Source organism: Oryctolagus cuniculus, chromosome 2 (genome assembly GCF_964237555.1).
Source record: "Oryctolagus cuniculus chromosome 2, mOryCun1.1, whole genome shotgun sequence".
NCBI lineage: Eukaryota > Metazoa > Chordata > Mammalia > Lagomorpha > Leporidae > Oryctolagus > Oryctolagus cuniculus.
The window spans coordinates 45,539,499-45,747,360 of record NC_091433.1 but is presented as its reverse complement, the minus strand read 5'-3'; the positions used below and the strand labels follow the sequence as shown (position 1 = coordinate 45,747,360).

The following is a 207,862-nucleotide window of genomic DNA, read 5'->3' as shown; positions in this document are numbered from 1 at the left end:
TCTCACCAGAGGATCCAATACTCATGACCCTAACATGTAGACAACAGGTTTGAAGAGTGACGTCCAACTAACAGCATGCGATCGTGTACAGCAGTGCTGCCAACAAGGCCAGGTACCTGAAGCTCTCAGTGGGTCCTCCAGTGCACACGTGATAAGACCTCAGTGTGTCCATGCAGGCATCTGAGAAATGAATGAGCAGAGGGAGTTCTCCGTGTCTGTCCCTCTGCCACTCAAAGAAACTTTAACACACATCCCACATCACCCATGCCTCCCTCCCAAAGCATACTGGGTAGTGGAGTTTGGCCTTGTTCAGAGTGGGTGGGAACGTTCCCTTTTAGAAAGCCCCTCTGCACAGAACTCAGCAGGAGCTCAACTCCCTAACCTATTACTGCCCGAGTGGAACGAACTGTTATACTCTGATCCCATGAACACTTCTCAGATTGCTTCCTCCACTAAGGGCACTGGCAGTCAAGCACGCATTGGGCTAGCAAGCCCTCTGTGCCTCTCAGCAGAACCCCGCAAGGAACACTGGGGCTCCTGTCCTCTCTTTAGGAAAAAGCTCTGTAACTCACAATGCTATACATCAGAGGAATCCCCACCTGCCGCTCCTGGGGAAATGGTCTGGCTCCTGAAGGGCGGCTCAGCCCACGTTGCCCCCTGAGAACTCAAGGAGCATCCTGGCTTTGCATCAGGCCACTGTGTGGGACACCAGGTGCTGAGATCCATCTGCCCACACAGCAGGACATGTCCTAGGTGTCTGATATGGATCCTGAACAGACTCTTCCCCTCGAGGCCCTGAGAGGTGTAGGTGTTGGGAGGGGACTGTATTAGATATCACACATTGGGTCACAGAGGCAACAGGGCAGGCTCATGGGGATGGAGCCAGGGAGCACAAGTGAGGGGAGAGGAAGCAGTGACGAAAGGAGGGGCCTGCAGAGACCCCTCGGGCTAAGTCAGCGGAGCAGCAGGGACAGCAGGGGCCAGCACTGCGGACAACATTGGGGGTCCCTAAACAAGGTCAACACACGCCCCCCCCCCCCCATGCAACGGACCCCTATGCATCCTCCATGAGACAGGAGGCAAGTGTGCAAGATGACATGTGCCCGGGAATATTCACAGCAGCCTCATCCGTAAGTGTCCCGAATGAGAAGAGCCAAGTGCCCATCCACAGGGGACCGGATAAGCACCTGTAGTTATCCGCGCCGTGCAGGATGGCTGAGCAATACAAAGGAATGAACTGTCAACGACAAGCGGGAAAGAAATGAGACCATCTCTACCATGAGCTGGAGGCTGGAGGGGTGAGGCCTGCCCCACTGCACCGGTGCTCCCGGTAAGTTGGGAAGACTGGAGTGGGGAGTGCGTGGTGGCAGCTGTTTCCTCTCATTTTAAGTCTCCTTGCAAACTTAATTTTCCTGCCGTGGACTTCTTTTCTTTCTCGGCAAAGTAAAATAAGAAATATTCTAGGATGTCGTGGAAAGAACTCCTGTTCCAGTTCACTGGTTCTGAGTCTAACCAGACGGCGCAGATTCTAGCAGGAAATCCTGGCCCGTCCCCAGGGTGACTCCCGGCCCCCACACCCACCACAGACCCTATAATCATGGCCTATCCGAAGCGCACCCATCTGCAGGGCTGCGATCGCCTAGGGTGGCAATGGACAGCAGCATCTGCAGGGCGCATCGCGAAATCCTGCCTATGACCATGGCCCAGCTCTCCAGTCTGGAAAGACGCTTTCTCAGAGGTGCCCAGGGCAAGGGGCATCAGCCAGGATTCAGGGGGAACCAGAGAGGACTCTGGCATGTGGCAGCTGGCAGTCAGAGGGCAGAGGTCAGGGCCAGGGCAGGTGGGAGAGGCTGGCAGAATCATGAGCAAGCCCCTCCTCGTACATCTCACCACGCTCAAAAGCCACGGTGGGCTGAAGCTACCCCTGGCCAGGGAAGAGGAGTCTGAAAGAACGTGTAGTGCCGTCTGGATTCAGCCACCGAGCGGACTCCATCTCCCAGAAGGCGCCGCGGGGCGTCCTGCCTTAGAGGACTCCATCTCCCAGAGGGCCAGGCGGGCGGCCTGAGCCCGGGGACTCCGTCTCCCAGAAGGCCCCGCGGGCAGCCTGAGCGGCGGCCACAACCAACCAGCGGTGACTAAGCCCCGCCCCCAGAGGGCCCCTCAATCCACCCCCAGCGGACACCATCGCCGAGGGCGCCCAGGCTGTGTGGTCTGATCACGCGCAGCAGGCGCGCGGCTTCTCCTTGAGTGGGTAGTGACCTAGAGGCCCCTGCGCCATCCCGGTGACTGGGGTCGCAGCACCGCGCGTGGGGTGGGGGTTGCCTGGAGAAGGACTCTTGCTGAGTGACAGAAGCGGTGGGAGGGGCTGCGTGGGCCTTGCAAGGTGGGTGTAGGGAGCGGCCGAGGAGCGCGGCTGCGGGCGGTGCACGAGCCGAGGCCGAGGGGCCACGCTGGCCCGTGTCCCGGGACCTTGCGGCAGGCCTGGGAGGACGACAGGTGGCTGGTGGGCTACAGAGAGGCTGGCGTCGCCCAGGGCTCAGGCGCCTGAGAGCCAGTTTTGCTCTCACGTCCTGCTTTGTGCCAAGGAAGGCACGCGATGAAGCAGGAAACGGTGAGGCTCGCAAGGCCCGTGTAGCCTCGGCGCCGTGGTACGTGTGTCAGCAACAGGGAGGAAATACGACGTGGCAGTGGGAAGGGAGTGGGGTAACCTGTGAAACTTAGAACAGGCACAGCTCCGTTTCTGGTTCTTCCCACAAGTCTTTCCTCTTCTATTGTGCCTAAAAGGATGCTTTATACCAGTGTTCGTGGATTCAAGCGGCACTTGTTGCGTTTATCCACTCACTCCGATTTGAAGCTGCACTAAAAAGCCGTTCGGGACGCCTGCATTCCACATCAGTGTGCCTAGGATTGAGTCCCGGCTCCACGTCTGCTTCCAGCTTTCTAGTACACACCTGGGAGGCAACAGGTGGACGGCCCACAGGGGATACGTGGATGGAGTTCCTGGCTCCTGGCTTTGGTCTAAGCAAACATCAGCTATTGTGGGCATTTAGGGAGTGAACCAGTGGGTAGAAGACCTCCCCGCCCCCAATCAGTCTGCCTTTTAAATAAATTGTTTAAAACACTTTTTTTTTTTTTTTTTTTGACAGGCAGAGTGGACAGTGAGAGAGAGAGACAGAGAGAAAGGTCTTCCTTTGCCGTTGGTTCACCCTCCAATGGCCGCCGCGGGTGGCGCACGGCGCTGATCCGATGGAGCCGCGGCGCCGGCCTTAAAACACTTTTAAAAGGCTATGTATTTAAAAAATAATAGGCCGGCACCGCGGCTCACTAGGCTAATCCTCCGCCTAGTGGCGCCGGCACACCGGGTTCTAGTCCTGGTCGGGGTGCCGGATTCTGTCCCGGTTGCCCCTCTTCCAGGCCAGCTCTCTGCTGTGGCCCGGGAGTGCAGTGGAGGATGGCCCAAGTGCTTGGGCCCTGCACCCCATGGGAGACCAGGAGAAGTACCTGGCTCCTGCCATCGGATCAGCGCGGTGCGCCGGCTGTGGCGGCCATTGGAGGGTGAACCAACGGCAAAGGAAGACCTTTCTCTCTCTCTCTCTCTCTCTCTCTCTCTCTCTCTCTGTCCACTCTGCCTGTCAAAAAAAAAAAAGTTAAAAATAATAACATCATGCCTTTTATATGTGTGGCTCTCAAATGTTTCTTGGATGACTGAATAAACACTACTTGGAATAAAATTGGTGCTGAGTTTTACAGTACACGCCATATGAGGGTACCTCCGAAAGTTCCCAGGCTGGGAGCATGGAGTTGAGACTAGTCGTTAAGATGCTGGTCCCGCATCTTAAGATGCTTAAGGTGCTGGTCACACACCTGGGTGTGACCTCGGACCCTGGCTCCTGAGTCTAGCTTCCGGCCAGTGCAGGTACTGGGAAGGCACGGAGCACTTGAGAGCCTGCCTTGTGTGGTGCATGCGTTCTTAGCAGGCTCCACTCATTTCACTCATTCCACTCATTTCACTTTTCAAAATGAAAACAGAAGTTCTAGTGTCTGATGTGAAAGGCTGGCGCGATGACAGTTGTGTAAATGCTGGGTGTCAGGTTATGGTACAGGCTGCTCCGGTCCTTAGAACAGGTGCCTGGGCCGGCGCTGTGGCACAGCGGGTTAATGCCCTGGTCTGAAGCACCAGCATCCCATATGGGCGCTGGTTCGAGACCTGGCTGCTCCACTTCCAATCCAGCAGTGGAAGATGGCCCAAATCCTTGGGCCCCTGCACCCTCGTGGGGAGACCCGGAAAAGGCTCCTGGCTCCTGGCTCCTGGCTTCAGATCAGCACAGCTCCTGCCATTGTGGCCAGTAAGGGAGTAAACCAGCAGGTGGAAGACCTCTCTCTGTGTAACTGACTTTCAAACAAATAAATAAATCTTAAAAAAAAAAAAAAAAAGACAGGTGCCAAACACCACTGGAGAGGCCACTCCAGGTAGAGAGCTCCTTCTCTCCGCCTTGTGCAGGGAGCAGGTGCCGTCAGCTCTGCTCACAAAAGCCACTGACTCGGCCTCACATCACACTGAAGCCCCAGGGACAGCCAAACTCACTTTTTCCCGAGGGGGCAGGGATAAGGCTGAGAGGGGGAAATACACAGCAGGGGGACTGAGCTGCAGGGCGGATGATGACCAGCAAGAATATGAGAGGGTGCAGGTACTAGGGAGAGGGTGATTGAAAGCCAAGGCTGTCCTGGCTGCCAGGACTCGGCTATACCTGTCTCCACTCCCAGAGGCCGTCCAGGGACCACTGAGGGCGTGTATGCCGGGGTCTGTCCCAGGCCAGCAGGTGCATCCCTGTGGGCCCTTGCCAAGCTTCCCAACTGCCCCTGCGCTCTGACCACACTGTGCCCACGCTGGGTCTGCTCTCCACCCCTGCCCCCGGGTTCCTCCTCAGGAAGAGCCTACCCTGAACAGGAGTTGCTGGCAGGGAGCTCGGCCTTCTAACTTCGTCTCCCACTCCCTAATGCCATGCGGGTGGGAATGAGGAGCCCAGTCAGTGGCATGGAGAGTCTGGGACAAGAAGAGAATTTCAATGGCAGAAATTGGGCCATGTGTCACCGATGGTGTCTTCCAGTCAGTGGCAGGGCACAGACAAGGGCAGTGGCAGCAGCTCGGGGTGACAATGTTGCAGGAATAAAAATGGATGCATTTGTGTGTGTGTGTGTGTGTGTGTGTTGTGAGGGAAGAGGGGGTAAGTGGGAACTGCACGTTCTACAACTCACATAACTGTTTGGCCACACATTGAGAGGTTTTGTAAAAGTGGTGGCTCCTTTGTGGCCCCAGACTGGGGGCTGCTCATCTGCCTCTCATCTGCCATGGGCACGGGGTGGGGGGCACTGGGAATATGGGTGGCAGGTGCCCCCAAGGAGACCACAGGCTAGGACGGAGGACTCTCTAGGAGCATGCAATTATACTGCACGGGCATCACATTCGTGCGAGGGGCCACTGTACCAACATTATGTTGCACTACAGAGTACCGTGTGTATGCATATTAGTAGAAACCGGATATTTTGCATTACATTTTTCTACCCGAAGCCATTCCTCTGCCGAGTACTCAGAAGACACCCGTCCCCCAGGACCCCCGCCCCAGCACTGAGGCCATCACACGAAGCCTTTTACTCACCATCGCACAGCAGCGGTCTGGCGCCCAGCTCGCGGACAAACTACCCCAGGACGCGGGTCTGGCGCTTCTCCCACTGGCAGGTAGAAGATGGTCGGAAAAGTCAGGTTCGCGCGCCCTCTCGTGGTCGTCAGGACCCAGCGTAGGAAGCTCCGCGCTCCGGGTTCAGTTGTGCACCCACTCCTGGCGTTTCCACGAAATGAAAGAAATTCGGTACTGCGCTCAGATTACTCCAGACCACAATGCCAGAAAATCATACTGAAATGAAGCGCACTGTCCCTTGTATTTTCTTTTTCTTTTTTTATTTTTTTGACAGGCAGAGTGGACAGTGAGAGAGAGAGAGAAAGGTCTTCCTTTTGCCGTTGGTTCACCCTCCAATGGCCGCCACAGCCGGCGCACCGCGCTGATCCGATGGCAGGAGCCAGGTGATTCTCCCGGTCTCCCATGGGGTGCAGGGCCCAAGCACTTGGGCCATCCTCCACTGCACTCCCTGGCCACAGCAGAGAGCTGGACTGGAAGAGGGGCAACCGGGACAGAATCCGGTGCCCAGACTGGGACTAGAACCCGGTGTGCCAGCGCCGCAAGGCGGAGGATTAGCCTAGTGAGCCGCGACGCTGGCCTGTCCCTTGTATTTTCTTAAAATGGTGATGGGACAATTTTTTTTTTTTGTCATGAATGTAGACACTAACTTTATTAGTGCTAGAGGCTGCAATGTGGGCATTAGTGGTATGAGAGTGTAACACTCACACAAAAATTTATTCAAAATGGTCCATATACTGATTTTTGAGATGCAGAAATATGGAAATTCTAGAAAAATACAAAGCAATATATGCAATTTTGGATTTGGTAATGCGTTTTAACACAACACCAAAATTCAATTCACAAAAGAAAAAAGATGTTAACATCGACTTCATAAAATTAAGTTTTCTACTCTGCATGAAATATCGTGTTCAGAGGACAAGGAGACAGAGCACAGAATGGCAGCAAACACTGAGGACACAGATATCTGGTTAAGATGCTCATGTCCCACATCTGAGTACCAGCGTCTGATTCCAGGTCCTGGCTCCTGACTCCAGCTTCCTGCTAATACTGGAGGCACTACGTCATGGGGCATGGCACTGGGTTGATCCCTGCTCCCTGGATTCAGCACCGCCTGGGGTCTGTTGCAGACATTTGTGGAGTGAACTAGCAGATGGGAGCTTGTTCTCTCTGTCATCTCTCGAAAAACAAAACAAAACAAAGACCTGCTTATATTTAGGTGCAGCTGTTTGGTGCAGCAGTTAAGATGCTTCTTGGGACGGCCGCATCCCACACCAGAGCGCCTGGCTCTGAGTCCAGCTCAGAAGCTCCCCTTCTGACCCAGCAATCCAGTTTCCTGCTAGTGTGCACCCTGGTCCCTCCTGGCTGTCTCGGAGGCCTGGGAAGAGTTCTAGGCTCCTGGCTTTAGCCGGGGCAGGCACTGATGTTGCACGCATTTTGGGAGTAAATCAGCAGATGGAATCTCTCTTTCTCTGCCTTTTATACAAGTAAATAAATAAATACATTTAAAATATAAATATATATTTAAAAGAATTTGTGTTCAAAATACACAACTCTTTTTTAGAAAGCTTTTATTTAATAAATACAAATTTCATAGATACAGCTTTAGGATTAAAGTGGTTCTTCCCCCCATACCTGCCCTCCCACCCTATTCCCGTCCCTCCTCCTACTCCCTCTCCCATCGCATTCTTCACTAAGATTCATTTTTAATTATCTTTATATACGGAAGACCAATTCTAATCTAAGACTTCAACAGTTTGCACTCACACAGATATGCAAAGTATAAAGTACTGTTTGAAGACAAGTTTTACCATTAATTCTCATGGTACAACTCATTAAGGACAGAAATCCTACATGGGGAGTAAGTGTACAGTGACTCCTGTTGTTGATTCAACAATTGACACTCTTATTTATGATGGCAGTGATCACCCCAGGCTCTTGTCATGAGCTGCCAAGGCTATGGAAGCTTTTTGAGTTCACCAACTCTGTCAGTATTTAGACAAGGCCATAAGCAAAGTGGAAGTTCTCTCCTCCCTTCAGAGAAAGGTACCCCCTTCTTTGATGGCCCCTTCTTTCCAGTGGGATCTCACTCACAGAGATCTTTCCTGTAGGTCATTTTTTTGCTACAGTGTCTTGGCTTTCCATGCCTGAACTTCTCTCAGGGGCTTTTTAGCCAGATCTAAATGCCTTAAGGGCTGATTCTGAGGTTACAGTGCTGTTTGGGGCGTTTGTCATTCTATGAGTCTGCTGGGTGGCCTGTTTCCCATGTTGGATCATTCTCTCCTTCACAAACAACTCTTAAAAAAAAAAAAAAAAACTAACTAACAACTCAACTACAAATACTTGGATGAATCCACGACCAAAGAAAATATAAAGAAGTCAAATAATCATACAAAAAGATGCCCAAGATAATATATCATTAGAGAATCACAAATTAAGCCGCTAATGAAGCAGCACTGTACACCAGTTGGTGGAGGATGGATGAAGAGTCAGGAACTCTCACTCACCGCTGGCAGAATGAACAATGGAAGACAGTTTGGCAGGTTTTTCCAATGTTAAGCAAGGCTCCCTTTATGACCCATCAAGTACATCCATTGATTGTGTATATTTAAACAGCTGCTTTGAAAAAATATGTCCAAACAAAAACCAGCAAGTAATTAAGTATAATAGCTTTATTCACCGTGGTCACAACTTACGATAACCATAATGCCTTTTAATAGCTGAATGCATAACCAAATCAGAATACATGCATACAATGGGACCTATTCAGCAGCAGAGATACCGGCAAAGCTTACCTGCCCGTTGCTGAGACAGAGAAGCCAGTCTGAATACCTGATTGTAAGACCACAGTTATATCACTTTCTAGAAGAGGCAGCACTACGGAGATGATGGAAGAGGGCATTAAAGAAAAGGCACAACTTAGTAAGCCAGTTGTGATATAGCGTGGGGATTGTGGTATCTTTTGGATATTACTTAATTGGAAGGCAGTGACAAAGAGAGAGAGAGAGACAGAGACAGAGAGAGACTGAGAGAGAGAGAGAGAGACTGAGAGAGAGCTTCTATCTGCTTGTTTACTCACCAAATGCCCACAAAAGCTGTGTCTAGGAGCCTGGAACTCCATCCAGGTCTTCCACGTGGGTGGCAGACACCCAAGTACTTGGGTCATCATCTGCTGCCTTCCCAGGCACATTAGCAAAAAAAGAGAACCCCATTGCATCCAACTGGAAACCTAGAGAAAATCTAGTAAAAACACACATGAACAAAATGGACGCTGAAATGACGGACATACAATTAGCATATGAAAGCTTGGAATATGCTTAGAGGTCACTCATTGGGAAAGGCCCCAGGACCACAGGGGTTCACAGCAAGTATGAACTGACGTTTAACAAATTCTGGTTTTACTTAAAATGCCCAAGGACTAGAAAATAGAGAGGTGACTCTCTTTAATTAATTTTATTGCATAACAACAAAGCTTGATATAGTTAATATATTTCCTCTTGTAGGATGTCAGTGTTTGTAAAACAGAGCTTATTTTCTATACCATTCCAGATTTACTGCCAAATAAAGTGTGACTTTCTCTAAAAAAAATGCTGTGAATTTACTGTGATAAATACTGTGATAAATTTGCTGTGCTAAATTCTGGTTTTGATATAAACAATGTATTTACACTGACATAAATAAGCAGGCTTTGAGATGTCTACTTCTCCATTTCGCGATACTGTTTCCACACCGGGTCCACCTGCCCGAGCGCGGCCAGCGCATCGCGGACCCCGGGGCGGTGGACAGCACCGGGGTTTGTGTGCGGGGCGCAGAGCTGGGCCCGGCAGCTGTGCACCCGTCCCGGATTCTCTGCGTTAATTTCAGGATCTCGCGGGTGGAAGGCGGGATGCCCGGCTCGGCGCGCGCTCCCCCTGCTGCGTCACCCACAGCGCGGCCACCGCGCGCTCTGAGAGCAAAGCTGCTCGGTTCCCAGCTCGTCTGAGGCTACCTGCAGTGGCTGTTCCTGTGCCCGGGGTTCTTGGGGGGGGGGGGGGGGGACAACCCTCCAGAGGCTGTCGTGGAGGAGACAAATGACCCCAAGAATCTCGCGATAGGGGACCAGCGCCGCTCCCTCCCAGCGAGTGCGGGGAACCGAGTTGATGCGGGGTGCTCGAAGCCGGGCACGGACTTGAAGCTGAGGGAGGGGGCCTGGGCTGCTTCTTAAGACCATGAGAAAGTGAACCGTGAGAGCCAGAGGGACGCGGCTAATGGGGTGGCCCCTCCGAGACCCGATTCAGTGTGAGATGCCCCAGCCTCCTTCTGACCCTACCGAGGTAGGTCGAGAGCAGGCCCCGAGGCCCCGATGGCGCCTGGCTTCCCTCCGCTTTGCTCCCCAGAACGGCGGGGCTGACGCCTCAGGTGTCCCCGCACACTGGGTCCCAAGTGGGAGGAGGCTCTCAGCGGTCCTGCGGAGATGGAGGCTCCTGGTGCAGCGAGGGGAAGGGGGCTCCAGCCGGTATGGCAGTCCTGGGCCGAGCAGGATCGTGCACCCTCTGCCGGCCTCCGGGGGGCCCCCGCAGGCCGCGACCGACGCTCAGGGTCCCCGCCCCACGGGGCCCCGTGAATCCGAAATTCAGTGTTACTCTTCAAGCCATAATTTCGGAAATTCAACCTGAAATAGAGCCCAGCGTGCTGTGCCTTGCTCAGAATGGGTACAGATAAGAAAGAAAGCAGACGACCAAAAGGCCAAGTGGCTTCCTGTATATTAGAAACCTAGGAAAAATTGGAATTAGAAAAAAAATTGTAATTATCAATAGCACTCAGAAATTTAAGTCCTAAGGTAAAAGTCTTTAATTCACTGGTTCAGTCCCCAGATGGCCGAAATGGACGGAGCTGCGCCAATCCGAAGCCAGGAGCCAAGAGCTTTCTCTGGGTCTCGCATTCAGGTACAGGGGCCCAAGGACTTGGGCCATCTTCCATTGCTTCCCCAGGCCATAGTAGAGAGCTGAATTGGAAGTGGAGCAGCTGGGATTCGAATTGGGGCCCATATGGGATGCTGACACTGCAGGCAGAGGCTTTATCCACTATGCCACAGTGCCATCCTGACAAATCTTTCCAACTTGATCTGCAGATCCCGTGGAACCCCAATCAAATTCCTAGCAAAAATGCCAGTAGACTGCTTTTAATCCTAGGATAGATGGTAATAAGACTGAAGAAGAAAAGTTTAAGATTGAACACATGGCCGGTGCCACGGCTCAATAGGCTAATCCTCCACCTAGCGGCGCTGGCACACCGGGTTCTAGTCCTGGTCGGGGTGCCGGATTCTGTCCCGGTTGCCCCTCTTCCAGGCCAGCTCTCTGCTGTGGCCAGGGAGTGCAGTGGAGGATGGCCCAAGTGCTTGGGCCCTGCACCCCATGGGAGACCAGGATAAGCACCTGGCTCCTGCCATCGGATCAGCGCAGTGCGCCGGCCGCAGCACGCCGGCCGCAGCAGCCATTGGAGGGTGAACCAACGGCAAAGGGAGACCTTTCTCTCTGTCTCTCTCTCTCACTGTCCACTCTGCCTGTTAAAAAAAAAAAAAAGAAGAAGAAGAAGAAGAAGATTGAACACATGAGGATCCAAACATTTATCACAGAGCGACATGAATGAAGAGACCATTATATGGGTGGAAAAATATTTGAATAGATAAACAAAACAGAAGAGAACCCAAAATAGACCCATGCACATTTAATCAGTTGCATTTTCAAGGGAACAAGGACACCTGCCTGGAGAAAGAAGTCTGCACCACAAATTGTAAGAGACCAGTAAGAAACAATACAGAAAAAAAGTAGATGCAAAATTTATAGCTCACCCAAAACTCACTGGCAATAATCCAGAGACTTAAATTTTCAAATGGAAAATTGTAACAATTACAGAAGAAAATCAACATGGCCTTGGTTTAGGGATGCGTGCTTAGATAAGATACCAAAAGCCACTTCAGGAAGAAACAATGGATAAAGTGGTCTTTATTAAAATTTAAATGTTTACTCGGTAAAAGATTTGTTAAAGGAACAAAGAAATTACAGAATGTGAAAAAGTATTTGAAAATCACATCTTCAAAAGAACTCAGATGCAAAATATACAGAAACTAATCATTCAACAGGAAGCCAAACAATCCAACAGTGAGTAAAGATCTGGACACCTCAGTTATAGATGGCAAATGAACACAGAAATTATGACAACAGTTGTGATGAGGGAAAAGCTAATTACGAAACAGGAAGATAGCAAGGCACATCTATTAAAATGTCTAAAATCTTTTAAAAGAATCATCAGCAATTGCAATAGGAACTTTTAATCATGACTGGTAGATTTGTATCAGGGTTAGCCCCTTTGTAAGACATGGTAGTTTTTTTCTAAAATCAAGCAAGTCTCATATACCATCCAACAAATCATCCCCTTAGGTGGTTAGACAACTGCCTTGAAAACTTTTGTCCAAATAAAAACTAGCACACAATTATCTATAGAACCTCTATTCAGAGCTGTCCTTCAAGGCTGAAGGTACAACTAAACTGAGTTATGTTGTGCGATAGAATGCTATTCAGAAATGGAAAGGAATGGACTATCAGTCCATGCAAAGACATGGATGATTCTTAGATGATTATTGCTAAATGAAACAGCCAGTCTGAAAAGCCTGCTCACATGTGTCCCTACCTTTGTGACTTTCTAAGGCAGAACCACAGTCATTAGATAAGAAATTACAAGGGGTTCCTGGGGATAGGGAGTGGAATTTGTCATGTGATACTTTAATGGTGGCTTTCTGCCACTGTACACTTGTCAAAAGCCACAGAAATCTACAGCACCAAAGCTAAATCATAATGTATCAAACAGAACTAAATAATGTAGGGTGAGGAACTATCACTGGATGGAATGAAGAATGTGACAAAGAATCTCACTGGATCACAAAGGTGAAACCAGGCATCACTGCCAGCGGTGGGCAACAGGTGCTAACCCGAGGTCACTTTGGAAATGAGTTGAATCTGCACTAAAGGCAACAGGAAGTGTGCACAGAGACATCTTTATACAGTTCTATCCCACAAGGGTTAGAGGCAATGATTCTGAAACCACTGACCTGCCATCTGCAATTGAATGATGAATTAAACAAATGTAAGCGGGTGGGAGTCCAGTTTCTCACTGATGGAGCAGGAAGCCACAGGTGAGCGACGGTGAGACAGCTAGTGTGACCCACGTGGTAATGGGTCTGAGCTGGAGACCTGTGTTACCTGTGACTTCATTTCTGGTGGTTTCAGTTACCCATGGCCGTCCTGAGTCTGAAAATACCACGAATGCTCACTTTGGCAGCACGTATACTAACATGAAAATACCACATGGAAGTTGTGAGAAATAATTCATCAGTTTGAAACTGCTCACCCTTCTGAATAGCATGCTGAAATGTCATGCGGATGTGCCCCATCCTGCCAGGGAGATGAATCACCCCGGGCCAGCGCACCCGTGCCCGACAACACTTTCCTGCCTCTCAGTTATCACGTGGACTGCTGCAATGTTGCCATGTGTGTGTGTGTGTGTGTGTGTGTGTGTGTGTGTTCAATTAACCAGCATTTCACTTCATAATGGCCCCAAAGAGCAAGAGTATTGGTGCTGGCAATTTAGATATCCCAGAGAAAAGCCAAAACGAGCTCCCCTCCGTGACAAAGAAAAGGCAAAAGTTCAATAAAACATTTCGAGAAGGAGGGAGAGAAACCACACTCACTTTACTTTTCTTCATGTGCTGTTCAACTTTATTCTCAGTTGATGTTGTTAATCTCTTCCTGTAGTATGATTTATAAATTAAATCTCATCACAGGTATGTGTAACTACACATAGGAAAAGGGTTTGGTGTGATCCTGATAAAATACCAAATATAAAATTCTGGAAAAAATTCATAAAAATGCCTTAAAAGATACTTATTTACATTTTAAAATGTGATTTATTTGTGAAACATTAAAACACATCAGAACACCTCATAGGCCACTTCACACAATAAAATAGATAATGACATAACATTTTTGCAAGCACAAACACTCTAGTGATGACAAGTCACACTGATATAAAAGTTATGAGCAGATGAACTATATTCGCAAAGAGTTAGGTCAGAAAGCAAACGACACAAGCTCATATGACTACAGTGGGTAATTGTGTGCACCCAGCTTCCTCACTACACTCACCTGAAATACCTGAGGGACAGCCCACATCATTGATGACATCTGTCCAAGACACGCTGGTAACCCTAGCCCTACTGCTAAACCCAAACCATCACCTTAACCCGTAGCCCCAACCCCTTCCTTGATCCTACACCTAAACCCTAACTCCCAACCCCAACCCTAAACTTAGTCCCTAACTACCTTAATCCTAACAACCCTGACTCTTTATTTTTTTAATTTTTATTGTTTTTGACAGGCAGAGTGGACAGTGTGAGAGAGAGATAGAGAGAAAGGTCTTCCTTTTGCCATTGGTTCACCTCCAATGGCCGCCATGGCCGGCGCGCTGTGGCCGGCGCATCGCGCTGATCCGAAGCCAGGAGCCAGGTGCCTCCTCCTGGTCTCCCATGGGGTTCAGGGCCCAAGCACTTGGGCCATCCTCCACTGCCTTCCCAGGCCATAGCAGAGAGCTGGCCTGGAAGAGGGGCAACCGGGACAGAATCCGGCGCCTCGACCGGGACTAGAACCCGGTGTGCCGGCGCCGCAAGGTGGAGGATTAGCCTATTGAGCCGCGGCGCCAGCCCTGACTCTTTCTTTTTTTTTTTTTAAGTTTTATTTATTTATTTGAAAGTTAAGGGTTACAGAGAGAGATGGAGAGACACAGAAAGAGAGAGATTGCCCATCCAGTGGCTCATTCCTCAGATGGCAGCAACAGCCACAAGTCTCCCACATGAGCACTTGGGCCATCCTCCACTGCTTTTCCCAGGCCATTAGCAGGGAGCTGGATTAAAAGTGGAGCAGCAGCAACACGAATTGGTGTCCATGTGGAATGCCAGTGTCGCAGGCAGCAGCTTTACCTGCTGCATAACACTGGTCTCACAACCTCTACTCTTTACCCCTAACCCTAATACCTTAATGCTCACCCAACCACAGTCCCTAAACCTAATTCTAAACCTTAACCCTGAACTCAAGGCTTAAGCCCTGACCCTAACCCCTAACCACATTAGCTCTAACTCCTAACCCTAACCCTAGGTCATAGACCTCACCCTAACCCAAACACCCCTAACCCTAACAACCCTAATCCTAACTCCTCAACCTTCAATCCTAATCCTAACTGTGGCCACGCTATCTCTAACCACTCTAAAAACCCTGAACCTTGACCATCAATCCCAATGCCCTAACCCAACCCTAATACTAAATCATAACCCAACTTTGAGCCCTAGCCCTAACCATCCTAATCAATAACCCTAATCCTAACCAAAGCCCTAATCTTAACCCTAACACTAATTCAAACCCTAACCCCTAACCCCACCCTAACCTTAGACTGTATCTTGCTCCTCAAAACACACTGTGCCGGCTGGCACCGCGGCTCACTAGGCTAATCCTCTGCCTGCGGTGCCAGCACATCGGGTTCTAGTCCTGGTCAGGGTGCTGGATTCTGTCCCGGTCGCTCCTCTTCCAGTCCAGCTCTCTGCTGTGGCCCGGGAGTGCAGTGGAGGATGGCCCAAGTGCTTGGGCCCTGCACCCGCATGGGAGACCAGAAGAAGCACCTGGCTTCTGGCTTCAGATCAGCGTAGCACGCCGGCCGCAGCGGCCATTGGGGGGTGAACCAATGGCAAAGGAAGACCTTTCTCTCTGTCTCTCTCTCTCACTGTCCACTCTGCTTGTCAAAAACAACAACACCACCACACACTGTGCCTGTTGCTCTCTCTTACATGGCCCAGGATGTTTGGGTCAATATGCAGCACTGTTCTTCAGAAGCAGCAAGCTCACCTCCAGTCTTTTCCTGTAGACTCAGGAGTCAGAGGTCAGGTCCAGAAGGAAGAGGCCCAAATGGTGTGGGTGGTGAACAAGGAACCTGGTACTCCAGCCTGATCCTGTGATCCGCACACTTCACACGAGCAGCCAACCAGTGAGTCCCTAACCACCTTCATTTGTTGTCCTTGCACTCGCTCTGTCCTCTTGACATGAGTCCTGACATCATTTGTAGCATTTGCAGACTCATTAGGGTCCAGGTAGGTGGCTGCACCCATATGCCTTGGCTCCCATGCACCAAAATGCATACTTCCCACCTCCCACTGCTGTGTCCCCTTGAGGCTCAGGTCTCCTCCTGAGTGCCACAGGAGATTCTGGGGGCTGTGAAGGGGTTACCAAGATTATCAGAAGATCCTTGCTGGAGGAAGCTCAGGGGTGGGGCAACCACTAGATTGTGAGGCTGGATGGCACTTGCAGCTCTTCTTCCAGGATCTGTGATATTCCTGGCTTGGTGGAAAATATCAGTGAAAGTCAGTATTTGAGACATTTTTTTTCAATACTACTAAACTGCTAACTGTTCACATCTATTTTTTACCTCTATTTTCTATACCTCACTGCTTACTAAACCCAGTGAAGATGACTAAGTCTCCCATCTGATCATAGATTTGACTAGTCTGATCAATTTTCACTTTATTTAAGCTAAAGCCAAGATGTACAGTGTATATTGAAAATTGCATTATCACCCTGGCAGATTTTTTATCAGAATAAATCCACCCTATTTCTATAAATGTTTTTTCCCTTAAAAGCAATTGTTAGGGGGGTGAGGATGAGTATTTCTCCAGGTTGTTCAGCAAAAAATAAATAAATAAATAAATAAATAAATAAACATACTGGATTTTTAATCTATTTGCCCTTGTATTGAAGGACTGCATTTCATGATTAGCATCTGGGAGATCTAGAGGGCATGGCCAGGGGCAGGTGGGCTGTCCTGTGGGTAACAGTGGGTGTGGCAGAGGTAAGCTGCAGGCTCATCCCTGGGATGGGGGTGGAATCTAGGGATGTAAATATTGGGCTGTAAAGTGACACAACTTTGGGAAAATCTGCCAAAATGTCTTTCCACGGTGGCTGTGCCATTTTGCATGCTGACAGCAATGAGTGGGCTTCCTGCTGTTCCTCACCCTCCAGCCACGGCTGCTTCGTGCTTGTTGTTGTGTAGGTTAGTAGTCCTGAGAGGTGCACAGCACCATCTCCTCAGTGTTGAGTAGGTTAGCAGTCCTAGGAGGTGCGCAGTGCCATCTCCTCATTGTTTTGTTTTGCAGTTCCCTAATGGTATAGCATGTAGACCATCTTTTTCTCTGATTATTTAACAGTTTAGTATTTTCTTTGGTCAGGTGTCCATATATTTGCCCATTTTTAGTGGAGTTGTTCATTGTTGTTGTTTAGGAATTCTTTTTTTGTTTTGAATACACATTCCTTGTCAGATGTGTTTTGTAAAGTTTTTTTCCCAGTCTGTGGTTTGTCTGTGGCTTGTCTTTTTGTTCTTTACACATAATCTGTCACAGAGTAAAAAATTTCATTTTATGAAGCCCATGGTATCAATTTATTTTCTTTCGGGAACTGGCTGCTAGTGTTGTATGTTAGATAAAACTCATTACCAAATGCAAGGTCATATAGATTTTTCTTCTGCTCTTATTTCTAGGATGTTTACAGTTTGGATTTCAAATTTTAGTTTATGGAGTAATTTGTGTGAATTTTTGTACATTTTAAAGTTTTTTTCCTACATTCATTTCAACTCATATGGTTTGTAAATAATTGTTCCATCATCATTTTAAGAAAAGGCATAGCATGTATTCTGGATATATATTCTTATCAGATATATACTGTGCAAACTTTTTTTTCCATTTTGTGACACATTTTGCTGTGACACAGCAAGAGGTACCTACCTGGCCTCCTCTGCCTTGGTTTTCTGGCACTTTGCTCATACTAAGGCTTGGGATGTATGAAGTAATTATCTTTTGGACACAATGACTAATGGCTGGAGACTCCTGTATAGCCCCAGTCTGGCTGATTGCCAGGGAAACCAACCCTGTGTTTCCAAGGAAGTTCCAGCCGTGCCCCCAACCCCCTACCCCTACTTTTGTGGAGAGTATTGAGTCAATCAATAGCCAATCAAATGAAGCCTCCATAAAAATCCAAAAGGACAGGGTTTATATAGCTTCTGTGTTACTGAACATGAGGTGAGGGAGGAAGGCTATGCGTGGATGACAGGAGAGCTCCATGCCTTCCCCACCTACCTTAACCTGTGTATTTCTGGGCCTGGCATTGTGCTGCAGCAGGTTAAGCTGCCCACACCCCGTATGGGTGTGCTGGTTTGAGTTCCAACTTCTCAATACTTCTGATCTGGTTTCCTGCAAGTGGGAGACCCAGATGGAATTCCATATTCCTGGCTTCAGCCTGGCTGAGTCCTGGCTGTTGGGAGTATTTGGGGGAGTGAATCAGGTTACAGATGATCTCTCTCTCCTCTCTCTCTCTCCTCTCTCTCTCTCTCCCTCCCTCTCTCCCTCTCCCTCTCTGTCACACTCTTTGTCAAATAAAATATATAACCCTTTAGAAAAAGACACACAGAGAATTTTGTCAACAGGACACAGTGTTTGGGCAAATTCCACAGCAGACATCACACCCAGGGACCCTCCTGAAAGCTCTAGACCTGAGTTGAGCAGCAAGGCAGGGACGCTCACCTCACCCCTGTATCAGCACTGCACTGCGTGTTCTCTCCAGAACAATGAGGCGAGAGAAGGAAAGACAACACTAAGGAGTACATAAAATAGTGTTGGAGCTAGTAAACATGCTCAGTGAACTTAAACCACACGATTTTTAAATATTGCACCACTACAGAGCAAAGCAGCCTGCAGATTCAGTTAGACTCTTACCACAGTCTCAACGACCATGGACCATAGATTGTGAAAACTGTCCCAAGATTCATATGGAATTTCAAGGGACACAACCTAAATGGTCAAAGCAATCCTGAAAGAAGAAACATAAATTAGGAAGACTCACACTCCCAGTTGCAAACCTGAACACAGAACAATGGAAATCAAAGAAAGCATGAGACTGCATAAGCAGAAATGTTCATGAAATTGGGTTGAGAGTGAGTACAGAAATAAAATCATACCATCTATGTTGAATTGACTTTTGACAAGGCTAATGCTGTTAAAGTGGGGGAAAGAATGACATCTTCACAGTGGACAACTGGCCTGGTGGTTAAAGCATCAGTTGGGACATCTGGGTCCCAAGTTGGAGGGCCTGGGTTCGATACCCACCTTCAGCTCCCTGACAATGCAGACCCTGGGAGGCAGAGGTAGTGGGAAAGGGCTTGGGTCCCTGCTGTCCACGTGGGAGACTCGGGTTCATTTTCTGGCTCCCACCTTCAGCACTCCCCTAACTCTAGCAGGCATTTGGAGAGTGAGCCAGAAGACAGCATCTAGCACTCTCTCAGTCTTGCTATCGTTCTCTCCCACTGTCTCATATGACTAGGTAATTTAAAGATTTTCTTAAATAATGATGTCTTCTATGAATGGTAGTGGGCATCTAGCTGGTCACATGCCCTGACCTCACGCTACCCAAAATGGATCAAAAGCTTAAATGTAAGAGGTTACACTATACTCTAGAAGAAAACATTCAGGTAAATCTTCGTGACCTTGGATTTAGCTTTGCTTTCTCAGATCTGACACCAGGAAGCACAAGCAACAGTAGAAAAACCAGATAAGTTGGATTTACCTCAAAACTAATATCTGAAGACACTATTAAGAAAGCTGAAGCCGGCGCCGCGGCTCACTAGGCTAATCCTCCGCCTTGCGGCACCAGCACACCGGGTTCTAGTCCCGGTTGGGGTGCCGGATTCTGTCCCGGTTGCCCCTCTTCCAGGCCAGCTCTCTGCTGTGGCCCGGGAAGGCAGTGGAGGATGGCCCAAGTGCTTGGGCCCTACACCCGCATGGGAGGCCAGGAGAAGCACCTGGCTCCTGCCTTCGGATAGGCGCGGTGCGCCAGCCGCAGCGCGCGGTTCACGGCAGCCATTGGAGGGTGAACCAATGGCAAAAGGAAGACCTTTCTCTCTGTCTCTCTCTCTCACTGTCCACTCTGCCTGTCAAAAAAAAAAAAAAAAAAAAAAAAAGACCCACTGTTAGACTAGGAAACAAAACAACTGTTTTCTCTTTCTATTGCCCCAACACTCAACACAGAACTTCTGCGACCAGACATGTGGGATTTTTCCCACAACAAGCAATTCTCACATAGAAGCCACAGTACCACAGTTCAATCCAATTATAGTACTATCTACCTGAGGACAGCACAGGACAAGGGTTCAGTCCCACAAGACTGCTCTGCTTCTGATACCAGTCACAAGTCCCCAGTCTATAAACGACTTCCGTCCAACCTCGTCACAAATCAGAGAGCCCTACAGCCCCCTTCTCAGTTTTCATCATCTGCTGGAGTAGTTCACAGAGCCCAGGCAAACAGTGTACATACCACTGCCAATTTATTTACTTATTTACTTTAAATATATATTTATTTATTTGAAAAGCAGAGTTACAGAGAGGGAGGGGGGAGAGAGAGAGAGAGAGAGAGAAAGAGAGAGAGAGAGACCATCCGCTGGTTCACTCCCCGGATGGCTGCAATGCTGGAGCTGTACCGATCCAAAAAACCCAGAAGCCAGGAGCTTCCTCTGAGTCTCTAATGCAGGTGTAATGGCCCAAGAACTTGGGGCATCTTCCACTGCTTTCCCAGGCAACAGCAGAGAGCTGGATCGGAAGTGGAGCAGCTGGGACTCGAACTGGTGTCCATATGGGATGCTGGCACTGCAGGCGGCAGCTTTACCCATTATGCCACAGTGCTGGCCCCACCATTGCCAATTTATTAGAGGCTGTCTAACAGGCTATGAATGAACAACCCCTGTCCCCTGTCTCTCTCTTTGGCTCTCTCACCTGTCTCTTCCCTGTCCCTCTCACTGTGGCCTCTCTCTCCTCCACTGTGGGCTGTCTTCCCATCACCTCTCTCTCTCTCTCTCCTCTCTCTCTCTCTCTGTTTCTTGTATCTTTCTGCCCCATCACCCATCTCTTCCCCATCACTCTCTCCACCTTTCACCTGTCTCTTGCCCCATCACCTCTCTCTCCCCCTGTTGACTCTTTGTGCCTTTCAACTGGCTATCTCTCCCCCGTCTCTCATCTCTCTCTCTCCCCATCTCTCGTCTCTGTCTCTATCCCTGTCTCTCATCTCTCTCTTCCCCTGTCACCTCTCTCTCCCCCAGTCATCTGTCTCTTAGCCTCTAGCCTGTCTCTCCTCCTGCAGCCTGTCTCTCTCTCCACTTGTCACCTTCCCTCTCTCTAGGCCTCTGACCTGTCTCCTCTTTCTCCCAGCTGTCTGTCCCTCTCTCCCACTGCTGCCTGTATATCTCTCCCCCATCACAGGTCTCTCCCACTGTCACCTGTCTCTCTGCCCCTGTTTCCTGTCTGTCTCTCATGCTCTTGCCTGTCTCTTTCTGCCTCTGTCACCTGGCTCTCTCTCCCTGTCACTAGGGTCTAGAGGCCCCTAGTCCTGGCTGAGCTTCCAGTGAGTGGCTGACACCAGCCATGTACTTATACCATCTTGGAAGTGGACACTCCAGCCCTGGGTCAACAGACCTAGAAGATGTTGCCTGGACTGAAGACAAGCTCCCCCACAGAGCCCTCTCAAGACTGCAGATTTAACAGGAAAATAACTGACTTGTTGCAACCAAGAAAGTTTGGGGTGGTTTGCTACACAGGAATAGATAGATAGATAGATAGACAGACAGACTAGCTAGGACAAGATGCAGCTGCTGATACCAGATGAGCCCTTCCATCTCTTGATATGTCTTTGCCCCCAGAATTTTCTGGTTTGTTCTAGAAAGGGCTGAGGACAGATACCAAGCTGGCCCATTCAACTACCAGCCCACACTGTGACTGGTATAACAAAGGGTGCACTGGGACACAGAGACATGGAGCTGCAGCCACCCCAGCTTACTCATTTGACCCTGGCTTTGGGGGCCACTCAGGAGGGTGCAGGTGTCAGGAGGAGGACAGCTTCCTGAGTGCTGTCCACTCTGCCCCTGAGAACACGAGGTCTCAGTGCAGCGTGAGCTTAGTCTCGCCCTGGTGGTACAAACACATCAATGGTGAATTGGCCATGCTTTGTCCCCACCCATCATTTGAGTATCTAAACCGCTGGGTCCTGGGCCATACTCCCAGGTCACCATTTAAAAAAAAAAAAAAAGTGTCAGTTTGCTAGGTGTCAATAGCATTTATACATATTTGGGACAGAGTATGATAATGTGATACATGTATACAATGTATAATGATCAAGTCAGGGTAATTGGCATTTCCATCTCCTCAAACATTTATTATGTATCTGTGTTGGGAACATTCAAACCCTTCTCTCTAGTCTTCATGAAGTATGTAATGACCTGGGGTGGACAGTAGTTACTCTACTACAGAACTACTTTTTTCTGATTGCCTTTTGGTACCCACTACTCAGCCTCTCTCCATCCCCCCTACCCTTCTTAGCCTCTAGCGACCACCATGCACTCTAGGCCACGATTTCAAACATTCAAAAATACTTATGTAACAGTATGGAGCATAAGAACATAGGTGTTCCACAATACATGGTTAGCAAACATATTTATTTTCCTATTATTCTGCTTTTGATAGACCCGGTGTTCCTCTACCACGTGGCACATCCTGTTGGGTGGCCCCTCACCCAGGGCTACAGCTCTCATTCTACTCTCTTTTTCCTCTTTGGTCCAGCAGGTGGTAAAGGTTTGCCCCATTGTTAGGCGAACGTGATTACCACTACACTACGGAAACCACCGTCTGCCCCATTGTTAGTTCCTGCTTGCTTCATCTTCTCTCTTGGTTCTCTTATCTCAGCCACAGCATGTGTTATGGCCTGAATTATGCCTCTACCACAAACTCATGTTGAAGTTCTAATCCCCACTATCTAAGCTTGTGACTGTATTAGGAGATAGGGTCTTCAGAGATGGGACTAGATAAATGAGGACATTAGGATGGGCCCTGTCCCAGTGTGGCTGGAGTCCATATAAGAGGAGAGTATATATCGGCATAGAGGGACAATGAGGTGAAAACATGGGGAGAAGACAAGGAGAGAGGCCTCAGGAGGAACCAGCCCTGCTCTTGGCCTTGACATCTAGCCACAAGACTATGAGCAAATGATTCTGATTCTGAAGCCCCCAGTCTGTGCTGCTGCCCGAGCAAACTAAGATGCCATGGCAACTAGCTCCTTCTCTAAACTGCTTGAGCAGCAGTGAGTACGTGCTGCATCAGACGTCCGATAACATCAGTGGTACCATGGTGTGTCCCGGTAACCCCATGCATGGTAGCTGTCACCACAGTTTTTTAAGTTTGTGAAACTGTCAACATTTATGCCATGAATTCCTTTTAACTGTTCTACTGTGGGGCTCACTCTCACAATAAGGTACTGAAACTGACAGCATTTCTAAAAAGAGGAGCCTGAGAAAATTTAGCTCTCCAGCCTCTGAAACATCTTGTCATTTCTATAAAAGTCCTGTCCCATTTTTAAATCTGCTTCAGTTCTGGAGCTCGGGTGGGTAGTGCCTGAAACCCCGGGTGTCTCTGAAGATGCTGCAGGAGAAATGCGGTTGCTGCTTTGGTGGCTGAGGGTTCCGCAGACTGATGAGAAGTCCAGGCAAGATGAGCCGGAATTCTTAGAGGAGAGTTGGAACTTAGGGACATCTAGGGAGGAAAAAGGTATCATTAAAGTGAGAGCTATTAAGACATCAAAGGAAGCTGTATAATTTAGCTTATTTTAATGATGTAAAACAGCTTTATAAAATCATAGGGTCGGCCGGGATGTATTGAGGGTTTCCAATTTCACTCCCTGCTACCCCCATGCAACCTTCACCTTGAACTAACTCCTAAGTTCTTTCATCTCCGAAGTGCTTTCACAAACACTGCATTTGGACCTCAAGAAAATCACATGAGGCAGGTAGGGAGGTATTAACCATCTCCACTTGAGAAATAAATGAACCTGTGCAACAGGCCGGTTAGCAACTGTGCACATTCTTACAGCTCAAAGATGTCATCCCTGGCTCTGGGAACAGTGATGCTAAGGCCAGAGGGGGATTGGTAAAGTTCCCACATCTGATATCCTCTACCAATCCATGCATGCACACATTCTCTCTGAAAAGGTAAACATCGCATTCCAGCCAAAACTCACAGTGAGAAAGGATTTCTCCTTGACATCTGGTCGTGAGCAGGAAAAGAAAGAGGAAGAAATGGAGAGAAAAAGTGGTGATGTGAGCTGAGCTTGCAGGGAGAAAGAGTGATGTATGTCTTAAAGTTTGTCCCCATTTTGGCTCCAACTGCAGAGACAGGAGAAAACTGGGCGGGACATGGATACTGTAGCCACCCTGAACGAGGCTTCAGGTACTTCAGAGCTGGCTACCAGAGTCAAGTCGGATCATCTGTGACATCTCTCTAGTGCTCTGACCAGTATGTTTGCAATGCCCAGGGTGTCTACAAATCTGGGAAAATCCTACTCTAGACTTTCATTGACTCAGGAGTGGCATCAGCCAGTAACTGTTGTCTCTGGTCCCCTCCTGCAGATAGCTGGTCTCTTGTTCCACAAGGATGCCCCATGTGGACAGGGCTTGCCTCATACCCTACACCTGCCTGTCCTGTCTTTGGTCCTCCCTTAACTCTGACCCACCCCTCAAGGCCCACCTTCTCCCTGAAGCTCCACGTATTGATCTTCAGGGATTTCTCCATCCGTGGGAATCCTGAAGGCTTCTTCCTGAGTCCTCTGACTTATTGCTCTCGGGAATGAATATTCATTTCTGACTGTCATCCTTTGTCTCCCAGGGAGACTATGAGCTCCCTGTGAGCAAAGCCAGAGTCTCATACTTCATTGAGCCACAGGTGCCTGCCTGTGGGAGCTCCAGACAGGTTTGCTGAAGAGATTTTTCTGGGAAGGAGTGGGCAAAACTGGGGTTAAAAGTACCAAGTTGTTAGAATGCAAGAGGAGGGACTGGCATTGTGTCAAGGTGGGTTAAGGCAACAATAACATCCTACACGAGTGCTCATGGCAAAGATGGCAAGTACTTGGCTCCTGCCACCCATGTGGGAGACCTGGATGGAGTTCCAGGCTCCTGGCTTCTGCCTGTCCCAGCTCTGGCAGATGTGGTCTCTCAGGGAGTGAAGCAATGGATGGAAGATCTCTTACTCTGTCCACCTCTTCCTCTCCGTAATTCTGCCTTTCAAATAAACAATTCTTAAAAAAGAGAGGGAGAAAGGAAAGAAAAGGGAGGTAAGGGAGAGTAGGGAGGGAGGGAGGGGAAAGGGGGAAGAAATGGGAATACATAATCTCTCATTTGATGTTTTCGCGTTAAGAGTAGAGGAAGGTAAGATAATACAAAGGAATGTTGCTTTGTGTTCTTTTAGTAACAATGCAGATAAAAATAATACCTGTTGAATGAAGAAAAGCCTACTCGCTGGTCTACAAGAATGGGCTGGTCATGCCTCACCTGTAACAGTTTCAAAGCTAATCCTCTTACCGTGCAATACTTCTCTGTCACTGCACTGGAGCCCCCCACTCCCCTTCTCCTGTGCCCCAGGCAGTTCGCAGGCCCAGGCAGGCTGCTGGCTGCTCTCCTTTCTCATGGTGTGGCAGGTTCAGGGGCCCCCTCCCCTCCTCTTGGTGCTTGCTGCCACCTCTCCAGATTGTTGGGCTCTAGAAAGATGAGTTTTCTTCCCCAGTCTTGATTGCTGTCCTCTGGAAACAGGCTCATAAACCCTCTTCATTTTAAGGCTTTAACATTCACTATTACAAAGCAAAAGACAAGATTTAAGAGGAAAGCACAGGGATGCTATATAAAACGGGTGCAAACGCCTCAGTCTGGGTCTTGGCCTATCGTGAAATGATAACTAGAGGCCTGTTTTATAGCAATGTTGGGGCTCACCACACCTTTCCCTTCCTGCTGACCTTTGCCCTCTCCCGACATCGCCTGCAAAGCCCTGTCTTCTTAGCACACGGACTTAACAGCAGGAGCATCCAGCCAGGATGACTGAAGCCTAATTTCTTTTAAAAAAGTTATTTATTCATTTATTTTCGCTTTATTTGTCAGAGAGACAGAGACAGACAAATAGAGACATTCCATTAGTTGGTTTACTCACAAATGCCTGCAACAGCTCGGGTACGGCCAGGCAGAAGTCAGAAGCAAGGAACTCAATTTGGGTCTCTCATGTGAGTGTCAGAGACCCAAGCACTTGGGCCATCAGCTGCTGCCTCAAGGGTGTGTATTGGCAGGAAGCTGGAATTAGGAGCAGAGCCAGGACTCAAATCCAGACACTCTGATATAAAATACAAGCATCCCAAGCAGAATTTTAACTGCTGCAGCAAATGTCTGCCCTTTAAACCCTAAATTCAAGTGGTTAATGTGACTCCTGAGCACCTTGAGGTCAGGTGAGCCATATTTCACTATGGGACCTGTCTCTTACATGGGATTCTTCCCTCGGTAATGTCTTTCTTTTTTCTCTCTTAAAAATAACTAAGCCGGTTTATTTTCAAATAGGTTACTTCCCTACACTATTCAAAGGTACAAAGTGTTTCAGTAAAAAAATCTCCCTCTAGGGGCCAGTGCTGTGGCACAGTGGGTTAATGCCCTGGCCTGAAGCACCAGCATCCCATATGGGTGCCAGTTCCAGTCCCAGCTGCTCCTCTTCTGATCCAGCTCTCTGCTATGGCCTGGGATAGCAGTGGAGGATGGTCCAAGTCCTTGGGCCCCTGCATTGGTGTGGGAGAAGCCCACACCTGGCTCCTGGCTTTGGATTGGCACAGCACCAGCCCTTGTGGCCATCTGGGGAGTGAACCAGTGATGGAAGACTTCTCTCTATGTCTCTACCTCTCTCTGCAACTCTTTCAAATAAATAAAATAAATCTTAAAAAAAAAAATCTCCCTCTACCTCATCCCCTAGCCTCCCAGTTCCCTTCCTCAGGGGCAATTAAGGTTACTAAATTGTTTTATGTACCCTTCCAAGGAGTACTGTATACATATGCAATCACACATAAAAAGTACACGTATTCTGCTCCTCTGTCTTTTTACGGGCTTGGTAGCATCTTGCCCATATCAGTGTTCTTTGCTCTTTATGAGTAGGTGAGAGCATACGCATGGGCATGTGTATGGGGATGCCTGTTCCCAGTCAGCACATGAAGAACTTCCCCAGTTTTTCAATGGTTGTATAATATTCCATTTATAGAGGAACCATACTGATAGATATTTGGGCTTTCTTTTTTATTTGAGGGGCAGAGAGTGAGAAAGAGAGAGAGATCTCCTATTCAAAGGTTCACACCCCAAAATGCGTGCAATAGCTGGGGCTGAGCCGAGCTGGGGCTGATGCCAGGAGCTTTCAGGAATTGGGAATTCAATCCAGGTCTCCCTACCACATAGGTGGTAGGAACCCACTACTTGAGCCATCACTGCTGCCTCTCAGAGTCTGTGTTAGCATGAAGCTGAAGTCAAGAGCTGAAGCTCGGCATCAAACCCAGCACTCCAACGTGGGACACAGGCCTCCTAACCAGTGTCGCAACTGCTAGACCAACGCCTGGCCTTGGGCTGTTTCCCTTAGTTTGTTCTTACAAACAATGCTGTTATTAATGATCTTCACAAATGTGCAAGTCTCTTTGCCTTAGCCATCAGTTTTCTGGAGGGCTAATGGTAGCAATACTCACACAATTTACAAGTATTCCTATTACTGGAGTGTCGACACAGAGCAATCCTTCCTCCAGTTGGTCCTATGAAGATGGATGGACTCATATATAAATATAATATAAAAATATGCTTCAATATATTTTTCTATTCAATTAAACTTGACATTTGTTTTTCTAGAGCTATTAACCTGAGAATGTCGCTACATGTTGTTTCCATGTCCTCAAGTAGAAGGTCACAGGAGAAAAGATATGTAAGGCCATGCTTTTGACATTGAGATTTTCTAACACTGTTCTTGGCCCCCATTCTAGGCAATCAGTAACTAGATCCTCCATTGCCAGATCTGTCTCTGTACGCTGCTTTCCCTCCTGACCATCTGGCTCATATATTCAGCCCTCTTCAGAGTATGTACACCCGCAGTCCCACAGATACCCCCAATCTAACGTCTTCCACAGTGGTAAGGCACGAACATTAATACAATTAATACATTAATATAACTGCCCACCCAAGAGAGTTTTTCCCTGCAGGCTGTAAGCTCCTCGGGGTAGGGACTACACCTTATCACAATTGTATCCATATGCCTAGCTCAGTATGTACAAAATGCTTGTTGAATGCATGATTAAAAACAAAAAACAAACACTGGTTCTTCCTCTTCTTTCATTTCAGGGCAATGGCTGAAACCACCTTGCAAGTGGACCTGGAAGTGGGGACACAAAATTCCTGTCTTCAGGTTGAATGTTATTTTACTGGGCACAGAGGAGGAGGAAGCCAAGAGGGTACAACACTGAGGAGCTCAAGGAAGAGGAGGTCCTCAGGGGAGGTCAAGATCCAAGAAGAGACAGAAGAAACAGGAAACAACTTGTACATATAGACCTGTGCTTTCCACCCCCTAATTGATATTTTTGCTGTCTTCTTATTTGTCAATGATGAACAACATCATTGAATAAACATGTTGATCAGTTAAGAGAACTGAAATACAGGGTGAGCATTCTTAATCCAAAAGTCCAAAGTTGGAGATGCTCCAAGATCCAAAACTTTTTGAGTGCTGACAGAATGCCACGTTCAAGGCATAGAATGGTAGGAGGAGACTGGAAGCTGCCATTGCTTATTGTTGTCATTGTTTAACAGCTGATAAAGGTAAGTGGGAATCTTTTGAAGATTCCCCATAGGCATGGATTTCAAAATGCTTTTGCACTGCAACAAAGTTATATTTTAGTTCCATTTCCTGAAGTTTCCTTATACTCTGGCATTGCCATTGTGCTTTGCTGTTACCTTGAGCATTAATACATTTTCACTATATTAATGAAATGTCATATTTTCTACTGGTAAGTACTTATGTGTGAATAAAGGTAAGAAGATGATTGCTTGTGGCAGCCTGGATTCAATGAGGAATGACGGTGATGTCCAAATGGGTGCCTGGGGTGGCAGCACCTTTGCTTCCTGATGATTCAATGCATGCAAATTTTATTTAATGAACAAAATTACTTAAAATGTTATAGATCACCTTTAGGCTTTGTGTATAAGGTGTATATGAAACATAAGTGAATGTTGTGCATACAGTTGGGTCCTAAGCCCCAAATATGTCATTATGTATATGCAAATGACCCATAACCCAAAAAAATCTGAAATCTGAAATGCATTTCAAGTATTTGGATAATGACCACTCAATCAGTCTGCAGGTATGGAAGACAAATAACAACAATGACAGCACCGGCAGTGTGCCAATTACTCTTCTAGGACTACTGCCACCAACGATAATAAGCACAAGTACTTTACTGCCTGGTATGGTGCTTCGAGTCACACATTTATCATTTCATTTAATCTTCTCAACAATCCTGTGATATGGTAAGGAAAGGTAAAGGAAGTGACCATCTTCCTTTTGTAGACTTCACCCACCTCCCCCACCTCCCTTTTTAAATCAATCCTTCAAGATTTTATCATGACTCTCAGTTGAGAGGTGATAAGTTTTTCCTGTGAAAAATTGTTTAAGTTCATATATATAGAGAGCGTGTTTTGAAAAATTCATGGAAAACACATATTAGGAAAACACAACGCATGGAATTTGAAATTTTCTGTACCAAAATAAGCTTATCTTTTAAATCTATTTTTCCACAAACTCTTGGAAGCACCCTCATATCTAAATATGGATTGCTGTGTTTGAAAATAAAATCTAATTTAATTCTAGTCATATAAACATAGCTTACACGTAGATTAGGGCTGAACAGTGTGTAAGAGGCCCCTGGTGGAGATACAGGCTCAGAATATGGTCCCACCTAGGGGATCTAAGAGGGAGTGACTGTTGTCCTGGCCTTATCTAGGTGAGGGGCCTTGATCCCTAGGATGGAGCTGTTCCATGGACTTTGCCATCTGGGAATTTCACGAGGAGGCCCTCAGCTGTCTCCCATCTGCCCATGGGCCCAGAAAGCTGCTCAGACTTGTCTGGTCACTTCCAGGGGCCCTCGCTTTGGTCAACACCTACAAAGAAGGTGCTTCCTTTTCCTCCTAGCTTGTTCTGCTTCCAAGAGAAATAGAGGCAAGGTGTTAGGGATCAACACAGTTTTAAAGAAGCCACTAGCCTGATTTCATTTTGGATTTATTTTTTAAATAACCTTGGAATAAAAGTGTCAACCACAGAGGAAGACTAAACAATTTAATTAGGGTTTGGAAATTTAAATCCAAGACTATATGACTACACTAGCCATCCAAGTAGGTGCAATAAGATAGAAATGTGTTGTAAAACATTCATAGGGCATAAGGTTTGGGCAGTTTGCTAGTAATAATTTTGACCTCCAATTTCAAAACATCCATGTTTTAGAAAATTGGCTTCCAGTGTTGTCTGCAGTGAAACACTGTTATTAAATGTTATGCAAACACACACCCCATATACACATTTATATTTTAAGCCCTAGTAGTAACAGTGGTTAAAACATGTTATAATTAATATGTATATAAATATCTTACATAATTCACATACATGATTTTTTTTCTGGTAGATCCTGAATAGAAGCCAATTTGTGTCAAATATTTTGTTTAAATTAAAACAAATCACCATTTGGCACCTGTCTAAAATTTCAGGGAGAGATGCAGGTCGAATCATTCCAGCTGGAAATGCTGGAGTAATGTGTTGTTACGTACAGCAAGATAAAACAAGAGGCAACAAGACAGAACAAGTAAGCTAAGCTCTCGCTTAAAGAGCAGTGCAGACTGGAAGTAATTGTCTCTCCTAAGAGTTCATTTTGTCCCAAGATTCTTAGCATGTAGGGCCCTTCATTCTCCTTAGCAGCGAAACTTAAGAGCCACCAAGACTGTCACCATTAAGCAGCAGAGTGCACCTAGCACAGAATGCCTGGCCCTGAGTTCAGCACACACACTCTTCAGTTTAGGAGCGCTGAGTAAAAGCACAGTACTGATGGAGGCATGCATCTGCCATGAAAGCACGCGGAACCTACACAGAAGCAACTACTTGCCTACACTTCATCCAGCTGTGGAGGTACCCACCTTACACCATGGAAACTGCAGGCAAGTGGTTTTCACTACGGCCACTACGACTACTGCCATGACCGGTCACTGTTGACAGAATGCACCCTGTGCCAAGAGCTTTGCATCCTGGTCCCAATCCCATTTTCCAGATAAGGAAACACCTCCCAGAGAGGTTAAGGGGCTTGTCCAAAATCACCAGGCTACTAAAATAGCAGCACTGAATACCGAACTCTGGCTCTAGACCAGAGAGGAAAAAATAAGATGGTATTTAATGGCAGAAAATGTAAACACACCTAAGTACTTAATATATGCCTGGCATTAGTCCTGACAACAATGCTACAAGGTAGGCATCAGTATTCCCATGATATAGATGAAGAAACTTAGAGATGTGCCGGCGCCGTGGCTCACTAGGCTAATCCTCCACCTTGCGGCGCCGGCACACCGGGTTCTAGTCCTGGTTGGGGCGCCAGATTCTGTCCCGGTTGCCCCTCTTCCAGGCCAGCTCTCTGCTGTGGCCTGGGAAGGCAGTGGAGGATGGCCCAAGTGCTTGGGCCCTGCACCCCATGGGAGACCAGGAGAAGCACCTGGCTCCTGCCATCGGATCAGCACAGTGCACCGGCCACAGCACGCCGGCCACGGCGGCCATTGGAGGGTGAACCAACAGCAAAAAGGAAGACCTTTCTCTCTGTCTCTCTCTCTCACTGCCCACTCTGCCTGCAAAAAAAAAAAAAAAAAAGAAAAAAAAAAAGAAAAAGAAAAGAAACTTAGAGATGTTAGGTGGTTCATCCAAAGTCGTACCGTTTCATAAAAAGAAGTCAGGCCTGGGGTGGGCATTTGGCCTAGCAGTTGGGATGCCAATTGGAATGCCTGCATTCCTTGTCAGAGGGCCTGGGCTCGAATCCTGGCTCTGACCCAGTTCCAGCCTCCTACTGATGTTCACCCTGGGAGACACCAGCTGATGACCCAAGTATTTGTGTCCTTGCCACCCACATGGAGACCCAGATTGAGCTCTGGGCTCCTGGCTTCAGCCTGGCCCAGCCCCGGCTGTTGTGGGCATTTGGGGAGTGAACCAGCAAATGGGAGATCTCTGTCTCTTTCTCTTTGACTTTCAAATAAAATAAATAAATGATTGGAAAAAGAACCCAGGTCTGTCTCATGGCAAAACTCACATTCTTTCTTATTCTTCCTTCCAAATAGAATTCCCAAGAGTTTCACTGGCTGAACAAAACAGTTTAAAATCTCTCCAATGGATATTTTTATTTCTGCATACCCCAAGCAAGCATGTATTATCAGACAAACACCTTGAGAGTTTATCAGAATCTGAAAGAAGTCTATTAAAGACTGCCTGCAAGTTAACTACTGCATACACTCTGTTTGGTAAATTCTTCTGTTTTAGCTAATTATATTTTCTAAAGTTCAAAGAAAAAGACAGGAGACAGAAACCACTTGTTAATGGCTTAAAAGTAGGATTTAGGCCGGCGCTGCGGCTCACTAGGCTAATCCTCCGCCTTGCGGCACCGGCACACCGGGTTCTAGTCCCGCTCGGGGCACCGGATTCTGTCCCGGTTGCCCCTCTTCCAGGCCAGCTCTCTGCTGTGGCCATGGAGTGCAGTGGAGGATGGCCCAAATGCTTGGGCCCTGCACCCCATGGGAGACCAGAAGTACCTGGCTCCTGCCATCGGATCAGCGTGGTACGCAGGCCGCAGCGCGCCAGCCGTGGCGGCCATTGGAGGGTGAACCAACGGCAAAAGGAAGACCTTTCTCTCTGTCTCTCTCACTGTCCACTCTGCCTGTCAAAAAAAAAAAAAAAAAAGTAGGATTTGCAAGCATGATTTTTTTTTTGTACTCTTTGTAAAATCACTTCAATCACAGCTTGTCCTTCAGGTATGAGGAGAGCAGTGAGCTTAGGCGGCTCCATACGTCCGGCCTTCAGCCTGGAGTACACTGGAAGGTGTATATAGGGGTGGGCATTTGTGGCTGGTGCTGCTTAGGATGCCTGCATCCCCTATCAGAGGGCCTGGGTTTGCATCCTGGCTCTGCTCCCAATGCCAGCTTCCTGCTAACGTACACTCTGGGTGGCAGCAGTTACGGTTCAAGTAGTTGGGTCTCTGCCACCCAGATGGCAGATCCAGATTGAGTTCTGAGCTTCTGGCCTCAGCCTGGCCCAGCCCTGGACTTTGTGGTTGTAGTGAACCAACAGAGGGAAGAGCTTTCTCCCTCTCTGCCTGTCAATTAATGAAAAGAAAATAAATAACAACTAAAAATTTAAAAGCACCAACTTACACACTCTTAAAAAATGTAACTTGCGGCTGGCAGTGTGGCATAGCACGTAAAGCCTTCCCTGTGACACTGGCATTTCATATGGTTGCCAGTTCAAGTCCCAACTGCTCTCCACGTTTTTTTTTTTTTTTTTTTTTTTTTTTAAGATTTATTTATTTATTTGAAAGTCAGAGTTACACAAAGAGAGAAAGAAAGGCAGAGAGAGAGGTCTTCTATCTGCTGGTTCAGACCCAATTGGCCGCAACAGCTGGAACAGTGCCGATCAGAAGCCAGGAGTCAGGAGCTTCCTCTGGGTCTCCCACATGGGCCCAAGGACTTGAGACATATTCCACTGCTTTCCCAGGCCATAGCAGAGAGCTGGATTGGAAGTGGAGTAGCCGGGACTTGAACCATCGCCCATATGGGATGCTGGCACTGCAGGTGGTGGCTTTAACCATTACACCACAGCGCCAGCCCCCTCCACTTTTTTTTTAAGATTTATTTATTTGCTTGAAAAGCAGAGTTACAGAAAAGCAGAGGCAGAGAGAGAGGCCTTCCATCTGCTGGTTCACGCCCCACATGGCAGCAACAGCCAGAACTGCGCCAGGAGCCAAGAGCTTCTTCCAGGTCTCCCACGCGGTTGCAGGGACCGAAGGACTTAGGCCATCTTCCACTGCTTTCCCAGCCCATAGCAGAGAGTTGGATCAGAAGTGGAGCAGCGGTCAGCACTGTGGCATAGCGGATAAAGCCACTGCCTGCGGAGCCAGCATCCCATATGGGCACTGGTTTGAGTCCTGGCTGCTTCACTTCTGGTCCAGCTCTCTTGCTATGGCCTGGAAAAGCAGTAGAAGATGGTTCAAGTCCTTGGGCCCCTGCACCCACATGGGGGACCCAGAGGAAGCTCCTGCCTCCTGGCTTTGGATCAGCACAGCTCCAGCCGTTGTAACCAACTGGGAAGTGAACCAGCGGATGGAAGACGTCTCTCTCTCTCTCTCTCTCTGCCTCTCCTTCTCTCTCTGTATAACTCTGACTTTCAAATAAAAAAAAAAATCTTAAAAAAAAAAAAAAGGTGGAGCAGCCAGGACTCAAACCAGCACTCATATAGGATTCCGGCACTTCAGGCAGTGGCTTTACCCACTATGCCATGGCACCAGCCCCATTGCTCTCCACTTCTGATCCAGCTTCCTGCTAATGGCCTGGGAAAAGCAGTGGACAACCACCCAAGTGTTTGGGCCCTTGCAACCATGTGGGAAACCTGGATGAAGCTCCTGACTCCTGGCTTCGGTCTGTCCCAGCCTTGGCCATTGCAGCCATCAGGGGAGTGAACCAGAGGATGGAAGATCTCTCTCTCTCTCTCTGTCTCTCCCTCTCTGTCAAATATATAAGTAAATAAATAAATCATTTTTTACAAATGTAAGGAAAACTCCAAGAGAGTTGAAGCTAAAACCTGAAGTTTCTGCTTTTTTCCACACCATATGCAAGAATCATGTTAGAGTCTATTCCTTTCTTCTCCTCTTTTGAACTAATGAGGGGGGGAAATGTGATAAAGCTTAAAGGAGTATTTTTTAAACAAACAACCCAGGACAGTAGGAGTAAAGTTATTCTGGAAAGAAGTGGAAGAGCCAGCGCTGTGGCACAGCAGGTTAAAGCCCCAGCCCACAGCGCCGGCATCCCATGTGGGCAACGATGGGCGACAATTCAAGTCCCGGCTGTTTGCTTCAGGTCCAGCTCCCTGCTAATGTGCCTGGGAAAGCAATAAAGGATGGCCCAAGTGTTTGGGCCCCTGAAACTCATGTGGGAGACTCAGAAGAAGCTCCTGGCTCTTGGCTTTGGCCTGGCCCAGTGGATGGAAGACTTCTCTCTCTCTCTTGATCTCTACCTCTCTCTGTAACTCTGCCTTTCAAATAAATAAAATAAATCTTAAAAAAAAAAAAGAAAGAAAGAAATGGAAAAGGTAATTTCAGAGGCTGGAATCAGCAGAGCACAGGAAAAGATAAGAGCTTATCTAGGGCCATCAGTGTAAGCAGGCAATTAAGGGCTTTTGTTACTCCGTACTTAGGCGAACATTGTAGTTAGGCAAACACACTGAAATTAATGGCCAAAAACCAGGACCTAGAAAGTGAGAGAATTTCTAACTCCCAAGTAGAAGTTCCATGTGAAACAAAAAGAATTTGTTTTAATACCTAAACTCGGTAGGAAAAGAAATAAGAATAGCAAGAGGATCAGCTGGGATTCTCTTAGGCCTTGGAAATCCAAAGACCACCTCCTTGTTTTGTGAGCATTATCCTAAGGGTTCTTGGCCGTAGTCTAGATTTCTGCTTCCATATATAAATTGGGTACATTTACCACCGAGATGGAAGGAGAGGTTTACATTCCCTGTAACAGCAAACTAATTCCACTGGAACAGGTGGTATAATCCTAACACTGCTCTGGCCACCTCCCAGACCTAATCTCAGCTTCTCTTTTTCCCTCCTCTCACCTCTTCCTCTCCTCTCCCGCTCCCTCACCTCCTCCCCCGCTTCCCTGCCAGGAGCAGGAACAACAAACTCTTTTCTAATCTCAGGCAGAGCAGGCATTCCCCTCCTCTGAAGTGCTGGTGCCTGCTAACCCCAAGCCCTCGAGGTCTCCCCCTCCCTACGAGTTTATCAAAGTCTCCCCCTCTTCTGCAGGAGGCAGCTCCCTCCTTCCCTAAAATGAACTGTGGGGCCAGCTGCTAAGATTTTTTTTTCAAATATGCGTGCATCTTTACACAAGACTGAAAATCTTTGAAGTTTAAAGAATATGATGCCTGACTGTACTGTGTTTATATTTTCAATTGCTTTGTTCTGTAGGTAATTTGATTCTCATAACGGATAGTAATTGGGATTTCTCCATCTTATATCGCTTTCATAAGAAGTCTTGGAAATTGTAATGCATTAGCATCAAATGTAAACTTTATTCTCATCCTCTATCAATCATTCATACCAAAGAATCGTTAGATCAAGCGGTTATAACTGAGTACCCCGGGGATTGGCGGGTAGGAGGTCCTAGCAGAAGGGATGGGCACTTGGCCCAGTGGATAAGTTGGTGCAGATTTGAGTTCCAGCTCTGCTTCCAAGTCAGGCTTCCTGCTAATGTGCCCCCTGGGAGGCAGCAGGTGATGGCTTGAGGACTTGGGTCCCTAACCAACCTCTTGCGAGACCTGTCCAGCTCCAGCTGATGCAGCATTCGGGGGCATGAACCAGTGAATGGGAGAACTCTCTCCCTCTGTCTCTGCTTTGCAAAATTAAAATTAAAAAAAGAACTGGAAGCAGAAGAGGAAATCAGGTACCCTTTCAAACAGTGAAGCTTTGGCTACTCAAACCTCTACCATAACAGAAGACACGGCAAGCTTACAGAAGTATGTGTAGATTTGAAACTTTCCCTGAGGATGAGAAAGAGAAGGCTCATAAGTGAAATTTCTAGCACTGGAAGACAAAAGGGGAAGACAGGATCCATGGCCTATATAGGCATAGCACTGGAGAGATGGCCCAAGGGACATTCTTTCTACTCTTTTATACTCCTGTGATTTTTCCTCTTCCCTTTGAGAAAGCTTTCAATTCTCCAAGCATCCCCCACCCTCTTTTCCAAAGACAGGGGCAAGAAGGCTTCTGATGTTCAGGTCTCAGATCACCTCCTGCTCAAGGCTTAGAGCGCTGGCTCTTTCACCCCCGCTCTTCACCTTGGCTCGCCTCCGTTTCACCTGCTTGCCTGCTACTCTGGTTCCTCCTGAAATCTTCCTTCATAAACCTGTTCATTTCTCTCAAATGAACTCAAGATATTTTCTGGGGTTGGGCTGAGTCTGCCATAACCAATTATCTCTAGAGTTGAAGTTAGGAAAATTTTACTCCCACTCTGTTTAGGTCTCCTGAATGGAGCTCTCAGTCCCCTTTCCTCTCCTCCTGGCTTCGCTTTCAGCGCTGTCTTCATTTTCACAGCTCTCCTGCATCACTTGGGCGGCTTATTTCCTCTGAGGAGCGTGGCCCACAGGGAGGACAAACTGCCACTCTGCGGAGAGGGGACCTGAGCCTCCCACAGCCAGGCACGAGTCAAATGTCACAGCATGCTCTTTGGGCGAATTTAAGGATATCTTCTGTTTATCAAAACTACTAACTAGAAACAGTGACTATAATGGGCATATTTACAAAAACAATACAAGTAGATTCAATCATGTTCATTGTTTGCTAATAGCTAATTGTTCTTTATCACTGTTTAATTTACCCTGGCTTCCCATTCAGGCCTAATTAGCACAATGTTTTTCACTTTTTAATTTATAATGCCTATTTTAAACTTTAGCAATTCCTTCTAAGTATTGGACAGATGGCTAATGTCAAAAGCCCACAGGATGGCTTCTGGTTAGCCTTTGGTGGTTGTGTTTTTTTAAGCAGGAGAACTGTTTGGACTGACAATTTTTTTCCCAAAGAAACCTTGTATTTATGAAACATAAACTTTATGCATTTCATTGGCACAATTTTCGGAATATAGTGATTCTTCCCACCATACCTGCCCTCCAGCCCACACTCTCACCCCTTCGCCTCCTCCCTCTTCCATTCCCAGTCCCACTCTCCATTAAGATTCATTTTCAATTAACTTTATACACAGAAGACCAACTCTATACTAAGTAAAGAGTTCAAAATTTTGTACAAAAAGGAAAAAAACTGTTCCTCAACAATTGAGATAAGGGCTGTTCAAAGTCATTGCATCTCAGAGTTAATTTCACTTTTTTTTTTAGAAACGTAATTAACTTTAAAGAAGCACCCAAGAATGATACATCTTTTGTGAGCACTTAGTAATAACTATAACTTGTGAGACATAAGAATATCGTCCACTTAACATATTAAAAGAAAGTAAGTCCTTGAGAATGTGTTTTATCATTAATTAAGTACCCAAGAAAACAAACAATGGAGTTGGGTATTAGGCATAACTAAAGCTTATGAGACATAAGAATATTCTCCACTTAATATACTAAAACAAAATAAATCTTTGAGAACAAGTATTGTTGTTAACTCTCATAATATAACTCTTTGAGGACAGAGTTCCTGTATGGGAAGTTAGTGCACAGTGACTCCTGTTGTTAATTTAACAATTAAAACTCTTATGTATGACATCAGTGATCACCCAAGGCTCTTGACATGAGCTGCCTAGGCTATGGAAGACTTTTGAATCCACAAACTCCTTCAGTATTTAGACAAAGCCATAAGCAAAGTGGAAGTTCTCTCCTCCCTTCAGAGAAAAGTACCTCCTTCTTTGATGGCCCCTTCTTTCCACTGTGATTTCACTCACAGAGATCCTTCAAGTAGGACACTTTTTGCAACAATGTCTTGGCTTTCCATGCCTGAAATGCTCTCAAGGGCTTTTCTGAGCTGAAGATTTTTACATCACCATCAACTTTTATTGTCCTTCAAATTCTTTATTGTCCCTGTACTTCTATTCCTTGCCTAGCAAGGGCTGGAAACCAGGCAGAAGCATGCTATAGGGGCCTGGTAAGAAACCATACAGTTATTTTTCTCAATTAATGATTTCACTGACAATTTTACTGTTTTGCTCTAGGCTGCCCTGTTCCCTTGGGTAGCTGTACATTTTTGCGATAATCCTCACCCAGTTCAACAAAATTGGCCCTTCAGCATACGGACCAGTGTATTTTAAGAAGCCTCTCTCTCTCTCTTTTGGAACATAACACTTGAAAATACATTTAAGCAAAACAGCAATATGGCTTTAAAGCAGAGCTATAGAAGTGATTTATTCATGAGTACACACTTATTCCTCTCCCAATTGGCATTCGTTTTATATTAATTTTCCTTGAGTGCATGTCCTTAATTTTTCTTTAAATCTTTGCTACTATATGTAAACTTTTTATTCCATCCATATTCCCCTGTATATTGCTCTAAAAACTCATCATGTGTTGCTGAAAGGGATCCATTGGGGTTCGGTTTGGGAAACTGTGAGAAAATGATAATGGTCCCTCATCACAATTACTGACTTTATTAGGGAGTCAATTAGCTGTTTTTTAATTAGGGAGAGAAAAGTTCTTAATTCATTTTTCCGGTATTACTTTAAGTGCACTTTTATAACCACTTTTTGCTGGCAGCAGGAGAGCTACGGAGAGATGCCTTTCTCTTAGGTCAGTGGCACCTGCACTCTAGAGAGACGCAGTTTCTGGTAGCACCTGCCCTAAACAAAGAAAGAACCAATGAAAATAATACTCCCTTTATATTGCATAGTTTTCAGGACCATCTCATGCTTATCAGTTCCCAGTCTTTAAAAAAAAAAAAAAACATGAAAAATCAGGCTCAAAAAGATTAAAGAATGGGCATCTTCAAGGCCATACAGCTCATCCACGGGTCAGCATCAGAGATCAGGATTTAAATGAGCACCTGAAGACTCTAATGAAAAACAAATTCGGTTTCACAAATAGCATTAGAGGGCTAGTGATTTTCATAAACATTATGGTGAGACTTTTATTAGCAATGCTTACCAGTGACTGTGCTTTTCGTAGTCTGGCTCTGTCCTGCAACTTATTTTTCTTATCATGTGACCGTTGGCTGAATTCTGGGATCATTTCATTTCTTTTCCTTCTTCTGTAACTTGCAAGAAAGTGGGAAAATTATAAATTATCACTTTAGCACCTGGGTGGTTGGCATACCTCTTTGTGTGTTTCATTTTGTTGTTTCTGTGACTTTAAAGATGGTCTCACTAGAAATAAGTCAAATGTCTACCAGTAGAGAACCGGTTGAAAGCCCTCTGGGATATCCGCACAATTGAGTACTATGAGCAGTAAAAAGGAAGGCAGGTACTTCTAGATACACTGTGGGGTGATCTCTAGCATATACTGATACATGAAGAAAGAAAGGGGGGAAAAGTGGTGTGTATTGTGTGCTACCATTCACTTCAGAAAGGCAGTATAAAAAACGTGTGTATAAGGAATTATCTTATCAGAATGTATGAACATCTCTCTCTTTTTTCCTAAGATTTATTTTTTTAAAAAATTTTATTTATTTATTTGAGAGGTAGAGTTATAGACAGTAAGAGGGAGAGACAGAGAAAGGTCTTCCTTCCATTGGTTCGCTCCCCAGATGGCTGCAACAGCTGGAACTGCGCCGATCCAGAGCCAGGAGACAGGTGCTTCTTCCCAGTCTCCCATACAAGGGCTTGGGCCATCTTCTACTGTTGTCCCAGGCCACAGCAGAGAGCTGGATTGGAAGAGGAGCAGCCGCCGGCACCCATATGGGATGCCAGCGCCGCAGGTGGAGGATTAACCTACTGCACCACGGTTAAAAAGCAGAGTGACAGAGAGAGAGGGAGACGCAGAGAGAAAAACAGGTCTTCCATTTGCTGGTTCACTCCCCAAATAACCACAACAGCCAGGGCTAGGCCAATTTGAAGCCAGGAGCCTGGAACATCATCTGGGATTCCCCTGTTACCAGCAGGGGCACAAGTACTTGGGCTGTCCTCTGCTGCCTTGCTGGGTGCATTAGCAAGAAACTGGGTGGGAAGGAAGTAGAGCAGGCAAGACTCAAAGTGGCACTCCGATATGGGATGTCATAGCAGCAACATAACTCACTGTGCTCCAACACTGACCCCTGTATGAACATCTTGATATGATACAATTCAAATTTTACAACTAAATCAGACTTTATATATATAAATTTACTGAATGTCCTTTTCTTTTCTTTTTTAATCCAGGCTCCTCATTCTGGATGATTCTGAACCTTGATTATTGTTTAAACAAGCAGTCCTTTCTACACTGGAAATGTTGAACAGATTTAGGCCAAGAATGGAACAAACACTATGGCTCTCATTCTCAACCCCTCTTCCAGGCTGACTCAGGGCCAGTAATTAACAGCTTTTGAATATGATTGTCAAATTAAATTAATAACACCATCAGTCCACATTTTACTGTTTATGATTCAATCATATCTTGAGCTCCTGTTAAAGGCTTCACCAAAATCAACGTGAACCATAGGCACCTCCTCCATAAGGTATCTGGCAATGTGTAGCCCCAACAGCAGCGCATGAAGGTGCCTGTTGCCCACGTGCTCACCAATGGAATATACTGTCACGCTTTACGGTTTTGCCAATCGGATTGTTGGAAAATGCTACATTAATGCAGCTCTGTGCAAAAGGCAGCACAAGAATGACGGGCCACAGACTACTGAGGTTTGTTAGTAGGAATGGAAAAGGTGTTGGGGGTTGAGTCGGGTGGAAGAGTTGGGAAGAATGACATTGATATTTCCCCGAGCATACTTTTCTGTATGCTTTTAATTTAACAGCCATGTAACATAACCACACTGAGGGCGACATTTTGAAAAGAACCTAGGGGCCAGCATCGAGGCACAGCAGGTTAAGCTGCTATATGAGCACCAGAACAAGTCCCAGCTGCTCTACTTCCTATCCAGCTCCCTGCTAATGCACCTGGAAAAGCAGCAGAGGATGGCCCAAGTGCTTGGGTCCCTGCCACCCACGTGGGAGACTTGGGAAGAAGCTCCTGGCTCCTTGCTTTGGTCTGGCCCAGTCAGAGTCATTGCAACCATTTGGGGAGTGAGCTTGTAGATGCAAGATCTCTCTCTTTCTCTCTCTCTCTCTCTCTCTCTCTCTCTCTGCCTTTCAAATAAATAAATATTTTTTAAAAAGAAAAAAGAACCCATATAACTTTGAACACAGTGTTATGAGTATACACTCTCAGATCAAAGGCAAAGGAATTATAATTAAGTATTGGATTCTAGTTAAAAGGCTTTTTTTCATACTGCTAGAGACTGCTAATCCTGAAATTAATTCCAGGATTTATAAGTAAATATTAATATATTATACATATTATAGGTACATATACTATGGTCTATATAATATAACAAGTAAATAAAACAAAAGCCAGTTGTCTCACCTTCAAAGAAGGGAGGTACAAATATGGAAAGGAGAAAGCCCAGAAAGAAGCCTGTGGTGTGGGATTGGAATATTAAAATATTAAAAAGAAGCTATACTGCTAACTCATCACAGCTAAAAACACAAACAAATCATAACGAACAGGACGAATCTGCTAGCAATAGTCAGCAAGTACTTTTGCTTCAGTGTATTGACAGTTTTGTATTTCACAATAAGTTTTATTTCGTGCACTGAAGTACCAATAAATTATTTCAAAAAACAAAGCAGTTGAGAGGAACATGGAGCTTCTTACCCTTGCCAGGTGTGCTCAATGGGTTCACAGTTGTCAAGGTAATTGAAACGAATGATATCAGTAGGATGCTTATCAGAGGATCGCCAAGGTGGGAGTTCTTTCTCCCCTGTATTCTTCTTCTTCCTTGAAGAGGAGGACCGAAAAGCTGATGAGGGAGACTGCTTTTCCTCCAGATAATTACTTGTTATTGGTTGAACATCAGCAATTACAAATCCATCTTTTGGCGGTGTCTAAAAGAAAGAAATGAATTATGCCTTCTTAAAACACTCCAGGGGTCGGCTGCACCATAATGGGCTGAGCCTCCATTTGCTGTGCTGGCATCCCATATGGGTGCTGGCTCATGTCCCAGCTGCTCCACTTCTGATTCAGGTCTCTGCTATGACCTGGGAAAGCAGTGGAAGATGGCCCAACTCCTTGGGCCCCTGCACCCATGTGGGAGATCCAGAAGAAGCTCCTGGCTCCTGGCTTCAGATCAGCCCAGCTCTGGCCATTGTGGCCATTTGGGCAGTGAATCAGCAGATGGAAGACCTCTCTGTCTCTCCCTCTCTCTGTCTGTAATTCTGCCTCTCAAATAAATAAATAAATCTTAAAAATACTTCAACAATAACAATAAAACAATGTCACCATCACACATCATCATCATCCCCATGGTAATAACAGGGATGAGAGCCACCGCAGCCACCACCCAAGAGTGTCTGTCATGTGTCAGGCATTATCTCAAGCACTTTCCATGCATTATTTTATTTAGCCTTCACAATGACTCTATAAGATAATAATTAGGGGCCTACGCCACAGCGCACTAGGTTAATCCTCCGCCTGTGGCGCCGGCATCCCATATGGGCGCTGGTTCTAGTCCCGGTTGCTACTCTTCCAATCCAGCTCTCTGCTGTGGCCTGGGAAGGCAGTGGAGGATGGCTCAAGTGCTTGGACCCTGCACCCGCATGGGAGACCAGGAGAAGCACCTGGCTCCTGGCTTCGGATCAGCGCAGCTCCAGCCACCATGGCCATTTGGGGAGTGAACCAACAGAAGGACAACCTTTCTTTCTGTCTCTCTCTCTGGCTTTAAAAAAAAAGATAATAATTAAAATGCAATCCTATTTTACAGAAGAGGAAACTGAAAATGGAGAAACCAGATAATTTGCCCACTTATACAGAAATAGAATTTGAATTTGGATCTAGAAGTTGAACCCAGGACTATCTTGCTTCAAGTCCACCCACCCAATCTCCTTAAACTCCATTGCCAGGGCTTCCACCACATCATTGTGTAGTTTGTCAAAACTGCACTGAATGTCTTCATAAAAAGGACACATTCCATGGGCTGGCATTGTGACATAGCAGGTTATGTCTCCATCTGCGATGATGGCACCACATAAGGGTGCCAGTTCAAGACCTGGCTGCTCCACTTCTGATCCAGCTCCCTGCTAATGTGCCTGGGACAGCAGCAGCAGATGGCCCAAGTGCTTGGGCCCCTGCACCCATGTGGGAGACCTAGAAAAAGCACTGGGCTCATGGCTTCAGCTTTGCCCAGCCCTGGCTGTTGCAGCCATTTGGGGAGTGAACCAGAAGATGGAAGATCCATCTCTCTCTCTGTCACTCTCTCTCTGTCTCCCTCCTCTCTCTGCAACTCTGCCTTTCAAATAAATAAAAAATAAATCTTTAAAAAATAAAAAGGACACATTTTAAAAGACATTAAAATAAAAAGGACACATTTAAGCCCTAGCAACCTATAACACATAATGACAATTTTGAGTTGTGTAGAGGTTGATTACAGATATTATCAAGTATTCAAATCTCAACCACTGCCAAACAATATTTCTGCTTAATTTCCAAATTAAGAGTCTGTCTTTTGTGTGTGAAATTCATAAAGTTTTACGTGGTTGTAGCCTAAGGGAAGTGGTCCTGGTATGTTGAGAAACAATTGAGGGCATAATTTTTGTTCATTAAGAGATTAGGGAAGCTTTTCTTGGTAAATTGGTTTGCTTCAAATATTTGGGAAAAATTAAGAATTCTGCTAATCCCTCCAAGTACAATCGGTTAGTTTCCCAGCCTTGTCTCAACCACTTTTTGTATATATATAACATTTAGTACTCCGTCTTATAATTCTTTGTTTATTTGTCTATGTCCTGGGTTACTGGCTAGGCTCTGTGAAAGCAGGGTTAGGATTTTTGTACTCTTAGCACCTAGCACACAAAAGTAACATATATTTACTCATGTTTTTAATGTTTGCTTTTTTTTATTTGAAAGGCAGAGTGACAGAGAGAAAGAGAGAGACAGAGATATTTTTCATCTACCAGTTCACTCTGTAAATGCCTGTAACAGCCAGGGCTGAGCCAGGCTGAAGCCAAGAGCCAGAGTCCATCTGACTCTCCCACTTGGGTGGCAGGGGCCCAAGTACTTGAGCCATCAGCTGCTGGCTCCTAGGATGCACATTATAAGGGAGCTGCATCAGAAGTAGAACTGGGGCCAGCGCTGTGGCATAGTGGGTTAAAGCCCCGGTCTGCAGTGCCGGCATCCCATATGGGCCATTGATTGGGTTAACCATTTTTTTTTTTCAATTTATTTGAGAGGAAGGAGATGGGGCAGAGGGAAAGAGCTCATGCTAGTGAGCTCCCATCTGTTGGTCCACTCCCCAAATGCCCACAACAGCCCTGTGAGCAGAAGCTGGGACCTGGGAACTCAATCCATGCCCCCAGTGTGGGTGGAAGAAATCATTCATTTGCACTGCTGCCTCCCAGAGTATACATTAGCAGGAAGCTGGAGTCAGAAGCTGGAGTGGGACTCAGACCCAGGTATGGGGCTCTGATGTGTCCTAACCATCAGGACAAATGCCCACCCCTCAGTTGGTTTTTGACCATTATGCCAACCTGATTTCCCTTGGATCCCATTATTCCATCATCTACTATTCTTTTTATATATTTTTGGATTGGATTTGTTAATACTTTTAAAGGATTTTTACATCTATGTTAAAGAGGGGCTTTGGTCTGTGGTTTTGTTTTCTTTGTCTTTGTCTTGTCTCGTATAAGGGTAATAAGTTGGGAATTATTCCCTCTTCCTCTACTTGTGTGTAAAAAGTTATGTAAAACTGGAATTATTTCTTTTTTCTTTTTTCTCTTTTTTTGACAGGCAGAGTGGATAGTGAGAGAGAGAGAGACAGAGAGAAAGGTCTTCCTTTTGCCGTTGGTTCACCCTCCAATGGCCGCCACGGCTGGCACGCTGCGGCCAGCGCACCACGCTGATCTGAAGGCAGGAGCCAGGTGCTTCTCCTGGTCTCCCATGGGGTGCAGGGTCCAAGCACTTGGGCCATCCTCCACTGCCTTCCCGGGCCACAGCAGAGAGCTGGCCTGGAAGAGGGGCAACCAGGAAAGAATCTGGTGCCCCGACTGGGACTAGAACCCGGTGTGCTGGTGCCGCAGGTGGAGGATTAGCCTAGTGAGCCGCGGCGCCGGCCAATTATTTCTTTCCTAAGTATGTGAGAGGATTCACCAATAAAGCTATCTGGATCTGGAGTTTTTTGATAAGTTTTAAAATTATGAATTCAATTTTAAATCAATATAGATTTCTTCATATTTTCTTTTTAAAGATGAAATTATTTATTTGAAAGGCAGAGTTACAGAGAGAGAAAGGGATCCTCCACCTGTCAGTTCACTCCCCAAATGACCCCAACAGCTGGGTTGGGATCAGGCTGAATCCAAGAGCCAGAAACTCTATCTTGGTCTCTCACATGAGTGTCAGTTTTAATAAATTGTATTTTTCAATGATTTTTCCCATTTCACTTATATTGTTTACAAGATTTTATCAAGTATTCAAATCTCAACCACTGCCAAAGAATATTTCTGCTTAATTTCCAAATTAAGAGTCTGTCTTTTGTGTGTGAAATTCATAAAGTTTTATGTGGTTGTAGCCTAAGGGAAGTGGTCCTGCTATGTTGAGAAACAACTGAGGGCATAATTTAGTGACATGAAGTTGTCTACAATATTCTTTCATTATCCTTTTATGTCTGTAGGATCTGCAATGATGCTCCTTTCATTCCTGATATTAGAATTTTGTATTTTTTTGTAAAATATTTATGTATTTAGTTATTTGAAAGGCAGAGAAACAGTGAGACAGGGTGGGGGGTGGATCTTCCATCTGTTAATTTATCCCCAAAATGGTCATAATAGTCAGGTCTGGACTAAGTTGAAGTCAGGAGCCAGGAACTTCATCCAGGTCTCCCAAATGGGTGGTAGGGCCCAAGCACTTGGGTCATCTTCTGCTGCCTTCCTGGGTGCATTATTTAGCAGGAAGCTGGACTAGAAGCAGAGTAGCAGAACCTAACTCACTGTGAAACAGTTCTGGCCCCTCTTTTTTCCCTATTAGTCTAGCTGGAAACTTATCAATTCTATTTGTATCTACCAGCTTTGGCTTCATTGATTTTCTTTATTGTTTGTCTGTTTTCAATTTCACTGATGCTTGTTCTTTATTATTTCTTCTTTCTAGCTACTTTGGGTTTAATTTACTCCTGTGTTTCTAGTCTAAAGTCATTTTTATAAAATTTTCAAGTCAGGATTACAGAGAGAGTGACAGACACAGAGAGAGAGCTTCCATCTTCTGATTCACTCCCTAGATGGCTGCAACTGCCAGGACTAGGCCAGGCCAGAGCCGGGAGCCAGGAGCCAGGAGCCAGGAGCTTCATCTGGCTTTCCTGCATGAGTGGCAGGGGCCCAAACATTTGGGTCATCTTTCACGGCTTTTCTCAGTCCATTAGCAGGGAACTGGATCAGAAGAGGAGCAGGAACTGGTGCACATATGGGAATCCAGTGTCAGAGGAGGCAGCTTTATTCACTACGCCACAACGCTGGTCCCTGAAATATCTTTTTTTATTATTAATTTATTTGAAAGGCAGAGTGACACACACACACACACACACACAGATATATTCATCAGCTGGTACACTCCCCACATGCCCACAACTGCCAGGCCACAACTGCCAGGGCTGAGCCAAGACAAAGCCAGACCAGGAGCTTGGAGCTCCATCTGGGTCTCTCACTTGGGTGGCTGTGACCCAGGTACTTGATTCATCACCTGCTACCTCCCAGGGTACGCATTAGCAGGAAGCTGAGTCAGAAGCAGAGGCAGGGCTTGAACTCTGGCATTCTGACAGGCAGCATTTCCCACTGCCTTTCTTTTTATTTTTTTTATTTTTTTATTTTTGACAGGCAGAGTGGACAGTGAGAGAGAGAGACAGAGAGAGAAAGGTCTTCCTTTGCCGTTGGTTCACCCTCCAATGGTCGCCGCTGCAGCCGGCGCACCGCGCTGATCCGATGGCAGGAGCCAGGAGCCAGGTGCTTTTCCTGGTCTCCCATGGGGTGCAGGGCCCAAGCACTGGGGCCATCCTCCACTGCACTCCCTGGCCACAGCAGAGAGCTGGCCTGGAAGAGGGGCAACCGGGACAGAATCCGGCGCCCCGACCGGGACTAGAACCCAGTGTGCCGGCGCCGCAAGGTGGAGGATTAGCCTATTGAGCCACGGCGCCGGCTCCACTGCCTTTCTGAGAGCATGGTTTGTGGTATGGGTAGTGCAGACTCACATACAGATCCTCCTAGTCCAATTCTCTAATTTTAAGGCTGGGAAACTTGGATTAACTATTCCCATCGGCTCATAACATCTTTTAAGCTATGCTGAAGCACAGGGAGAGGGGGTTTGTGATGTTGCTTGAAGGGGGGTAAATTCTGCTGTACTTGCGTGGTCGCCTGTGTTCACATCACTGGAGTCATCTCAGGGAATTGCACATCTTACACAAGTATGTATAGTGCTGACAATTGACTTTATCAGCCTTAGTCAAATAGGCAAAGTGGACAGTGAGAGAGAGAGACAGAGAGAAAGGTCTTCCTTTGCCGTTGGTTCACCCTCCAATGGCTGCTGCGGCCGGCATGCTGCGGCCGGTGCACCACGCTGATCTGATGGCAGGAGCCAGGTACTTATCCTGGTCTCCCATGGGGTGCAGGGCCCAAGCACTTGGGCCATCCTCCACTGCACTCCCGGGCCACAGCAGAGAGCTGGCCTGGAAGAGGGGCAACCGGGACAGAATCTGGCGCCCCGACCGGGACTAGAACCTGGTGTGCCGGCGCTGCAAGGCGGAGGATTAGCCTGTTGAGCCGCGGCGCCAGCCCAGTCAAATGCCTATTAAATCTAGTCTTTCTGACTTAGGTCTGCTTCTTTAACAGAAAAAAATTTAAGTTTATATGGTGAAGTATTCCTACAGAAATTTAATATCAAACAAAGAGGTGGCATTTTTCTGTAATGAAACGATTGATCATTGCAACACAGAGTTAGGCATAAATATTTTGTGGAAAAGAGTCGCTGTGAAAGAGAAAGCATTAATGTCACAATTTTCTACGTAACACTCAAGACCTCCTTTTACTCTACTACTGGGTTTATCAACTTTCTCTCTGCCCCCACAATAACCTGAGCTTCGGCTACTGAATGTCACTGCTTACTCCTCAACTTAGGTTAAGATTCAAAAAATCTTGTGAGGTAAGGAGTCATTACTATGATAATTATTAAAATAATGTTTCCATCAAAAGTTTAAAACTTTGTTTTTAAATAAATCCTCATGGAATGTGCCAACTACTGAAATCAGAAAGACTGGTTTTAGAATTGCAAGTGTATCAGTATTAATTATGCACATTTTATTACTATATTAAATGTAGGTGGAGTCTATTTTGATAAGAAAAAAATTCCAACATGTCATAAATTTAATGACAAGACCCAGAATGGGAGGGGAGGAAATGAAAGAGGTTAATCAGTTAGCAGTTACTGTCAGGAAAATACCAAAAGACCATTTCACATTCCTGAAAGTAACTTATTATCATTTTATCTTTATGTCTAAAGAGTCCACTTCTGAAGTGCAGCCTCCTGTTTGGCCTAGCTGCTTGGCCCTCCTGCGCCAGGCAGTCTCACAAGAGCATGTTTTTTGGAGGGAGTGATTCTCTTTAAAAGAAAAGTATTTATTTTTATTTTTATTTTTATTTGAATGGCAGAGACAGAGAGAGAAGAGAAAGAAGAGAGACAGAGAAGTAGAGATAGACAAAGATCATCTACCTACTGGCCACAACAGCTGAGCTGGGTCAGGCAGAGGCAGGAGCCCAAACTCAATCCAGGTCTCCCACATGGGTGGCAGGGACCCAGTTACTTGAGCCATTATTGCTGCCTCCCAAGATGCACATTAACAGGAAGCTGGGATAAAACATGGAATCAGGACTCAAACCCAGGCACCCAATAAGGGGCGCAGGCATCTTCTTTCTTTCTTTCTTTCTTTCTTTCTTTCTTTCTTTCTTTCTTTCTTTCTTTCTTTCTTTCTTTCTCTCTCTCTCTCTCTCTCTCTCTCTTTCTTTCTTTCTTTCTTTCTTGGATGCAGGCCTCTTACCCACTGTGCCAAAACACCCTTTCCAGAAGGGGGTGATTGTATTCAAATGAAAAAAACGATGCTCTAAGCTCTGAGTTAAGTGGATATTTTTCCAACTGCTCTCCAGCCTTGCTGCTGGAAGCTGCAGAAACTTGTCCCAGGGTCCAGTCTTCTTTCTGGCTAGCGTCTGGAAGGGCTCAATAGACCCTTTTATTTCAGAGATCCCTAGGTCTCAGGAATCTTGGTTTTACAACTTTAAGAAAACACAATAAAATCTAAACCTGAATGAGCAAGACAGGGTTCACTATTAATGTTTCAAAAAGATTCTTCACTTTCAGCAGGATTCACTGCAGTTTTTTTCAGAAAGTAATTACCCTGCGTTTTTTTTTTGTTTTGTTTTGTTTCTTGTTTTTGTTTTTGTTTTTTTGACAGGCAGAGTTAGGCAGTGCGAGAGAGACAGAGAGAAAGGTCTTCCTTCTGTTGATTCACCCCCCAAATGGCCGTTACAGCCGGTGTGCAGCGTCAGTCCGAAGCCAGGAGCCAGGTGCTTCCTCCTGGTCTCCCATGTGGGTGCAGGGCCCAAGCACTTGGGCCATCCTCCACTGCCTTCCTGGGCCACAGTAGAGAGCTGGACTGGAAGAGGAGCAACCGGGACAGAACTGGCGCCCCAACAGGGACTAGAACCCGGAGTACTGGCGCCGCAGGTGGAGGATTAGCCTAGTGAGCCAAGGTGCCAGCCTACCCTGTGGTGTTAAAAATCATTTTAAAAATTTAATTTGCACAAAAATGACCTAAATGAAAGATCTCTGTGAGTGAGATCCCAGCGAAAAGAACAGGCCATCAAAGAAGGAGGTACCTTTCTCTGAAGGGAGGAGAGAACTTCCACTTTGACTATGGCCTTGTCTAAATAAGGTCGGAGTTTGTGAACTCAAGAGGCTTCCATAGCCTTAGCAGCTCATGACAAGAGCCTTGGGTGATTACTGATGTCATAAATAAGAGTGTCATTTGTTAAATCAACAACAGGAGTCACTGTGCACTTACTCCCCATGTAGGATCTCTGTCCTAATGTGTTGTACTATGAGAATTAACAGTAAAACTAGTTTTCAAACAGTACTTTATACTCTGTGTGTTTGTGTGGTCCAAACTGTTAAAATCTTCACTTAGTATATACAAGTTGATCTTCTGTATGTAAAGATAATTAAAACTGAATTTTAATGAAGAATGGGATGGGAGAGGGAGTGGGAGATGGGATGGTTTGCTGGTGGGGGGTGGTTATGGGAGGGAAACCTCTATAATCCAAAAGTTGTACTTTGGAAATTTATATTTATTAAATAGAAGTTTTCAAAAAAATTTAATTTGAACATAATTTTTCAGGAACTCATCTATTATACAAAATGTTGTACAACTCTTCATATGTATAGAAGATCATGCCATGAACAAAGGGCTCATAAAAATTTCTCATAAATTATCTAGTTAACTGTGACTACAAGAATGAATATAGTTGAAAGGCCTGGTATTGTAGCATTGCAGGTAAAGCTACCGCCTATCACACCGGCATCCGGTATGGGAGCTGGTTCCCATTCCGGCTGTGCCATTTCTGATCCAGCTACCTGTTGATGGCCTGGGAAAGATAGCAGAAGATGGCCCAAGTGCTTGGGCTCCTCCCACCCATGTGGGAGACCTGGATGAAGTTCATGGCTCCTGGCTTCAGCCTGGTTCAGCCCTGGTGATTGTGACCATTTGGGGAGTGAACAAGTGGATGAAAGATCTCTCTTTCTGTCTTTGTCTATGTAAATCTGCCTTTCAAATAAACAAATCTTAAAAAAAAAATAAAAGAATGAATATAGTGAGGCTGGCATTGTGGTGCAGGGAGTTAAGTTGCTGCTTATGATATTGGCATATCATATCAGAGCACTAGTTCAAGTCTCTGCTACTCTGCTTCTGATCCAGTTTCTTGCTAATACTCCTGAAAGCCAGAAGGAGATGGCCCAAGTGCTTGGACGCAGCTACCCATATTGGAGGCCAGGATGGAGTTCCTGGTTTCAGCCTGGCCAGACCTGCCTGCTATGGCCATCTGGAGAGTGAACTAATGGATGAAAGATCTCTCTCTCTCTCTCTCTCTCTCCCCTCTCTGTCTCTGTTGCTACACTTTTCTTTTTCTTTTCAGATTTATTTATCTGAAATACTGAGTTACAGAGAGGGAGAGGGAGAGGGAGAGGGAGAGGGAGAGGGAGAGGGAGAGGGAGAGGGAGAGGGAGGGAGGAAGAGGGAGCTCTTTCATCCGCTGATTCACTTCCCAAATGGCAGCAATGACCTAGGCTAAGTCAGGCCGAAGCCAGGAGCCAGGAACTTCTTCTGGGTCTCTCACATGGTGCAGGGGCCCAAGTGAACCATCTTCTACTGCCTTCCTAGGCACATTAGCAGGGAGCGGATTTGAAATGGAGCAGTCATAACGTGAATCATTGCCCACATGGAAACATGGAATGCTGGTGCTGCCGGCAGTAGCTTTACCTACTATGTCACAGTGCTGGCCCCTTACACTGATTAGTTTCTAGCTTAAAAAGAATATTACAATTCCCATCAGCCTCTTTCCTAATGAGTGATTTGTTGGAAAACTTTTCCTTAATGTGTGATATAAAAATAAACTTCAGTTTATCTGGTAGAATCACAGAACATTTAAATTAGTAAAGTAAAATTTGAAGACTCACAAGTAATGAATACCGTGTGTTACCCACAGGGTTCCCCCATCATAACTCTCTGGTGTGAGTCTGAGATGCAGAAATCAGAGAGGGACACTCTGGGTTGGGAGTGTTGGATGAGGGCTCTTAACTCACACTGATACATGAAAAGGGCTATCATCTCTCAGGAGAATTTTGAAATCATCGTGAATTGCCTTTGAACTACCTCACTTCCCTCACTTCAAATTGGATCACTTATTCTTAGTTCTAGAATTCATAAATAGCCGATGTTCATATGTTTGCTGATTTTTGTCTCAAACGTACCTTAGGCTTGGTAATATGAAGTTCTTTCACCATTTGAATGTAGTGTTTCTTCCATATGCCCTGCTCAAAGGGGGTCGGAGAGAAATTGATGTACCAGTTAAACCGCAAACATTTGAGCATCCAGAGCTGGTCCAGCTCAGCCAAGTTCTTCCAGTGCCAGCTCACCTGGAAAAACAAGGACAGTTCACAAAAACAAACCTACTCAGCTCACATGCCCCTTTCTCTAGGTTTTTGAGCTGTCACCCTAGATCTAATTCATCTTTTGTCATTTTCCTCCAAATCACAGCTTAAACAGTTACCTCTTACCTGAAGTGCTTTGTATCTAGGCAGAAGAATTTATTTTACTGCTAATTCAGAATTAGAAATAGAGAACCTATTCACCATCCTCATAGCAACCTTGAGAGGTACATATAAGTATCACAAATGAGAATCATTTGCAAATGAGAAGACGGAGGCTCAGATAGACTTTGGAATTTTCTCAACATTTCTGAATGTCCTTTGAAAGTTATATGAAGGTGATGTAAACTCAGACCTATACTTTTAAAAATTATTTTTGTGGTATGCTTCTCTCTTCCTCCATTCCTACAATTTCATTAAATAAAATTTTTTAATTAAATAGGACCTAATTACTGATACTATATAGTGTGTCTTATATAGCTTTCAGGATTCCTCAGAGCATAAAGAATTTGTTCTGTGCCTTCCATTTCCATTGCATTATGGCCAACCCCAAACATCCAACAAACAGTGGAGGTAGCCCTAGTAGCAGTAGTTCCAACAAGTTACCCTAGATTTTGAGTAAGTCTCACTGGAAACTAAAGTCAAGTCTGTATATAAAGTTGAGAATAGGAATTCTCTGTCTTAGTCATAAGAGTGGCAAAGGTGATATCTAACCTTCAAATCCAATTTCAAGGTTAATTAAGTAAATTAACAAAAGAAAGCAGCAAAATCAGGCCACCTTATAATGGCTCTTGCTATGCACACAAATATCCTTTTATCCATCCCTCTCTGTCTCCCTCCCACTCGCTGTCTGAGCTTCTCCTAAGTTTGGAATTGTTTTATGTGCCAAGGATGAGACATCAAGGAAGGAATAGGGCACAATTAGAAGAAATAAAAGGTTCAGGAGCTGGAAGGAGAAAAAAGGTTAGAGGATCTGACAGAGCCCTACAGGCAGGAACAGAAATCACATCTACTTCTTGTTCAACCCAGAAATGAAACACTCGCCTTTATCTCCAAGTGGCAAATTAACTCAGTTCAACAGAGGGATGGAGTTTGGGAGAAATGTCTCACAGTTCTCACTCCTGTCCTCCTTTTCCTTAGATCTTGTTTTGACCTAGGTACTTAAGTTGGTTTTTTCTCAAAGGCAGATAAGGTTTTGGTTAGGGTTTTTGTCTGTGTGTGTGCAGGCACGCACTAGAGAGAAAAGACTAGACAGGTAAGCAGGAGCTTTCAAAACTATGACACATCTCCCTAATATCCCCTACCCCCATATTTTACAAACAGCTCAGAGCTGTTGTGGTGTAATGACTTTATTGTTTATTTTAAATCTAGCTGAAGACCAATGGCCTGTGTCTTTCCCCATAGAGAATGGTGGGAATAAAACAAGCTGAGTTCTTGCAAGATTGACATCTAGTTGCATCCAGCTGATACAATTAGCTACTTCAAATTTCTCTCTAATGCTAACATTCTCATTGCAAAAAACTTGGGGAATCCTGAGCAGTTTAACGAAAAACAATATGTAAAACCACATCCATCAAAGAGGACATTACTAGGGACACAATGGTTCCTTTTCTTTCAGTTTTTTTCAAGGCATGTTAAGAAGCAAAACTGGTAAACTTTCTCTGTTCTTTCTAACTGCTGCTTAATAATTTATCATATGGCTATAGGATACTATAACTTAACATTTAGATTGCTGTTTGAAAAATTATTTCATTTTTGAAATAGGTCATACATGTACACTAACACTAAATTCAAGGCTACAAAGGGACACACACAGTAAAAAAGTGAGTTTCTCTCCCATTCCTATCCCACAGCCTGGAAGTAACCCCTGCCACCAATTTCTTCTATGTTATTCCAGAAATATTTGAGACATATATTAACAAATATGAATGTATTATTTTTCTTTCCAAAATGGTAGGCCAGTTCTGCATATTTGCTTTTTGTTGTTTATTTGAAAGGTAGACAGAGCAGAGACAGACACAGATCTTCCTTCTGCTGGTTCATTCCCTAAATGTGCCCAATAGCCAGGGCTGCGCTAGACTGAAGTCAGAAGCCTGGAACCAACTTCAGGGTCTCCCATGTGGGTGGCAGGGCCCCAAGTGCTTCATCCACTACTGCTGCTCCCAAGAGTATACATTAGCAGGAAGCTGGACAAGAAGTGACGTTGGAACTCAAATCCTGGCACTCCAGTATCAGATATGGGAATCCCAAATAGTTGGTTTTTTTTTTTTTTTTTTTTTTTTTGTATACACTGGTGTTTATTTTCCATTCAACCTCATTCCCACATTTGCTTCAGAGACCATGAAAAGTAGCTTAAGACCACTCAGTGGTTGTTCCTACCCACTCGGTGGCCTAAGCAGTGGGCACTTCAGCCCAGTCTTCAGTGGTGGGCTGAACAATCCTGTCTTCAGTGGGGAACTGCTGAACAGGCCGGGAGGGCACCTGCACGCCTTCAGACCAGTCTGCAACCTCAGGCTGAGCAGCAGTGAACTCAGGTGCTGGGCGTCTCCATTCACCCTGAAACTCTTCCTTGGTCACAGCTTTTTCAGCGGCAGCCTGCTCTTCTTTTTCAATCTTTTCAGGATCTCTATAGAAGTAGAGATCAGGCATGACCTCCTAAGGGTGTTCACGGGACGTGGTACCACACATGCACAGAACCTCCTGGGTCCTGCAGCGCCCACTGCTGGTGCTGCAGCATCCACCACATCAGACCCACTGAATAGGTTCCCTTGTTGTTGCGTGGGATGGCAATGTCCACATAGTGCAGAGGAGAGTCTGTGTCACACAGAGCAATGGTAGGCAAGTTCACATAAGATGCCTCTGTGGGGCCAGCACTGTGGCACAACAGGTTAATCCTCTGCCTGTGGTGCCGGCATCCCATATGGGCGCTGGTTCGAGTCCCAGCTGCTCCTCTTCTGACCCAGCTCTTGGCTATGACCTGGGAAAGCAGTAGAAGATGGCCCAAGTCCTTGGGCCCCTGCACTGGCATGGGAAACCTGGAGTCTCTCCCTCTCAATGTCTGTAACTCTACCTCTCAAATAAATAAAATCTTTAAAAAAAAAGGGGGGGGGGCCTCTGTGAGAGGCTGATGGTCAGCCCTAGGATCAGTAACCACAGAAGCCATGGTTGCCAGAAGGCTCCCTGGATCTGGTTAGTGTGAAGGTTCTGGGTGTGAAAGGGCCAGCAATAGGAGTAGCTCCGGGGGTAGCAGCAAACTTCAGCACAGCTCTCCGGCCAGTGTTTCTGGGGGATTTCACACTGACATCAGCAGCGTTTTCAATGGCTACAAAGGCATGAGCTGCCACCAGAAGTTCCTCCCAGGTCCTCTTCAGATTTATGATGTAGACGTGCTCTTCCATCTGGAAGTCAAGGTTGGTGCCACCTAGGTGGGTTCCTGCTGCAAGGAATTTGAGGACATCCTCCTCCTTCACTTGCAGGACATCAAGGGCTCCAGAATTGTGATGACTTCCCCTTAAGTTACGCTGTATGGACCCCTCGCCGGGTGGTGCAGAAAAGCCCAAGTCATGTCTTAATCGCTGTGCCAAATGCCCAGCACCATTTGCTTTTTTCTCTGATAACACAACTTACAGATTTTTAAAATTTCTTTACTCAATCCCCTCCTGGTGGACATTCTTGTTACTTCAACCTTTTGCTATTACAAACAATGCTGCAGTATTCTTACTTGGACATCAAACAAACCAAAAAGTGAAGCTACTGTGTCAAAGGGAATTTTTATCTAAAATTTGAATGCTACTAAATCACTCTCCATGGCTGTTGTACCAATTGATCCAGCAATAGTGGATAAATTCTTGTTTCCCCATGCTTTCTCTGATATAGAAGATTCTCGTTAAAAAATAACTCCAAAAACCTGGTTTTAAAAAAGAGGAAAGGAAATGAACAGCAGTTCACAGAAGGAGAAATGCAGATGTCTCTAAAACATGTAGGATACTTAGTCTCATTGTGAAATGCCATCTTTCATGACTCAGATTGAGATGTTATTTGCAAGGGAGGGAGGGAGGAAGGGAGGGAGAGAGGCAGAGAGAGAGAGACAGAGAGACAGAGAGAGAGGCAGAGAATTTTCCATCTGCTGGTTCAGTCTCCAAATGTCTGCAACAGTAGCTGCTTAGTCAGACCAAAGCCAGGAGCCAGGAACTCTATCTGGGTTTCACACCTAGGCGGCAGCGAACCAAGTACTTGAGCCATCATCTGCTTCTTCCTATTTTAAGTGGTGACTTAACCCATTGTGCCAGAACACCTGCTCCTAAACCTATCTTTTAATGGCACCCTCCATGAATAGTTTGAAGCCCCCTCACATGTGTGGCTTTTCTGTCCTCCCCCCCCCTCCACCTTAATTCACATTTCAGAGTTTCTTAAAGCTGCTCCTAGAACATGTCGCAGGCCACTCGTTTGACTTTACCTGTGCACAACGACAAAGGCTGCGGGGATCCAGGAAAGAAAAGATGTATAAAGACAACACCCTTGGAAGCTCGGTGGTAAAATCCAGAGCTTCTGCTGGAATTTTTTCCTGAAGCTTTCGACAGCAGAACTTTTGCTGTGACAGGGAGCAACGCTCCAACAGGCCTGTGAGGACTCTTCTCCTTTGAGAGTCTGTCCATTTGTCAAACTGGAGAAACGAAACAAAACACAAAAAGCTCCAAGTGCAGTCGCACAGCAGAGACTTGTTATGAGGAAATGATAGGAAGGGCATCAAAAGCAAGTTTGTCATTTGTTTCTAACGCGTATTATGTATTTCTTTCCTTGACTAATAAATTCTGGGTTTTGCCACCTACCTGACCTCTCTCATACTTACATGTTGGAGCATCTGCAGAACCTGGGTGTGTACTTGGAGATGCACTTGACATAAGAACTTGCAGTTACATAAGACTGGTAAGTTGGGAGCTGGCCATATGCACAAACCGAGAAAATATGTACTTGTAAAATAGCTTTAAGAGAAGGCACTTGGGCAGCTCCTCTCAGAATAGTTTCTACATTAGCTCATTAGTGCTTAAAACTCAACACTAGAAATGAATTCTTGCATTGATAATTAGAGATAAGGCACAATGTGCAACTATCCCTAAGAAGGGGAAAGAAAATGGGTTAAATATTTGCAGAAATGGGTAATGACTGATATGACAGGCAAGGAAGTGTGGATTGAGGAGGGCTTGGAACAGAGAGTGCCAGAGGGGGAGTAAATGCCAAAAGAATCCAGGGCACATCCAACAACAGCTTTGCTACTGCACAGTTTTCCCCCAGAGGTTACTCGACATCAAGGAATGACTGACCAGCCCAATTGAAAGAAAGGCTTTTAAGGAAACAGTTCCCATCAGCTGAGTGAGCCACTTCACCAGAAATCTGCATCTCTCATTCCTTCCCTAACCCATTAGGGAAGAGAAAACAGGAAAATCTAGGCTAGTTGTATTTTTATTTGTGAGTATCACATGTCACATATAGATATTTAGGATAGCTATTATAAATTAATCAGGATTTTAGAATGACTTCTAGTTGTAATCATCAAATACACTATGTGAAAAGGCATATAAAGTAAAAAATTAAACTTTTCAAATCTGATGACAGATAAACTTTGTTATGGTCACAAAATGCATTTAAAATTTTTTCTTTAGCTGGCGCCGCGGCTCAATAGGCTAATCCTCTGCCTGCAGCGCCGGCACACCGGCTTCTAGTCACGGCTGGGGCGCCGGATTCTGTCCCAGTTGCCCCTCTTCCAGGCCAGCTCTCTGCTGTGGCCCAGGAAGGCAGTGGAGGATGGCCCAAGTGCTTGGGCCCTGCACCTGCAGGGGAGACCAGGAGGAAGCACCTGGCTCCTGGCTTCGGATCAGCGCAGTGTGCCAGCCACAGCATGCCGGCCACAGCAGCCATTGGGGGGTGAACCAACAGAAAAAGGAAGACCTTTCTCTCTGTCTCTCTCTCTCACTGTCTACTCTGCCTGTCAAAAAAATTTTTTTTTCTTTAAAATTTATTTGAAAGAGAGACAGACATGGAGAGATCATCCACTTGCTGGTTCATACCCCAATGCCCAAGATAGCCATGCCTAGACTAGGCCAAGCCAGGAGCCAGGAACTTCACCCTGGTCTCCCATGCATATGACAGGGATGTAAGTACTTGGACCATCATCTGCTGCCTCACAGAGTGCACATGAGCAGGAAGCTGGAGAGGCAGGACTGGATCCAGGCTGTCTGATATGGGACATGAGCATCTTAAACACTGTGCTAAACACCCTTCTCTTCTTAATTTTTTTAATGCTTTTTATTTTTATTTTTTTGACAGGCAGAGTTAGACAGTGAGAGAGAGACAGAGAAAGGTCTTTCTTCTGTCGGTTCACCCCCCAGATGGCCGCTACAGCCGGCGCGCTGCGCCGATTCGAAGCCAGGAACCAGGTGCTTCCTCCTGGTCTCCCATGAGGGTGTAGGGCCCAAGGACCTGGGCCATCCTCCACTGCCTTCCTGAGCCACAGCAGAGAGCTGGACTGGAAGAGGAGCAACTGGGACAGAATCCAGAGCCCACTAGAACCCAGAGTGCCAGTGCCGCAGGCGGAGGATTAGCCTAGTAAGCCACGGCACCGGCCCACCCTTCTGTTCTTAATTAAAGCTATCCACTATTAGAGATCTCCTCAATGACCCACAAACTTCTCCTTGGAGATTTTTATTCAAAGGTAGGGAGCCACTAAAATGAAAAAGGAATTAACACTTGTACTACAAATACCAAAGGAATAAAATCAATTCACATAAGAGTGCTCTCTGATTTCTTCTGTCAGTTTTCGCACAACCCATAGCTCTAACTCCCACAAAAGGAGATTTTTTTCCCAGCTCTTTTGAGAAGGATTCTTAGGAGAACAAATGGAGAGAAACCAGATCAGAATGGCTAGGGATAAGGGAAGGATCAACGCCAGGAAGCCAAATCTATAAGGGAACTAAGGGGGAGGTGTGAGGTTTTGGCTTCTGGCACTTATGAGGTTCACAGCTGCTATGATTGCAGCTTACAGCGAGAGAACTGTGGAATGAAAGGGGATTTGGGGAGTACTGTTATGAGTTTGAACTGGGCCTCCTGTGATTTTTCTTTAAGAGACAAAATGAAGATAGGAATTAGTTTTTTAAATTACTTTGGGCAGTACAATGTGACTGTAGAGACTAAACTACAAGGGGACACAAGACGATAACAGTTACAAAAGTTTTTTTCATGAAATGATTATTTTCACTGTAAGAAGTCAGGGATAACTCAAAACACCTAACAGTAGGAGATCGGCTAAAGAAACTAATGGTGAGTTTAGGAGTGGGTAACGGAAGCTTTGGAAGAATATTAGGTGTCTCATTCCCAATTTTCTATTATTTTTAATACTCATTAGAACTATCTCAGCCTCATTTTCTATTTATACATTAAGAATAATTAAGTGGGCCAGGGTTAGGGCACAGTGGGTTAAAGCCATAGCTACTTGAAATCCTGGCTGCTCTGCTTTGGACCCAAGTCCCTGCTAATATGCCTGACAAAGCAGAACAGGATAGTCTGAGTACTTAGGCTCCTCCTGCCACTCACGTGGGAGACCAGGATGGAGTTCCTGGCTCCTGGCTTCATCCTGGACTAGCTCCAGCCATTGCTGATATTTAGGGAGTAAACCATGAGATGGAAGATACATTCTCTCTCTCTCTCTCTCTTTCCCTTTCAAATAAATAAAAAAATTCTTAAAAAGAATTCTATAAACATTGTAAGGTTGTCAGGATCACATACCATAGCAGATGTACTACTATGGATTGGAGATTAGCTTGGATGTTGAATGTCCACTAAAGGCCCATGCGTTAAAGATCTGGTCCCCAGAATTTTTTTTTTTTTTGCCAGGCAGAGTTAGACAGTGAGAGAGAGAGAGAGACAGAGAGAGTTATAGACAGTGAGAGAGAGACAGAGAGAAAGGTCTTCCTTCCGTTGGTTCACTCCCCTAATGGCTGCTACGGCTGACGCTGCGCCAATCTGAAGCCAGGAGCCGGGTACTTCCTCCCGGTCCCATGCCCAAGTGCAGGGACCCAAGCACTTGGGCCATCCTCCTTTGCCCTCTCGGGCCACAGCAGAGAGCTGGACTGGAAGAGGAGCAACTGGGACTAATACCCAGTGCCCCAACCGGAACTAGAACCTGGGTTGCTGGCACCTCAGGCAGAGGATTAGCCAAGTGAGCCACGGCACCGGCCGGTCCCCAAAGTTTTATGTTAATGGTACCAAGAGGGTGGGATTGAATCTAGTCCTGGTTGTCTGAAGGTGGGGCTTTTGGGAAGTGACTTGATTGGCTTGGATTGTAAGGATGGAGCCCCCATGATGTCTAAGAGACCACATTGATATCGACACACATGCAGTCCCCCTTGTCACATGATGCACTGCCACCTAAGGACTCACCAGATGTCTCACCAATAGGACCGTCCCATCTTGGTGAACCTCCAGAAAGGTAAGCCAAAATAAACCTGTTCTCTTTATAAAGTACAAAAGAAAACTCAAATAAATTCTTAATTGACTGCATGACTTATTGTAGAAATGGCAGCTGTTATTATGAAATGCCATGGTGATGTTAAAAATCCTATGTAGGGGCCAGCACTGTGGCATAGTGGGTTAAGCCTCCACCAGTGGCACCAGCATCCTAGGTGGACACTGGTTCAAGTCCCAGCTTTTCTTCTTCCGAGCCAGCTCTCTGTTATGGCCTGGAAAGGCAGTGGAAGATGGCCCAAGTGGTTGGGTCCCTGCACCCACATGGGAGACCTGGAAGAATCTCCTGGTTCCTGGCTTTGGATCAACCCAGCTCCAGCCGTTGGGGAGTGAACCAGTGGATGGAAGATATTTCTCTCTGTCACTCCTTCTCTCTGTGTGTAACTCTACCTCTCAAATGAGTGAATAAAATCTTAAAAAATATATAATTATAAGAAAATCATATGTATGTGGGTTAAATCAATGTTAAAAAAAGATATGTGCAAAAACTAAAATAGAAAGCACCAGATTGCCATGCTTGCGTATTGAGAAGGAGGAAAGTACACTGACTGAGGTTAACCCACCTTTCCTTGACACCCAAGAGAACGGGCTCAGATTACAGAATGATTTAAAATGATATAAAAGAATATTAGGATTATAAAATACTGAGGAAGTCTATAAAAGAAAACATTAAAACACTTTCCTCTAGAGATTAAAAAGATAATTACATTGGTTTCTCATTTCTTTCTCTGATTGCAATGGTCAAAGGTAATTTATATTTAGCTTTGATAGGTGTTCCTTGCCTCGGGGGATTTTCCTTTCTAATTGTGTTTGTTTAAGCTAATGGAAAATGAATTTGCATTCCTTGAACTCCTACCAATTCAAGGTGTGTAGATGATTCAGAAGGATGCTTAACAGCAGGGGGAATCCCTTTGGAATTCAGAAGGTGCTGGGAATAATGCAAAGAGAAGACAACCAGGGAAGAGTTCACTGTGCAGGAATTTGATAATCTCCGACACCTCTTGCACCATCTTTCAAGTAAAAACACGCATCACACAGTAGCCAGGGATCCCGTAAGTGAGACTGGGGAACCATTTAGGATCATTATTCTCCAATTCTAGTAGCAGATACAGCACCTCACTTCACGATTTGATCTTGGGGGATACCATTTTATAGGGCTCGCTTGGCTCAATATAACTGTGAACGTCCTATTTTTAGAGTGGTTGTTACAAGGATTCTTGCTGTGGCTTCAGGAAGTGAGGAGGATGGCTGGAGTTGCCAGGTCCCACCCACCCGACACTGAATGACAGGAAAAGGGTCATGGTCAGGGGGGATTAGTAAGGGGAGAGATGAAAAGAAAAGCTACCACTGCTACTTCCCTTTTTTGTTTTCCTTACTGATTGTATCATCTTACTCTGGTTGAATTTCCAAATCCTATTATCAAAAATTTAATTTCAGGCCGGCGCCGCGGCTCACTAGGCTATCCTCCACCTTGCGGCGCCGGCACACCTGGTTCTAGTCCCGGTCGGGGCACCGGATTCTGTCCCAGTTGCCCCTCTTCCAGGCCAGCTCTATGCTGTGGCCTGGGAGTGCAGTGGAGGATGGCTCAAGTGCTTGGGCCCTGCACCCCATGGGAGACCAGGAGAAGCACCTGGCTCCTGGCTCCTGCCATCGGATCAGCGCGGTGCGCCGGCCGCAGCGGCCATCAGTGGGGTGAACCAACGGAAAAGGAAGACCTTTCTCCCTCTCTCTCTCTCTCACTGCCCACTCTGCCTGTGAAAAAAAATTTTAATTTCACAATTGAAATATGAATATGTTTTTGTTTTGAAAGTCTCAGATAGATACATACAGAACCAAACACAAACTTCCTCTTCAAAGGGGCAGGCATTTGACACAGCTGTTACTGGTTTCCACTCGAACTCCTGCGAATGCAGATGCTGGGCGGCAGCAGGTGGTGGTTCATGTGGTTGGATCCTGCTTCCTAAGAGGGAGACCTGTACTGAGTCCCAGGTTCCTGACTTCAGTCTTTCTCTTCTCCCTCTCAAATAAAAAAGGACTCGGGTTTTTTTAGATGCCATCTACTTTATTAAAATTCTACAATAGAACTATTATTTCTATTAACAACACAGTAGAAGCTGAACGAAAGGCTGAGCTGCTTTCTTTTATTTATAGTCATTAAAGTTATTTACTTACTTGAATGAGTGATGGGGTAGTGGGGATGGAGAAAGAGAAATAGTAGATGGGGATGGAGAAAGAGAAAGAGAGAGAACAATCACATATCTGCTGGTTCACTCCCCAAATGCCCACAACCCAGGGCTCAGCCAGGCTGAAGCCAGGAGCCAGGAACTCCATCTAGGTCTCCCACGTGGGTGGTAGGAACCCAAGTACTTGGGTCATCATCGCTGCCTGCCAGACACATTGGCAGGAAGTTGGATCAAAAGCAGAGATGAGACTCAATCCCAGGCACAATCCCAGTGGCAGCTTAACCTGCTGTGCCAAAATGCTCATCCTGAGATGCTTTCCTTTAAACAAAAAAGCTTCTGCTGATATTTTCTACTGATTTGGAAGGGACTAACAGGCAGAAAAGATTGGAGAGAAAAGGGATTAAGTAGAAGCACGAAACAGTAAAGAAGAAGAGTTTTCCAGTTTGTTTTAATTAGTTTGTTTGTTACTATCTGGAATATCAGACAGAATCATGGGTAACTGTATGAATAAAAACTACTTTCTGTGCCCAAATATAAAGTGCTTCTGGATTCTCCATTGTTGAATAGGATTCATATCATGGATTATGTCTCACCTCTCCCTTTCCAGTCCTTTTCTTATGACTGCTTCTAAATACAGTTCCATTATCTGCAGTTTTACTTACTCACAGAAAGAAGATGAGTATAGTACAACAACATATTTTGAGAAAGTGATCACATGCACATACATTGTACAAAATATTGTTATAATTATTCTATTTTTTGTTGCAAATTAAACTTTATCACAGATAGTTCTGTATAGAAGGAAACATCATACATAGGGTTCAGAACTACCCATGGCTTCAGGCATCCATGGGGATCTTGGAACAGATTTCCCATGGATAAGGGGGCATTATTGTCCTACATTAAGCTTTAAAACCAATACTTGATCCCCATGATGAAAATCCCAACTAATGCCAAGTAAAAACATGGGAATCCTTAGTTCTCATTTCTTTTTTTGGAAATGCATTTCCGATGCTATCAATGTCTTACTCACGAAGTACACAAACAAAAGAAAAATCTAAAGCTAAAATGGTGTGAGGAACATAAGTAAAGGTAACTTGGAAATCTCCCCCTCAAACCTAATTCATTCATTTTTTGAGGGAGTATCAAGATATCATATGATTTAGTGAATTTAAAGAATAAGTTTGTTTTTGGGCAAAAGAGAAAAACAAAAGAGTATCATGTACTCACCTATCTATATCTATGTATCTATCTACCTCTGTCTATCTATCAATCTATCTATCTATCTATGAGACAAAAAGACCTCTCATCTGTTGGTTTATTCTCTAATCACCCAGGAGCCAGGAACTCAATCCAGGTCTCTGTTAGTGGCAGAATGGGAGGAATCAACTACTTGAACCATCAGCTTCCTCCCAGGGTTTGCATTAGTAGGAAGCTGGAGTCAGGAGCCAGAGTCTGGAACCAATTTCAAGCACTCTGATTCAGGATGCTGGTATACCAAGAGGCGTCTTAACCACTGTGCCAAATGCTCACTTCCATTTATTCATTTACAAAATGTTTATTAAATGTCTGGCAAGTATCAAGGATTGTAAAATAAGACATAGGTAGAGGGGCCAGTGCTGTTGTGTAGTGAGTAAAGCCGTGCCAGCAGTGCAGGCATCCCAAACGGGTACCGGTTCGAGTCCCGCCTGCTCCACTTCCAATCCTGCTCTCTGATATGGCCTGGAAAAGCAGTGGAAATTGGCCCAAGTCCTTGGGTCCCTGTACTTACATAGAAAACCAGGAAGACTCTCCTGGTTCCTGGCTTCAGATCAGCTCGGCTCTGGCTGTTGCAGCCATTTGGGAATGAACCAGAGGATAGAAGATCTCTCTCTCTCTCTCTCTCTCTGCCTCTGCCTCTGCCTCTCTGTAGCTCTGCCTTTCAAATAAGTAAATAAATCTTAAAAAAAAGAAATAGGTAAAAACCATCTCTTTCCTCTGTGGGTTATTCTCTTGAAGAAGACAGATAATAGTGACCTTTCCAAATATGTTTCTATAGCTAATGGTCAAGAGGCTAAACAAGATCTTTTTAAAAGTTTTAATATCCTGCATTTTATTTAGAATAATACTAAAAAATATTTAACAACCAACAAAGCAACCAACTAATCAAAACAGGCAGAAGCTGCTAAGCCATGTTAACCAGTACTGGCTAAACAGCAACCCTGATTATAGTTGTTTCTCAACTGACAATGGGGTTATACTCTGATAAATCCATTGTAAATCAAAAACACTGTAAGGTGAAGATGCACACAGCACACCTAACCTAGGGAACATGCTAGCTTAGCAAGAGCACGTGGAAGAGCATGGGTTGTTTCCCGTCTTGATCAAAAGTGCTGATTGGGAGCTAGGGCTGCTACTGCTGTCCAGTATTGCAGGACAGTATGGTACCACACATGGCTAGCCTGGAAAAGGACCCCAACTCACAATTAAAAAAGTATGATTTCTTCTGAATGCATATCACTTTCACACCATCACAACATCAGAAAACTGTAAGTCAAATCATCGTAAGTTGGGGACATTTGTATTAATGTAGGAATTTCCACAATATTAAGTAGAATGATAGTGCAAAAATAGATTATTCTAAATGAAGCTCTTTAAAAGTTGTTAGGAACAGATGCAAAGTCAGTTTAAAAATATAAACAGAATGGGAAAAACAACTATATTTTTAGATTTTGGTATTTTTTTCATTAAATTTCAGGGTTGAAAAATACTGTTCTGACAAATAAGGCATTGACATGATTAAAAAGATCAAAAGGTTTAAAGGACTATTCAGTGAAAAGAGTTATTTCCATCATGTCCCAGGCTCAGAATTTTCTTCCCTGAAGGAAACCAATGATTACCCCTTTTCTTGTGCATCCTTCCAGATATATATATATATATATATATATATATATATATATATATATAAACTTGGGTTAGTAAATATCCTTAGCCTGGGGCTTAAAGAACAACAGAGAAGAGTTCTGGTGAAAAACTAACATAAATAAAAATAACTAGACCTGTTATTTTTGTGTTAGTCTTTAGCAAGATGAGTTTCAATAACAGGTAAAAAAAGAAGGCATCCGTCTCCGGTCATATTCCAGGCAAAGATGCTCTCTCAAGGAAGCTGGCTTTGACCTGACACTTTAAAGAAAAGATACTTGAGATAACACATAATCATGTTAGAGAAACCCAATTATAGGGTTTTGGGGATCTATTTTAAAAGTTGATAAATCATACACCATAAAATTCATCATTTTAAAATATATAATTGGTTGATTTTAGCATATTCATAAGATCATGCAATCGTCACAACTATCCAATCCCTGGACATTTTTATTACCCACAAAAGAACCCTTTATCCACTACAGTCATTCTCTATTCTTCTCTTCCTCATTCCCTGGATTCCACTAATATATTTTTCTATCTCTGTAGATTTGATTATCCTAGACATTTCATATAAATGGAATCATATAGTATGTAGCTTCTGTGTCTGGCTTCTTTCACTTTGTGCAATATTTTCAAGCTTCATCCATGTTTTAGCATGTACATATCACTCCATTCCTTTTTTTAACCCTTACTTTTAAAAATTGTGGTAAAACAAACATAAAATTTACAATTTTAACTATTGTCAGTGCACTCATCTTTGACATTAAGTGCATTCAAACTGCTGAAATTATGATACATTAAATAATAAGTCCCTATCCGTCCCCTGGTGACCTGTTTCTCTTTGGGTATGAATTTGCTTATTCTGCCTACTGCATATAAGTGCAATCTTACAATAGTGTCCTTTTGTGTCTGGCTAACTTCACTGAGCACAACATCATTGGAGTTCAACCATGTTGTAGTACATGTCAGAATTTCTTTCCTTTTTCTCAATGGATAATATTCTGTCATATGGATAGACCATACGTTGTTTATTCACTCATCAGTTGACGGACATTGGGATTGTTTACACTTGACAATGAACAAAGCTGCTATGAACATTTGTATGCAAGTTTTCTATGACTATGTTTTCAATTTTCTTGGATAGTAGAAAATACTGAACGGTTGGGACTGTAAAGGAATTTGATAAGTAATATTACTTATAGATAAACTTTGATTGTCACCCAGGGATGGGCAATGACCAGTGGGACTCTGTGTCTCCCCATTTGAGTAACAAATTAGAAAGTCCTCATTTGTGACAAAGGATAGCTGTATCTTGTTAGGTAAAAGCATTAAGTTGTACGGTTCTCATATGGAAGTTTTAGTGTGTGTACAAGGGTGTAGACGGAGGCTTATTAGCAAAATGGATCAACAGTGCTGCTTACTGAGCTTTTGTCTTTAAGATCCAAATCCAGCTTTCTCTACTCTGTTTTGTGAGTATAGAAGGCTGGGGCTCTAGACACGTACAACCATATTTCTCCCTTTACAGCTGGCTCCCTGTCAGATGCTGCCAGTGAAGGGAGGCACTGGAGGAATACCAAAGGAGAAGCAATGCACTTGGCTGTCGGCACCAGGATCAGAAAACCCAGGTGGCACCAGTGAATTCTCAGTCCCACTTTTCCTCATACACCATGCTTCCTCAGCTATGCCAGAATTGGCTGGCTGTGACGTCAGATGCCTGACTCTGCCAGGGGGCTGGAGGTCCTCCTCTGAGCTCCTGAGGTCCCAAGAAAGCTCATGACAGCTGCTTCCTGCAGTTCCATCTCCGCAGAACCTCAGTGTGCCCTTATTGTCTTTACTGCTTTCCGTTACTCATTTTACCAAGCCCTTTCATTAAATTACACCTGCTGAAATGACATATGACTTCTGTTTCCCTGACTGAACCTTAACAGATTCATTCAGAAAGCACCAGTCATGCTTCTCCGGAAATGAGCAAGTCCCCAGGCCCTGTGACTGTGCTACAGACTGAATGCTTGTGTCTGTTTTGACTGTGGCAAAATCCTAACCTGGGGTGTGAGCAACAGGAGGCGAGGCCTGTGGGAAGTGATCAAGTCAGGAGCAAGTAGTGCGCTTACAGAGACCCCTTTCCTCTCTGGCTATGTGACAGCACAGCAAGAAGCTGACTGCCCTCGCCACACCCTGACTCTGCGGCACTTTGATTGTGGATTTCCCAGCAGCCAGAATGGTGCAAAATAAAAGTCTGTGGTTTCTAAGCCACTAAGTCTATGGTTTCTGTTATAGCAGCAGGAACAGACTAAAACATATAATTCAGAAATAGGCATATTTTAAATGCTTACCCATTTTCCAAGCAGAGCTCTTCTTTCTTCAAATACCTATAGAAAGAAAAAAAGAATAGGGTGATTTCATATATCATGGTCCTAAATACCCATTACAAGAAAGATATCAGTAAAGGGTTAGTGAACGACTACTCATTCTATCAACTGAATATGAAAAAACCATTCCTGAGATGATAGCTTATTCATTTTAAAATTGGGAAGATTGTTTTTAAATTTATTTATTTTGGGACTGGCATCGGGACATTACAGGTAAATCTGATGTCTGTAGTACACCATCCCATATGGGCGCCAGTTCAGGGCCGGGCCGCTCTATTTCCAATCCAGCATCCCATATGGGTGCCGGTTTGAATCCCAGCTGCTCCACTTCCCATCCAACTCTCTATGGTCTGGGAAAGTGGTAGAAGATGACCCAAGTGCTTGGGCCCCTGCACCCACATGGGAGACCCAAAAGAAGCTCCTGGCTCCTGGCTTCAGATCCTCTCAGCTCTGGCTGTTGTCACCAATTGGGGAGTGAACCAGCAGATGGAAGACTTTCTCTCTCTCTCTCTCTCTCTCTCTGCCTCTGCCTCTCTGTAACTCTACCTTTCAAATAAAATAAATAAATATTTTTAAAGAATAGTTCTTTTAAAGAAGACTAATCAGAAAGATGGGGCAGTCATTTGGCACAATGGTTAAGATGCCACCTGGGGGTGGGCGGCACTGTGGCATAGCTGGTAAAGATGCAGTGCCAGCAACCCATATGGGAGCTGATTCAAGTTCCAGATGCCCCACTTCCGATCCAGCTCTTGCTATGGCCTGGGACAGCAGTGGAAGATGGCCCAGGTCCCTGGGCCCCTGCACCTGTGTAGGAGACTCAGAAGAAGCTCCTGGCTCCTGGCTTCAGATCGGCCCAGCTCTGGCTGTTGCAGCCATTTGCGTAGTGAACAGTGGATGGAAGGCCTCTCTGCTTATGCCTCTCTGTGACTCTACCTTTCAAACAGATGAACAAATCTTTAAAAAAATGCCACTTGGGATACCTGCATCCCTTATTGAAGTCCCTGACTTTGAGTCCCTGCTCCATTTCTGATCCAGTTTCCTGCTAATGTGCACCTTGGGAAGCAGAATTTGATAACTCAGGTAGCTGGATCCTTGCCATATAGAAGACCAGGAATGACTTCTGGGCTCCTGGCTTTGCCTGGCCAGGTCTCAACTATTGCAGGCACTTGGGAAGTGAACCAGTGGATGGGAAACTGATCTTTTATCTGTCTGTCTCTCTCCCTCTTGCTCTCGCTTTCACTTTCTCTCCTCTCTGCCTTTCAAATATTATTTTACAAAAAAAGAAAAAATGCAATTGTAAGGAGAAATCAATTTTAGAATTTGAAAGGAGATTAAAAACAGGAAAAGAAAGATTGCACTTCTGAAATGTCTCAATATTACTGTCATAAGGATTTACAAAATGTACAGATGAGCAGCTCCATCCATATCTCAGTGTATACTCATATCAGTGGTGTCCATTATACATGTGATTTGTAGGAATTAGAAATTTGCATGTATACATCTGGGCTTGCCACTGAGTATCTGTAAAGATTTATTATTACTATATACTTTCTTTTTTAAAAAAAATATTTTATTTATTTATTTTACAGGTAGAGTTACAGACAATGAGAGAGAGAGAGACAGAGAGAAAGGTCTTCCTTCTGTTGGTTCACTCCCCAAATAACTGCATTGGCCAGAGCTGCGCCGATCCGAAGCCAGGAGCCAGGTGCTTCTTCCTGGTCTCCCATGTGGGTGCAGGGGCCCAAGGACTTGGGCCATCTTCTACAGCTTTCCCAGGCCATAGCAAGGAAGAGGAAGCAACGGGGACTAGAACCGGTGTCCATATGGAATGCTGGTGCCACAGGCAGAGGATTAACCTAGTGCACCATGGCTCCAGCCCCACTATATACATTCTAGGACAGAAATCACTCTCATTCATCTTGATATCTCTAGCGTAGAGTGCTGTGGATAGCTCAGTACAGGTCTGTTGAATCGAGTGGCTGTGGTTGAGGAGACTGAGTATCCTCCTGGTACTGCAGTGCCCATGTATTCATACTATTGGCGTCTAGGTGTTTTTCTGAGCATCTGTGCACATGAGCATTACAGCAAGTGAGGAAGGGAAGCCTAACGTGGGTATGCTTGGCAGAGGAAGGGTTATGAGGAGAAGAAGGGGAAGAGAGAGTAATGAACATATGTGAACGTCTTTCTCACGCCAATGCACATACCCTCTGTCAGCTTTCAAAATTGGGATCGATGTTTTCCCTTCCTGTTGGCACTGCCTAAATTCTCTAGCACTGTGAGAATGTTCCTCCTCAGAGAGGTGGTGCAGGCCTATTTCTTCTCTTTTTGTGGAGGAGGATCAGAGGCTGTTTTTATGCTTCCGACAGATAATGCTTTCTTTCCCTTTTTAGACTCTCAAACTCTAGTTGCCAAGTGACTACAAAATGGGAATTGAAATAATTGCTTCAACAACTGCCTCAGGACCAGTGAAATATGAATTTGTGTCCCTGGCCAGGGACTCCTGCTTTATAGGGAAATACTTTTTGCACATTAGAGAAGAAGAAAATGAAGACCCTTCCCCCCAGTTAACTGCCACCTGCTACTAGGACCCTCAAGTAAAGGCCACGGGTAAAATCAGAGTTTGCGTTTGTAAACAGAAGAGAACCTATACAACACAGAAGATTCAAAAATATCGATTCAAAAATTTCCTGGACTCTTTCAATCACCTATCGCCCAACTCGCATTACCAGTGTTGTCATCTTTCTCATCTGTTCCATTTCAACTCCCTCTCCATTTACAGCTCATGTTCCACTTAGACTTTACAGTTTTGTTTTTGCTCTCTGTTGGTTTTTATTAATTTTATCTTCCCAAGTGGATGACAAGCACTTCCTTTTGCATGCTCTATAGAACCAGCAAGTACAGATTCCAAGGAAGGCCCTCAAGAAACATCTGGGGATTGAATAATAACAACAGAAAACTTCAAAGTCCTGAAACTTCAGAGCTATAAGAAAATCTAAAGATCTTTTTTGTTCAGTTCCCTTAGAGAAGACAACTAGATTCCCCAAAGAGGTTAGTTTCATTTATAGATTTTTTAAAAAAGATGTATTATTTACTTGACAGACAGGGTGTGTGTGTTGGGGGCGGGAGTGGAGAGAGAAATCTTCCATGCATTGCATGCATTGGTTCACTACCTTCAACAGTAAAGGATGGGCCAGGCTGAAGCTAGGAGCCAGGAATTTCATCTGGATCTTCTACATGAGTGACAGCACTCAAGCACTTGAGCCATTATATGCTGCCTACCAGGTGCATTAGCAGGAAGATAGATTGGAAGCAGAGTAGTGGGGACTTGAACTAGGTACTCCAATGTCAGATACAACTACTTGAAGCATTCTCTTAACCCGATGTGTCATAATGACCATTCCTATAGACATTTTTTTTTTATTTGAAATCACTGGTTCTAGATATCTGTTCATCTCAACTCTGCACTCAATTCCTCACTAGAACTTTGGTCTCCTCCATGCTGACTTCCTGCCCTACATTATTTTTTTTTTCATATCAAGATTTATTTTTTTATTTGAAAGACAGAGTTACAGAGAGGGAGAGAGAGCGTGGGGGATTGGGGGAGGTGATCTTCCATCAGCAGGCTCACTCCCCAAATGGCTGCAATGGCTGGAGCTGGGCCAATCCAAAGCCAGGAGCCAGGAGCTTCTTCCTGGTCTCCCATGTGGGTGCAGAGGGTCTTGGACCATCTTCCACTGCTTTCCCAGGCGCATTAGCAGGGAGTTGGATCAGAAGAACAGCTTTACCCGCTATGCCACAGTGCCAGCCCCCTGTTCTATATTCTTGATGGATTGCTTGCTGCCCTTCCCTTGGTCTGTTAGTTGGAAGGAGAAAAGGATAGGACCTGAGACCACAACCAAACTTCCAAAAGGATATAAATGGGATGCACCACCACAGTGCCCAGTGACGGTGTAGCTCACAGAAAACAGAGGGACACTGACTTGAAAGGAGAGGGCAGTTAACAAGAACACAGCAGGAAAGGCATGGGGTGGGAGGTGGGGAGTGTTAGCAGGCTAAAGCTAAGACAAAGTCTAAAAGTAGAATCTAAGCAAATCCAACTCTTTACCAGAAGGTGACTAGACCCAAGAAGAAACTCATGGGAGTAGATGCAAAACACTAAATTGGAAGCCAGAAAACCTCAGATCTGGTTTAGACCCTACCCTACACAATTTGGGGTAAATAATTTCATTGTCAGGTCCTCAGACAGACATATTATCTTACATTCCCTGGTTTGGGGCAAGTCTTCATTCCAAAGATTTGTCATCAGTTTCTTCATTTCCAAGAGCTGGAAGACAAAGTACCCACTCAAACTGGAAATATTAAAGGGAATCTTCTTTTCTTGCAGAATGCCACAGTCTGTTTATATCACAGTTTACTCAGAGCCTGCTGTTAAGTAAAAATCCCACGGTTGTTATTTTAGTCTGTTGACACTGCAGTTGCATATTCACCATGTGACATCATTACAGTGTAGGAGTGAGATATTTAGGAGTTCCTAAATTAGGGTTGATTGATAGTAACCAGGTGATTTTTCTCAGAATATCTTTTTTTAAAAAAAAGATTTACTTATTTGAAAGGCCGAGGGAGAGAAAGAGATCTTTCATCCATTGGTTCACTCCTCAGATAGCCACAATGGCTGGGGCTGGGCCAAGGTAAAGCCAGGAGCCCGGAACTCCATCTGGGTCTCCCACATGCGTGACAGGGACCCAAGCACTTAGGTCATCTGCTGTTACCTTCCCAGGGAATGCATCTAGCAGGGAGCTGGATCAGAAGTGGAATATCCAAGACTCGAACTGGCATTCCAATACAGAATGCCAACATTGCAAGCAGCAGCTTAAACTGCTATGCCACAACATAGGCCCCAAAATACCATTTTATCCTGTATTACTCCACATGTGTGAACTCTACTCTAAAAGAAATGTGCCTCACTGTCTTTAAGAATAAATTTATTTATTTATTATGTGAGAGGAAGAATCTCCCTCTCTCCCAAATGCCTGTAACAAGCAGGCGTGGGCCGGTCTGAAACCAGGAGCCAGAAGCTTGAACTGGGTGTCCTACATGGGTAACAGGGATTCAAGTACTTGAGCAATCACCTGCTGCCTCCTGGTATATGCATTAGCAGGAAACTGACATCGAGAGCTGAGCTGGGACTTGAACCTAGAGACTCTGATTATGAGATGCAGGCATCCCAAGCAGCATCTTACTCACTAGGCCAAACATCCCACCCCACCCCCAACCCACTCCCCACTTTTTTCTCTTTAAAAAATTACATATATTTAAGGTACACAACATGATATTTTAATATGCACATACAAAGAGAAATAACTGCTGAAGTCAATTATATTATTTCTCATTTGCCATAGTTACCTTTGTGTGTGGTGGGGGCAGAGGGAGGAGATAGTAAGGATCACTTTCTTTTCTTTTTTTTTTTTTTTTTTTTTTGACAGACAGAGTGGATAGTGAGAGAGAGAGACAGAGAGAAAGGTCTTCCTTTTGCCATTGGTTCACCCTCCAATGGCCGCCACGGCTGGCACGCTGCAGCTGGCGCACTGCACTGATCCGAAGGCAGGAGCCAGGTGCTTCTCCTGGTCTCCCATGGGATGCAGGGCCCAAGCACTTGGGCCATCCTCCACTGCACTCCCTGCCACAGCAGAGAGCTGGCCTGGAAGAGGGGCAACCGGGACAGAATCCGGTGTGCCGGCGCCACTAGGTGGAGGATTAGCCTATTGAGCTGCGGCACCGGCCAGGATCACTTTCAACTAAACATTAGATGGCAAAGAAGTATACATTTGTAAAACATTTTTCCATTCAAAACTCACAATGCCTGAATTATTTTATGATTTGCTACATATGCCTATCCTGATGTACTATTTTTTTAAGGAATATAAATTTGAACTCATTCACAGCCAAGTAAGCTGACAAGGCTCCTGTTTTCACAGGGACTCAGTGTGCAGTTGGCAGCAAACAGCAGCCTCCTTGCTGGTGCGTACAGTCTGTTACTTGTACAGGTTGCCCTAAGGGACCTTGGAGACAGCCCCTCCCAGTGGATCTTCATGTCTGATCTAGTACTGCTTCCAGTCTAGGCCCCAGACAGCTATGTGGGGTGGCTTTTGAAAGCCCCAAGGCACAGTGGCCAGGGTTCACATTGGCAGAATGATGAACATGTAATTGAGGCCCTATGCAGGACCAAGTTCAAGTTCACGTTTAAAGGGGATGAATTCGAAGACATAGTTCTGAGAAACAGCTCATCACAGAATGACTGTATGGGGTCAAATATATTCCCAATTGTGCTGCCACGGACAAACAGCAGAACCTGTACTCAACCTGGGCTTCTGCCATACTGCCCCCTCCTCCTTAATCAAGTCAATAACTCTCCATTAAAAAAAAAAATCACACACAAAAAAACTGAATTTAATCTCTGCTTAAAGCCTGATATGAAGTTAAAATCTTGTGATTTATTTTGCATGAAATAGCTGTATTTTTCACATTCTATTACACCATATAAGAAAGACAAGGTTAAAATGAAAACAAAAATCGAGACCTTACAATTGCACCTATCTTTGGTGACAAAGGTCCTGATTTAGAAGGATGGAAAATCCTTGAAATTACTGTATGGGCTCCCCTGATCAGCTGTATCCTTGGCCATCTATTTTTAATCCCTTTCATATAGCCAGACTGTTAGATCTGGAAGGGACCTTTGAGGTCATCTGATCCAATGCACTCATTTTTCAAAGGAGGACAAAGCCCAGAGAAGGCAAGTCCTGTGGGAGATTGTTGGGGCAGCTGACCTGCAGCCAGTTTTCAACTCCCAGAGACATCCTTCTTTGTTTTCTTTTCTTTTATTATTTTTTAACGTTTATTTATTTATTTGAGAGGCAGTTACAGACAGAAGGAGAGACAGAAAAAGAGTTTTCCTTCTGCTGATTCACTCCCCAAATAGCTGCAACAGCCGGAGTTGGGCTGACCTGAAGCCAGGAGCCAGGAGCTTTATCAGGTCTCCAACATGGATGCAGGGACCCAAGCACTTAAGCCATGTTCTACTGCTTTCCCAGGCCATGAGCAGAGAGCTGAATTGGAAGAGGAGCTGCCAGGACACGAACCAGCGCCAATATGGGAAGCTGGCACTGCAGGTGGAGGTTTAACCTACTATGCCACAGCACCACCCCTGTTTGTTTTTATTTATATTTATTTAAAGTATGGGTTTTTTTTTTTAAAATTTATTTATTTATTTGAAAGGCAGAGGCAAAGGCAGAGAGAGAGAAGTCTTCCATCTGCTGGCTCAATCCCCAAATGGCCACAACAGCCAGAGGTCAGCTGATCCGAAGCCAGGAGCCAGGAGCTTCCTCCAGGTCTCCCATACGGGGCACTTGGACCATTTTGTACTGCTTTCCCAGGCCATAGCAGAGAGCTGGTTTGGAAGTAGAGCAGCCGGGTCTTGAATGCCCATATGGGATGCTGGCACTGCAGGCAGTGGCTTTACCCACTACACCACAGCACTGGCCCTAAAGTATGTTTGTTTTTTTTTTTTTTTTTTTTTTTTTTTTTTTTTTTTTTTTTTTTTTTACAGGCAGAGTGGACAGTGAGAGAGAGAGACAGAGAGAAAGGTCTTCCTTTGCCGTTGGTTCACCCTCCAATGGCCGCCACGGCCGGCGCGCTGCAGCCGGCGCACCGCACTGATCCGATGGCAGGAGCCAGGTACTTATCCTGGTCTCCCATGGGGTGCAGGGCCCAAGTACTTGGGCCATCCTCCACTGCACTCCCTGGCCACAGCAGAGAGCTGGCCTGGAAGAGAGGCAACCGGGACAGAATCCGGTGCCCCGACCGGGACTAGAACCCGGTGTGCCGGCGCTGCAAGGTGGAGGATTAGCCTAGTGAGCCGCGGCGCCGGCCCTAAAGTATGTTTTAAAATGTGCAATGTTACCACACTATAAAATACAAAAATGAAAGTTCTCTCTTCTAATAGATCCCCTTCTAGCAACCAAAGCCCATCTAACATTTTGGGGAGGAAACGAGTATTAATAGTTTGCAATAATCATAAACAATGTATACATATACATACACACATTTTTTAACATTTTTTTTATTTGAAAGGCAGATGAAAGAGAGAAATCTCCCACCTGCTGGTTTGAGCCTTTAAATGCCCTCAACCTTCAGGGCTGAGCCAGACCAAAGCCAGGAGCCTGGAACTTAATCTGGGTCTCCTATATGGGTGGCAGGAACTAAGGTACTTAGGTCATCATCTGCTGTCTTCCATGGTATGCATTAGCAGGAAGCTGGAATTGGGAGTGGATATGGGACTTGAACTCTGATAAGGTATGCGGGTGTCCCAAGCAATGTTTTAACTACCACTCCAAATGCCCATCCCTCCACACAAACATTTTTAAAAGGAATTTTATTCCAAATTAGAGTATAATTAAGCCAAAAATGATTTTTTGAAATAAAATAGTTCTTGAAAATAAAATGAGTATATTATATAGAAGTTATTAAATGTGACAAAAATCTATTAAAAACAAGCAAAAGCAATATTATAATTGCTCTGATGTCCCCTCCCTTTCCCTTTTTTCCCCACCCTTTATCTAGTAATCCAACCTGCAACAGGCACAGGCAATTTTTGATTAAGACAGGTTTTTTTTTCCTCCACAACTGCTACTTTGATCAAGACCCCTAATTTCTCTAAGAAAATTTCTGAAAATAAAGGCATCCAACAGATATATATTTCAATTCAAGTCACTTTTTCACTTGTGTGTAAAGCCTTCACAATTCTATGGAAAAACAGATTTCAAAACCAAACACTTCCTTTTTTTTTTTTTTTTTTTTTTTGAGAAAGGCAGATAGGCTGTTATATAAACTGTTGGAGAGCTGAGAGCATCGCAAGCAGGTGCTCAATAAATAATTGGTGAGATGAATAAAAGAGATTTCAATAGACTCATTTGGTGTCACAGCTAAATGAGGGCTAAATTTCTCACTCTCATTCTGTATCTTTCATATTTTCTGGTCCCTTCTTTCCCTCCCCCCATTTATTATTTCTTTTTCCTCATTCTTTTATCTTTTCCCTTTTTAGGGTTCATTTTACTATTACCTCACTATTCCAATCCCTACCCCAGCTCTTCTCTCTCTCTCTCTCTCTCTCTCTCTCCCCCCCCCCCCTCTCTCAAATTTCTTGTTTCACACCAGAGGAATAGAAATAGAAAGTTCAGGGGTTGATGCTGTGGTGCAGGGGGTTAAAGCCCCAGCCTGCAGTGCCGGCATCCCATATGGGCGCCGGTTCAAGTCTCAGCTGCTCCACTTCCAATCTAGCTCCCTGCCAATGTTCCTGGGAAAGCAGTAGAGGATGACCCAAGTCCTTGGGCCCCTGCACCCGCATGGGAGACCCAGAAGAAACTCCTGACTCCTGGCTTCAGATCAGATCAGCTCTGGCTGTTGTGGCCATCTGGGGAGTGAACCAATGGATGAAGACCTGTGTGTGTGTGTGTGTGTGTGTGTGTGTGTGTGTGTGTCTACTTCTCTCTGTAACATTTCAAATAAAATAAATTTTTTAAAAAACAGAAAGCTCAGAGGAGAGGGGTCAGGTTTGCTGATCTGGCTTGGCAAGAGAGATTAATATATTTGTAAGATTCAGAGAGACAAAAGGACAAATCCGGGCTAAGGAAGGAGACAGAGGCACAAGAAGATGACAGAGGTTGGAAGAGGTGCATTGGGAACTATATCAGGCACTGGAGAGACCGTGAGGAGAGAATCTTGGCTTGTGAAGCATGCATGAGAGTTGGCTGTGGGAAGTCAGTAAACAGCATGACAGCAAAGAAAAGGAGGCAGGAAACAAGGGGACATGATACAGAGGAAGGAACAGTTGAACCGACTCTGCCAGCAGGTATGGAGCTGTGGCAGAACAAGGTTTACTAGGTATCAGCTGGGGGTGGGGGGCAGTGCCACGGTGGGAAGCAGGAGATTGGTGGAAGTCAAATTATGAAGGGGGGCCAGCCCTGTGGCACAGCAGGTAAAGCAGCCACCTGCAGTGCTGGTATCCCATATGGGAGCACCGGTTTGAGTCCCAGGTGCTCCACTCCTGATCCTATGCTATGGCCTGGGAAAGCAGTGGAAGATGGCCCAAGTGCTTGGGCCCCTGCACCCATGTGGGAAACCTGGAAGCTCTTGGCTGCTGGCTTCAGATTGGCCAAGCTTCCAGTCACTATGGCCAACTGGGAAGTGAACCAGTGGATGGAAGACTTCTCTCTCTCTCTCTCTCTCTCTCTCTCGCTGCCTTTCTAAAAGTCTTTCAAATAAATAAATCTTTAAAAAAAATTGTTAAGGGTCCTCAACTCTATGCATGGTAGGATGGAATTTACCCTTGGAGTATGGCTCGTTATCAGTTTCCCATAAGAGTGGTATTCTAGAAAGATCATTCTGAGACCAGAATGGACTACACATGGTAGGGATAGAGGTCATGAAGCCAGTTAGTGGTTACTGCTAGGCACAGGGTGATGAGGATGTGATCAGAGAATGTAGAATTGGGAGCATATAAGTAGAGCGAGAAAAGGGGCCTGAATGACAGTCTGGGAGGAAGACTTACAGAACTTGACAACGAATTGGATGCAGAAGTGTGGGAATGTTGGTGGACATCCTCTTGCTCCTGGATATGTTGGCATGTCAAGAATGCAAGGCCCTGGACACTGTCTACTTGGGTCATTCCTCCAGGTTGCATTTGAGGAGAGCAACTTTGATGAATGAGATAATGTCTCCGCTGCAGCCAACAGCAGGCTTGCTTACTGCTTACTACAAAAGCAGTGGAGCATTGGGTATGGTGGTACAGTGGGCTAAGCCGCTATTGGGATGCCAGCATCCCATATCAGAGTGCCTGGGATTGAGTCCCATGTATGCTTTCTGATCTACTCTTGTCAACGAGCCTGGGAGGCAGCAAATGATGGCTCAAGTACTAGGGTTGCTGCCACCAATGTGGGAGATCCAGATGGAATTCCTGGCTCCTGGCTTTGGTCTGGTCCAGCCCTGGCTATTGCAGGCATTGGGGGTCGGGGAGGTGGGGGGTGAGCACTTGTATAGGAGATCTCTCTCTCTCTGTCTCTCCTTCTGTCACTTGACCTTTCAAAAAAAAATAAGTCTTTCATAGAAGTTATCTGGGTCTCTTATGGGTCAAGGTGGGCAAGGAAAACCTATGTGAGCAATGCTCATGCTTCTTGTAGTGCTGTGAGTTCTTTGTCTTTGGACCGAGAATCTTGTGTCTTTTACTGCGAAACAGTATTGTCTTCTCTTCAAGTAATAGGTTAACCTATCAGCTTATAAACAGGAGGAAATCAAATCCCAGACCAGATAGGGAGAATGAAGATTTTTGACTTAGTGTAAGGTGGTGCCTTTCACCAAGGGGAGGAACTGGTGTAGGCGAGCGAGGAAAGAACTGGTGTGTAGGTCATCTTTACACATACTGATTAGATTTTACTGCCAACTAGCACACAAGGATTCAGAGTAAGAGCCTGCAGACCTGTTGCAAGTCTAAATCCTGCCCTTCACTTTTCCTGCTTAATAAAAACCTGCAGCGTCAATCCCACACCCCAGCAACCCACTGCAATCCTTTGGTGTGTTCTGCTAGTGCCTCCCAGAATGCCGGTGGAAATAAACTGCTCAGTAGAACCTGAATACTGTGGGTAATTAGCTGAGATTTATTCATGTTATGTATTTGATTAAATGTGCAGCATTGCCCAGTGACCTTAACTCCAGCGAGAAAAACCTGCTTTCTGAGAAATCCTTGCAGACCACCTTCCTCCTCTCTCAGTCCTGGTGGTTCCAGAGAACCAGCGATGGAAAGAAAAAAGCAACAGGGGTGATAAAGAGGGTTGGTGAGAGTGGAGAAATGAACAAATCTGAGATATTTTCTTATTAGGCAGGGTCGCCAGCCTTGCCCCCACAGCAAGGGCTCACTAAAAGATTTCAAATAAATCTTTCATTTTGTCTGTTTTCATCCATTACACAATCTCAAACAATTTCTGTTCACATTTTGATAAACAAAATTTTAACATTCTTTTCTTTAAGGCATGGATCCAACTGATAAAACTTACCTGGTCATTCAAAAGCTGATGGTTCAGGGGTGTCCAAGTACTCATCTTTGTTTGCATTTTGGAGCCCTCTATGCTTTTTAGAGGTGCTAATGCCATCATGAAATAACCAGGTATTCTTTCATAAGAAAGACTGTACCTATCAGAAGAAATGAATGATATAATTTTTAGAATATTAAAAATACTAATACATATTTTTAGCATTTTGTGAGAAGGAATGAGGGGAAGAACATTTATTGCAGGTACCTTTGTGTCAATAACTTACATACATGCTCAATAAAAAGTCTCAGTGAACTGGAGAGGTGGTGGTTTTAGCTCATTTTATGGATGGAGAAAATGGAGTTGACTGCTGTTACACCCTCTGCCCAGGGATATAGAGAGAGCAAGTGTCAGAACTGGGAATCAGCCCATGTCAGTTTAACTCCACTTTCACTGGAGCATGGGGGGAAGTCTAGAATAAGCCCAGCTAAATGTACCATATTGACCAGAAAGAGAAATAGTTTAGATTTTAAAATCACTGTACAATATGATTCTTTGTTCTTATACCTTGTGATATTAATAATATGGCCCCTCCCTTCGTAACCTTCCAACATGTAAATAAAGAATTCCAGCCCCATACCATACTTAGGAAGTAGAATGATGTGATGAACAAATTTAAGGCTTTAGATGGAAAATTTGAATTTGTTGAGGGAAATTTGCTGTTTTTAGTTGTCTAGTATGCAGTCCTCCTGTTGATGAAAGCACTTTTTTAAAAAAATTTAGATTAAAATATTTATTACAAGCAGATTTCCTTTTCCCATACTGGAAAAAAAAAATGACTGGAAACCGTCAGAGAACAGAAATTGGGTTAAATCTATTCCTGAGCCCATTATCAAATTACCAATGAAGGAAAAGATATATTATAATTTAAAATTAGGGAAGCCTACACACAATTTAGAAGACTGGGAAGAAAAAAGACTACCCAAGTCAAAAGGATCCTTAACATCTTACAGTCCTTTTTTTCTTTTCTTTTCTTTCTTTCTTTCTTTCTTTTTTTTTTTTTTTTTTTTTGACAGGCAGAGTCAGACAGTGAAAGAGAAAAACAGAGAGAAACATCTTCTTTCTGTTGGTTCACCCCTCAATGGCCACTATGGCCAGCACACTGTGCTGATCTGAAGCCAGGAGCCAGGTGCTTCCTCCTGGTCTCCCGTGTGGGTGCAGGGCCCAAGCACTTGGGCCATCCTCCACTGCCTTTCCAGGCCACAGCAGAGAGCTGGCCTGGAAGAGGAGCAACCGGGACAGAATCCGGCGCCCCAACTGGGACTAGAACCCGGGGTGCCAGCGCCACAGGCGGAGGATTAGCCTAGTGAGCCGCGGTGCCAGCCATATCTTACAGTCTTAAGCACATAAATCTGTATACTTAACATATTTCTCCATGAAATTTTGTGAAATCAGATGGCAGTGAATAATTTACAAATCTTTTGTCTTTCTTCTGATCACTTACACCCTTTTGCACAGTTCTTGAAGTCATCATAATCCCACCTTCTCTTAACTTTGAAGTTGGCCTGAGGCTGGGATGGGCCAGTAAGATTAACCTCCACTAGGAAGGTTCCCCATGCAAATCCTCTCTTCTTCAGTTTTTGTTCTTGTTTCTTCCTGGCCTGCACTTCAGTTCTGTCTTTTACAATTTTTTTTCCAGTTCTGCAAGAAGAGCTGCAGTGTCATAACCATCATCGTCTTCAAAATCTCCATCTTCCTCATCTGTTATAGGATCATTTCCATAGAGGTTGGCAACAGGAATCTGGTCTAGCCAAGGCTTCTTTGCCACTTAAGAGAAGGTTGTATGTTCTCGGGTTGCATGGTCCCTATTTTTCTCGCTTGCAGCAGCTCTTTCTCCCTCTTACAACTCTTTCCTGAAGACACTACTACAAACCTCTGGAGGACACCCTGAGTAGTAAGTAGGTCTGTATTTTATCTTTGTATGATAAGGAAGGTCTCTGCTTGAACACTGCTTTGAGAGCTGCCTCAAGTCACTTCTTCTCCTCTCCCACCTCCTGCAGGTTCAAACCTTGTTGTCTGCTGTTATCTTTTATGGTTGCTCAAGGTCTGACGCTGCATCTTCTGAAAGTCATAGAGATGCCATGGCGATTCTTGATGAAACTGCTTTATTTCTCATGAGAAATTACTTCTCCCTCATTGGTTCATCAAGATGGCCTCCCTTTCCCTAGCCAAGAGGTGGTCATGAGACCAAGTGAGGTTACTTGGACTGACCATGGCTTATCCTTACTTTACAGATAAGATAATCAAAGTAGCATTTGTGCCTCCAAGAAGTCTCCACTGTTCCTGCTACATCATCCCTTAGACACATCTTTTCTTGTCCAAAATGGACAGCTAATTATCTTTGTCATCACATGTTTAGCTCAGTTACAAAGGACTTTGTTTCATCAAAAGTCTTCTTCATCACCACAAGAAATTGTTTCATCACAGTATTCTCAGTTGGTAGCTCATGACAAAATTAGATGTGAGCAGGCATATTACAGATAGAAAGCATTGTCAGGGAGTCTAGATGAGCCCAGGTAAAAACTATATATATAACTATATGTATATATATTGTTGTTGTTGTTGTTTACTTTTAAGTTTTTCCTTTCTCCTCTTTTAGCCAACTGTTTTTAATCCTTATTTGGAGGTCATAAATCTCATTGAGGATATGATGAAAGCTATGAATCCTCTCCCTAGAAAAATGCTCAAGAGCATAAAATTTTGCTTACCATAGAGTAAATGCCCCTGCTCTAAGCTGAGAAAGTCTCTCTCTAGTCCCAGGTTGTGCCGGAAGTGGTCTGACTCATTCCAGGTGCAATTTCTGAATTGGGACAAGGTGGCTTTTCTAGATGATGCCCTAAAAGCGTGCACTGGTTGCTTTCTTTTTTCTTGGTTCCTCTGAGCTAGAAATCACTTGGATTAAGCTTTTTTCCTCAGAATCAATTTGATGAAGGTGTAGCTTTCAAGAGGTAGGCCAAGCCACCAAAAGCAGCCCTCTTGGTGACAGGGTGCTGCAGAGGCAGGCCAGTGAGACTGCTACATGATCTCCTGTTAATTATCCTTTCACAATTTATTCCTTCTCTCTCCATTCCAGAAGGTAGGCAGTGTGTATACTCACATACACAACACACGTTCACAGTATAGACCACTTACTACTATTAAAAAGAAATAACTTTCATATAACATATACAAAAAATAATTGTCCCCCTTCTGTTAACAAGACAAACCAAGTGATCTTCCATTCCTTCCACAGATTAGTCGTCTTGATGCTTTTCATGACTTCTTTTCTTTGGAATGACTGCCCTTGAATACCCATCATTGATTTTTATTGGGATAAAATAGACAGAAAGCCTATGTCCCTAGTCCCCAAGGTATGGTACTAGTTCCAAGTTCAACAGCAAGGGTGAGTCCTCTGGCAAAATTCTGGTGTTCACACACTTCCAACCTCATCTTCTAAGCCATTCTTCACACTATCACCATTGTTCCACGATGTTATTAAGGACCTACAGGGCCTGTGTTAGGGGTACAGAGTCTTTACTGGAGTTCAGAGTCTACTGTTAGGGATTTTTTAAGACAAAATGATTATGTTATTTTTCAGCTCAAAAGCCTCTGATGGGTACAGAATCCAGACTCCTTAGTGTGGAAGTCTACGTTCACTTTGATTTTTATCACTGCCTGCTTTTTCAGCCTCATCCCCGACTCTCCCTTCACTCAGCCCAGAAACACTGAATTCCTGGCCACTCCAAGAATATGGCACAAAACTCTTTGCTCAGGTGGCTTTCTGATGCTCACTTGAATCCTAATCACAGTGGTACATAATCAATACTCAATAAATATTTGTGAAATGAATGAGAGCAATGACTACAACACTGGAGAGGGAAGAAGTTTAAGAATTAAAACTGGGGGGCCGGCACCATGGCGCAGTAGGTTAATCCTCCACCTGTGGTGCTGGCATCCCATATGGGCGCCGGTTCTGGTCCCAGCTGCTCCTCTTCCAGTCCAGCTCTCTGGTATGGCCTGGGAAAGCAGTGGAAGATGGCCCAGGTCCTTGGGCCCCTGCACCCACGTGGAAGACTGGAAAGAGGCTCCTGGCTCCTAGCTTCATATCGGCGTAGCTCTGGCCATTTTGGGGGTGAACCAACAGAGGAAGGACCTTTCTTTGTCTCTCTCTCTGTCTGTAACTCTACCTCTCAAATAAATAAATAAATAAATAAAAATTAAAACTGGTAGACATGTATAGTGAAACTCAGAACATTGTGAATTATCAGATTTTTATTTGGAGTTTACAGAACAGAATAGGATTTAGTTTCTCTGCTAACACACAGTCCACTCACTGTACACAGTAATGTCATCAGACAAGGGTATCTCAAATATTACCAGGAAATTATCAGGAAATGGGATTATAGGTAGGTTTAACTACAAACTCATCTTATATCCCACTAGTCAAAAACAAACAAGAACTATAATATAATGCAAATAACTTGTGCTTGATAGATATGCACATAATTATTTGTTGGTTTTTAATTTCACAAGTACGAAGCATTTCACACTTGAACTGCAGCTGAAATGAGAGAACAAAATACCAATACCAGTGACAAGGCTTGTGGGAGGCCCAGGAGCTCGCCAAATACAATCTCCATCTTTTTCATGCACTGCTTACTGCTCTCACCTCTTTCAGCTCGTCTTCCTCTTCAAGCCTCTGGTGCTGCTGTTGCCATAGTTGCACTAGGTCAGCTTTCTCTTTGACTCCTTCCAGACCCCTCCCAGCTTCCAGGAGTCCAATCACTATTTGTAAATTCTGTCGCTGCTATCCAGAGTCTCTTAGGCGACAGTGTGTGGTCTCCTGATTGGCCAGGAGATCCAGGAGGGCTGGCTCCAAATTAGGCACACGATAAAATTAAGAAGCGTGGGCGCCAACAGTGTGAGAGGGACTGCAGGATCAGACGTAATGCTAGGATGACTATGTATCCAATCCTAAAAGCGAGCAGCGTTGCAAACCTTCATTCGATCCATCCTTGTGTTCCAAATCGGCCCGTACCTACTGAGCATGCCCAGTTATCTTGTTCTGGTCACTCCGGAGCTCCGAAATGCAGACTCCACTTCGCCAGGTATTAGGAATGGCCAACAGGTAAAAGGGTTGGAGGATTCAGAATTCACGACTGGGTTCACCGAAAGAATAGCACCTGCAACAGGAAGTGGAAGGATGTTGGGAAATTGCCCAACACAAACACAAATGCTTCACCGGGAATTTCAATGTCTTGGTTCATGAATCAGGCTGATAGATAATACCAGGGAACCAGCAGATGGCATGCCCTATTAAGAATCATTCTAAATTTGGGAATGCTTTAAATCCAGTCTAATTAATGAACGGCATTGAATGCCCAGCTGGTAATAAAGAGCAGAGTGAGCATACAAGAAAGAAAAAGTCCAATGAGAAAAACTGGAAAATGCAAGGATAATTAATTACCGGAAAGCTCACCGTCCTGACAGCTGTGAGAAAACTACAAACAGGTGCTGGAGTATGCCAACAGTTCAAAATTCCACAACACAACTTCTTAGTTGCTTGGTCCATGTAAAGCAATTCTTATGGGCACCAGTTAAGAAAACAGCAATCAAAAAAAAAAAAAAAAAAAAAAAAAAAAAGAAAAGAAAAAAGAAAAAAAAAGAAAAAAGAAAGAAAAGAAAAAAGACTTGAACAAATGTACAAACCCTGTGTTTGTTTTCTGTCACTTGGTTTTCAAATAGGAAGCATCTGAGTTTCTCACATTTGAAAAAGAAAAGAGGTTGCTGCTTTCCTTAACAAAGGATCAGTGAGTGGCCAAACTGAAATTAGAACTTAGGTTGTCTTGAATTTCAGCCTAGTGGTTTTTCCACGTGACCAGGTAATATGTAAATGAATCAACAATGCCTTTGGGGCTTGAGGGGGTGGCCTGGGGTATACAGATGTAATACTAAATTACCATGCATTACCAGTTAACATTTATGGTTTCAAAACGGGTTCATCCAGAAAAGGGCCGGTTTTCACCTTGTCGGGAGTGCAGTGCTTTCTGTGAAGTTCGAGCTCATTAAATCCTTCTATTGGTGGTTACATCCTGGAAGGAGAGAGAGATGGGATCATAGAGGGGATCTCACTTATGCTTATTGGATTTGAATATTTTTATCCCCAAAAAGAAGGTCCCTTCTGTCTCTGCTCCTTCTGCACCTCCTCTCATCTTGCACCTCTGACTGCTGTTCCCACCAGGGAGTGTCACGCCGTTCCCACTGTGTTTAGTGAGCACATTTACACAGCCCAGAGGCTGTGATACTTCCACATTACTTTTTTTTTTTTTTTTTTTTTTTTGACAGGCAGAGTGGACAGTGAGAGAGAGAGACAGAGAGAAAGGTCTTCCTTTTGCCGTAGGTTCACCCTCCAATGGCCGCCGGGGCCATCCTCCACTGCACTCCCTGGCCACAGCAGAGAGCTGGCCTGGAAGAGGGGCAACTGGGACAGAATCCGGCGCCCCAACCGGGACTAGAACCCGGTGTGCCGGCGCCGAAAGGAGGAGGATTAGCCTAGTGAGCCGCGGCGCCGGCCTAAAAATCTTATAAAATACCCATAATGCAGAATTTATCATCTTAACTTTTCGTTTTGTTTTTCCTTCTAGCGGGCCGGCTCCGGGTTGTAACCATTTTCACTAAGTGTGCAATTCAGTAGTATTAAGTACGTTCACAATGTTGCATTACTTTAAGCCCTGTGTGCTACCCACGAGAGAAAGGACAGTTAAAACGGGGCAGTAAAAAGAAAAACAGCCGTGACTTTGAATGAATCCAGACTGCCCTTTAAAACTCGGCGTGGCGTGGGGCAAGTCAAACAACCTTTCTTGGCATGCTTTTCTCCTCGTCTGAAAAATGAGACGTTCGATTTAGATGATCTCTAAGGATTCTTTCATCTTTCCGATAGTTCCCATATGTGTGTGTGTAAAGGGAGAGACAGGGAGACATTTCCTAAGGCGCCAAAGATGGAGCAGGCCCCCAGGAACCACAAGCCCCACCTGCTCCCTGAGGTTCTGAGGATGTAAACTACTGCTGGGCGAGCCTCTCGCTCCCGGCTGCTCTGCAACACGCCAGAGCGCGGGCCTCCACCTGCCTGAAGCTCACCCTCAGCCCCGGAGCCTGCCCCAGACCACTCCCCACCCCCGGGGTCCTGGGATCAGCACGCGAGGCCTCAGACCAGACTTCTCGGTGGTCTTTCAAGAACAGCCTCCCAGGCTGCCGTGACTGTCTGTCGCTGCGCTGTTGCAGCAGAGGAAGGAGTGCTTTGCAAGAATGGTTGAGTGCATTTCGGACGAACGCCTGTAGAAACGGGAACGACCACGCAGGTGCCTGGCAGCTCAAGGCGTCGTCACCCACGGCGCGAGGAAGCCAACAACGAAGCGCGCTGGGCGGACACCGAACAGCCAGGCTCAAAATGGGAGCGCCGGCCCCCAGTGTGCGCTGTGCGCCTGCGCCGTGCGTGCGCGCGCACTCGCGCACTCGCTCCCCGAGCCGCGCACCCTGGCGCTCGCGAAAGCTCGCGGTCGCGTTGCTCCTAAGCGCGCGCAAGCGGTCCTCGGCCGCTCCGGGTACCTAAGGGACGCGCGGCCGGCGGCGGCCGGCGCTGCATCCCCCCACCTTGGAGCGGGGCGCCGAGGTCTGAGGTGAGCTCTGACGCGTGCGTTCCCCCGGACCGGCTGGGCGGGAAAGGAAGCGGTGAGTGTGGAGAATGAACCGCCGCCGCCGCGGCTGCCTGCCGCTTCGCCTAACCCTGCGCGGGGGAGCCGCCGCCAGCGGCGGAGGCAGTAGGCACCTCCTCCTCAGGGATCGTTCTTTTCGTCGCGGCCAAAACAAAAGCCTTGGGCGCTGGGCTGTGGCGGGTGTCTGAGGGGCTTCTCGGGAGCGGGCCCGGGCCCCAGGTGGGGGGCTTCGGGGGTCGGGGCCGCCGAGTTTGGGGCTGGGAGCTAAGGTGGGGAGGTGCCCTGGGAGACGGTTAACCCCGTCGGTCCTGAGCCTGCGCTGGGCAACCTGTGCGAGTGTGGCCCGCCGCGTCCTCCTCCCTCGCGACCCAGACCCTGCGTGGGGCGGGCAGGGGCCCGGCCCGAGCCGCTCCTGCGCCCGGCGCCGCGGGGGCGTCAGTGGAAGGACAATGCACCCGGGGCTCCCGCGCCGCCCGCACTCGGGCAGCCCCAGACGTGCGGCGAGAGTCGCCCCTGGCCGGGACCCGTTTTGGCACCGGGCCGACCTTTCCCGTCCGGTGCCCAAAAGTTGTCCCCTCCAGCTCGTCCGTTTGCAAAGTCTGTTGCTGCGTCCCCTGTGCCTGCTCCGGCTGCCCCCTATATGGTGGCCGTGTTTCCCACGGGGTGGGTTTCGTTGGATCAGCAATAGATGGCCCCTGAAATAAAGGCGCTGTTCTGAGATCAGGCAAGGTTAACTCGTCTTGTGTCGTTTGAAGAAATGTAAACATCTTCCTGGAGGCTCTCTGCATCTTGGGAGTCTTAGAGTTAGGTGCCTCTCCTCTAAGAGAAAGATGGCTTTTTTTTTTTTTTAATAGACAAAAGTGTATGCCATTAATTTAGGCAGAGCAGTGGACTTAAAGTTGAAAGATACCTATCCCATGAAAGAGGTACAGTTTTATTGCTCAGTGTGAAATGAAAATTTCAATTTTGGTTCCCTTTTCAATTTTGATAGATGGAGCAGCAGAGCAGACCAGCCACATCAGCAAGTGCGCTGTAAAAGAATTCAAACAAAATCATGTTTTAGAAAAGTAGTTTTGCTAGACCTGGAATATTTATTAATGGGAATTGAGTTACTCTGCAAAGCCAGTAACATAAGAGCAAGGAAACAAAGACCTGACTGACATTGAGGATGTAACCACCCTCCCTCCTCAGCTTTCTTTTAGCCTTCGGTGGTTTGCTGGTAGCTGGGTTTTTGTTTTGTTTTGTATTAGGGGCTGGAAAAGGAACAGATAAATCCTTAGTTCTGTTGTGAAGAAGCAGTTACTCTGAAGATAACAGGATCTTTACTTTTAAACAAATCAGCAGTATCTCCCACCCCACCCGCAAGAAAAAACCCAAAACACATTTACTTGAGCTAATAAATCACGATATAAAGATAAACAGATTCAGAATAAGGGAGCCTAGGAAAGATGTGTACAAGCATCACTGGGTGGGTTTCGAGGGGTAGAGCCTGGGAGATCAGGCAGTCCTGGGAAGGATAGAGCTGAAGAGAGCATGTAATTAACAGGCAGCCCTTTCTTCTCTTATCATGTTGCCCCATGTGAGTATTCACCTCCCAAATGCTTTGAAACTATTAGGGAAATAAATTGTTGATAAAACCTACCATTTTATCCTGTCTTTCCTCCTCCTTTTTTTCCTTATCTGCTACTAATATTCTCCATCTTCATCTCTCTTCTAAATCTGTAATGGTGTCCCATTAATAAAAGGACAAGAAAGGGCTAGGCTTTTTTTTTTTTTTTTTTTTTAAGGCATTCCTCATCTTAGCTACTATATTTCGTTGAGCTTTATTTGTACTTTGAGCATGTAGGTGGATTTTTCTTAGGAGTTTCATAATTGAGATATTTGAAGTAGAGAGAGTTGAAGGGAATTTAATAGCAAAGTGCACATTCTTTCTTTGTGTAGTATAATGTGAAAGCTTTATCACTGAAGGAAACTGGAGTGTTTTTGTTCACAATAAGTTGTCTGTTTCCCACTTGACCTAAGGAAAAGCTATCTACCCAACTTACATTTCATATTAGTTTGTTAGTAAAATGGTAACATTTTAGACTGCAAAACTTGTAAGCATATTAGTTGGTTAATGTTAGGCTGCCATTGACTTTATCTTCATAAGGAGACAGGTGATAGGAGACAGTTCTCAATGCATCTTTACCTTCTTTCACAAAGGAGAGAGATTTTGGCCCCAGAGTTTTTTGTCCTACCCCTCATCTCTCCCCCAGACTCTGGAAGTATGTCTGCTTAAAAGCCACAGCAGTGCACAAAAAGACAAAGATTTCAGAAATACTTGCTGGAGACATTATCCATTGCAGGTTGAGGGAAAATATTTGTAGCAGGGTCTGGAGGAAAGAAATGAAGTTTTCAGTAGTAATATCTCTCTAAGGTTAGGAATACATATCTGAAGAGTAACAGCTATTCACTGGCTAGGTAAGAGTTTTAACTATTGTATCAAATATGAATTTTCTCTTTGCTTTCTAATTCATCATGTAAGAACTATAGACAATTTGGTGGATATAAAGAATACTTTGCAAAGGAAGTTTGAGATGAGTATAACTGGACCAGGGGGTTTAAAAAAGTAAATTCTGGTTCTTGGATTTTATCTCACTGAAATAATTCTGTAGTCAAAGCATACAGACCATACAACCATGTTAGGGGGAAGAAGCAGAGCCTTGATATTTTTTCATGAGTAGATTTTAATTGGAAAGGGAAGCCTGGTTGGAATTCCAGCTTCTTTTTTTAAGTCATCTTCTATCTTTTAACTTAGTTTTATTTTCAAGTTAATTTTGAAAATCTTCTGTTTTCTTTAGTCTTAGTAATTTGTAAATTGGACTGAATTTTGATGCCTACCATTCACTTAAATTTTGAACATAATATCTGTTTTGTTTTTTTAAGCCTTATCAGTCAACACTCTGAAGGATTAGATTATTTATTATAATTAGTAGATGATTAGATGGGCTTTAAAAATTAGAGAGGTGAAGTAGGGAAGGTAAGAAAAGAGATATATGTACTTTGAGATTAATAGAAGTTTAAGACCTATGAATTAAATATGAAGCTATATAAAGTTCCTTCTGGTAACTAAGAGGTAATATTCTGAGAATGAATTTATTCTGTAAACAAGATATGAGAAACAAAAGACCAAACATCATTTGTTCTTTAGGAATCGTAACACTCGAGCAGTGAATATACTCTGCATATTTTGTCTAAAAGTAATTTCCTAGAGAGAAGAAACAGTTGTTTAGAGGTAGTCATTGTTAATCCTTGCAATGTATTCTTGGGAAGAGGAGTCAGTCTGAAAGACAAAGAGTATCCCTTTTCTTCCCAACCTAGCCACTGTGTAGTCCAGCATTTACTTTGAGACAAACCTTTAGATGTATTTCTGAATTGGAAATATGTAACCTGCATTTATACATTTCCAAGAATTTTAAATTAAACAGAGAATGATGAAATGGATACTTTTCTATAAAGAAAATGTTAGAATAGTTACTCATCATAATCTTTTGTTTCGGGGCCCTCTTGACAAGTCCTTAGTGTCTACTTTTCTCATTGTTTCTTCTGGAATTCAGCCTGCTTTCCTCATTTCAGTTGCTACCTCCTGCTTTCCCAGCTGAATTATTTGAGCATGACTTTGTAACCAGCTTAGGAAGACAGTCTTCCGAAGTTACATCTCCCCCCATTATTGCTGTCCTTTTGGACAAATACTCAGCTGATTTTATTTTAAGGGCTTTTGCTTTTTATCACCAGAAGAGTGATATATAACAGTTGGGGATATCGGAGTCCTGGTGTTATAATTCATAAAAATGGAAATGTGTAAACTTAAAAGTATCTAGGCCTTTTTGTTTTCTGATGGAATGTTAACCAAGTGACTTAACCAATTGTGTCCCATCATCCTACATATAGGACTCCTATAGACTTAAATTGGGCAATAAATATAGCACCGATGGTCACTTTGAAACATTATGTCCTTGAAATATTTGCAGAATTGAAAACTTGGAAGTTAATGGGTTAATCTGAAGTCATTTTCCAAATGTTTTGTATTGTTCTATGAAGAAGTGAATTGCCTCTTCTTGCACAGATAATGCATGAAGAGTTGTTGCCATAGCATTCACACTGTGCTGGCCCCTAATCCCTGAAGTTGTTCACTATACTTATGTTCACCCAGTAGGTCTCATTCAGTTGAAATACTGTATGGTCTTACAGTAAAACATATGATAGTATCAGCAAGAATGCCAAAAACACTAGTTCATCCTTAATGACTTGCTGTATTTTGGCAGAATTTCTTTAGGTCCAGATTCTTGTTGATGCCCTGCAGCTCTGGAGCTTTACCATAGAGCTTTTCCGCAGATGATCTTCCCTTAGGAAAAATGACACAGTCACATGAGCCTGGAAAAGCAGATATTATGTTACAGAAGAGTGATTGGGGATATATACTAAAAGTTTCTCAAAATGTGTGTAACATTTGATTGAGTTTTAGGGGATTTGATTTTTTTTTTTTTTTTTTTTTCAGTGTTGAAAAGTCAGTTTTTGGGTCCAGCACTGTGGCGTAGCAGGTAAAGCCTCCACCTGCATCCCATATGGGTGCCAGTTCAAGTCCTGGCTGCTCCACTTCCGATCCAGCTCTCTGCTATGGCCTGGGAAAACAGTGGAAGGTGGCCCAAGTCCTTGGGCCCCTGCACCCACGTGGGAGACCTGGAAGAAGCTCCTGGCTCCTGGCTGCGGATTGGCACAGCTCCGGCCGTTGTGGCCATCTGGGGAGTGAACCAGTGGATGGAAGACCTCTCTCTCTCACTCTCTGTCCCTGCCTCTCTGTAACTATTCCTTTCAAATGGATAAATAAATAAATCTTAAAAAAAAAAAAAAAAAAAAAAAAAAAGCTCTGGGCAATAAAGTCCTCAAGTGAGAGAGAAACAATAGGGGAAAAAAAAGTCAACTTTTAACTCCTACTAAATTGATCACTTTTTTCTTGTTACTGCCTACAGTAAGGCATTAGTGTGCTTTTCTGCTTGTTGCTTAATTAGTAGCTATAAACCAGTCATTTAGTATTTATTCTATTTATTTATTTATTTATTTTTTAATTTTTTTTGACAGGCAGAGTGGACAGAGAGAGAGAGACAGAGAGAAAGGTCTTCCTTTTGCCGTTGGTTCACCCTCCAATGGCCGCCGCGGCCGGCGCGCTGCGGCCGGCGCACCACGTTGATCCAATAGCAGGAGCCAGGAGGCAGGTGCTTTTCCTGGTCTCCCATGGGGTACAGGGCCCAAGCACCTGGGCCATCCTCCACTGCACTCCCTGGCCACAGCAGAGAGCTGGCCTGGAAGAGGGGCAACCGGGACAGAATCCGGCGCCCCAACTGGAACTAGAACCCAGTGTGCCGGCTCCGCTAGGCAGAGGATTAGCCTAGTGAGCTGCGGCGCCGGCCTTAGTATTTATTCTATTTTTTTAAAGATTTATTTATGTATTAGAGAGGCAAAGAGAGGGAGAGAGGTCTTCCATTCACTGATTCACTCTCCAGATGGCCACAACAGCCAGAGCTGCGCCAATCCAAAGGCAGGAGCAAGAAGCTTCTTCCAGGTTTCCCATGTGGGTACAGGGCCCCTAGGAATTGGGCCGTCTTCTGCTTTCCCAGGCCATAGCAGAGAGCTGGATCAGAAGTAGAGTAGCTGGAACTTGAACCGGCGCCCATATGAGATGCTGATGCTGCAGGCGGAGGCTTTACCCACTCTGCCACAGTGCCAGCCCCTAGTGTTTATTCTTGTCATCTAGTCAGTACACATCTACAGATTTAGTAGTTAATTTTCCATATACAAAATAATGGGGACTGGGCTGTGGCGTAGCGGGTGGGGCCGCCGCTTGTGCTGGCATCCCGTATGGGTGCTGGTTTGGGTCCCAGCTGCTCCACTTCCGATCCAGCTCTCTGCTGTGGCCTGGGAAAGCAGTGGAAGATGACCCAAGTCCCTTGGACCTCTACACCCATGTGGGAGACCCTGGGGAAGTTCCTGGCTCCTGGCATTGGATCAGCCTAGTTCTGGCTGTTGCAGCCAATTGGGGATTGAACCAGCGGATAGAAGACATTCTTTCTCTCTCTTTCTCTCTTTCTTTCTTTCTCTCTGCCTCTCCTCTCTCTGTGTAACTCTGACTTTCAAATAAAATTAAAAAAAAATAATAATGTAAGTTTTCATAAAATTCCATACAGCATTTATAATATTTTATCTTTAAAAAAATTGAAAGTTTTATTATATTCTATGTATATCATTTTTTTTTTCAGAAAAAAATGGGAATACAAGATGCATGTTCTATAAACTTTTTTTTTAAGATTTATTCATTTGAAAGGCAGAATTAGAGAGATCTTCTATCTGCTGGATCATTCTCCAGCCAAGGCTGAGGAGCTTCATCTGGGTTTCCCACATGGGTAGCAGGGGCTCAAACACTTGGTCTTCCTCCACTGGTTTTGCCAGGCCATTAACAGGGAGCTGGATCAGAAATGGGGATGCCAGCATCACAGGTGGCTGCTTTACTTGCTGTGCCACAATGTGGGCCCCTATAAACTTTTTTAATTTAATTTTTTTACTAATTGTATTGTTATTGTCTTATCCTGTCAATAAATATAGGCCCCTGTTCATTATTCTTAGTGACTATATGTAATATTCCACTATGTAGCTGTACTGTAGTTTATTTTACCAGACCCTTATTGTAGACTTTTAGATTGTTTCCAGTTTTTATTTGTTTATTTGAAAAGCAGAGAGACAGTGAGAGAGAGATTGTCCAGTTCACTTCCCAAACGCCCACAACAGCCAAGGTTGGGCCAGGCCAAAGCTAGGAGCCAGGAACTCCATCCTGGGCTCTCACATGGGAAGCAAGCGCAGGAGTACTGGAGCATCATCCCCTGCCTTGCTAGGCACATTAGCATAGAGCTGGATCTAAGCGAGGATCCAGGACTCCAACTAGTGGCTCTGTTGAGGTGTCTTAGCCCAGTTTTTTATTTTTACAAATGTTATACTGATAGTTTCGTTATGAATCATATGTCTTAAGATTTGCTGGATCTAATTGTACATATTTTAAGGGCTTTTGTTATAAGTAGCCATTTTTATTTTTATTTTTTTTTTATTTTTATTTTTTGACAGGCAGAGTGGAGAGTGAGAGAGAGAGACAGAGAGAAAGGTCTTCCTTTGCCGTTGGTTCACCCTCCAATGGCCGCCGCGGCCGGCGCGCTGCGGCCGGCGCACCACGCTGATCCGATGGCAGGAGCCAGGAGCCAGGTGCTTCTCCTGGTCTCCCATGGGGTACAGGGCCCAAGCACCTGGGCCATCCTCCACTGCACTCCCTGGCCACAGCAGAGAGCTGGCCTGGAAGAGGGGCAACCGGGACAGAATCCGGCGCCCCAACCGGGACTAGAACCCGGTGTGCCGGCTCCGCTAGGCGGAGGATTAGCCTAGTGAGCCGCGGCGCCGGCCGCCATTTTTTAAAAAGTATAATCTTTCACATTCCCACCCAAAGTATTTGAAAATGTTGATTATATTCTTTTTCCCACACCCTTTCCTGTGCTGTTTTTCATATTATTTTTGCCCATTAATTGGTAAATATGTTATTTCATATTTATACTTACTGTTAATAGTAAAGGTAAATATCTTCTCATGTGTTTACTGTCTATTTGTATTCATTTTGTGAACTTTTGTCCTTTCCCCATTTTTCTGTTAAAGATATTCTTTATCTGCTATTTTTTTTTTAAATTATTTCATTGTGTAATTATGTATAAGTACATATTTACTCTTTTTAATTATCCTGCTTTAGGATAGCATTTCTCAGACCTGACTTACATAGTACTTGTAACCTGAGGTACTCATAAGAATGCATGTCAGCCGGCGCCGCGGCTCACTAGGCTAATCCTCCACCTAGCGGCGCCGGCACACCGGGTTCTAGTCCTGGTCGGGGTGCCGGATTCTGTCCCGGTTGCCCATCTTCCAGGCCAGCTCTCTGCTATGGCCCAAGTGCTTGGGCCCTGTACCCCATGGGAGACCAGGAGAAACACATGGCTCCTGCCTTCGGATCAGCGCGGTGTGCCGGCCGCAGCGGCCATTGGAGGGTGAACCAACGGCAAAGGAAGACCTTTCTCTCTGTCTCTCTCTCTCACTGTCCACTCTGCCTGTAAAAAAAAAAAAAAAAAGGCATGTCATTCTTCAGGATTCAGATTTTAAAGACCTGTGTGGGGGGATTCATGGATCTGCTATACTTTAAAATTAGAGAAGTGCTGTTTTAGGAGATATGAAATTCCTTAAGATCTTTGCTTTGCCTTTTTATTTTTTAATTTCACTGAATCCCACCATTGTTTTCGTTTGTTTTTTAAGATTTATTTATTTATTTGAAAGTCAGAGAAAGGGAAAGATGGACAGAGTGAAAGATGGCCTCAAAAGCTCGGGTGGTATCAAGCCAAAGCCAGGAGCCAGGAGCTCCATCTGGGCCTCCCTTGTGGGTGGCAGGGGCTCAAACACTTGGGCCATTCTCTGCTGCTTTTCCCAGACCATTATTAGCAGGGAGCTGTACTAGAAGGGGAGCAATCAGGACACAAACTGGTACCCATCTGGGATCCTGGCTTCACAGGTGGCAGCTTTACCAACTATACCACAATGCCAGCCCTGTTTTTTTTCCCTTTTAATCATAAATTACAGTTTTGCCATTTTAAGATTAGTCTTTCTACATCTTGACAAATTTTACAAAAGCTTTTGGTATATAGTAATTTGGATTATGCAGTATAAAGAAGCACCTTTATCTTAGATTGTTGGAAGCTTCTGTTGCAGATAAGTCAAAAGGAATAATTGAGAGAAAATCAGGTAAAATAGATGGAGTAAGCAGGAGTATAAGGGGGAAATTTTATCAGTTTATTTTTTAATTTATTTATTATCCTTTCAAGTTGCATTTATTTTGTTCTGAATTTATTCCTGAGCCACAAGTTTTTGTGTCTTCAGTTTCTTCTGGGATATCTTTTCCGTTTTTGCCACCACCTCTTCTGATTTAGAAACAATTTGTTATTCCTTTTCAATGAGGATCATCTTAAGATAAAATTGAGAGCTCTTGTATGGGTTCATCTGACTGTAAGTTTTGTAGGTACAGTGGCACATTTGGGTGCTTTGTACACCTGGATATGTTCAATGGTAAGAGAATCTTCACCCAGACTTTTAAGTTCAACGTCACCATCTACATTTTTAAGCATGTACAACAACCACCAGCCCTGTGTCTAGCCCCACTGTTTGGCCTGGACACACCTACTGACTCTACCATTTTATTTTATTTTTTTAAGGTTTACTTTTTTTTTTTTTTTAAGATTTATTTATTTGAAAGACAGAGTTACAGAGAGAGATAGAGACAGAGAGAGGGGTCTTCCTTCTGTTGGTTCACTCCCCAGATGGCCACAACAGCCAGAGCTGCACCAGTCCGAAGCCAAGAGCCAAGAGTTTCTTCCAGGTCTCCCAGGTGGGTTCAGGAGCCCAAGGACTTGGCCATTTTCTACTGCTATCCCAGGCCATAGCAAAGAGCTGGATTGTGGACTCGAACGGGCACTCATATGGGATGCTAGCACTTCAGGCCTGGGCTTTAAACCGCTGTGCCACAGTGCTGGCCCCAAACTACTCTTTTAACAACAGAATGGTACACACACTGCTGCTGCGGCTTTTCTTTTCTTTTCTTTTTTTTTTTTTTTTTTTTTTTTAAGATTTATTTATTTATTTGACTGTCAGGGTGTTAACACAGAGGAAGAGACAGAGAGAGAGATCTTCCATCTGCTGATGCACTCACCAGATGGCCACAACAGCCAGCACTGGGCCAGGCGGAAGCCAAGAGCTTCTTCCAGGTCTCCCACATGAGTGCAAGGGTCCAAGGACTTATACCATCTTCCACTGCTTTTCAGGCCATTAGCAGGGTGCTGTATCAGAAGTGCAGCAGCCAGGACTTGAACCAGCACCCACATGGGATGCCGGTTCTGCAGGTGGAGGCTTTACCTACTAAGCCGCAGCACTGGGCCCCACATTGTTTCTTTTTCTTTTTTAAGATTTATTATTTAAGATTATTTATTTATTTGAAAGAGTTACACAGATTGAGAAGGAGAGGCAGAGAGAGAGAGAGGGAGGGAGGGAGAGAGAGAGAGAGGTCTTTCAAATGCTGGTTCACTCCCCAGTTGGCCACAACAGCTGGAGCTGTGCTGATCCGGAGCCAGGAGCTTCTTCTGGGTTTCCCACATGGGTTGAGGGGCGCTTGAGCCGTCTTCTGCTGCTTTCCCAGGCCATAGCAGAGAATTGCATTGGAAATGGAGCAGCTGGGTCTCGAACAGGTGCCCATATGGGATGCCATTACTGCAGGTGGTGGCCTTACCCACTATGCCACAGCGACGACCGCCTACATTGCTTCTTTAATGTCACATCTTTTGAATACTTAATGGCTTTGCATTTATGCAAAGCCTTGATGGCCTGGGAAGTTTCTCAAGTGCTCATAAAGTGAACACGAAGATTTACATTATTCTATGGGGTTTTCTGGGTCAAGTGAGTGGTGAACCGTTTTCACAGATCACCTGAGACCGCTTACAGGAAGAGGAAGAGGCCTTATCAAGTTTTAAAACCCAGTAATGTATTGCTCAGGTATTTCCTCAAAATTTTTTTTGACAGGCAGAGTGGACAGTGAGAGAGAGAGACAGAGAGAAAGGTCTTCCTTTGCCGTTGGTTCACCCTCCAATGGCCGCCGCGGCCAGCGTGCTACGGCCGGCGCACCACGCTGATCCAAAGGCAGGAGCCAGGTGCTTCTCCTGGTCTCCCATGTGGTGCAGGGCCCAAGCACTTGGGCCATCCTCCACTGCACTCCCTGGCCACAGCAGAGAGCTGGCCTGGAAGAGGGGCAACCGGGACAGAATCCGGCGCCCCAACCGGGACTAGAACCCGGTGTGCCGGCGCCGCTAGGCAGAGGATTTGCCTGTTGTGCCGCGGCGCCGGCCCTTCCTCAAACTTTTTATGATGGTCTTCTTTGAGCCCTAAGTTTGAAACCTATAAGTGCTTTAACAGATTAGTCTAAATGAAATTTTTGGAATTCTTGGTATCATTAAATACATATTCAGTAGGGAGCAGTATACCCTTTAATTATTTTAGTTGCAAGCAGATGAACATGCTGTATAAGCAGTAAACTACAAAGACTGAACTTACATGGATATTTTAACACTATAATCAAATAAAGCTTTCAACAGTTACTTAACACACATTTAATGATAGGCATAATGATTACCATACTACATGGTAGTTAAGCTTAAATAGGTTTTTAACTATGTTTGATATCGATTTCTGTAACTAGTCCTCAACATTTCTGGGGCTAACCTGAAGGAGAAAAACCTACGACAGACCAAGCTACAGCTGGTGCTGTAGTGTAGTAGGCTAAGTCTCTGCATGGGTTGCCAGCATCACATATGGCTGCTGGTTCGTTTCCTGGCTGCTCCTCTTCCAATTCAGCTCTCTGTTATGACCTGAGAAAGCAGTAGAAGATGGCCCAGGTGCTTGGCCCCCTGTACTCAAGTGGGAGATTCAGGAGAAGCTCCTGAGTTCAGATCAGCTTAGCTCTGGCCTTTGTGGCCATCTGGGGAGTGAACCAGTGGATGGAAGACCTCTCTGTCTGTCTCTCTGTCTCTCTCTCTCGCTCTGTAATTCTACCTCCTAAATAAATAAGTAAAAATGTGTAAAACAACAAAAAATCTCTTGTGGAGAAAATAAGCTTTTGAGCCAACATTGCTCATAAACTTAATATTCCTAATTCTGGACTTCCATTTTTCCTTCCATTCAAGACTGTCTACTAGAGGGAGAAATTGGGAAAATTTGGCCAGGTTTTACTTTTTCTAAATAGTTGTCTGCCTGTAACTGAAGCTTGAGATGCAGAGGTCCCAATCATTGGTAATTAGTTCATGAATGACAGTTTCTTTCCCTGCTTAAGCCAAACCAGGTCTCAAGGTCTAAGCTGACTCTGGTGCTAGTATTTGAGTTGTCCTGTTAATCTGGATCTCTTAGAGTTTCTGGAGCTGAATTTCTTATCTTTTGCCAACCTAAGCTCTTCACAAAAGACACAAGAATATCAAGTACATATGGAACAAAATGAAATAAAAGCAAAGCTAATGCCATTCCTAAAGCAAATCAAACGGTGATAGGTTAGAATATGCTTTCTGTATACCAGACCTGCCATTTATTCTGCACATAGCATATGAGCCCCGATCTGAAACTCAATGAAATTAGCTGAGAATCATTCCTATTCCTGTTATGACTTTGTAGGGATGTTTTTGATTATCTCTGCAGCATGGCTATGTGTAATGGCCATTTGTTAGTGAAATGTTTCTAATTCAAGGGCTGTGTCTATGGTATTAAATTTTTTGCATTTCTAAAATGATGATGTAATGTTAGAATAAAAATCCTGGGCCAGTGCCATGGCTCCCTAGGCTAATCCTCTGCCTGCGGTGCCGGCACCCCAAGTTCTAGTCCCGTTGCTCCTCTTCCAGTCCAGCTCTCTGCTGTGGCCCGGGAGGGCAATGGAGGATGACCCAGGTGCTTGGGTCCCTGCACCCGTATGGGAGACCAGGAGGAAGCACCTGGCTTCTGGCTTCGGATCAGTGCAGCACTGGCCGTAGTGGCCATTAGGGGATTGAACCAACGGAAGGAAGACCTTTCTCTCTGTCTCTCTCACTGTCTATAACTCTTTGTCTCTCTCTCTTTCTCTCACTGTCTAACTCTGCCTGTCAAAAAAAAAAATAAAATAAAATAAAAATCCTGATATACTTTCAGAACTTTGTCAGTTCCGGTATTGGTTGGTAAAGATACGATTTGTAATCCTATAATAAAAATACTTAATGTTTGATATACCACTTCACTATTTATAAAGTAATTTTGAATATATTATCTCATAGCTCACTCATACATCATCCCTGTAAAAGGTAGTACTGGAATAATTCTTCAGAATAAAAATTCTGGGTTTAGAAAAGTAAAGTGATATATGCTTATAGTCACACAGCTAGTTGTAAGAGGCTTGAATCTAACTTTTTTGGCAGATGCTTTCTGCCAAATCAACTAATGTTGATTACAGTGTTAATGATTAAAATGCATACCATATGTTTTAAGTGTAATATTTTAGGTTATAATAAATATTTAAATAAATTTTAGGACAAAAGTCCGTTCAGAATGGGCCAGTTGTATTTTGTGACTAATGAAAAACTGTCACCATAGACAAGATATTAAGCCATGCATTATATTAGAAACTGGGGAAAGAAAATTAAATTTGCCTTTAAATGCTAGTTAAGTGGGGCTGGAAGGCTCCAAACATAAAGAATTAGAAATGCTAATTACCTGATTTAATCAGTTCACACTGTATACATTGTTGAAGTATTCTGTACCCTATAAATGTATAATTATTACATGTTAATCAAAATTTTTAATGCTGTTTAAGGACTATTTTAGTATATATAATATAAATTATAAGCAGAAAAGCTACATTGTATCTTTATGGTATATCCATGTATTTTATGTTTTAGATCAGTGTGATATTTCTTATCCAAAGGTCTTGATGCTTATTTCACAGTATTTTGAGAGGATATCACTAATTTCTCCCATTTTTTAAAAATAATTTTTTCAGATATTCTACTAAAAGGAAGAAATATTCTACTAAAAGGAATAAATAGCTCTTCTCCTAAGATGGAATCTGTGGTGTGGGAATGTGGCTGATCAACTTGATTTATTGGTCATATGTGCCCTATGTAATAAAATGGAAAGAAGAGACAAGATGATGTCACTTTCCCATATTGTGAAACCAAAACAAATGCCTTTTGTGAGACCAAGCTAACAAACCTCTGACAGTGCAAGAGTATTTAACTGTTGAAGAACTTTACAATAAGATATTAGAAGAAGTACTTTCAAGCCGAGACCTGCAGGTGTACACAGATCTAAAATTCAGATTGAGTAGGCTGATCATCCGAAATCTCATTCAGATCCAGGAAGGATGGCAATGAGTTGGATTCTCTTCTCTCTTTGGCCCTTGACCATGTTTGTGGGGCCTGTAAATGGGCACAGTTTGTTTTCTTGTGAACCTATTACCTTGAGGATGTGCCAAGATTTGCCTTATAATACCACCTTCATGCCTAATCTTCTGAATCATTATGACCAACAAACGGCAGCTTTAGCAATGGAGGTAAGACTTGATCTCTTCTTTGACATATTTTCCAAAATGACTGGTATTTTACCCTATCAATTGTTCTAATGAATGTGTTTGATAAGGGAAAAATATGCTATTTTAATTGTATCTTATGCATTAAAAATTTACATATTTTGGTTCAGACTCTAATGGATTGAGGAATTCATGTTTGGAGAAAGCTATACTTTTTTTTTTTTTTTTTTTTTTACAGGCAGAGTGGACAGTGAGAGAGAGAGAGACAGAGAGAAAGGTCTTCCTTTACCGTTGGTTCACCCTCCAATGGCTGCTGTGGCTGGCGCGCTGTGTCCGGCGCACCATGCTGATCCAAAGGCAGGAGCCAGGTGCTTCTCCTGGTCTCCCATGGGGTGCAGGGCCCAAGCACTTGGGCCATCCTCCACTGCCTTCCCAGGCCACAGCAGAGAGCTGGCCTGGAAGAGGGGCAACCGGGGCAGAATCCGGCGCCCCGACCAGGACTAGAACCCAGTGTGCCAGCGTCGCAAGGCGGAGGATTAGCCTAGTGAGCCGTGGCGCCGGCCCACTTTTTTTTAGACATTGTACGTTTACAAAGAAATTTCAAACTCTGTAATATAGAAGACATTCAGAAGTTTAAAATTGGCCAAGTTATTATATGATTATACTTCTTCTGTTATTTAGCTAATAAAATACTTCAGATAAAGAGCAGAATATAATATGATTCACAATTCACTGACTAAATTTTGAAAATAATGTGATTCTTAAAAATAAGTTCTTCAACCATTAGGCTATGGTATTTGAATTCTTTTAAATACTTAAGATGACCAAGTACTTCTTGGTCATGCTTTGTTCATATCAACTGAAGAATAACTACCAAGAAATGGAAAACTTCTGTTATGTGAATTATTTGTGCCTGGCCTCTCAGAATTTTATGAAAATTTCTTGCCTTATTTGAATTTTTCTAATGGTAATTCTTTCTTTAGATATTTCTTTATGATTTTATTTAAGTAACTATGACAAGCCAATGTTTATAGTAAATAGTAAGTTTAAATATTGTCCATAATGGTTTTAGAATTTTGGACAAGAACATATTTACTGGGTAAGAATCGGAAGGCAGAAGCAGTGGTTGTAAGAAGCATGCATTTCCGCCGGCACCGCAGCTCACTAGGCTAATCCTCCGCCTGCGGCACCGGTACTCTGGGTTCTAGTCCCGGTCGGGGCACCGGATTCTGTCCTGGTTGCTCCTCTTCCAGTCCAGCTCTCTGCTGTGGCCTGGGAAGGCAGTGGAGGATGGCCCAAGTGCTTGGGCCCTGCACCCAAATGGGAGACCAGGAGGTAGCACCTGGCTCCTGACTTTGGATGGGCGCTGCGCACCGGCTGTAGCAGCCATTTGGGGGGTGAACCAATGGAAGAAAGACATTTCTCTCTGTTTCTCTCACTGTCTAACTCTGCCTGTCAAAAAAACATGCATTTGAGGGTTGAACAACCTGGGCTTCAATTCCAGCTGTACCAGTAGCCATATACTTTGGGAAAGTTATATGGGCTTTTTCACCATAGTCTCTTTGCTTATATAATAGAGCTAGTAATAATCACACAGGCTTCAAAACACAAGTTCAAATACACAAGTTCAAAATGAAAACACATGTGTATGTGCTTGACACGTGGTAAGTATCCTATAAGTGATAGCTTTTGCCGTTAATCCACATTCTCATCAGTTTAACTTCATGATATAATAGAATGTTTTGTACTTTAATAAATTTTTATAGTGCTTTCAGAAAATGGAAGCATACATGTTTTTGAATGCTTTTTTAAAAATTTATTTATTATATGAAAGGCAGAGTTACAGAGAGGCAGAGACAGAGAGAGAGAGAGAGAGAGAGAGAGGCCTTCCATCCACTGGTTCATTCCCCAGATGGCTGCAACTGCTGGAGCTGCACCAATCCGAAGCCAGGAGCCAGGAATTTCTTCCAGGTCTCCCTTGCAGGTGCAGGGGCCCAAGGACTTAGACCGTCTTCTGTTTTTCCAAACCATACCAGTGAGCTGGATCAGAAGGGGAACAGTCAGCCAGGATTCAAACTGGCACCCATATGGGATGCTGGCACTGTAGGTGGTGGCTTTACCTGCTACACCACAGTGCTGGCCCCTTAGGATGCTTTTTTGAGAATAAAAGTTAAAGTTTAATTACTTTGAGGTAGAAAAACAAATCTAGGAGATATGTAGAAGATGATTATACATATGTTTTGAAATGTTGGGGGTGCATCTTACATATAACAAGTATCTGAAAATGAGATAGAGGTTGAACAAAACATTTTCTGCTCTGCCTTTAACTATAGAAGGTCTAAATGGTAAAGAGAGAAATTTAGTATAGATTTATTAGGTTACATGAAAATGAGAATTGGTTTAATATAGTGAGTTGTTTTAGATATAATAGCTTTTGTTACATACTAAAGTTACTTTCTTACCAAAAAGTTGAACTAGAAATATAATTATTTCTATTATTGTAAGGCATAATTTCTTTAGAAAACAAATAGGGTTTTAAGAAATTAGTCCTGCCGGCGCCGCGGCTCACTAGGCTAATCCTCCGCCTAGCGGCGTCGGCACACCGGGTTCTAGTCCCGGTTGGGGCGCCGGATTCTGTCCCAGTTGCCCCTCTTCCAGGCCAGCTCTCTGCTGTGGCCAGGGAGTGCAGTGGAGGATGGCCCAGGTGCTTGGGCCCTGCACCCCATGGGAGACCAGGAGAAGCACCTGGCTCCTGGCTCCTGCCATCGGATCAGCGCGGTGCGCCGGCCGCAGCGCGCCGGCCGCGGCGGCCATTGGAGGGTGAACCAACGGCAAAGGAAGACCTTTCTCTCTGTCTCTCTCTCTCACTGTCCACTCTGCCTGTCAAAAAAAAAAAAAAAGAAAAAGAAAAAAAAAAAAAAAAGAAATTAGTCCTAAAGATATTTGTACTGACTTGGGTTCAACCTTTTAGTGTGCCTTGTAGTAAGTGGGTTTAAGAGTATGGACAGGGGCCAGCATTGTGGTGCAGGGGGTTAAGCTGTTGCCTGAGTCCTCGCTGTTGCACTTTCAATCCAGTTCCCTGTCAGTGCACCTGGGAAAACAGTAGAAAATGGTCCATGTCCTTGGGCCCCTGGACCCACATGGAGGACCTTGAAGGAGTTCTAGGCTCTTGGCTTCAGCCTGGCCCGGCCTGGGCCATTGTGGCCATTAGGGAATGAACCTGTCGATGGAAGCTCTCTCTGTTCTCCCTCTCTCTGCATCACTATGCCTTTCAAATAAATAAATAAATCTTTAAAACAAAACAAAAAAACTTTGGTCAAATTAGTTAACATTCCTCAACCTTTTTTCCTTTATTTGTGAAAAGACAATAATAATTAAAATACCTCAAAGGACAGTTAAGAGCCTTAATAATTTAACTTGCATAATGGATAGCACAGAGTAGCTGAGGTACAGATGTTAATTTTATTTCAAATTCTGCTTCTAAATTATCTAGAGAGAAGTAGTAGTAAGATGATATATTTGCTGCAAATGAACTTATATTATGAACATTGGCATTCCTTATGGTAGCATGATAGACTCTCTCTGGCCTCTTATCAACCCCAAGTATTTGTTGGAATCTTTAGGGAGATTCTAGGAAGATTATGTGGAAAATAGTTTATAGGAGAAGGTACTAGTGATTTATTGTAATGTTGAGAATAGTTGGCTGTTCCATGGTTGTCATATCAAGACAGTGAGGCCACTGAAGAATCATCAGACACAGTTTGAGAGTGTAAAGTTTTTGTAATAACAAAGGACATGGAAAATCATTAGGTGACATAACATGCTCATAGCTGCTGATGACACCTCTACTTCTGTGCTTCTATCCTTCTACTCATCTAGGAACTTTGAATACATGTCTGCCAGTTTTTACTGGGAAGCAGTAATTGGAATAGACAACCCTAGCACATTCTGGAGTGTTCACTGTGAGACTAGCTGAATTGAAAGATGATTCCCTAGATGTAGTATCTTCTGTAGGGTCCATATCTGTACTGATATTTGTTTAGTCAAAATGAGTACTTGAAACAGAATGGTATATGACAGTAAGCTAGAGATGCCAAAGATGAGAGAAGTTAAAAATCTGGACTACTTTATTTATATTTATATTTTTTTAGAAAGCTTTTATTTAATAAATATAAATTTCATAGGTACAGCTTTTGGATTATAGTGGTTCTTCCCCCCATACCTGCCCTCCTACCCCCACTTCTGTCCCACTTCCTACTCCCTTTCCCATCCCATTCTTCATTAAGATTCATTTTTAATTATCTTTATATACAGAAGATCAACTCTATATGAAGTAAAGATTTCAACAGTTTGCACCCACAGACAAAGTATAAAGTACTGTTTGAAGACTAGTTTTACCAATAATTCTCATAGTAAAACTCATTAAGGACAGAGGTCTTACATGGGGAGCAAGTACACAGTGACTCCTGTTGTTGATTTAACAATTGACACTCTTATTTATGATGTCAGTGATCACCCGAGGCTCTTGTCATGAGCTACCAAGGCCATGGAAGCCTTTTGAGTCCACAAACTCCAACATATATAGACAGAAGCATAATCAAAGTGGACGTTCTCTCCTCCCTTCAAAGAAAGGTACCTCCTTTGGTGGTCCCTTCTTCCCACGGGGATCTCACTCACAGAGATCTTTCCTGTAGGTCATTTTTTGCCACAGTATCTTGGCTTTTCATGCCTGAATTGCTCTCATTGGATTTTTAGCCAGATCCAAATGCCTTAAGGGCTGATTCTGAGGCCAGAGTGCTGTTTAGAGTGTTCATTCTATGAGGCTGCTATGTGGCCTGCTTCCCATGTTGGCTCATTCTCTCCTTTTTAATTCTATCTATTATTATTAGCAGACAATTGTGGACTATTTTATTAATTTTCATTTTTCTTGAACGATCAAGATCTTTTGTTGCTTGATTCACTCCCTAAATGTCCACAATGTTTAGGGGTGGGCCAAGCCAACACAAGAAGTCTGAAACTCAGTCTGGATCTCCCACTACTTGAGCTATCAACTAACTACTGCCTCCCAGGGTGTACATTTGGCAAGAGGCTGGAATTGGAAATGGAGCAGGGACTCAAACCCAGGTACCTCTTTCTGGGATGCGGGTGTTTCAAGCTGCATCTTAATTGTAGCACCAAATACCTATCTCAGCCATTTTATAATTTTTTAAAAAATTTATTTATTTGAAAGATTTACAGAGAAAGAGAGGAGAGACAGACAGAGATCTTCCATCCTCTGGTTCACTCCTCAAATGACCATAATGGTTGGGCTGGGGCAGGTGGAGGCCAGGAACCAAGAGCCTCTTCCTGGTCTCCCACATTGTTTCCCACAAGCTACTTTCCCAGGCACATTAGCAGGGAGCTGGATCAGAAGTGGATCAGCCAGGACTGGCACCTATGAGGCTTAACTTGTACCACAACTCTGACCCCCTCCCTGCAGGTTATTTTAAATTTGATTATTCATAATTAAAAAGTTGGATATTCTCTCATATATAGAGGATTCCTGTTAAGTCCTTTCATTGGCAGTGGGACGTGTTTGAATAAATGGGCTAAGTGTCAACCCATTAAGCTGAAAAAGAAAAGAAAGTCCTTGTTACTATCTTTACTTTTCTATCCCTACTTTGCAAAACATGCATATCTATCTATACACAAACTCACATGCTAAATTTTTCCAAGTTTTCAACTTGATGTTTCTGTTTTCAATGAGTATGATTGACTTTGGATAGGGGGGGAAATTTCTCATTTCTGAGGCTTTTAAGAATTATTTATTAGAGAGAATGAGAGTGAGTTCTCTTCCACTGGTTCACTCCAAGTTCCCATGATGGCTGGCCAAGTCTGGAGCCAGGCCAAAGTCAGGAACTTGTGCCAGGAACTCATCCAAGTCTCCCAAGTTGGTGACAGTAACCCAATTACTTGAGCTGCTATCACTGCTTTCTAGGGTCTGCTTTATCAGGAAGCTGCAGTCAGAAGCTGGAAGCAGATTTTGAACTGGGTTACTCTGATACAGGATGTGGGATTCTTAATAGATTAAATGCCTGTCTCATGTTTCTGAATTTTCCACACCATTTTGAGCTCAGTTGGAAACTTTCCAACGAGGAGTGATAATCAATAAGTTGTGAGTAAGAACCACATATTATCAGATATTTATGACTCTAGTAATAAAAGAGATCTTGGCAAGTACTTGAGGCATCACCTGCTGTCTCCGTGGATGTGCATTAGCAGGAAGCTGGAATTGGGAATGGGAACCATGAATCAAAACCCCCATACTCTGATGTGAGATGCAGATGCACCAAATGGCTGTCTCCTTTATTTGCTGTACGCATGCAATATAGAGACTTGATTAAATTCAAGCTTAATTTGGGGTGGGGACCATGGACTATGCTTCATAGGTCGTGTAACATACTTCCATTTGGAGGCATATAATATCTGATTATTAATTTTGCTTGTAATGTTAGCAGGCATGGATCATTTCCTAGACAACACTTTTATTAGGGGTTTGCAAAATGATAGTATTCTATCATTCTTTAGCTAGAATTTCTTGTGAACAGAAGCATCCTCTCATCGACTTTTGGTTTACTCTCATGTACATTGATACTCATATAGAAAGGACAGAATATAGGGCAGGCATTTGGCACAGCAGTTAAGACATTGCTTGGGACTCCTGCATCCTATATCAGAGTGCCTGGTTTGAGTTCTGGATGCTCTGTTTCCTACCCATCTAACCCCTAATACACATCCTGGAAGGCAGCAGATTGTGACCCAACTACTTAGGTTCCTGACAGCGACAAAGGAAACCCAGATTGACTTTTGGGCTCCTGGTTTTGGCCTGGCCCAGCCCAGTTGTAGGCATTTGTGGAATGAACCGAACAATGAAAAAATCTGGGGCTGGCGCTGTGGCATAGCTGATAAAGCTGTCACCTGCAGTGCCAGCATCCAGTATGGGCACCAGTTCAAGTCCTGGCTGCTCCACTTCCAATCCAGCTCTCTACAGTATACAGTAGCCTGGGAAAGCGGTAGAAGATGGCCCAAGTCCTTGGGTTCCTGCACCCACGTGGGAGACCTGGAAGAAGCTCCTGGCTTCGGATCGGCGCAGCTCAGCGATTGGCAGCCAACTGGGGAGTGAACCAGCCGATGGAAGACCTCTCTCCCTCTTTCTGCCTCTGCCTCTAATTCCACCTTTCAAATAAATAAATTTTTAAAAATAAAGGAGTGGAAAAATTTCCCTCTTCCCCTCTACCTTTCAAATGAAAGTAAATGAAATTTTTTAAAAGTAATTTCTCATTCTACTTTATTAATGCTTAGAATAATGTATTTTTTTTATCTTTTATTTAATGAATATAAATTTCCAAAATACGACTTATGGATTACAATGGCTTCCCCCCGATACTGTCCCTCCCACCCACAACCCTCCCCTTTCCCACTCCCTCTCCCCTTCCATTCACATCAAGATTCATTTTCGATTATCTTAATATACAGAAGATCAGCTTAGTATACATAGAATAATGTATTGATACCCAAGCATCTTCCAAAGGCAGCCAGTGACTTTAAAGTTTTGTTCTGAACCCAGATTTCTTATGTATTTGCTGTGTTTTTAATCTGTTGCAGTTATTATTCTTACTGGTGCTCAAAATGTTCCATTTTTTATAGTGAGAACCTTTGCATGGTAGTTTCTGATTATTTTTTATCTACTTCGTAAAATTCTGCCTTAAACCTTGAATCATCAGTTTCTTTAGTTTCTTGTAGTTCAAAATGATGCTTAGAGATAACTCTCTGGGAGCTAAGAGTGTTGATACCAGATTAGTCATTTTTAGACCTTTTTGTGGACAGAGCTAGAAAAAAATTTTAGGCCGGCGCCGCAGCTCAATAGGCTAATCTTCTGCCTGCGGTGCCAGCACCCCAGGTTCTATTCCCAGTCGGGGCGCCGGTTCTGTCCCGGTTGCCCCTCTTCCAGGCCAGCTCTCTGCTGTGGCCCGGAAAGGCAGTGGAGGATGGCCCAAGTGCTTGGGGCCCTGCACCCCATGTGAGACCAGGAGAAGCACCTGGCTCCTGCTATTGGATCAGCGTGGTGCGGTGGCCGCAGCGGCCATTGTGGGGTGAACCAACGGCAAAAGGAAGACCTTTCTCTCTGTCTGTCTCTCTCTCACTGTCTAACTCTGCCTGTCAAAAAATAAAATAAAATAAAATAAAAATTTAATAGAAAACCTATCCTGGGTTTATAGTGATATACTCAACTTAAAAAATATTGCTGAGTTTTTATTAACATATTTAGATTTATTTTTGTTTCTTTTTCCCTCAAAATTATTATTTGCTATATAAAATACAAAATAACCTTAAAATTGTGATATGAATGAAGATTACAACATGAACTAAAAATTTTTTTTTCATCACACAAAGTATAATCTGTAAATGGAAAACTATAATCTGCAATATAGATTTTATATGTATTTAGAAAACTATAATCTACAAATCTGGAAAGAAAAAAATGATGTGGTTTGACATTGAAAGAATTTTGAATTTTTGATTTTTCTAAAAGATTTATTTATTTTGAAAGAGTTATAGAGAGTGAGAGGCAGAGAGAGGGATCTTCTGTTTGCTGGTACAGTCCCCAGATGACTCACAGTCAGGGCTGAGCAAGGCTGAAGCCAGGAGCTAGGAGCTTTTTCCAAGTCTCCCATGTGGGTGGCAGGGGCCCAAGCACTTGGGCTATATTCCTCTGCTTTCCAAGGCACATCAGCAGGGAGTTGGATTGGAAGTGGGGCAGCCAAAACTTGAACTGATGCTCATGTGGAATGCTGGTGTTGCAGGTAGTAGTTTAACCCACCATGGTATGATACCAGTCTCAGCCATTTCTTATTTTTTTAAATATGTATTTATTCATTTTTCATATACTTGAAAGGGGCCAGCATTGTGGCATAGTAGGTTAAGCTGCCAGCTGCATCACCAGTGTCCCACATGGGCTCTGGTTTGAGACCTGGCTGCTCCACATCCAATCCAACTCCCTGCTAATGCGCCTGGGAAAGTAATAGAAGGTGGCCCATGTGCTTGGGCCTTTACATCCATGTGCGAGACCAGGAAGAAGCTCTGGGCTCCTGGCTTCTGTATGGCACAGCCCCAGCCTTTGCAGCCATCTGGGGAGTGAAACAGTGGATGGAAGATCTCTCTCTCTCTCTATCTTCCTCTTTCTCTGTAACTCTGCCTTTCAAATAAATAAGAAAGTAAATCTTTTTTTTTTTTTTTTTTAAAGAAAAAAAGATCTTTCATCCACTGGTTCACTCCCCAGATGCCTGCAACAGCTAGTATTGGGCCAGACTGAAGCCATTTGAATCTCCCACGTATGTGACAGGGGCCCAGGCACTTGAGCCGTAGTCTGTTGCCTCTCAGGACACATTAGCAAGAAACTGGATTAGATGCAAAGCAGGTGGGCTCAGATCAACACTCTAATTTGGGATGCTGCTGTCCCACATGGTGGCTTTACCCACTGTGCCACAACTCCTCCTATAGCTACATTTTACTCCATTGGTTTTGGTAGATATTTCTTCATTCATTCTTCAATTCATGGACATCTGGGTTGTTTCCTGTCTTTTGCTATTAAAAATAGTGTTCCAGCTGTATTTTCATATTTTTAATAGCAACCCATAGGTTCCTAGAAGCGCAAATGTATGTATTGCTTTCTTAATATTGCCAAACTACTGTATAAAGGTTGTGCCATTTTGCATTCTCAGTAGCATTGTAGGAGAGCACCTGTTTCTTCACAGCTTTACTAACAGAATAGATTATGTTTTTTGTTTTAAACCAGAAAAGTAAAAAATTGGTGTATCAGTGATCTTCATCACCTACTTACAGAGGCAAACTCCAAACTCCTTCATAACTGTTGATATGTAGGGGTTCATTATATGAGAATACTTCAGAAAGTTCCCTGTGGTAATGCAAAGTATGAAAGGATTATGCATGGACTTCAAGATTTTTTTTCCACCTGTCCTTCAATTGCATTTTTCCACGTACTTTTTGAACTCATTTCATGCTTTTGGTGAGAGTAGAACAGTTGGAGGCAGAATAATTCAAGCCCAAGTTTTGTTACTTATCTGTGTGACGGTGACAAAGTTATAATCACTTTATGCCATTGTTATAGTGGAATTGGTTACAAGGAACAAATCAGGGATGTAAAAATTGCCTTTTTTTTTTAAGATTTATTTATTTATTTATTTATTTGAAAGGCAGAGTTACAGAGAGGCGGAGGCAGAGAGACAGAGACAGAAAGAGAGAGAGAGGTCTTCCATCTGCTGGTTCACTCCCCAGATGGCCACAATGACTGGAGCTGCACCAATCCGAAGCCAGGAGTCTTCTGGATCTCCCACATGGTGCAGGGGTCCAAGGACTTGAGCCATCTTCTGCTGCTTTCCCAGGCCATAGCAGAGAGCTGGATCCAGAGTAGAGCAACCGGGACTTGAACCAGCACCCATATGGGATGCCAGCCCTGCAGGTGGCAGCTTTACCCACTACACCATAGCGCCAGCCCTGAAAATTGCTTTTTAAAATATCATCGCCGGCCGGTGCCGCGGCTCACTAGGCTAATCCTCCGCCTGCGGCGCCGGCACACCGGGTTCTAGTCCCGGTCGGAGCACCGGATTCTGTCCCAGTTGCTCCTCTTCCAGGCCAGCTCTCTGCTATGGCCCGGGAAGGCAGTGGAGGATGGCCCAAGTGCTTGGACCCTGCACCCCATGGGAGACCAGGAGAAGTACCTGGCTCCTGCCATCGGATCAGCGTGGTGCGCCGGCCTCGGCGGCCATTGGAGGGTGAACCAACGGCAAAAAGGAAGACCTTTCTCTCTGTCTCTCTCTCTCACTGTCCACTCTGCCTGTCAAAAAAAAAAAAAAAAAAAAAAAAATATCATCGCCAACCCTTGGCCAGAAGATCAAATCCAAAGCATGATAGACATTTACAAATTGGCTCTTATGTACTCTCAGAGTCCATGTACTTTGAGGAGCTCTGTCCTTCACAGTTGCACAAGAACTTAGCATTTGTTGAACGTACCAAGTCTTTGCAGTGCAATCTACCTAGAAAGCTTTTCTGGTATCCGTTTTGGTGAAAATCTTACTCAACTTTCAAGGGTTGGCTTGGATGTTACATCTTTGTGAAACTTGGAATGTCCTGAAGTTAGTGATTGTCTCCTCCATACTTACCAGTATGTTCTGTTTGTACCTCTATTTTAATGTATAGGTTGTTATGTTGGAATTATTGACCTTTTTTCCTCCTAGAATTTTAACTCCTTGAAACAGAGCTTGTTGTGTATACCTAGTATCTAACAGAGCCTCACACATAGTAACTGCTAAATAAATTTTTGAAGTAATTAATGAACTTAATAAACTGTAAATCTCAGAGTTGGTGGTAATCATGATTATGGTGGTGGTGCTATGCCTAAGCTCTTAATCTTCTGGAGTTGTAATGTGCTTGGTGGGGATGATGATAGTAATTCAGTCTCAGGATTACCGTGTAACCTGTGAACACTAGCATTTTACTTTGCTTTTTTTTTTATCAAAGTGACTTGAAGCTTTCAATGTTACATATTTGCATCTGTAAGTGGTGTGATTAAAAAAAAAAAGAATGAAATAACAATTCTCCCATCTCTAGGCCTGCTTATGTCTGAATTTTCTCCATCTTTGCCTATCAGTGTCTTGTTACACGTGATCCACTGTTAAGTTTAAAAAGATAGGGGAAAGTAGATAACAAAACATGTGTGTAAAACATCCTGGTTTTATGGAAAAAAGTGTGAGTGTTCATGCAGAGTAAGTGATTTGGTAGGATTTTCACCAAGGCTAACTAGTTATTCCTTAATTAGTTTATTTGTATAGTCTTCTATGTTCTCCATCTAATGTTTATATTGTCTCATTTTTCTGGAAGAAACATGTTATGCATTTAAAATAAGTAAATTTAAAGAAGCTCTATGTTTTAAAATTTCAGCTGTCCTTTTTTATCCAGCTCCCAGTGCAGATCCTAAGGCTTAGTATTTATTAAATATATTTTGATTGAATGACTACAACTTAAAGAATAAGTTGGTAAAGTTTCCACAAAAAAGGGTGTTCAAAGAGAAGGATGTGGATGGCATCAGGGAAGGCTCAAGTTGCGGGTGGTATTTGAATGGACCTTGAAAGACAGATAGGGTTTTGTTGTTTTAATTTAAGAGAAGAGTATAACATGTAAACAATAATTATTAATGTATTATGGGTAGCCTTTTAAGAAAAATGAAATTTATTATATTTATACTTAGAATTCATGATTTCTGTCTTTAGAATATATGTTATCCAGCAGATTTACTTACCTTACTTTTTATTTAGGTTAATATTAATAAAGTGGCTTTCCCTAAATAAACAACATTCTTGTGAAGTGGTTTGAGAAGGCTGTTGTTTGGGGAAACCAGCCAGGAATTAAGACACTTCTAAATTGAAAAATGTACATACACATTGTGGAGAATTAATTGTATTTAGTCATTTCTGACTTTAGAAATTTTTGAAATTTTAATTTTATATAGTAGAATTTCATTTGAAAAGTTTTATCTCTTGAGACAGACCATAATTTAGAACTGTCCATGATATTGAAAGCATTAAAGAATTTACTTCCTGAAGAAAAGTCAAATTTGTGGACTACTCTGGGAACTCCAGTTTAATTTGTAAAGATAAATATGCTCCTGTGACAATGGCAGGTTTCTGTAAACCAACTCACTGAAAGTCTGTCATATGTTATGGGGCATTTTTTAAAATTAAGATTTGTAAAAGAAAATAAATCTGTGGATTTAAATGTGTTATTGCAAACCTAAAGACCTTTTAAAGTTTTGGACCTATTCTCATTAGAAATTTTATTACAAAAATAGTTTTTAAAAGGTCTCATTTTTAATCACTTAAAATTCTTCTAAAAAGTTGTTTTTGAATAATTTCTTATTTGAACTTGGATCTGAGATAGCTATGGATACTGTTTTTGAATTTTTGAGACCATTCTGCATTTAGTTTCACATTTAATGAATATAGTCATAATATTCCCAAACTCAGTAGGTGCAGTTTCTATGGTTACCAGATCCTTTGTAGAGGCACAAAAGTTGGAATTCTGATTCTCTTGAGTCAAATTTTGGCCTTTGACTCTGTCCCCCTTTCACACCCCTGGCTAAGCTTGGGCTGTTGCTGCGCTTGAAGGCTTGTCAGCTAGCAGGTTCCTATGGTAACAGGAATGGAAATTTGAAAGAAGCCAGGGAATGAGAGCACAAAGGCTTGGTTGATTTGAATTTGAACAAAGAATGGAAGGTTCCATGTAGTGCACCTTTGTTGCAGAAACCAGAAATTTAATTTTAGAAAGTTACTTTCTAGTTTGTAAACTTCCTACCCTGGTCTTGATTTTGTGAACAAAAGTTTTAATGTTTAGGGAAGTACTAACAGTCTTTTAAAATTCAATCAGCTAAAGCTCCTTTTTTCTGCTTCATAGATCTTTAATAGTATCCCTTATGTTATATAGTCTCAACTTTTCAGTTTTTAGGCTCTCTGATTTAATTCTGATTTTGCTGAGATTAAAAAATTGTTAAGATTAAAATCAAAGCAGTTTACATTGTTTTTGTCTAACTTTGTTGAGAAGTGATGTGTATGTATGTACAATAAACTGCACAGGGCTAAAGTATTCAGTTGATGACAGATCTTGTGACACCATCACCACACAATTGAAATGTAAAATATTTCCATCATCTCAACAGCTTCTTTGTGTCCCTTTGTAGTTCACACCTCTCTCCTCCTTGTGCCAAATGACCACTCATCTAGCATTATGGATTACTCTTAATTTTCTTGAGTTTTATGTAAATAGAATAATAATGTACACTTTTAGATCTCTGGATTCTTTCACTCAGCATGATTTTGAGAAAAAAATCCATGTTTGTTTCACTTTTTGAAAATGTCATTTCAGGTCACCTTGTTACAGAAGAAGAGTCTGAAGCTTAGAGGTTAGGTAAAACAAATTGGTTAAGTGCAAGGGTCTGCGTAAGAATGCCAGTGTTTGCTTCCTGGGTCTATCTTTGTAGTTGTATCATCTTCGGTAGGTTACTTAGCTTTTTATGTCTCATTTTCTTCCCAAGTGTATAAAGTAGAATAAATAATAACAGTACCTACCTTACGGAATTGTGAGAGTTAAGTGAGATAATGTGGGTAAAACACTTCGAACATGCCTGATATATAGTGTCAGTAAATGCTGGTTTAGAACAAGGCACTTCTATAACTAGTAAGTAGTACAAACATGGAATTTTATGCTGATTGCAAGCTGCACAATATAGTTACTAAAATAAATTTTGTAATTCATGATGGGGCTTACAGATGGAGGTTTTATTAACATATTTGCATACAGAATCTGATTGTTTGATACTTTATATTTTGTTTATAATATTACCAAACAAATTTGAAACTTAAGGTTTACATGAGCATCTCTGAATGATGTATAAACATACCAACATGTAGTGCTATACATTTTTTAACTTTAAAATAATTATAAGTTCACAAGAAGTTAGAAACATTTTACAGAAAAATTCCGTATACCTTTTACCTATTTCCCTCTTATTATCTTACATAGCTATAATATTATATCAAAACCATAAAAAGAAACATGGGCTTCACCTACAAACCTTATATTTCACCAGTTTTTTATGTAATTCATTTGTGTATGCATGTAGTTATATGTGTGAGTATGTATATTTATGTGTAGTCCTTGTGATTTTATCACCTGTGTAGAGCTGTTGGCCGGCGCCGTGGCTCACTAGGCTAATCCTCCACCTGTGGCGCCGGGACTCTGGGTTCTAGCCCCGGTTGGGGTGCCGGATTCTGTCCCGGTTGCTCCTCTTCCAGTCCAGCTCTCTGCTGTGGCCCGGGAGTGCAGTGGAGGAGTACTTGGGCCCTGCACCTGCATGGGAGACCAGAAGCACCTGGCTCCTGGCTTTGGATCAGCGTGGTGCGCTGGCCGCAGTGGCCACTGCGGGGGGGGGGGGGGGGCGGGAGGGCAAAGTTTTAAAGTTTCTAATATAAATTTGTAGGGAAATATATGGTGTCAGGTTTTACTATGAACTGCCAACCTTACCTTACCCAGCCAGAAACCTTTGTATTTAATATGGTGTGAAAGACATTCCTCATTTAGACAACGAGGGTTCTTATTCAACCTGTCAATCAAAAAGATTACTCTTACCTTGCTTTACAAACAAGTACTCTTTAATTAGTGAAAAAAAAAAAAACAACAAATTCAAGCCTTATGTAATGCTTATTGCCCTTCCTTGCAGGTCTAAGTGCTAGACATAGTAACTGTGGCAACTATTTCTCATTGATGTTCCAAAAGGTGAAGAGGTCCTTCCTGCTAGACTTTCTTCAATATTTCAGTTGTAATAAGCAGATTTAACTAGCTTTGGAAAGTTGCTCACTATCATCATAGTATCTTATGCCTCCACTCTGTAGTTGAAGCTCTTGCTGCTGCCTTGTCATTCTTTATTTATGCTGACTTGTCCATACTCAGATGGCTGCTGAAGTCCTGTCTTAGGGAGTTTCCTTTGATCCACACTGTGCTTAAAGAGTACATCTTAGGTCCTTTAAAGCTAGTTAAATTGTTCTCCTTATGGATTACTTTTCCACATTGTTTGCAAGAGCTAAGCTAATACAACTTATAAACAGGTCACATACACAGACTTCACCTGCTTATATTGCAAACAACTTACTGAAAATATTTTTACTTTTAAACTAGTTCCAGGACATAGAAAGTTGGTTAATAGTAAAATTAGGGGCTGGTGCCATGGCTCACTTGGTTATTCCTCGGCCTGCAGCGCTGGCATCCTATATGGGAAGGTTCTAGTCCCGGTTGCTCCTCTAGTCCTGGTTGCTCCTCTTCCAGTCCAGCTCTCTGCTGTGGCCCAGGAAGGCAGTAGATGATGGCCCAAGTGCTTGGGCCCTGCACCCGAATGGGAGACCAGGAGGAAGCACCTGGCTCCTTGCTTCAGATCAGCGCAGTGTGCTGGCCATGGCGGCCATTTTGGTGGTAGAACCGACGGAAAAAGGAAGACCTTTCTCTCTGTTTTTCTCTCTCACTGTCTAACTCTATCTGTCAAATTAAAAAAAAAAAAAAATAGTACAATTAACCTCATATGCCATTAAAGGATACTGTCAAGGTTGTGTCAGTTTTACAAATATAAAGCAGGAAATGTCAGTTTCCCCCATTTTCAACCTTTATTGTATGGATAAAAGAGGTTGAGACAATTTAGCTCGATATTAATAAAATGTTTCCCAAGCATTATTTTGACCAGGTACCCAAGTTTATGAACATTGACAGTGTCCATTTATATAGCCACACTTGAAGTTATTAAGGACTTAAACCATTTTCTAATATTAGCCTTATTTTTCTCCACTACTTATTCACATATTCCCATTAACAAATGGGATGTTGTGTGTTATATTTATTGGTCTGAGTGTTTCCAGAAAACTGCATTATCTGTGGAGACTGATTTCCATGCTGGCATTAAAAGCACCTGGATATTAATGCACAGAGGTGCAGAGTTAGAGCAACAAGAGAGCATATTCAAACACCAGTACACCCCATTTCCCTTTTTATTGCTTTTTTTTGCTTAGTACTTCTTAAAACAAACAAAAAAATCTTGAATTCAATGTTCAACTGCCAAAGAAAGAGTAACAGCAGGGCACATTCTTAGTGCTTGAGTGAAATTCTAAGCACTAGCTGGTGCAAAACAGTAGACATTGTTTTTTTTTATATATGATCTTATCTAAAACTCTTCTCAACAGTCTTCCAAACAGAGAACCAACACCAACATTATTTAGGTGAAAACATATACAAGATGACACAGTGTATTATTTGGGAACTCCCTTTTTGGGAAGGGATGGTGATAGTGGGTGCTTTCCCACTCCTACCTTAAAAACCATTCTTAAACACTCCAAAGTACAGGACTACTAAGCTTGTAATAAAATTCATGTATTATTGAACCTTTAACTGGCTGGCGTGCATTCCTGTTTGTACCCTATACATTTTGCTGGGTGAAACCAAGGAAAATACAATCTAAGTATATTTGTCTAAAATAACCTACTGTAGCAGAAATGTAGCATAGTGGCTTAGTACAAGCTTCTCTTCTTGGAGTCTTCCATAACTTCTGTGGTTTCAGTGTTGCCATACTTCTCAAAGTTGTCTCTCAAATTATATTTCTCTGTATCTTTAACACCACCAACAAAATCTTCTTCACTGTTAGATGGGCACCAGGCTTTACCGAATCCTCTCTAGAAACAGCTCTGGTACCACAATACGTCCATCAATCTTGTGTGGTCGAGCACACGTGCCTGTATCCACTCCTTCAACACAAGATTAAGTCACAAAACCAAAGCCCGTGGAACATTTCGTTTGGGGGGTCTCTCATTACCACACAATCTATGAGTGTGCCCCATTTCTCAAAATGTTCTCTCAAGCTATCATCTGTAGTTTCCAAGCTCAGACCACCAATAAACAGTTTGCTCAACTGCTCTGGTTCCTTTGGATCATGGCCCTCCATTTTGAGAGCAGACTTGCATCTTCCAACTCGAGTTCAACATGGAACTGAGAGCATAAAAAAATTTTTTAAAGGTTTATTTATTTATTTGAAGACAGAGAGAGAGAGTTAGAAGTCTTCCATCCACTGGTTCACTCCCCAGATGGTTGCATTTGCTGGAGTTGAGCCAATCCGAAGCCAGGAGCCAGGAGCTTCTTCTGGGTCTCCCATGTGGGTGCAGGGACCTGAGACTTGGACCATCTTCTGCTTTCCCAGATCGTAGCAGAGAGCTGCATTGGAACTGGAGCAGCCGGGACTTGAACCGGCACCCATTTGGGATGCTGGCACTACAGGCAGCAGCTTTACCTGCTACACCACAGTGCTGGCCCCATAGAATTGTTTTTGTGATGTCCTTTTCTGTTAGTTTTTTTTTGTTTGTTTGTTTGTTTGAAGATATTTATTTACTTGAAAGGCAGAGTTACAGAGAGGCATAGGCAAAGAGAGGTCTTCTATCCCTGATTCACTCCCTGAATGGCCGCAATGGCTATGGCTGAGCCAGGCCAAAACCAGGAGCCAGGAGCTTCTTGTGGGTCTCCCATGTGGGTGCAGGGACCCAAGCACTTGGGTCATCTTCTGCTGCTTTCCCAAGGCACATTAACAGGTAGCTGGATAGGACATGAACTGGCACCCATATGGAATGCAAACCCTACACCAGGTAGCTTAACCCACTGCAGCACAGGGCTGATCCTTTTAGATTATTTTAGATTGTCTTTCTAACAGTCATAGTTAGTCTGTTTGGTCCAATCAGAAGGAGAACAACTCAGCTAGTTAAACAATGGAAATATAATGTAAAGAATTATTAAACTATTACAGGAAAAAAACCCCTCTAAGATATGCAGAGAAATCTGTAGGATGTTCTAGTATTGGGAACAAACTTGGAAAGGGTCTTCCAGCCCCAAGGATTAAATCTTATAGCAGAAGATACGGTTGTAGCTCACTGGGTAGAATGGAAGCTCACTTTGTTGCCAGGGCTATAGCTGGTCCACAGTTGCCAGGCTTGCAGATAGCGACCCTTGAAGGCATAGAAGGTGTGGGGCAATTGGTAGTGGTCGAAAACAGGGGTTAGTGCTTTTCTGTAGGCAGTAGATCTAGAGTATGCAGTGTCTGTGTTGAGAGAGCAAAGGAAATGTCACCAGGCTGGTTTGGGACTATGGCAGAACACCGTGGATATCCTCACATTTGCACTGCTGACTGGTTGCGGCAGCATAAGCAGCAGTATTCTTCCTACACTATCGAGAAATGTTGACATCATGCTCATAATGCCCTTCTTCATGGAATGTTCTTCCAACCCTGAGAAAATTTAACATCATGCTCATTATGGAGAACTGGTGAAAGGAGTCTTATCCATGATCACAGAGAAGATAGTCGAGTGTTAATTTGGAGTGGAGGAGTAAAAACTTATCTTGTCACATGTCATTAGTGCACCTTTTGTTTCAATCCTTAAATCTTTCATCTCTTATACATCCTTTCTAATATTTCCATTTCATACCTTTTTCTGTTCCTACTGCACTGGCTAGGACTGTGGATACACTGTTAAATAGAGTTGTGATATTAGGTAATCTTGCTGTGTCCTTGATCTCAGGGAGAAACTTTCAGTAATTTATCACCAAGTAAGAGGGTTGCTATATGTACTTTCTATAGGATTGAAGATAGTTCCTTCCTTTTCATAATGATTGGATATAGAATTTTATCAGGGAGCCGGTGCTGTGGCTCACTTGGTTAATCCTCTGCCTGCAGCACCAGCATCCCATATGGGTACCTGATTGCTCCTCTTCCAGTCCAGCTCTCTGCTATGGCCCAGGAAGATAGTGGAAGATGGCCCAGGTGCTTGGGCCCCTGTACCCACATGGGAGACCAGGAGGAAGCACCTGGCTCCTGGCTTTGGATCGGCGCAGCGCGCCAGCTGTATCAGCCATTTGGGGGGTGAACCAATGGAGGGAAGACCTTTCTCTCTGTCTCTCTCTTTCACTAACTCTGCCTGTCAAAAAAAAAATTTTTATCAGATGCATTTATTGCATCGTTGTATTTATCATATTTGTGTATTTTCTCCTAATGCTATCAAATATTAACTATCATATATCCTTGTGAAAAAAATTCATTTGGTTTGATGTGTATTTTTTAAAAATATATTGCTGGGGGGCCAGTGCTTTCGCGCAGAGAGTTAATGCCTTAGGTCTAAAGCAAGCTACAGAAGCAGAGAAAAAGAGACAGACACAGAGAGAGGGAGCTCTTCCATCCGCTGGTTTACTCCCCAAATGCCGGCAGTGGGCAGGACTGGAAACTTAATCCAGGCTTTCCACATGGGTGGCAGGAACCCAGTTTCTTGAGCCATCACTTCTGTCTCCCAGGGTTTGTAACAGCAAGAATCTGGAGTCTAGAGCAGAATTGAGTATCAAACTCAGGACCTCTAATATGGGATGTGGGCATCTTCACTGGGATCTAAACCAGTAGGCCAAATGCCCACCCTCCTTTAACTTTTAACCTGTGTATGTCCTTATATTGAAAGCATGTATTCTTTGACAGTATTGTTTTTCTGTTTCTCTGTTTTAGTCTTTTACTCAATTTTCACTTCATTTACATTTAATGTAATTAGTGATATCCTTGGATTTGATTTTTTTTATTGTTGTTTAATTTGAGAGGTAGAGTTACAGGCAGTGAGAAGGAGAGACAGAAAGGTCTTCCATCCATTAGTTCACTCCCCAAATGGCTGCAACTGCTGGAGCTGGGGTGATCTGAAGCCAGGGCTATTTGATTTTATCAAACCAATCTTTTTTTTTTCTCCTATCTTGCATTCTTTTTTTTTTTTTTTTTTTTTTTTTTTAACAGGCAGAGTGGACATTGAGAGAGAGAAACAGAGAGAAAAGTCTTCCTTTGCCGTTGGTTCACCCTCCAATGGCCGCCGCGGCCGGCGCACTGCGGCCGGCGCACCGCGCTGATCCGATGGCAGGAGCCAGGAGCCAGGTGCTTTTCCTGGTCTCCCATGGGGTGCAGGGCCCAAGCACCTGGGCCATCCTCCACTGCACTCCCTGGCCACAGCAGAGAGCTGGCCTGGAAGAGGGGCAACTGGGACAAAATCCGGCGCCCCAACCGGGACTAGAACCCGGTATGCCAGCGCCGCTAGGCGGAGGATTAGCCTAGTGAGCCGCGGCGCCAGCCTTGCATTCTTTTTTTTAAAGACTTATTTATTTACTTGAAAGGCAGAGTTACAGAGAGGCAGAGGCAGAGAGATTTTCCATCTGCTGGTTCACTCCTCAAATGACCACAACAGCTAGAACTGAGCTGATCTGAAGCCAGGAGCAAGGAGCTGCTTCTGGGTCTCCTACTTGGGTGCAGGGGCCCAAGTACTTGGGCCATCTTCTGTCGCCTTCCCAGGCCATAGCAGAAAGCTGGATCAGAGGTGTAGCAACCAGGTCTCGAACCTGTGCACATACAGGATGCCAGGACTATGCCACAGTGCTGGCCCCCTTGTATTCTTTTATATTATTGTTTCCTTCTCTATTGCCTTGAGTTGTGCATTCTTTTATTGCTCACCTTAAAAATTATGATATGTACCGTTGACATTCTAATAAATATAATTACTTCAACAACCCTTATTCCACTGTCCCTCCATCTTTTCCATTTTGTTACTATACATATTGTTTGAGATTTTTCTGTTAGCACAAAGAGTGTTCAATTATATTTTTCCAGATATTCATCCTTTTGAGTTTTTATCTTAGATAATTTTCTTTCTGTCTGAAGAACTTTCAAGCATTTATTTTAGTGCAGGTTTACTGATGACTAATTCTTCTGTTTTTAATCTATCTAAAAATGTCTTTTCCTTCATTTGTGAAGAATGTTTTAACTAAATATGGCATTGTACATTGACAGTTATTTTCTCTTAACTCTTTAAGGCATTCCATTTTCTGGTTTCCTAGTCAGCTGTGAATATTATTGTTGCTACTCTAATGTGCCTTTTCTGCTGATTGCCTTTAAGATAGTTTTCTTTGGTTTTCAACAATTTAAATAAGAAAAGTCAATGTATGGTTTTCTTGTATTTATCCTTAGTATTTGTGGAACTTCTTGAATCTGTGTGTAGTCATCTTTAATCAGTTTTAGAAAATTCTCAATCATCACCTTTCTATATATTGCCTCTGTTCTATTTTCTCTGAGTTCCCCTTTTGAGATTGTAATTTTTCATGTTAGACCTTTTTATATGTATTACACATCTCTCATGTTCCTTTGTTCTTTTCTGTTTTATTTGCATTTTTTTTGGCTTATGAACTTGTGTTTGAACGTTTTCAATTACTTTGTTTCCATTTTGCAAGCCCCATTTTCTGATAACATATAATGAGTTCTTTCAGTAATTACACATTTTAGCAATAGAATTTCCATTTGATTTCCCTTAAAATAGACTGTAATTTTCTGGGGAAATTTTTCATCTTTATTTTCTTGAGTGTATTAGTCATGGTTATAAACATTCTTATCTTTTCATACGAATATCTGGATCATCTAAATGTTTTTTTCCCTTAGTTTCCTATCATACATCTCTGTCTCTTGGAATGCTTATCAATTTTTTATTGGATATTAGGCATTATAAAGTATTAGTGAGGTTCCAGATGATGTTATATTACTCTAGAAAGTGTTCATTTTTTTTTCCTGCTTGGCAGATAAATGAGGGAAGGTCACCTTAATTCAATTAGGGACTATCCTGAGTTGAGGTTGAGTTGCAGTGTTGATAGACCTCTGCCTCCTCTGATTTGATCTGACTGCTAGAATGTAGTCATTCAGATCTTCCAGATAAAAGTTGAGTGCTCCTATGTTCAAGGCATATATCATGTGGCAGGGCCTGAACTCTAATTCATGTTTCTCTCTCTTGAGACTGCCAGAATCTCTGCTGTGCTTCCCCCTTTTTTTTTTTTTTTTTTGACAGGCAGAGTGGACAGTGAGAGAGAGAGACAGAGAGAAAGGTCTTCCTTTTTGCTGTTGGTTCACCCTCCAATGGCTGCCACGGCCGGCGCGCTGTGGCCGGCGCACCACGCTGATCCAATAGCAGGAGCCAGGTGCTTCTCCTGGTCTCCCATGGGGTGCAGGGCCCAAGCACTTGGGCCATCCTCCACTGCACTCCCTGGCCACAGCAGAGAGCTGGCCTGGAAGAGGGGCAACTGGGACAGAATCCGGCGCCCCGACCAGGACTAGAACCCGGTATGCCGGCGCCGCAAGGCGGAGGATTAGCCTAGTGAGCCGCGGCACTGGCCTCTGCTGTGCTTCTAAGCTTCGTAGCATCTGCCCTGTGCAGTCTCTGAAGTTTCAAATATCCTCAGGAGAGAACTGGTTGTATGTCAGGCTTGATCCTTCACACTGCCCCTGGTTACCTAGATCTCATTCCTTTCATTGCATTTTGTCTCCATACCCTCTCAAGACCACCAAAAACTCTACTCATTTCTTAGTTCTTTAGCACCAGCCTGGGCAAAGCTTGATTTTCAGTCTCTGGCCTTATATACGCACGTTCAACAAATGCCTCCGTGGAAAAAGTGGCTGCACTTATCAGGCCACCTGAAAGTTTTAAAGTTCTTCTGCATCAGCAGTTCTCCAATAGCTTTAGGTAGGTAACTCAAAAACTTTTTCCTTCTTTTAAAGTAGTTTTTGATAGAAGCATTGGCTTACCACAAAGTATTCCATCATATTTGGAAATGATAGTCACATACAGTTTATTATTATGAATCAGTTATCAAGTTCATTTAAAATTCTTTGACTTCAGTTTCTGTGTCCCTTGATTCTCTGCATTATGTATAGGAGGCTTATAGACAACATCCATTAATGTAGAAGGAAATTGTGGGGACCTTGCTATAGCAAGGAAGTCTAACTATTCTGATATTCTCTCGTCTTGAGTCACATCTTTATATAGACTTAAACAGTGTTAAAAGAAGAAAGAAATAAATTATTGCTTAATAGAAAGTCTTGGTAATGAAAATATCTGTAACTAGTTCAAAATAATCATTGACTGTTACATAAACAAGTAGAAAAATATTCGGTAGTTAATTTTGAACTGTTCCTGCTGTTAAAATGATTATGTTTGGAGCTACAATTTTTCCGTTTGTATCCTTTTTTTTTTTAAAGATTTATTTATTTACCTGAAAGAGTTATAGAGAGAGGAGAGAAAGAGAGAAAGAGAGAGGGAGGGAAGGAGGTCGGTCTTCCATCTGCTGGTTCACTCCCAACTTGGCCGCAACGGCCGGAGCTGTGCCTATCTGAAGCCAGGAGCCAGGAGCTTCTTCCGGGTCTACCAAGTGGGTGCAGGGGCTCAAGGACTTGGGCCATCTTCTACTGCTTTCCCAGGCCATAGCAGAGAGCTGGATTGAAAATGGAGGAGCCAGGACTCACACCAGCACCCACATAGGGATGCTGGCACTAGGATGACGGCCCTACCCACTACACCACAGTGCCGGCCTCTGTTTTTATCCTTAATATCACATATTATATCAGCTTATAGTCTTAGCTCCATTTGTAGCTTGTAATTTCAATGCTTAAAGAACTGTTTTTTAAAATTTTTAAATGTAAAAAGAACAAATTTGAGCCAAAGATGAGACCCTTCCTTACCCTCAACTCCAAAATATAACCACTTGTTCCTCTCTCTCTCTCTCTCTCTCTCTTCTCCTTTTACTGCTTCTGTCTTCTGTTGATACATGATAATTGAAGAAAATATAGAAATTGACATACATAAGAACAAAATTCTTTATCACACCACCAGTCAGTAATCACTCTTGAGCATTTTGGTGCTTATCTTTTGAGGTATTTATATTTCTTTATAAAATGGATAGTATTATGGAACTGATATTGCACAGTGGGTTAAGCTGCTGCTTGTTACAGTGGCATTCCATGTTGGATCCCACCTGCTCAACTTCTGATCCAGCTCTTTGCTAATGTGCCTATGAAGGCAATGGAAGATCGCCCAACTAGTTGGGCCTCTGTCACCCTTGTAGGAGATGGAGACGGATTTCCTGGCTCCTGGTCCCAAAAGTGGCTCTTATGACCATTTGGCGAGTAGACCAGTGGACAGAAGATATCTCTCTCTCTGTGTCTTCTCTCCCCTCTGCCCATCACTCTGCCTTTCAAATAAATAAATACATTTTAAAAATACGTAGAAATGAGGACCAGTGTTGTGGCGTGATAGATCAAGCCACCGCCTGTGATGCTGGCATCATATATGGGCACCAGTTCAAGACCAGGATGCTCCACTTCTGATCGAGCATCCTTCTGATGTGCCTGGGAAGGCAGAGGAAGGTGACCCAAGTCCCTGGGCCCCAGCATCCATATGAGAGATCCAGAAGAAGCTCCTGGCCCCTGGCTTCTGGCTTCAGCCTGGGCCAACTCCGGCCACTGTGGCCATTTGGGGAGTGAACCAGCGGATGCAAGATTTTTCTTTGTCTTTCCCTCTCTCTGTGACTCTGGCTTTCAAATACATAAAAATAGATCTTAGGCCAGCGCCGTGGCTTAATAGGCTAATCCTCCGCCTGCGGCACTGGCACACCGGGTTCTAGTCCCGGTGGGGGCGCTGGATTCTGTCCTGGTTGCTCCTCTTCCTGTCCAGCTTTCTGCTGTGGCCCTGGAGTGCAGTGGAGGATAGCCCAAGTGCTTGGGCCCTGCACCCGCATGGGAGACCAGGAGAAGCACCTGGCTCCTGGCTTTGGATCAGTGCAGTGCGCCGGCCGTAGCGGCCATTGTGGGGTGAACTAACGGAAAAGGAAGACCTTTCTCTCTGTCTCTCTCTCTCTTTCCACTCTGCCTGTCAAAAAAAAAAAAAATAGATCTTTAAAAAATATATAAATGGATTATATTATTATTAGTGGTACTCAGGCCTGCCTCCTTATTAATATTACCTGTAACACTTAAAATGTAAATATAGATTATGGTCTGTATCTTATACATAGCCAAATCAAAATCACCAGGGATAGAGCTAAGAAAGTTTTATTTTAAAAAATGAATACTCGCGCCGGCCGTGGCGGCCATTGGAGGGTGAACCAACGGCAAAGGAAGACCTTTCTCTGTCTCTCTCACTGTCCACTCTGCCTGTCAAAAAAATAAAAAATAAAATAAAAAATAAAAAAAATACTACTGGGGCTGGTGCTGTGGCACAGCGGGTCAATGCCCTGGCCTGAAGCACTGGCATCCCAGATGGGCGCCAGTTCAAGACCCAGCTGCTCCACTTCCGATCTAGCTCTCTGCTATGGCCTGGGAAAGAAGTAAAAGATGGCCCAAGTCCTTGGGCCCCTGCACCCACGTGGGAGACCTGGAGGAAGCTCCTGGCTCCTGGCTTCGGATCGGCACAGCTCGAGCAGTTGCGGCCATCTGGGGAGTGAACCATCGGATAGAAGTCCTCCCTCTCTCTTCTCTCTCCTCTCTCTGTATAACTCTTTCAAATAAACAAATAAATCTTTAAAAATAAATAAATAAATACTCCTCTTAAGAAGTGTTTAATAACCTTCAGAGACTTTTTAAGATGAATGTTGCAATGTAGAAAGTTTTTAGCCTTTATTTAGCTCTTTATCTAATTATTCAATTTTAACTTTTCCCCAGCCATTCCATCCTATGGTGAATCTGGATTGTTCTCGAGATTTCCGACCATTTCTTTGTGCACTCTATGCTCCTATTTGTATGGAATATGGACGTGTCACACTTCCCTGCCGAAGACTGTGCCAGCGGGCTTACAGTGAATGTTCAAAGCTCATGGAGATGTTTGGTGTTCCTTGGCCTGAAGATATGGAATGCAGTAGGTGCGAAAATCATAGATTTTCACTGATTATTTCCTATGTTACAGTATGTTTGCAATTGCTTGTCTTTGTTTATTTTGTTAGCCTTTTTTTGAAGTATGTGTATTCATTATTAATTTTGAATAACAGTTTCAAAACCTAAGAATGATTTCCTTAGGAATTTGGAAGCACTGAATGAAAAAGGTAAAAAAAGAAAATATTTCTGTGAAGAAATTTTTAGAGGAATTAAATTAAGAAATATGTAATCTGGCCGGTGCCGCGGCTCACTTGGCTAATCCTCCGCCTGCGGCACCAGCACCCCAGGTTCTAGTCCTGGCTGGGGCACCAGATTCTGTCCCGGTTGTTTCTCTTCCAGTCCAGCTCTCTGCTGTGGCCCGGGAGGGCAGTGGAGGATGGCCCAAGTCCTTGGGCCCTGTACCCGCATGGGAGACCAGGAGGAAGCACCTGGCTCCTGGCTTTGGATCAGCACAGTGCACCGGCCACAGCGTGCTGGCTGCAGTGGCCATTTTGGGGGTAAACCAACGGAAAAAGGAAGACCTTTCTCTCTGTCTCTCTGTCTCTCTTTCTCTCTCACTGTCTAACTCTGCCTGACAAAAAAAGAATACATAATCAGGAATTCAGTTGATTTTTCTCTCTTTGAAACATTTTTTTGAGGACTGGCTACTTGTGACATTGGCATCCCATATCTGAGTGCCGGTTTGAGTCCTAGCTCCTTCCCTTCGATCTACCTGCCTGTTATTGTGCCTGGGAAAACAGTGAAGCATGGCCCTTGCTACCCACATGGAAGACCCAGATGGAGTTTCTGACTCCTGGCTTCAGCTTGACCCAACCCTGGCTGTCTCAGCCATTTGGGAAGTGAGCCCAATGGAAGATCCATTACTCTGTGACTCTTCCTGTCTCTCTGTCACTCTGCCTTTCAAATAAATAAATATTTAAAAAGACAATAAGAATTTTTTTCTGGTTGTAAAAGTAATGCAGTTTGGTCAAAATTAGAAAATAATCATTTATTTCCTGATAATTGTAGTTTAAATACCTTTATGATATAGATATGTTAATGATTAAGGTATTTCTATTTTTTTCTGTCATAAAGTAACACATCAAATCCAGAAAATGTCATGTGCTTTTCAAATTATATTCAACTATATGTATTTTCTTAAAATTTGAGGATTTGTTTATTAGACATCTTTATACTTTTGTATAAACATTAGTAACATACTACACATGCACTTATCATATGGTGGGCTTTTTTGTATTCTCCAATATTTCAAGGATAAATAATAAAAAAGTGAGTATCCCTGTACCTATAATTATCTAGCTTTGTCCAGTTTTTTTTTTTTTTTTTAAGATTTATTTATTTATTTGAAAGAATTACAGAGAGGCAGAGAGAGAGAGAGAAAGAGAGAGAGGTCTTCTGTCTGCTGATTTACTCCCCAGATGGCCGCAATTGCTGGAGCTGTGCCAATCTGAAGCCAAGAGCCAGGAGCTTCCTCCAGGTCTCCCATATGGGTGCTGAAGGACTTGAGCCATCCTCTGCTGCTTTCCCAGGCCATAGCAGAGAGCTGGATCTGAAGTGGAGCAGCCAGAACTAGAACCGGCGCCCATATGGGATGCTAGCACTGCAGACGGCTGCTTTACCTGCTACACCACAGCACCAGCCCCTAGCTTTGTCCAGTTTTAATATTTTTTAATGTTTGCTTTAGACTTTATTATAAGAAATAACACAATGCAGCTAGAACTGAAAGCTCGTCTTTGATCTCATCTTGATCCTAGTCCCTTCTTTCTTCCCTGGGGTGAGGTAATCGTATGATGAATTTGTTGTTAACCATTTTCATGGTTTCTTTTTCTTACTTTGTTTTTATTTATTTATTTATTTATTTGACAGATAGAATTAGACAGTGAGAGAGAGAGAGAGAGAGAAAGGTCTTCCCTCACCTTAGTTCACCCCCTAAATGGCCGCCATGGCCGGAGCTACGCCAATCTGAGGCCAGGAGCCAGAAGCTTCTTCCTGGTCTCCCATGCGGGTGCAGGGCCCAAGCACTTGGGCCATCCTCCACTGCCTTCCCAGGCCACAGCAGAGAGCTGGACTGGAAGAGGAGCAACCGGCACTAGAACCCGGTGCTCATATGGGATGCTGGCACTGCAGGCGGAGGATTAACCAAGTGAGCCATGGCGCCAGTCCAATTTGTTTATTTGAAAGGCAGAGAGAGAGAACTACTGTCTGCTGGTTTATTACCCACACATGCCCATATTTGGCCAGTCTTGGGAACTAAATCCTTGTCTCCCACATTGGTGGCAGGAACCCAATGATTTAAGCCATCACCACTGCTTCCCAGGGTCTGGGAATAGTGGGAAGGTGGAGTTAGGAGCCAGAGCTAGGTATTGAAACCAGGCAGGGGCTGGCGCTGTAGCGTATGGGTAAAGCCGCCGCCTGCAGCGCCAGCATCCCATATGGGTCCTGGCAGCTCCACTTCCAATCCAGCTCTCTGCTATGGCCTGGGAAAGCAGTAGAAGATGGCACAAGTCCTTGGGCCCCTGCACCCACGTAGGAGACCTGAATCTAAATATATAGCCTTGATATCTCCTTGCTAAGCTCTAAACCTGCATATCCAGCTGTCAGTAGGAATCTTAGCATGAATTTGTCTAAAATACTTCAATTTCAGCATATATAAAATTGATTTTATTCCTTTTCTCATTGTTATATTCCTTGGTTGTCGTCTTCTGATCCTCCTTCACTGACCCCAACATCCACATCCAATCAGTTATAAATTCTCTTGTTTTTAATCTAACTTTATATGTGTCTTAGTCTCTGCCTTATCTGGTTTTATTTATTTATTATGACATTTATTTATTTAACTTGTTCTGGCCCAGCTGATATCGCTACCCTCATTTTTATACAGTTCAAGTCTGTCTTCTACACAGCTCCTAGTTAGCTTTTATTTATTTGGGTTAATGTTATATGAATGTATTAATTTAACATTCATTCGTTCAACAAATTTTAATTGAATGCCTTTGGCTTGCTAGGTGCTATTCTAGATAAGCAATATTTAGCTCTTATGGAGCTAAAATTTTAGTGGTAACAAGTGGTGGGAGATAAGAACTATAGAGATAATGTCAAATAGTAATGGGTGCTGCTGAGAAAGAATAGGGTTAGGTGATAGTGATACCATAGTGGAGATCAGATAAACTATTTTCTAGAGTTGTTGGGGAAGTCGTTTTTGGTAAGGAGGCTTTGGACTAGGGATCTCAATGAATTGAGGGAATAAATGATATGAACATCTAGGGAAGAGTGATTTAGGCAGAGGAAACAGCAGCATATGCAGAGGCTCTGAAGACGAGGCATGCAGGGTGAATTGAAAGAACTGGGGATTGGCATCCTGGTATAGCTGGTTAAGCTGCTGCCTGTGATGCCGGCGTTCCATATGAGTACTTGTTCAAGTCTCAGCTGCTCCACTTCCCATCTACCTCCCTGCTAATGCTTGCGGGAAAGCAGCTCCAGATGGCATAAGTGCTTAGACCCCCTCCTGCCACGTGGGGTTCTGGGCTCCTGGCTTCTACCTGGCCAACCCCAGCTGATGTGGCCATTTGGGGAATGAATCGGCAGGTAGAATATCTCCCCCCACAACTCTGCCTGTCAATTAATAAATAAATATTAAAAAAAAAGAAAAAACTGGAGACCAAGTGAATGAGACAGAATGGAAGGAAATAAGATCAGAAAAACACTGGGACTAGAGTCCATGTGGCACTGGTAGAATTTGGATTTGCCCCTGAATCAGATGGGAAGCCAGTTGAAAGGGTTCTAAGCAGAAGAGGCATGATTGTGAATACAGTGGTATCATGTCTGCGGAAGACCACACTGGCTGTGGAAATGGATGTCAGTTTGAGGCTCCCCAGAAATCCAGGTAGTGATGGCTCAGACTAGGCAGTAGCACTGGAAGAAATGCTAAGTGGTCAGATTCTGTATATATCACAGAATAGAATGACAAGAATTGCTGGTAGATTAGGAGTATAGACGAGAGAGAAGGGACTTCAAGGAAGAACCCCAGGATGTTTGGCCTGACAACTACTCATGGGGGTAGGGAAACCTGAGGAGCGGTAATCAAGCATTTGGTTTTAGAAAGGTTAATGATTGAGTTGCCTATTAGACATTCAGGTGTGCATGTTGAGTTGACAATTGGGTATACAAATGTACCCTAAGAAAATATATAATATTAGTTTGCATGGTTTCAAATTTTGTATCAGTGTTCACACACACACACACACACACACACATTTCTGCAACATGCTTAACTTCTCCACCCGCATCTCCTGTCACAAGTCTTGTGCACTTTATGTTCCAGTCATATTAAACATTCACTGTTTAAACTAAGCCTTTGTTTGAATTTGCTTGCTAGAATACTCACTGACATATTGCTAATACTGATTCAAAATCTTGTGTTGAGGAACTCATTCTATGAAGTATTTTATAACCACTTCCCCGCTATTCATCCTTTTCTTTATCGTTTTTTGCCCCTTACACAGATCTTAATTACTTCCTGTATCACACTGCTGTATTTTATGTAGTGTCTGCAAGTTTGTGTTTTCTTCTAGACTCAGAGATAGAGATCCTATTTTTTTGTTTTTAACTCCTAGTATATTGCAGGATCCCAATAAATACTTGAATTCACTAAGTTTCTGTCATTGGCTTTATAATTCTAAATACTGTAAAGAAAATGATTTGTATTAGAAAATTAAAAAATTGAAGATACTGGTCAACTACAGCATAAGATTGTGTGTGTATTTGGCAAACATAATATCAATGATAGTTTCTTGGAATTTGATGTAGTTAGTGGGAGTTTGAAGCCTTAAAAACTGTTATTGGCAAGAAAACTGAAGATGAAGGGTCTTCACAAGAATGATACCCTTAGTCTGCAACACAACCTTCTTTTCTTTATCCTGAGGCTGCTATACCTTCTTAAGACTGTATTGTGTTTCTTTAGGAGTTTGTTAAAATACAAATTGCTGGACCTTAACAACAAACATTCTGAAATGTAATTTGTAGTGATAGGGACCAAGAATTTACATTTTGAAAAATATCCTCAATTTTTTCTTATGTACATCAAAATTTAGAATAAATGAATTAAAGAATATAAGGTTTGAAGAGAAATCAGGAATGATAGCAAAGAACTAGCTGATATTAGCAGTCTTTTTTTTTTTAAGATTTATATATTTATTCAAAAGGCAGAGTTACAGAGAGGCAGAGGTAGAGAGAGGGAGGTCTTCCATCTGCTGGTTCACTCCCCAGATGGCCTCAACGGCCAGAGCTGCGCCAATCCGAAGCCAGGAGCCAGGAGCTTCTTCCAGGTCTCCCATGTGCGTGCAGGGGCCCAATGGCTTGGGCCACCTTCTACTGATTTCCCAGGCCATAACAGAGCACTGAATTGGAAGTGGAGCAGCCAGGACTCAAACTGGCGTCCATATGGGATGCTGGCGCTGCAGGCGGCAGCTTTACCCACTATGCCACAGTGCCGGCCCCTATTAGCAGTCTTAAAGACCTTTAATAACCAATTGGATAAGCAGAATGTGAAATGGGAAGACAAGCTCTAAAAATCTAGCCACTCGTTGGAGTATTTAATGCTAATCTAACTCAGAACACTTTGAACCATGTGTTTAGGGAAAGGTTTTTTTTTTAATCTCTTATGCTTTAATCACTTCTATTTGAGTGTAGGCTAAATTCAGGACTACGTTACAGTTTAAAAGGTTAGCGAAAAAAGAGTAACTTTTAGCTACTGTTCTGTTGGAGCTATATAGTTGTACCTATATATTTTCATACAATGAAGTTTTACTCTAAACAGTATGTCCTTAATATTCTTTATATACTGTTATTAATTGATGACTATGCTTTACTAGTTTAATGAAGAATACTATTTTTGAAGGCAAAGCAAAATTGCATATAAAGGAATGTTTTTCTCCCAGCTATTGGAAATTTAGTTATAGGGTACATATATAAGATACCACCATTTACTTTTTTCTTGCTTATTGTAGTTGCCCTCCAAGGACATAGGAAAGATAGATCTTGGGTGCTAAATTCAGAAATCTAAGTTGTTATGTGGTAATAGATTTCTCCATAAGTAAAAATGGCTTTCATCTTGTGTTTTTTAGGTTCCCAGATTGTGATGAGCCGTATCCTCGACTTGTGGATCTGAATTTAGTTGGAGATCCAACTGAAGGAGCCCCAGTGGCAGTGCAGAGGGACTATGGTTTTTGGTGTCCCCGAGAATTGAAAATTGATCCTGATCTTGGTTATTCATTTTTGCACGTGCGTGATTGTTCACCTCCTTGTCCAAATATGTATTTTAGGAGAGAAGAACTGTCATTTGCTCGCTATTTCATAGGACTGATTTCAATCATTTGCCTTTCTGCCACGTTGTTTACTTTTTTAACTTTTTTGATTGATGTCACAAGATTCCGTTATCCTGAAAGGCCTATTATATTTTATGCAGTCTGCTATATGATGGTATCTTTAATTTTCTTCATTGGGTTTTTGCTTGAAGACCGAGTAGCCTGCAACGCATCTAGCCCTGCGCAATATAAAGCTTCTACAGTGACACAAGGATCTCATAATAAAGCCTGTACCATGCTTTTTATGGTACTTTATTTTTTCACCATGGCTGGAAGTGTATGGTGGGTAATTCTTACCATCACATGGTTTCTAGCAGCTGTGCCAAAGTGGGGTAGTGAAGCTATTGAGAAGAAAGCATTGCTATTTCACGCCAGTGCATGGGGCATCCCTGGAACTCTAACTATCATCCTTTTAGCGATGAATAAAATTGAAGGTGACAACATTAGTGGCGTGTGTTTTGTTGGCCTCTACGATGTTGACGCATTGAGATACTTTGTTCTTGCTCCCCTCTGCCTATATGTGGTAGTTGGGGTTTCACTCTTGTTAGCTGGCATTATATCCCTAAACAGAGTTCGAATTGAGATTCCATTAGAAAAGGAGAACCAAGATAAATTAGTGAAGTTTATGATCCGGATTGGTGTTTTCAGCATTCTTTATCTCGTACCACTCTTGGTTGTAATTGGATGCTACTTTTACGAACAAGCCTACCGTGGCATCTGGGAAACAACATGGATACAAGAACGCTGCAGAGAATATCACATTCCATGCCCATATCAGGTAAGGCAAACTTTGTTATAAATTTCAGAATGTGAAAAGAAGGTATATTACTATATAGAGTTAATGTTAGCTGTTTGTAAACAATTTCTCATCAACTTGTACATTAAAGTTTTAAAGTGAAAATAACTGACAAATATATTGTAGTAAGCATTAATAGACATGTTTATGTGGACATCTTTATTTTAAAATATGACTTACAAATCTAAGCTATGGACTTTTAATTAGTTTGCTTCTGTTACAACAAAATAGTTGTTTGTTGATTCTTTAGAAGTCCAAATTTGTAGGAGAGAATCGCTTTACCAACTCTGACAAAAAGGCACTATCGTTTGCTGGAAGTTCTACTGATGGCCACATTAGGAGTTGTTTTAAGAGTTTTGCAAAGATACTAGAACACAATTATACAAAATTCTTAATGGTCTTGGGTTTCTTTGCCTACTGAATATTTTGGAATTCACCTTTGAATTTAAAGAGTTCAAAGCTTCTCTTAGTCATAGAATCATAGGATTTTAGATTTAGAAGGGACTTTAGAGGTAATTTATTCAGGTTCTCTCTATAATATAGAGTTCTTAAATGTGTATATGATTTGAAGTTTAGAGGTACTAAGTGACTGTGTCCCTACATAGTAAGTATCCAGCTGGAATTGAATGTTAGGAGGGAAATCAAGGAAAGTAACTCAGCAGAACTGATGCTAAAATTTTTTTCTCCCATCTTAAATCCTTCTCACAGACCTCTACCCCTAGGTGTTGCCATCTCTCCTTCCTTTTAAAACAAGTTTTCTTTATTTTTTATAAATAATTAAGATTTTTTTTATTTATTTGAGAAGTACAGCTACAGACAGAGAGAGGTAAAGACAGAGGAAAAGATCATCCATCTGCTGGTTCACTCCCCAAATGGCCACAGTGCCCCCTCTGAAGCCAGGAGCAAGGAGCTTCTTCCAGATCTCCAATGTGGGTGCAGGCACCAAAGCACTTGGGCCATCTTCTACTGCTTTCCCAGGCCTTAGGCAGAAAGCTGGATCAGAAAAGGAGCAGCCAGGACACGAGCTGGCACTCATATGTGATGCCAGCATCACAGGCAGAGGCTTAGCATTCTAAGGGCAGCGCTGTGGCACAGTGATGCAGTTGGTTAAGTCTCCGCCTGCGGCATGGGCATCCCATTAGGGCACCAGTTCTAGTCCCAGCTGCTCCTCTTCCAGTCCAGCTCTCTGCTATGGCCTGAGAAAGCAGTGGAAGATGCCCCAGGTGCTTGGGCACCTGCACTCTTGTGGGAGACCCAGAAGAAGCTCCTGGCTCCTGGCTTCCAGTCAGCGCAGCTCCAGCCCTTGGCGGCCATGTGGGGAGTGAACCAGCAGATGGAAGACCTTTGTGTGTCTCCCTCTCACTGTCTGTAACTCTGCCTCTCAAATAAATAAATAAGAAAGAAAGCTTTTTTTTTTTAAAGGTATGCTAATTTAGTGTCTCCTGTTCATCATGTTCCAGATTTCCTGTTTTAAAATACACCACCCTTCTGTTCCCCTAATACTTCTAAATACCTTTATTAAAGTGCTTGTATTTTAAAGGTAACTTTTGTTTACTTGTCCCTTTCCCCTACTAGACCATGAATGCTTCACAAGCAAGAACTTTTTTATTTTTTAAATACATACTCTGTAGGTTGATGGATGATGGCAATAAGAATGTGAGAGTATAGATTGAGACGGAGGGACATTTTGAAGAAATTATAACAGTGTTACTGGGTACAAGGAGTCTGGAGCTGGCACATAGTTAGTGCTCATAAATATATTTGATAACCAAGAATGCTAATTTGCTTTTTATTTTGAAGTGTAACTAGCTCTACATAAAGAATTCTTAAATTACCATCATGTAATTATTAGAACTGCTTGATTTTTTAAAAAAATAAGTGAACTCATAATTTAGAGATCAGAAAAAAATGAATAATTGAATTCTACATTTCTTATCAATTTGCTAGCTAAAAACTTTAAATGTGAATTTTTAGGCCTGAAGGTAAGTTAGCAAATTTTACCTCAAATAAGAAAGGAAGAGATGGTTTAATTACATCATATGCTTTTCCATATAAGCTTTCTAGGATTCCAAATACATATTATTTTAGGGCAATTGAAAAAATAATATTTGACTCTAAAATAATTGTCTTTAAAACTACCAAATCTCAAACAGGTAAATTAAAGTAGTTGAAAAGCTGCTCTTTTCAAGACTTTCCTAGAATTTTTTTAAAAGTTGTTATTTTATTTATTTGAAAGATTTTGCATCCTCTGGTTCACTCCCCAAATGCCTGTAGCAGCAATGGCTGGGCCAGGAAGATGCCAGGAGCCAAAAACTCCATCCAGATCTCACAGACAGGTGCCAGAGACCCTAGGCCCTGAACCATCTGCTGCCTGTTGGGGTGTGCATTAGCAGGAAGGTGGATCAGAAGTGCAGCCAGGGCTCAAATCAAGCACTCTGATATGGGATGAAGTATCCCAGGTGTAGGCTTAGCCAGCTATGGTACAGTACCTCCCCAAGGTCTGATTCTTGAGCATCCTCAGAACCTGGTTCAACTAAGAGACAGGAGATATTTCTTACAGGGCTGTAGAAGATAGGGGGTTCCATCAAATTCACTCCTTCCTGGTCTTCAACTAATTGCCTATATCTACCAAAAGTTCATCAGCCCAAGAAGACAACTTGACAAGGGGAATGCTCCTTATGCTCCTTATAATAAAACGTGGACAAGATGAAGAATAGGTTGTTGGTAGAGTAAGACACTAAGTTTTACAAATCATTGGTAAAGTTAATTAGAACCTAAATTATTTAACTTTCCTCATTATCATTAGCCTTTCTAAATTTAGAAGAAATAATAATCTGTTTGGAAAGAAATGAGATTATTTGCAAAATATTTGAAATGTGAGGTCTGTATTGATTTCCTTCAATGATTAAAAGAAAACTTGGGAATTGAAATCCCAGCTTATACCTATTTTCCACAGGGTTACAACTAAATTGATGGGCCAAGGATAGGAGAATATAAATTTAGAGAAGACAGTAAGAGGAAGAGAGATACAAATGTAGTTAAAGGAGTGAATTACTAACCAGCTGTCTATTCACTCAACTTAGTGCAGCTTTAGTAGCATTGTCTCCCTGAGAGGAATAAAGTGTATTGTAATTACAGAAACCTTGACCTCTTTCTTATTCTTCTTTCTTTATTTTATTTGAGAATCAGAGAGACACAGAGAGCTCCCATTGCTAATTCACTCCCCTAAAACCCCCAAAAGCAGGGCCTGAGCCAAACCATAGTGGGGAGCTGGGAATGCAATCCAGATCTCCAGAGTGGGTGGGTGGGTGACCATTTCCTAGGGTGTGCAATAGCAGGAACCAGCCGGGGAGGCTGTACTCAAACCCAGGTCCTGGGATGTGAGAAGTGGGCCTCCTAGCTGGTACCTTAACTAGGCCAAATGTACACTCCATCTTTCTTTGTCCTTTCAAGAGGTATTAAGTTTCTAACATACAGATAATATATAAAAGACAAAACAATGAACAGCACTGGATCTGCTGCCCACTTAATAAATAACACATGGGATCGACATTGTGGCTTACGAGGCTGACATTGTGGCTTACGGGGTTAAGCCACTGCCTGTGATACTGGCATCCTGTATGGACCTGATTCGAGTCCTGGCTACCACACTTCCCATCCAGCTCCCTGTTAATGTGCTTGGGAGAGCAGCAGAGGATGGCCCAAGTATTTGGGCCCCTGCACCTTCATGGGAGACCTGAAAGAAACTCCTTTCTCCTGGCTTCTGCCTGACCTAGCCCTGGCCGTTGCAGGCATTTGGGGAGTGAGCCAGCAGATGGAAGATTTATCTTTCTGTCTTTTCTCTCTCTCTCTCTGTCTTTCTCTCTCTATCTCTCTACTCTGCCTTTCAAATAAAACAAAAAACTAGATCTTAGGCTTACAATGTTAAGGAAGGTTGAAAAATTAAAAAAATAAATAAATAATACACTAACAGGACACTATGGATAACTCTCCCTGACCTTATCTCTCTTCTAAACCATCATTATCCAGAATTTGGTGTTTTTGCTTATTTATTTTACATTTATATGTGTATACAATTTTTCATAAGCAATTATATGGTATTTCAGTTTCAGTATTTAAAATTTTATAATGTCTACACAGTACATATTTTTCATCAGCTTTAGTTATTCATGATGTTTGTGGTATTTGTGGTGATATGTGCAAAGGGATTCATTTTCTTTTTTGCTGTTCAGCATTCTAATGTGTGATGATATCACATTTGTTTGTTCTCCCTTAATGGATATTTAGGTGGTTCTTCATAATTCCTCTATTATAAATAATGCTGGCATGATTATTATTGTGCAGCCATGTGAATTTCTCTGGAATATATAACTAATAATCTGAATCTTTCCCTTTACTAAATGTCTCCAATTGCTTTCCAAAATGGTTGTACCAATTTATAATCACATTTGAAAGTACAGAGAATTCTCATTTCACATATTCATCATCACTTGATATTTTAATTTTTGCCAATCTTCTGGAAATCATCATTGCTGTTTTAATTTGTATTTCTGTGATTAATAGTGAGATTGAACTATTTAAGTTTATCATATATTCAGATTTCCTCTTTTGTGAATTGCTTATTTATACACAGACATTCTGGATTATAATTCTTGTCAGTTTTATATCATTTAACTTGCCTTTTCACTTCTTTATCTATTAATAAATAGGTTAAATTTTAATGTTATTATCCTTTTTCTTTTAAATCATCTCTTATTTATCGACTTGTCCATCCTTTCTCCACTGATATGTAATGCTGTTTCTATCATATATTGAATCTCAATCAATACGTGAAACTTTTATCAGTCTTTCAGTTCACAATCTCTTTTCCTTGCCCTGTATTGTCTTAATTATTATAGTGTCATAACAGATGTTTATATCTGATAGGGTAAGTGTATGACCTTCCAGAACACAATAAAAGTCAAGGCTGACATAACAGTGCAGTGTAATTTAAAAGTACACAGAAGTTGGAATCTTTTGACCTGCATTCAAGAACTGTTATCACTTATCAGCTGTGTGACATTCTTTGCATAAACTTAATCTACAGTTCATTTTTATTTGTTTTGTTTTAAGATTTATTTATTTATTTGGAAAGGTAGAGTTATGGAGAGAGAGAGAGAGAGGGAGAGAAAGAGAAAAGGTCTTCCATCCCCAAATGGCTGCAATGGCCAGAGCTGGGCTAATCCAAAGCCAGGAGCCAGATAGAGTTAGACAGTGAGAGAGAGAGAGAGACAGAGAGAAAGGTCTTCCTTCCATTGGTTCACTCCCCAAATGGCTGCTATGGCCGGAGATATGCCGATCCGAAGCCAGGAGCCAGGTGCTTCTTCCTGGTCTCCCACGCGGGTGCAGGCACCCAAGCACTTGGGCCATCCTCCACTGCCTTCCCAGGCCATAGCAGAGAGCTGGACTGGAAGAGGAGCAACCAGGACTAGAATCCGGTGCCCATATGGGATGCCAGCACCGCAGGTGGAGGATTAACCAAGTGAGCCACGGCACTGCCTCCCCCCCCCAAAAAAAGACCCTTTTCCACCCCTGTCTAAATTTTTTTTGTAATTTTTTCACTTTAATTATAAAGAATTTAAACCCCTTAGTCTTTGGTGGATTACAGATCTAGGTAGGTAAAATGTGGGCAAATATTTTCCATATAATGGTGAATTTAGTTATTTTGTAATTCTGTTGATTAAAATTGGAGTGGTTTGAGGAAGACCAGTTGTTCAGAAGATAGTGTGGTCTGTTTAAGCAGGTTGTTCTGAAACAAGGATACTAAGCATGATATAGTATGGAGCTTACTGTAGGTGCTGATGTTCCTCTCTGGGATTCTGCTTTATTTCCTCGATAACAGAACAAGGAAATATATGTTTTTCAGTTGTTAGAGTGCTATAATATCAAGAGGAATATAGTGTTTTCAGAGACATTTAAAAAGTCTTTCATTTGCCCATTTAATTTTATGAAGAGCTCAAATATTTATTTTTTCTTTAAAATCCATAAACAATACATTAAAGGGCTGCTTTGATATAAAAGTGTCATAGTCTTTTTATTTAAATATTTTTCTTAAGTGAGCTTTGTCTTTCTAACTAGTCTATATATTCTGTTTTACATACTACTACCTCAGTATTTTTATGTTCTTGGTGTGATTTATAACCAGATAATAATGCATTCTTTTTCTCCTTTCTTCATTTATAAGGGAAACTCCTTCGTTTATGGCAATAGTTTGGCTGTTCTTCCCCAGTGTCTGGTATTCAAGTGACTGAATTAATTAGCTAGCTGTGTGACCTTGAGCAAATCAATTCATTTCCCTAGACTTGATTTCACATCAATAAAACAAAGAAGTTAGATTGTATCTGTTAGATTGCAGATGATCAGTATCTAGAATTGAAGACAACTTCAAAGTCATAAGTTTAAGACATGTAGTTGAAAAGTGATTTGACCCAGGTCTCATTGCTCAGGTCATTTCTCTTTGTACCTCATAATACCTCTAGTTCAGTCTCCCTCTGTTCTTTGATTGCAGTTTTTCTAGTTTAAATTTTTAACTTGTTGGCTTTCCTTTTCATCATATTGTATATGTAAGTTACCTTTTTACAAACAACTTTTCTTGAGTCAGTCCTTGTGTTCTCACCATTCATTGTATATAGGTAGATATAATTTAAAATTTGCTTTTCAGCTGCCCCATTTTTTCCCCTTGCTTCACCCATATTTATAGGAATTTTCTATTTTTTGTGAGCCAAAAGTATATAATTATGTTTTACATATACGTGTTACTTATTATGATATAATTTTAGACCATGGAAAAGGAAAGTAATTTCTATAACAAAATTAGACATAATAAAAACTAGTGTCTAATTCCCTTAGAAAGTTTTATAGATTAATGGGCTCATAGGCTACTGGGATAAACCCAGTAGCATCTATCTGTTCCAACTCCTTAGAATGTGTCAGTTCAGAAAATGCCAAGGCCAGTAAAAACAGTTCTTTATTTCAGAATTTCCTTACTTTTAAGACTTCCCAAGCCTGTTTTCTAATTTTTCTTTATTTATTTGAGAGGCAGAGACAAACAGCTCCCTTCTGCTGGTTCACTGATGGTTCCCCAGATGCCCAGAACAGTCCCTGGCTGGGACCAAAGCTAGGATCTAGGAACTTAGTCCAGGTTTCCCATGTGGGTGGCAGGAACCCAGTTGCTTAAGCCCCATTGCTGCCTCCCAGTGTCCACATTAGCAGGAAGCTGAAGTTACTTGTGGAGGCAGATATTGAAGATAGGCACTCAAATATGGAATGTGGCATCTTAGTTACGAGGTTAAACACTAGCCCCCCCAAACCTTTAATATTTAAATGTATAATCCCTGTAAAGGAGAGATTTATAATATCCAAATTTTATTTGCCATAGAATATCTTATTACAGATTAACTTTTAGTATCTTCTGGGACATTTTTGAGCATTTATTGAGTATCAAGCACAGTTCTACACACTTTACATATTTTAACCCATTTTATATATTGCATACATTGATTCTTAATATTATGTGAAAATCTGCCTCTAAGAAGTAATATGCCATATCAGAGACTATGTATTAGAGAGTGCAAGAAGGCAAGATTCTAAAGCATAGTGATGGGGCCAGCGCTGTGGTGTGGCAGCACCAGCAGCACCAGCATCCCATATGGGTACTGGTTTAAGTACCGTCTGTTCCACTTCTGATCCAGCTCTCTGCAGTGACCTGGGAAAACAGTAGAAGATGGCCCAAGTCCTCGGGCCCCTGTACCCAAGTGGGAGACTAGGAAGAAGCTCCTGACTCCTGGCTTTAGATCGGCTCAGCTCTGGCTGTTACAGCCATTTGAGGGGTGAACCAGATCACAGAAGATTTCTATCTCCTTCTCTCTCTCCCTCTCTGTAACTCAGCCTTTCAAATAAAATAAATAAATATATTTGTATATTATATATTGAATATTTTTATATTGCATATTTATATATTGTATGTTTATATACTATTTATATATAATATAATGTATATTCTATATAATATATAGAGAATATACATTTATATATATATTTTTAAAACATACTGATGTAAACGTGGGAACCCCTCCCCCCAGTCGTTATAACAACGGTTTTTTCTATGTATTTCTATGTATTTTTCTAGAGATTTTGGTTCCATATGGTTGCTTCTCTTCAAAGAGATGCACACGTGCACACAAACACACACACTTTCTTTCTTTCTTTTTTTCTTTCTTTCTTTCTTTCTTTCTTTTTTTTTTTTTTTTTTTTTTTTTTGACAGGCAGAGTGGACAGTGAGAGAGAGAGAGACAGAGAGAAAAGGTCTTCCTTTGCCTTTGGTTCACCCTTCAATGGCCGCTGCGGCCGGCGCATTGTGCTGATCCAAAGCCAGGTGCTTCTCCTGGTCTCCCATGCGGGTGCAGGACCCAAGCACTTGGACCATCCTCCACTGCACGCCCGGGCCATAGCAGAGAGCTGGCCTGGAAGAGGGGCAACCGAGACAGAATCCAATGTCCTGACCGGGACTAGAACCTGGTGTGCCGGCGCTGCAGGCGGAGGATTAACCTAGTGAGCTGCGGCACTGGCCACACACACACACACACACACTTTCACATACACAGAGCCTCCAGCAATTATGCCCAACTCATTCTCCCGTTTTTTCCCTTTCTTTGAATTGGGATAACCTGTGGCTTGTTTTTTTTTGGGGGGGGGGGGGCTGGCATTGTAGTATAGCAGGTAAAGCTGCCACCTTCAACACTGGCATCACATATGGTGCTGGTTTGTGTCCCAGCTGTTTCACTTCTGAGCCAGCTTGCTGCTAATGGCCTGGGAAAAACAATTGAGGATGGCCCAAGTATTTGGACCCCTGCCACCCATGTGGGAGACACAGATGGAGCTTCTGGCTGCTAGCTTTGATCTGGCCCAACCCTGGCCATTGCAGCCATTTGAGGAGTAGAGAAAAATATTATTTATTATTTATTCATTTACTTGAAAGTCAGAATTAGAGAGAGAGATAGCTTTAATCCACTGGTTCACTCCCCTAGGTGGTCACAACAACTGGGACTGGACAAGGCTGAAGCTAGGAGCTTCCTCCAGGCCTTTCACATGGGTGGCAGGGGCCCAAGGGGCCATCTTCTGCTGCTTTCCCAGGACCATTAGCAGGGAGCTGGATTAAAAGTGGTGCACCTGCGACTCCAGCTGGTACTCATGTGAGATGCTATTGTCATAGAAGACTTAACCCACTGCACCACAATGATGGCCCCTGTGACTTGTTTATGATTGGTATAATACAGCAGAAATTTTTTCCCTTAGATTTACTTATTTATTTGAGAGGTGGAAATAGAGAGATAGAGTTTCTATCTGCTGGCTCACATCCCAAATGGCTGCAACAGCTGGGCCAGACAAGCTGATCCGAAGCCAGGTTCCAGGAGCTTCTTCCGGGTCCCCAATGTGGGTGCAGGGACCCAAGTACTTGGGCCATGTTCTGCTTTCCCAGGCACATTATCAGGGAGCTGGATCAGAAGTGGAGCAACCAGTGCCCATATGGGATGCCAGCACTGCAGGTGGAGGCTTAACCTCTACCACACAGCATTGGTCCCAGAAGAAGTGGTTCTATAAGACCCTGAGGCTATGACATAGAAGTCTGGGAGCTTTTTCCAGATTCCCTTGGAACACTGGGAGAAGCTGGCCTGTAGTAAGAAGTCAAGACTACCCTGAGACCTCAGAATAGGTGGAAGCCAAGCTAGTCATAAGCTTTGTGGAAAGGCTCATGAAGGGAGAGAAGCAGAAAGAGGGAAATTTTGAGAAGATCCGTCTCAGAGAGAGGAAGATATCTCAGCAAGCCTCCTACCTTTTCCAGCCATTCTAGCTGAGTTTCAGAAATTGGCATGAAAAAAATATGTCTGGCTCAGTCTAACATTCAGATGATTCTGGCCCTCACTGTCTTCAGATAGCTTTATGTGAGAGTCCAAGTTTGAATCACCAGGTTGAGCCCTGTTGGTTCACAGAACTCTGAACGATAATAATAAATTCTTATTTTAAGCCATTAAGTTTTCCTGCAGTTTCTTACACAGCAAGAGATAGCCAAAGCAATGCATAAAGTCATTTAATACAGTCATGTACCACATAATGGCATTTTAGTCAATAATGAACTGCATCTGCAGCAGTGGTCCTGTAAGATCCCAACAGAACAGAAAATTTCCTGTCACCTAGTGACTTCATAACATCGTAGTACAGCACATTACATGTTTGTGGTGATGCTGGTGTAGACAAAACTTCGCTGCCACTTGTACGAAACTATAGCACACACACACATGTACAGTACATAATAATTTATGATAACTACATTGCTGTTTTACTTCTAGTTATTTTAGAATGTACCTCTTCTGCTTATGAAAACAAAGTGTGGTTTGTTACACAACAGCAGCTTTATACATCTTATGTTTACCACATCTCTTGATTGCATCATTTTCTCTTGTGCTTCATTTAGTCTCATGTTGTTCATCATGACCCCTAAGAATTCACTGCTGTTGACAGTAAGAGGGTATGTTTAGTGATTGACTTGGAAATGAAATTAAAATACAAGGTCTATGAAGGTAGAAAATCAGTGATGATTATTTAGTCTGGTATGTCCCATGCCACCATAGCTACAATCTTGAAGAATAAGAACAAAGTGATGATGTTAAAATGTGGTTAATATATAAATGTTTTTTAAAAAGAACAAAGTGATGGAAGCAGTTAAAGGATCTACTTTATTGAAGGCAACAGGACTAATAAGGATTCAAGAAGGATCAATATCAGATATGGAGAAACATCTAACAATTTGGATTGAAGACCAGACACAGAAGCATATCTCTCTGTCTACCATGATGATCATAGCCAAAGCAAAGTTTGTGGTGTTGAAAGAAAAGCTGGAACTGACTAGGACATTGAATTTACTGCTATCTCTGGGTAGTTTAAACAGATCAAGGATCATTATTCATTACATAATGTGAAAGTGAGTGGTGAGTCTGTAAGTACTGATGTAAAAAGATATTTATCTAATTATTTGAAAGGCAGAGTTATGGAGAGAGAGGCAGAGAGAGATCTTCCATCCACTGGTTCACTCTCCAAGTGGCTGCCAATGGCAGCGGCTGGGCCAGGCCAAAGCCAGGAGCCTGGAACTTCGTCCTAGTCTCCCATGTAGGTGCAAGGGCCCGAGAACATGGACCATCTTCTGCTGCTTTTCCAGGTGCATTAGCAGGGAGTTGCATCAGAAGTGGATCAGCTGGGACTTGAACCAGCACTAATATGAGATGCCAGCATTGCTGGCCACAGCTTAACCCACTGTGCCACAGCACCAGGCCCAGGAGTTTTGGAAGGAGGCCAAGGTAATGCCAGGTTTCAGTGGTTTTTTTTATTTTATTATTTTATTTTATTTTATTTTATTTTTATTTTTTATTTTTTTGACAGGCAGAGTGGACAGTGAGAGAGAGAGACAGAGAGAAAGGTCTTCCTTTGCCGTTGGTTCACCCTCCAATGGCCGCCGCGGCCAGCGCGCTGCGGCCGGCGCACCGCACTGATCCGATGGCAGGAGCCAGGAGCCAGGTGCTTTTCCTGGTCTCCCATGGGGTGCAGGGCCCAAGCACCTGGGCCATCCTCCACTGCACTCCCGGGCCACAGCAGAGGGCTGGCCTGGAAGAGGGGCAACCGGGACAGAATCCGGCGCCCCAACCGGGACTAGAACCCGGTGTGCCGGCGCCGCAAGGTGGAGGATTAGCCTAGTGAGCCGCTCCCATGTAGGTGCAAGGGCCCAAGAACATGGACCATCTTCTGCTGCTTTTCCAGGTGCATTAGCAGGGAGTTGCATCAGAAGTGGATCAGCTGGGACTTGAACCAGCACTAATATGAGATGCCAGCATTGCTGGCCACAGCTTAACCCACTGTGCCACAGCACCAGGCCCAGGAGTTTTGGAAGGAGGCCAAGGTAATGCCAGGTTTCAGTGTTTTTAATGATCATAGTCTTAGGATCAGTGCAGTGTTGATCCCTTAGGATCACAGATTTGATTCAGTGCAGTGTTGCAGGGTATAAACTGAAACCTTTGGTGGTCTGACAGTGAGGAGGCCAGGGCACATAAAGCCAGTATACTGCAGGAGCAATAAAAAGTCTTCCATGACCCAGCTTCTCTTCAGGATAGCCTCTGAATTACTCTGCCAGTGAGTTGAAGAAGTACTGTTTGTAGGATAACATACCTTTCAATATTCAGCTTATTATTGATAATGCTTCTACACATCCTTTAAAATTTATTTTTTTCTCATTTTTTAGTGTTGTTTTTTTTTTTTTTTTCATTTTATTCATGGTATACAAATTTCATGTATTTCATGTATACAGATTTAGGAACATAGTGATGTTTCCAACCCTACTTTGCCTCCTGCCCACATTCTCTTGCTTCTTCCTCCTTCCTCTCCTATTCCCTCTTTTAATTTATATAATGGTTTACTTTATACTCATAAGATTAACTCCATAGTAAATAAAGAGTTCAACAAATAATAAGGAAAAAAAAAAACTTTTCCTCAGCAGTAGAGAAAAGGGCCGTAAACAATGGTCGAAGCTCAAAATGTCAATTTTACTTCTATACATTGCATTTTTTGGTACTTTGTTAGTTACCACAGATTAGGGAAAATATGGTATTTGTCTTTTTGGGACTGATTTCACTAAGTATAATGGTTTCCATTTGTATCCATTTTGTTGCAAAAGAAAAGATTTCATTCTTTTTCACAGCTGTGTAGTATTTCACAATGTATATATGTCATAATTTCTTTATCCAGTCTTCATTTGCCAGACATATGGGTTGGTTGATTCTATATCTTAGCTATTGTGCATTGAGCTGCAATAAACATGGGGGTACAGATAACTCTTTCATATGCAAATTTCATTTCCCTGGAGTAAATTCCCAGGAATGGGATGGCTGGATCATATGGTATATCTGTTTTCAGCTTTTTGAGATATTTCTATACTCTCTTCCACAATGGCTGTACTAGTTTTCATTCTCACCAACAGTGGATTAGGGTACCCTTTTCCCCACATCCTCACCACTATTTATTGTTTGATGATTTCTGTATGAAAGCCATTCTGATGGGTGAGGTGAAACCTCATTGTGGTTTTGATTTGCATTTCCCTGACATGTGTTTGTTGGCCATTTGAATTTCCTCTCTTGAAAAATGTCTGTTAAAGTCCTTTGCTCATTTCTTAACTGCATTGTTTGTTTTGTTGTTGTTGAGTTTATTGAGCTCTTTGTAGATTCTGGATATTAATCCTTTATCGGTCTCATAGTTTGCAAATATTTTCTCTCATTCCATCAGTTGCCTTTTCACTTTGCTGAGTGTTTGTTTTGCAGTGCAGAAGCTTCTCAGCTTGATGTACTCCCATTTGTCAATTTTGGCTTTGATTGCTTGTGCTTCTGAGATCTTTCCCAGGAAGTCTTTGTCTATGCCAATATGTTGCAGTTCTCCTCTAGCTATTTGATCATATCAGGCATGGGATTTAAATCCTTGATTTTTGTATAAGGTGTAAGGTAGCGGTCTTGTTTCATAACTTCTGCATGTGGAGATCCAATTTCCCCTGTACCATTTGTTGAAGAGACTGTCCTTTCTCCAGAAATTGATTTTAGTTCCTTTGTCCAAGAATAGTTGGTTGTAGATGGGTGGATTGATTTCTGGAGTTCCTATTCTGTTGCATTGTTTTACACATCTGTTTTTGTGCCAGTACGAGGCTGTTTTGATGATAACTGCCCTGTAGTATGTCTTGAAATCTGGTGTTGTGATGCCTCTGGCTTAGTTTTTGTTGTCTAGTATTGCTTTAGCTATTTGGGATCTCGTGTTTCCATATAAATTTTAGCAGCGTTTTTTGTAGATCTGAGAAGAATGTCACTGGAATTTGATTGGGATTGTACTGAATCTGTAAATGGCTTTCAGTGTCATGGGCATTTTGATGATATTAATTATTCCAGTCCATGAATATGGATGATTTTTCTTTCTTTTTTCTTTTTCTTTTTTTTTTTTTTAATGTGCATGTCTTCTCTTTCTTAAAGTTTTGTAGTTTTCATCATAAGATCATTCACTGCCTTGGTTAAATCTATTCCGAGGTACTTAATTTTTTTCTGTAGCTGTTATGAATGGGACTGATCTTAAAAGTTCTTTCTGAGCTATGGCATTGTCTGTGTATACAAATGCTGTTGAGTTTTGTGTGTTAATTTTATATCCTGCCACTTTACCAAACTCTTATTAGATCCAATAGTCTCTTAGTGGAGTCTTTTGGTTCCCCTATGTATAGAATTGTGTCATCTGCAAATAGGGATAATTTGACTTCCTCCTTTCCAATTTATATCCATTTGCCTAATGGCTCTGACTAAAATTTCCAGGACTATATTGAATAGTAGTGGTGAAAGTTGGCATTCTTGTCTGGTTCTGGATCTTAGTGAAAATGCTTCCAACTTTTCCCCATTTAATAACATGCTGGCTGTGGGTTTGTCATTAATTACCTTGACTTTGTAGAGGAATGTTCCTTCTATACTCAGTTTGATTAAGGTTAAAATTTTTTTTGAGAGGGGCTGGCATCATGGCATAGCAGGTAAAGTTGCTACCTGGGACACCAGCATCCCATATGGGCACTGGTTGAGTCCCAGCTACTCCACTTCTGGTCCTGCCCCATGCTGGTTCACCTGGGAATGCATCAGAGGATGGCCCAAATGCTGGGGCCTCTGCACCTGTGTGGGAGACCTGGAAGAAACTCCTGGCTCCTGGCTTGGCCTGGCCTAGCCCTGGACATTGCAGCCATCTGGGGCATGAACCAGCAGATGGAGGATCTCTCTCTCCCCCTCTCCCTCCCTCCCTCCCTCCCTCTCTAACTCTACCTTTTAAGTAAATAAATCTTTATAAAAAATTATTTAAAAGACATCCGCTGGTCCACTCCCCTATGTGCCCACAACTGCCAGGAATGGGCTGGGTTAAATCCAGGAACCAGGAACTCAGTCTAGGACCCTGACATGGGTGGTAGGAACCCAGTTACTTAGGCCATCACCCCTGCCTTCGAGGATCTGTGTTGTCAGAAAGTTGCAGTCTGGAACTGGAGCCAGATATCAAACCCAGGCATTCGGATGTGGGACACAGATGTCCTAACTGTTTCTTAACCTCCAGGCCCCATGTCTTTATGCCAACAGCACAATGGTATTTCTCCTTGAAAACATCACCTCTTTGATCTATCCAGTGGATGAGGGAGTTATAGAAGACCAACTACCTGAGGAGAATCTTTGCCCAGGTCATTGTTGGAACTGAGAACAATACTGAGAAGACATTGATGCAATTATGGAAGGATTACAACATCTATGACTGCATCAAGAACCTTGTTTGGGCTTGTAGGAGTTCACCAAGTGAATTCCAAGATGCCATTTGGCATCTAGAAGAAGCTCAAGCAATTCGTGACTTTGAGAGGATTCAAAGTAAAAAAAAAAAAAAAAAAAAAAAAAGTTTTAATAGAATAAAAGCTTATAAAGATATAAAGAAAATATTTTATAGAGTAACACAATGTGTGTTTTAAGCTATATTATTACAAAAGTCACAGAGTTTAAAAAATGCAAAAGTATAGAAAGTTATGCTAAGCTAAGGTTAACTTATTGAAGAAAGAAAATATTTTTTCTGAGCTTAGTGTAGCCTAAGTGTACTGTTCATAAAGTCTACAGTAGTGTATGGTAACGTCCTAGGTCTTCACATTCACTGTCCACTTGCTCAGTGACTCACTCAGAGCAACTTCCAGTCTTGCAAGCTTCATTCATGGTAAGTGCTGCCTACAGGGGTACCATTTTTATCTAATATAGCATATATTTATTGTACCTTTTCTATGTTTACCTACACAAAAACTGTTGTGTTACAGTTGCCTACATTATTTGCCACAGTAACTGCTGTACCAGTTTGTAGCCTAGGAACAATAAGTTATACCATATAACCTGTGTGTAAAGTAGGCTATACCACATAGGTTTGTGTAAATACACTCCATGATCACACAACAAAATCACCTAACAATGCAGTTATCCTGTCATTAAGTGACACATGACAATGTGTTTTTTTGTTTGTTTGTTTGTCTTTTTTTTTTTTTTTTTTTTTTTTTGACAGGCAGAGTAGACAGAGAGACCGAGAGAAAGGTCTTCCTTTGCTGTTGGTTCACCCTCCAATGGCCGCCGCCGCTGGTGCGCTGCGGCCGGTGCGCTGCGGCCGGCACACCGCGCTGATCCGATGGCAGGAGCCAGGTACTTATCCTGGTCTCCCTTGAGGTGCAGGGCCCAAGTACTTGGGCCATCCTCCACTGCACTCCCAGGCCACAGCAGAGAGCTGGCTTGGAAGAGGGGCAACCAGGACAGAGTCCAGCACCCCGACTGGGACTAGAACCCGGTGTGCCGGCGCCGCAAGGTGGAGGATTAGCCTAGTGAGCCGCGGCACCAGCCTCCTCATATTTCTTAAAAAGGAATTTTAAGATCTGGCTAAAATTTTGGATCTGGCTAAAAAGCCCATGAGAGCAATTCAGGCATGGAAAGCCAAGACACTGTGGGAAAAAATGACAGGAAAAAAATACAGGAAAGATCTGTGTGAGTGAGATCCCAGTGGAAAGAAGGGCATCAAAGAAGGAGGTACCTTTCTCTGAAGGGAGGAGAGAACTTCCACTTTGCTTATGGCTTTGTCTAAATAACGTCAGAGTTTGTGGACTTAAGAGGCTTCCATAGCCTTGGCAGCTCATGACAAGAGCCTCAGGTGATCACCAACGTTGTAAATAAGAGTGTCAATTGCTAAATCAACAACAGGAGTCACTGTGCACTTACTCCCCATATAGGATCTCTGTCCTTAATGTGTTGTACTATGAGAATTAACAGTAAAACTAGTCTTCAAACAGTACTTTATACTTTGTGTGTCTGTGGGTGCAAACTGTTGAAGTATTTACTTAGTATAGAGTTGATCATCTGTATATAAAGATAATTAAAAATGAATCTTAATAAAGAATGGGATGGGAGAGGAAGTAGGAGGTGGGATGGTTTGGGGGTGGGAGGGTAGGTATTGGGGGGAAGAACCACAATAATCCAAAAGTTGTACTTATGAAGTTTATATTTACCAAATAAAAGCTTTCTATAAAAAAGTAAAAGGAAAAAATATTAAAATTAGAACATTGTAGAGCAAAGAAAATAAATGTGTGGGGCAATTAAAAAAAATGGAATTGCTTGATCAAGCTGATTGCACATTTAAATTTTTGTGTTCCAAATGTTCCAAGACTATAGACCAGTAAAATAATATCAATTTATACTGCCTTTCAACAGTGAAAGTGTTTCCTGGTATCCCTAGAAGCACTTGTTTTTATGTTTGGAATGTTCATGCTTGGAAAATAATTAAATCGTCTGTTTTTTCAGCCTTAAGAATTTTAAGTACATAATATATTCACATTAGTCAAAACCCAAAAGCTATAGAAGTATATAGAAAGGTCTTCCTTCTGTCCTTATTTATATTTTCCAATTCCCCAGTGGCCCTCCTCAAGGGGACCTTGGAATATTATAAGGAATTTGTATATCCTTTCAGATATGTGCATGTACAAATGAGGAATCTTCGAAAAAGTTTGTGGGAAGTGGAATTAAAACATGTCTGTTTCCATGCACAGTTTTTTCTTAGTATGCATTTTCACAAACTTTTTGAAGACCTTTTGTGTGCACAGATAGAAAAATCTTTATCTTTTAATTCTATTTTTCATGCACTTTTTAAAGTACCTTGGACAAGCAGGTATTTTCTTTTTCTCCCTCCTTTTTACTCAAATGCTAGCTATCGTATGCACTTTTCCCACCTTGCTTTTGTCATTTAGCAATATATCTTGGAGCTCAATACCTTAAAAAAAAGCACTTCCTCTGTACCTTGTTAGACCTTCATAATATTCCATTGACTGGATAAATCATATTGTTTTTAATATTTTACTATTGCAAACAATACTTACACATATATCATATATCATGTTACATATATCTAGCATAAATTTTAAAATAATTGCTTGGTCAAAGGGTATAATTTTAATAGATATTGCCAAATTGTCCTTTTTATAGGTTTATAAATTTACATTCCCATCCCTAATTGCTATTGTTTGGTCCCACCAAAGCTAATGTTGAAATGTAATCCCCATTGTGTGAAGCATTAAGAGGATAGAGACTTAATCTGACCCTGATATTTAGAGGTAGGACCTTTGGGAGGTAATTAAGGTTGAATGAGGCTGTAAGAGTGAAGCGCTAATCCTATGGGACTGTGGTTTCATAAGAAGAGTAGGAAAGCCATGAGTTAAGCTATGTGATGCCTTCCACATGTCTAACCCAGCAAGATGTCAGACAGATGCCTGACCTTGCCAGATATAACCACCCAACTTAATTTCCCAACCATTAGAACTGTGAGCCGATTAAACCTTTTTTCTTTCTAAAATACTGAGTCTAAAGTATTCAGTTATGGATGCAGAAAATGGACTAAGATACCAATATATGAAAGTATCCATTTCTCTACACAATACAGTATCAGACATTTGTTTCTTACTGATAGGTTAAGAAATAGAAGCTCCATGTAATTTTACTGAGTTGGGCTTTTTTATTTTTTTCTGAAAATGATCCATATCTTTTGCCCATTTTTCTCTGGGTTAAAGACTTCTATTTAATTAAGAGGGTTTTTTTATTTGGTTTGAAAGATTTATGGATTTATTTGAAAGACAGAGCTACAGAGACAGGAGAGACAGAGTAGTCTTGAACCGCTGAGGCTGAGCCAGGCTGAAGCCAGGACCCTGAAAATCCATCCAGTCTCCTATGTGAGTGGCAGGAGCCCAGATACTTGGGCCATCCTCCTGTGCTCATAGGGGGTGCTGACATCACGGTGAATGTTTAACCCATTGTGGCACAACACAAGCCCTTAATTATAAAAGTTCTTTATTCAGCAGCCAGTACAGTGGCATATGTAGCAGGCCTGAGGTGCCAGTATCCCTTATGGGTGCTAGTTCGAGTCCCAGCTGTTCCACTTTCCATCCAGCTCCCTGCTAATGTGCCTGGGAAAGCAGCAGAGGACAGCCCAAGTGCTTGGGCCCCTACACCCTTGTGGGAGACCTGAAAGAAAACTCCTGGTTCCTGGCATCAGACCGGCCCAACTCCAGCCATTGTGGCCATTTGGGGAATTGAACGGACCAGCTGATGGAAGCTTGCTCTCTCTCTCTCTCTCTGTTTCACTCTTTCTGTAACTCTGCCTTTCAATACATAAGTAAATATTTTTTTAAAAAGTTATTTCTTTATTATTGAGATGGACCTCTTTATATGATTTGCAACAATCTTATGGGAGTTCTTTTGTTGTCTTGGCCATTGTTAATGGAAGTTATGACCTTTTTTTTTTGCAGAAATGTGGAGTTTTGTGTAGTCACATTTATCTCTACTTTGGTGGCTTCTAGACTTTGTATCATTGTTAGAAAGTCACTTTTCTCATTCTGAGGGTATAAAATTTTTCAGCTAGAACCTTATAGTTTCCTTTTTTTTACTTTTCTTTTTTTTTTTTTTTTTTTTTTTTTCAGATTGGACAGTGAGAGAAAGACAGAGAGAATAGTCTTCCTTTTCTGTTGGTTCACCCTCCAAATGGCCTCTACGGCCAGAGCTGTGGCCCCGGGAAGGCAGTGGAGGAGGGCCAAGTGCTTGGGTGCCTGCACCCCCATGGGAGACCAGGAGGAAGCACCTGACTCCTGGCTTTGGACTGGAATAGCTCCAGCCATGGTGGACAATTAGGGGATGAGCCAACGGAATGAAGACCTTTCTGTCTGTCTCTCTCACTGTCTAACTCTGTCAAATAAAAAAAAAAAAGATACAGATTCTCATGGGTTTTGTCATTAAAATTAATACAATGCCAAAACTCCAACAAAATACCAACATTACTATATGGGAATCAGACAAAGTGATTCTAAAGTTTATATAGAAAAATAAGCAAGAATAAAAAGAGAAGAGAAGAGAAACATATCATTAAGCTATAATGATTAGAACTGTGTTGGGGCTGGCGCCGCAGCTCACTAGGCTAATCCTCCGCCTGCAGCGCTGGCACACCGGGTTCTAGTCCCGGTCGGGGCGCTGGATTCTGTCCCGGTTGCCCCTCTTCCAGGCCAGCTTTCTGCTGTGGCCCGGGAGTGCAGTGGAGGATGGCCCAAGTGCTTGGGCCCTGCACCCGCATGGGAGACCAGGAGAAGCACCTGGCTCTTGGCTTCGGATCATGCACCCGCATGGGAGACCAGGAGAAGCACCTGGCTCTTGGCTTTGGATCAGCGTGGTGCGCCGGCCGTGACAGCCATTTGGGGGGTGAACCAACGGAAAAAGGAAGACCTTTCTCTCTCTCACTGTTTAACTCTGCCTGTCCAAAAAAAACAAACCACAGACTGTGTTGTCTTAAATAACAAATTCATTTACTCATACTTCTGGAGGCTGGGAGTCCATAATGAAAGTACAGGTAGTATTGGTTTCCTCTGAAGTCTCTCTTCTTGGCTTGCAGATGGCTGCCCTCACATTCTCTGTACATGTATATCCCTGGTATCTGTCCAGATTTCCTCTTCTTATAATGTTGTGGAAGTAATTTTTTTTTGACAGGTAGAGTTAGAGAGAGAGACAGAGAGAAAGGTCTTCCTTTCTGTTGGTTTACCCCCTCAAATGGCCGCCAAGGCAGGCGCACTGCGCCGATCTGAAGCCAGGAGCTAGGTGCTTCTTTCTGGTCTCCAATGTGGGTGTAGGGCGCAAGCACTTGGGCCATCCTCCACTGCCTTCCCGGGCCACAACAGAGAGCTGGACTGGAAGAGGAGCAGCTGGGACAGAATCAAGCGCCCCAACTGGGACTAGAACCAGCGCCAAGATGGGATGCTGGCGCTGCAGGCGGATGATTAATCTAGTGAGCCATGGCGCCGGCCCCGGAAGTTATTTTTGTATTTTATTTTCTTCCTAGTCACCTTGCTTATGATTTATAGTAGTTTTTACTTTATTCCCTTAGTTTTTCCAGGTATACAATTGTCACTTAGAAATAATACCATGTTACCTCTCCTTTCTAATTTTTGTAAACATAATTTATTTCTTTTGTACAGTTTCCAACTGGATGGCGCTGTTGAAACATGATTAATTAGGAGGAATGGCCATAAATACTCTTCTTATATCCCAGTTTTAATGACAATAATTCTGGTGGCTTCTGGCTTTCCCATTAAACATGATCTTGACTTTTAGAATAAGATAAATATATTTTGTATACTGACATTATTTGAATTTTATTACAATGTTTGGAAAAAAAAGGCTGTTTAAATTTATCAAGGAACCAGCACCATGGTGTAGTGGGTTAACACCCTGGCCTGAAGCTCCGGCATCCCATATGGCTGTGCATTCTAGTCCCAGCCGCTTCTCTTCCAATCCAGCTCTCTGCTATGGCCTGAGATAGCAGTAGAAGATGGCCCAAGTCCTTGGGCACATGCAACCGCATGGGAGACCCGGAAGAAGTTCCTGGCTCCTGGCTTCGGATTGGCACAGCTCCGGCCATTGTGGCCAATAGGGGAGTGAACCAGTGGATGGAAGACCTCTCTGTCTCTACCTCTCTCTGTAACTCTGTCTTTCAAATAAATAAAATAAATCTTTTAAAAAAATAAAACAATAAAAATAAATTTATCAAAGGGTTTTTTTTTTGGTATTGACAAAGATGATCATGTTTTCCCTTTGATCCAATAATATATCAAATTTATAAATAAATTTACTATTGAGCCATCTTTTCATTCCTGTATTTGGTCCTAGTATATTGTTTTTTGTTTTTTAAAGATTTGTTTATTTATTTGAAAGGCAGAGTTATAGAGAGGCAGAGGCAAAGAGAGAGAGATAAAAAGAGTTCTTCCATCCACTGGTTCACTCCCCAAATGGCCACAATGGCCAGAGCTGGGTCCATCTAAAGCCAGGAACCAGGAGCTTCTTCTGGGTCTCCCATGTGGGTACAGGGGCCCAAGGACTTAGGTCATCTTCCACTGCTTTCCCAGGCCATAGCAGAGAGCTGGATTGGAAGAGGAGCAGCCTGGATGTGAACTGGCACCCATATGGGTTGCTGGCACCACAGGCTGTGGCCCCACCCACTACACCACAGCGCAGGCCCCGACATATATAGTTTTATTTCATGGACTCTGTTGTGTTAGTATAATTTTATGCCTGTTGTATATAAAGAATTTTGTTTTCTCTGTTTTAGGACACTTTGGAATTACATGTTTTTGTGGTTAATTAGAACTTTCCTATGAAACTTCTGGGTCTCAGGCTTTTTGGGAAAAAGTGACACTTTGACAGCTTTAACTCTTACGTGCTTAACTTTTCTATGTCCTCTTGAGTCAGTTTTGTTAAAACACATTCTCCTTTGTTTCCATTAATTTTCAAGTTTATCTGCATGGAATTGAGCAAAATAATCTTAAGGTTCTTTTAGTTTGGCTCTATTTGTGCTGTTTCTGTATTAACATTTCTTTATCTGTCTATAGCTATATCTTCATGGAGTTTTAATTTTAGTGGGGTAAACTATATACTTCTTAAAAGAAGTACAGCAAACTCAAATAGAACTACAATGATAAACAAAAAAGATATCCTTGAAAATATTCTAGGATGGGGAAGAAAAAAGTTCATGTGGCTGTATTAATGTTAGACAAAATACAGTTTCAGGTAACGAACATTGTTAAAGTGAGTAGCTCAAGCATTCTTTATTTTGAAAAAAATATTTATTTATTTATTTGAAAGAATTAGAAAAGGAGAGGCAAAGAGAAAGAGAGAGGTCTTCCATCCTCTGGTTCCCTCTCCAGTTGGCGTCAGTGGTTGGAGCTGTGCCAATGTGAAGCCAGAAGACAGGAGCTTCTTCTGGGCCTCCTACATGGGTACAGGGGCCCAAGGACTTGGGCCATCTTCTACTGCTTTCCCAGGCCATAGCAGAGAGCTCGATAGGAAGGGGAGCAGCTGGGACTCAAACTGGTGCCCATATGGGATGCCAGCACTGCAGGTAGCAATTTTACCCACTACGCCACAGTGCAGACCCCAAGCATTCTTAAACTTTCATACATCTAACAGACTTGAAAGTCAAAATTGATGGAATTAGAAAGAGAACTGACAAGTTTGTAGTCATGTGGTTGATCTTGGCATGTTTTTATTAAAATTGATAAGTAAATAGCCACGTATCAGTAGATTTGAACAAGACAAGTAATAAACTTTGTCTAATACATATAAAAATTTGGTGCTCAACAAATAGAGAGTATATATTATATTATAGCACAAAAAGAATACTTTAAAAAATTGATTATGTCCTGAATCATAGAAGTCTTCAGAATTTAAGGTAATAACTGCAGTCATATAGATAACACTGTGGACCAGAGTAATTAAGCTTGACCTGCAATACACAGAAACTTTTTTTAAAAACTTATCTGACAGGACCGATGCTGTGGTATAGCGGGTAAAGCCACTGCTTGCAGTACCGTCATCCCATATGGGTGCTGGTTCAAGCTCTGGCTCCTCCACTTCCAATCCAGCTCTCTGCTAATATGCCTGAGAAAGCAGTAGAGGGAGACCCAGAAGAAGCTCCTGGCTTCTGGCTTTGGATTGGCTCAGCTGTGGCTGTTGTGGCCATTTGGGAATGAACCAGCAGATGAAAGATCTCTGACTCTCCCTTTCTCTCTCTCCCTCTTTCAAATAAATAAATATTTTATTGAAAAAAGAAGTTCTTTTTATATATTTAGATGTCTTTGTTTCCTTTCTTGTAGGTTACTCAAATGAGTCGTCCAGACCTGATTCTCTTTCTGATGAAATACCTGATGGCTCTCATAGTTGGTATTCCCTCCATTTTTTGGGTTGGAAGCAAAAAGACATGTTTTGAATGGGCCAGTTTTTTCCATGGTCGTCGGAAAAAAGAGTAAGTTGTAATTATCACAATATTCACAAACCTCACCTTTATGTAAATTTTTTATTACTTATGTTAAAACCTTATGTATCACTTATGTTGAATTTAGAAGAGTATTGACACAAGATTATAGCCTTGCCAGAAACTGCCAGTTACAGTTGATACAGTAGCATGTCGTCATTAAAAAGTAAAAACTGGCCGGCGCCGCGGCTCACTAGGCTAATCCTCCGCCTTGCGGCACCGGCACACCAGGTTCTAGTCCGGGGTGCCGGATTCTGTCCCGGTTGCCCCTCTTCCAGGCCAGCTCTCTGCTATGGCCAGGAAGTGCAGTGGAGGATGGCCCAAGTGCTTGGGCCCTGCACCCACATGGGAGACCAGGATAAGTACCTGGCTCCTGCCATCGGAGCAGCGCGGTGCGCCGGCCACGGCGGCCATTTGAGGGTGAACCAACGGCAAAGGAAGACCTTCCTCTCTGTCTCTCTCTCTCACTGTCCACTCTGCCTGTCAAAAAAATAAATAAATAAATAAAATAAAAAAAAAAATAAAAACTTATTTTGAGAAAATAGCCAAGTACCACCAGGCATGAGGTCTGCTTCTGTAGTAATTCAGAATATTTGAAGGAGGACTAATCTTTATTAAAAAAAAAAAAAAAAAAGTCCTAATCATAGTGCTGGTTTTGGCACATCTGGTTAACCTATTGCCACCTGAGACCCTGGAATCCCATATGCATGACAGTGGAGACCCACAGGGAATTCTTGGCTCCTGGCTTTGGACTGACCTGGCCATTTGGGGAGTGAACTAGTGGATGGAAGAGCTCGCTCGCTCTCTCTCTCTCTCTCTCTGTCTCTCTCTCTGTCTACCTTTCCCTTTCTCTATAACTGCCTTTCAAATAAATAAATCTTTATAACAAAAATCATAATTCTAATTCTCTTAAAAATTTTTTTGAAAGGCAGAGACAGTGAGAGAAAGAAACACAGATAGAGACCTTCTGTCTGCTGATTCACCCCCCAGTGCCCACTATAGCCAGGTCTGGGCTAGGCTGAAGCCAGGAGCCTAGAGCTCAGTCCAGGTCTACTATATACATGGGTGGCAGGGACTCCAGTACTTAAGGCATCACCTGCTGCTTCCCAAAGTGTGGAAGCTGGAATCTGCAGCGGAGCCAGGACTTGAAGCTAGCCAGCTCCAGTATGGGACGTGGGCATCCCAAACAGCATCTTAACTGCTCTGCCAAATGCCTGAACTTTTCTTAAAATCAAAAACAAATTAATGTTTTTTATACATTCTTTCATAATCCTCCTGATACTGCTGCATATGTTGGTGTGGATTCTCAATTGTGTTTTTACAAACCAGGAAACTAAGACAAATAGATGTTAAGTTCTTGGCCAAAGTCACACAGGTATTTAATGTTAAGAGTTAAACTTCCAGGGGCCGGTGCTGTGGCGCAGCAGGTTAAAGCCCCAGCCTGCAGCGCCAGTATCCCATATAGGCACTGGTTTGAGTCCTGGCTGCTCCTCTTCCGATCCAGCTCTCTGCTATGGCCTGGGAAAGCAGTGGAAGATGGCCAAAAGTCCTTGGGCCCCTGCACCCACGTGGGAGACCTGGAGGAAGCTCCTGGCTCCTGGCTTCAGATCAGCTCAGCTCTGGCAGTCATCTGGGGAGTGAACCAGTGGAATGGAAGACCTCTCTCTCTCTCTAGAACTACCTCTGTACCTCTGTCTTTCAAATAAATAAAATAATTCTTTTAAAAAAATTAAAAATAAAAAAAAAGTTAAACTTCCAGGACTGGTGTTGTGGTGTAGTGGGTAAAGCTGCCTTCTGTGAGGCCAGCATTCCATATGGGTGCTGATTGATGTTTCTGCTACTCTGCTGCCAATCCAGCTTCCTGCTGATGTGACCAGGAATAGAAAATGGCCCAAGTGCTTGGGCCATGAGGGAAACCCAAAAGAAACTCTGGGCTCCTGGCTTCAGTCTGGCATGGCCCTGGCCATTGAGGCCATTTAGGGAGTGAACCAGTGAATGGAGGATCTCTCTCTGCATTTCCCTCCCTCTCTCTGTAACTATGCCTTCCAAATAAATAAAATAAATCTTTTAAAAAAAATTAAACTTCGATTTCTGATTTTTAATTGTTCTTCCAGTGTACCAAAAGTGATAAAGAAATGACCTGTTATTTTATTTGATATAGTAGATGCTAAAAGTTTTATAACCTGATTCCCTTTATTTTTTATCTAATTACAGCCTGGAGCTGTTGAAACAGTTAACCAAGAGTGGTAACAGGGTCAGCATCGTAGTGTAGTGGATAAAGCTGCCACTTGCAGCACCAGCATCCCATATGGGCACTGGTTTGAGTCCCAGCTGCTCCACTTCCAATCCAGCTCCCTGCTAATGTGCCCTGGAAAGCAGCAGAGGATAACCCAAGTGCTTGGGCCCCTGTACCCACATGAGAGACCCAGAAGAAGCTCCTGCCTCCTAGCTTTGGATCAGTCCAGCTCTGGCAGTTTCTGCCATTTGGGGAGTGACCCAGTGGATGGAAGATCGCTCTCTCTTTCTCTCTCTCTAACTCTGCCTTTCAAGTAAATTAAAAAAAAAATTTTTTTTTAAAGAGTGGTAGTAATAGATACTCTCTTAAAAAAAGATTTAATTTATTTGAAAGGCAGAATTACGGAGAGAAAGAGGGAGAGATAGAGAGAAAGAGGTCCTCCATCCATTGGTTCCTTTCCCAAATGGCCACAACAGCCAGGCCTGGGCCATGCCAAAGCCAGGAGCCAGAGTTTCATCTGGGGCCAAGAACTTGGGCAGTCCTCACTGCCTTCCTAGGTGGATTAGCAGGGAGCTGGATTGGAAGAGGAGTAGGGGGACACAAACCGGCACCCATATTAGATGCTGATGCTGCAGGTGGAGGCTTAACCCACTATGCCATAGCACAAGCCCTGATACTCTTTTTTTTTCCCACAGTTACCTTTTTTTTTTTTTTTAAGATTTATTTATTTTTTGAGAGTCAGAGTTACAGACAGAGAGAGAGATCTTTCATCTGCTTGTTGACTCCCCAAGTGGCTGCAGTGGCCAGAGCTTGGCCAATCCAAATCCAGGAGCCAGGAGCTTCTGCTGGGTTTCCCATGCAGGTACAGAGACCAAAACACTTGGGCCATCTTCCACCACTTTCCCAGGCCATCAGCAGGGAGCTGGATCAGAAGTAGAGCAGCCAGGACTTGAACCGGAGGCTTAACCTTCTACTGCCACTGGCGGAGGCTTAACCTACTACACCACAGCACTGGCTCCCAAATACTATTATATTCCTGATTTTAATGAAAATATTTTGGTGGCTTCTCGTGTCCCTATTAGCATAATGCTGGTTTTTGAATTGAGATAGATACATTTTGTCTCTTCACAGACTATTCCTCATCTATTTGTATATTATTATAGTTTTTAAAATCATGAATATTATTAAGAGCATCAAAGGAGACTGTATCTAAAAGGCCAAACAATTAATTCATTTTCCTCAATACTTCCACTTTACTACTCAAGATAACAGCAGCAATAATAAAATTTCTTTTGTAATTTGAGGATTTAGAATATACTTACTTCCTCAGGTTCTTTATGAATATATGATCTGATCTTGTTTAAGTTTTTTTTTTTTTTTTTAAGATTGATTTATTTATTTGAAAGGCAGAGTTGGAAAGATCTTCCATCCACTTGTTCACTCCCGAAATGGCCGCAATGGCTGGAGCTGAACCAATCTGAAGTCAGGAACCTGGAGCTTCTTTCAGGTCTCCCACGTGAGTGCAGGGGCCCAAGGACTTGGGCCATCTTCTACTGCTTTCCCAGGCCATAGCAGAGAGCTGGATCAGAAGTGGAACAGCCAGGACTCAAACCAGTGCCCATATGGGATGCCAGTACACAGGCAGCAGCTTTACCTGCTATGCCATAGCACCAGCCCCTAAGAATTTTTTGTTTCTTTTTTTTTTTTTTCAGGATTTATTTTTTATTTCTTTGAAAGGTAGAGTTACAGAGAAATAGGGGGAGAGAGAGAGAGAGAGAGAGAGAGAGAGAGATCGATCTTCCATTCACTGGTTCACTCTCCAAATGGCCGCAACAGCCAGGGTTAAGCCAGACCAAAACCAGGAGCCTCTTCCATATCTCCTACATAGGTGTAGGGGCCCAAGCACTTGGGCTGTCCTCTGCTGCTTTCTTATTAGCAGAGAGACGGATTCAAAGTGGAATAGCTGGAACTCGAACTGGTGCTCATATGGGATGCCAGCACTGCTGGCACTGTGCCACAGCACCAGCCCCAAGTGTTTTTTTTTTTTTTTTTTAAGTGAAATTAGATATCTGATTTTTATCTTTAGAACAGGCATTTATCCTAGCAGTTAAGATTCCTGTGTCCCCTATCCAAGTACTTGGGTTTGATTCTTGACTCTGGCTCCTAACCCTAGCTTCCTTCCAGTGTAGAGCCTGGGAAGTAGAGAAGATGGTCTGAGTAATTGGGACTCCTCCACCCACATGGGAGACCTACACTGTATTCTCAGCTCCTGACTTCTGCCCAGCCCAGCCCCAGCCACTGGGGCATTTGAGTAGTAAATGAGCAAATACAGTTGTCTGTCTCTCAAATAAGTAAATAAAAATTTTTAAAAAAATTTAACTTTGATTCTCATGAGTCATATACTTACATAAAGTAAGACACTGATCTTATAGCCATTTAATTAGCTTTTATTAATTTAATTACTATTTTGTTCACTATCATTATCATATCGATATCCATATGTGAAACAGTAGAGAGACTTGCCTAAGATCACATATTTATTGATAAAGTTGGAATTAAAAATCATGATTTTCTTCTTTTTTTTTTTTTTTTTTTTTTTTTTTGACAGGCAGAGTGGACAGTGAGAGAGAGAGACACAGAGAGAAAGGTCTTCCTTTGCCGTTGGTTCACCCTCCAATGGCCGCCGCTGCAGCCGGCGCACCGCGCTGATCCTGGCAGGAGCCAGGAGCCAGGTGCTTTTCCTGGTCTCCCATGGGGTGCAGGGCCCAAGCACCTGGGCCATCCTCCACTGCACTCCCTGGCCATAGCAGAGAGCTGGCCTGGAAGAGGGGCAACCGGGACAGAATCCGGCGCCCCGACCGGGACTAGAACCCGGTGTGCCGGCGCCGCAAGGTGGAGGATTAGCCTATTGAGCCACGGCGCCGGCTTGATTTTCTTCTTCTAACACAGGCCTCTATCATTCCACTTTAGAAGACAGATTGATATGGAATTTTGTTATATTCTTTCAAGTGTTAACATTTTTATATGAGTCCCAAATTCCTATTTTGGAGTCATTAATTTCAGTAATAATATCAGTATTGCACAGAAGCTTTGTTTATTGGACTACAGAATTGTTTGTACCTTAAACTTACTATTTTGTTGTCTAGGATAGTGAATGAGAGCCGACAGGTCCTCCAGGAACCTGATTTTGCTCAGTCACTCCTGAGGGATCCAAATACTCCTATAATAAGGAAATCAAGAGGAACTTCCACTCAAGGAACATCCACACATGCTTCTTCAACTCAGTTGGCTATGGTGGATGATCAGAGAAGCAAAGCAGGGAGTGTCCACAGCAAAGTGAGCAGCTACCATGGCAGCCTCCACAGATCACGTGATGGCAGGTGAGTTTTGTTAGTAACTTGTTTTTTTTTTTTTTTAAGATTTATTTATTTATTTGAAAGTCAGAGTTACACAGAGAAAGAAGAAGAGGCAGAGAGAGACAGAGGTCTTCCATTTGCTGGTTCACTCCCCAGTTGGCCTCAATGGCCAGAGCTGTGCTGATCCAAAGCCAAGAGCCTGGAGCTTCTTCCAGGTCTCCCACATGGGTGCAGGGGCCCAAGGACTTGGGCCATCTTCTGCTGCTTTCCCAGGCCATAGCAGAATGCTGGATGGGAAGTGGAGCATCCGGGTCTCGAGCCGGCGCCCATATGGGATGCTGGCACTGCTGGCAGCGGCTTTACTCATTACACTACAGCGCCAGCCCCAGTAACTTAAGTTTATTTCAGATGCTGAATTGTTATTATGCTTAAAAAATATGAGAACCAATTCTGAAATAGAAATTAAACATTATGAAGCCTTTTAAACTTTGCTAGGTAGAGTTGTCTAGATTATAGTCAGACCCAAGCCAGTTAGAGGAGTTTAGAATTTAGACTTCATGCAGTAAGTAATACAGAGCCATTGGAGGGGATTGCACAGGGAGAAGACAGCATGAATGTCATTATTTTAGTAAGATTAATGTAGCAAACAGTTACGTAATATCTACTGTGACTGGGCTAGGCTCTTGGAACACAAAGATGATTTAGGTTTTATCTTTGCTATTTTTTAAGATGTGTTTGTTTATTTGAAAGGCAGAGTTACAGAGAGGCAGAGGCAAAGGCAGGGAGTGTGGGCCTGGGGGAGTCTTCCACTCACTGATTCACTCCCCAAATGGCTGCAACAGCTGGAGCTGGGCTGATCTGAAGCCAGGAACCTGGAGCTTCTTCCGAGTCTCCCACGTGGGTGCAGGGGCCCAAGGACTTAGGCCATCTTCCACTGCTTTCCCAGGCCATAGCAGAGAGCTGGATCAGAAGTGGAGCAGCTGGGACTCAAACCAGAGCCCATATAGGATGTCGGCATGGCAGGCTGCAGCTTTACCTGCTACTCCACAGAGCCAACCCCTTGATATTTGCTCTTAATAAGCTCACAGTCTACACTATCTATTAAAGAATATACTATTATGGATAAAAACATGGGTAGAGGAGTCAGTGCTTTGGCCTAGCTAGTTAAGCCACCACTGGCCTTCTGTGTGGGCACTGATTTGATTCCTGGCTGCTCCACTTCTGATCTAGCTCCTTGCTAATGCGCCTGGGAAAGCAATGGAAAAAAATGGCCCAAATACCTGGGCCCCTGCACCAATGTTGGAGAACCTAGCTTCCGTCTGGCACAGCTCTGGCCATTGTAGCCATTTGGGGATGATGATCTCTCTCTCTCTCTCTTTTTCTCTCTCTCTCTCCTTTTCTTTCTATAACTCTACCTTTCAAGTAAATCTTTGAAAGATTATTTTTATTTTAAAAAAATAAGTATAGAATGATAAGCCTCAGCTTCATCATCTATAAAGTACAAATAACAGTACTTACTCTTTAGTAACATTGTAAAAATTAAATAAGATGGGGCCAGCATTGTGGCACAGCAGGTTAAGCTGCCAGCTGTGACACTGGCATCTCATGGGAGTGTGGGTTTGAATCCCAGCTGCTCCACTTCTCATCTAGCTCCCTGCTAATGCAGGTTGGGAGAGCAGCAGAAAATGTACTTGGACCCCTGCCATCCACATGGGAGACCTGAAAGGAGCTCCATGTTCCTGGCTTCAGCCTCGTCTAGCCCTGGCCATTGCAGCTATTTGGGGAGTGAACCACTGGATAGAAGATCTCTCTCTCCCTCTCTCTGTAACTGCCTTTCAAATAAATAAGTAAATCTTAAAAAAAAAAAAAAAAAAAAAAACTGATTCAGATAACATACCTAATTACTTGAGATAGTACCTATCTTAGTAAGTGCCTGATATTATCTTCTGTTTTTAGTTGTAAGTGAACAATCAAAGCAAAATGTAAGCACAATGGTATAGTTCAAAAGTTGATAAACTTCTATGAAGAGTCAGATTTTAGGCTTTATTAGTGACATGGTCTATGTTGCAACTATTCAGTTCTATAATACACCATGAAAGCAGTTAAGAGAGTATGTAGTCAAGTGGAAATGCCTGTGTTGCAATAAAACTTCATTTACAAAACCAGGAGCAGGCCACATTTGTCCATCAGACCATGTTTGCCATCCCTTGTTTACTAGATAGAGTAGTAGCATAGTAGAGGGAGTGATTAATTCTGGTATTGGTGGAGGTTGGGGTTTCAGTAAAGCTTCACAGAGAGAAGATCTGACTCTGGGTGTCTTTTTACATTTGAGAACTTAGACACTATAATTAGAAACTGCTTAAGAGTTTTGCAGTTGAGAAATGATAAAATCTTACAGGACAGTAATGGCATTGAGAAGAGAGGAAGAGTTGACATGAAAGATATTTAAAAGAAATGATAGGAGCAACTAGAAAAAAAATGCAACAAAAGATTTTTTTCTTCTAGATTTTGGAAACTGAAAGAATGAAAATTCTGATACTTAAAATCAGGAGCATTCTATTTATTTTAAAACATCTTTGTTTCTACAGCTGTTTTGTAACATACCAGTCTCAGTCTACTCTCTCTCTCATTTTTCTCCATGTCTCCTGGTGTGAAATATGATTTCTATATTTTCTTTTTTTTTTTTTTTTAATTTGACAGGCAGAGTTAGAGAGAGAGACAGAGAGAAAGGTCTTCCTTCCATTGGTTCACCCCCTAAATGGCCGCCACGGCCGGCACTTCGCCAATCCGAAGCCAGGAGCCAGGTGCTTCCTCCTGGTCTCCCATGCGGGTGCAGGGCCCAAGCACTTGGGCCATCCTCCACTGCCTTCCCAGGCCACAGCAGAGAGCTGGACTGGAAGAGGAGCAACTGGGACTAGAACCCGGTGCCCATATGGGATGCAGGCAACACAGGCAGAGGATTAGACAAGTGAGCCACGGCACCGGCCCCCATATATTTTCCTTTTTTTGACCCGCTGTTTTTTCTCTCTCTATTTGCTCTCTTTTGCCTTCTCTCTTGGTCATTCACCTTCATTTAAAAGGCAGCAATCTTTCTTAGATAGGTAGTATCTATTTCTTTTTCTTTTCCTTGCCAGATTTTTGAAATTAGTATTTTAATATTTCCTATGTACCTTTGTGGAACTTCATCCCATGTAGATCTACTTTTTTTCTCCTCCTTATCTATCTGAACTCTACATTCTGAATCACCAATGGCCTCCTTTTAATCACATTTAGATATCCTTTTTCCTTCCTGCCTTCATTCTTCCCACTTCGCACTTCAACATGAGAGCATTCTTCTAGTGCTAGGGGTACAGACATGGAAGACAGAAAAGTAAACAATTATAATACATTCTAAGAGGTATAATAAAAATATGAACAGGGTACTTTGGAATTCCAAAAAGTAATATCACATAACTCACATGGAAGGTTAGAGAAAACTTCACAAAAAAGATGACACTTCTACTTTGAATTGGATTCAGAAGAAACAGTTGGGAATTTAAGATACAGAAATGGCCTATGCAGAGGCAAGGAGGACAGGCAGAAGGTTATATACCTGGGTATGGCTACAACATTATAGATCGGGGCAATTTTAGGACATGAAATCAGGCTGAGGGGTTTGGGATTTTCCCTGAAAGCAGTGAGAAACTAGTGCAAGATTTTGGGCATTGGGGTGGGTAAAAGCAGATTTGTATTTTAGAAAAAATTACTTGGCAATAGCATAGGAAGGGAGATTGTAAGACCTGTTAGGAAGTTTCTAGAGTAATTTAGAAGTCCTAACTTAAGGTACTGATAAGGAGGGAGACCATCAGGGAATCTTTCACAAGTATTTTATTTTATTACAAAATTTAAAATTACTGTTTTTTATGAACACTGACATTTGATATTATTGATATTATTATATTATTGGTCTTGTGGTTTTCAGTGATGAATGAGCAGTTACTTATAGTACACATCCTATGTATGTGGCATTCTGTGTATAATAAAATATATACAAGAACAATGAAGTATAATTCTGTATTCTAGGAGCATATAACCTTATAGTAAAGATAGGTCATATACATATAAACCAATTAAGTATCCTGGTGCAGGATGGGATATGATTAAATCTGTGAGTTTTAGGATAGATGTTGTAGAATTTCAGGAAAGAGAAATATCAGATTGGTCCATAAAAATCTTAAATAAGATAAATAGGCTAAATGAACAATAAAAAATATACTCGGGTTGAGTGGAGAATTTCTGAGTGCAGTTAAAGGCTGGAGATTTCACTGTAATCAGTGTAACTGGAACTTAGATAAAGTTTATAAGCATCTGTATAAGATAATTGGTCATTAAAATTGTGAGATAGAGTCTCTTGAATCACAATTTTTTGTAAGATTTTATTTATTTACTTGAGAGGTAGAGTTACAGAGAGGGAGACACAGAAAGATCTTCCATCTGCTGATTCACTCCCCAAATGGCCACAACTGCCAGAGTTGAACTGATCAGGAACCAGGAGCGTCTTCCAGGTCTGCCATGCAGGTGCAGGGGCCCAAGCACGTGGACCATCTTCCACTGCTTTCTCAAGCCATCAGCAGAGAACTGGATTGGAAGAGGAACAGCCGGGACACAAACCAGTGTCCATATGGGATTCTGGCGCAAGTAGGGGCTTAACCTACTATACCACAGCACCAGCCCCAAATCACAATTTTTAAAAAAGAATAGATAAAAACTATGCCAGCACTGTGGCATAGTGAATTAAGCTGCCATCTACAGCACCAGCATCTCATATGGGCTCCACTTCCAATCCAGCTCCCTGCTAATTCACTTAGGAAAGCAGCAGAGGATGGCCCAAGTACTTGGGCCCCTGCACCCACGTGAGAGACCAGATAAGCTCCTCACTCCTGGCTTTGGCCTGGCCCAGCCCTGGCTGTTACAGCCATTTGGAGAGTGAAGCAGAGGATGGAAGATCTCTTTCTCTTGCATTCTCTCTCTCTCTCTCTTCTCTCTCTCTCTCTCTAACTCTGCCTTTCAAATAAATAAAATAAATCTTAAAAAAAAAAAAGAACAGGACCTTGATAAATGGTTGTGGTAATGATAATATTGGAAGAACAATGGCCATGTGATCCAGCGAAAGTGCTCATAGGTATATGAGTCTATAAAAGTATATTGTCGTGAAAACCAGAAAACAGGTTATGATGTCCTGTGATGGCTTTTTTTTTTTTACCTTTCTGCCTGATCAAGTCATACCCATTAACAGGGATGGGGAATGTCCAGCCCACAGGCCATATTAAGTCCCATGAAATCATTTGGTCTGGCCCAATGGCAGGTGGCACTTGGAATTCAGTAAATCTATGGCAGGCTAATTTTTAAGTTGATAATTTTTATATGGTTCACAAATGATATTGTCAATACCCAAATGGCTCTTGGCAGAAAAAAGGTCCCCTACCCTTACTTTAAAGTTGTGTAATTTCAGGGCCAGCACTGTGGCGCAGCAGGTTAACGCCCTGGCCTGAAGCGCCGGCATCCCATATGGGCACTGGTTCTAGTCCTGGCTGCTCCTCTTCTGATCCAGCTCTCTGCTATGGCCTGGGAAAGCAATAGAAGATGGCCCAAGTCATTGGGCCCCTGCACCCATGTGAGAGACCGTGTTAGACCCAGAAGAAGCTCCTGGCTACTGGCTTCAGATCGGCACAGCTCCGACCATTGCAGCCAATTGGGGAGTGAACCAGCAGATGGAAGACCTCTCTTTCTCTCTGCCTCTCTTCTCTCTGTGTAACTCTCTGACTTTTGAAGAAATAAGTAAAATCTTAAAAAAAAAATACTTTAAAAAAAAAAAAACAAAAAAGTTGTGTAATTCCAATTTCCATGGCAGTTAACTTTATCATTTTTAAGAATTATTTATTTGAAAGGCAGAGTTAGAGAGAGAGAGAGAATCTTCCATCTGCTGATTCATTCCCCAAATGGCTACAATGGCCAGGGCTGGGCCAGGAGCCAGGAGCATCCTCCTGGTCTCCCATGTGGGTTCAGGGGCCCAAGCACCTGTGCCGTCTTCTACTGCTTTTCCAGGCCATTAGCAGAGAGCTGGATGGGAAGAGGAGCAGCCAGGACAAGAACTGGCCCACATGGAATGCCGGCACTGCCAACAGCAGCCAACCTGCTGCAACACAGCACCAGACCCAAGTTGTAATCTATTTTCAGCATAGTTGTTTTTCCTCAGTTAAGCCTACAGCTTCTGGAGAATGAGAAAGAGGAGGTATAAATATCTGTATTCCTCCAAGGTATCTAGCACAGAGCCAGGTGAATCAGTCCATCAGCTAAATAATGAATTGAGAAATAATGTGGATACTTCCCAGAAATTCAGGGCCCAGATTGCTAAAAGTATTCTGTAATATGGGGTGTGAATACTTACTCTTTAGACAGCCTGCTAAAGGTATTCTGTAATATGGGGTGTGAAGACTTATTCTGTAGGACTCTGTCATACCCATAACTTTAGGGAAGAAGTGAGTGATTCTAAGACCACATTGAATCAAGACATCTGAACAAGAATTTCGTAATTCCAAAAGCCATATTATGAAGATTTCTTGTGCTTTAATCAGTTTTTACTTTGTGTGTGGACACTATCTTTTGGCCATCCTCTCATCAACTTGTGGTATCTTAGCTGTGGGATCACACACATACCCAATACTAACTTTGGTTCAGACTCCTTTATAGGTTATTATTGATCTCTGTGCTATGTAAGGTAAAATAGGCTTAGGTAAATACACCCACACATATATGTCAACTTCAAAGAATAAGTAATTGCTAGTTAGATGAGAGGGTGGGTACAAAAGGAAGTGAATTAGTAGGTTGGTAGAGTTTTGGGAATGAGTGATTAGGTCAGTAAGTAGGTAGCCTGCCAATGGAAAGTTTGAGAATGAATAATGAGATACTAGTGATATGGTAGTTAAGTATTTAGATTAATGGTAGCAAATACAAATAGTATGAAGAATCTAAAAGAATAAATAATCTTCATGTTTTTCTCATTTTGATTTTGGAATGCATGTTATCTTTTTCTAACAATAGTAGCAAATTTAACCATCCTAATTATTTTACCTAAGTTTACATTAAAATTAATGTACATTTTCATATTGTATATTAGAATCAATGGTCATAGTGGTTTTAATGTCAAGAGAAATAAATTGGTAATTTGTACATATAATTGAGATTAAGCAATGTAGTTAAATTTATTTTTCTATATAGTTAATTCCTAATTATCCATGGTTAGGTTGTTCATATTTTGGAATTTTTATAGCCATATTTGTCACTTAAATAATTAGATGTAACTATTTAGTGTAGTAATTTTTGTGAAAAACGTGTTCTTGAAGTCTTGCTTTTAGCTATTTTAGAAAATATCCAATGCATGTATTTTTTAAGTCTTATTTATTTGAGAGGCAGAGTGAGTGAGAGCAAGAGAGGTCCCATCTGCTGGTTCTCTCCCCAGTTGCCTGCAATAGCTATTACTGACCTTGAACCTGGGAGCCAGGAATTCAATCCAGGTCTTCCACATAGGTAGCAAGAGCTCAGTCACAACTCTGCTTCCCAGAGTCTGCATTAGCAGGAAGCTAGAGTCAGGAGCTGAAGCCGAGTGTCAAACCCAGATATTCCAGGATGGGGCACGTGGGTCTTAACCACTAGGTTAAACACCTGCCCCCATTCATATTTTAGAATAATTTATTTTTAAATTTTATGTCCTTACTGTAACCACTTATTTTGCTGTTTCATGTGCCATATTGTGAAGTCATAGAGATCTCTAAATGAACAGACAAATCATACTAGCAAACTGGGGAAAGTTGTCCACTTAGTTTTAGGGTAATAATAATTTTGGGGGCTGGCGTTTGTGGCATAGTTGGTTAAGCCTCCATGTGTCGTGCCAGCATCCCATATGGGCGCCAGTTCGTGTCCCAGCTGCTCCTCTTCCAATCCAGCTCTGTGTGTTGGCCTAGAAAAGCAGTGGAAGATGGTCTTTGTGCTTTGGCCATTGTACCCACATGGGAGACCCAGAAGAGGCTCCTGGCTCCTGGCTTCAGATCAGCCCAGCTCTGGCTGTTGTGGCCATTTGGGGAGTGAACCAACAAATAGAAGACCTCTCTCTCTCTCTCTTCCTCTCTCTGTCTGTAACTGACTTAAATAAGCCAGTCCCAAAATGGCAGATACCATGTTTTCCCTGATCTGGGGTGACTAATAGAGTACCTAAAATGTAATGTATTAGAGTGAAATGGATATTTTTTTTTTTTTTTGACAGGCAGAGTGGACAGTGAGAGACAGAGAGACAGAGAGACAGAGAGAAAGGTCTTCCTTTGCCGTTGGTTCACCCTCCAATGGCCGCCGCGGCCGACGCGCTGCGGCCGGCACACCGCGCTGATCCGATGGCAGGAGCCAGGAGCCAGGTGCTTTTCCTGGTCTCCCATGGGGTGCAGGGCCCAAGAACCTGGGCCATCCTCCACTGCACTCCCTGGCCACAGCAGAGGGCTGGCCTGGAAGAGGGGCAACCGGGACAGAATCCGGTGCCCCGACCGGGACTAGAACCCGGTGTGCCGGCGCCGCTAGGCGGAGGATTAGCCTAGTGAGCCGCGGCGCCGGCCCGTGAAATGGATATTTTGAGACTTGAGGATTGTTTACAGCCCTTGTCTTTACTGTTGAGGAATAGTGTTTTTTTTCTTCATATTATTTGTTGAACTCTTAGTGTAGGGTTAATCTTATGAGTATAAAGTATGCTGAAAATAAATCTTTATAAAAATTAAGAGTGAGAACAGGAAAGGGAGGAGGAAGAAGGATTGGAGCATGCCCAGGAGGGAGGATAGGGTGGGATGTATCACTATGTTCCTAAATCTGAATATATGAAATATATGAAACTTGTATATCTTAAATAAAATTAAAAAATAAAAGTAATGTAGCCAAAAAATAATAATAATTCTTGAACTAAACTAGCAAACTCTTTCTGAAATGTTTTCATCTGCAAAAATCGTACAAAAAATTTGATCATTTGCCAAAACTTGCAGTACAAATTCAAAATTCTAGGTCTGAAATATGAAGTGTATTTTTTCTTTGAAATGTCTTTTAATAAATAATAATTACTCTTTTACCCATTAACCTGAGAATTTTTTTAGTATTTAAATATGTATACTGTCAGTCTTAAATTTTCTTTTGTTTTACTCAAACTGAAAACAAGACATTTTTAAAAATAATTTTTTAAAGATTTATTTTATTTGAAAATCAGAGTTACACAGAGAGAGAAGGAGAGGCAGAGAGAGAGAGAGAGAGGTCTTCTATCCTCTGGCTCACTCCCCAGTTGGCTACAACAGCCGGAGCTGTGCTGATCCAAAGATAGGAACCAGGATCTTCCTCTGGGTCTCCCAAGTGGGTGCAGGGGCCCAAGGACTTGGGCCATCAGCAAAAAGCTGGATCAGAAGTTGGAGTAGCCAGGACTCGAACTGGCACCCATATGGTATGCCGGCACTTCAGGCACTGGCTTTACTGGCTATGCCACAGCGTTGGCAGAGAGAGAAAAGTTTTACATCTGCTGGTTCATTCCCCAGTTGGCTGCAATCTGGAGCTGAGCTGATCAGGAGCCAGGAGCTTCTTCGGGTCTCCCAAGTGGGTGCAGGGGCCCAAGGACTTGGGCTATCTTCTACTGCTTTCCCAGGCCATAGCTGAGAGCTGGATTAGAAGTGGGACAGCCAGGACTTCAACCGGCACCAATAAGGGATGCCTGCACTGGAGGCGGTGGCTTTACCCATTACGCCACAGCGCTGGCCCCTAAAATAATTTTCAAAGATCATATAAATTTGTAAACTCTGAGACCTAATGAAAATATTTGACAAGCACATCTATGAAATTAAGTCACCTCAGCAGTATATAAATCTTTGAGGTCTTTAAATTTTGGGGTCAGCACTGTGGTGTAGTAGGTTAAGCCTCCGCTTGCAGCGCCGGTATCCCATAAGGACCCTTGTTCATGTCCCAGCTGCTCCTCTTCCAATCCAGCTCTTTGCTAATGGCCTGGGAAAGCAGTGGAAGATGGCCCAAGTGCCTGGGCTCCTGCATCCACATGGAAGATTCAGAAGAAGCTCCTGGCCCCTGGCTTCAGATCAGCCCATTTCTGGCCCTTGCTACCATTTGGTCAGTGAACCAGTGGATGGAAGATCTCTCTTTCAGTTTCTCCTTTATTCTATCTATAACTCTGCCTCTCAAATAAATAAATCTTTTTTAAAAAATCTTAAAATTTTATAAATGATCACACTGAGTATTGAAATTTATTCGGATTACCATGATGGAATGGCAGATGGATGTTTTTTGACAGGCAGTGGATCTTCAGCTGGTTGTGACTAGATTTTTGATGACTATTAAAAATCCTGCTATATTTATTTTTAGAAACATTACTTAAAACTTAGTATGTCAATGTTACACTAAGTTTCCTTTGAGCTTATTTTTCTAAATTAAATAATTTTTATAGAAGGGTATATATACAAAAGTATAAACAAAAAGTATCTTAGACAAATATTTCTTGAGGCATTAGAAATTAAAAGATAAATAAAATATGATTGTTATCCTGAAAGAGCTCACTATAAAGGCAGAAAGACTGATGAACAGCATATTAGCTTTATAAGGTAAAGACTGATTTTTAAAAAGTAACTGGTTTTCATGACTGGCAGCCTGGAGCTAGTGACCTCTCATTCCTCCTGACTAAGGATTCTTTGTAGCTATCCTTGCCTCTGATGGGGCTCAGTGAGTCAGAATTGCAACAAAAGGAAATTTAACAGCTCCCTCTGCTCCCTTTCAAGGTAAGTCCAGTGACAGGGGAGACTACTTGCAATAAGCAGTATATAAGCCCGGCTAACTAAAGTGAGTTTTGGGCTAGGGCTACAGAGAGTTTGCTTCAGCAGTAACATTCATACAGAATATAGAGTGTTATGGATATAACTTCCAAGTGTAAGTAGCTTCTATGAAAAAGACATACTCACAGCCTCAAGCCCTAATGAAAGCTAATTAAGATTTGCAGGTAGTTAATTCAGCTGTTAACTGACTATCTGGAAAGAAGCTGTCAGCACACACTGTCATTGTTGCTTGCCAATTCATTCACTTACTCTCAAGATTAATTTTTTATCTGATTTCAAGTTTCCTCTTCCTAGTTTTCTAGTAAAGTTTGCATTTGCTCTACTATTGACCATAACCAATCATGTAGAATCTAAGGGCCAACATCACATTTCTTCTGTTACTGTTCCTCCTCTCCCTGAAAGTTACTCGAAACTTACTTGAATGAAGGAAGTCTCCATACTTAGTGTAGCTGCAAAACGGTTTGTGTTATTTTACTTTAACTTTTGTCTTTTCATAGGGAATAGGACCTGAGTGGATCATCTCCTGTTTTTGTTAGCCATGTCAGTAATTCTACAGCATTAATAAAATCAATCTAAGTAATCAAGTTACTTTCTCATTATTCTTTTCCTAATCATTTCATTTAATAAGACATCTTCACAAAAAGTACGAGTGTCATTTTCTAGTATGTTCTGTTACCAACTCAAAATAAACTCTCCTGTATTAGGTACACTCCCTGCAGTTACAGAGGAATGGAGGAGAGACTACCTCATGGCAGCATGTCACGACTAACGGATCACTCCAGGCACAGCAGTTCTCATCGGCTCAATGAACAGTCACGACATAGCAGCATCAGAGACCTCAGTAACAATCCCATGACTCACATCACACATGGCACCAGCATGAATCGAGTGATTGAAGAAGATGGAACTAGTGCTTAATTTGTTTTGTCTAAGGTGGAAACTCGTGCTGTTAAAAAGCAGATTTTATTCTTTGCCTTTGCATGACTGACTGCTGAAACTCAGTTATTGTGATTTCAGTCAGGTGCAGATTGTGTCCATTGGAAAGGTAAATTTTGCTTTTTATATTGCATCAAACTTCAAACATCAAGGCCTCCAAAACACTTAGAATTATATAATCTCAAAAGTAATTCTTTCTAGGTTGTGAAGAGATAATAATTTGTCTGGTAAGCATTTTTATAAACCCACTTATTTTATATTTAGAAAAATCCTAAATGTGTGGTAACTGCTTTGTAGTGAACTTTCATATAATATGAACTAGTTGTGAGATAACATTCTGGTAGCTCTGTTAATAAAACAAAATTTCAGAATTGATGAAATTTTCTATGCAAGGCTTATTTCTCAGATGAATAGTAGGACTTTGTAGTTTTATTTCCAGTAAGTGAAAAAAAAAACTTTTTAAACTGTAGGAGACTTTGATAAATCAGCAAGTGTATTTTAGCTAATAGAATGTAAGTGCAACAGAAGAATCTGACTAGTCTGTGGAAGGTTATATCAAAATTCTATCAAAATAATCTTTACCCAGAGATATTCAGGATTTGAATTAGCAATGGAATAAAAGCAGAGGTGGGCATTTCCCCCCTATTATTGTGTTGTTTTTATTACATTTGTAAATATTGCTTTTACTGGCTGTATTTTTATAACTTAACCCATATGCATGGTATAAAAATTTTAATTTGTAACTATTTCTTCTCATGTAATAGTATTGATTCATAGAAAACTTCATCTGCTCTGTGGAGGCATCTGTTGAGATAAGCATCACACATTGTAAGGCTTTTTGTGGTAACTACAATTGCAAAATGTTTTTTCTGTATTCATTGTTGTATTTTTCTACAGTGAATTGTGACCTTGCCCAAACCACCAGACCCTGGTAGCCAGGCCCCCCTCCATAGTGAGCTGATTGTCTGCACTTGCACTGTCTCAGTAGCCAATAGACTACAGCTTTTGTCCCACATTCTTATTTTCAGTTTCTGGATCATTCTTGTTTTAGTTGATATATACATATAATCTAAGTCCAAAGTGATGATTAATTTGGTATTTGAAAATCATGTAGCAAAATGGAGCATGGTTAATCTCGCTATGAATATCTTTTCATCTTAAAAATATCAAGTCAGAAATGTTTAACATTTTATCTTGTAATGTTTAAGTAATTTACATATGAACTGTGAACTTTATAAGGTACAAAAGTAATCAAAGGGAAAGAAAAAGTGTGGAAAATGCTAGATGTGTTATGTAAAAAGATGTATTTAAACAAGTGGTCCTCAACCCTGACTACAGGTAAGAATCATTTGGAGAATTTCTCAGGCCCAACACTTTCCACTGCTCACTTAATAATTACTAATTTTTTGTTCTAAGACTTTCCAGGTGATTTTAATCTGCAGCCAGGCTTGAAACCAATTGTTTTAAATTAACTTGCCCCTGATAATCTGATGGTATCACCTTATATCACATGAAGATCTAGCTAGATTCAATGTTATGTTTTTGTATCATTGCCTAATATACAATTGTTTTCCATTTTATTGTCCATTATAAAATGCAGGATTCTGGGCTCAACTCCTAGAGATTCTTAACTCAAAGGTGGTATGATGTTAAAAACCTGTAGTTGTAAAAATACCACAGGTGGTTCTTGTGCAAGTAATCCAAGAATCACACTTTGAAAAAATAGTGTAGACTCTAGAGGCCTGGCTGTGCTGGATGCAAGTTTTTGACCTTTAACAAATCAGTCTCTCTGAACTTTTGTTCCCTTGTTTGTAAATGAGGATAAATGATTAAAAAACTTCTCTGCCTACCTCAAAAAGTTGTCAAATCAAGATCAAATGAAAAAAATCACGTGAAAGCTGTTTGAAAATGGTAAATCCGGCCGGCGCCGTGGCTCACTAGGCTAATCCTCCACCTGCGGTGCCGGCACCCCGGGTTCTAGTCCCGGTTGGGGCGCCGGATTCTGTCCCCGGTTGCTCCTCTTCCAGTCCAGCTCTCTGCTGTGGCCCGGGAAGGCAGTGGAGGATGGCCCAAGTACTTGGGCCCTGCACCCACATGGGAGACCAGGAGGAAGCACCTGGCTCCTGGCTTCGGATCAGTGCAGCGCACCAGCCTTAGCAGCCACTTGGGGGGTGAACCAACGGAAGGAAGACCTTTCTCTCTGACTCTCTCTCTCACTGTCTAACTCTGCCTGTCAAAAAAAAAAAAAAAAGAAAGAAAGAAAGAAATAAAATGGTAAATCCCTTATGAAATATAAGGGATTAAGAATATTGAGGATTTATTTGAGGACTACTGTAATATTTCTTGATATGTGTTTACTTTATGTGTACTTTCTCTCACCCTTTAAAACAAAAAAGATGGTGAAAAACAAGCTTTCATCAGGCAAGAGTCTTTTCTGACAGTAATTTGTTTGCATTTCATGTTTCTTTCAAAGCACATGGTCATATATCTTATTATGAGTTATTATTAATTCTTTAAAATATATTTAAACATTTGGCCCAAAGTGTTTTTTCCTCTGTCTTCATTGTCTTTCTCCTTGGATCTGGAGTTAGCATTCAAGACAAGCAAGATCTGAATTCCCTCATAGCTGATAATTAGTAAACCTTTTCTATGAAGGCCAAATTTACAATATAACAAGTAATTTATATATAAATCAATAATTCATGAAGCTTTGTCTGAGAATCCCTTCTGAGAACAGCATGAGAGAACCAAAACAAACATTCACAAACAAAAATACAAAGTTAAAATAAAAGGTGCCAGTTTGAGCTCGAAGATGCTGCCATCCATTGCCATCTGCATTAGATTACCAGCTGCCAAAGTGTTGCTTTTCTTGTACAAGAGGGCCAAGTATAGACAGTTAAGTGAACATTGCTGTGAAAATCTTAACTTTGTGCTTCCAGATTTTTATATATTTATTTGTATCTTCTCTATTAGACTAATTGTTTATGTGTGAATGACTGTATTGACCTTTGGGTTATTTTCAGGAACTATCTATATATTGCTCCACAAAATTTAATTAATAGTGTTGATCCATTGATTTCAGTAACAGAATTTAGTTCGAATCATGTTATTTATCAAACTAGTGCTCCAAATTGAAAACGTTTCCTTTTTGAAGAGACCATTGAAGAACTACAGCAAAAGCCTAAAGTGGCTTAAACTTACTTGAATAAGTCTGGACAGACTTTCTCACCATGTGTTTAATTTGTGTTATGACTGGCATGTGCTAATGTTTAGTGTTTTATTTGTTCACTTGACAACTGAGATAATAATAGTTCTCTCTAAAATGTTTTCATATTATCAAAAAGTTTTGAAAAATACTTTTATTTTGACAGTATTACTTTACTTAGTCATTAGGCAAAAGATGCAAGATAATATAAAGCTCAAAACAAGAGTTTCAAGGAACAGTTGATTAATAACTTAGCAACAACACAGGGCTGAGTACCTAGCAAGGTTTTCAATAAATACTTAAATTAATGAACAACTCATGTCACACAACTTACTTTTACAATAATAGTGAGTCTTACTTCAAAAAAATTTGGAAGATCTTAATATAAAGCTAAGTGAAATGAATAAGAAATAGATGTTATACTGAATGAAGCTTGTTTCTCTTAGAGTAACATTCTATATTACTGTTTTAATTAAAAAGATATACATACAAATATGCACCAACCTTTTTAATTATTTAAAAAGGTGAACATTGATTTTTAGAAGTGAGTAATCAATTCTCGTGCTAAATTAGGTATTTGTGTACCACTTGGGTGAATGAGTATTCAGGCAAGCTTTCCTTTTCTATTGCTTAAGAGTAGATTTATAACAATTCTAAGAATCTTTTCAAATTAGAAAAATCTACTACATTTTAACCTACCTCATAGTTTCTTCCTGATGATGCTGGAAATAACTGAGACTGTACCCTTCTTCATTTAGGCTCTATGCCCATGAAGTAAAAGGAAGAACTTAAGGTTTTGTTTTATGTTTTTGTTTTTGATAAGTGAGTGGATCACTGGCTAGAGCTTAAAAAATCATTAGTACACCAAAATTTTGTTTTGATTATATTTATATTGTGTTTTGACACATCAAAGGTACATTTATATATTATATTTGGATGACTTGTGTTATGCAAATTCCATTAGGCTTGGAATTCAAAGACCCCCTCTTTATGTCAACTGAACTGCTCATTTAATTTCTTTAATTCTCAATTTCTTCAGTGTAAAATTAGGATAAGATAATTTTTGGTCCCAACCTACTTCAGTGAAGATTATAAGGATCAAATGAAATAACAGGTATTATAGTACTCTAGAACCTATAAATTGCGCTACTGATATTACTTGGTTCTGTTAGAACTTGGGAGTTGCAGAAAACGAAGTTATCCTCCCTGGTATTTATTTTTTAGCAATAAGAACAAAATAGGAATTAGGCCAGTATTCATATGATACAATTAACCATTAAAAATGAGATTCTTTTTAAGAGTATATTCTATTAAGTTGTATGGGCTCTTTAATATTTATTATACTAGAAGATACTCTCAACTTATGTGAAGTTGAATTTGTAGCTAATGTCCAGTAGAAATTTGGGGATCTCCATTATATTTTTCCTTTCATATGGAATTACATAGGTACATTAACTTGACTTTTCTGAAATTTATACAAAACTGTAAAAAGGAATGTAGGCCCTATAACTTTCTTCCTTTGGAGGTTTTTCTGTAGCTAGTTCTGTGTGTTTGAGAACGAGTCTTGAGAAAGGGATTGTGGTACTTCACTGTTTCTCATGGCACAGAGCTTTATATTTTAAGTCATACTACAATGGGAATTGTTTGTATATATGTAGACGTAATTTTTAAAAACTTGTGTTAAAGAATAATTTTTCCCCATTCTTCACACACAAACACACAGATAGCATTTTTATAGAATCTAGATTTACAAGGGAACTCATGATTCTTTTGAACTTTTATGCTTTTTGATGACTGATGACAATAAGAAAAATGTTTACATTTAATTCAGCTATGTTCCATAGCAAGTGGATTATTTTATACTTTATTCTTACATAACTTTAATCTATTTTATTTGAAAAAGCTCGTGTTGGCATCTCTTCACAGTTTTTTTTTTCCCTTGGTTCTAGTTATGTGAATTTTGAGAAAAGCAAAGGAAGATTAAACATCCTTTACTTTTCAACTGACTGTAATCAGTCTCCCAAGTTTTTCTTTTTTTCTAATTTAATTTGAATTTTATACTTCTTTAATAAATTTATATAGGATTACGGTTTTCTCTCAGGTTCCAAATCTTCTAGGAAGATGTTAAACTCCTGTTACCTAGGACACCTGCATCCCATATTGGAGTGCCTGGGCTCAACTCATAGCCCAGGCTTCTGATTCCAGCTTCCTACCTGTGCAGACCCTGAGAGGCAGCAGGTTATGGATCAAATAATTGGTACCTGCCACTCACATGGGAGATGTGGATTGAGTTCCTGGCTCCCAGGTGCCTGAGGGCTTTAGGGGAGTAGACCAATAAGTAACTGGAATATCTAGCTATCTGTCTCTTTCTCCCTCCCCGCCACCCCCCCCCCGCAAATTAAAATTTTGTTGCCATAAGAGGAAATAATGTGTTCACTTATATGTTACTCAGAACCTAAACCAGTACATTATTTCCTGTAAGATAGAGTAGTTCAGCCTATTTGAATGCACTGAAAGGTCATTTCCTTAAGGTATGTTTCATATAATCACCTGTCTCAGGAAATCTATTATGTCTTTTCTTGGATATATTCATTGGTATGATAACATTGCTCATAATGGACTCTCATTTTATTGGCCACTGTGACCAGTTTTCCCTGACAGAAAACAAAATTTTGACCTTGTAATTATTCAAATTTTGAAGACCCACTTCCATTATTTTGCCAGTCACCATTTGCTAAAGTTAGTGTTTTTAGTTTTTTGTTTTTTTTTTTTTTATGCTTGTTATTTTGCATTTCCTGGAGTATGGTGAATTACTTTATTATGTAGCCTGTAAGGTTTTGGTTCTGTGTCAACTTGGTGTATATACTAACTTGCAAATAATTTCTTTATGTAGAGCATATTGACTTTTTAAAAAAATTGGAGCTTAATAGTTTATTTTCTAAATTGGCAGAGTTTTGTGATGATTAATAAAATGCATTATGTTATTTTAAAAATACAGGATTTTGAGTTAGGAATCCCGATTTCTAGTCTTGCCTCCTCTTCAGTGAGCTATGTAACTTTGGCAAGGCATTTTTTCCTCCTGGGGCTTCTGCTTACTCATCTGTAAAAAGAGGGATAGAATGGATTAGATTAGGTGCTGGGTCAAGTTCCACCCACCTCTGATTTTATTTTTTCTTGGTCATCTTACAATCATTACTTTGGGCTTATTTCAATTCTTGTCATACTTCTCATGAACTGTATTTTTCAAAGAACTTATACTATTAATGCAGTTTATATACATATTGGTAAGATTCAAATATGTTATTAACTTTTTCTTTTTCTTTTTCTTTTTTTTTTTTTTTTTTTTTTTTTTGACAGGCAGAGTGGACAGTGAGAGAGAGAGACAGAGAGAAAGGTCTTCCTTTGCCGTTGGTTCACCCTCCAATGGCCGCCGCGGCCGGCGCGCTGCGGCCGGCGCACCGCGCTGATCCGATGGCAGGAGCCAGGAGCCAGGTGCTTTTCCTGGTCTCCCATGGGGTGCAGGGCCCAAGCACCTGGGCCATCCTCCACTGCACTCCCTGGCCACAGCAGAGGGCTGGCTTGGAAGAGGGACAACCGGGACAGAATCCGGCGCCCCGACCGGGACTAGAACCCGGTGTGCCAGCGCCGCTAGGCGGAGGATTAGCCTAGTGAGCCGCGGCGCCGGCCTTTTTTCTTTTTCAAAACATGACTGTTTATTTATTTGAAAGGCAGAGAGGGAGAAATTTCTCATTCATCCTCTCCCCAAAGTCCTACAATAGTTAGGGCTGGGCAAGGTCAAAGCCAAGAGCCAGGGTTTCAATCTGGGTGTCCCACAAGGTGACAGGGACCCAACTACTGGAGCTCTCACCTGCTGCCTCCTAGGGTGCATATTAGAAGGACGCTGGAGTTAGGAGAAGAGCCAGGACTTTAATGAATGCAGGTGTCTCAAGCAGTATCTTAACCTCTGTGCCAAACTCCTGTCCCTTAACTTTGTTTTCTAGTCTTTAAGTAAATGTAAAGGAGGAAAGTTATGTTACAGATAATAAAAATGAAGGAAAAGTTACAAATAGTGGACATAACTGTTTTTTAAGTGGGAAAAATCTTTTTAAACACCAACATAAGTACTTTAAGTTGATTTACAGAAAAGAATGAGACAAAGTTTTGTGGTCTTTGACCTCTAGTTAGCTAGTAAGCCTCAGTATTATACAAAATATATTCAAGATAAAAATCAGTGACCAAAGTGATTTTAACACTGGCTCGCGACTAACTTTAAAGCTGTCAGGTTTTACCAACATTAAAATAATTGTAAAATATAAAGGAAATTTCAGAAGAGTTGATTGAATTTTTTGTTTAACAATTCTGAAATTGCATTCTTAGATTCATTGAATTAGCACAGCACCTGATTGCCATAGGCAAGTGAATGCCCTGGTTTAAAATATTGTTAGAGATAAACATGGTTTTGAATTTTTTTCTTTCCATAATGTTTCCATGAAAGCTTCTTAATTATCTTAATTATCATCTAATAAAATGTAGAGATTCTATTAGTTCCAGCTTTCAGTTCTCTCAAAGATTAACAGTGTTCTTTGAGAATCAAGCCAAAGAGATCCTTGCTATTTGTAAAGATCATTGTCTTGGCCCTGTCTGCATTAGCTCCTAACAATCTCTTGGACAATATCTAGTTATTGGGTTTGGGGCCTGGTGGTTAGTGGAAAATTGAGTGGAAAGATGTATTCGTTTCTCATGTGATTTCTTTACCTACACTGTTTTTTTTTTTTTTTTTTTTTTTTTTTTTTTTTGGTCATTTCACTGGATCATGTAACTGCCGGCTTCTAGAAATCAAATTAGATGCCGAACTTTTCTCTTAGAGAAGCCTACACTATGAAAATGTTAATTTGATTGCCTATAAACAGAATAACAACACCACATTTATTTTCACTTTTCAGTCTGCAAGTTTTGGTTGTCACACTGGTTAAATTTGAATCAGATCTAACTTCATTGAATGTTTTCTTGATTTTGTTAATAGTATATTCTATAAAATAAGCCAAATAATCCTAAAGTTAATTTATATTTATCCACCCACCATTTTCCTTTTTCTCCTAACTACTCCTACCCTCAGCTTTGAAAAGGAAATCTGCAGATACCTTGTCTTAACCTTGCCCCAGATAAATTTTCCCTAAAGTAATCTTATCAATAGAAATATTTCTATAATTCTATATTTCTGAAACAAAATCAATGTACTAGTTCTTTGTATTTCACTGAAGTGAAAATGTACTTGAAAATGATGTATTTCCTTTATATATGAGCTTGAAAAATATAAAAAGGACTGTGCAGATCGGGAAGTGCTCACATCATAGGTGCCATTGTGATTAGGTGTGAGCTATCAGACTAAATCTGAATTACTTATCTTTCTGTAATACCTAGCTTCTTTAGAATTATCTCACTTCATATGTCTTTAATGCTAACTTAAAACAGTTTTTCTGCTTTTATTTTCAAATGCCAGATTCTTGCTTTGAGTTTTCTCATTGAAGTTTAAAATTATTTTATATGTGGATGTGTGACTCTGGTTCAGACATTTGCTTTGGCATGATAAAGATATTACTGCCATCATCCCTTTCTCCCAGCTCCTGAAGGGAGGTCTCATTTAACAACTCAAAAACTATTAAATTGTCTTGTCTTGTTATTTGAGAAAACTATGAAAGGAGTTTCTTCAAAATTAAAAGTTTTAGATTCACATTTCCCTGATGGCTAGTGATCCTGAGCATTTTTTCAAGTGTCTGTTGGCCATTTGAATTTCTTCTCTTGAAAAATGCCTGTTCAAGTCTTTTGCCCATTTCTTTAACTGGATTGTTTGTTTTGTTGTTGTTGAATTTCTTGAGCTTTTTTTAGATTCTGGATGTTAACCCTTTATCAGCTGCATAGTTTGCAAATATTTTCCCCCTTTCTGTCAGTTGCCTCTTCACTTTCTGAGTGTTTCTTTTGCAGTGCAGAAGCATCTCAGCTTGATGTAATCCCATTTATCAATTTTGGCTTTCACTTCCTGTGCCTCTAGGGTATTTTCCAAGAATTCTTTGCCTATGCCAATGTCTTGCAGGGTTTCTCCAATGTTCTCTAATAATTTGATGGTATTGGGTCATAGATTTAGGTCTTTGATCCATTTTGAGTAGATTTTTGTTTAAGGTCTAAGGTAGAGGTCTAGTTTCATAGTTCTGCATGCACAGATCTAGTTTCCCCAGCATCATTTGTTAAAGACTGTCCTTGCTCCAGGGATTGATTTTAGTTCCCTTGTCAAAGATAAGTTGATTGTAGGCACATGAGTTGATTTCTGGAGTTTCTATCTTGTTCCATTGGTCTATAGGTCTGTTTTTATGCCAGTACCAGGGTGTTTTGATTATAACTGCCCTGTAGTTTGTATTAAAATCAAGTATTGTGATGTCTCCAGCTTTGTTTTTGTTGTATAATATTGCTTTAGCTATTCAGGGTCTCTCGTATTTCCATATGAATTTTAGCATCTTTTTTTTATAGATCTGCAAAGAGTGTAATTGGTATTTTGACTGGGATCACACTGAATCTATAAATTGCTTTTGGTAGTATGTACATTGTGATGATGTTGATTCTGCCGATCCATGAACATGGGAGATTTTTCCATTTTTTAATGTCTTCTATTTCTTTCTTTAATGTTTTATAATTTTCATTGTAGAGATCTTTGGCTTCCTGGGTTAAATTTATTCCAATAATTTCTGTATTTTAATATGGTAGTGAATTTGGGATATTATACAAATGTGTCAATAATTAATTATAATTTCCTGTAATATGCAGTGCTCAAAGCTCATGTTTATTTAATCTAAGCTGTTTTTGAGTCTTGTCTTATTTTCAGAACTCATTAATTTCTCATCTGAGAAATGAGAAATTTTCTTATCAAACTATCTGAAGGTTTATGAAGGATACTCTGCAGGTAACCACAGATCTTTTCACAAAAAGCTTTTGTTTTGTCATTAAATGTCCTAGTTTTTTAAAAGACATGTTATCAAAATGACTTTAATAATCAAAGCAAATACCTTTTGAGAATCCATAAATTATGTAAGTCTTTTATTGTCTGTATAGTTTTTAAGTTTCTATAACTTGCAGTTCTGTCATATTAAAGGATTAGTCTGTAAATATTATTTAGAGGCAAAATAATTTTTTGCCCTTCATACCTAATAAAGACTCCAATTTTGCTAGCTATAGAATCTTAGGGTGAGATTTTGGCCTACTGGTTAAGACACTACTTGGGATACTTATATCTCTTACCAGTTTTTGGATTCTAGTCCCAGCCCCACTTGAGATTGTAGCTTCCTAGTGCAGGCCCTGAGAGGCAGCAGGTGATAGCTGAAGTAGTTGGGTCCCTGTCACCAATATGGGAGATTCACGGCCCCAGCTTTGACCAGGCCCAATCCCAGCTTTTGTGAGCATTTGGGGGAGTGAGTAGATAAGAGCTCTCTTATATGCCTTCTTTTCTCTCTCTCTCGCTCTCGCTCTCTCACTCTCTTGCTCTCTCAAATAAACTAAATAAATTTATGAATGCTATAAATACTTCTGTGTTACATAGTCAACACGTTTGCCATAAAATGCCATTTAAAGGTTTCTTTATATCTGTTTGAAATTATAAGAATAAAAATATGTAAATATAAAAATATGAGGTGCTTATGCAAGGATTTCTCAATTTTATGATCTAGAAAGTTGTGAATTATGTTGTTCCAAATTCAGACACCCCCTTATATAAATGATATTACTATGAATAATTTAGAAACATGTTAGCCAGCAAAAGCTAATCTAACACATTGTAGAATCACTCTGGGTATCTTAATGTTGTGTACATTTTTATAGTTGACAAAGCTTTGATCTATCAATAAGTGGTTGATATACTTCTTCCTAGGGGATGCTCATGAAACTCTGAGCCCTGCTTACGTCCATACTCTTCCCATCTGACCTATTCCTTAAATGCTACATTCTCCAAAATCTTATTAGCTGGCTTCTATTCCCCATCATCATTCTTTACAATACTTCCAAAATATGACCCATCTCAGTTGTTAAGAAAAAGGAAGTTTGCTTTAACCAGTTCATATTAAAGTGCTGGTGACCATATCACTTTTATCTCTCTTAAAGAGAAATCTGTGTTAAAAACACATTGCTGTTGGCACAGATTATCTCAATGAGTAGAATATTATTTTAAAACAGAAGTAAAAATAATATCATTTAATGTTGGTGGAACTGTTTTGAGGAAACAGAAATCGTGAAGTGACCTGATTTGAAAATATGTCCCTTTGCTCTGAAACCGTGTGAAGTCTCAGTGCTGTATGTCCTCAGTGACCTTCAGGAAGGGAGCTGACTGCCTGTGTTCATGGGTCTTATGAAGTCAAGGCTGCAGATGTGGGTTTTTTTTCTTTCAGTTCAAGAATGATATCCAGAGTGTCCTAGTTCTGTATCACCTGTAATTTTTAAAATCTATCAGTGTTTCTATGTTATTGTGTTCCACCTTACAGCAACATCTGTCTGTTCATTGATACGAAATTTCCAGATGAACACTGTTCATACTTGTGAAAAAAAAAAAAGGTCTTCCCATTTTCAGTTTTTCAGGAGACTTAAAGTTATAAAATGCATTATTCCATTTGCTCTGTTCCAAAAAATTGCTGTTTTTAAATAGCTGGCACTTAGCATTTTAGTTTTTCTCAGTTGAATTGCAGAGGTGATTCTAGATTGATTCTAAATTTTTAATCTTGCTTTATCACATAAATATCTAGTTATAAAGTTTACAGATTGAATTTTGTGGCATTAATTCTTCATGTTTCTGTTTTAAACATTCATTAAAACTGTTCATTCGTTTCCAAGTGAGTGGGAAAGTTGCCATTGTTGAGCTATGTATAGGGCAAGTGCACTGTATTAGAGCATGTACTGTATTTTCACATTAGCTGGATGTGCTTTGCACTCTGCTCTTGTAGATTTATTTTGTTTACAGTAGACTGATGTCAGTTTTTGTAAATGTTTTTTCTTAGCACTTTAACTGTGAGTGTACAAACTGATTTTAAATGTAGTGGTTGTATATTTTGGTTATAAATTGGAAATTTTTAATAAAATTGAATAATTTATTCTCTTTGCTGTCATCATTATCTGAATGTAGTTTTGTACCTCATGTTCCAGCTTCTTTATTTAAACAGCCTAGTTAACATATTACACGGCTATCATAAAATTAAGTTTCATATATCATATTCCTACAACATTACTAAGTTTTCTTATTCATAATAGCATGAGAATCACAAACCTCTGATACATAAAAATATAAAAACACACATCATCCTATATCTTACCCTTCTTTTGCACTTGTTTTGTCACTGTAGATAAAACCATCTCTGTTTATTGTTACATCCTCAGTACATAGTAACACTAGTAGTCACATAAATAGAGCCATAAGAAATACCTGTTAAAAATGAATACATTAGGCCGGCGCCGCGGCTCACTAGGCTAATCCTCTGCCTTGCAGCACTGGAACACCAGGTTCTAGTCCCGGTCGGGGCGCTGGATTCTGTCCCGGTTGCCCCTCTTCCAGGCCAGCTCTCTGCTGTGGCCAGGGAGTGCAGTGGAGGATGGCCCCAAATACTTGGGCCCTGCACCCCATGGGAGACCAGGAGAAGTACCTGGCTCCTGCCATCGGATCAGCGTGGTGCACCGGCCGCAGCGCGCTGGCTGCAGCGGCCATTGGAGGGTGAACCAACGGCAAAGGAAGACCTTTCTCTCTCTCTCTCTGTCTCTCACTGTCCACTCTGCCTGTCAAAAAAAAAAAATTAATACATTAGAATATATCAGTTTTCCAGTAAGAAATGTAACTCATATAAGCAAATATCAAGTAATTTTTTTTTCATGCAAGGGTAGGCTAGCTAGTACTTAAAGTTCCATTAGCAGTGTAGTGTGTATCTTTCCTGAATCATACAGTCTTAACTTGGAAGGAACTTTCAAATTCATAAAGTCCAGCTTCCCACCTGGTGCAGAAATCCTTCAAAACACCCTCCGTTGCGAGCCTCTGCTTTAATGAGTTCTGTAGCAGGAAGTTCACGGCTAAGTAAGACCTTCCATCCCATTCTGAGACTGCTCTCTAATTGTTATATAAAGCTTTCCTTATATTGAGTGGGTGCTGTTATATTGTTGGTGCTGTTCTACAGCTAAGTAATTCTTTCTTAGGACTACTTTCTAGACATTTGAAAAAAGGTACCCTGTTTTCTCCAAATCTTTTCTGTGGTCAAAACATGTCCCTGTTTTCTTACTCTCCAAATCTCCTATGACATCCTATCATACCTTGATTATTCCTCTCCAAAACAGTCTGGTTAAGAATATCTCTTTTAAAATCATCTGAAGAACTGAACATGTATCTCCAGATGCCATAGAATCAGTGGGGAGTCCACTGGACACTTTTATGTATACTGTACTTCTGTTAAGTCGACATTTACACAGAAGAACAGGAGCCCCTTTTAATAATCAGATCCCTCCGATCATTGGAAGTCGGGCAGTCTAGATGCTGATGATATGAATAAAGGGGAAATGCTGAGAATTGAGGGTGTTCACAAGTGAGGGAAAGAATGAGGTTTTTTGGTTGTGTTATCCTTGACCATCAACTAACTTGGTAGGCTAATGCTGATCATTAGCTGATTGAGAACGAATCATTGTGTGCTGTGGTGCATAGCTACCCATGCATGCCCAGCTCCTTCATCTGCAAGCAAAGAACTGGGCTATGCCAGTTGCTTTTAGCTATGAAATTCTTTCTCAGTAGGTAAACCGGAGAAAAGCAGACTTCTGTTGAAAGAGAAAGCAAGGTGCCAGGAATCCCACTTCTTCGGCCTAGCCGCCTTACCCTGCTCTCCTGCAGCAGCCCTTGAAGCATCCAGATAAACTCTGACAGCTCAAAGAGCCCACTTCAAAAACCATGAACCTTTTCTGTTTCTCAGCTGTGGTGTTGGTCACACAAACCTACATGTGATCAGATTGCATAGAACTGTGTGTATACATACACACACGAATGAGTGCATGTTAAACTGATGGAATCTGAATAAAACAGATGGGTTGTAGCTATGCCAGTTTCCTGGTTTTTATGTTGTATTATAGTTACCAAAAAATGTTATCATTAGGGGAAACTGGATATGAGCTATTTATTAAAACAATATGTACATCTGCAATCATCTCAAAAAGTTTAACAGATTTTTAAGTTAGCAAATTAAGATGATCGCCAGATCCTTTCTAGAATTCTGTGATTCATGATCAATTTATTTTCTGGCTACCTTTTCACTTCCGTTAGTTTTTGAGAACCTATTACTGTTTGTGTTGAAGAGATTCTTGGTTAGAGTCTCCTACCTAGAAAGCCTTCAATTCATGTTTGAGCTTTCTAATTTTCTCAACTGAAAACAGTTATCAGGCTAGGGTGGCAGTGGGGATGCTTTCAAAACTGGGATTGGCTTTCAGATCTCAGTCCTACAACTGCCAGGAATTCTGCCAACAACCAGAATAAGCAAAAGAAGCAAGAACTCTGCCCTCCAAGTGTCCAGAAAGGAACTGCTGACTTCCTGCTTTCTGGTCAGTGAGACCCACCGCAGACTTCTGAGCTATAGAACTGTAAGATAATAATACTGTGTTGCTTAAACCAGTAGAAACCTAATGTACTAAGCCTCACACCTCTGATTCTGCAGCATATAGGCAATAAACAAATGAGTAATGGAAAATTGGCCAAGGAGTCCATTAAGAATCAGAAGCATTTCAGAGTCCTGGCCAGTTGCCATGAAACACACGGCTGAGGTAGGTGGAGGCAGTGGGAGGTGTTGAGATTAGTAAGAGCAAGTAGTCCCTGCTACTTTTCTTCTGATTTCATCTTTTTTTTTTCCACCATTATTTTTTCAGTTCTCTTCTTGTCATTTGTTCCCAAATCTCCCTTTTTTTGTCTTCCATCCTACTTTCCTCATGCTTAAAATTCTACTCCTCATTTTTTGTCTAATCTAATCTAATCATACATTTTTAGCAGCCCCACACTCTCCCAACCAGAAAAATTATTTTGTCAGGAGACAAAATTGGGGCCAGCATTGAGGTGTAGTGGGTAAAGCCACCATCTGCAATATTATAGGTGCTGGTTCAAGTCCACTGCTGCTCCACTTAAGATCCAGCTCCCTGCTAATGCACTGCAGAAAGCAGTGGAGGGTGGAACTTGGGCCCCTGCACCCATGTGGGAGACTTGGAAGAAATTCCTGGCTCCTGGCTTCAGACCAGCCATGGCCATTTGGAGAGTGAACCAGTGCTCTGTGTGTGTCTTTCTCTCTTGGTAAACTCTGTCTTTTAAATAAATAAATAAATATTTAAATAAATAAATAACTAAAAGAAAGAGACAAAGAGCAGATAAATTTGAGTTGTTCAAGTGTACCAAGTATGAAAAAGGGAACATAGATTTATTCCCTGATCTCTGGGTACTTTTGAACAATGTACACATACATAAAAGCGAGTTACATACAAATCTACTTATTTTAAAAACAAAAAACTATGATATCAAGTACTCAAGAATAATTTTTAAATAACAAAAGCTTTTTGCTGGGACCAGTGCCGTGGCCCAGTAGGTTAATCCTCTGCCTGTGGCACCAGCATCCCATAAGGGCGCCGGTTCAAGTCCCGGCTGTTCCACTTCTGATCCAGCTCTCTGCTATGACCTGGGAAAGCAGCGGAGGATGGCCCAAATCGTTGGGCCCCTGCACCCGCATGGGAGACTGGGAAGGGGCACCTGGCTTCTGGCTTTGGATCAGTGCAGCTCTGGCCGTTGCGGCCATTTGGGGAGTGAACCAACGGACAGAAGACCTTTCTCTGTTTCTCCCTCTCACTGTCTGTAACTACCTCTCAAATAAATAAATAAAATCTTTAAAAGAAAAAAACGCTTTTTGCTAAGGTACTGACAAGTCACTGTCTTCCATTCTGCTGCAGAAGAATTATAATGAGCTCTTTTCATTGTCTGCAGACAGCTGAAGACTAAAGATCCTGCAGTGCTAACAGAAAGTAATCAACAACCTCAAATAATACTAGATGTACACATGTACAATAATAAGGACAACAGGAATATATAAACGCTTCACGTGAAGTGAGTCAACAAAACATGTTTTTATTTTGGAAATGTTTTAGACACTAGACTTTTTAGAAATTTGCTAAAGATAGCCAGTAAATTCACATGCTATATCTGTATGCAAGCGTCTGGTTTCCCACCTGTGGAGGTGGCCAAAGGGCAGAAGAAGGGAGGTTATTCTCTGGAAAGAAGTTGGGCCACATTGAGTTTGCCCAAGGGAACCACATGTAGCAGTCCCTATGGCAGAAACAATCTATGTGCTACTCAGCCATCATTTAGTGGATTCCAAGCGAATCCTTGCACTTTTCAGTGTGATGATAAGCATTTCAGAAAAACCCAGACTGTGTAGGCCATGTGACTGCCAGAAATTAGTTTATTTCTGGAGCCATTACAATGGCACTAAAATTAATTAGCAAATGCAGAGATACTAAGGAGAAAACAAACTAAATCTTTGGATCTAATAATTCTTCCTTCCTTCTCCTGTCCTGTTGATCGTAGAAGCTCTTTTGCAGCAACATGATATATTTGATTCTAAGGCTGTTGTAAGCTGTCAGAGTTTTTTTCCCAAGAGTCAAGCATCGTGTATTGTTTCTCTTGTCTTACACAAGTCATTTTAGAAAATGATGTGTCAAGCCATTGTTATCAGTCAATAGCATTTATTCATTCATTCATTAGCTAAGTACTCATCTGTTTACTTACTCCTTACCCTAGACATTCAAATAAGAAAATGATGTGGTTTCTCCTCTTGCAAAGTTCACAGTACAGTGAGGAAATAAACTGTGAAACATCTGAGTACTGCAGTATTGGTGAGTTCAGGGTATTATGGAAGCACAAATGAGTAAGAAGTTGCTTCTAACATGAGGACTGAGGATACAAGGAGTGTTATAGATTATTATTAGTAATAATTACTAATTATATAATACTAATAATTACTAATTGGTCACATTAATTGCCAAGATTATGATAGGGAACAAAACAGACAATTGAAACGTACAGTCTCGGCCGGCGCCGTGGCTCACTAGGCTAATCCTCTGCCTTGCAGTGCTGTGGCCAGGGAGTGCAGTGGAGGATGGCCCAGGTACTTGGGTCCTGCACCCCATGGGAGACCAGGAGAAGTACCTGGCTCCTGCCATCGGGTCAGCGTGGTGCGCCGGCCGCGGCGGCCATTGGAGGGTGAACCAACGGCAAAGGAAGACCTTTCTCTCTCTCTCTCTCACTGTCCACTCTGCCTGTCAAAAAAAAAAAAAAAAAAAAAAGAAAGAAAAGAAAAGAAAAAGAAACGTACAGTCTCGTAATCTGAAGTTTGAGTCTAAAGGGAGAACACAGATGATAAGTAATAAATCAGCAGACTAATTTCAGGTTATGAAGTAACAGCATCCTATAAGGAGATTCTTAAGGGTGTTGGTAAAGAATATGGATATTGGTTAAAGTGAAAAATAGTGCCATTGAAGCATTTTAACTAAGGAAGTAACATGGCATAAGTAAATAAATGATATTTAAAAGAATGAGGAGGCAAAGACCTATATGAAGTGCTAATGGTTGAATTCTCTGGGACTGTTAAAAGACACTGTCAAGTCCATGGAGCTCGGTGAGTTTCACGATTTTATTTTCAGTTGCACTTAGACACCTTATAAGAAAGTGAAAGAACATATGAAGAGAAAAAATAAGGCAGCCAGAGCAGAGACAGGTAAGTCACAAAGAAATAGCAACGACAGGGCCAGCGCTGTGGCTTAGTAGGCTAAGCTTCTGCCTGCTGCACCAGTGTCCCAGATGGGCGCCAGTTCCAACTAGTCTAGCTCTCTGCTTATGGCCTGGGAAGGCAGTAGAGCATGGCCCAAGTGCTCAGGCCCTTGCTTCCCCGTGGGAGACCTGGAGGAAGCTCCTGATTTCGGATTGGCTCAGCTCCAGCCGATGCGGCCATTTGGGGGAGTGAACCAGCGGATGGAGGACCTTCCTCTCACTCTCCCTCTCTTTGAGTTTTTTTTCTCTCAAATAAATAAAATCTTAAAAACAAAAAAAAGTAGCAACTACAGTGAAGGCTGATTTCTCTACAGCAATAGTGAAAGCCAAAAGACAAGAATATATCAAGGAAAACAACTATAAACCAAGAATTCTAAGCCAGGAAACTGTCTTTCAAGAATAAGGGCTAAGGGGTTGGTGCTGTGGTGTAGTGAGTAAAGTTGATTCTTGCGGTGCCTGCATTCCCATATGGGTGCTGGTTTGAGACCTGGATGCTTCCCTTCTGATCCAGTTCCCTGCTAATGTGCCTGGGAAAATGATGGAAGATGGCCCGAGTCCTTGGGTTCCTGTACCCACATGGGAGACCCAGAAGAAGCTCTTGGCTCCTGGCTTTGGATTGGCCCAGCTCTAGTCATTGTGGCTGTTTGGGGAGGGAACCAGTGGATGGAAGATCTATCCCTCTCTTGGTAGCTCTGCCTTTCAAATAAATAAAAAAAAATTTTTTTTGACAGGCAGAGTGGACAGTGAGAGAGAGAGACAAAGAGAAAGGTCTTCCTTTTGCCGTTGGTTCACCCTCCAATGGCCGCTGCAGCCGGCGCACTGCGGCCGGCGCACCGCGCTGATCCAAAGGCAGGAGCCAGGTGCTTCTCCTGGTCTCCCATGGGGTGCAGGGCCCAAGTACCTGGGCCATCCTCCACTGCACTCCTGGCCCTAGCAGAGACCTGGCCTGGAAGAGGGGCAACTGAGACAGAGTCCGGCGCTCCGACTGGGACTAGAACCCGGTGTGCCGGCACCAAAAGGCAAAGGATTAGCCTATTGAGCCGCGGCACCGGCCTAAATAAAATCTTAACAACAACAAAAAAGAATGAGGGTGAAGGGGGCAGGCATGAAGGTGGCTGCTACTTGCAATTCCTACATCCCATGTAGAGTGCCAGTTCAAGTCCTAGCTACTCTGCTTCCAATCCAGCTTCCTGCTAATGCATCCCTGGAGGCAGCAGATAATGGCTCAAGTACTTGTGCCCCTGCCACCCACATGGTAGACCCAGATGGAATTCTAGACATCTGTCTGTCTCTGTCTGGGTGTCTGAGTTCCAAAAAATGTGTGGTGTTTGCTCCTCCTCATCCTCTTCTGAGACTGTTGTTTTTTAAAGTTTGATTGTGGAAGAAAAAGCTTGTATGAAACTCCCCCCTTCACCTTCCCACACCCCTCAGAAAACCAAAGGGGGAATATCCACCCGCCGAGGGCAGTGCAGCTGGGGCTGGGGCTGGGGCTAGAGGAGGGCTTCCTAGGAGCGCCTGCTTTCTGTGTACACGAGGGCCTCTCCCTAGCAGAGCAGAGGGAGCTCCTGTTGGTGCCCATGCCCTGGGGCTCAGGATGGTGTTTTGTCTGGGAACCCTGTTAGGCCCAGGCTGCTACTGCTGTGGTGCCGATCTCCTGAGACACTGCCACCAGGGAGCCCACGCATGCCCAGCCATCCTTCCCTCTTGATAACCTTGAAGCAGTACGTCCTTCAGCTGCCCCTGGCAGGGTCGTGGGGGACTTCACAAGCCCTGCTTTCCTGGGTTCCCATCTGACCCACACAACAAGGTGCCCCTGCATTTGCCACGAGGGGCTTCGTTGGCCACCATCAGTGGGTGTGGTCCTGCCAGAGTGGTCCTGCTGCTCCTCCTGCTTGTAGGCTACCTCACCTGCTAAGTGTCCCACACACCTTGGCTTCTTTCCCACGAACAAGCCATTTTTGTGACATCCTTGGAGAAATGGGCTCTGCAGCGGGCCAGAGCAAGTGCAAGCCTTGGCGTGGGGCGGAAGAGGGTACGTGACTTCCCCAGGCCCAGGAGGGCCTCAGTCCCAGTGGTGTGGGTTCTGAGCAATGCCTAGGGCCCCTCCCTCCCTTGCCTGGAGGGTCAGTAGAGGCTGCCTCTCAGCCGCAGTAGTCCCTGCTCCTCTTAGAGTCTTTCCCAAGTGGCGGCCGCCTCTGGGCAGGAGCACGATGTGTGGCGTCCAGGAAGTGAGGCAGGCCCATCCTTAGGTGATCAGGTCTGAGGCCAGACGGGGAGGCAGAGGGACTCGGGCTTGGGAGGAACCCGTCTGTGTGCATGGAGTGAGCTGTTTGTGCTGTGTGGGTTGTGTGCACATGTGCATGCCTTTTTTTCTTTTTGCCATGGGGACAATTGAATTTGGGGAATTTTTCTACCAGAAACAGCCAGCCTTCTCCCACTGGCTGTCACCTAAAGCCCATCAAAGTCACATCCAGCCTAGAGAGAACCTCAGTCACCAACTCCACTGGTGTGGCGGAAGGTGGCCCAGGTGGGAAGTGGGCGTAGGAACAAAGAGATCCCCGAATTCACTGTGAGCCCCAGCAGGAGAGCATGGTAGGGCAGCGAGGGCTCGGACACACACACTGGCTCCCCTCCCTGCCCTGCGCTTCCTTTCCCGCGTTTCCTGGATGAGTGAGGAGCAGCAGTGGTTGCCCCTTCCACCTGGACAGTGGTGTGTGGAGCACACAAGCTGGGTGGGTGTTTGTGGTGGGGCCTCATGGTGCCTAGGATGAGATGAAGATGAGGAGGTTTTTCCTTACTGTATAAATGAATATTTTTTGCAGGATTTGGGAGTGAACCAGTGGGTAGAAAACCTCTCTCTGTCTTTCAAGTAGTTGAAAATTTAAAGAGAGAGAGAAGAGGGAGGGAGGGAGGGAGGGAGGGAGGGAGGAAGGGAAGGAAGGAAGGAAGGAAGGAAGGAAGGAAGGAAGGAAGGAAGGAAGGAAGGAAGGAAGGAAGGAAGGAAGGAAAGGGAAAGAGAGAAAAAAGAATGACAGTTAAAATAAATCGGTAGCCAAAGTAACAGTTACCACCCAGTCCAAATCCCTCCATATTTCTATTTATTTATTTATGTTATATTATTTATTTATATTTATTTATTTGAAAGTCAGAGTTACACAGAGAGAGGAGAGACAGAGAGAGAGAGAGAAAGAGCAGTCTTTCATCCTATGGTTCACTCCCCAGATGGCTGCTACAGCTGGAGGTGTGCCAGGAGCCAGGAGCTTCTTCTGGGTCTCCCATGTGGGTACAGGGGCCCAAGGACTTGAACCATCTTCTACTGCTTTCCCAAGCCATAGCAGAGAGCTGCACAGGAAGTGGAACAGCAGGGTCTTGAACCAGCACCCATAAGGGATGCCGGCGCTTGAGGCCAAGGTGTTAACCCACTGCACCACAGTGCTGGTCTCCAAATCCCTCCATATTTACCTCTTAGTATTTAATAGGAAGAATTAAATTATACAAATTACACATTTTCACATAACAAGAAGACAAACACTACAGATTTCAAATTACCTAAAGTAGAAAAATAAACACTATTCCACAGTGGAGATTTCTCTAGTTATCCCATTACCAAACTGCAGAGAACCAGAGGGTCTAGAAAAACTGCACTTGGAAAAGGGGATAGAGCTAGAAAGAAAGTCCCCTCTTAACTGGTAAGTACTTGCAAACAGTCCTGTGAGAGTAGAGATCAGAGTGGCTGAAATACATGAAGATTTGAGGAAGCATTCATCTTCTGGGGGTGGAGAGAGGGAAAAGTGCCTTTTGGAACCTTCGGATGCCAAATAGGGTAAACTCAAAGAGACCCACACTAAGACAATTACAATCAAACTGAAAAAACAAAGACCCTCGAGAGCAGCAAGGGAGAAGCAACTTGCCACATAGGAGGAATTCTCAATAAGAATATCAGCAGACATCTCATCAGAAATTATGGAGACCAAAGGCAGTGGGCCAACATATACAAAGTGTTGAGGGAAGAAAGCCGTCAACCAAAAACCCTATATTCAGCAAAACTGTCCTTCAAAAGTGGTGGAAAAGGGGCCGGCGCTGTGGCACAGTGTCCTAAGCCTCCGCCTGCAGCACCAGTATCACATGTGGGTGACTGTTCTAGTCCTGGCGGCTCCTCTTCCAACCCAGCTCCCTGCTAAGGCATCTGGGAAAGCAGTGAAAGATGGCCCAAGTGCTTGGGTTCCTGCACCCACCTGGGAGACCTGGGAGAATGTCCTAGTTCTTGGCTGCAGATCAGCTCAGCTCCCATCATTGTGACCATATGGGGAGTGAACCAGTGGATGGAAGACCTTTCTCTTTCTCTCCCTCTGTCTATAACTTACCTCTCAAATAAATAAATAAAATGTCTTTAAAAAAAAAAAGTGTGGAAAGGAGGCTAGCATAGTGGCACAGTGGATTAAGCTGTCCTTTGGTTTGCCCACATACCTGGGATCCAGCCCTGCCTCCACTTCCCATCTAGCGTCTTAAGTACCCTGGCAGGCAGCATGGTGGTTCAAGTGTTTGGATCCCTGCCATTCATGTGGGAGAACCCAGTGGAGTTCCTGGCTCTTGGCTTCAGCCTGGCCCAGCTCCAGTTTTTTTTGTCAGGCATTTGGGAAGTGAATAAACAGCAAAATAATGGGAAAAGAAACACATGATCATCTCAATTGAGGCAGAAAAAGCATTTGACAAAAGCCACATACTTTCACGACACAAATACTCAACAGGTGCAGAGGAATAGAAACTACTGCAGCATGATGAAAAACTCACAGATAGCATCACCAGTGGTGAAAGACTGGGAGCGTTCCCTCTAAGATCAGATGTCTGCTTTCACTGCTTCTTTAATACAGTACCAGAAGTTCTAGCCAGAGCACTGAGGTCAGAAAAATTACATAGCATCTGGATTGGAAAGGAAAAAGTAAATTATCTCCATTTAAAGATGGTAAGAAATTGTAGAAAATTCTATGAAGATTCCACAATAATTATTATGTTAGAATAATAGAATAGAATACTTATTATGTTAGAATAAATACATGAACTTAGCAAAGTAGCAGAATACAAAATCAACACAAGAAAATTCTGTACAACTAGAATGGGTATTTGGCCTAGCTGTTAAGATGTTCAGCACTCTGGGCTCTCTGGAGAGATGGAGGTGTGGGCACCTGCAGCTGGCCCAGCCTGTGTTGATCAACACAGCAGGGAGTTATTATTGCATCGCTTGTAAAATCCATAATAAGAATATGGAAAAAATCTAGTCATTTAGCCAGGTTCTCAGTTTCCAAATCTTCAAACTCGGCATGATCATACCTATCACACAGGGTTGTTTTGAGACTAAATGAGGTCAATGCCTCACACAAAGTAGGTGTTCAGGAAATATGGTTCCACCCCCTGCTCTCCATTCTACGCCCTTAAAAAGCTGAGCTGGTTTCGGGGCCGGCACTGTGGTGCAGCAGGTTAAAGCGCTGGCCTGAAGCCCTGGCATCCCATATGGGTGCCGGTTTGAGAGCCGATTGCCCCACCTCCTATCTAGCTCTCTGCTATGGCCTGGGATAGCAGTAGAAGATGACCTAAGTCCTTGGGCCTTTGCACCCACATGGGAGACTGGGAAGAAGCTCCTGGCTCTTGGCTTCAGATCAGCTCAGCTCTGGCCGTTGTGGCCATTGTGGAGTGAACCAGTGGAATGGAAGATCTCTCTCTCTCTGGCTTTACCTCTCTCTGTAACTCTTTCAAATAAATAAATCTTTTTTTTTTTTTGTAAGATGAACTGGTTTCAAATAAGTAGATAAATCTTTTTTCTTTTTTTAAGATTATTTATTTATTTGAAAGTCAGAGTTACACAGAGAGAGGAGAGGCATAGAGAAAGAGAGAGGTCTTCCATCCTATGGTTCACTCTCCAGATGGCCACATGGCAGAAACTGTGCTGATCCAAAGCCAGGAGTTTCTTCCAGGTCTCCAATGTGGGTGCAGGTGCCCAAGGACTTGGGCCATCTTCTACTGCTTTCCCAGGCCATAGCAGAGAACTGGATCAGAAGTGGAGCATCCAGGTCTCAAACCAGCGCCCATATGGGATGCCGGTGCTTCAGGCCAGGGTGTTAACCCACTGCACCACAGCGCTGGCCCCTAAATAGATATCTTTAAACAGTTTGGACTGAGGAGCCAGCATATTTGGTGTAGTTGTTAAGATGTTGCTTAGGACCCCAGCATCTCCTGTAGCTCCTCCAGAGTAACAGGAGACGGTGCAGAGTGTGTGGACACCAGAGGAGGAGACTGTCGCTCCCCCTCTTCGTGGAGGAACGACACAGGACCCTGCGCTGTTCTTTTGTCTGCTCGGCCCTCCCCGGGTTTGCTGCTGGTTCTTCCCGGGTTGGCTGCCGACCCTTCCACCTCTGTGGAAGGGCGGTTCCCCCTGCCACTTTCCCCACTTCCGCGGGGGAGCGGCATACCACCGGCCGGCTCTCTCGGGGGCTGCACAGGTGTTCCTTCAGATAGATGTTCCCGGTGCATGTTGTCTCTCTCCTCCTTTATAGTCCTCTTCCACCAATCCCAACTCTGCTACCCACACGCCGAGTACGCTGCTCTCCTCCAATCAGGAGCAGGTCCTGCTGTTTATTGGTTGAACTGGAGGCAGCTGTGTAGAGCTATTTCCTCCTCTCCCAGCGCCATATTGTGGGAGAGCAGATGCATAGAATAAGTCTTAATTCCAGTAACAGTCTTAGTCCGAGTTGCTCCCCACAGAGACGAGTGCTGGAGGGAGCTTGTGACAGTTCTCCCGGTCTGATCAATTTTCAGAGTGAAGTAGGAAACAAGGTCATTAAGCACAGGGATGGATAAGATGTTGGCGGCCTAAGGAGCCAGAGGGAAATATGAAGCAATCCCTGAAAGAATGGGAGCAGGAAGGAACCAGAGCAAACACAAGATGCTTGCCGGGCAGCGCTGATGCCTCACCTGAGATTCATGTTCTTTTTTTTTTAATTAATCTAGTTATTTGAAAGTCAGAGTTACACAGAAAGAGAAGGAGAGGCAGAGAGAGAGAGGAGAGAGAGAGAAAGGTCTTCCATCTGCTGGCTCACTCCTCAATTTGCTGCAACGGCCAGAGCTGCGTGGATCCGAAGCCAGGAGCCAGGAGCTTCCTCCAGGCCCCCGACGTGGGTGCAGGGGCCCAAGGACTTGGGCCATCTTCCACTGCCTTTCCAGGCCATAGCAGAGAGCTGGATCAGAAGTGGAACAGCTATGTCTCAAAGTGGCACCCATTTGGGATGCTGGCACTGTAGGCGATGGCTTTACCCACTACACCACAGCACCGGCCTGATATCTTAGATTCTGTTGTAGGCTAGTGGTCGTGAGGCTGTGCCCGATCCTCTTGTCTCCAGAGGCTGGTAGCTTCCAGTGACTTATAATTCCAGGAAAGGTTAATGAGAGAGTTTTTTGTTTGTTTTAAGCATGTGGTGTCACGAGCGCCTACTGCTACTGCTCGACAGTAGCAGGTGCAACGTACGACTTGTCAGTCATGGGGAAGAAAGGAACACATGGACACAAGATTGCCTTTCCTATAAATGATTTTTATTGCTTACACACCAGGGACACACCAGGGGTTTATTACATTCTCCACTGCTTAGTTATTAAGATCAATATACTCATCTATATCAATATACTTATCAATATATATTATTTAGTACACTTATCAATAAACTTAACACCACTACTTAATGTGACTTAAATATTTAACTTAGCTACTTAGCTTAACGTAACTACTTAGCTTAACTACTTGGCCTAGTCACCTAACTTAACATAACTACTTAACACACTTATCAATATCACTAATATCACTATCAATAATGTCAATAATACCACTTATCATAATTTATAGCTAATTTAACACACTTACTGAATTACTTAGCTTAACATAACTACTTATCTCAATATATATACCTAATCTTAACAATATCACTATCGGCCAGAAAATCAATATTCTTATACCATAAGTCACAACAAACACTATTAAAATAATCAAGTACTATCACAATGAACAACACAAGCACAGCAAAAGATTCAATACATAACATTGGTTTGCTACGTATCTAGGCTCGGATCACTGTCACGAATGTGTTTCTCCAGTGGGGAGTGTATAGTGTCCAGGGTTCAACGTCCCAGCAGGGACAGAACTCGGACCAGTCACTTACAGGCAGCCGGAAGTCATGGGAAGGCTATCACTCTGGGCGGTAGGCTCAAAGTTCCCAGGCGGGCAACAAGGCGAGAAGTTGGAGAGGTCCCCTGCTGAGAGGCCTGGTCCGGCTCTGCGGTCAGCTCTGGCAGCGGGCTGATAAGGACTCCAGGCGAGGCGGCTCTGCTGGTCAGGCCCGACAGCAGGGCGGCAATGCAGCAGCGCCGCTGGCCGCTTGATCCCGTCCTCGCCTTGTGCCGCTTAGCCAAAGCTAGCGGGCTGCCTCTTCAGCTCCGGATGCGTGGAGATCCAGAGGTTCACACACACTGGGCCCTTGGTTCGGCGGCAAAGCCGAAAGTGTTACAGCAACTTTTATCAGACGGGCACTAGACAGGAACAGGGCGGCTCATGCGGCTAAAGCCGCACAGGAGACTGCGGCTGAAACGGCTCAGGAACGGACGCAGCTCAGAAAGCCGTGGCTGGGACAGGTCAGGAGCGGGTCAGGATCTCGTCAGTGACAGCCCAGTGACAGCTCCGCTCTTCTTTCTTCCGCTCCCGGTGGTTTACACGCACCAGGCCATGATCCTTGAAAGGATGGAGAGCGGTGCACGGGCTCCCTTTTTATCCTCATTTCCGGCAGTCCTCCAGCTTGCCATCGCCAACTTGTTGTCCAATCAATGCTGTTTCCTCCTTGCTTGCAGCTGAGCAGTCCAGTCAATACTGTTCACGTCTTATGTTTGAACTGTCCAGTCAGCGTGGGCAGGAGGGTATTGCCCGTAGCGCAGTGTTATCTGACTGACCAGAGATGTCTGCTTGGTATGATTAGGAGCGTCTCCCTAACAGCCGTTAGGTATTGCCTCAGCTCCTGACTTAGAACTCCACTTCACTTTTTATTTTGTGGCTAGTGGTAACTTTCTAACTCAGTGTTTTCCCGTGGAGTTTCCACAGTTCATCTCCTTTTCAGGTAAGCGGTGATCCGTGACTCTTTTTCAGACTCCTGTGGGATTCTCCACATGTGGTAAATATTGGGGGTGGGGCAGTGAAAGCTCTCCTGGCTTTGAGTGGATTTGGATCCAGCCTCTGGCGATAAGGAGTTCGGGGCAGGGCTGTAGGAGCGGATGACGGGGCGGAACACAGAAGGTGGCCATCGGCTCCGAGGCTGCTGGCAGCTGAGGATCTGTGGTCTTCTAGGGGTTGTAGGTGAGACCTGAAGTTTCTGAGGATGGAGCCGGAGCTGTGGCAGAAGAAAGCTGGGGCCGAATAGTCTCCGTGAATGCAGGAGCGAGCACGAACGAGTAGACAGGAGGTGTGGTGGCAACAAGGAGGAGACGGTGAGCCGGGCGTGAGGCTCCGGCGCCAGAGCCTGGTACGTGCTCAGTCCATTTACTTACGGAGCTGAAATTCCTCGTGTTAGAGGTAGTAGTAGGTGAGAGTCTAACCATTAGGCAGGAGAGATGCAGCTAATATGTCCTTTCCCTGTTAGCTTATTAGCATGGATCCATTTATGGATTAACATCTTTATTGCTGGATGGATGAGATAAGGACAGGAAGTTTCGTAATGGAGGAGAGATCAGGGTTCCATCTGGGAATATAGACTCCGAGTGTTTTGAATTGTGACCAGGCAAAAGTTGTAGGCACAAAATCCAACTTCTCCTACTTCAGTTTTAGACTAGAAAATCATTTACTAGTCTAAAACAAACCCTGAACAAGAAACCCTGCCTTGTCTTGAACTCCCCTCCGTGTTTTTGTTTTGTTTGTGCTGCCAATCACCCAGTTCTGTCTCCAAATGCTGCTGCCATCTCTTCCATCTCTGGCTTTCCTTGCTTTCCCCAGCCATGTCTAAAAAATCCGATGGCTACAGAAGCAATATAAATACACATAGGAAAGGGGTGATGAATTCCCTTTTAAAAACTCCCAGGGTGGGGCCGGCGCTGTGGTGTAACGGGTAAAGCTGCCGCCTACTGTGTCGGCATCCCATATGGGTGCTGGTTTGAGACCCGGCTGTTCCACTTCCAATCCAGCTCTCTGCTGTGGCCTGGGAAAGCAGAAGATGGCCCAAGTCCTTGGGCCCCTGCACCCACGTTGGGAGCCTGGAGGAAGCTCCTGGCTCCTGACTTCAGACCGGCGCAGCTCTGGCCATTGTGGCCAACTGAGGAGTGAACCATCAGATGGAAGATCTCTCTCTCTCTTTCTCTCTCTCTCTCTCTCTCCCTGCCTCTCCTTCTCTCTGTGTAACTCTAATTTCAAATAAATAAATAAATATTAAAAAAAATCCCAGGATTGGAAAATGTAGAAATTATCTAACCCAGAGCCTGGCAAACATTTTTCTCTAAAGGGCCACACAATAAATAATGTAGGCTCTCAGGGCTGGCATTGTGGCGTAGCAGGTAAAGCTGCCACCTGCAACACTGCCATCCCATACGGACTCTGGTTGGAGTCCCGGCTGCTCGACTTCTGATCCAGCTCCCTGCTAACATGCCTGGGAAAGCAGTGGAGGATAGCCCAAGTGCTTGGGGCCCTGCACCCACATGAGAGACTTGGAGGAAACTCCTGGCTCCTGGCTTTGGATCAGCCCAGCTCTGGCCAATGTAGCCTTTTGGGGAGTGAAACAGGGAATGGATGATTCTCTCTCTCTCTCTCTCACTCTGCCTTTCAAATAAATAAATAGATTTAAAAAAAAAAAAAGAGTATAGGCTCTCTACGTGCAACAATATTGTTGCCACTCCTGAGTTCCATCATGGTAGCACAAAAGCAGCTGTAGACAACACAGAAACAAATGAGCAGGGCTGTGTTCCCATAAAATTTTATGGACAAAGACAGTGGGCCAGATTTGGTCTAAGGGTTGTAGCTTGCTGTCCTCTGACCCAATCCTCCAGATGGTAACACTGAGGCCCACAGCACCTGTCCTGGATTCTGTTTTAAAAACACACATGATCTGCTGCCTGTTTTCCAAGGACAACCTTTGGAAAACATGCCCCCGTGTTTTGAATGGTTCAATGCCCTTGGCAAGAAGTGAAACCCCCTCCCCCATCGCAGAGAGACAAGCAGGTGTCGAGGGGCGTTTCGAGTGAGTGCTGCTCGGATCCCGTTCCCTTTTCCTGAGAAGCCCTGGCTCCACAGCGGTTGCCTGCACCACGGGGTAGGCAGGCGGGAAGAGTGCTGACACCTGCCAGCCAGGCCGTGGGCAGAGCACCGCTCCAGGGAGCGTCCTAATGAGCCCCACTTGTTGACTGACTGGCAAGGAGGAGCTCATTATGCACCTTTGGCTCAGAGCCTTCTCTCGGAGGCCTGTAAATGAGTGGGTGCCATATGGCTTCCATGTTCACCTCAGCGGAAAGATCATCAAAGCAACAGCTGAGTTCACACATCTCCCTGAAAAGGGTCACATTCGCTGGGAGGAAGCATGTGGAAGGTGTTGGGCACAGAATCTTCACACTTGATCTATTCCTTTCTTCCTCAGTCCATTACCCCAACCAGCCCACCTTGAACCCGTGAATGGGGACATTGTCTGCTCCAGGCAGCCAAAACAAAGCCTCTGTTCTTTTGCGCAATACCTGCCCTCCACCCCGCAGAGGCTTAGGAAATAGAACCCCTAAGAAAACAACACGAGGTTCAGAATCTTCTGGCGAGAGCCCTCACTCCTGGAAAGGGGCTGACCTAATCGAGACACATTATTTTCTTTTTTTGCATCCCTACTTCAAACCCCTGACAGGATCGTTCTCAGTAGTTCTTTAGCTCATGGTAAGAACTCTAGAATTACATTTGGAGTTACAAGTTACCTCAGGGGAGCCTGGAACTTACGGAACTCAGTTCCCGAATGTTCTCCGGGGCCATCCCCAGGAGA

General features: G+C 43.0%; 2 protein-coding genes, 1 long non-coding RNA gene, 1 other non-coding gene and 1 pseudogene across 12 annotated transcripts; 2 read left to right on the top strand and 3 right to left on the bottom strand.

Annotated features, from left to right (window-relative positions):
* Positions 1-22,719: 22,719 nt before the first annotated feature.
* Positions 22,720-88,384, bottom strand: FBXO16 (F-box protein 16). Of its 5 annotated transcripts, none has more exons than XM_070068248.1 (10): positions 86,960-88,384; positions 85,604-86,117; positions 80,920-81,055; positions 68,783-68,818; positions 57,299-57,505; positions 52,666-52,830; positions 42,280-42,509; positions 39,586-39,694; positions 23,867-23,892; positions 23,240-23,382 (listed from the first exon to the last, which is right to left on the bottom strand). In XM_070068248.1, the coding sequence occupies exons 3-10, from the start codon at positions 81,016-81,018 to the stop codon at positions 23,373-23,375; spliced, it is 882 nt and encodes a 293-aa protein (XP_069924349.1). In that variant the 5' UTR covers positions 81,019-81,055; positions 85,604-86,117; positions 86,960-88,384; the 3' UTR covers positions 23,240-23,372. The 5 variants fall into 5 exon arrangements, with proteins under 5 accessions (XP_069924347.1, XP_069924348.1, XP_069924351.1 ...); XM_070068249.1 differs by having other exon boundaries at positions 39,586-39,688; XM_070068246.1 differs by lacking the exon at positions 23,867-23,892 and having other exon boundaries at positions 22,720-23,382; positions 85,524-86,117.
* On the top strand, positions 74,755-74,890 carry LOC127490442 (small nucleolar RNA SNORA70). The gene has a single exon (XR_007918392.1). It is a non-coding gene; the product is annotated as a small nucleolar RNA SNORA70 (small nucleolar RNA).
* LOC100339800 (spliceosome-associated protein CWC15 homolog pseudogene) lies at positions 82,294-85,574 on the bottom strand (annotated as a pseudogene).
* Positions 88,385-88,446: 62 nt separating the features above from the next.
* FZD3 (frizzled class receptor 3) lies at positions 88,447-190,107 on the top strand. Of its 5 annotated transcripts, none has more exons than XM_051842534.2 (7): positions 88,448-88,610; positions 102,310-102,861; positions 129,014-129,210; positions 135,346-136,363; positions 160,206-160,354; positions 165,746-165,979; positions 177,549-190,107. In XM_051842534.2, the coding sequence occupies exons 2-7, from the start codon at positions 102,673-102,675 to the stop codon at positions 177,760-177,762; spliced, it is 2,001 nt and encodes a 666-aa protein (XP_051698494.1). In that variant the 5' UTR covers positions 88,448-88,610; positions 102,310-102,672; the 3' UTR covers positions 177,763-190,107. The 5 variants fall into 5 exon arrangements, with proteins under 5 accessions (XP_069924346.1, XP_051698494.1, XP_051698495.1 ...); XM_051842535.2 differs by having other exon boundaries at positions 88,449-88,662; XM_070068245.1 differs by lacking the exon at positions 102,310-102,861 and having other exon boundaries at positions 88,447-88,610.
* On the bottom strand, positions 183,885-205,146 carry LOC127490258 (uncharacterized). The gene is made up of 3 exons (XR_007918106.2): positions 204,038-205,146; positions 190,437-190,783; positions 183,885-184,085 (listed from the first exon to the last, which is right to left on the bottom strand). It is a non-coding gene; the product is annotated as an uncharacterized lncRNA (long non-coding RNA).
* Positions 205,147-207,862: the final 2,716 nt, after the last annotated feature.

What these genes read in the sequence shown, in the direction of transcription:
- FZD3 (XM_051842534.2), top strand. Translation starts at nt 102,673, where the DNA reads ATGGCAATGAGTTGGATTCTCTTCTCTCTTTGGCCCTTGACCATGTTT. An exon ending in CGGCAGCTTTAGCAATGGAG is followed by an intron (nt 102,862 to 129,013) that starts GTAAGACTTGAT and finishes ACTTTTCCCCAG; the next exon opens with CCATTCCATCCTATGGTGAA. An exon ending in GAAGATATGGAATGCAGTAG is followed by an intron (nt 129,211 to 135,345) that starts GTGCGAAAATCA and finishes TGTGTTTTTTAG; the next exon opens with GTTCCCAGATTGTGATGAGC.
- FBXO16 (XM_070068246.1), bottom strand. Translation starts at nt 81,018, where the DNA reads ATGATGGCATTAGCACCTCTAAAAAGCATAGAGGGCTCCAAAATGCAA. An exon ending in ATCAGCTTTTGAATGACCAG is followed by an intron (nt 68,819 to 80,919) that starts GTAAGTTTTATC and finishes TTCTTTCTATAG; the next exon opens with GTATTTGAAGAAAGAAGAGC. An exon ending in TACGAAAAGCACAGTCACTG is followed by an intron (nt 23,383 to 39,585) that starts GTAAGCATTGCT and finishes TTTCCTCCCTAG; the next exon opens with ATGTCCCTAAGTTCCAACTC.